The sequence below is a fragment of the Mastacembelus armatus genome, chromosome 18 (genome assembly GCF_900324485.2).
Source record: "Mastacembelus armatus chromosome 18, fMasArm1.2, whole genome shotgun sequence".
Classification (NCBI taxonomy): domain Eukaryota; kingdom Metazoa; phylum Chordata; class Actinopteri; order Synbranchiformes; family Mastacembelidae; genus Mastacembelus; species Mastacembelus armatus.
This window is the reverse complement of record NC_046650.1, coordinates 2,329,611-2,573,498: the sequence shown is the minus strand read 5'-3', so window position 1 is coordinate 2,573,498 and position 243,888 is coordinate 2,329,611. Positions and strand designations below refer to the sequence as shown.

General features: G+C 40.3%; 5 protein-coding genes and 1 long non-coding RNA gene across 30 annotated transcripts; 1 reads left to right on the top strand and 5 right to left on the bottom strand.

Moving 5' to 3' along the window:
- Positions 1-5,092: 5,092 nt before the first annotated feature.
- ank2b (ankyrin 2b, neuronal) lies at positions 5,093-166,937 on the bottom strand. 20 transcript variants are annotated; one of them, XM_026330614.1, is made up of 47 exons: positions 166,649-166,937; positions 71,826-71,927; positions 66,894-66,992; positions 64,431-64,529; positions 64,139-64,237; positions 63,173-63,358; positions 58,203-58,301; positions 56,251-56,349; positions 55,619-55,717; positions 54,478-54,675; positions 54,153-54,251; positions 53,609-53,707; positions 53,358-53,456; positions 53,067-53,264; positions 51,215-51,313; positions 50,559-50,657; positions 48,636-48,833; positions 48,218-48,316; positions 46,880-46,978; positions 46,489-46,587; positions 46,289-46,387; positions 45,567-45,639; positions 44,861-44,917; positions 43,704-43,848; positions 42,505-42,592; positions 41,765-41,868; positions 40,964-41,002; positions 39,434-39,658; positions 36,610-36,764; positions 35,410-35,621; positions 34,434-34,638; positions 34,249-34,345; positions 33,910-34,138; positions 33,553-33,678; positions 33,272-33,394; positions 32,199-32,220; positions 25,471-27,513; positions 24,872-24,949; positions 24,600-24,731; positions 24,339-24,488; positions 24,016-24,253; positions 23,465-23,525; positions 8,977-9,060; positions 8,704-8,868; positions 7,850-8,038; positions 7,530-7,621; positions 5,093-6,694 (listed from the first exon to the last, which is right to left on the bottom strand). In XM_026330614.1, the coding sequence occupies exons 1-47, from the start codon at positions 166,730-166,732 to the stop codon at positions 6,460-6,462; spliced, it is 7,818 nt and encodes a 2,605-aa protein (XP_026186399.1). In that variant the 5' UTR covers positions 166,733-166,937; the 3' UTR covers positions 5,093-6,459. The 20 variants fall into 20 exon arrangements, 18 of the variants coding, with proteins under 18 accessions (XP_026186399.1, XP_026186468.1, XP_026186391.1 ...); XM_026330683.1 differs by lacking the exons at positions 25,471-27,513; positions 166,649-166,937 and adding exons at positions 32,536-32,568; positions 123,453-123,649; XM_026330606.1 differs by lacking the exon at positions 166,649-166,937 and adding an exon at positions 123,453-123,649.
- Positions 166,938-172,409: 5,472 nt separating this feature from the next.
- aco1 (aconitase 1, soluble) lies at positions 172,410-188,370 on the top strand. Its single transcript, XM_026292196.1, has 21 exons — positions 172,410-172,512; positions 173,224-173,343; positions 173,439-173,607; positions 177,097-177,234; positions 177,358-177,427; positions 177,533-177,716; positions 178,971-179,110; positions 179,214-179,385; positions 179,501-179,601; positions 179,903-180,019; positions 181,765-181,924; positions 182,032-182,167; positions 183,607-183,691; positions 183,952-184,108; positions 184,500-184,624; positions 184,717-184,821; positions 185,540-185,682; positions 186,078-186,225; positions 186,497-186,619; positions 186,897-187,082; positions 187,170-188,370. The coding sequence occupies exons 2-21, from the start codon at positions 173,235-173,237 to the stop codon at positions 187,284-187,286; spliced, it is 2,685 nt and encodes an 894-aa protein (XP_026147981.1). The 5' UTR covers positions 172,410-172,512; positions 173,224-173,234; the 3' UTR covers positions 187,287-188,370.
- Positions 188,371-191,348: 2,978 nt separating this feature from the next.
- Positions 191,349-196,671, bottom strand: paqr9 (progestin and adipoQ receptor family member 9). The gene has a single exon (XM_026298587.2). The coding sequence runs from the start codon at positions 195,723-195,725 to the stop codon at positions 194,439-194,441; it is 1,287 nt and encodes a 428-aa protein (XP_026154372.1). The 5' UTR covers positions 195,726-196,671; the 3' UTR covers positions 191,349-194,438.
- Positions 196,672-202,691: 6,020 nt separating this feature from the next.
- LOC113122227 (uncharacterized) lies at positions 202,692-206,650 on the bottom strand. Its single transcript, XR_003294845.1, has 2 exons — positions 206,513-206,650; positions 202,692-203,851 (listed from the first exon to the last, which is right to left on the bottom strand). It is a non-coding gene; the product is annotated as an uncharacterized LOC113122227 (long non-coding RNA).
- An 11,083-nt stretch (positions 206,651-217,733) lies between these two features.
- Positions 217,734-221,187, bottom strand: LOC113142106 (leucine-rich repeat-containing protein 72). Its single transcript, XM_026326912.1, has 5 exons — positions 220,805-221,187; positions 219,907-220,165; positions 219,395-219,577; positions 219,207-219,284; positions 217,734-218,281 (listed from the first exon to the last, which is right to left on the bottom strand). The coding sequence occupies exons 2-5, from the start codon at positions 220,068-220,070 to the stop codon at positions 218,089-218,091; spliced, it is 618 nt and encodes a 205-aa protein (XP_026182697.1). The 5' UTR covers positions 220,071-220,165; positions 220,805-221,187; the 3' UTR covers positions 217,734-218,088.
- Positions 221,188-221,322: 135 nt separating this feature from the next.
- On the bottom strand, positions 221,323-241,163 carry frem1a (Fras1 related extracellular matrix 1a). 6 transcript variants are annotated; one of them, XM_026326881.1, is made up of 37 exons: positions 241,051-241,163; positions 237,347-237,805; positions 236,823-236,917; positions 236,404-236,714; positions 235,525-235,721; positions 235,104-235,427; positions 234,915-235,023; positions 234,517-234,648; positions 233,569-233,913; positions 233,330-233,472; positions 232,734-232,930; positions 232,561-232,651; positions 232,302-232,469; positions 232,016-232,224; positions 231,468-231,561; positions 231,132-231,384; positions 230,725-230,916; positions 229,881-230,066; positions 229,615-229,811; positions 229,304-229,514; positions 228,809-228,953; positions 228,568-228,709; positions 227,878-228,073; positions 227,485-227,749; positions 226,916-227,333; positions 226,109-226,310; positions 225,881-226,025; positions 225,672-225,801; positions 225,446-225,518; positions 225,001-225,150; positions 224,587-224,786; positions 224,452-224,499; positions 224,191-224,367; positions 223,733-223,864; positions 223,085-223,200; positions 222,801-222,886; positions 221,323-222,297 (listed from the first exon to the last, which is right to left on the bottom strand). In XM_026326881.1, exons 2-37 carry the CDS (start codon positions 237,587-237,589, stop codon positions 222,095-222,097), a joined length of 6,525 nt encoding a protein of 2,174 aa, XP_026182666.1. In that variant the 5' UTR covers positions 237,590-237,805; positions 241,051-241,163; the 3' UTR covers positions 221,323-222,094. The 6 variants fall into 6 exon arrangements, with proteins under 6 accessions (XP_026182666.1, XP_026182676.1, XP_026182685.1 ...); XM_026326891.1 differs by having other exon boundaries at positions 223,733-223,837; XM_026326900.2 differs by lacking the exons at positions 221,323-222,297; positions 222,801-222,886; positions 223,085-223,200; ... (1 more) ...; positions 224,191-224,367; positions 224,452-224,499 and having other exon boundaries at positions 224,630-224,821.
- Positions 241,164-243,888: the final 2,725 nt, after the last annotated feature.

Genomic DNA, 243,888 nt, shown 5'->3' with positions numbered 1-243,888 from the left:
ACACTCTGCAGCCAGTTGGTGAATCAGAGGGGTCACATGAGTCCACCATTAGATCCTAACGACCCACACCTGAGCTCACTTCTATTGTTCACCTAACAAACCTATTCAGGCCAGGTGTGAAGTGAAACCAACTCTGGGGTGTGGGTCTAATGAGAATGAGAGTTAGGGTTGATGAAAATGTATGAAATCCAGGTGGGTTGCATCAATGAGCAGGCTGCAGTCTCATCTGCTAGCCATGTTTCAGTCATTTTAAAAAGGCCCAGACTGTTAGGAGTAATTAAATGAAGACATTATTATTAACAGACCTGACATTTAAAAGACCAAATTTTGTAGGTTTGTTTTAAACGAGATTTGTTGAGGAACCTTAATTATATTGTTTGAACTATAGCAGCAGAGGGATATGAGGTGGAGCAAACTGCAGATGATCTATGAGTGGAAATTACAATCAGTATAAGAGTATAAATAACACTTCCTGTGCTGTAGGGGGAGCTGTTGGTGCCCAAAGATATGCACAGGCACAGGTATGCATGAATATGTGAAGAAGCAACAGAGGGAGAGTGTTGTTCTCAATTAGATGTGTGATGCGTGAACAGTCATGTATGTGGGCTGGACTGAAAGGAACCTACCCTGCTTATTGGGGTGAATCCCATCTCTGCCAGGTGTGCAAACTGAGGATTCTGCTTGAAATGCTCAGCTCCACAACCAGACGAGGGTTGGCTTGTTCATTAAAAGCACCTACTCCCAAACAGCATCCTGACACAGCAGCCATTTTATATTATGTATTTCTAAAATATTTCTGTGATACCATACAGTATGTGGTACTACACCACTGCGGGGCTTAGTGCTACCTGAATTATTGCTGTTGATGACACACGTTGTAATACTTGTAGCCTCAGGTGTGACATTAACCTTTGGAGGACTGGTTATTGGTTATTATTTGAAAGATGAATGCAGGTAGTTTGTCATTCATAAAGCAAACTGATGCTGTGGGTGGCAGAGTTTGTTCAGTCCACACAAATAAAAGTAACTCTGTGCATTTGAAAAGAAAAAGAACTGTACGAGACATAGAAACATAGAATCTTTACTTTACTCAGTATCAAATCTAGTATGCAAGTTTAAATAAATAAACTTTAACTGTTTGTGACTGACAGTTCTCTATGGGATCATGGCCAGCAGTTTAATGAAAGCTGATTGTAACTATGAGCTTCAATCATCCTGAAATATGATTGTATGTAAATATGTCTGGGAAGATTCTCAGTTGTTCAGGTGAATTTGCCATGACCCAGCTTCTAGATGATTGTACTGAAACAATAAGTCTGATCCCCCAACCACAGCATGACCAGAGCTGTAAGACACAGGCTGTTGTTTTCTCCACAAACTCCTGTTTACTGATGCATTAGGACACATTTCCAGGGTTTAGTTTACTTTCTAGCAGACATTCCAGCAGAAATATTATTTCAAGTCCAGTGGGCTTTGGTTTGGCGTAAACCATGGACCGCCTCCAAGATCTGTCTATCCACGACCCTGTGCTATAATGAATCTAGAGTTATATTTAACATTAAAAGCAACTGGCTTTCTGAGGAGAACTGTATATGTGGTCAAGGCACAGTTCAAAATGATATAATCATCCATATACACATAGAAAATCTGAGGGTCAAACCTGTCTGACTGTGAAGGGAGCAAGTGCATAGCAAACTGAATAGCACTGAATTGGATATGTACCGCGGATGTCTGTAATTCAATTCCTCCTCAAAAAGAATATTTCAGATATTCACAATGACATTCTTCCTATCCACAAGTATCATTTCAAATGCCCACAGCAACTTTCTTCTTAGGACAAATCTTCTTCTCTTTCTTTCAGCTGCTCCCTTCTGGGGTCGTCACAGCGAATCATCTGCCTCCATTTAACCCTATCCTCTGTATCCTCCTCACCCACACCAACTATCCTCATGTCCTCCTTCACTACATCCAAGAACCTCCTCTTTGGTCTTCCTCTAGGCCTCCTTCCTGGCAGCTCTAACCTCAGCATCCTTTTACCAATGTATTCACTGTCCCTCCTTTGAACATGTCCAAACCATCTCAATCTGGCTTCACTGGCTTTTTCTTCAAAACATCTAACATGAGCTGTCCCTCTGATGTCCTCATTCCTGATCCTATCCATCCTCGTCCCTCCCAGAGAGAACCTCAACATCTTCAGCTCTGCTACCTCCAGCTCTGCCTCCTGTGTTTTTCTCAGTGCCACTGTCTCTAAACCAGACAACATTTCTGGTCTCACCACTGTCTTGTCCACCTTTCCTTTCATTCTTGCTGACACTCTTTGGTCACACATCACACCTGACACTTTCCTCCACCCGTTCCAACCTGCTTGGACACGTCTCTTCACTTCTTTTCCACACTCTCCGTTGCTCTGGACTGTTGACCCTAGGTCTTTAAAATCCTCCACCTTCTTCACCTCTACTCCCTGTAACCTCACCGTTCGACTTGAGTCCCTCTCATTTACACACATGTACTCTGTTTTACTGTGGCTAAGCTTCATTCCTCTCCTTTCCAGAGCAAACCTCCATCTCTCTAGATTTTCCTCCACCTGCTCCCTGCTCTCACTACAGATGACAATGTCATCTGCAAACATCATGGTCCACGGACCTGTCTAAGCTCATCTGTCAGCCTGTCCATCACCACAGCAAACAAGAAGGGCCTCAAAGCCGATCCTTGGTGCAGCCCCACCTCCACCTTGAACTCCTCTGTCACTCCTACAGCACACCTCACCACTGTCTTACAGCTCTCATACATGTCCTGCACCACTCCAACATACTTCTCTGCCACTCCAGACTTCCTCATACAAAACCACAGCTCCTCTCTCAGCACCCTGTCATACACTTTTTCCAAATCTACAAAGACACAATGCAGCTCCTTCTGGCCTTTTCTGTACTTCTCCATCAGCATTCTCAAAGCAAATATTGCATCTGTGGTTCTCTTTCTTGGCATGAAACCATACTGCTGCTCAAAAAAACTCACTTCTGACCTCAGCCTAGCCTCCACTACTCTTTCCCATAACTTCATTGTGTGACTCATCAGCTTTATTCCTCTGTAGTTTCCACAACTCTGCACGTCTCCCTTGTTCTTAAAAATGGGCACCAGTACACTTCTCCTCCATTCCTCAGGCATCCTCTCACTCTCCAAGATCTTGTTAAGTAGCCCAGTCAAAAACTCTACTGCCACCTCTCCTAAACACTTCCATACCTCCACAGGTATGTCGTCAGGATCAACTGCCTTTCCACTCTTCATCCTCTTCAACGCCTTCCTCACTTCATCCTTACTGATCTTTGCTACTTCCTGCTCCAGCAGGAGAAGGGATTCACAGAACATTTTATCATCTTGGCTGACGGAGTTTAAATTGTTAATATAAAGTGAGCGCTCTATTAATACATCATTGTTAAAGTGAGATTTAAATAAAGTAGAATAATATTTGTACCAATAATCTGATGTCTCCTAAGGCTTATTAGGATCAGAACCTTCTATGATTAGCTGCAGAATAGAGTGAGACTTTACTCACAGTCTTTCAAATTTAAAGAAAGACATTTGTTCCCCTTGTGTTGAACGCACAAACCACTTTTTGCTTTATGTTGGTGCAGTTCATCTAATTGTTTCTGCAAATCAGGTCATTTTAGTCTTCTTCACCTGACATCACTTGTGTAGGTATGTTTGAAAGTGATAAAAGTGGTGAATTTCTGCAGCCAATTTCAAGCCAGTTGTCAATTCTTGACTTTCTTGAATCATTTTTATTAGACCAGGTAAAGATCCTATCATTTCTGAATTTCTCTCTACATATGTCAGCAATATCAACATATGCTAATGAATGATGATGGAGGATCTTGAGAGAGGGACAGTTGCAGATTTAAAAGAAAATCTATTAATATAGAAGAACACTGAGAAGCTGCACTATTATTATTTTGCAAAATATCCAATGAGGTTTATGTCCTAGATAGTGGGATGATAAGCCTTCCTGACCCCATCACATACAGGTTAAGTGGAAGACTTCTAAATACTGTACGTGTAATATCATGAAAATATAAATCAGTCATGTGCTTGTCATGGATTTTGTTAAATAGTCAATTTTTTCAGAAATATGAGAGTTGGGTTAAAAGACAGGTCCTCTATCCTTGTCACTGTGAAGAATAGGTCTGCACTGTCCACTGCTGAACAGCTGCTAGAAAAACCACAGCACTTCACATTTGATACATGTACAGTTTTATTGTCCTGCCATGTACACACTGCAGCTGCTATGCCTTGTTAGTGTTTCAGGTTTCTTTTTAGTAATAATTTGATAAAGTCATACATGCCCAAATAGATATATGTACCGGTAATATGTATATGTTGTTATCACCATGGAAACAAGATACTCATTTATCAAATCAGTGGTCTCTTTTTGACATTTCTTTTATTCCATTGGATGACACTCAAAGAAAATGGCAACACGAGGATTGCACTGTTACATAGATAAAGTCTCAACTGTAGATGAACACTAAACTTACATATCAGTGTGAATTCATTTCAAACAGCTTTCCAATCAACAAACTGTCTATTTTTTGTCTAGTTGCAAAAAAAAAAAAAAAAAATTTCAATTTAGCCTTGAACACATTCAAACACACACCCAAACTCTCGGCTTCAACTGCTGGAATATACAGGACTCACAAATAAATAAGGAAGTACAAATGTGATAACTGAAGTCAGTGGAAGTCGGGCTTTGCTTGGAATTAAAGCAGATGTGCTGATCCTTTAGTAGCAGAGATAAGTAGAAATCAAATTGACAACAAAGCGTCTATATGTCATGCATGATAGCTGAAAATCTGAAGGGTAAATCTGGTATTATTTCGTATTGTATTACTGTCAACAAATCCCATAATAAAGACCAAAACAAACAATGTGTTAGTCCATTTCTCAGTACTTTCTGATGTATTTATCCTGTCTGTAGCTCATTTGCTTCTATTGAAGACTTAAACAGCTCACAAATGTAGTTTTTATTCATATTATAGCTGGGCAATGCTGCTGATTTAACAACTCAAACACGAAAATAGTGCATTTGTTTTCAATGCAGATTTATTAATCCACATTTGGTGCTTCATTATTTGTGGCAGGAGGATGATGTGTGGGACTAAATCACTTGTGAGTAATTCAGTACATGCCAGTCCCTTCAATTACAAATATTCCCCTCTCTTCCATCTTTTCCTTGTGTCAGGACTCTGTGCCACTGAAGACGAGGGAAAGCTGGAAATCAAGGAAATTAGTTATCTCTCTCCCTAGTATAGCTCAAATGCCAAAACTCTGGTTCATACACTTCCCATAATGCAACTTAAAAACATCTGTCATTATACCTTCTGTGCCTGGTAGCCATGCCTGTTTTACAGTTGCATACTTCTAACACAGGCTGTTTGTTGTAAATTTACAGTCTCCAAGCCCAACCTGAGATAACCCTGATGACATCACATCAGGGGTTTGTTGACAGTAAAATGCAGTCAGCTTCATCCTTCAAGACTTGGCGAAGCTTTATGGAGGACACTTACATAAGCACAGCTGCAATCTGAGGTGAGGAGAAGCAGCATGTGTGAAGGTGGAGGGTGAAACATAAATGACAGAGCTACACGCATAAGGAGAGTGGGGGTTAAGTGCTCAATCTGCTCAAAACATTCTTCTTCACTACTTTCTGTCTCAGTGGACACACTGTATATACACACAAAGAGGTGGCAGCTCCATGAGAGATAAAATGTGAATGCACAACACACGTCAGGACAGACAAACTAAAAAAGAGGGCAGGTGCATCATGGGAAGACAAAAGGTGTGATCACACAGCCTTTGTAAACAGATCAGCACGTTGATGTTTGGCTGTAGAAAGTGTCCATGATGATGCACACATTCACTTCTTTCAATTTATTCTCTGTGTAACATTAAGCTCATCTGTACGGTGGCCATTGTCCAGCTGAATTGGTGCATGTACAGCAGGTTTCATTTGGCTAATGTATTAAATGCTTTGAAATATTTGACTTATTTCCAGTCCAAGCGTGACTTTTCTCCATCTCCTCTATGTACAAATGTTTACAGGAGTTCTTCTAGAAGAGGCCCGTGCATGAGGTGAAACGTCTGAGATGCCCCCTTTAACTTTGATCCACCTTTGGCACGTCATGCCTTAACCACACCACAGCAGGCAGCAGGTAAAAAGACGGCAAACACCGAAAAAATACAGACAAAAACAAAGGTCGCTATCTTTGGTCACAAAAAGAGCAAAAGAAACAGCATGTGGAGGAAGAAAGCACGTTAAAGCACAAAAATACTGTTCTGTTTTTCTGACAAAAAGAAGAAAACAATCCAGTGATCAACAAGGACAACAGGGAACATTTTGATCTAAGGAGGCATACGTCGCCAAAGGCTTCAGTGGAAGATGTAGGGAGTGGATCAGACAGCTGCTCAAGCTAAGCTCTCCTCCTCCTCATCTCTTTCCTCATCCTCCTCCTCATCTGTTTCCTCCTCCTCCTCCTCCTCATCCTCACAGTAGCGTTGAAGCAGTCGGTGCAGGTGCTGCTGCAGGGCATCAGGCTGCAGGGCGTCTGGGGTGTCGTCCAGATGCTCCAGGTGCACGTGCTTCCCTTGGGCATCCCTCACCACAGTCCTCTTCTGGGTTCGTGACTTATGCATCTGGCTTCTGTAGGAACAAAAAAAAAGAAGACTTCCACTACATGCAAACTCTGACAGACTGCTTCCAAGTATCGCCTGACCAGATACTTGTTAGAATTGACTGAAGGTTCACTTTTAGGGGTTAAATGTGCAAATAATGTCTGCATTTCAGCAGTCACAGTCTCTGGCTAGACATCAGGGCAGAACTTATGACTTGCTGTCACATTGAATGAGGCTAAACATTTTAACCAGTTGTGTTATATTCAGAGTATGTGGCTAGAAACCCAATTCTCAGATTAAGAGTGAATAATCTGTAAATATAGCAGTTTGAACAAACACCATGCAAACCTGTCCACATGACAGTTTTCTAATCATATTACAGTCTGAGCTGTATTTTCATACAGCTGTCAGTAATGGAAACATTTTATTTACTAGCTTAAGACATGGTGAAGCAGCAACACCACTAAATATGAGTGAGTGAGGGAATCACATGGCCCTGCAGACAGATGCACAGAATTCAGCCATATCCAAATGGAAAGAAGATAAGACAGTAGAAAGCATTAGGAAGTGCATGTCTACAACATGTCTACAACATCTAATACACATAAAGAAGAATGTAAAGGGGTTTGGTGCTGCTGCTTTCCAGATCTCAGCAAAAAGACAGATGATCAGATTGACATGATTAAATACTTGGTTGTTAAAAATGTAGTTTTCCTTTAATAGTCTACTAATTACAGTCAAATTGAGTCAGTCCATTGACAGTCCATTGAGAAATGTGGAACCACACCATGCTTCCATGTTAAACTAATAAATGCCATCTGTCCCTGCTGTAAGTTCTACACACCCCCATGCGGCAGGCCAACCTTTTAACCACAGAACCGTCGTCCTGCACAATCTCTTTCTCTACTACATGAGGCAGGAGCACTTTCCCAAAGCCTCCAGCATAACTCAATGCCTGGAGGGGAAGAATGAGGGAGGACAGAGGGATCAGAAGGATGAGAGAGGAAAGACAAGCCCTGGAAACCAACAAGAATTTGCTCAACAGTAGTTGACAGGTTTTAAAGAAATACAGCATGTCGTGGAAGCACAAAAGATTTTCTAAAAACCACCGTCAGAAATACCTGGTTTGAAATGTCCGAAATCAGCAGTTGATAGATTTTTTTTTAAGTTTGGATACACTGACCTTCTCAAAATCCTCTTTGGCTGAGGGGAGATCTGCAGCCAGTGAGGGGTCTCCCATCTGTTTCTCCATCCTTTCCCCTCTTACCACCGTCGTCTTGACAACTTTGCTGACTTTTCGACCCTGCACTGGCTCCGCCTCAAACTCTGATGTTGTGGCAGCGCCCAGGGCAAGGGGCTCCAAGAAGGTCAACTAGAGAGAAGACGACAAAATAAGTCTCTCACAGTTGTACTGTGGTTGTGAGCAAGTTACCGTGCTAAAATCACTGCCTCAGAGCCACTACCATCTTGTTGTTGCATATAATTATCTGTGCTAGTACTGCAATTGGCTTCTTAAATGACTGTATGCTAAATGTGCCTGAACAAGCTCACTATAGCAAGACTTCAACACTGTTGTTGGCAAGCCAGTGTTAACATTAGTTTTTCCCTATGTAATGTAATGATAGCAGCAATACTGTAGCTGGCTAATTTGTGTAGAGCCTTGGCAACTTAACATGCATATACAATTTCAAATATACAGTACATGTGGCTGCTTATGTCACACAGTTTCTCTCATTCTGAGCTCATGCTTGCTGCTCCGGCCGCAGCTTCCAGTTTTTTAGTCTGAAGTGAGCATTTCCAAACTTCATATGGTTCTTGAACGCAGCAAAGGGTTCTCTTCATTATCAAAGGTGCAGCCTCAAAGAGGAGCAATACCAGGATAAAATTACAAACAGACTTTTAAAGATTAATAGCAACAGATTATTCTGGTACACTAAACAGTTGGCATAATTCACCACTGAATTCTAGCAATGCAGTTCAAACTTTTGGTCTGTTAATTGTTATAAATCACATTAAAATAGGAGGCAGATGGCCGACCTCTTTCTGATCTCCCTCACTGTGAAGCACAGTTCTCTTCACCACTCTGGAGACACTGTCTCCTTCCTCAATCTGCACTGTCTCCTGGTGAGAGCCCTCAATGGTTACTTCCTGTGTCTCCATGCCATCTGCTGACACATATTTACGAATCACCTTCCGTGTGATCTAGTAAAGACAAAAAGAGATTAATTTATAATCTGAACATTATCGTCCTGATGTGAAGCAGTGCCTTGGAACTTATTTTGATGTTGACATGTTTGAATGTCCTCTTACTTTCTTAACCACCATATTTCCATGCTCATCTGTGTACTTCTCCTCTGTCATGGTCTGTGATGGGATATCTGGAAGGTTATCAGCCTGTAAGAACACAAAACACATACTGTCAGGTCACACATACTGCAACCCTGCACAGATACAATCGAAGTACATGTCTACTTCAAGGAATGCATTTCTATAATGGCAGAAAAAATGAAAAACTAAAAGAGCACTAGAAACAAACAGCAAACACACAAACAAATGTGGTCAAGATGGTCCTCCTCTGTACAGAAAGCTCTCTTTCTTGCAAGGATTTCCTTTGTATTAAGTATGGGACACTATATATGATTAACTCGTCAAGTCAAGACGTACTTGGAAAACACACAAACACACTAAATGTCTGCTGCCCTCAAATCCTGCATCACTCCAGAGTGTACTGAGCCTGCACAACTCCAACATGCTTGTTTACCTGAATGATAATTCTCCGTCGGACCACCCTGGTGGTCAGCACCTCCTCCTCTGAGCTATCAGAGGACAGCATCCCTAGCTCCTCTGCTATCTCCTGGCAGACAGCACACAACCACCAATATATCAGGTATACAAGGTGTTACTGCAGCTTCTGCAGGAAGAAGCTGTTCCTTTTCTCTTAACCTCACTTTTATGTTTGCTTGCCAAAAAGCTTCATATACTGACAAATGGAATGAAAGAATAAAATAACATTTGTATGGCCATACACAACAGTGATGTGAGATGAAGAGAAGGTACAGTTATGCAAAAACTAAAAAATAAACATGCAAGGATGGAACCAGTGTGCGAAATATGGAGGGTCCTTCAAAAGATTTAAAATGCCTACAAACACTCAAATTAGTGTTGTTTAATCACTGAATAAGCTGTTTTTCATTATGACATGAATTTTGCATGAAAGAAAGTGAAGAGATATACTACATTACAGCATTGTCCCCAATTAACACCTAGGCCCCCTGACATCATCAGAATCACATTTTGTCTTTCTTTTTGTTGATACAATTACTTTATATACTTTTTAACAGTACATTTAAAACTGTGGTTCTTATATGTAAAGGGGTAAATACACAGAAGTTTGCATATAAGTTCATATCAAACATCAAAGCACTGAAACAGTCACTTGCTATCCTGCAAATGGCATCACAGCAAATGGTAAACAAAAAAATCTTTTGCTGCAGCTCCATAGTGTGAAAATTACATTGCAACGCAGCCCTAATAATGGTCATGCTCGTGTCCTAGTAAAGGCCATATTTTAAGCAGCTATTTCCTGTTGAAACACATCAGAATTTTCTTTGAATTTGTGGCTGAAATAAAACTAGTTTACATGCTGAAGGGTATTTCACACACTGTTGTTCCCACAAGCAGAATTCAAAAAATGCAAACAAGAGCAGATGTGAACAAACAGTTATATTTTATAGAATCTGTTCTTTATAACAGCTTGTAATCGTCACAAATGCTTGTTTCAAATTAAACTGAAAATACATCACACCACTAACGTCAAAAAAAGTTTTTAGTCAGTTGATAGTCAATACAGCAGCTCATCGTGGTTGTTAAAATTTCCATTATTTTCTTGAAGGCTTAGGCACTCATGCACACAAAAGCACTCATCAGCCTCATTTAGTTTATAAAGTGGAACTGTATATTTAATCTCACGAGTCTTGAATGCAGAACCAGCCTTAACCAGGCAAGACACCAGCCAGTGCAGTGCTCATGCTCAATGTCTTACCCTTCCCAGAAAGTCGTCATCATCATAATACCCTGCCTGATCTCTGGAAGGCAGCTCCTCACACACAGGGAGGTCACCCTCTGCTTGACACTCCCGTGAACTCTCTGAATCATAAGCAAATTCACCAAGACTTTCACTCCCTGAAGAGAAGCGCTTGTAATCTTCCAGCTGGAGGAAAGGGTGAGCACTGTGCTCAGGGCCCTGTTTCAGGAAGCCGATATCAAGGCTACTCTCAGGCATTGGGGAAGGAGGCTCGGAGACATGATAGGTAAGATTATGTTCCAATTTTTCATCTTCTTGTTCAGAGAAGTCTGAGAAGGTTTGTCTGCACTCGAAGAATTCCAGATCCGAGTCAGATTGCTGTGGAGACTTGGAGCCCTTACTCAATTCTTTGGGTGGGCCTTTTGCTTTGTCTGATTCAAATTCTGAGACAGTTTTCTCAAACTCTGAGAGAACTCGGTTAAAATCTGGGGAAAGCTCTAGAGCTTCAGTAGTTTCAGATTCTCCCTTAGTGGTGGTGTCAGTCACAGCCTTTGCTGCGGTGGAGTCACTGAACACTGGACTGAAATTATTTAAGGAGGCTTGGCTACATTCAGAAACTCTCAGGGTTTGACTGCCTGAAAATACAGCTTCATAATCTCTTGGCTCCAGAAACTGGCTTGACATGGGTGAGGAAAGTTCACTGGATTGTGTTTCCTTAGGGGACAACCTCCACTCTGAGTACCGATACAATCTACCCGCCTTTGCACTGGATGTGTTGTCAAGAGAAGGTAGAACAGGAGTAACAGTTCTGTGGGTTCTGTATGCATTCTGGTCAGGAAGCTGTAGGGGAACTGATTTCCTTTCCTTGTCAGCAGTAAACAGGACACCTATTTTACTGGCATCTTGTGTCACTGTTGTAGCTGACAATGTCTTTCTTTTTACGTCATCATCTGTTTGAAACTGTCTTTCCTCTGGTGTATGAAGAGCAGCCTGCAAGTGAATGTCAACATGATCTAAATAAGTTCAGTTTAGAATACAGATTGGAGTGCACCATAAAAAAACAACCACATTTCACCAAGTTAGCATCACTGAGCAGCCAACGTAAGATATAGAACAATCTATATTAAGGCAAAACATGCAACCTTAAAAGCATCAGACAGATAACTATGGAGTGTCCAAAGTGAGAGAGAAGGTCAGTTGCACTGTGATCTGTTATTATTTCGCCAAGACATGTCTTTATGTAGTCACACTGTGTTACTTGCTTCACACAAGTGGCATGTTAATGAACAAATGGTTCAATTTGCTGAATTGTCATGCTCTCACTCTTACCCTTTGAGGGTCTGTCCTGCTCTTTAGTTCTCCAGTGCTGGTGTGTAGGATCTTCTTGTCCTTGCTTTGTTCATTGGTACCCTTACAAAAGATTTCTAATTCCTCTCCTGATTCATCAGCTTCAGGACTTGATGGCCTATCATCAATCCAACACTCAGTAGGTGAAGCAACAAATTCAAACTCTGACGATAAAGACACTGGTGAAGGTGATCGATCAACCGAAGTAGCATCCATAAAATAAGAAGACAATATTCTCATAAAGTCAGGCACTGGTGAGTCTGGAAACAGTCGTCTGAATGCATTGATAGAGGAAATGGATTCAGGTGAAGATGGTCTCTCAGTCTCTGTGGCTCTCAATGATGTGACCATAAGCTCACACTCTAAATCTGAATCCAGTGATTCAGGTGATGACGACCTATGTGTTGTGGTGTACTCCTCCAATGATACTGTAAACTGAGGGATGGGAGAGTCTGGAGAGAGACATCTGTTTGCATTGAACTCAGGCACTGATTCGGGAGATGATGCTCTTTTTTCAGTCATTTGCATGGCTGATTCAAGTGACAAAGGTCTGTATTCAGGCAGTGACTGAGATGACAATGGCCTGTTTCTCTCATTCTGAGCTTCATATCCTGATAGCGCAGATTCTGGAGATGATGGTCTGCATTCTGCAATCTGAAATTCCACACCTAGTGACATATTATCTATTTCTGATGCTAAAGTTTCAGGTGAAGATGACGCTGACCTCAGGAATGACACACATTCTGGCAATGCTATTATATAATCGGGTAAGGGAGAATCTGGTGAGAGTGATCTCAATTCATTAACCGATGTCACAGATGCTGGTGATGACGTTCTTGCTTCTACCAGCATAACTGAATTAGGGGACAGGGGTTTGGGGTCTATCAAGGATTCAGATGAATAACATATATCAGAATCAGAATCTGTTTGTGCCTCAGGGTCAGATACTTCAAATGCATACTTAGTCATTCTGTATATTGGTGCTTCTGTAGATAAAATGTACTCAATCACTGATGGAGGTGACTCTGAAACAGGTATGTCAGATATATCTTGCGCATCTAAAGTGTAAAGATTATCATCATTAGTTGTAGCCGTGTCAGTTGCCGTAAATGGATGTGTCACCTCTGGAGGTGCTTCTGTGGCATTAGCAACATGCTCATTTTTATCTTTTACTTTAGTATATTGTTCATTATCTGGAGCACGTGTTTCATATTGAATAGTGCTGCTAGTTAATTGCATGAATCCAGTTTTACTGCTGAAAGTTTCACCAGTATACTGGGGATCATGTACTTTAGAGATCAGTTTTGATAACTCAGCATCATAAATAAGATTATACTCAGCTACAATAATGGTTGATTCCTCAGGTAAAGTAGGTGCCATCATTGTTGATAAGTTATCAACGGTTGCATCAGGGGAAGTTGAGACTTTTAAATTGGTTATTGATGATTTGGGTGGCAACAGTAATTCTTGTTTTTCTGATGCAAAAGACTCTGATGATGTTGACCTTTCTTTTGCAAAACACAGGCCTAAAGTATGTGACAAATCATCTGAATCTGAAAAATCTTGGGGTGATATGTCTCTCATAGGTTCTACAAATGTCTTTGTAAAATCAGGTATTGGTAATTCAGGTGGCAGGGAATCAGGTGAAAGTTGCCTGTATTTACTGACTGATGCTAAAGACTCAGGAGATGAAGGCCGACTCTCAGACATCACAGAGAAAGGAAATTCTATTTCCATTTCCAAATCTGATGACTCTGACATTGGTGAAGAGGACCTCTGGTCCATGTGAAAAATGGTGCACTTATGTAGTGTCTGTTTAAAATCAGGAATAGGTGAATCTGGGGAAAGAGGTCTAAGTTCATCTTTGGGTGCAGTTGAATCTGGAGTTTCTGCTCTGTCCTCAAAAAGCCAGGGGATACACAAATCTGTCTCCAAATCCTCGTCTGAACATACCCACTCAGGTGACACAGATCTATATATTACGGTCACTGTGGGAGGTTCAGTATGGGTATACTGGGGTATCGGAGAGTCCGGCGACAAACACTGAAATTCAAGGAAAGACAAGGCTGACTGTGGAGAATCTGGTCTTTCCTCAACTTCCAACAGCTCAGATATCAATGGAGCTAATTCTATATCTGACGCAACTGATTCAGGTGATGATGACCTGTAGCCACTGATATCAACGCATGGAGCTGGCAAAGCTGATTGGAACTCAGGAATGGGAGAATCAGGTGAAAGTTGCCTGTATTTACTGACTGATGCTAAAGACTCAGGAGATGAAGGCCGACCCTCAGACATCACAGAGATAGGAAATTCCATTTCAATTTCCAAATCTGATGACTCTGACATTGGTGAAGAGGACCTCTGGTCCATGTGAAAAATGGTGCACTTATGTAGTGTCTGTTTAAAATCAGGAATAGGTGAATCTGGGGAAAGAGGTCTAAGTTCATCTTTGGGTGCAGTTGAATCTGGAGTTTCTGCTCTGTCCTCAAAAAGCCAGGGGATACACAAATCTGTTTCCAAATCCTCATCTGAACATACCCACTCAGGTGACACAGATCTATATATCACGGTCACTGTGGGAGGTTCAGTATGGGTATACTGGGGTATCGGAGAGTCTGGTGACAAACACTGAAATTCAAGGAAAGACAAGGCTGACTGTGGAGAATCTGGTCTTTCCTCAACTTCCAACAGCTCGGATATCAATGGAGCTAATTCTATATCTGACGCAACTGATTCAGGTGATGATGACCTGTAGCCACTGATATCAACGCATGGAGCTGGCAAAGCTGATTGGAACTCAGGAATGGGAGAATCAGGTGAAAGTTGCCTGTATTTACTGACTGATGCTAAAGACTCAGGAGATGAAGGCCGACCCTCAGACATCACAGAGATAGGAAATTCCATTTCCATTTCCAAATCTGATGACTCTGACATTGGTGAAGAGGACCTCTGGTCCATGTGAAAAATGGTGCACTTATGTAGTGTCTGTTTAAAATCAGGAATAGGTGAATCTGGGGAAAGAGGTCTAAGTTCATCTTTGGGTGCAGTTGAATCTGGAGTTTCTGCTCTGTCCTCAAAAAGCCAGGGGATACACAAATCTGTTTCCAAATCCTCATCTGAACATACCCACTCAGGTGACACAGATCTATATATCACGGTCACTGTGGGAGGTTCAGTATGGGTATACTGGGGTATCGGAGAGTCTGGTGACAAACACTGAAATTCAAGGAAAGACAAGGCTGACTGTGGAGAATCTGGTCTTTCCTCAACTTCCAACAGCTCGGATATCAATGGAGCTAATTCTATATCTGACGCAACTGATTCAGGTGATGATGACCTGTAGCCACTGATATCAACGCATGGAGCTGGCAAAGCTGATTGGAACTCAGGAATGGGAGAATCAGGTGAAAGTTGCCTGTATTTACTGACTGATGCTAAAGACTCAGGAGATGAAGGCCGACCCTCAGACATCACAGAGATAGGAAATTCCATTTCCATTTCCAAATCTGATGACTCTGACATTGGTGAAGAGGACCTCTGGTCCATGTGAAAAATGGTGCACTTATGTAGTGTCTGTTTAAAATCAGGAATAGGTGAATCTGGGGAAAGAGGTCTAAGTTCATCTTTGGGTGCAGTTGAATCTGGAGTTTCTGCTCTGTCCTCAAAAAGCCAGGGGATACACAAATCTGTCTCCAAATCCTCATCTGAACATACCCACTCAGGTGACACAGATCTATATATTACGGTCACTGTGGGAGGTTCAGTATGGGTATACTGGGGTATCGGAGAGTCTGGCGACAAACACTGGAATTCAAGGAAAGACAAGGCTGACTGTGGAGAATCTGGTCTTTCCTCAACTTCCAACAGCTCAGATATCAATGGAGCTAATTCTATATCTGACGCAATTGATTCAGGTGATGATGACCTGTAGCCACTGATATCAACACATGGAGCTGGCAAAGCTGATCGGAACTCAGGAATGGGAGAATCAGGTGAAAGTTGCCTGTATTTACTGACTGATGCTAAAGACTCAGGAGATGAAGGCCGACCCTCAGACATCACAGAGATAGGAAATTCCATTTCCATTTCCAAATCTGATGACTCTGACATTGGTGAAGAGGACCTCTGGTCCATGTGAAAAATGGTGCACTTATGTAGTGTCTGTTTAAAATCAGGAATAGGTGAATCTGGGGAAAGAGGTCTAAGTTCATCTTTGGGTGCAGTTGAATCTGGAGTTTCTGCTCTGTCCTCAAAAAGCCAGGGGATACACAAATCTGTTTCCAAATCCTCATCTGAACATACCCACTCAGGTGACACAGATCTATATATCACGGTCACTGTGGGAGGTTCAGTATGGGTATACTGGGGTATCGGAGAGTCTGGTGACAAACACTGAAATTCAAGGAAAGACAAGGCTGACTGTGGAGAATCTGGTCTTTCCTCAACTTCCAACAGCTCGGATATCAATGGAGCTAATTCTATATCTGACGCAACTGATTCAGGTGATGATGACCTGTAGCCACTGATATCAACGCATGGAGCTGGCAAAGCTGATTGGAACTCAGGAATGGGAGAATCAGGTGAAAGTTGCCTGTATTTACTGACTGATGCTAAAGACTCAGGAGATGAAGGCCGACCCTCAGACATCACAGAGATAGGAAATTCCATTTCCATTTCCAAATCTGATGACTCTGACATTGGTGAAGAGGACCTCTGGTCCATGTGAAAAATGGTGCACTTATGTAGTGTCTGTTTAAAATCAGGAATAGGTGAATCTGGGGAAAGAGGTCTAAGTTCATCTTTGGGTGCAGTTGAATCTGGAGTTTCTGCTCTGTCCTCAAAAAGCCAGGGGATACACAAATCTGTCTCCAAATCCTCATCTGAACATACCCACTCAGGTGACACAGATCTATATATTACGGTCACTGTGGGAGGTTCAGTATGGGTATACTGGGGTATCGGAGAGTCTGGCGACAAACACTGGAATTCAAGGAAAGACAAGGCTGACTGTGGAGAATCTGGTCTTTCCTCAACTTCCAACAGCTCAGATATCAATGGAGCTAATTCTATATCTGACGCAATTGATTCAGGTGATGATGACCTGTAGCCACTGATATCAACACATGGAGCTGGCAAAGCTGATCGGAACTCAGGAATGGGAGAATCAGGTGAAAGTTGCCTGTATTTACTGACTGATGCTAAAGACTCAGGAGATGAAGGCCGACCCTCAGACATCACAGAGATAGGAAATTCCATTTTCATTTCCAAATCTGATGACTCTGACATTGGTGAAGAGGACCTCTGGTCCATGTGAAAAATGGTGCACTTATGTAGTGTCTGTTTAAAATCAGGAATAGGTGAATCTGGGGAAAGAGGTCTAAGTTCATCTTTGGATGCAGTTGACTCTGGAGTATCTGCTCTGTCCTCAAAAAGCCAGGGGATACACAAATCTGTTTCCAAATCCTCATCTGAACATACCCACTCAGGTGACACAGATCTATATATTACGGTCACTGTGGGAGGTTCAGTATGGGTATACTGGGGTATCGGAGAGTCTGGCGACAAACACTGGAATTCAAGGAAAGACAAGTCTGACTGTGGAGAATCTGGTCTTTCCTCAACTTCCAACAGCTCAGATATCAATGGAGCTAATTCTATATCTGACGCAACTGATTCAGGTGATGATGTCCTGTAGCCACTGATATCAATGCATGGAGCTGGCAAAGCTGATCGGAACTCAGGAATGGGAGAATCAGGTGAAAGTTGCCTGTATTTACTGACTGATGCTAAAGACTCAGGAGATGAAGGCCGACCCTCAGACATCACAGAGAAAGGAAATTCCATTTCCATTTCCAAATCTGATGACTCTGACATTGGTGAAGAGGACCTCTGGTCCATGTGAAAAATGGTGCACTTATGTAGTGTCTGTTTAAAATCAGGAATAGTTGAATCTAGGGAAAGAGGTCTAAGTTCATCTTTGGGTGCAGTTGAATCTGGAGTTTCTGCTCTGTCCTCAAAAAGCCAGGGGATACACAAATCTGTCTCCAAATCTTCGTCTGAACATACCCACTCAGGTGACACAGATGATGACCTGTAGCCACTGACATCAACGCATGGAGCTGGCAAAGCTGATCGGAACTCAGGAATGGGAGAATCAGGTGAAAGTTGCCTGTATTTACTGACTGATGCTAAAGACTCAGGAGATGAAGGCCGACCCTCAGACATCACAGAGAAAGGAAATTCCATTTCCATTTCCAAATCGGAACTGACTGATGCTAAAGACTCTCCAAATATTAGAGAGTCTGTCGACAAATGCTGGAATTCAAGGAAAGGCCTACAGTCTGATTCAGAATCTAGTGACAGAGTTCTTTCTTTAATATTTGGTTTTAATGACTCTGGAGAATTTTGTATATTTTCAGTGTCAGGTGAAGTATTAATCAAAGGTGCCTCCTCAACATTTGATATAAATGACTCCGGTGAAGCTGACCTATATCTAACAAATGATGGAAAACGTTCAACTACTCTTCCGATAAATTTAGGAACTGACGAGTCTGGTGACAGGGCCTGACTGTCATCTCTGGATGCCACTAAATCAGGTGATGGTGGTTGACACACATCAGATATTGATGCAGTTGACTTTTTATAATCAATATGTGAATAATAAACTGTCTCTGGTGAAGTGGCTCTGTTATCATCAGTTGAAACGTTTGGGTCAAGTATAGCCTGTTTGAATTCAGGCATGTGTGACCTAAGCTTGTTTTCAGAATCATGTTCTGTAAATGTTGCATTGGCAGCTGACTGCCCTTCTTTAAGTGTGAAAACAAGTGATTCAGGCGAGTCTGTTCTCTGATCCATAAAGGTCTCTGAATTTAAAAACTCACATTCGATATCAGAATACACAGACTCTGGTGAAGAGGAACTGTGCCCAACAGCAGCTGTAACTGATTTGGGTACTGCAGGTGTGAAGTCAGGTAAAGGTGAGTCAGGTGATGTCACGTTGTATTCATCTACAGATTTTGGAGGACTACATGAGAAAGGTAAATCCTCATTGGAAAACAAAGGCATACAATGGTGTGACTCCTCATCTGATTCTAAACATGGATGAAACTGTGAAATGGTAGCAAAGTCAACAGAAAACTGCGGAACTGGGGAATCTGGAGGCAATTCTGTCAGTGACTCTGGAGAATCGAACCTGAGTGAACTTATTATCAGTTCCTTAGGTGATAAAGCCCTGTTTTCTGATTCAGAATCAGGTGACAGTGGTCTCTTCTCCTCATCAAGCTTTGTGTGCACTGCTTGTAGAAGATCTACATCAGATGATTCTGCAATATCCAACTTCACGCCATCCTCTGACTCGCTCCGTGTCACACATGAGTCCTCTTCAATATATTCAATTCTAGTCCCCGCATACTCAAAAAACCCTGTTTTACTGCAAAATGTCTCCCCAACGTAGTGGGGATCATGTATTTGAGAGATGAGTTTCCACAGTTCAGAATCATAAACAAGTCTATAGACTGGCACCCTGATTGCCCTTAGAGGTTGGTTACTATCATCCAGAGGTCTCCCTGTGGTCTCTGATATTTGAGATTCATGTGAGTCAGGTCTCTGATTGAAAACATGCATGTCATCATGTGAGATTTCTGACTGAGTAGATGAACTATGAGCAATAACTGAGTGTGCCTGAGTAAACCCTGTATTAAATTTTGGTGAATCATCTTTGTAGCCATCTTCAGAAACTACTGAATCTGGTGATGATGGTCTGACTTCAGAGCACAGTTGTGATGGAGATACAGTCCCATATTCTAGATCTGAACAAACTGAAACAGATGACAAGGATTGTGTCCGTGTGACTGAAACTGAAAATCCTGGTAAAGCCTGCTGAAACACAGGAATGGGTGACTCAGGAGGAAATGGCCTGTTTTCATCAACAGAATCAGGGGAAGACAGTCTGCTTTCAGTGAATAATGACAAAGCCGTCTCACATTCTTGGTCTGAGGAAGTTGACTCAAATGATGAAGACAAATCCAATCTAGCATTAAAAATGGTTTCTGGTATAGACTGTCTAAACTCAGGAATAGGTGAGTCAGGTGACACTGACCTGTATATATTTATAGAAGATAGTGAATCAGGGGACTGTCTGTCCTCAAAGAGAAACGAAGCATCTGTTTCCACTTCCATATCTGAAAAGACTAACTCTGTTGACATTATTCTGTGATGAACGTGAGAAGGGCCAGAGAAAGAGACTAAATATTGAGGAACAGCAGAATCCGGTGTTAAAGGTTGCTGACTAGCTACAGACCTCCCTGAGGAATTTGGTGTGAGCGAGTCCATCGCCCTCAGTGATTCTGCAGACATGCATCTATATTCTCCAGGTAAAAGTGATCTTTGGTCATTTTCTGATGCAGCATTTTCATTGTCAGCTGTCTCATATAAAGGCGCTGGATAAAACTCTGTCCTTGTTCCAGAAAACTGAACCTCTTCTATTTTACTCGTGAAAGTTTTTCCTACATACTGTGGGTCTTGGATATGAGAGATGAGCCTCTGAAGCTTTGTATCAATTGCCAAAGTATAGACTGGCACTGAATATTCTGATAAAGTTATATGACACTGAGATTCAGAAGCTGAAGACTCTCTGAGTAGTTGCTCATCTTTAGAGACATTATTACTAAATGCCAATGATAGATTATCACATGCAGTTTCCAATGGCAAAGGAAGTGACAAAATTCGACCAGAGGCTTGTGTCTCTTCATGTGTTGCCATTTTACATTCAGATGATTGTTTTTGATATTCTGGAACATTCTGCAAACTTTTACAATCGGTTTTGAGTGATTTTTTCTCAATACCAGATTTAGTTTTGTCAGTTACAGGATTGGGAATTTTCTTGTTTGATTTTTCTTCATCAAACAACTCAGGAAATAGTTCCTTTGTAATTACATTAGTTGACACATCATCAGCTCCTGCTGCTGGAGCGACAGCGTCAGACTGACCGCCAACAGACACTACTACTGACGGGAATTTGTGAGCTTCGATTTCACCATATTTCTTAGAATTTCCTTCTCTGCATTTTGAAAGAATACAGGTCGTGCTTTTGTCTTCATTGTTTGACTCTTCTGGATGAACAATTACACTTGATTTTGTTTCAAACTGCTTTTCAAGGCATGTCTCTTCTGAAACAAATGTAGTTTGACCTGCCCTGTCTAACGTTGCTGACTCTGGAGACACTGTTCTGTAGCTAGACACTGCTTCTAAAGAATGTGGTCTTTTGTCAGTATCACACAAAGATATAATAACCCAATCATCATCATATTCAGATATTAAGTCCACTGATATTGGTGCTTTGTTCATTCTATCAAATACTAAAGGTTTAGGTGATTGTGGTCTATGATCAGCATATAAGGAATCACATGCTACCTGTGCAGGTTCAGCTGAATCAAGGGAGGGTTCTTCTCTATGTTCAATGACAGGTAAAACAGCTTCAGATTCACTTTCAGATGCAAGTGAAGCAGGTGATGCTCTGTTATCATGGTTATGTGATGCTGGGGATATGGAGCCATATTCGACATCTGACAGTGATTCTGGTGAAGTGGATCTCTCCCCTATGATTACAATAGCTGAGCCAGGCCAATTGTTACTAAATTCAGGAACAGGTGAATCAGCAGATAACACTTTGTTTTCATTTATAGATGCTACAGATTCTGGGGATGAAGGTCTTTTTTCAAAAGCTTCATATAACAAAAGGGTTGTTTCAAATTCCATACATGATGACACTGACTCAGGTGAGGAAGATCTACATTCACAACTCATGAAAATCCCAGAGACTGCTTGTTTAAATTCTGGAATAGGGGAATCAGGTTGAAGCCAAGATTGTTCAGTAATAGACCCTATGGATTCAGGAGATGATGATCTTATCTCATGAAAATCAGGAGACATAATTCCATGCTCAGAAGATCTAAAAAGCCAATGCATGGGTTCCAGAAAGACAGACTCAGGGGATGATGTTCTGTCCTCTATATCAAAACTTAATGACTGAGGTGAGATGCCTCTCTCACTATAATCACTGCCTGGTGATACTGGCCTTCCAAATGGTCTTTTGTTTGAAACCATTGGAGTTAATGGCCTTTCCTCTACTTCTGAGTTTAACAGTATGGTTGCACCTCCTGGTGCACTCACTAATGGATATGCCGCAACATCACTTGTTTCCCATGGAAAGATAGGGGGTGGAAGAGGAGACAAGGGCCGAAACTGAGGTACTGGAGAATCAGGTGCAAGTAAATTCAGCTCATTTACTGACAACACTGATTCAGGTGATGAGCTCCTACTCTCCATCAGTAATACTGTTATGTCAGTCACATGTTCAGATGTTCTCTTATGAACTGAGCTAAAACTTTCAGTAGTTTCAGACGTGGATTTTGAAAGAGCTGAACACTTGCATGTTTTAGTCTCAGATGTAGACTGTCGAGAGAATGCAGTTTCATTTTCAGGTTCTTTTTTTCTGAATGGCAATGTTTTCTCAAAGCTGTGCTCAACTCCTGGTATAACTGACTGAACATCAACCTGACCAAAAGTTGAGTCATGTGATACCTGAGTTAAGCAGGCTGAGCTCATGAATTCGTTTTTTTGAGATAAGACTGGAAAGGTATCACTAACATCAGAAGGACCTGCTAATTCCTGAGTGGTTAGATTTACACTGTAACTGGATTTGACATCATGGTCACCTGAAATTGTGTCCTGTTCAATCTCATGGTCAAAATTTGAAACATCATTAATCTTTGTTTGTTTCTCAGCTGTGACTCCAGTTTGAATGTCTTCAGGGGATGCATTCTCAGGCACTGCAGACACATCCTCGCTTTCTGAATCTATCAGTTCAACATCATATCCATACAGAACTTTATACAGTCGACGTGAAACTTCATCCATGTGTTTTGGGGCCATTTGTTTGGTCAACGTGGACTCTGTGGTTGTACTAACTAGATCAGAAGCAGGCTGAAGCATCTGTTGTTGTCGTGAAAGGCAAATCTTTTCAGAAAACTCATCAGTTTCTGTAACCTCCATAAAAAGTTTCTTGAAGTCTTGCTCAGCTTGATCACACTCAATCAAGCTATCTCCAAAATCTGTCATAGACAATGGTCTGCTCTCGCACACATCTGTTCGAGAGCTATTGCATGACTCTTGCCACGGCAACGGTGACAAATAATCATCGCTGTATTCAGAATGTGTTGTTTGTAAGCATTCCAAGCTCCAGTCATCTCCCCCCTCTGCCCCTTCATATCCAGCAGCCCCCTGATCATCACATAGTTCAACAGTTGGGTAAGGAGGTGGGGTAATCTGGGCACCTAATTTGGGTCCTCCTTTGTACACTGGATCTATCATATGGGATCGGAGCTTGTAGGGAGAGGTGCAGTACAACGTGAAGAAAGGACTTACTTGTTTAAAACTCCCTGTGTGCACAGGGTCTGTCAATTCCTCATATATTCTTTGTGATGAGCTGCAAAAAAGAATATTTCAATATTCAGTCATTCTATGGCTTTTGTGATTAGTTGAAAAAAGAGCAACACTAACTCTTTCATATAATTACAGTATTTCCTAATACTGTCATGATGTACTAAATCAACTATATTCCAAAAACTGCACAATGCATAGTATGACCAACTAAAATTTAACATGTGGGTGTCAGTGACTTTCAAATGTATTATTATTACTGAAAGTTAGTTAAAAGTCCTTTGAGGAAAAATCACACATTCAGCTTCTGAATATGGATACTCCAGTGATAGCATGCAGTAGATAGATTCTGAGCTATAAGATACAGTGGACTAGATATTTATCTATCTAGCCTGAAATCAAAATTATTAGTTCAGTTTTTTTCAGTGAATCTTTGGAACTCATTCAGCATGCTGATACACAGACCTACACACAGAAAGCACCAACATAACAAATATGGGTGTAGTTACTTGAATTAAAACATCTGGAAAACTTACTATTCTGCTTCCATCTCCTTTTGCAGTTTCTCTTTCTGGGCATTTCTGAGAAAACTTGTTGCTGTGGACTCTGGGGTCTCTAATCGTCCTGCTGTCTCGTGAAGTGATGACAAACTGGAGCAGAGGTCCTCTGCTGACACCATGGGTACCTCCTGTCCTGAGCCTGGACTCCTACTTTTGGTGTCTGTGCGCCTGTCTGGCCTAGGGCTGTCAATGTCTTCATGAAGGGCAGAAAAACCTGAAAGAACCAATCTGAACATTATGCATAGACATAACAACAACCTAATTATAGGTCTGTTACAAGTTAACATTGGCTTGTGCACCTTCACTATGGTCCAGTGCTATTGTCTGCTCGATTTCTGCATAGGTGTGTGATGATGTCTCCTCCTGAGTAGACTTGATTATCTTTGTTTCAATGACGTGAACAATGTCCATGCGGTTGATTTTTGTCAGTCTTGTTATCAGTGTCATTTCTGTTGAAACAGAAAACCGCAGTTCCACTTTAAATTAGAAGAAGAACTTCTACCTTGTGCTTGTTTTAAAAGCAGTGATTCTGAGATATATGCACTCTACTTATCACTTACCTGTGGCATGCTTTCCCTCCCTCTCTGCCCAGAGTTTCAAAAGAGCATGGCTTTGGTCTTGAAGTGAGTTGGGATTTTCAATCCTTATCAGGTTGATGCTTTCCTCACTGAAGTTGAGTTCTCGTGCCAACTCTTTGGACAGAAGAAAATGTAATAAAAGATAATAATGGTAATCCAATAAAATTAGTAAAAGTTTTGAAATGATGTTTTTTATTGGTTTAATTAATCTTAATTAAATTTAGCTTGGTCATTAATACTGTGGTGTGACACACCTGTCCAACTGAAGCCCAGATGGTCAGCTATAATGGCCAACCTTTGCTCTTTTCTCTCCGCTTCATCCTGTGGATCTACTGCAAATACCACCAGATAGCCATGAGTGGTCAGAGCCACAAGGTTCCCATTCAAGTAACATTCATCGTATCTGACATCTTCACTGGCTTTCTTGTTTTTGTACAACTAATTCTGTATTGAAATAAGGAACTGTAACCCAGCATAAAAACACAATGCACCTGGAAAGAACCATTGTGATAGTTCTCGTAGTAACACTATGGTTCAGGAAAATCGAAAAATTATTCATATTGCATTTGTCTGTTCAGATTATTATGTACAATTTCATCTTTAAAGGTGTGGGTCACATAGGTTTTTTCACAATTTCCATAAAGCCTTTAAGTCAATCTTGAGATTTTCAGCACACATAAAAGGAATGAGAGACATCATTACACACACACAAACACAGCTCAAGCGACACATCCATATGGATTCATCAACTACAACGGGCCTTAACTACAAGAGACAGAGAGGCAGCACCTTTACAGCTAGTGTACTAATGAGGCACAAGAGATAGAGAATAGCCCCTTAAACTGGGGGATACCTTGACTTTGGACTTTATCGTCTGGGATTCGCTGCATCTGTGTCTCAACAGGGTCGTCCCACAGTGGTCTAATAGGAAAGACGTCTCCTGAGGGAGGGAACTGCAGCTCAGGAAAAGTTTCTCTTTCTATAATTGAAGGATCAATGAGACTGCTTTCATCATCTGAGTTTGCCGCTGCAGCCTCTTGTTCTTTCTCTGTCTCTGCCTGTGCCAACCTTGCCACAACTTTTGCTGCTTCATCACTTATTTCTTCAAAGAACTCAATGGATTGTTTGTGTGGATCACTTTTCTCTTTAGTGGGTGTTGATGCATTAGGTGACTGACCACTTTTGCCACGGACTGGCAATCTGGACTTAGACTTTGCTGACTCAGCACTCAAAGGGCGTCCCTGTTCTTTCTTAGCAGATGGCCTAGTAGATTCCCCCTCACAGAAACTCTTGGCTTTGGAAGATGTTGTCTTGGTTTTAACACCCAGAGAGGGACCTGCATCTGTCTCAGATTTTCTCCTTGTATCCTTTTTGACATGGACTTTAACCTTTTTGTCTTGGGTAGGTTCAACACGTTTGACAGATGAATTTGTCTTGACAGAGATAGCCTTGACAGGAATCCTAGATTTAGAGTCAGAAGTGAAGGAGGCCTCTTTTTTAAGACAGGTTGAAGAAGTTGCCTGAGACGGAGAGGAAACTGTGGATTTACCCCGATCTTGAGCAGCAGACTTAGCTTGTGTTTTGACTGGAGTCTTTTTAATGCTACTGGAAGCACTTTGTTTAGACTTGCCTGTTGGTTTGGGGGCTTCTATCACTGACTGTGGTTCCTCTGGAGAGGAATCAGAGGATTCCTGACTCTGCTCAGAGTAAACAGATCTTGTGACTGTGGTTTCTGCTGTCTGTACGTTTGTTATTTGGTCAGGGAAACTGTCTACCTCTAAAGACCCTTCATTTACATTTTCATCTGTTTTCTCTGGACCTTCAGCGGATGTCTGATCTTTCTTTGGTGGTTTGCCTGAAGCGGAAATACCCATTTTAGGGATTTTAGATTTGGAGGCATCAGCTTTAGAGGCAGGCCAATCAGCTTCAGTTGGAGACTGAAGGTGAGAATCAATTGTTTCTTGTGAATTCTCATCTTCTTCAGTCTTAACCTCAAGTGTTAGATTGAGGCCTACTTCAGGTTCATTTGCTGATCTCCTACTTTCTTGCCTCACCTCTTCTAAGACAGGCTCCTCTAAAGGCTGTTCACCTAACTGGAAAAAAGCAAAGCCACCCCCCTCTTCCTCATAGCTCCTTTTAGTCATATCAATAGCACCACTTCGAGTCATCTCAAAGAGCTTCCCTTCTTGAAAGAGAAAAGGATTGGGCTCACTGGTAGGAGTACTTTCTTCTGTTGGTGTTCTACCGGGTGTTGTGTCTGGAGTTGCTTGAAGAGACTGGCGGTCCACCACCAGATTCAGTATCTTCTGTTCCTCCTCTTTGACACGAGCTGCAAAAGTGGCATCATCCTCCCGCATGGCAGACCATGAGTCAGTGTCTACTTTTGCAGTGACACCTTTTGACTCAGTTCTGGGAGGTTCTAGCGACTCATCATCCTCTTCTGTGTCATCATAGATACTGACCTCAGGTTTGAACATTTCCTTTGTTTGACCTGTAGCAACAGTTACACCAAGTCCAGCCTGTTGTGCTGCTATATGCCCCTTGCAATCATCTTTAATTTCATCTGTCACATTACTACCTGATTTTAGCGTACCAGTCTGTAGCATGCTAACACCTATATCTTGACCATCCTTATAATCTACTTTGTTTTCCCTTGACTTCCTTAAGCTCTCCTCCTTTTCAGTCCTGTTTTCAACAGTCGATATTACTATAGACTTTCTGGCATTAGTGTCTTTATCATCTTTGATAGATGGTGGGACTGTTTGTTCCTCTGCAGTTTCCAGTTTGAATTTTGAATGATGCTGGTCTGAGACAGAGTGAGGTCCCTCTGAAGTTACACTGGCTGTTGTTGGTGTGTTCTTGACCTCTTTGCTGTGGGATCCATCATGCAAACCTGCTGAAAGAGGAGAGGGAGGTTGTACTTTAATATGGGGATCAACAAAAAGCGCTAACTTTGAATCTTCTGTGGGTCTATTGAGCCCGCATTCATTTTGCGAAAACTCTGCACTTGTGGGCTCTATTATTTCATAGCTGTCATCCCCTATTTTGGCAGCTGGTGAGGTAAACACATTTTTTCTAGAGTTCTTTTTGCTCTTCGCTTCTTGTTCCATTTCATCAAATGTTTTTATTTTGGCTGCCATCTTAAACATCTCCTCCTCTGGAGTGAGTTTTCTCTTAGCTTCATAGTTGTCTGATGTATCCTCTTCTGGCTCTTCAGGGATGACAGCCGGTTTAGATGAAACAGAGAGGAATGTATGATCAGGGGGATTGGGGTTTATTTCATAACTTACCTCTTCAGAACTAGGAGTATCAGGGGAGAGAGGACTCTTACCGGAACTTGTCATCTGAGATGCCTGCTCACAACTGTCATCATCAGCACTAGCCTCAAGGTCTTGAAGCAGCCTACCACGAAAAGCATCTTGGGGGAATTCTGGACCTTTGGATGACTCTGGATGATTAGAAGATTTACTAGATGGACCTAGTGTTGATGTGAAGGAGAGGAGGCTTTTTTGCTTTACAGGGCTGCTCTCTAAGGAGTCATGAGGGGGTGATTCCTTAGTTGGGCTAGGTTCAATAGAGTCTGGGGACTTATGAGAAGAATTTTCTTCCATGAGAGGACTACCCTCTAGAGAGTCTCTGTGGCTTATCGTCAAAGAGTCATCAGCTAATGGACTGAGAGCATCTGAGTCTTGTTTTAAAGGCAGGTCTAAGCTTTCATGATGCTGAGAAGAGGATCTACAGAGTGGAGAACCAACTAAGGACAATGCTAACTGGTGACCTGGTCTCTCATCATCACTAAGAAAAGTTTCTACATTCTCTGAAATTCTCTTCATGAGACTTTGAACTTTACACGGCATGCTCCTTTGAACAGATATGGACTCACTTGTAATGTGGTCATCTGCAGCCTCACTGGAAGTGACAGGGTGGGTCAGTTCTGTAGACAGCTGGTCACCACTGGTCCCTAAACCAGAGTCTCCAGACTTCTCTGTGTCTTTACTTTCTTTTTTGACTTTAGTGGTAGCTGGTGCTGAAGTTGTAGAGGTCTGCTGTCCAGTTTTGGGACCAAGACAAAGACTTTCAGGACTTGTGCCTGGGGTAGCTAGGCCCTCATGTTTGTAACTGTCCTCAGAACTCAGATGAGGGGTTCCATCACCAGAACTGGCACTTAGTGAGTCTGCCACACCCTCATGTTTTAAGCTGTCAGAGCTATCGTCAAGGCCACCATTTCCAAAGTCTACAGTTTCAGTTAGCTCTGAATTGGAGACAACACCTGATTTGGTTTCTTTCTCTCTGACTTGCTGAGTGATCTCTTTCTTGCCAGGTTTGGAATCCAAAGAAACTTCTCGCTGGCTTGGGGCTATTGCTTTATTTATGGATTTTGAATGGATGATTTCTGATTTTGTGGTTTTCTCTGATCTTGACGTAGTGGATGTTTTGAGCTCAAATAGCCCAGACTTACTTTTTGAGGGATCCTGCCCTGTTTGAAATGCTTTCATCAGCTCTTTAACTGACATGGTCTCCTCAAGTTTTTCAGATTCAGCTTTAGGTGACTTAGGGGGGGCCTGTTTTGTCTTAGAGCTTTCTTTGGCTTTTGGAGAGGGTTTGCTCATAACAGGCAATTGTGAAGGCTTACTTCCAATGACCTTTTTGCTCTTTTGTTCTGCCTCTACTTTCAGCTGTAAAGCTTTGACTTTGTCCTTTATTGACCCAATGGGAGTTTCTTCAACCACTGGGGATACTGGTGATACTGGAGCAGGGGCTGTAGGCACACTGAGACCCCCCGTTTCTGCCAACTCCTCTGCCTGCCCCTGGTCTTTCCCCTTCCTTCTGACTGGCTTTTTAACATCTGCAGCAGTGGTTTTATCATGCACTTTAGTTGTGGTTGCTTTTGCACTTTTGCGTAGTACAACATCAGTGAATTTTTCTTGGACTGGCTTTTTAGCTTTTACTTTGGAGCTTACTGGCGAATCCAGCAGGTATTCTTTAAGGTCACCACTGTCCTTTATGGCTTTAGGCCTGGGAGCCCCTCTGTTAACTCTACTTTCACGTAAGACAGGTTCTTGAATTTCTAAGGCTGCCATCTTTTTGGCCTCTTCTATCTCAGTGTCTGAAAGGAGAACCCACTCCTCTGCCATTCTAGCTGCATTTGCTGCCTCCTCTGTTGCTTCACCTTCATAAGTTCCACTCCTCAGTATCTCACTAACTTTCTCTAGGTCCTCTTTGACTTTCTCTAAGTCCTTCTCCATTATTTCTAGTGGTTCTCCAGAAACTTCCTCAGTCCCTTTCTCTAGACCACAACCTCCTAAGGAAGGAGATTTCTCTGTGGAATCTGCAGTCAAGATGGCAGTCATTTTGATCAAATCTTGTTTCATCTCTGACACGTCGGATAGGAGGTCTGGTTCTCGAATCAGCTCTGATTTCAGGACTGATGTCTCCGTCTCTTCATCTTCCATATGGAAGAAGAACAAGTAAGGAATAAATAAAATCAGAAATTCAAATGAAAGGAGACAGACATCGGAGAGTGTGGTCAGGACAAGATTGGAGCACACTGCAGGAACTGTATGACAACAAATTCACAATGGGTTCTACATCAGGGTATCAGAGGAACTGGGCTTACACTTTCACATGTCTTTGAGGAACCAAGGTAAAGCAAAAACTAAAAAAATCCAATGGGAAAGGATATGAGCAGGAAATAACTTGCTTATACACTCAGCACGCCCAAACTCACAAGACAAAACTATAGAACAAAACTAAAGTACAGAAAAAAACGGTGCTATCTGTAAGTGACAACAGGTCACCAGACTAAAAGTACAATGGAAAAAGCACAACAAAGGAAAGAAAAAGACGATCAAGGCATCTCAAGATTGCTTAGATCTATGACAAATTTCAATGTGATGACAGGCGAAAATGGCATGAAACTAAATTTGAATGTCAGCTGAGTTTATCAAAGAAAGCCAGTGATAACTTATTTAAATATGATGTGCCATGCTTTTCAGTCTAGTACAAAGCACATCATTTATATTTTCTTCCTATCCCAGAATCTAAGGAAGAAGGAGGATCTCAGGAATATTATTTAAATATATCTTGAAGGGAGGGACACTATTTTAATTCCCTTTGCCCCTTCTGCCTTTTCCAGCTAAACATTCAAAATATAATGAAATGAGTATTGAAATTCCACACAAAACTGGACAAAGCAATAAACAAATGGTGTTGTGAGGGGACATTCCAAAATCAAGGCACACAAACAAAAGAACAAATGAACTGTCATGAACAAAACATTACATATAATTATACAGGCGTACAATCACACGCATACACATAATGCAAGTTATTTCCATGCAAAGCAAAGGGAAAAAGTGAGTGGAGTGAGTGTAAAGTTTAATGTAAAAATTAAATTCAAAATTAGAGAAGAGGTCCTTGTGATCAAGAGCTGTCTGTTAATATCTCTCCATTCAATAATGTGGTGACTTCATCATCTATATTAAACTAACATTTTATCTATGTCAAATTTCTCCGGAAAACACATACATGAATATTCAATTAATGATATACTGTATCAACCTTCTAGGTACAGTATGTTTCATGTATAAGTGATTGTTTAAATCATGAAGCTGATATAAATCCTCAAGGTAATTATATTTGCCAATTTCTGCTGTGTTATCTTCACATAGCTATATGAACAAGGCAAGGAGGGTAGAAGGGGAAGGATTCAGTGTGGGTAAGGAGGTTGGTTACTTTTGCTTCACCGTTAGAGTAGAGCACTACAGCTGAAGAAATACTTATATTATGGCCTCTAATTTCCTGGGAATATGTCCTAGTGCAATCATTAGCACCAACTTTCAGGAACTCAAAGTGTGAGCAATGACCTTTTGGAATTTGGGCAACTAGAGATGTAACCCTAGTTGTGTGACTCCACTCAACTCGACCAAAGATTGAGTTTGTTTGGAGCCACAAAAGTGCAAGTAGAAAAACAAATACAACAAAAATGGCATCTTGAGACTTATTAACGCACCTTCCTGACCTTTCTTATTAACTCACCTTTCAAAAATTAGAGGCCAGCATCACATAAGTATCACCACAGTATGAATGAGTTTAATTTCAGGTACATACGTAGACAGATGTTTTTAATGGTTTCTCCATATGTCCAATCTCAAATTTTGAGGGAGAAAGAGTTAAATCAAAGACATTGAGACAGGTGAGATTAAGAAAAAAGGAAAAACAAAAGAAAACAAAAAGAAAAAAAATGAAGATAAGCCTCAGGAGAAACAAAACAGACATAGGGAGGTGCAGGTAAAGCCTTTTGCTTGTTGTGTGATACAAATGCATGAGGCTTAAAGGGTTTTAACAAGATGTACGTGTAAAATTAAGCTTAAGGGTGAAGCTGCATGTGTAAGTGTATTAATCTTGTTATTCTGCAACCTCTGTTCAGCTACTGTACATTAGTCTGACGTGTCATTCATACAGTATAAGTACTACTGTCATATGAGCTTGATTAATATATACATATGCAGTACTATTATAGAATAGCAACTATTTTAGTAGAAGTTATTACATATGGAAAAATAATAGCAAATCTCTTACATTTCTCTAGCATTCTGCTGGTCTGGAAAAAATATGGAAAAAACTCACAGTTAGTCTTATGCCATCAATTGCATGTGCCAAATATTACAAAAGTCTTACTGCTTTACAACTTTCTATATTAGGTAAAGGAATACAAAGGACACACACGACACAACAGCCAAAATAAGCTACACAACTGACATATCACAAACTGATCTACTAAAGTAAACAAAATCTGTCTAGAATCTGGCTATTTGTGTAAATGGGTAATATTTAATCCTGATGGTAAGACGGTGGACAGGATAGATCAGCAGAGCTAGTTAGTAGAAACAGGAGGGGAAGCAGTGGCTGCTTTTACCTCTTCCTCTTGCTCTTGGTCTGAATCGGACTCCTTTGGAAAGCAAGAAGCAGCAAGAAGCAGAAAGATGTACAGAATAAAACAACAGCAACATCAAAGGCAGAAAAAGATGGGGTAATGCATGGTTACCTTAGCAACAAAGACAGGTGTGATTATCAATGTGGTCCTCGAAGCTGCATTAGGCAAAATTTCCAACTTAAAAAATATGTATTTCTTAGATCCCTTCTCTTTTAGATCATGTTTCTTTTAATATTATAAAGTATATAAGCTATCACACTGCATGACCTCTGGGATTCTCAGTTCGTTATTGTTTTCTAATGTCAACTTCTACTGTTGCCTAGTACAGCCTTAAAGGTGGATCAGTGGGTAGAACGTTTCACATTAAAGAAGCAACAAACACTTTTATGCAAAAATGTTGGCTGCTCACGGCAATAGTGCAGTTTGGTAGTTCGGATGTCAAACATTCGGCAGTTGGGATGTCAAACATTATTATTAGAAAAACTAAATTATTCTTTGGAATATTAAAAAAAAAATTAATTAATTACATTTTTGAGAACAGGGAGATTAGGATGTATTAGAAAGCACTGTTCTGCTTCAAGCAACCAGAGCAAATAATTAAAGAACTTTTTATTTTATCCTACAGATGGCAAGAGCAGTTGTACTTACACAAGCTAAGCAAGTACAGTAAAGGAAGGATCCTATGTTGTCTAGTGAAATGACAGTGTCAGCTCCTCACCTTGCAGTACGTAGGGAGAGTGATATTGAGGTTACATATGGCATTTTGGGTGAGTGATCTGTAGTTCCTGGGTTCTCTCATAAAGGACAGACGACCACATGGCTCCTGAGTGCTGTCTCTGATCTGCAAACGCCAAAATAAGGATAAATCAGTTATTCTTTTGGAAAATCTGCTGTGCAATCAGAGTAATTCAAATTGATGAACTACTGTTTGATGGACACTCATATATGAAACTTTACACTTTTTCATGTGTGAAATACACAAAAAGGTATGGTGCTAACTTTGATGAAAAGTGCAAGTCTGTTCTCCTTAAAGGCAAAGAAGCTGAATAGATGATGCTGGCCACTTTTGGTGAGGGGAACCAGGTTTCCAAAGCAGTCTGCATAAATAGGTTTGCCTTCCAGGACCTGAGAGATATAACAGCCAGATGAGTAAAATGGCCACAAAAAGCACAAAAAAACACAACGAAATCACTTGTCATTCCCTTTTCTCTTCAAACAGCAGTATATCCCCTTTCACCTCCTTGCGGTATTGCACCAATTTTTCAATAAGTCTACAGCTACACTCAAAATTTAAAAAATGCATCATGGCAGAAGCCTCAGTTGGTGAGATATTCCTCCTCTGCTCTTCTTCCTCACCTCTACATCTCGGCTGCGGGCCACCTCAGTGAAGTTCTCCTGCTGCTCTAGTGTTTTATCAATCTTGTCATCAGTCATGCAGAAGCAGCGCAGGCGGGCCTCAATGGGGTCATGTGTCTTGGCAAAGATGACAAACTTGGCCATGTAAGGGACACAGATGATCTCCCGGTACACCTGAGTGGAGAAGTTGACAGATTCCTGGATTTGCCGACAGTCTATGAGCCAAAACCTAGAAATCAGAACAGATTAGAAAGATCTCCGATTAAATATTTGTTGCCTGCTACAGCTGAGTCCTTTTAAAACAGCAATAAATGTGTTTCAGCAAATTCTTTTTGTTACCTTGCAGACACATTGGTGGTAAATGAGACACAGTCATTGATAAATGTTAATGGAGTAGTTCCTGTTATATCCTCCCATTGGGCTGGTGTTGTTCCACCTGCACATGGACAGACAAGATGGACATGTTAGAATGGGAGCTCAAGTCTTTGGCCCGTCTACTTAAAGATTCATATGTGTTCTCTAACCAGTGATACTACAGAGTAGTCGTAAGGTGGGGGTGTCACCCCCGAAACCATTGAGAACCGGGTCGGAGTTGCTTTTGGGGACAGGGATGGTCATGGTGATGGGTTTGTGGAACTTTCTCCTGCGGGGCTCCAAGGTGACAATGGGGCTGAAAGTGGCCTTGTTCCCCAGGATTTTCCTCACTACATCTACACCCACTGGCTGGGCCTGGAAGAGGGGAGAGCATGCACAGCAAGCTTACCTTTTGTTACCAATAAACCCTACAAATTGTCTTTGTTGAGGTCTGCAATTAAGATGGTCTCCTGACTGAAATGTTGGCTGCAGTAACCTCTGTACCAGGGCTGTCAAATAATTGTCCACTACAAGTTTAAACACACAACAACCATGTTCACCTTATCCATACGGACCACAAGTACATTTTGTCATGAAATAATATGGATCATTCTGGAGAAATATGTTTGTTGCTGATCGAGCTGAATCTCCTAAATAACCAGTCAGGGTTTCCACTTTCAGAAAAATCACTGGAAATGTGGCTGTCAAGAAACTCATTACTGGTTCTGGATATTGCTATGAATAAGCAAACAGCTTTGGGTTATCATGACGGTTTACACAGATATTCTTGATCCCCAGAGGATAATCCCTGATTTCTATCCACGAGGTCCTGGTTAAGAGTAAACTGTCCCCATTGAGTTACCTACCATAAAGTTGGATCACATGTTAATGTTCTCTTCAGAAGACAAAATAATACTAATGATGATTCCCTGACTTTTCATCTAGTCATTTCATCTTTTCATCAGCTCACAGATTTGTCCTGATCCCAAAGAGAAAACCTGCATTTAATGATTGGTAAAACAGTTTGATTATAACCATAAAGAATTTAAAAAACAAAATCTAACCAGAATCTCCTCTAGTATACTATGATAAAACAAATACAACAACAAATCAATAGATGGACATAGTGATGCTTTTGATTATTACCTGCAGTCCAACCCTGATCCTTTTGGTGAGGGCTCCCTCAGGGAAAACTGCTTGTACTTGAGGAACAACAGTGCTGCTCAGTATACCTCCCTCTGGACCGATCAGGTTACTGTCCTGCTTTATGCGTGACACCACTGCAAAGTATTGTGGAAAATCTCTGGTAATGATACGGCAAATACGCTTCCTCTCCAGCTCCTCAGGTGTGTCCAACACTGGGGGAAGGAAGAAAATAACGGGTGTCAGAGCCATTAATGTCAGGATGTTTTTTACTCATGGTGCAGTCTTCCAGTACGAACTTTTTTATAGTCAAGCAGCTTGTTATTTGTTGTTTCCACCATGTACAGTAAATAGAGTGCAAAGGAAAGCAAAAAACATCCCTTCAGTAACATGGTGCCACATAAAACATACAATACAAATGCAGACCTACACTACAATACATATACTTAACTATTTGCCTTGAGCTACATGAAAGTGGACAAGTGCACATTGGACATTACATTTGTTAGGATCCTGGATTTTGGACTTCTTGTTTGGAACTTTTATTTTGATTTTCATTTCCCATACTACCTCAGTTAGTCTTTTGTAACTTTGTTTAATCCAGTCTGATTATGTTCACCTGTCTGCTTGGTGCCCAGTAATTAGCAGGATCTGCTTCACCTGTGGCAGTGACTATATAAGCACGTTTGCAGCCACTCACTCTTTGCAGAATTGTGGTTTACTCTTCAGTGATCACTATCCAGCCACCTGCCTGACCTGGACCTTAGGGAGTATACTAAATTGCTTTTAGACCTGACTGGATCCCTGATTGCCTGAACTGAACTAAAGTAAGGATTTGATTTGCTGGCCTGACCTGATTCCTGACTGACCAGAACCAAGTAGCTGACCTGAACCCCTGCCTGTTACTCATTACCTGACTAGAACCTAGTATTGGTTCTGATTCACCTCTCAGACCTGATTCCTGTCAGCCACCTGTTGTCTGACCTGGTCTTCTCAGTGAACCTGATTCTGCCTGGTGAACCTGACTGTACCTGTTTAACCTGATTCTGCATGTTGTACATTATTATTGTTCAGTACTTCTCAGTATTTGTTGGATTTTTCTGTTATGACAAAACACAATTTTAAGGACAATGCAGCGACAACCAGTATAGAGTTGTAGTTAGATAAGGTGCAAAACAGGGTAGTATGCCATCAGAGACTGACCCTCATCCATGCCGTTCAGTATCTGGTTGAGTTCCTCCTGGGTGTGTTCACAGTGATGCTCCTTCCAGCTTTCTCCTGTCTCACTCCTCAGGATCACCAGCTCCCTCTCTTTCCCCCTTAGGGCAGCAAAGTGAGGGATTTCCACTATCACAGGACTAGAGGGATAGAGGACAGGGAATGTGAGCCAGTCTGTACAAAATGTGATGGAAGACGTGTGTGTATAATTGTGGCGATGTTTTGTGTGTAGGGTTTGAAACACAAATTTGGGCTGATTTATTGGACTTGGTCAAGATATATTCTTGACAGTGTTCAATTTTCATATTTGTCCAGAGATATTTAAAATGATATACATATTTTTTTCCTGTACATCGCTTGTCTTTGTTTCGGATCCCATCAGCACATCTGTTAGAAACAATAGCCAGGATATATTGCAACTACGGCTCTATGAAAGCTAGCTAATAATACTTCCATTATGCCAACAATTATTCTTGTCACCTGAGCAATGTAAGACACCTGAGTCTGACATTAGCAGTGTAGCAAAAAAGCACAGGCATCTATGTTCTTATCAGTGAGACTGCTTTAGCCAGTCAAACATGAGTGCACAGTTAAACATGGATTAATCAGTAGCATGTTTTGGCATTGTGCTGAAGGTGTATGTGTGTATGTATATATGACTACTTACCTGATGTGCATAATGACTACCAACAACTCATACAATAAAAGAAACATGCAACATTAAATACATCTTCATGAGACAAACATGATTAACGAATGTTTTCATGTGATATTTAGATGGTTCTCTGGCCTGATATCAGGTTCATTATATTTTTTTCCATTTTTGACATTAAACACTAAAATTAACAAAGATGAATCAATATGGTAAGCGCTGTAATCGGTTTTTAAAACTGTAATTTTAAGTATTGGCTGTGGTGCCCTTGCCACCCTGGATGTTCAAGGGTAAGAAGTAGACAGTAGATGGATGGATGCAATTTCCCATATTATAGCTAAATTACTGTAAGAAGAAAAGGAGAAAAAAAAGCCCACAAATGCAAGTAAGTGAGTATGCAAGACTTTTTTTCATTCCTAATTTATTATTTACATATTCCAAGAATTGGTATTTGTATTTGCAAGAATTTTGCAAAATTAACATCTTGGACAACTTGCAAGCACACCATGCAGGAATGTTTCATCTGATTCCTTATCTACTCACAGGCCACACAACCATTTAAATCTCACACACACAAAAAACTTCCTACACACATTTATCAAGAAAGCCCGAAGCATAAAAACACAAACACATAAATGGAAAAGGCTAAGCAGAAAACAAAGAACATCAACAGTAATGTCACAGCAATGTGATGTCTAGAGGGTGATAAGTATCACGTGAAGTTGGGAAAAACAAACTAGTGCAAGCAGGATGATACAATAATTCATGGACAAAATAATATGAGAGGGAAGGGTTTCTAAAGGAAACAACTGAGACTGGCATCCATGGATTGTTTCATATGCAAAACCGTTGAATTACACCACCCTACCCGAGGAATTTTGTCCCCGGCGGGCCGAGCTGAAGGATTCTGCTAACCAAACTCTCTCCCTCATTAAGAGGTGGAGGGGCACTGGGGAGGTGAAGTTTACTGCATAACCAACCAAGCATCCATACGCAGCAGTGAGGAAGAAAGAGCACACACAATGTTTTGGTTGGGTGCAAAATAGGAACCTCGGGGACTGATGTGCAGTACTTGAGATTATAAACATTTGTAGCTGTATGTCTAATACAAAGTGTTGCAAACTAAATAAAAAAGAAAACATTACAAAATAATTTCTTTACATCACTTCAATCAATCTAGACAAACAGGGCAGAGACAGCTGTATGATCAGCTGTTTTTTAAGACCATTATTGTGAAAAGAAGTGTAATGTTAAATGATATAATAGTGAGCAGTTTTATACGGTAAATACTTTGGATATTTCACGATGTCATTAGATTAAAATATATATTTTGTCCACATTTATTCCCTGAGTTTATTTCATGATGCCTAGTTAACTAAATTCAATTTGAACACAATGTTTCTGCATAGTGTACATGTTAATAGAACAACAGTAGCTGTGGTTAGGGAAAAGTTAGTGGAACTGCTTATGTATTTATATAGAGAGAGTGAATGTTTAATGTTTTTGTAGTATACTGTCTCAAACATTACCAGCAGACGGCAGAATTTAAGGCCACATATCAAACCAATCATGGTGCAATGTAGTGGAGGTAGAGTTAATCAGAAAAGCTTTTTCATTACAGGTTGGGGATTGGGCTCGAAAAGAGTTAGACTGCAGCTGTTAAAGAAAACAGGACATGCTGAAGAGCAAAGATTAACAGATCCCTGGTGCTGGGAGAAAGCATGAGCAGATACACAAACAGTTTTAGTAAGGCAAAGGCAGGGGAAATGAATCTGAAAGAAAAAAGCAGCAGGTTGTGAGCTTCTCATTGGAACTGAATGCAAATCATTGTCAATAGTGTGGCTGTAGAGGCAGTGCTATGCCGTTGTCCTGTCACACTTAAGCTCTGCTAGACCAGAGATGTATCTTTATTAGAAATCAAATACTTTCTCAATTTCACTTTTTACATTTAATTCCAAATAAAAACTACATAAATGTTAAAAAGTATAGGTAATACAACTATTAACTAGTATTAAATTGATACTGCAGTACATCTTCATGTAGTATCAATATATTTAATTGCTGGTATCTGCGCATTTGTTTTTTGGTACCTCTCCGTATTTGTTTAATTCGTAGTCTTCTACATTTACTAACTTGACTGAGTAGCTGTAGCCTTACCCAAGGAACTGGGCTCCTGATGGCCCCACCTCGATGAGTCTGCTGGCCAGGCCCTCGCCCTCGACCATCGGGGGCATGGTTGCCAGACGGTGCCTCTTCACCAGTCGGCATGTCACCCGTGTGGGTGCGCTGCACTTCCTGGGTGGGATTATGATGCGCAGGCCATTCTGTCGGCAACCACGCATGGCTCCACCCCTGGCATCCACCATGAAACTGACTAGGAAGCTGAGGCAGAACAGGAGAGTTTCCCACAAATTAGTATATCGTTACAGCCATTAAATGATGAGAACACAGACACCAAAGCTACTTAGTAAAAGGTTGCTTGCCCAAGTGTTAACTCTAACTGCAACCCAAAAATCGAAACTTGAGAAACTGAGGTGGTTGTTGAAAAAGTACAAGTTAGATCATCTACAGCTCCATAGAGTATTTTCCCAACTATTAAGGTCTACTTTGTTTAAACTTTACATTGTTTAAAGCAGTTAAACACCAGCTTTAGAGGTGTACATCACTTATAGTAATTATATGTACATTTGAAACAAGCTCATGTAACTTTAACAGAACAGCAGCCACAGCATCATCATGGATGCCAAACCATGGAGTAACAGTAGCACAAGTACAAAAAAATTGTCAAGTCAGTAAATGAATCAGTAATGTTATTATATCAAATATTAGTGCACTAAGGATTTTGGTGTCTGTTTTCTCAACATTAAAAGGACAAGTTGACCAACAGCAATATTAGTCTTATCAAACTGCATTTTTGGAAATCATAGCCTGAGACATTTTGACTTTACTACTCATGCAACGTGGCAAATACCATATGCACATGAATCACACATCTAAATGAGGAGTGTATGGGTGCGATGAAGCCTTAATAGTGTATGATACCATACCAAATTCCAGCATTATTGTGCCTGTGTAATGACTTAAACAAACACAACAATGATTAACGCACACAAAAGTAACAAAAAACGTGTTACTGAATTCAGAAACACAACCAGTAAAACTGGTAGAGGACAGAGGTTTCTGTAGCTCTGTTCAGTATGGGAACTGCTCTGGTTGGAACTCAGGCCATAGTCTACTTAATGTGATCCAAGATGATTGTCCTATATTTTACACAGTATTATGCTGAAAACTATTGAATCCAAAGTATTCCTTGGAATAAAACAGAACATTGGTAGGTATGTTAGTGACAATGCACAATCCACAAGACATTGTGTGAAATTAACAAGTATGTCCTCAATTTTCACCTCCTCTTGACATCTCATGTGTTTCATGAGCTAGAATATGTCTTTTCACCTGATATCTCCAATATATAGTTAGTTTTCCTTCACTTGCCATACAATATGGCAATGTGTCTTAACTTGCCATAAAAAATGTGGCATAGTGAACCCAGCTGAGAGCTATATAAGGAGGTGTTGGTTGAGGACAATAACATACACAAACACCTCTCCACCAGGAGAGCACGCCTTGAGAGGAGGAAAACAATGAAGATGAGGAGGAGTATTATAGAATCAGGGTGCAGTAGATCACCTGCTGTGGTCTCCATGATCATGGCACGGAGAGGAATGGCTAAAAACAATAACCACATCAGACAGAAAGGAATCAAAAGTCAACAAGAATCAATTAAGAGAGCGAGAAACCCAGAGAGTAAAATCAGAGCAGACAAAATAGTCAGAATAAGGAAAAGCGGCAAATTGTAGAAGACTCAGATGTCCAGAAATTACAAAGACACGAGATTGATCATCTCTAATTCTGTGAAAAAAAGGAAATAATCTTGTTTTCCGAATCTCGTATTTTATTATTGAATATAGAATTTTGGGTTCATTAAAAAACATATGTAGTGTGTGTGACATTTTGCAACATGGAATAGAAATAATGTTTCTTAAACTCTACACTCAGTCTGGACATTAACTTAGCAATTCTCTTCCTGATGTCTAACAAGACAATCATAGAACAATCATAGAACAATCAAAGACTCAGGACTCCAGTACAAACTAGAAATATGTGATTATGTTTACTAGAGCGTACAATTTCGACAGAACCAAGGGAAAGCATTCCACTTCAACACACTGTTAAAACACCAATTTTAAATAAAAGTTAAGTAACTAATAATATTAATAATAATGATTAAATAATTAAATATAATTACCCACTAGAAACTTAATTAGCAGGTCTGCTATCATGTGACAAGATTTGGTTAAATGTTTATGGGTATTCATGGATTTGCACGATGTTTCATGTGCATCTATAGTCTCACAGTTTACACATACAGTCAACATGTAAGAGTGTACTGTAATATTATTTACTGGGTTTTCTGTCATTGTTACCTACCCAGAGTGGATGGGGCTGGATGATAAAGCCACGTTGTCCAGGTTCTCTGTTCCCCAACTCAGTCTGTATGAATCCCTCTCATTCTCCCTAGCAAGTGAAGAAACCTGGAACCAAAGAAAGCGATCTCTCCTTAATGGGCAATTCTAACCAAAGATATTGATTTTATGGTTTATTTGCCAAAAGGGATTAAGATACACATTCATTTATATGAAACAGTAAGTCACAGACAGTTGAAGAAACTTCTGGACTTATTGATCTGCCAGTCAGTTAAGTGAAGCATGCCTTTGAGTCTCTGTGGGTCAATCATACCTTAATGTAAAAGCATATGTGAAAGGAGTTAGTTGTAATGTGTGAGGGAAATGCACATTCACTGGGCAAATGGGATCTACTGAGATATGCATCTGCATTATGTAATGCACAGGATCCAGTGTTTTTAGAGTTTGAGCTTTAAGTCTAAAAAGAGGCTAAAAGGCATACTGACTTTAATCAGTATGGAACAGTTATGTAATGTATGTAATGCATAATTAGGTCTAACTAATTAGAATACAACTAACGTCTAATTAGAATATTAAACATATTCATTGTGCAGAATGGCCCCTGTGTTACAGTTTTATGTGTAGCACTGATGAACTAACATGTAAGAATCACTGAATGTTCTCACGATGATGCTAATCTGACCTGCTTCATATAGTGTTTATAGATTTTTTGCTAGATAGTTTATAGATTTGATCATATTATACCTGGTGACTGGTGAGCATCTCATCCATCATGCCTTCATGTTTAGGGGAATAGAAGCTGTGGTGAGTGGGTGTGAAGGATCTGTCCGAACTGGAACAGTGAAGAAGAAAAGAGTGAAGCCAGTCAGGCAGGAAACTAATGAGGACTATACTACAGATCATTTTCAGTTTCAGAAAGAAAAATAAAAGCAGCACAGTTGTCAAAACTAGAAAAATGTAGACAGGAGTTACTTCCCTAGCTTTATAACTTGATTGAAATGTCAGTTAGGGAAAATAGTGTAATTAAGTGAGTTGACTCAATGCAAACAAACTGTTTAGGGCTAGGTAATGAGTTTCCAAGCTAAGATACCAGCTACTTTGTTTTTCACATTAGTGTTGTCTCAATATGAAGAACCTCTAAAGAGCATTACAGGCACAAGATGCTGGCAGCCACAAGTGTTTCATAAACTTCTAACATTGTATTCTTGCTAGCTAACTGGCAAATTTAACATAGAGCTGCAAAAAACCCCAAAACAAAACAAACAAAAAAGCCCAAAGTTTAAAGAAAGAAGTGTCTCATTGAAAAAAAGTACAACCATCTCTAAAAACAGTCCAGCCCAGCCCCAGCAACTGTGATAAACTGGTGATTTCAATAGTGCTGAAAATTTAAAAGGCCCAGTACTTGACCAGCATCAGCACATACCTTTGCATTCGACTATGCAGGCATTACAAGAGGGACCAACGATGAAGTATGAGCAGGAGGTGTTGCAAAACACACACACATACAAATACAGGCAGTTAGTTGGTGAGTTCATTGCCCACAAGAGGAAGGGTTTTGTCAGTGCACACAGATACAGTACACACAGACTGATTAATGTTTAAGGTAGAACAACCATTCACAGCAAATACTGTATTAGTGATGAGAGAGGAACAGGGTCAGAAGAGGAACATATATGGTCACAAAGTGTTTTAGAAATGGGATTACATGCTACAATGTGATACACTACAGCTTCATGTGCTCTAAAAGTGTGCACAGAGCAAATGGAATTGTTTGGTAATGCAGCCTGTATAAGTCTAAAGAGTTGTTTTTTTTTTTTATTGTCCCACTTCCAGTGAGAATGTTAGTTAGATTATTAAGGACAAAACTGCATGTACCAAATTCTTCCAGTTCCTTTCTAACAGGGACAAAACTTGCCCCAATGGCTGGAAAGTGCTAGATGTACCTGTCAGTGTATTTTCCCCCCTCCAGACTGAAGCGGAGGTAGTTCATTCCGTCCAAGTATTGTCCCGGAAGGGAGTCATCTCCAAGCTCCCTGAGGTCCTCAGCTCTCAAATACTCCCCTCCGTCTCCTGTCATTGTATCTTCACCTTGAGAGAGTAGAAATAAGATTACACCAGGCAATGGATAAACTGACCAAACTGGGAAATGTCCAGATTCCAGTTTGAGCAAACTGCTGCAATGCCTGTTGTGTTTCCTTCTCATGGCTTCCAACAAATGCATATTATGCAAGCATTCACTATAGCCTTATGTTATCTGCACCAGTTGCACGTATCTACTTCTGTTCCACTAATGTACAGCAGGAGGCATCACTAGTTTCTGCAACTTCACCTAGGCCAAACTGCTTTGTCTGGTTTTTAGAACTGATAAAGTGTGTGCACTGCACTGTAACTGTTGAGATTAAGACCTGAGAGACTTGATAAACACATCACTGACATTTTTGACAAAAATTAAAAAGGCAATCTCCTCACAAATACTGCAGAGTTAATGTATGCTCTGCTATACTAGGTATTTGGGTGTTCTTTTTCCTGCTGCACGTGTCTCATCTCAATGCAAACTAAATACAGCCTGAGGTGAGATGGGAAGGAGTTGAGCAGCGTTCCAGACAGTCAGTATTTCCCCATTTATTCCTGTGGTATTAAAAAAACACTCAGGGATTAGTTTTAATGTTCTGCTTATCTCCTTGGTTTTGATATTTATAGTTTTCCAGGGTGTTTTTTAGCATGCTGGAAATGGTACTACTAACTTCTCTAATGCTCATTACTTAACCTGTAATGTGTTCAAGCTTTGTGCAAATAGAAATGTGAAGCACAATATGCAATATGCAAAATGCAATTTATCTTCTCATCTCGCTCTTGAAATAAAGTGAAAAAGCAGATATGGCAACATGTAGAGATCAGAGCTGTGCACTGATACCCTGTGCTAGAACTAAATTTATGGTAAGAAGACTCTCAAGTAGGAAAACTCACTCTCCCTGGAAGTTAGTACTTTTAACCAAACAGTAACCGCTACAGGCTCAGTCACCATGCACTGACTAACACTCTAATCCACTCCTGCACAATCAGCACTGCAAGTCCTCACACAAAACACTGTGCTGAATACCTTCAGCTTCCATCAGGTCATCTGACATAATATCATCATCATCAATGGTTTTCAGTGCTGTGGAGAAACCGTATAGTCACTCACTACCTCCTCGAATTTTGACCTTATACGAGTATAATTGTGGACATGATACCAAATATAGCACTAATTACACAAGCAGTTGACAAAGAGCAACATTAGCATTCACTTGGAGCTGTGTTAACACATTCACTAACATTCACATTGTATTGTGAATGTTAGCCTACATTTATTCTTATTTTAGTTCTGGTTAGGTCTCCATCAGGTCATGAGAAAAATATGTTGTTCCTCAGCTGCTAAAAACTCCACTTTTCTCTTTAAAAGTGTCTGTCCACTTCCAGGTAGTGTACAGCAGACATAGACACTAACCAGGAAGCCTATTTGTGATAAACCAGGTCAAACAAGGGTTTGTACTGGGAAAACTGTTGATCTGGTTGATCTAAGGCAGGGGTCTCAAACTCCAAATATCCCTGCCCTTGCAGCTTCTGATTGGCTGAACGCACCTGATCCAGGTAATCAACAGTGGGCAGGGCAGGTTATAGTAACAAAACAAGCAAAACCATCTGACATAACATGTGGCTCAGCATGATCAACATTGTCACTAGACACACAGCTGGAGTTACAGAATAGTGTCTTTTCATGCCTGAATGTGTGTTAATGTTGACAGACAACAGTGTACATGACTCACCCTCTTCATCTGAGACATCCAGAACTTCAGTCATGGTCTCTGGCACATTAAGCTTGTGTTTCTCTGTCACCGTCTGGTAGTATGGGAGGAAATAGATCCCATTAATTATCATTCACAACATATAGACATAATCTCTCTTAAATGACTGCAATTCAAAGAATACTCTTTGACAGAGCCATCAGTGAGTGATTTCTGCATAGATGGAGCATTGCTGCCAGCCAATGTGGAAGCAGAGAAGAGAACTGCAGCTCTTTGGTTTTGTTGTAGCATTGCACAAGTAATCAGAAAGTAATTCTACTTTGATATCCCTGTTATTACATGTTCCATGTTGTTTAGTTTAGTTTAGTTTTTTTGTTTGTTTGTTTTTTTGCAAAATATCAAATATAACTGACTTGGTGCTTAATAATACTTCATTGGAATGCAACCAAATATGGATAATTTGTAGCAGTCATACAACCGTCTTCATTTGGAAGCTGGTAAATTGAGAATACCTTATATCCTATGTTTTATGAATGTGCCACAATTTACCAAACTTTTATTCTTAATGAAGATTCAGCCCAGGTTTCTTGATTTCTATAATATAACCTAATACTTAAGATTATATTGAAAATTAGTAACAGTGTATGGGACTCTAAATTACCCATAGTTGTGAATGTGAGTGGCAGGTGAGAGGTATAGCTCATGGGTGGGTTGGTTACATGTGGCAGGTGGGTGTGACTTACTGTTGTGGTGGTGATAATCTCCTCTGTGACCACCCTCAGAGTGTCTACCACAGAGATGTAGCCCAGCCTCCGAGCAATTCCCAGAGCAGTGTTACCATTCTGGACAAGAAAAATAACAACAAATAACAACAAAAAAACAAACAAATGAGAAGAGTCTATGTGTGTATTCAAGTGTTTGTGTGGCTATATGTACTACATACCACAGTGACAGCGTTGGGCTTGGCACCATATTGGAGCAGTACATTAATAATGTGCGTGTTTCCTTGCTGGGCTGCCTGGTGGAGGGGAGTGTATCCATTCTGGGAATAGAAGAATACAGCATAAAAAGTGAATGTGTTACATTAAGAAAAGTTTCTGGTAAAAATGGAATGAAATAGTTTATAGTCATTTAGAAGCAAACTGCCATTATACAAACATGGTGTGTTAATCATACAAAGAGAAAACTTATTGACTATAACAGGAAACAGAACAAATATTGTTTTTTATCATGGTTGGCATGGAATGCTAATAATATTAGTATTGTGTAATAAATGCTAGAAATAAATAATCACGTGTGTGAGCACTACAAATATGTTTCTTTAGTGTCGGCACCTTGGTCTTGGCGTTGACACTGGCTCCATTCTGAAGCAGAAAGTTGACCATCTTAGCATTTCCATAGTGACATGCTACAATTAGTGGGGTGTAGCCCAACTGCAAAACAACAGCAAATAGGATTAAATTTTCCGCTCACGAATGACACATAAAAACACTTTTAATGCAATTTTAATGACTATCGACCAGTGGCTGTGACTTTAACCATCATGTAATGCTTTGGGAAACTGGTAAGGAATTTCTCATTAGTTGACTGTCATCCACTCTTGATACTTACCAGTTTGCTTATAGGGCTAATAGGTCCACACAGGATGCTATAGCTACAGTCCTACATTCGACCCTGACTCATCTGAAGCACAAGGGGAGCTAGACTGTTGTTTTTGGACTTTAACTTGTCCTTTAATACAATTTTGCCCCAAAATCTGGTCTCAAGCTGGAAATCCTCTTCCATCTGCCTCTGGAATAAAGACACTCTTTCATTTTCTGGTTACAATAGGCCTTTACAAATCCTTAGCCTTTACAATAGTACTGGCTCACACCTTTACACCTTTGATTGTACTCCTCTCCATTGCAGTAATGGCATCATCACGTTTTCAGATGACACCACAGTCATGGGGCTAATCCTCGGTGGGGTTAATCTGCCTACCAGGATGAGGTGGAGAAACTTTTGGTGTGGTGTAAGGACTAATCTAGTTCTGAATACTAAGAGGAACACAGAACTGATTGTTGACTTTAGGAGACAAAAACAGATGCACAGACCACATGTGAAGACGGTAAGGGATTTTCGGTTCCTGGGGGTTCAGATTTGTGATGATCTCTGTCATGGAGCGCAAACACAATGGCTGTAATAAAGAAGTTGTAACAGAGACTATACTTTTTTGGGAATGCTTAAGAAGAGTAATATGGCCCTAAGAGTAATATCACAAAATATCATCTTTTTGAACTGCTGTCCTCAGGAAGGCAGTATAGTGTGATGAAGTCACAGACAGAGAGACTAAGACGCTATCACAGAGCTAAAACATTCTTGAATACTTTCAGCCCTTATGAATAATAATAGCACTAACTATACATATTTGTGTATGTGGATAAATGACTGTAACTCTTGCTTCTTATGTATTTAATTTATTGTTTTTACCAATGTGATTTATTATTTGTTTTTAATTTGTGGGTTTTGTTTTAATAGCACCAGAGTCATCCTAAATCACTGAATGGAAAAGCAATGTAAAAATTCTGTTCCTGAAGTTTATGATTTCAGATGAATGGGAAATGACTCTAATATTATCTTCTAACTTAAAGGTGCACAGCTACATGCAGAAAATGAAAACAGTCTGTGCATACTTTGGTCTGCTGGTCGAGGTTTGCTCCATTTCTGGCAAGGATCTCAGCAACAGCCCCTTTGTCCTCCTGGGCTGCCAGATGGAGGGCGGTCAGACCACTCTGCATGGGGAACACACACCCCGAACAGTTATTATATTCACAACAGCCACATTCAGAATAGATTCTGTCCATTCTTACTTTTAAAACAGGCTAATGTAGTTACTGTGGCATTGTAAAGAAGAGAGATTTTGCCTTAAATAAAGCAGCTTGGGATCAGATTTCATACTGTCTCACTGTGGGTGTATAAATAAGGCAAAACTGAAAAAGATCCAATTAAATACTTCCTCAAAACCTGTGCTTTTTCATGGGAATTCTGCCATTGAAGCTGACTGATGATTTACTGATGCATTATCCAAACCAATCCAGGCTTCTGCAGTACCTTAGTGGGGACGTTGACCTGGGCTCCTTTGCTGAGGAGCAGGGCAGCCATTTCGGCGTGGCCCTCCTGGGAGGCCAGATGGAGTGGAGTGACACCCTGCTTGGTCAGGATGTTGGTCTCAGCTCCATACTGCAGCAGGACTGTAGCTATTTCCATCTGGTTCTTCTTAGCCGCAATGTGAAGAGGAGTGTAGCCATTCTGACAGGGAGGAGAAAACTGTGTTGATAAAATTTAAATAGGGCTGCTGCTTGTCGGGGTGCCTTTTTAGCAGCTAACATAAGACTGGCTATCTAGGGTCAACAAATCCCCTGTGCAGTTTAAAACAAACACTGAATGTATCCAACAAACAAGCACTGTCTGTGTCTCAAAGCCTGATATATTAAAATATTAAAAACACACCAATGTGCCACACTGTGGCACTGGGTGGCATGTTCTTTCATCACAACGAATACACACACACACACACACACACACACTGTTGTTTGTTTTGACCAGTCCCAGAGACACATGATAACGTGAGAACTTCATGTTTCCTTCTTCAATGTGTTCAATTATCTCCATTTACTGCATGAATGAATGGATATGAAGGGTTTTAGGCAGAATAGGTTTTAGTTTTAGGTTTTATTCAGAATAAGTCAGAATAGCTCATTGATGCACATTTTAATATTTATATTCGATATGCATATGTGCAAAGCTGGAGGCTACAATAGGATGATGCCCAACTCAAAACACAGTTGGTTTGAGGTGTTTTTGGCCAAAAAAACAAAGGGCTTCAAACCTTCAACATCAGAGTATGTGGTAAAAATAGGAATAACAAGTGGTGGACAATACATCATCCACTACAAAAAACAAAAGCATTGCAGCCAGTGACTCTAACAGACTCTGCTGTGATGGAGAGGAGGACACTAAACTAACTTTTATCAATCATGGACAACCCTCTCCATCCTGTGCTGGACAGACAACGGAGCGCCTTCTCCAAAAGGCTCAGACAGCTTCATTGTCTTAAGGATCGCTACAGGAAGTCCTTCCTGCCTCATGCCATAACTCTGTACAACACATCTTCACTGTGTGTCAGATAACAACCTGGACTGACTGATTGAACTGGCAATATCTGCACACAGGTTCTCATAATAGTCACTTTCACTTTCACTCTCTTTGAAATTTTTTTGCACACTTATTGTATATTCTGCTCACTTATTGTATATTGTTTTTTGTATATAATTTCTATATTCCTCTATCTTTTTAAAATAATTTCTTATATTTTTTCTTCCTTGTGAGATTTATGTTTATGTTGAATGCCTGTAATTTGCTGCTGCAACAGCGGAATTTCCCAGGTTGGGATGATTAAAGTATTTCTATCTATCTATCTATCTATCTATCTATCTATCTATCTATCTATCTATCTATCTATCTATCTATCTATCTATCTATCTATCTGTCTATCTATCTATCTATCTATCTATCTATCTATCTATCTATCTATCTAAAAAGACTTGCTACAAGGGAACATTTTGTAAAATCTTGATAGTCCTTCCACCCTGGCACAGTGACAGTAGACAGCTGTTTACTGTGGATTCTCACCTTGGCCATTGCATGTGGGGAAGCAGCGGAATTTCCCAGGTTGGGATGATTAAAGTATTTCTATCTATCTATCTATCTATCTATCTATCTATCTATCTATCTATCTATCTATCTATCTATCTATCTATCTATCTATCGATCGATCGATCGATCAATCAATCCATCCATCCATCCATCCATCCATCCATCTATCTATCTATCTATCTATCTATCTATCTATCTATCTATCTATCTATCTATCTATCTAAAAAGACTTGCTACAAGGGAACATTTTGTAAAATCTTGATAGTCCTTCCACCCTGGCACAGTGACAGTAGACAGCTGTTTACTGTGGATTCTCACCTTGGCCATTGCATGTGGGGAAGCTCCTTTATCCAAAAGCAGGAGCGCCACCTTCTGGTTATCATAATGAGCTGCAACATGGAGTGGGGTGAGGCCATTCTGTAAGGAATGGACCATGAGTCCACATGTATTAAACAGCAGTTAATGCAGCGTGAAGCCATTAATTAAAGCATTAAAAGGGATAAGACTGCAGGGTTGAGATTAATGAATTTGAGTTATATTAAACAGCAGAAGCTGGCTGGATCACTGGGTGGCTCCTTTAAATGATGCAAAGAGGAACATATTGAAAGAAAAAAGAAATATTAATGTGAAAATGTTTCAGTTATCTGTTTTATGTTTTTTGATGGTGGAACCAAAGTTAATCCAAAAGAAGCAGTAGAAGTGTTTTGATTGTATTAAAACTAGGCTTACCGGTGCCGTAGTAGGTAACTTAACCTCAATGCAAACAATAGCAACACATCATTTCAATTCACATTCAAATAAAGAAAAATCTCCCATGTAAGAAGAAACATTTAACTGACTCAGTAATTTAACTGCACATGGTTACCAATTCTATATATGCCACACAATATTGCAAAATAGATTAAACAGTAAAATTATAAAAACAACAGTCAAAAACAAGTTACAAAAACAAAGTTACTATTTTGGATGCATACCTTCCCAGCAGAATCAGGAGGAGCATGGCGCTGCAGCAGAAGTTTAGCTACATCTAAGCTTCCGTACTTTGATGCCACATGCAGGGGAGTGAAACCTTTCTGTGGTGAGACAGCAAAGTAAGCAAGATCAATTAATGTGTTGAAATGCAGTGAATAGATGATATCTACATAGAGACAGAGCAGTACATCACACTAGAGTCATTTCTATCTTTTAGTCAGAATAAGCTAAGCAATTTGAATATGCTATAAGACTCATTTATAGAACCAAAAAACCGACGATTAATGTCCCCACACAAAATATCCAAGTATTTATTGTATAGCACCCAGGCCTTTAGGAGTCATTACAAATATGCATATATCCATAAATATTGCCATTGGAGGCATCATGAGACTACTATGTTCAGCATTATTTTATCTCTGGAGGTTGTTTTTTTGCTACAGCAGATTTCTTAAAGCCCTGGACAAAGCACAGTCCTGACAGACATGTTTGTGAACAGTAATGTGCAGTGATGTGCTACATGCTTGATTTGACAATGTGCTACTAATGATCATAACACTGTGCCTGAGGCAGCCAACGTATGAACAATACCAGGATCCTGAAGCTGAAGCAGCAACATGGAATTCAGGCATCTTTTTCATCAGTTTTACACATGTCCTATTAGTAACATAAAGACACTTAAGACCACTCAAACTGCTGATATGCTGATGCAATGGAGAGCAACATTAAACTGATAATATTAAATACAATTTCCTTTAAATTTCATTTCACAGACAAACCAGCAGAGGGACCACTTTAACTGTTCTGAAATAATGAACTAGACTGCGGCTGGCAGAAATCACATGACCAGTGTGTTTATGATCCAGCCCTGTGCATGAAGGGCGCAGTCCTTTGTTTGCCAGTATCTGATGTAAAAGGTAACAAGTGAAAAAGAGAGAACAATCTGAAATGAGGCATGGAGGTAATCAAAAATGTGGACCGTCCAGATCATGCTTCGATGGATGGAGTCTTTACACTTGCATCACAACAACTTTCCCTAGTTTGGTCTCCATAGGGAGACCTCTGTCTCCAGAGAGAAACGAAGGAGACAAGGAAATACTAATAAATACTGCCTTACCAAGTAATTTGTCTCACTCTTCATATTATATGAATAAATGAAAGGAGTAACATGTCATGGACTGCATGTAAACTGAAGATCTTGACTGTGCCACGTCCTCTGGTAAATATCTCAGCAGTGACAAAGATAAATAATTTGACTGCAATCAGGCTTCATGCAGGATTTAGAGGAAAACAGCAGCTTCGTGGCCTCATCAATCATTCATGAAAAGTAGGTCAAAAAGCCAGAGACCTGCAGATACAGTCATACAGTAATTTCTGTATCTCAGGCTTCAAGAGCAGCCGCTATAGGATCATGACTACACTAAAATACAGCACTTTATCAACACTGTAAGACATATTATGTTTTCATCTTTGCAAAACTGCACACTGACAATTAATCTGCTAAAACTGATCTTTATGCATTTGCTGATTATGTTTAAAGGGCAACTCCATGGAGTTTGACAGACATGGACATTTACCAAGCAAGGAGGCTCTAACCAAAACAGATGGCAAGATAAGTAACCAAGTTCTAAAATGTGTGTAATTCCTATGGTGACTCTAAAGAGTGTTCCTCCATTGTTGGTTTAAGATTCAAGCCAAGATCCCCTCTCTGCTCGAGTATGTATGAGAGGGTGAAAAGTGATAAAAACAACATTTCCAACAGAGATCTTTAAAGCATCTGCCTCTAAATAGTGCTTGAAGAAATAAATGTTCTCCCGACACATGTAAGGCACCATATGTGGCACCTCAACCCACCTTGGTGGCCAGTGAGTGTGAAGCCCCGGCCTCCAGCAGCACAGATGCAGTCTCCACCTGCCCCTCCCTGGCTGAGATGTGCAGGGGTGTATAGCCATTGGTAGTGGCAGCATCAGGATGGGCCATGTGCTGCAGCAGCAGCTGCACAATCTCTGTTTTCCCTAGACGGGAGGCAATGTGGAGGGGAGTCTGGTCCTCCTGAAGACAACACAGTGGAAAAATCATGGTAACGTCATATCATGGTAAAGTGATATGGTCTAACATAGGTGCTACTGTGAGAAACCATCTCACCCGTGCTCGTGCATCCACCATTGCTCCATTCCTCAACAGACATCTGACCACCTCCACCTGACCTGCTCTGGCTGCCATGTGTAATGCTGTTTCCCCACGCTGTACACACAGCACACAGCACACATGTTGAATGCAAACATGCACATCAGATCGGTAACAGTAATAATGTTATCTGACTCTTTTTCTAATTTAAAAATAACTTAATAATTGGGAAAAGGAGTATTGTGCTCTCTGTGTTTCCCATTACTCACAATATTGCTGACATCGGGCGAGGCTCCATTCTGCAGCAGCAGCAGGACTATGTTCAGGTGACCCATGAAGGCTGCTACATGGATGGGAGTCAAACCAGACTGGACACAGGGATAGGTAGAAGACAGACCACATGAAAAATGTAGGAGGAATGCTCATAGCTCTCATCACATATATTAATCTTCTGCTATGTGGCAGTTTTCCATCCAACGTCTCAGCTTACAAGGGCCTATTATTTAAAGGAGCATTTACCCTAAATGTTGAAGCATTATGTCATTTCAAATAGACTGTATAAAGCTTAAATTGTTGTTTAGTGCTTCAATACTACATCATCATCAGCATTTCCCAAACATAATTGAACAAAAGCTCAAATTAATAGGGGGATGTTAGGTTTTACCTCCAGTTTTCTAACAGAAAAAAACACATTCTAACATCTTTTAAGCTACCCACCTAAACCAGCTGTTTAATGCAATTGGGATTTTTATGTGACATTTTGTTATTTTTAAAATAATGTCTTGTTACTTGTGGCCAGAGTGACCACTGTACCTCTGTGATGGCCTGGATAGAGGCTCCATATTTGACCAGCAACTCCATGACCTTTACACGGTTCTTCTTACAAGCTATGTGCAGTGGAGTGAAGCCATTCTGGAGTGGAAACATGTAAAGAATACAGTCTACAGAGGTGATCCATACCAAGATTAAATTACTCTTTTGGACTATCTCACATGTATTCTAACATTGCTATAAATATGACTATTTTTTTTACTAAAATGCTATTTTATTCCTAATATTATATATCCATTGTAACTTAAATAAATTAAGATAATTTCCACAGTAGGATCACTAAATTTAGTAAGTGTCTGCATTGTACCAGTGCCCTGGCATTGGGGTTGGCCCTCTTGTCCAGCAGCAATTTGGTGACTCGGTAATGACCGCAGTGTGCCGCCACATGTAGTGCTGTCAGGTAGTCCAGTGTGACATCATCAACAGGTGCCTTGTGCTGCAAAAGATGTTTGACGCATTCAACGTGGTCACCTTGTGCTGCCATGTGGAGAGGAGACAGCCCATTCTGAAAGTGAAAGAGGAATCAGTTTAATAGGAGGGTTGATGAGTGAACACACAAAATGAACAATCCTGTCCACTTAGGAACCAAGATCAGGGTGGACATGAAATGATGAGAAACACTCCCAGAAATCTAGTTAAATGTGTAAATGGGCCTCTTAAAGCTGCACTACCAACATTTTACACAGACAACAGATAGATAGTGACTAGCTGATGAAGAAGGTCGATTTCTAGCATCTACAGAGCCAAAAGACTAAAGGAGCGTAAATATTAAAATGCCATCATGTATCCAGGAACAAAACTTATTACTAATATTATGTATTATATTTCTGTATTATATTCTAATATTTCTCTGTATCTGCTGGATGCGTACGTAGGCAGCTGTTGGGTAACACATTAGCCATTTCAGCATTATAAAGCCTAAAGATGACAAAAGTAGAGTTCCAGTAACAGTAAACTTAAAACTATATGTTAAGGGATATGCAGTAAAGGATCTGTGGTTTTGTTATTCTACACAAATCCCATACAGAAGTTAAACCAAGTTCAAGATTCACAGACATTACAGTGACAGCAGGAAGTTCATTGATAGTTTTAATATCTGTATGAGGTTTGTTTAAAACAGCAAAACCATAGAAGATCACGAGTCTTGTCCTTTGTCAGGATGTCGTTGTTGTACAACGTAAACAGATTTTAAACCTATAATGTTTTATACTTACCTTTTTATGTTTTGGACACACAGAGTTGAATTAATATGGTACTAGTGTGAGGGGTCATTCACATGTTGTTTGCACGCTCAAGTTTGTTATTTTAAAATACAGAAGAGAGAACCATATTTGTTATAAAAATATAAACATGCTTCTGTCTTTTTAACAGTTATTGGTAATTGGTTTGATCGGGCAGCTCCCAGGTGTAAATGAGTCCTGTGACAGGTGAATGGACATGTGACACACCTTGGTCCTAGCCAGTAAGGGTGCTCCTCTTTCCAGCAGCAGCTCCACAGCTGTGTCATGTCCACTCCGGGCCGCACAGTGGAGAGGAGTGAGACCATCCTGCAGAACACACACACACACACACACGCACACACACACACACACATACACACACATACACACACACACACACACAGAGAAACATATTTATAGTCATTCAATATTCACTAGTGATATAACTTTACTGACGTTACTCCTTATATGCAAAAGTCAAGTGAACCAAAGTTAATCCAAAAAAGACCTGAACAGCTGCCGTAACATACCCACTTTACTACAGACATGCAGGTGAAGCCAGTGAATAACACAGGCTGGATGTTGTTTGTACTGTATGAGTCAAAAAGAAAACAACATGCAGTTTATATTTATCTCTGTGATGGTGACTGTAATGATCTGAATATTTGTTGCTACTATGCTACTGCACAAACATTTGACTTGAGAACAGAGGTGTGGAGTAATAGACTTGACCATGTACAGGAAGACACTGCATATTATGACCCAAAGGTGATTTTCATCTAAATGGTGTTCAGCTGTTTAGTCTGCAGATCAGACCCAGGCTACTATAAATGTGCCTTAGCTCTGTCCATGATACACACCCTTGTTTTAGCGTCAATCTGAGCACCACGGTCCAGTAACAGACGAACCATATTAGTGTTTCCACGCTTGGAGGCCACATGTAGGGGAGTGATCCCATTCTGCAGAGGAGAAAAATGTTTTAAATGACATACATTTGAGTTTTGTTATTTATTTAAAGATTATTGTTACCGTGCTATGACTGAAAACACAAACTTTTAGGTTCAGGAGAAATATTTCTGATCTACAAACATTTCTGTAGAATGATTTCTGTTATTTATTTTCTTAATTCTTTTTGCTGCAGAGCACAAGGTGACAAAAGGTGCTGTTTATCCACATTGTTCACATGGATAAAAATAGGACATTAGAATCTGAATAATACTGATTAAAGGGAGAAAACTGATATGTGATAGTGGTGCAAAGCTTCTTGAACTGCTGAGCTAGCTGTGGATGGGAGGCCATTGAAGGGTAGATGGTAATTGGTCCTGTCTACATTCTAAGCCTGGCCTTCTCGGAGCCATTTGTCTAAGTTAAAACCTGTGTGGGGCCGTGTGGGCTGTGTTTCATGAAAAGACACAGCTTCACTTGAGTAGGACTTTTTTTGTGTCAGTGAGTGTTTGTGGAGCTTGGAGCCCACACACTGTGATGAGGCTCAACAGAAAAGAATGACAGGAGGAGAGTGGGGAGACAAGGACAGAGAACTTTGCCTTTGCTGACACTTGAACTCAGTATTATTAAACATTGTTAGCATTGTTAATGTTAATTAACAATATTTTAACAATAAATGTTAATTTCAGGTTTAACATTCTGCCTGCCTGATTCTAAAATTACAGCATTGTGACTATTTACCCTGTATTAGTATTTTACTGGCATGTTAATCTGCTTTTATTGTTTGTCAGAAACCTTCTAATTCTTGTGTATGCCTTGCAGCGTTTCTGTATTTGCTTTTGTTGTGCTAGTAGCAGTGTGTTTCTGGATCTTTTTTCAAGATTTGTGAAAACCATTAAACAGCTTGTGTTGTGTCTATTCACTGCAATCCTGAACAGTTAAGCACAATATGTGGCACACCATGAGAACTCCAGTTCACCCAAAACTATTAACCGAGCTGAGGTCACTCAAGCTGTGATTGGTAGAGTTAAGGCAGAGATGGTGGCCAGTGTATTAAAGACCAGACAAATAAGCTAAAAACAAGGACAGATTCCTGCAAAAGCTAATAGTAAAACAACTTGAATTCAATGAAACTAACAGCAACAGAAATGAAAAAAGAATAAGCCAGCTGGAACCAAAGGGAAACAGTTCCAGCACAATAGCCAGCTTTTGTAAGCCAGAAGGCCCAGGCTATTCACATCAGCTGATGACCCTCCCAGCTGATCCTACCAAAGTCAGTTAGGTACAACTCCAACGGTGCCACAGCAGCCAATTTTAGAAACAGGATGCAAGAATTTTCTGAGGCAAAGGCAGGTAAGTGAAGGTGGACCATTAGTCAAAAAAATATAATGAAAAGAGGCTAGCCCTGTGATGGACTGGTGACCTGTCCAGGGTGTACCCCTGCCTTTCACCCAAAGAGAGCTGGGATAGGCTCCAGCAGATCCCTGTGACTCTAAATAGGAATAAGCGGGTATAGATGATGACTAAAGTTATAGGCTTTGGGTTAAAACTCCTGCTTGAAGTGGTTTATGGAATGAAACCATTATCTTCCCTCTCACTACATGCTTGCATTGGTGCCAAACACCGGCACAAGACACTGGATAATGAACCACAGATTTGTATGAATTTATACTGGGATACTGGGCTGAAAATAGTACAATTTTTTATTTGCTGCTCTATTTGCATATGTTTACTCAGGTTGTAGTTTTCCAGTTTTTAGAGATTTATGTGTTAGATTAACTCTAATAGCTAATAACCCAGTATTCAACTGCCAACAGTAATGTGCAGAAGTGTCTGAGTAATTCTGCTTTTTGGGGTGGTATCCTACCCTTGCTGTGAAGTCTACTGCAGCTCCTCGGTTCAGCAGGAGTGTGGCCACATTGACATTGCCATAGTGGGCAGCAATATGCAGAGGAGTGAATCCACTCTGGAAGACAAATAGGAAAGAGACAGACACAGGAGGAGAGAGGTCAAACATTGGACTGTACACTCCTTGATCTTTGTCCTGTGCCTCTTGAACTTTAGCCTTCTCAGCATGCAGCAGTCGCATCAAGCACCACAGGTGAGGAAAAAGTAAACTGAAAATAAAATGTAAACATGACAGGAAAGAATAAAAATCCAAAACTTTGAAAATATTCAAGTCAATACAAAACACCCACACATACAACCCCCAGCACACACTCTAACATGTCATTTCCATGCAGGTTATTAATCACCCAAACAAAAAGGCTTTGAAACCAATTTCAAATTAAAAGGATAAAAATGAAACCAAATAAGAGACGTACAGTACACACAGATTGTCATCAATATTGACATGAAGAAGGACAAACAATATTAGTCACCCAAAATCAAATTATAATAAAATCATAAAGTGGCATATAAGAAGGAGGGAACATTTTCCATTAACACCAAAGTGCACTATGTTAACTGTACGTCAAATACTAGAGTTAGCAATGAGAAATATATGAGAAAAGTTAGAGGTTGCAGAGCAGATTGGAATAGTTGTGAAATTCTTGCCTTACCTTGCCATTCTGTAAGTGTGGTCCGATTTAATGTGAAAAAGTTATTTACAAAAGTGTGAAGAATACAGTGACTAACGTGATGGTTTCAAAACTTTACACAGTCAAAAGCTTAGAATGGTGCAACTTAAGGAGCATGGATACGACATGCTATTTTTAATTCTTTATCCAAGCAGGTCATATTTTTAAAGCATTGCTGAGTTACAGTGGAATGTATGTAACAGTAAATGTAAAAGTGAAGTGTCAGTATCGTGTCAGTATAGAACAACATGCTTTTGAAATACATATTCAGGAACCTGTTGTATGGAAGTCTCAGGATACCAACATTAAAAGAACCTCATTTTATTAATTTGAAATTTAATTTGCCATGTATGTGCATTATGCATGATAGAATGAAAATTAAAAATCAAATTAATAATAATAATGAAATGAAAACACTGCAAAATGTACTGTAAACACTATTGTAAGGCTCCAAATATTTAATTTTAATTCTAAATTTCTTCTCTAATGATTTTTCTAATGAAAAATATATAGACATGGGGCTTTTCATGTTATTTTCATAATGGCAGCAAAAGGACCCATGGTAGATCTGTTTGCGCGGCCACTTTTGTTTCTTGCCAGAAAGAAATGCTAGTATGGAAATGATCAATTTTAAAATGACAACATGTTGTTTAAATCAGATATCATTAAATGTTTATTAGAAACAATGTTTCAGTATAAATTATAATTTTAATTTTTTGTATGTGTACATTTAGGATGTCTTAGGATGTCTCTAAAAAGGGCATGTAAGTTTCAGAAACTGTTGGTTAAGTTAAATATTGTAAAGCCATAGTATTAACAGATTTGCTGTAACTCAGGTTTGGGGTTCATCTTATCAAAACATTTTTTTTAATTTGCATTTTCATAGAGTCGTCATGCACGTGAAAAATAAATTTCAATTTAATACAATGAGTTTCTTTTTACTATGACAGCACTGGAATTCCATACATAAGGAGCAGTATATAGTAATAGTTACAGTTATTTAACATTATTTTAAATAAAGTTGTTCATGGTGCATCTCTAGAAATCATGCAGCAACATAAATAGACACAATTACATGATAGACCGACAGTAATATACATCCATAGCGCCCCCAAATGCAGCAGCACAATCTCCAGCAATTACAGGAAGAATAAAATGCACACAATTAAAATAACTCAAACTCTCAGTCATGATGCTGTTCTAAATGTACTCAGGGTGACAAACTACAAAAACAGAAGAGGCTTTGTGAGTCAGTGACAAAAATGAATATAAACTGGAACAAAAGAATTAAAATGCATACAGACAAAGTTTGAATAAACAAGATATAAAGCCAAATACTAAAGCAGAATGTGCCTGACTGCAAGACACATAACTGTAGCTTGGCCATTCTTGTTAGCCATGCATGGTGGCCTCTTATTATACCACACCAACAGAAACTATGGAACTGAAGTGTGAAATGAACCAAATGATTCTTTATTTACACCATGCAGTGCCATGGAAGGAAAAGAACCAAATGGAAGGAAAGAAAAGAGGAAAACCAAAGGGATGGGCCTGTATAGTAAATCTGTGGAGAATTAAAGGAGCATGTGTATACCTCAGTAGTCCTATTGACCATCATCTGTAGCAGGAGGAGTGAGGAAGGGAAACATCAAGGCCGTTAGGTTTATATGACACTGTGTTGTTTGATGCAACTTAGAGGTAATTGTGCAGTTAGATACTAAACTGGCAAGTGACATGACTAGGGTGGGTCACTTCCCTTGAATATGGTCTGTCACAGAAAATGAAGTCTTGTACAACTGCAAGTCCACATAAGACTGATTTCATTATCAGTTCATCTGTTTTACAATCATTTGCTTTTGTAATAGTGAAAAATCATCAGTTACTTCCTGGAAACCAAAGTTATATCTTCATATGTTCTAGATTTTTTAAATCAATAATCAATTAATACATTTTATGGTTTTATGTTTTTTCAGAACTCAACTAATTGCAGAAGTGCACTGCATTGCAAATACTATCACAACATTTTTTGAAAAGTCTTGCTGACTGCAAAATCTGGTTCTGTTACATCAGCAAGGTACTGAGCCAGTGAATGGGTGAGCTGGTCAGACATTGCTGTTTTGGTGAAAACTCGGCTTTAGATTTGTGACTGACTATACACTGTACTTTAGAGTTGCTGACTACATGACTTCTCTCTATTTACCTCTGTACAGTTTGTTTAAAGATGAACATTGGATTAGTTTTCTTTCACAGGTAAAATAAAGATAAAACTGTGTTATTATCCTGCATTTGTCATTTGTGGTCACAGTGGTCACTGATGTAGATTGTATTGATTTAAAGTGAGTACAATATTATTATTATTACCTAAAACAACAAAAGTAAGTAACAAAAAGTCATTGCTGTCTGTGTTGATCAGGTACGCTTTTATTGTTCAGACAGCTGCATTTTGCAACAAGAACCTTGCTTTATCAAACTATTTCAGAGGGCTGTCACCAGGAACTGTTACCAAGGTATATGATTAGAACTGTGTCCTGTGTGTGACAACAATATGCGTTTTATGTGTGTGACTGTGATTGTATATGCTGCTATTTATAGCTATTCATCTGTGGGCCTTCATTATGAGTCATACTGAGCAAGACTCCATCACCATAGCTGAACTACATATGAACTACATTCTATTTTGTTGTACAGCAACACAATCAGTGCCATCAAAATATACTGTATCTACTGTATTTAAGTTTTTTGTGTGGTGGCCACAAATGGAGTTCATTTCAATAGTCTTCACTCTAGTCACGTCACTTAAAGCCACTATATGGTATCAGAGAAACAGTCACAATTGAAAAGCTGGGTGCCAACCTCAACAAGTAATTGTGAGCTCCCACTAATACCAGATTGACAGTTAAAACCCCTCCCATCCCTTGCCAACAAACATACATTATTAAAAGCAATCTTCACCCCCCCCCCCATTGGTTGCATGCAGCCTTATGTATCACCACCATACAACCTGCAGACAGTGGCACACTCCATGCAGTGGACAGTACTACACTTAGACATCGGTGCATCGGTTTAGGAGGGATTGTGGGGGAAGTGTGTGAGAGGTAGCATTTAAAGAGAGAAAGGAAAAGAGGGAGAGACCCAGTTAGTGGCAGGACCAGAAGTGACGTGGCAGGCACACAGACACTGAGAGAACAAGAGCCATAGAGAGATGCATATAGGCAGAATGATGGAAACACACAATATGCAGGTATACAACTTCATGGAAAAAGAACATCATGACAACTTAGTGGTCTATTGTGAGACGCTCACTTATGCATTTTTTCCAGTGACCCTATTTACACCTGCTGTGATTAGTATCTGCATATTTTATCTGCACAAAAAACTTGTAATAATTGACAGCAGTGCCCTACATTGACATTCAAACTGTCAGACCACCTCCAGAGTTGACTGGACTAACCAGAGTAAGTCAGGTAGTTTATATGTCAGGGGTATTTCTATTTCTATTCATAAGACATTGATTAGAAGGTAACTGAATAATGAATTTTCATTCCCACTCACCCAAAGGCTTGGTTGAGGCAAATAGAAGACCTGGTCTAGGTTCAGTAAAGATAGTGGTTACACTTTGAGGAACCAGTGGTAACCAGTGTTACTGTGGAGGTCTATGAAGCAGCACATATTGCCTCCCACATATTGTGAACAGAGGCTGCCTATTGCTATAGGATGGGAGGTCATCATGGTGAGTCGAACACTCATTGCAAACAACATCACCACAAGCAGTAATGTCATTAATACAAGTACAGCCCCCGCATGGGAATTGTACTGTAACACCTCTCTTGTAAGTGTTTATTGCCAGTTTTCCACCTACTTCTTTACTTTGCATAATGAAAAAGAAAAATTAGACCCTGGACTTATGATGGATGTAATGAAAACAGAGGGATCAGACTGTTGAAAGTCAGGTTACCTTATCCAGATATAGATCACATTTAATTTCTTTTCATTCAAAGATTGTTATAGAACTGGGATCAGTATGCTAAATCCGTTAAAATCAAGAAAGCTTGACTGCTTTTCAAAACTTTACCTTATTCATTTTGTAGCTTCAAACATATCCACATGCTATTTAGCCCAATTCAGTACAGCCACAGAAACTCTTCATTTAGCTCCTCATAACCAGAGTATGGGAAAATAGCCCAAGACACATAGCACCACATTAGCCTGACTTCCCACACATGCCAGCTCTCCAAGGCAAACAGTGCTATCAGCATACCTTCGACTGGACATCAGCGTTGTGGTCGTTCTGGAGAAGCAGGGCAGCTGACTTGGTATCATCCTTGCGTGCAGCAATATGTAAGGCGGGCAGGCGTACCTTGCCTTTAGTATCATTCTCCAGCAAAATAGAAACCACCTGGTTGTGGCCTTGCTGCAGGGCAATGGCCAGAGGAGTGAAGCCATCCTGGATGAATAAAGCCAGAGGAGAGACGAGAGGTTAAGAGGATTATTTGCTTCTGTTAGTATCTCCAAACATCTGACCCGGTTGAAAATCATTCAGGTGGAATTACCTCTACTAGAAAAGTAGAGGTAAATTCAGTGTAATGAACATTTCATCACTACACATAACAGTCATTTCACAGTCACAGCTCTGCTGCTCTCACGTTCTTTTTTTTTACCAGAAACACTACTTTCATTCATTAATCATTCCCAGTTCCTTTTTCGCCATTTTTTTCACTTAGCATATTAGCAGTGGTCAAAAATGCTTTTTAGCCATGACGGTAGCAGGGCTGTGGGAATACCATTGTTCATCAGTCAGTCAGTCAGTCAGTCCACAGCTTTAGGTCCAGACCCACTCAATGGACTGCCAAGACTTTTATAGACATTCATGGTCCCAAGAACCCCAATAACCTTGGTGAACCCTTGACTTTATATCTAGCAATTCCAACAGTCTCAACATAAAAAGAGAGAATAGCATGAAATCTATCAGCTTATTTACCGTATGTTCCAGGGATGGTACTGGTTGGGCTGCCATGAAATCTTGCACCACAGGATGAATTATTTGGTGATATCAGTTATTTCAATTTATTAAATACTTTGATTTATAACAAAAAATATAATGACAGTATAATGCTAGCATAGCCATCAGCATCATATCTCCTTTATGTTCAGCACTTGTATTCGCCAGTGTACTGTAAGTCTGATGCCACTGTTTAGTCAGCTGTGATGCACACAGTGCTCTCACCTCTGTAGCTGTGCTCTGGTTCCCTCCATTCTCCAGAAGGTATCGCACCACGTCTAAGTGATTCTCCTGGGCAGCCATGTACAGAGGAGTGAAGCCATTCTGCAGCACACAGGCAAAAACAAGAGGTTCATGAAGAAAACTTAAATATTCACTCATCATCAACAGAACACAGCCTAAAATAAAAGCATGGCTCTCTAACATGTTTTTATTGGGATGTAATGTAATGGTGCTATTGTAAATGGCTTTTAAGAGGATGGTAACACTAAACATGGAGCCTACAACAGAAGCTCACCTGAGACTGTGCATTGATGTCAGCTCCTCGTTTGACCAGGATCTTCACTACTTCAGCCTGACCAGCTAGAGAGGATATGTGAAGAGCTGTGTTTCCTTTCTGGATTATCGGAAAACATGAAAGAACCATTTAGAAGAAAGCCTCATTTTTAAATTAATTACCAATGCAAAGTACTACACTTCCAATCACGTTTTGTGACCTAACTTTATTAAAAGATGGTAGCTGTGAAATCTAGATACTTCAGCTGTAAAATGCTGCTTGGCAGTAATGAATAGCTGACAAGTTGTTCTCAGTAAATGCTAACAAATATGTCACAGATACAAAATTGTGGTTGAGAGTAGACTCTCAAATTAGCCTGTCAAGGCAGTAAGGGTCCACATATTAAAGATGGAGGCCTGCATTCTCCAACTTAATTACAGTGACAGAAGTCACAAGTTATTAGCTCCAGGTAATTTAAGGTAAAAAATACCTGTCCTGCAAAAACACAGTTTTTGTGCCGTGCCTTCTGATAAAATTGAACCATCATTACCACTGATGCCACAATGTCTAAGCGGCGTTTTACTACTGCAGCTGTGGTTTCCAATCTAGGGACCAGGGCCCTCCAGAGGGTTATGTTCTACAAGACATATTTCTAAACAAATAAAAAGTACAGTCCTTCCCTCTGAATTTCAGTGGAATAGAAATATATAGTAGCAGAAATTTTAAATACTGTAAGTACACATACATGAAAACTACTCATGTCTAGTAAATGTAGGCTTTTTAATTGCTATTTATGATAACACAGCAAGATACTGATAGGTGACAAATAAATGAAAAACCAAATTAAATTAAAATTATGCTCAGTTGTAAAATGGTAAAAGGTTCCACCCTCTATGTACATTAGCTTTATTAACCAAACCAGATACAGTATATTACATCTCTAGGTAGATTCCTTGTCTAGTTGGAGTGGCTAAAGACAAGGTCATTTGTGATATTGGACTATAATGTAAAATAAATAAGAAATTAAATCAAATCTGACTTCACTTAGTTCTGCTGTTAAGCAACTTAAGTATAGCATGTAACTGCATTCTGGAGCAAGACCAACAAGGGTCACAACACTGGAAACCTCCTCAGTAATGAGGGTCTGGACCTTCTCTAATTACAGGACTTGGAAGTCTCAGCAGTGGTAGATGAGTTGGGGGCTGTCTTTGCTGCTCCACTATCCATATCACTTTTCTTTGCTCCTCCACTTTCTGCTTCACTTGAGTTCTACCTTTGTATAGGTTTGTTTTCTCATTTTGTGATGTCAGTTTTAATCGTTATTATTATTATTATTAATAATAGTTATGATATAATAATAATAGTAATAATAATAGTTTTGATACATTAGTTATTATTAGACATTAGTACATTTTATTTCTGAAATGTCTACTTCTGAAAATATGTTTGATAACAAACATATTTGTTTATCAAATGAATTAAATTTTATTTTGAAATGCAAAAAGTTAGTTATAACCTCATCAAAACTTGACTACCCTATGCTGTGCAGTGTCTAGATGCTTTTTACAATGAGCCTTAGACAACTTTATGCTACTGCAGACTACTTACTGTAGTCATGCTGTAACTTTTAGAACGTTATGTTTTCATTATAAATAGTGAACTGACGGTCCTGAGTGGTGAGGAGTGGCTGGGCAGTCGTCAGAGACATAGCACATCCTTGCCATCATGAATTTGAGTTGTTACTATGAAAACATCCTCAGTGCCCTCAAAAATTGCTCTCTCCTAAGCAAATCCTTGTGATGCAATGTCACATTTTCATTCAGATATATGCCTGTCTGTAAATGTAATGTAATTTTGTGCTAATGTATTTGTCTGATAATTGCCGCAGCTACAAAGATAATTTCCATAACAACAATAAACAGAACTATTAACTCTATAGTGAGCACCACATTCAAAATAATTGTGAAACAATTTCACATACGATGAACTTTAACACTGGAATACAGCCTAGGTGTTAGCATAGATTCTTCAATTTTCTACAGATATTCTCTCTTTAATCACCAAGCTTGTAATTTGCTAGGGCATGTTGCTGTACTCTGCTGTGTCACTTACAGGAGTGATCAGGGGTTAGTGAGGATATCATCATTTTATATATTGAAAAGTAAATAAGTGAGAAAATATCAGCATGGACAGTTTTGGTTAATTAAATGAATGATTTGTTTTGAAAAGGACAACTTGGTAGAATAATCATACTACTATGGCCAAATAAAAAGCAACATCACTGACCATACTAAACTCTTACAACAGTTGTAGACTGTCATATCAGGCTAACAACCAGTAAACCCTATTATCTCCATATATTAGAAAAATAATGTTAATGAACACACTATACATTACTGTGTACTGTAGTGTCCCCAGATGGCATTATCAGTTACTTGTGTTCATGAACTGATGTTTGCTCTATTAGAAGGTGAGTTACCTTACCTTTGTGGCTGAATCCACAGCTGCACCTCTATCCAGCAGCTCCTGGACCAGATCCACATGGCCCTCCTTGGCTGCCAGGTGTAGTGCATTAAGGCCATTCTGGAAAAAGATGAGGAAATGTGAGACCTGAGATGCTTTAACACCAAAATAACAAAATACAAAAACAAATCCAAGTGGAAAGAGAAGGGTTTACCTCCTTCTCTAGGTTGGTAACTAACTGAGCCTGCCTTTCTTTCTCTGTTGCCATCCTTTCAACAGCTGTCCTTCCCTCTTACACGAGGGACAGACTGAAATCAATGCTGGCTATGAAAGATGGGTTAGATGTTGTGCCATGTTATGCAGAGCCAGTCCTGGGGATAAAGTTATAAATAGGTTTGTGTTTGTGAGTCTCCGTATGTGTGCAGTTCAAACAAACACCAACTTATCTGTGATGCCTGAGACAGTAAATAAAAAGCGTTTTTTCCCCAAGATACCACAGAAACATCAAAAAAGTGTAGTTCTTAAACTTAAACTTATGGTATTTCATGTAAAGGGCAGATAGTGTCAACAAATGTATCCTTAACTTGATATACATGATAGTACAGAGTGTTGGTCAAAGTTTCACACTGGAACTCACTCATGATCTCTATTAATATGGGCACTGGGCTCTTGAATATCATGTGCTGCTTGGTTGAAAGGGGGGGTGGGAGGGGCTTGTTTGGCAGAGAGATGTCTCAACACACCAAGTAAGGGAGAATGAGAATATTAATTTAAAAACAGAGAGACTGCCAAAGAAATGTAAGATGTGGATGGTTTTAATAAAAGCAGATGACTGAAAGACAATTATCATCAACTGAAAAATATTTAGTTAAAAGTTTTTTCACTAGCTAATTGTTAACAGCTACTTTGAACAGCTTAATGTTGCTGCTAACATCAAGGTTGATGACCACTGAGCTTGAATGCCATGAAACCAAAACCATGAGCTAAAAGAAACAAAAATGCTCTGTAGCAGTGAGGGGAACTAGTGACAGTTCTCTGCCATTCAGAGAAATTCAGGTGTCCAGAAAGGGCGCAAAAACAGGCACCAAAAATGCTAAGGTGCATACCTTTAACCTTAAAACAGTATTATACAGGCTGCAGGGATGGATTTACTGAACCTCTCAGTCCTACAGTGCAGGGAGAGGAGCCGGTCACTCATTCTGCTCCTCTGGCCTGCCAGAGTTTCATGGAGCAGAAGACTTGTTTAGGATGGCCTGCCCTTTGCTCCTCCTACTCCTCTCAACCTCTCCCCTCTTGTCCCCTCAAAAAGTCCAACTCACCTTTTTCACCAGTTTGTCAAGCTTGTTTCTGTTTTTAGCCATAAAGTTAGAACCTCAGCAGAAAACAGGAAAGAAAATGTCACTGGCCATGACTGATTGATAAAACAAGTAACACATTTAGCCACTGTGTCAAACACTAGTTCAAAAAACAGAAAAGTGACAATTTTCTTAGAGATGCTCTATGGGTTAAGGGTTTTCCTTTTTTTTAAAGGAAAATTTAAATGGTTGGAAAATTATCTATGCAACTGTTTTCTGTGGCCTCAATAGCTGCAGTGGTAGGAAGACATTTTTGTTGTTTCTTGATGAATTATGATAATGACCATTACTCAATTCATTTCATTCCAATACCAACATTCAGGGCAGTGTTTGGTGCAATATCATGATTTTCACAAGGCCCACTCTGTACAGTCTTTTCTCAGATAGACATCAAAGGCTGTGTAATACCAGTGTGATAGTTATCTCCTTTAAAGGAAATTTAAAGGCAAGGATTTTATCTGTCTCACCTTGTTGTAAATCATCATCAACTAAATACTGCTCAGTTTGTTAACTGAAACTAAGTGTAGCTCATTCTCTGTGGAGGTTTTGTTTCTCATAACTCCAGAAAGACATTGTCTTCTGAGCTGTGGCATGTTTTTTTTATATTTTTGTTTAGTTCTGCAACATGGTAGGCTGATAATCACAAAACCCATAAAATAAAAAAAAATGTAAGTAGCCTACCTCGCTACAAAGAATGCAATCAAAATGTAGGAGAGCTGTTGAACATGAGGGGAGAACATATTAAAGAACCTCAATTCCCTGGTTTCTGTTACACACAGTTCTTTATATCAGAACAAGCACATAAAAGTCCGTTTGAAGTAGCACCTGTCACTGTTCTCCCATAAAAGACCAGACAGCTATTTTTTTTAGCTCTGACTTCTCAGCTGTGATCAGTCTGTGGAGATGAACAAGGTCTTATGACTTTTGTCCCAAAGGGCAAAAACAGAAGAAGCTGAATGGAAAAAAATCCAATTCACTTCATTCTTCATCTCATGTGGTCAGGGAGGAACTTTTAATTGCCTTATAGAATACTACTATACTTTAAATGAATGGATTCTCTATATGCAAAAATCTGTATTCTGATACATTTCTGTTTTGCATTCTTTAATATGTCACTTATAAACACACAGTCCCATAATGCTCAGAGGCCCTATTCATCTTTGTACACCCCTTCACCATGCCCTGCAGTCACCTGCAGGAAGCCAAAAAACCCTTTATCATGTGCTCTGTCCATATACTCCGTCATCCATAATAGCAGTTACCTCATTCTGTCAGCTCACATGAAACAGTTATTTAGGAGATGATTCCCAGTTACCTGCCGGGTCTACTACACCAGTGATTTTAGTGCAGTGTAAATGTAATGTGGTGAAAATCAAAAGCGGCAATGGTGGAATGGTGTCAGGAGAGTGACACTGTAGACTGATTACAGCATTACTGGTACTCCATCAGTCCATCACAGTGATGGAGGCATTAATGTCCTTTGGGTGTCATTGTGTAGTGTGTGACTGACTTTTCTGTTAAAATGAATAATGTATGTGCAAGACAAGAATCTCAAGGAAATCTCATGGACAAACATCAATAATTCTTTATCCATAAGTCTGCTAACTTTGACAGGTGTTAAAAACCACATTTGTGAAGCTAACTGAAATTAAGAAATTTCGAACGAAATGTAGGGGTCACGTCATAATGCTGTGTAACTAAGGAAGAAAAAACTGGCATCAGTGTTTATTTCCAGTAAACTGTTACTTCCTTCACTACATTCACTACATGCGAACACAAATACAAATATACAATAATATAAATGTCAGCATAAATATCTGCTACTGGGAGGTCTAAGCGATCAGTACCAGTATCAGCCATCAAATGATCTGTATCACACAAACTGAGTCTCTGCACTGTAAGACGCACCTGTGAACTGCCCATATGGTCTGTATGAAGTGGGGAAGGCTGTGGATCAGCTTTGAAATGTGTGCACATAGGTGGCAATATTATTTACAGTTCTCAGCATAAATGAGTACACCCCAACAGATTTGTCAGAAAACCCTTACTTTCCTTTCAGAATGAACATTTTCTATGGGACACTATACTACAAGATACTCCCACAAATCTGAGCCACTGATTGCAAACAAGATTTGTTAATTTGCACACACAAAAAGTATTTTTTCTAACAAATTCATTCAAGACCATGTTGCAAAAATGAATACAACCCAATGAAAGTCTAAAGCCCTATACATACTCCATGAGAACAGAGAAATTTGTTCTCTCTGAGGGCTGCAAGAAAAAAGAATTTGAAGTGGATGGGGAAAGTGGAAAAGTTGTCATTCCCACAATGGATAGTTTTGAGGAACAGCTGGCAGAGGCTGTGATGAAGTAAGAAAATCTTTATAACATATCTTGTAAAGCATATAAAACACACAAATGGCTAATAATTTGTGAAAAGGGTAGCCGTTGTGTAAGGAGGGGACATGCTGTCGTAAAAAATGGCAATATCTGATATCTTATCCGCTGTATTGTAGTTTCTGTCAGATTCCCACAATGCTTAGCGCGTGTGACATGTGTTGCAGTGGGAGGGACTTCCTGGCGAGAACTAACTTTGTTCTCTTAAAAAACTCGTTCTCTTTACTTGTTCTTCTTGTTTGTTTGTTTGTTAAAAACTTGTTCTCTTAAAAAACTAACTTTGTTCTCTTTTACCTTTCTGGAAAGACAAGCTGAGCATCACTCTCCATCCAGCATCTAGGCTCTAAAAGAGGTCGTTCTTCAAGAATGGAAAAAGACTGATGTTGCAATATGTCGCCAACTTGTTCATTCCTTGGTGCTGTCCTTAAAATCATGGAGGTCATACAAAATACTAGATGTTGTAGTTTTTGTTGTGGAGTGCATTTATTTTTGCATCAACCAATTTGAGTAAAACTGTGTAATCAAAGTGGTATTATTATCCTTATTATGCAAATGTTCTATGGATTTGTTCTTATGTTCATTGAAATATTGATTAAAATCTTACTTTTCAAAGCAGGTGTACTCATTCATGCTGAGCACTGTAAGTCTAATTTACATGTTTTTGGACCAACCCAGCTTAACAGTTAATTTCTCTATGGGACAGAATCATAGCTTGAAAGAAACACATGCAAACACTGGAGTTTAAAATCTCTTCAAGGGCACAAGTAATCAGTGCCAACATTATGCCTACCACATCAGTTGATAGCAGGAAAAAAACCTGCACACCATAGAGCCCCCAGCAAATGTCAGATTAACACTCCATGTGACTTTTGTTTTGTTTTCATGGCCATTATAGCTGTTGCCAGGACAGAAATGTTTACAGCTTATCAGGTTTCACTTCCAAAAACCCAGCCCCCTCTACCTCCACCCTCCTTCCACCCACACTGTTGTCCATGGCAGGAATGCTAATGGGCTTAGAGGAGACTAGATAATGACTAGGACTAAATAAAGCAGTTCTCTCCAGTCTTCTCTCTTATAAGAATCGAATGACTAAATACACGTGAACCCGTCTAGTGATTGGTCTATGAGGAATGAACCCAAAATGTATTCCATCAGTCTACCAAGTACAAGCTGTTTGTATGTGTAGGTGTGGGTATTGTACCTGATTGGAGGTGCTGATGTCCACTCCTCCTTTTAGATATTCCAAAACCTTGTCGATGTTCCCCGCCCTTGCTGCTCGCAGGAAACTGGTGTTACTGTCCGACTGTAAGACAGAGAGAGAAACATTTTTAACAGGAATCCACATATGTTCCAGCTGCATTTACATTTTGTCACTGGCTGCCAAACAGAATGGCAATCACACAATTTAGCCACTGTGCTTATGTTTTAAATAAGAAGTGAGTCACTTTTCCTGACACAGAATCAAACAGCCAGAACTTTACGTCAGTATCAAGCAAGCTTTAACCCAAATGCACAGGCCTCAAAGAGGTCACCTGAGGCTGAGCCAAGTGCACAAAGTCAACCAGAAGCTTGACCCAGCCAGATAATCTGTAACAGAGTCTAATTAACTGGCCTCAGTGGCTAAGATCCTATTTTTGATGTTTACAGCATCTCTAGTAAATATAACCTGCTGTGTAGTGACATACAAGGATACATTCTTGGCCCTCTTCTTTTTATGCTGCCCATGTTTCTGCTTGGTTATATCATCAGCAAATACAGGCAACAGACATGTAAATCATTTTAACCAAATGCTAAAAAAGACTCTTTACTAGGTCCTATGAGAAGTGTACAGTGTGCAAATGTATGCAAACAACATTTTTGAGCTTTGAGCAGAATATCACAGTAAAAAATCTAATCTATCTATCTACAATGTCTGTGCACATATGATTAGACAAATAGCTTTTCCTCATTGCACAATATGTGTGTGTATGTCCCTGGCTAGGAAGGACATGTCCCCTGTTTGTTCTGCATGCTGAGTGAGCTGTAGTTGGAAACAGACCAGGACTGTAAGGAGGCAGAATGATTCAGCATTCTCCTCTTGGAGCCTTCACTGAAGCTAAATCCTGACTTACATAAAGCTTGTTCAAAGCTCCCTTCTCTCTGCTCCTCGTGTGGAAAAACTGCAGTGCTTATTTTTACTGCATTTACTGTGTTTTCCTTTGGCAAGGAGGTCAGAGGTTAGATACAGCAATACCACAGAATCACACTGGAGCTATTGGGGACAGTAGCAGTTGAGATTCAGTTTGCTTTATCTACTGGCTAATTGCTTGTTTAAAACTGCAAGTTTATTGGTATTGACAGAAAATTAATTTGACGTTTGTGTTTTTCCTTTTACAGTCTGTCACTGCATCATCAATCTGTCCTCATTTTATCAGAGACCAGAGAAAAGGATCTGGTACTGCTGATGTACAAAACAAGCACTGGCAGTGTTGATATCTAATTCATACAGATACAAACAGCCTGGTCTGATGTTTGTAGCTGACCTGCAGTTAGTTGCTGACTGGCTGCTGCAGAGACCTGCACTGCATCACACACACTCACGGCTTTCTGCAACACAATCACCTCAAAGGACTCATTCTGTTTTTCATCGTCCATACAATTGTAGGTTGACATTAAGAAGAAGTTATTTCATGATACACATGCAGAGACTTGAAGTTGTTCAAGACAGGAAAGACCAGTTACATTTTGCAAACTGTCCTTAGTGCTGCTTTCAAAAAGGTTGGAAAGTGAGTGAGTCTGATCATTTTAACTGAAGACAAGTCACAACTCTAAAGGCCATTAAACACCATTAGAGTCAACATAACGGTTGATGCTGTCAGAGTATGCCACTCTATGTTCCAGTACTGACATGAACCAACTTATTGGAAAAGCAGCCATTTTTGTCACATGTGCTCCCTAGGTCAGATTATCCTAGCTACTTTACCCTTTCCTTCTGTAGACCATTAAAGCTTAACATCTGTTAAGTCATGTTGGCTGTCATTTTTAGATACTATCAAAATTTCAATTTAGAAACGCTTTTTCACATGTATTTGCTGAATCAGGCCTGTGCTTTCAACAAACATTTTCTATTCACTGACCTGGTATTCTGTACTGTCATGTTACAGCATTACAGAATATTGTTATATTGCTACATGGCAAAGTTGGCCTATTTCAAAAAGGTAGCTTTTCATCCAGTAATTTTTCTGATTGAACAGGGAAATAAAACAAGAGTTTATTTTTTACTCAGCCAAAGTTTTTTGGAAAGAAATAATTCATATTATGACTTATCATAGATAAATAGTATAAGAAGAACTAACACATCTAACACTACAAATTTTACAATTCATTAGGCTACCTAACAATAATTATTACTAATACACTGTTAAGTTGTATTTTTAAACTGTATGTTGCATCATGGTTCAGTGGTATAAGTACCATAGTACTGCATCATTACTGGTTAAGGTGTGCATATATACTGCATATTCATGTTTGAATAAATTATGTAAACTGAAGTCATTATTCACAGATAGAACGATATGTATTACCATGGACAAATCAGCATAGAGAAAACACTGCTAGGAAGCTCTGGAAGGACACAGCCTCATACATGTTCTCACAGAGTGTGAACTGTTTTCTACCAGCACAGGATAAAGAAGCCATAACCACAACTAAGCCTGTGTGATAACATCCTCACATTCCCCTCAGAGATGCCGAGTCACATTATGCAAGGACTTGCCCTAATCACCTTTTTCCTCCTGGCAGGCTCCTATGGTGACACAGACCAACAGGACTCTCAGACGAGTGAGGTTTCTGAATAAAATACATTTAACACTGCAGAGAAAGGGCGATTGTGGAAACCAGCCTCCTACAGAAATTGTTTTGTAACTCTTGGCTATGAGGAGCTTAGTCAATTTGTCACTCTCTTTGATGGGAAAATGTTTTGAATGTGCTGTGCAGGTCAAAGAAAACTGCTTACAGTGCATTACTTAATTTACATGAAGGTCATGTTTGTTGCAATGTGGCAAGAAATAAAATAAAAAAGTAAATAAAAGAACATTAGTCAAGTATGAAGGCCATTGCTTTTTTTATTTCCTTTACCACACAATTCATTTTCAGATATATTAAGGGAAAGAAAATCTCTGCATAAACACTGGCTCTATCATAAATATCAATCTCATATAATCATATATGTGTCCTTTTTCTAACAATCTCTTTCTGCTTTTGTTCCTGCTTGTGTCTGGACAGCCGCATTATTTCCAAAGTCAGTCAAACCTGCCAAGCATAACAAAACAAAGTTCTAAAGCTGCTCAGCCAGCACATCACATCAAACATTCATTTACAAAGTCACTGTCTTCATCTGTGCACTGTAGCTCTATCAATAATGCAAAACCATCTCCAACACCATCCCCAACACCAGTGACCAGGCTGGGGAGCATCCTCACCCCCCCAGTTACCACGGAGACAAGCACTGCCCTAGAGGTAACCATGACAACGGGATTTCTGTCTGTCAGCTGAGCTAGCAAAGTACACAGAAAACATAGGACATGGTAAGACCTCATTTACCTTTTACATGTGAGATATACCTGTGTTATGTCAAAGTCTGTTTCCCTGTCAAGATGTGTTTCCCATTGATACCTTCACCTGAAACTAACCTTATCCTGACCAATGGGGATGCTATGTGTCAGTTTTAATGAGGGAAACGCATCTCATAACACAACACCAGCTCATTATGTCCATGCATGTGTCTAGACACAAAACTAAAATACATTGTCACTTTAGACAAATATATTTTATCTTCTCACTTGAAAAATTATTGTTTTTGTGTAGCTGTTTATCAATGTTCCAATTTTATCAACAGGTTTGAGCTGCACCAATTTGAAATTTTTTTAATTTCAATTTTGAAATGAAGGTACAGTTATGAGAAACTATATACCTACTGTATGCTAATATTAAAACAGCAGACAATGTTAAAGTGGAACATTTGGTGCTAATTTACCAAGACTACTGGACTTACATTTATCAGGTGATTAGAAACATGACTCTAAATGAATGCTATCAAATCAGTGATGCTAAACTTTATTAGGCAAACATATATCTATCAGCTTGAGTTCTTCTGCTTGCTACTGGTCAAACAAGATTAATAGAAAACAAAAACAAAAAAAAACAAGATTAATAGAGGCAACATGAGTCATTATGGTTCATTTGTAAAGTCTCCAATAACAACTTAACTAACTTTACAATTAAGCAGCACCTATAATTCAAATTGACTAAGTGCAGTGTATTGTTGTTCTAACCTTAAGCAGTGTTGTGATACCATAAGAACAACATAGTATATACATACCCACACATACAGTACACAGTACTCATACATAAGCTGCAAACATGTCCATGTTGATTTGGTTGAAGGAGCACATTCTATTCCTGTTGCCGTTGTCGGGATAGGATAACACTATCTCTGTTTACTAGCAACTGCACTTCTCCCCTTGGTGCTGATTCTGCTTGTGTGTGTTTATGATATTAAAGCCTCCATTGGATTGTCTTGCACATATTCATGAACACACCCACAGTGAATATAACCAATAATCATTACAAGCAAAACAACAACAAAAGAACGCCCATTTATGCAAATAAAAAGCTTTTTTTCCCTTTTTGCTTGGTGTGTTTTTCACCCACAGTAAAATCAGTGTAACAAATCATTCAGGCTAGCCAGCTTTAATTTGTTATCATCAAGCTTATAATAGAGCCTGATATATTTATCACATTCACCTTTCCTGTGTTTCCATCCCTATGATTATCCCTATGATCAGCTGACCTACATACAGCAGTACAGATCCTTGTAAATGACTATACACTGTTTTCAATCAAAGTTGTCCCTATGAATCTGCATACAGTCCCCCAGTACAGGACCTGGACGATATTTTGGCTAGATCTGTCTATCTATCTAGAATATTATGTTGAATTACATTATTATTGCTCATGATAACACAGTGCAACACCATTCTGACATAGAAAGGCAAATCATTATTAATTGTTGGACAGCTATTTAACAAATTTTACAGAAATTCAATTGGAACCAAAAGGCAGTAACTGATCATGGTGAAACTTTAAAAGTAGTAACGTTAAAAGTTGGATATACCAATTTCTACATAGGTGTAAGAGTAAACAGTTATGCTCACAAATTTACATACCCTTGGCACAGTTTGACAAATACTCACCACTTTTAATAGATGTACATTATCACACAAAACTTTTATTCGTGAGTAAAATGATCAAATGGTATCTAGTAATTGCAGTTGTCATTACGGTTTTAAAAATGTAGACACATGTTCTGCATATTCAGTTATATTTTCCAAGTAATAGTCAAAATTTCTCATGTTGTGCATGGGTATATAAATGTGTGAGCTTGACTGTATGACAGCACTGCAGTGCGTCACATGATCTGAGAAGGGGTCATGTTTGGCTGTTTATTACTCTGCTTCGTTACACTGTGTTTCTCCTAGAATCCCGGCTCTTCCAACAGGTGCTCAGCTGCAACCTGCCAGAGGTCACCGCAGGCTTCCTCCTACAAGCAGGCCCATAACAGCTGTCTGGGCCTACCTGTGTCAGTCAGTCAATTAAAGTATGTATTATAACTTTTTGCCAGAATATTCTGAAATCTCCCATGAAGACCACTCCTAAAAGTTAGAAATATGTAAGACAAGAGAATGGAGGCACAGTTCCTGCTGGGTGATTGTGTTAAGGACATCTAAGCATGTGTCAAGAAGTGGGTGCACTTACATACTCATGCCAGCTGCAAAAACAGTGGCCTGGGTTGACAACAATTCAAGTAGCCTATACTTGTTCTTGCCCTAGTCATATATGTATGTTTATATCTTGTTTTAGAAAAAAACCCCATCACATTAGGGCACAAACAAACAAAATCAGTGATACACTACATTTTGCTAAAGTCAAATTTCCAATTAGCTACAAGACTCTGAATGCTGCTGTGCAGGGATACTTCAGGAACAAAAATGCCACACTGGCCAATACATGAAACGGAAAGCGAGCAGCCCCATCACACACACCCACATACATACACATACATAAATACACAAACTTCTGAGAACGCAGAAACCCTAAAAATATGAGTAATTAGTCTATCCTGTACCTTCTAACAATTGACTCTTTAAGTTACACCACTCCAATGTCATGTTCATATTTTTACTGAAAATTGGACGTACAAAGAATCCTGTCATCAAGACTGAAACTAAAACAAAAATAACTCAAGATTTAAAAGTGAGAGCTGACACCAACTTCCAGATGCTTCAGAGTTTTAACTTCAAAAAAAAGTTACTCAAAACCTTCTCATCTGTACAAATCTCCTAAAATATCCCAAAAAGAGCAGTTCAGGTGTGTCCCAGTTGCCTGAAATTGCATTGTTTGTGCTGCACTTGCCACTATAAGCTCTTACCAGCATCAACAAAGGCTGCACAGGAAAATGCTCCACACAGTAGAAGTCCGGCAAAGCATTCTGGTCGATGTTTGGGTGGCTCCCAGCTGGCCTCAGGCCCTTGTCCGAGCCACACACCTTACACATGGCTGTGTTGCCCATGGTGCACGGTATACAAGTCTATCCCATCAGGAACCTAAGTGAGGGTATTTAATCACTTTTATAATCCACTGGCTGTCCCTGTTTCCCCTACCCTCCCCCTGAAAACATTTCAGCCTACTGCACAAGGAGGGGACCTCTCCCAGACCCAACCAAACCTCACTTCGCTTTACCCTCAGCAGAGCTCCTATCCCTGTTGCAACACTTGACTGGACTTGTGGACTGTTACTTCTGCCAGCACAGTGCTATCGCTTCTTCATTGCTAATTCCAACTCCCTGACCATTGACTAACATGCTCTCTCCACCTCACCACCTCCCAACCCAGCTATTTTTACACCCACCAGCCTAGCTATGCATGTAAAGAGAGAGTGGAGGGATGGTGGTCTGCATATGGCAGCATACCAAAACAGGAAGAAGGAGGGGTAGCACTAGGCATGCAACGATATGAAGACAGTATAGGCAAATATTGTGCTGATATGAAAGATGTGTAACTATTTTAGCATAGCTGTGATGATAGTGACAGACTTACATGCATACACTATGAAATCTTTTATCAAAATGTAAACTTGCAATCTGTAACTTTTTCCCAAACATGATGTACCTTAATTTCTGCAATTTTTCCACCTTGTTGTTGGTGTGTAATAAAATTGTCACTGTTTTCAATATCCACATAAACATTTTATTTTCTGATGTGATGAAGTAAATAGTGTTAAATCTGGGGAATGGCTCCTTTGAGGTTAGAAATGCATCAAGTGTGACCTGCCTCCATGCGACCTTTTGCTACATGCCTTTACCCACACTGAAAACCAAGCCCTGATTTTAATTATATGCTTTCTGCACACTGGTTAGTGTTCACAAGACTGAGCATGGAGACAGAACACATGCTACTATCTGGGCATTAAAGAATTGGATATCATAGGCTTTGGCTATAGTTGAAAAGTGTGAGTACTGGTGGTCATCATATTACTTGAAGACAACTGGGGACTGGTGTACAATATTAGCAGCAAACCAAGACTCATGGACTGTTTGTGGAAGCAGGCATTGTGTTTTGCTAATGCAGATCTGTGTCAGTCTGTAGCCAAGAGCAGGGCTGTATTGATTCTCCTGAACTAAATGCAAATTAAAGACAGCCCTTCTCATGGCAATAGATTGGCAGAAAGAACGAATAGTGTGCTTTCTAATAGACAGACATCCGGTTCTGTACATGTCAGTGTCCACCTCATCCACAGTCATATATACTGTATGTTTGTATTCAGCCCATGTGCCGGTTTGTGTGCGTGTCTGCTGACATCAGAGAGGTAAAAGTCCCCATTCTCTTTGCAGTATTTCAGGTCACAATACTCTCACTGTTGAAAATATCACCCAAACAATTCTCATTCAGTGAATATGTTAGCGTAGGGAGAAAGACGCCTCATTGTTGAGAGCATCACAGAAACCACATCAGTAAGGAGCTTGGCGTTTTTCTATGAATGAATGAATATAAACTAAGTAAAAATGTGTTCATAATATCTGATATAAATTAAACTATTAAGAATTTTATTAAAAAGAGGAACTGAAACCTCTGTAGCACCACAGCTAGCAAGTCTCACCTATCAACTTCTTGTAGTACATGTACACAAGCTAGCAAGGCTACCCAGATATAATCCTTTGAGACCTACAGTTGTGTCCATCCGTCATGTGTAGCAGCAGCACAAGTACAGAAGAGGCATATAATTAGTTACTTAGCTCGCTAACATTAGCCACCATAAGCTACTGGTCATGTGAGGTCAGGTAAGGCCACAGCGGCGAAATAGCTGATTGTATTCTACTGAAATATGGTGTTTTTATTGCTGATCAATAAAATTTTCATTTCTAAAGGAAACTGTATTATTCATTAACTCGCTGCACTGAATCAGATTTTGCAAACACTCACATACACACAAATACAATCACTAATCAAAACATAGAGAGTAGGGCATGGGTGTCTACTGCCCTGTCACATTACAGACCTTTTCTAGTTTCATTAACCTTCCCCTGATGTAATTTAGTTAACGTCTCCTCCAATCTACTCTCTAAAGAGCAGTCATCTGACAACACACTCATCCAATTAGGACAGGTGATTGATAAGTGTGCTGGTTGTATGTGGTTTACAGAGACAAAGATCAAACCTGGCCTTGTATAGGAGGGCCACACAATTCTTTCAACTTGTCAGGTTTAAACAGAAAGTCAGTCTGCTTCTGTATCCACAAAGCCCACAGGAATCAGCCACTTCCCTCTCATCCCTCACAAATACCCCCCTTCCCTGGACTCCCTCTGTGGGTTGGTAATCTACCAGGCAGGGCAGATGTAGACAACAAGCACTTTAAATCTGCGATTGACCATATGCCTCACTGGCTGCAGGAGGGAGAGGGTGGTTGGGTAAGGCTACTGCTTATGCAGTGGAGGCAATGTGATGATGTTGGGTATACTGGAAAGGGAAAGAGAGATATTTTAGTTTTGAAAGGAAAGTGTGTGTGTGTGTTTGGGGGGGGGGTTACCTGGGTAGGTACACATTTATACATAAAAAAAACCATGTAATGGAGACAATGGACCTTTTATTGGCGCTAACATGAGACTACCAGCTAAAGCTAACACTAGCCTCAAATTAAGCGATGAACAAATCAAACATAGGGAGGAAGTGACTGCACAGTACATGTGTTAGATACATGTACTGCAGCAGGGGGTGCAGTCAGTTATCCAAGCCAACACAAATCTGGGATTTAATACTTAACCTGCTGAACCAAGCACATTACTGCTACATGGAGATATATGAATCAATCTGTAATAAACACTTAAGAAAAGAAAGCATGATTTATAAAAGTTGGAGCCCAGGTTGCTATGGAAACAGATTTCTTTTGCTCCGAAATAAGAGACCTGTAGAAAACGTCATTTTCTTTGTCAGATCTGTGGGTGACAAAGTGATGTTCTGCATGTGACTGACAGGTTAAATTAAGAATTGTACTGAACAGAAATCCGAATAGGCATAATGTTTAAAGACCCCATAGAATGGCATCATGAGTTGCGTTTTGGCAGCCTGGTAACTAGACTAACATTACTTATGCTGTAGGAAGGAATTTAGTGTCAGCGGAGACATTTTCTAGCGCATAACTGTTGTTTTTCACATTAGTCCATAAAAATCCCCTGAAATGTTGCTGGTGTATGGAATTTACTTAAAGAATGTCTCCTTACTTCCATGGTTGTGTTAATGGTATTATGTTACTTAGTGTGACTAAGCCCTTACAATACCTTGACCCTATGTATAGGCTTTATAAGGTGATCTGCCAGCCAAGGCCTGTTTCACGCTGTTCTAAATTTTATAACTCCAGCCTTCAAAACTCAACTCGTAATTTAACCCTATACTATATGCTAAAGTATAAAGGGGATGGAGTAACATTACTAATATGGTTTCCCAAAGGCAAAAATACTACATGTCTGATAATTTATTAATGTCCTCATATGGAAACATCACCAATGAATTTGACCTTGTACACAAGAGTCAAATCATACCAGAGGAACAGCACTGTCTGGTTGCTACTGGAGGCACACTGGGCCAGATGTTGGCAATAGCTGTCCCTGCTGCCTCTATCAGTGTTCAATCTGATATGAATGATGGGGACTCCCCGCTGAGGAACAATAGTACTACAGAACAGCTGCTCTCCTCATGCACAGACTATGATTCCAGCTCACACATACAGCACCATGTATATAGGTACACAATTGTACATATGTCATACAGATGAGCATAGTGATTCAGTGTTCAGAGAATCATTCTCCTCACACAACGCCTTATTCATGTTGGAAACAGCAGCAAGAACAGTAAAGTTTTTTATCATGTCATTACGTCATATTTATTTTTACACATGTTTCCTCAGCCTCAATATGTTGTTTTAACATTGTCTTTCTGTGTTTCTTTAGTTTTTCTTTAATTTGATTATTTTTTTCTTCCAATGGTGTCCTAGTTTCTCTGATTATAAAACTTTCATGATATTAAAAATAGCAGTGGCACAAAAATACCCCACCAAAAAATGACAGAATGAACTTCTAGATTACAGCTAGAAGTGAAGAAGAAAAATTTGCAGGAAATGTAAGGTCTTCCACTGCTTCAATTTTGACCGTCCTTTAGTCTTTTTTTTTTTTTTCTAAAAAGAAACAGTGTCAGCTTATTGTAGAAACTGTTTATTGGAACTAGTGAATTTGAATTAGAAATGTCAGAGAAATATTTGTCACCACTGCCATTACTCCTGTAGACTGTCTCCAATTTGGAACCGCTACAAAGGATAGTCTCTGCAGTTTATGCTCAGTGGTGCAGCACAAGTATGGGGAGCAGTAGGTGACTTCTCACAATTTGACACATATATTTTTCACATGGATAAAGGTATGGGCATTCTAAAATACAGAAAAAATGGATTAAGTTACAGTGTGCATTAGATGTCTTTTTAATTGCCAAGTGTACTGTTGTCCTTCCAGTCTATTTTAAGAGACTCTTTGAAACCCTGAAGGACAACCAGTGAGTAATCAGAAAACAGACGTTTAAAACACTTGTATTTACTCATGCTGGTGCCTGGAATGGGTCCAGTGGGACAAATTAATCTCTGTGAGCCTCTACCTCAGCTCTGTCTAATTGAATCGGTGTGACTGCACCAGTGTTTTAAGCCATGGAGGCATGGCATCTCAAAACACACAGAGAAGAAACTGGTGTGCTGAGAGATGATGAACCTGCCTAAAATAGCAGGCCAAACACCCACATGAGAGATGAGAACAATGGTTCTGATTAGAGGAGAGAAGACAGAGAAAAAAGGACACCCCAAAAGAAGCCTGATGAGTAGGTAGAAAAAGGAATGATGGAGATGGTGATAAGTGTGTTTAAGCTAAAACACCCAGTCTCCAGGTACTAACAGTAATATCACACCTCTCACTCTGTCTGGAGTTCAGATGCTGTCTTGCTGCAGTCTTTAAATATTCATTCGTCACTCCACACACTTGTCTTGACTTCTTTTTGTTCATGCAGCTGCCTTGACTTTAACAAACAATCTCTGGTAAACCTTGTGTATATTATCCAACCTGTAACAAAACATAGACCATACATGATTGATACTGTCTGATATGTGATCGTGTGATATATGTGACACAATGTCTATATGTCATATAACAACAAAAGAACTGTCAGTGAGCCACACTAAAGTTAGAAGGAAAGTTGTTTGTGTCAGTAATGGCCAGAACTTTAAAAGACATCCTAAAAATGCAATGTATATAGTAAAGAAGTAACACACGCAATAGAATGAGTATGCAGAAGACAGAACAGAGGTAGGTAGGTGAGAAAATGTGTTGTTAAATAACAGCCAGCACTAACAGTGGTGTTGTACTATAGCCAGAGATGGATTTGATGCCAACCCTCATAGATCAACTTCCCAAAAAGTAAGAATAATTCGTTAGGACCTAAAATAGCTAAATCCTGACTTCTCTGAAGGGACGCTGAGGGAGATTGCTCGTTTCTTGGGGGAACAACTCTTTTGGGTGATCATTCTATTGCACAACTAAACCACACAATCATGGTGAAACACACTTCCAGCTCTGGACGACATCCGTGTGACGATAGTGTCAGACACACTCCAAAGTTCAACAAATGAACAGGATACAAACGCTTTTTACAGTCTGCACCTCAAGATCCCATGGAGTCTAACACAGCTTATAATCATGGCCTCTGTTCATAAATTAAGGTGCATTCCCAAACAATAATAGAGCCTTTTTCTTTAGAAGAAAGCCAAAAATGCAGAAACTAGACCACTGTAAAGCGTGTCTGTGCATTTCTAGGGTAGACCGTGCTGTTACTCTCTATAGAAAATTCTCCCGCTCTCTGGTTGCCATGGCAATAGGATTGTTATTGTTCCTGAGATGTAGTGTTGCACAGTGCGACAGCAAATAGATTATAAATGCTCTAATCCAGGATTTTGTCAATCCCAGTTCAGCATGAAACAGTGCTGCATGCCCAACATCTATGTACCACCAGTGGGGTGTGCTGGGGGCACTATGGAGTCACAGTGAGTGAGTCTGCTTCCTTTCTAAAGCACCAAACTAAAAGTAAAATAGCCGTGGTCCATGACACAGAATGTTTTTTTCAGACAAGCAAACATTTCCATGTTTTTGGTTTATCTCAAACTGGAAAATGTTAGAAAAATGACACTGTCAACTTAAAAAAAAAAAGTTTAAACACAGTTACCAGAAAAGAGGCAAACACACACTGTGATTATAGAGTGTAGACAAATTTTACTTATTAATCCAGCAGATCAGAAGATAGATCCATAGATAGATGGACAGGTTGTGAGAGGGGGTGTTGGAGGCAGAGATTAACATCTCTGCTACAAACATTTCCCCCTAGATTGCATCAACTGAGCATCCAGCTGTGGCCTGAGATTAGATATAAAAACAAACAGGGCAGTGGCTTTAGGAGGATAGCTAAATAATGTAATGCACCAGAGGGGGTGGCAGGGTCAGGGGATCATCCAGGCCAAGAAGAAAAAATGTTTATAATCACCAATATCATGTCATTAACTCAATGTCAACACCACAGATTCCATACTAATGTTCATTGTTTTGAATGGAGCGTGCAGCTGTGTCCTGATATTTACATGATTGTATGGAGACATCACATTTAAGGGCACTGTGGAAGTGACAGGAGGTGGAAGCCAGTATTGTTTCACTGTAGAACATAAGGGGAAAAAGTCATTTTATTACGTCTTGAGTTCAGAGTTTAAGAGTTACAGTAATGTCGAAGTGGCTAAAATCACATGAACAACTGTAAATAGATGAATCCATTTTCATTCATTGTCATTCAGTACTTTGCTCAAATACTACTGTTGTCAGTTTTACATGCGTATGTTCCTTTCAGGTGTCCACACACTAGAAAAAGCTAGAAAGGGGTGTAGAGACACAGAGAGGGCCAACTGAACTACTTATCCATTTCTATCCCTCATGTTTTCACTAAAGCTTTTACATATCTCTGGAATAAATATTTTGTAAATCCTTCATAAGTGACTTTTATATTTCAGTATGCATCACAGACTATAGCAAGCCTAATAACAGGGAAAAAACCTAAATATGGTTCCAGCTGAGGTCCATTTACTCAGAACCTAACATACTTTGAAAAGGTTAATCCTGAAATGCACTGTAACACAAATGTCCATAAAAACAACCATGATGAAAAAGGCAAACAGATTACTACAGCAATGTGGCCCTGCAGCAGATTAGTATTATACAATGTTATGTTTTAGAGAAACAAAAAGAAAGAGCCAGAGAACAGAAAGAGCAGGGAAGAGGAAGATTAAGAGGAGAATTATGTAATCATTCAACTCATTGTAATTATGTTATAGCAGGACTGTTACAGCTTCACTGGGTGAGTTGATCAAGTAATTCAAAAAACAAATGTGAGACCCAAACTAGTTTGCAAATTAAGTTTTCAGTTGGCCAGTTGTTACGCTAGTATAGGTCACTGCCTCTGGGAGCAAAGTTATGTTTCTGTGCAGTCATAGAGTGTTTTCTTTAAATACGCACACCATGAAGTTGGTAAACCTACTCAGCAATGTCTATTATACAACAATCATTAACTAACATTAGCTAAAAGTAGCCCCCATAAAATGATGTTCATGCCAAACTAATTAAAGCAACTGTTTTTCTTTTTCATCAACAAAATGAAGATTGTGCAGTTTCTTTCTTTCAAAAAAATGTGCTTAAATTTAAATGAGAATTAATTTGCCATAACAAACTAGTAGTATATAGTTATAGTTATACAACAAAGCTCAGGTAAGTAAAACTGCGATATTTACTAGAATGTCGAACTTTCTATGGTCAAAGGGGAAGAAAGAACCACCTCGGGATACATTTGCTTTGGTTGAGTGCAGGATGGCTAAAAGGTGTATGCGCATTTCACAGCTGAGCAGCATCCTCCTCTACTGCAGAGCCATAGTGAGAGAGAAGGAAGGTAGGATGGGAAAGAAGGAATTTAAAGGCATACTGCAGGAGGAAAGGTGACAAGGACAGATAACAGAAACAGGTGACGAGTTACCTACTTGGAGCCTTTCTCTGTGTATTATACCTGCAGGGGAGATAGGGGTATGGGTTTAGGATCGCACTGCAGTGCTTCAAGCATCAGGAAAACAAATCAGAGCAAGTGGACAGAGAATCAACATATGGAGAGGCTTAAAAATTAATTGGAATGCATGAAGCAGAGTCCTGCTTTAGACCTTTCCCATAACAAGAAGCCTGTGACATGAAAAATAATCAAAGAGAGAGAGAGACAGTGTTTGGACAACAGATGTAAGTAAGTATATCATCTTAGTATGCAATCATCATAATAATAGCAATCAAAATCAGAATGGATCTCAAGTTTGACATGTTTACTGCAGCATGGAGTGTCAGCTGTTTCACGCTGTCCGTAGTCTTTGGGCAAAACACACAGATGTTTAGTCATGCAGCGTCTGGAAGAAAATTCCACTACAGCAGATGTTTATCCGACAACGCTGTTAATAAATTTAAGAAAATGATTCCATCTTTATTTGCATCTATGCCAAGTATAAACATAGTGGAGGGCAGCTGCCTTAATCCTACTCCCTACCAAATTGATCATGTTGTTGACAGCGCTGTAACCTCACTGCGTGAAATGCTTGATTCTGTAGCCCCTCTGAAAAAGAAGTTAGTGAATCAGAGAAGACTAGCCCCATGGTATAATTTACATATTCGTACCTTAAAGCAGGCATCACGAAGGCTGGAAAGGAAGTGGCGTTCCACAAACTTAGAGGAAATTTTTCTAGCCTGGAAAAACAGTCTACTAACATATAAAAAAGCTCTCCGTAAAGCCAGAACTGCATACTATTCATCACTAATAGAGGAAAATAAGAACAATCCCAGGTTTCTTTTCAGCACTGTAGCCAGGCTGACAAAAAGTCACAGCTCTGTTGAGCCCAGTGTTCCCTTAGCTCTCAGCAGTGATGAATTTATGAGTTTCTTTACAAATAAAATCACAACTATTAGAGATAAAATTCAGCAGATGCTTCCTATACCTGCAATAAATGAATATTCTACTACAGTAGCTCTTGAATCATCTGTAGGACCTCAGTTATGTTTAGACTGCTTCTCTCCTATAGATCTCTCTGAATTTACATCAGTAGTTGCTTCATCGAAATCATCAACATGTCTCTTAGACCCCACCCCGACTAGACTGCTTAAAGGCACCCTGCCATTAATGAACTCATCTTTATTGGACTTGGTAAATTTATCTCTAGTATCAGGCTACGTACCACAGGCCTTTAAGACTGCAGTAATCAAACCTTTACTCAAAAAGCCTAGTCTTGATCCAGGAGTCTTGGCTAATTATAGACCAATATCCAACCTGCCATTTATTTCTAAAATCCTAGAAAAAGCTGTTGCTAAGCAGCTATCAGACCACTTACACAGGAATGAACTATTTGAAGATTTCCAATCAGGATTTAGAGCACATCATAGTACAGAAACAGCACTGTTGAAAGTTACCAACGATCTTCTCTTAGCCTCAGATAATGGACTTGTTTCGATACTTGTCCTCCTAGACCTTAGTGCAGCATTCGACACCATTGACCACAACATCTTATTACAGAGACTGGAGCATGTGATTGGTATCAGAGGAACAGCGTTAAAGTGGTTCCAATCCTATTTATCGGACAGATTCCAGTTTGTTCATGTCCATGATGAACCTTCCACACGAACAAAAGTTAGTTATGGAGTTCCACAAGGTTCTGTGCTAGGACCGATTCTGTTCACCCTGTACATGCTTCCTTTAGGATATATCATTAGGAAGCACTCTATTAATTACCACTGCTATGCGGATGACACTCAGTTATATCTATCTTTTAAACCTGTTAACACAAACCAGTTAACCAGACTTCAAGCCTGTCTAACTGACATAAAGGCCTGGATGACCAGTAACTTTTTACTTTTAAACTCGGAGAAAACAGAAGTCATTATATTTGGGCCTAAAAATCTCAGAAATAACTTTTCTAAAATTATAGCTACTCTAGATGGCATAGCCCTGGCCTCCAGCACTACTGTAAAAAACCTTGGAGTTATTTTTGACCAGGACATGTCCTTTAACTCACACATAAAACAAATTTCTAGAACTGCATTCTTTCACCTGCGCAACATTTCCAAAATTAGGAACATCCTGTCTCAAAATGATGCAGAAAAACTAGTCCATGCATTTGTTTCCTCAAGGCTAGATTACTGTAACTCATTACTATCTGGATGTCCTAATATCTTAATAAAAAGCCTCCAATTAATCCAGAATGCCGCAGCCAGAGTCCTGACAGGAACTAGCAAGAGAGATCATATTTCTCCTATATTGGCTTCTCTTCATTGGCTCCCTGTAAAATATAGAATAGAATTTAAAATCCTTCTTCTCACATACAAATCCCTTCATAATCAAGCTCCTTCATACCTTAAAGACCTCATAGTACCATATTATCCCAATAGACCACTTCGCTCTCAGAGTGCAGGCCTACTTGTGGTTCCCAGAGTTCTCAAAAGCAGAATGGGAGGCAGAGCCTTTAGCTATCAAGCTCCTCTCCTGTGGAACCAGCTCTCAGCCTGGGTTCAGGAGGCAGACACTCTCTGTACTTTTAAGGCTAGACTTAAAACCTTCCTCTTTGACAAAGCATATAGTTAGGGCTGGCTTCAGGCAACCCTGAACCATCCCTTAGTTAGTTATGCTGCTATAGGCCTAGACTGCCCGAGGACCATCGGTACACTGAGCTCCCCTACCCTAACCCCCCCCCCCTCTTCTCTCCCACCTCATGTATATTCCACCATTGAATGTTACTAACCTTGTGCTCTCTCTCTCCCCTAGTTTGTGCTCTCTCCCTCCCTCCCTCTCTCTCTCTCTCTCTCTGTACCTTCTGCAGGTGTCCCTGGTCCTGGAGCTGTTTATCGCTGATGTGCAGTTACTGGCCCCACCAACTTGCAGTGTCTATTTGTTGTTTATTGTTGCTGTTCTTTTCTCTCTGCTCTATCCACTCACCCCAACCGGTCGAGGCAGATGGCCGCCCAAACTGAGCCCGGTTCTGCTGGAGGTTTTTTTCTTCCGTTAAAGGGAGTTTTTTCCTCTCCACTGTCGCCAAGTGCTTGCTCATAAGGGAATTGTTGGGTTTTTAGTTTTAGTTTTTGTAAAGTGCCTTGAGATGATTTGTATTGTGATTTGGCGCTATACAAATAAAATTGAATTGAATTGAATTGAATTGAATTAAATAGTTTCCACCTATCATTGTCACATTGAGTCATATGGGCAAGACTGGCTTTTCTTGATTCTACTATAACACAACAGGTTATAGATTTACAGAATATGAAGAGAATATACAGAGTCTAAGAGAATAATATAGTCCTTGTTTGTTTGAATACTAGACTGTCAATGAGCTTGCGTACAACAACAAAAGCTAGTTATGCTGGCTAGTTCAACCAGCTAGCATCTACTGCAAAACACAAATATCTGCTAGCTAGGTTACCAGCAGGCTAACTTAACAAAGCAACTAATGTGACCCTGAAGAGTCATCAGTCAGACATGTTTAAATGAGTAACTAATAATAGCTGCCACAGTTTTCAGTTTACCTTTGGTTGAAACCACAGAACAGTTCCACTCTACGTAGTGCTAAAGTGGCTATAAGACAAAGACTTCCAATAAGGCTTCCTAAAGTTGTGTTGTTAGATAACATCTTATGTTGCCCCCTTTTTAAACTTTACTGTACTTCTAACAAAAAACATTTACGGTTATGTTTGTGGATTCTGTGAGCTCCAGATTTTACCACAACAAATGTAGTTTTCTGCATCACCATGTCATTTTCCTCACACAGCTGACACAGTCCTTTCAATCTCCCTAAAATGACACAGACCAAGACCTGAGACAATACAATAGGAGACTACCTGCTTCAACTGGACTAAATCCGATCTGAACCTAGTCTGTAATTCAGGCCCTGGTTTGGGTTTCAGTCCCTAAAAATGTGAGTGGACCTTGTGACACAATCTACGCCAGTATGCAGTTAGAGCAACGCACTGCAGTGATTTTGTCTTTAGTATTTAGACAATGTGCAAGACTGTCCTGTAAGACATACAGTATGTTCAATTCAGTTAGAAAACTATTGCTATTGTGGCATGGTACAATATGCTTTAAGGTCCAGCAGTAAAGTTGAAATCTTGGAAATGTACATGCAGTGGCTTTTATAGTCTCACATGCTTCTGTGAGTCTATAGGCTAAAACAGTAATCACTGTATTCTGATGACATTTTAAAGCTATTTCAACTGACAGTAAATTGAATGCACCTGCTGTAGTATCACAGATTATTGTATGGCCAAGAGAGGTGGCTGGACCATTTCAACAGTCAGAAAGTGGTGAACAACCCACACTTTTCTGCCCTCTGTGGCTCCAAACTGAATTATTCTTTAATGTGCCTGGAAACTAATGAAAACTGCGAAATCTGCTACATCTTGTTGACTGCCAGTTCAGCAGACAGGTGAGTGAGAAAAGGTGTAGAATGGACACAGCCTTCAAGTTTTTGTAATGGCATGAATTCTGAAATAAGCCTCAACAAGAAAGATTGCTAACTAATAAAGGTCATATGAAAAACATTCAGGAGCCTGATTTAAATACATTGTGTAGTGCCTACAGTAGTTTGCACTTGCACTACAATATATAAGTGTAGAACATCTTCAAAGTGAAAAAGTGACATGGGTCACAGCCTCATCTTCCAGGATGTATTAGATGTTTGCTGCATTCAAACTGATGCATCATGCTTTGTAATATCACTGCTAACACAACTATGAATCCATGATGATGTATTTGAGAGGAAATCCAATTTTACATCCATAATGTGTTTCAGTATTTCATTGCAACTTGCTTCAGTTATGCACTGTCCAGGCCAAGCCCTCTGATGCTCACTAAGTACCATTTACTTGGGGTTAATTGTTTTCCAGAAGGAGCTGACTGCTGATGATAAAACTGCAATTTGACAGCAGTGTGCGTGTGGATGTGATGTAAATGCCTGCCCTCGGGTGTGTGGTGGACAACTCACCAAATTGAATCTATTAATCACTTTTAGGTGTGTGTGTGTGTGTGTGTGTGTGTGTGTGTGTGTGTGTGTGTGTGTGTGTGTGTGTGTGTGTGTGTGTGTGTGTGTGTTTGTGTGTGTGTGTGTTGAGACAGAGTGAGAGACAGGCAGAGAGAGGGTTCACCAATAATCCCATGTGATAATCTCTGTTGCAGTCAGTCAACAATAACAGCAGTGAAGGGTGGACAGTACAGCAGCTCCTCATTCAAAAAAAAGTCCTGACTGGGCTTCAGCTTTGACACCAAGGGGCTCTATCAGAACAATTCGAGAGCAACAAAAACACAGCTACTATGAATCAAGCAGACACAATTTAGTAGTTCACAAATATGTCTGTTACTTTAAATATTACAAGATGGCATTCAGCTGGATTGGCATTCTCTCTGCAACAATTCAAACAAACACTTTCTAATGGTTAATTAGATATGTCTGTTGCATACTTTAAATATCACAAGTGGAAATTTCCTGCAAACAAATTTCAATACGACTTCCCTGTGTCTTCCTTCTCAAATATTTTAGCATGTATTGAATCAAACTGACTTCTTTACAGACATGTTGGTTAACTTCCAAAGGCATTTTGAAAAAATAGTAGCTTAAGCATATTGTCTTTTTTTTCTTTCAATGTCAAGAGCTCAAATTTGGCCACTCAACAGATAAATTATGCTCAGTGAGACAATGAGCAATGAAAAAAATCTCTATGTATCCACTGTCTTTATGTTTGCATGTCATCTGCTGCCAAACGAAGCATGAACTACAGTAATCCTGCACAGAATGATGCACATTTGTGTACAAACCCTACACTATAAAGTCACTGACTATAAACACACAGCACTATCTCAGCAGCACACCTTACTTATAAAGCAGCAGGAGCATTTGAGTTTGGTGAGCAAATGTAGGAGCCTAGCCATAAGCAGACAGCGTGAACATCAACTGCGCAGCTTAGCAATGCACCAGAGCCTGCTCTGCATAGGAACATCCAAATGGAGAGGAGCAGTGTAGTGTTATATTTGGGAATTTTACAGTACATATTGTGTGTTATCATGCTGCCTACCCAGGAAGGCAGGAACTGAGAGACAGTGACAGTGATTGAGAGTGACTGATGACTTTTGCAGTGGGTATTTACAATATTGTGGAGGGTACATAATGACCAACTGAGGAGTGGAATGAAGGATGGATAGAGGAAGATCTTTCAGCAGTTTACAAGATGAGCTGGAGAGAGGCAGTGTCAGCTGCAGGGATGAAACAGAGAGCATACACTATGGCCAGGAATCACAGTTTCCTGTGCTCCTTGTGGTTTAGTGGGTGACACTGATCACAGAACACAGCTTGATGATTTAGATCTCCAGTCTAGATGAATGGAGGGTTTTCATTCCATCTAAACAAAAGCGTTTCCCTAAAGTAGAGACCCACTCTTTAGTCCTTAGTGGTGCCACTGCATACTACATGATGATGGAGTGGAGGTACTGTAGAAATAGCAAAAATGAAGACAAAGGTCATCTCTGATGATGACATCCACCCCACAGACACTTAGATGATGATGATGATGTGTTGGGTGGCTGGACGTGGGATGAAGAAACTGCTAAAACTCTGATCGGTCACATAAAGTGAGAAGGGATGAATGGGTGGGTGATTCCAGTGAGTCTGCCTGATACCTTGCGTTTGTGTTCAGCTCGTTCCCGGGAACGCCTCCTCCTTTCTCTGGCTTTTTCTAGAGCCTTCAGGTCCGGAGGTTGGTCCATCTCGGACCTTGCCTTCTTAATGTGAGCTGCAGCATGAGCCATGGCTGCCCTCTCACTGTTCCCACACAAAGAAAACTAAAGCTTTTAAATCAATGTCAGTCCTCTTAGGAAGGTTGCCTCATTGGCAAAGAGACCAATCATCCATGGAAATAAGCCCCCAGGTAACTTTTTTTGCCCAAGGACAAAATGGTCACAAGATGATGAACATTGGAAGAGGACAGAGGTAGTGCTGATATCCTCTGGTCCTCTAACCCACCAGCTCTCTTCACCCATGCAGAGTGTGTGAGTGTCTGTTGCAACCCTCCCTCCCTGCTGCCTGGATAACTGAGACAGGGATAGAAAGAGGGGAGGGGTGGGCTAGTACACGCCACCAAGAGGTAAGATAGAAGACCAATAGAAAGGCAGAGAAGGGGTGGCAGAGAGAGAGAGACAAATCCACCCCTCCCTTTACCATTATGGCTGTAAAGGTAGAAGTAGATGCTATGGCAACCTGGGAAGCCTCTGATTTGTACTCCTTAAATTCATGACTTCCCCACTCATCAGGCAACAGAACGGGAGGTAGTGGTTGAGGGGGATGGGATTATAGAAAGCAGGGTGAGGGAGGAGTCAGAAGAAATGGGATACACGACACAGAAGCATCAGAGAGTGTCCTTTAGAAACGGAGCAAGGAAGGTACCACGTTGGGGGGAAAACCTAGACAAAACCTTCTCACAGATCAACGTCCCCATTAGTAGGTCTAGAATGGTACAGTCTGCATCACTCACTGGGAGATTTCACAGCTCCAGAGCACACATATAAATACACAGAAAAACACATAGGTCAGTTTATTCTCAAGCCCACGTTTGCAGTGCGTTGCTTGTAGTCATGAAAATGGTGAAACTGCATATGATACTGGAAATGTTTGGGAGAAAGGAGTGATATATGATATATAACATGATATTTTGTACCTGACCACAGGAAAAACATCTAAACATACTAGCCACTGGTTTTGGCATATACACTGTCTATTATTTGGTACACCCAGCTACAAGCTAATGATCCAAAATATAATTCTGCTATATACATTCTGTTTCATATACATCAGCTGTATGGTGTTTGTATATTTCATGACATAATAAGGACATAGCAGCTACAATCAGTCCTGTAATCAAAAGGACAGAGGCGAGCACTGTGATTGAGGGCTCTCTTCAGCATTACAAAAAAAGACAGCATGCAACGAATGCAGGGCTAGTTAGCATCTATCTCTGTCCATGGTGCTGAAATTATTAAGCCAGACATGGATTTTATGAGCCAAAAGCTCAAAGTCAGCAATGGATACCTGTCCAGCATATCTAGTACTAAGCATTTTTAGTTAAGAAGCACTGGATTTATGCATGCATGTAACATATTCACTGGCATTATTAGCACTGACATCTAATTTCAGGCTTCCCTTAAGAAAACACGCAGGATACACCAACAAACCATCATCTATATTCATTCACACAACAACTACTACTAGCATTTAATACCAAACAACGTAGGATATCCCAGTCCTCACTTAACACACATGAAGACATTTACTGCAATGTTTATGTTCTAACCGGCCTCACCCTTTTTGCTTCTTAACACCATGGCACCACCTCATGGCCAAAAACGGTAGATGATGAAAATATACAACTCTAGCTTTGCAAGTGCAGTGGAAACGCAACATACACTTTTGTAAAATGTGTATTGCAAAAATTACAAATATTGTCTATAGCTAGTTCTGTTTTTAAGTGGCTTTTTTATGTTTTTTTTTTCTTTTGGCTGTAGCCATCAGCAGTCACTACAATGAGTTTTATGTTGGATGCCTTTCCTGAAACAACCCTCTCAATTGGCTTTTTTATGTCATTAAAAAAATTTGGAATAATGAGTGTTGTTTTGTAAAATGTATCCATCATTTTTCTATATATATAATCTGCTTTGCTCAGATGGACACTTGCCTGAAGAAGATCCTAAAGGTCATAAAGTTGCATCAATAAAGTTCTTGGGAGCTTGTGTAATGCATGGACTACTTCACTACTCAACATCACTTCCTGTTACCACAATGACTTATTATACAACAATATGTAACTACAAGCAGTTTACATGTCCTAGAGTATATGGAAACACAGAAATAATGAGTTGATATCTATTAGTGTGTACAGTGACTGGCAGACAAGGCTTAAGAGTAATTGAATGTGTGCATGTATTGGAATGTGCAGCAGTTGTATGTTTTAGTCTTTCATCTCATTGTGTGCTTTTGAAGAACATATAGTCAGTAGGAGCAGAGCTAAGAGACTACAGTATGACCATCAATCTTACAACCCAATAAGAGTATATGGACCAATAGTGGCAATAAAACAGTGATTTACAACAGGTTCTGCTGAAGCAGTGAAGCCCAACTTGAAGCATGAATTATGGTATCAACATCAATAAAAGAATGTTGCTTTATTTATTCTAAATCAATGAATCAAGTCGTGCTTTTTATTAAAAACTAAAGAAAACATTGCAGCTGTTTTACTACCTGTCAAACGATATAAAGCACTAATCCATTTGTGCACCTTTTTTTAACAAAACAAGGCTTATTCACAAGCCTCCAGGATTTATATAAAGCTTTGTTTTAATATCTCACAAGTACATTTTTAGTCAGGAAGTTTGTGCCAGTGCAAGTCAGTCCTAGTTTAACCTATAGTATCAGAGTGCCTGTGATAAGTGTGCCTGCTTGCTAATCTTGTCCATATCTTCAATACCCTGAATAAGTACATTAGACCAGTAATCTGTTGGGGGGTCTCAGAGATTAAAAGACCTCCAGCTGCTTCCACATTCCTTAGAGTCCTTAACACTGTAGCATACAAACAGTCCTAATGGCATGAGGAGCATCAAAGACACTGGAACTCTAAGCATTGTGGGCTCATCAGTAGTTAGCTCAGGTAATTGGTTCAGAGAAGGCTGCAGGGAGGGTGAGTCAAGAAAGACAATTAACAATTGTGTTAATAGGTCACCTGTACTGCAGTTTTCAAGAGAAAACTGAATATTAACAATAGTGCAGCAGCTGAGCATCATGTGTGTTGATTTAGGATATGGATAAGAATCACAGAGGCATATAAAAGGCCCCTGCTGAGGTGACAATAAACAAGAAGACAGAAGAGTGTCCTTATATGATGACAGTAGAATGGATTAGCCCTCTGGCCATCTGGTTGCCTCAACTAGAACTACACAGCACACACATATCTGCACACACAGATTTGACTATTCAGCTGAAGATGTGCTTATCTAAGTGTTAAAATCAATACAGCAATCAGGAACAGCTGTGGCTGTGTCCTGTAATAGTGATGCTTAAGGAACCGCTCAGCTGTACCTAACATTGCAACCAATTCCAAAGGATCTCATTTAGGCCCTGCTTCAAAAAATAGATGTAGCATACGTCTTTATCTTATGCATAAGACTTACAACTCAGCATAGAATGTACTGTGTTTACATTTTAAGGTGTTTACTTATCTTCATACCACAAATCAACCCACACACCAGACAGAGAGACGCCTCTTCCAACACAAACACTGCTGCACCCTCCCACTGGGGCTTGCTTTCCAATACACTGCTGTCCTTTTGGGGGTGTCTCTCAGGTGCTGAACAGACAAAGAGGCACCATTAACTGAGCCACGCCTTAGCTTCTCCAACACTAATACATACATTCATTATTATAGACACTGAGGTTGTGTTTCTGTCGAAATCTGCATTTTAAATTGATCACCAACATATGTCACATGTGAAGTGTTATCTGTTTCCATTGTGTCTGTCTGTGTAATGCATCGTTCCTCACAACCATTTAAACACAATCCTTCACCTCTGACAGCCTAGCATGGGGCTGGAGACAGCGTGTGTGTCTGTATGTTTTGTATGCATCTGTGGGTGTCTCCTACAGAGATACTGGGGGAAGGGTCTTTAAGTTATCAACACTGCCCAAACAGGCTAAGTGTGCTGCTGCGATTGTGCTGTAATGTGTGTCCATGTGCAGCTACAGTGTATTAGCCACAAAGCGTTAACACACAGCAATGGAGTGATTTAGTTCTTTACCAGTTCCTGCTTTTCCCAATCATCTGATGGCACCCAAGGGACAAATAGAGTCCATTTTGACCAGTTATCATGTTACAGCTCTAATTGCAATCATCGTAATATCACTTAATGTGTCAGTAATTATATGACAGAGTAATTCCCCTTTGTACAGCTGCTGTTGTGGACATAGTTGATGCAACTGACAATGCAGCTGTAGTGTTCAACATTCTGATATTTCACATTTTCAGCATTTACAGTTAAGTCTCTAATTCCAACTGTTTTCAGCTGGTGAGAGTGGAAAATGACAGTAAGTCTTAGTTTTGGATTCAGTTTGATTTTCTGTAAAAAAAAATCTCTGACTGGCCAGTTGCCAAAATCCAGAGAAGAAAATCTTCATAAGATTACCTCCATTGCCTCAAATTATTTCAAATTATTAATCTTACAACTAATTTATAGGCAATTGGTATTTTGCTGTCCTGTATTTTCATATAAAGAAGAAGACATGGAAGATAGTTATGAGCAGTAAATCTAATGCCACCTTTTTTGGCATGCAGCACAAGACAAGATACAATCCATAGAGATATTTAGCTGCTACATGCTCCACTGTCTTTACCTGTTGGTTTTACAAATACATAGAAGATGTTAACTTTGATCCCTGTTGATCTAAGACAGAGGATAAAATACGCATTGAACTACTACCCAGGCTGAAAAGTACAAAAATACATATACACAAATACATAAATACATATAAAAATCTTTAAATTAAATAAAATGCTACATACTTAGTTTTAGTCTTTCTTTTTATCTTGAAGATTAGTCAAGTCTTTGTTTCCCTCACTTCTGAAACCAATCCTGCATGCTTGCTTACAAGTATAATTGTTTTACAATCAAGTACTGTCTTGTGACACTCCAAACATAGTGGCTTCTCTCCATCACCACTGCCTAGCAATAAGGGTGTGGGTGTCGTCAATAGCAACAGTGGAGCGAGGGAAGGTACAGATAAGGCTCTACACAGGGTGGATAACACACTCCCTTGGGTTTCATTACCACCACCTTTTCTAACCTAATGAGCTCACACACTGACACACATGCACACTTATAAATGAGTTGTAATTGTGTGTGCGTGTGTGTGTGTGCGTGCGTGCGTGCGTGCGTGCGTGCGTGTGTGTGTGTGTGTGTGTGTGTGTGTGTGCGTGTGCGTGTGTGTAATAATAAAGATGACATTCTTACTGCCATTATCTGAATGTCAGATGTCATGAATGGAACAATCAAGTGTCCTCATCTCTGCTGATTGTGGACACACAAAAGGCGAGGGAATGTTACGGACAGAGAGGGAGCGAGTGAGATTGGGTGTGGTAGTAGTGAGTCCATTCATCTGTGCCCCATCCGACTCTGCCAAACGAGCTGTCCCAGAATTCCCCTGAGGCCCTAATGACATCATCCACCACTGCTACCCTCACTGCCTCACGCATTATTCATTTTTATACACATATACATCTCTAACATGTCCCAGTCGCTCTAATGTGACATTAGTGGGCTGGGTTCAAATAATAAATCTTGAATGGAGCAGAGTCCCCCACACACACACAATTTTATATAGCTACCAAATTCTACCCTTAGGTGTTCATTTAATACAGTAGCTGTGATGGTCCCCTGTATGGCTCGATAAATACTAGATGTTCTTTATAGCCTGGACAATAACAGATCTTTAACATTAACACAACCAGAGGCAGTGGAGCCACAGTATTGTTTTCACAGGCTGAGCAGAACTCCCCAACACTACGAAACAGGATAGTGATGTGTAAAGGTGGTGTTGTGCCCTATAGACAACATGGAACTAAAGAAGAGCAACTGTAGCATCAGAAATGTGTCATGTCCTGTCTGATCAGGTTAGAATTACTGCTCAGGATGATGCCTCATGAACACCACTTTAAGGCAAGCCAAACTGAAACACAAAGCAGAATTTGCACCAAAAACTGTTGTAAGGCATGACTGACATGAACTAAATACACTGCAAAGACAGTAAGACCTTACCTGCTTTGTCAATATATGGAGTTTCTGCATGCTAACACTAAAAACTGACATCCAATTAATTCATAAATGATGGTTTAAAATACAGAACATTACAGTTTCAGTACAGTTTATACAACATGTCGTCAACATAAGAAGCACACAAACATCAGAAGCAATTCCTCAGTCCATTACTATCAGTGAAAATGTCAGGCTGTCCTGCCAGTCAAGCTTACCTGGCCTGTTGCGCCTACGACCATGCCTGTGCTCATGGGTGCTCCTACTGAGGCCAAAACACCCTAGAGTGAAATATATCCAATACCTGTATAATGATTATCCAAGCCACGATGGAAGTGTGTGTGCCGTGTGTAATATGCGTGCGTGTGTATGTTTGTGTGATACTGGGGAAGGATGGAAGAGGTGCAAGTGTAGGACAATCTTGCTCAATGTGAGTGGATTAATGTGTAATGTGCAGGAGGTATTAACACACTGCGGCCAGCACGCACACACGCACACACACACACATGGTTTTGTGCACACTGAGGGGTGTGTTCATTCTTAGAGGGGATTATGTGGCCAAAAATAGAGGAGCCTTTTCTACTGACCTAGAATCAGAATCAGAGACAATGGAGGATGGACAGGCTACACACTTGGTTAAAGGTAAAAGAACACCTGCTTTGCTGTCACATAATACACGCTCACATGTGCACACACACACATACAGAAATAGTTTACTTGTGATCAGGGTGAAATCATCTAAATGAAAAATGTCTCTATGTAGACAGAGCTCTTAGTCAAACTGATGAAAATGTCAGTGTTCAGTCCCATGTCATGTACAAGTAAAGGCCTCAGCATGTGTTGAATGATGTGCTTGTTAGATTCTCTAACAGCATCTCACATCACCTCTGCATCTGCATTTTCCAGTTTCAAAAAGATACTATGGCCACCTTTTGCAGTAATCACAACTGTTAACACAATTTGTGTTAACGCAAACTCATTTTAATGATATTAATTTTATGAATTTCCTGTTTGACCCTGTGGCCTAGCCCGTAGTAGGAGAAATCAAAAATGCTGCCATAGACAGTAAAGAGTGCAGCAGCAAACACAAAAAGAGAAAGAAAAAGGTTGTGAATGGTAAATTCATTTACAAAATGATGTCTGATGGTTCTGTTCACAAGACAAAAGTTGTCTGCATTTATTGTTGATGTGAATTAAGTTGGGTTGTCTGAGTAACTGGCTCAGTGAAAAGAGAAATAATGGGAACTTGTGTTTTTTCTATGTTCTTTTTTTCCATGTGTATAACAGACATGAACAAGTTCTTTGAAAAACATATCTACTGTCTTTAAAACATGTCTATGTTCTTTATGCTTTATGTTTAGGGTGTTTTCACTAATAATAAACATACATTTGCATAAAGCATCCATGTTTGCCCATGCCATGTTGATTAGAGTATTAAAAACTTGAAAAGTATCAATTTAAGGTACATTTAGAACAGATAAAAATGTGCGAATAATCATGTGTTAACTCAAGTTAACACGAGTTAAGGAAGATTGAGGAAGACACACACACACAACACCCATAGGAGTGAGAAGGGAATTTTTTATATATATATAAAATTGTCTTCTCACACCTATGGGTGATGTGTGTGTGTGTGTGTGAGTCTTCCTCAATCTTGGGTCCTCTACCAGAGGCCTGGGAGTTTGAGGGTTCTTCACAGCATCTTAACTGTTCCTAGCACTGCGCTCTTCTGGACTGAGAGCTCTGATGTTGTTCCTGGGATCTGTTGGAGCCACTCTCCCAGTTTGGGGGTCACAGCCCCGAGGGTGCTGATTACCACAGGGACCACTGTTGCCTTCACCTTCCACATCTTTTCTAGTTCTTCTTTAAGCCCTTGGTATTTCTCCAGCTTCTCATGTTCCTTCTTTCTGATGTTGCTGTCACTTGGGATTTACTACATCTACCACCATGGCCTTTTTCTGCTGTTTGTCCACCACTACTATGTCCGGTTGGTTAGCCATCACTAGTTTGTCAGTCTGTATCTGGAAGTCCCACAGGATCTTAGCTCGGTCATTCTCCCTCACCTTTGGAGGTGTGTCCCATTTTGACCTTGGGACCTCCAGCCCATACTCGGCACAGATGTTCCTGTACACTATGCCGGCCACTTGGTTATGGCGTTCCATGTATGCCCTGCCTGCTAGCATCTTACAACCCGCTGTTATGTGCTGGATTGCACAGCCTGCAACTGGGGTCCTGCTTGGTGTGGTAGACCCCAGATTCTATTGATCTTGTGCTCAGGGCCTGTTCCTGTGCTGCTACAATTTGTGCCTCTGTGCTGTCTTTCAGTCCAGCCACTGGTAGGACTTTTTAATATCAGCCACTTCTTCTATCTGTCGTGATACATACCGTGCAGACGTTTGTCCTGCTATGATGGTTCTTGCTCCTCTTCCTCCACGTCGGGCTTTTGTTGATATAGATGTTCACTAAGTACTCCATCGCTCGGGGCTCATGGATCTTTGCTGTTTCACCTCAGATGGTGACTCTGATGCTCTCCAGTCCTCGGCCTCCTTCCTTCCTCTTAGTGTACAGTCTCAGGATCCTGGATTTGGGGTGAAACCCTCCATGCATTGTGAGGAGCTTCCTTGTCTTGACACCAGTGACCTCTATGTCCTCCTTTGGCCAACTTATTATGCCAGCAGGGTATCTGATGACCGGTAGGGCATAGGTGTTGATGGCTTGGACTTGTTCTTCCCATTTAGCTGGATTCTCAGGACGCCTTGCCTTACTCTCTGTGGTGTTTGGCTGTGGCTGCTTTCCTTGCGGCTTCTTCTTTGTTCCCATTTGCCTGTGGGATTCCAAGGTACTTGTACCTTTTCTCAACATCCGCTATGCTGCCTTCTGGCAGTTCAATTCCTTCAGTCCTGACTACCTTCCCTGTCTTTGTTATCATTCGACCACACTCATCCAGTCCAAATGACATTCCAATGTCATTGCTGTAGAGCTTGGTGGCGTGGATCAATGAGTCGATGTCTCACTCAGTCCTGGCGTACAGCTTGATGTCATCCATGTACAGAAGGTGACTTATGGTTGCTCCATTTCATAGTCAGTATCCAAAGCCAGTCTTAGTGATGATCTGGCTGAGGGGGTTCAGGTCTATGCAGAACAGAAGCAGGGACAGAGCATCTTCTTGGTAGATGCCACACTTGATGGAGACTTGTGCAATCGGCTTGAGGTTGGCCACTAGGGTTGTTTTCAACAGTCCCATTGAGTTCCTTATGAAGGTTCATAGAGTCCTATTGGTGATGTATAGCTCCAAGCATTCCAGGATCCATGTGTGAGGCATTGAGTCATAGGATTTCTTGTAGTCAATCCAGGCAGTGCACAGGCTGGTCTGTCTGGTCTTACAGTCTCGAGTGACTGCTTTATCTACCAGTAGTTGATGTTTTGCTCCTCTGGTGTTCTTGCCCATTCCTTTCTGAGCCCCGCTCATGTATTGAGCCATGTGCTTACTCAACTTAGCCACTATGATACCTGACAGGAGCTTCCATGTTGTGCAGACGCAGGTTATGGGTCGGTAGTTGGATGGTACTGCTCCCTTTTGGGGGTCCTTCAGGATCAGGACTGTCCTGCCTTTAGTCAGTCATTCAGGGTTAGTTCCGTCCATAATCAGCTGGTTCATTAGAGCTGCCAGGCACTCATGGAGCGCAGTTAGCTTCTTTAGCCAGTAGGTGTGGATCATGTCAGGTCCAGGTGGAGAACACTGTTTATTCTCCTTGCTTCTATTTCTCTGGTGTACCTCTTCAGGCGTGTGGCCAGGGCTGTGATTCGTTGCTTGGCAGTCTCCAGGGCCTCCGTTATAGACAGCTTGTTGTACTTGTTACCCAACTCTTTCTTCATCCCACCTCTCTGCAGTTCTGATAGTTGGCTAACTTCTCTCCGTGTTGCCCTTATTTTTGTCTCCAACCCACTTCTCCATGCAGGATATACAGTCAAGCCCGAAATTAGAGAAGCCCTGGCAAATTCTGACTTAAAGTTACTTTTATTCACATGCCACTTTTTGTTCAAATGTAAATAAAAAATTAGTAATATTTTTTTCCACAATGATGCCTCTTGTACATCGTCTTATTTTCTTCTGGGAGACGCCTGTGTCATTTCTAATCAAGAAAAAACTTGCTGGTTGAATAAAAGTTGCCAGGGGTATGAATTTCGGGCTTGACTGTATATATACATATATATACACTACTGCGCAAAAGTTTGGGATCACTTGCAAATTTCTTTGTTTTCCAAAGAAAAATAGTTTCATGCAATTCACAAACAATTTTTTCCATTTCACAAACAAAGTTAGTCAGATGATTTTTAGAGAATGATCTACATTTTGGAAAGAGGCCTATTATTAGCAATTGTCAGTCCTCTGCATCAATCTCCTGGTATGGCTGCTATTTCAAGTTAATCATTTTATATGGCTAATTGATTATGAGAAAACCCTTTTGCAATTGTGTTGCACAGCTGAGAATTGTTGTACTAATGGAGTAAACAAGGGAGCATGGCATTCTTTAGGTTAGTTTAGTATCTGAACATCAGCAGTTGTTCATTTGTTTACAGGTTCAAAATGGCCAGAAAGAAATAACTTTCATTAGAGACCCATCAGTCTATTGTTGTCCTTAGAACGGAAGGCGAGGAAACTTAAAATTTCTTATCATGCTGTTAACTTCTCCCTTCAGAGAGCAGCACAAACTGGGAGTGTTAAACTGAGAGTGTATAATTTAACACAAAGACACCTCACAGGTCCTCAACTGGCAGCTGCACTAAATACAGTAGTACCTGTTAAACACCAGTGTCAGTATCAACAATGAAGAGGAGACTTCAGGACACTGGACTTCATGGCAGAATTGCCAAGAAAAAGCCATATCTCAGAGTAGCCAATTAAAAAAAAGACTGAGATGGGCAAAAGAGTACAGACATTGGGCACTGGAAGACTGGAAGAAGATGTTGTGGACAGATGAGTCCAAGTTTGAGGTCTTCGGATCAAACAGAAGAACATTTGTGAGAAGCACAACAAATGCACAGATGCTAGAACATTTCTTAATATCTTCAGTGAAGCATGGTGGAGGCAGCGTGATGGTCTGGGGGTGCTTTGGAGGTGGTAAAATAGGAGATTTGTACAGAAGGGAAGGGAAGGGACCTTGAGGAAGGAAAGCTATCACAAGATTTTGCAACGCCATGCCATACCCTGTGGGCAGCACTTGATTGGGGCCAATTTCATCCTACAACAGGATTATGACCCAAAACACACCTCCAAAATGTGTCAGCAATAAATATTCGAATAAACTTCTAACTATCCACAAGACACTCCGCCACTCTGCATACAAATAAAACTCTCTCCTTCTTTAACTCACGCACGACATGAACAAACATTAATCCTCCAGCGAGGAACAAAGTAAACCAGAAGTATTTATACACTAAAAAAAGACAAATATAACGTCCTTTTGACAAATAGACAAAAAACTAATTCAAATAATGGAACATAAAGCTACCACCTACATAGGTGACTAGGAAACTTGGAAACCAAAATAAAAGTCAAAAACCAGAAATATAATTCTCCCATCATAAGAGAACAATATAATTTACTAATTTAGGTCACTAATAATGTATTAAGCTGAGTTTGAAATTAAATGAAAGTGTTTTGGGAGCGTATTTTGGGGCATATTTAGGGTTTAAACTATAAAAATTTATTGGCATTTTTTTTATCACATCCAAAATTCATGGTTTTTCACAATTCACGGGTGCTCTAGGAACGTAACCCCACAAATTTTGGGGGTTTAAGAATGACATACATACATACAACATACATAAATACTGTATGTGTGTATATATATATGTATATATATATATATATATATATATATATATATATCCTCTGCAATTTTTCCTAATTCACCCCACAAATTTTGGGATATATATATATAAAAAATATATATATATCCCAGGAACAACATCAGAGATCTCAGTCCAGAAGAGCGCATTGCTACGAACAGCTAAGATACTGCGAAGAACCCTCAAACTCCCAGGCCTCTGGTAGAGGACCCTAGCCCTGGCCTCCAGCACTACTGTAAAAAACCTTGGAGTTATTTTTGACCAGGACATGTCCTTTAACTCACACATAAAACAAATTTCTAGAACTGCATTCTTTCACCTGCGCAACATTTCCAAAATTAGGAACATCCTGTCTCAAAATGATGCAGAAAAACTAGTCCATGCATTTGTTACCTCAAGGCTAGATTACTGTAACTCATTACTATCTGGATGTCCCAATATCTCCATAAAAAGCCTCCAGTTAATCCAGAATGCTGCAGCCAGAGTCCTGACAGGAACTAGCAAGAGAGATCATATTTCTCCTATATTGGCTTCTCTTCATTGGCTCCCTGTAAAATATAGAATAGAATTTAAAATCCTTCTTCTCACATACAAATCCCTTCATAATCAAGCTCCTTCATACCTTAAAGACCTCATAGTACCATATTATCCCAATAGACCACTTCGCTCTCAGAGTGCAGGCCTACTTGTGGTTCCCAGAGTTCTCAAAAGTAGAATGGGAGGCAGAGCCTTTAGCTATCAAGCTCCTCTCCTGTGGAACCAGCTCTCAGCCTGGGTTCAGGAGGCAGACACTCTCTGTACTTTTAAGGCTAGACTTAAAACCTTCCTCTTTGACAAAGCATATAGTTAGGGCTGGCTTCAGGCAACCCTGAACCATCCCTTAGTTAGTTATGCTGCTATAGGCCTAGGCTGCCCGAGGACCATCGGTGCACTGAGCTCCCCTACCCTAACCCCCCCCCTTCTCTCCCACCTCATGTATATTCCACCATTGAATGTTACTAACCTTGTGCTCTCTCTCTCCCCTAGTTTGTGCTCTCTCCCTCCCTCTCTCTCTCTCTCTCTCTGTACCTTCTGCAGGTGTCCCTGGTCCTGGAGCTGTTTATCGCTGATGTGCAGTTACTGGCCCCACCAACCTGCAGTGTCTATTTGTTGTTTATTGTTGCTGTTCTTTTCTCTCTGCTCTATCCACTCACCCCAACCGGTCGAGGCAGATGGCCGCCCAAACTGAGCCCGGTTCTGCTGGAGGTTTTTTTCTTCCGTTAAAGGGAGTTTTTTCCTCTCCACTGTCGCCAAGTGCTTGCTCGTAAGGGAATTGTTGGGTTTTTAGTTTTAGTTTTTGTAAAGTGCCTTGAGATGATTTGTATTGTGATTTGGCGCTATACAAATAAAATTGAATTGAATTGAATTGAATTGAGATTGAGGAAGACACACCACCCATAGGGGTGAGACGAGAATTTTTTTTTTTTTTTTTTTTTTTCCCCCCCACCATAAATTCTTTGCAGTTATTATTATGTAAGCCATCCTCCCCCATGTCGGTGCACTATTGGATTAATGTAGTAAAGAGTTTCTGTCAGCAGGTGCCGCCACAGCTGAACCAGTAGTACCAGTACAGTAGTACTGTAAACATTTACCCACCTCAGGTGTTTTTGTCATGGATGACGTTTGACAAATCACTAAATCCGTAAACCTCACTGTATTAGAAGACAAACTGGTCTTTATTTTAATGACAGACAAAAGGTGGGGCTGACATTAAGTCTCACCCCCCCTTACAGCTTGTATGAAAATGCAACCGCATACAACACACACACATACACATACACACACACACACACACATGAACACATACAACACATGAAACATTCAAAGGTGATGCTTAGGTATACTTGTGTGCACACATACATGCCTATCCTCAATGGAATCTTGAATAATGGATGGAAGCTAAGATGGGAGGTGGGGAAAGGGATAAGTGGAGTGGGGTGGTCATTATTCATCACAGTCTGTGGACACTGGAGGTGGGGGTGGTAGGCTGCTGGAGAAGATAAAATGCAGAGCAACACAGGCTCATTACACATTATGAGAACACATTTTCATATGTAAAGTATTGAGGACTTGGATTATGATGTCTTGCAACACACATTTTTCCCCACATCTTTGATGGACTGAGGTAGCACTGCAAGGGTTAAAGCTACCTGCTGGTTCCAGTCAGTGACACTAACAGCTGGTGAAAGATAAGAGGCAGGACAAGACCTGGTTGGTATTTCCTACTAACCAGGTGTGAATTATTACACTACTGCAGATTAAAATCTTGATTAAGCTTCTATACAACATACTGTTGGCACAGAGTTTGATTTATGTATGATTGTAGCAATCAGTTGTCTTTGAATGTTAACCAGTGTTGTTGCATGAAATTCAAATGAAGAATATGCATTTGCTTTACCAGTCCTATATAAATAATATGGACTGCATAAAGGACAGCACAGTGATTTAGTGGTTAGCACTGTTGTCTCACAGCAAGAAGGTTCCTGTTTGAAACCCATCAGGGGCCTTTCTGTGTGGAGTTTGCATGTTCTCCCTGTGCTTATGTGGGTTTTCTCCAGGTACTCTGGTTTCCTCCCACAATCCAAAAACATGTATGTCAGGTTGATTGGTGACTCTAAATTGCCCATAGGAGTGAGTGTGAGTGTGTGAGGCTGTTTGTCTCTATGTGGCCCTGTGATGGACTGTTATATTTGTGTCAACAATGTAAGTCAGCACTGGGAGCATAGAGAAAAGATTTTTTTGCAGAAACAAGTGAGATATTGTAGACAAATAAATATGCACAGTATAATTTAAATGTAACAAAGAAAATTCATTCTGTGCTCCAGACATTTATTAGCTATTATCCACCTTCATGTCATTCTTCCTTACCCACTGTCACGGATCGGCCAGGCTCCCCCTCAGACAATCACAATAATCCGCTTCACCTGTGTTCTAACCACGATCACCTACACCTCATCACCACAGTCATCAAGCCACATATAAAAGCACTCTCCACACTCCCCTCCTTGTCCAATCTCGTATGCATGACCTGGACTCTACTCCTGCGAACTACACGCCAAACCTTTACTTCAAGAATACCATCCTTTGTGACTCACCTCCTATTCCTGTTCCTGATCCTGTTCCTGTTCCTCGCCTTCTCCTCTCCTACCAGACTGTGAATCTCCGTGGTCAGTTTGCCCCGGTACAATAAAACATCTGAGTGACTCCACTTACCTCTGTGTCCGCCTGTATATATTACACCCACATGTTCAACATTATTATGACATAGGCTACAGCCACATGTATAAGGTCACATATTTCCCAGAAGCTGTATGAAATGCTGAGGGCATCACCTTTATCTAAATTAAAACACACAATAGAGTTTCCTTCACACATCATTCTTTGAATTAGGATCATTTCTTGATGTTGAAAAAATATCTTTTTCTGTGCTCAAATGGGTCATCACACACTTAGAAGTTAGATACAAACACAACTCCATACATTTACAGGCCTTTTACAAGTTAAATCTATAAAGGTGATGTGGATCTCAGTAAATAAAGTCTGAATCTAAAAATCTCAATTAGACTGGGGGTTACAACCTCCACTACTATAACATATATTAATAAAAAAAAGCACTCGAGGTTAGCTCAAAACAGAAATCAGGTGGTGAGAGAGGAAAATAAGCTGTGCCTCCAAGTGACTCAGTCTGACCAATTTGACAGTCTGACCTCTGGCTGAGGACAGATTCCACATCACAGTGCTTATCCTCCGACCCCTGTAATGTATTTGATTAAATTCTAATCTGAATCCTTCATGTGAAAACTGAATAAAACATCAACAAAGATCTCCAAGATACCGATGAAAGTATCGCTTTGTCTCTCTTTTCCCTGTCACTTCTGAGAAGCAAAGGGTAGAAGGTCTCACATAACAAGGCGATCTTTCTGTGCTGATGAATAGACCGGCCTGTTTGCCTTTTGCTCCTGCTGCTCAGTGAGCTGTCATGTCTCCAGTGCTGCTTTCACATGTATGATGGGCCTTGTTATTTGAAAATGGGCTTTAATTTGTCCTGAGCCAGGCACTTCCTATGACTTTAACCCTGTGACACACACAGGCTCTGGAATTTGGACCATGTACCCAGCACTGTAACTCAAAACACATACAGTACACACTGCTCCTGCCAAGCATTTGGGGTAGCTGGGTTGTCTAGTACTGAAAGACCCCCTCAACTCAGAAATGTGTTTTTTATTGTGTCCCATAAATATCTGCCCTCCAGTCTACTGACTGGTGTATGTGCTGGTTCATCACCAACAGGGTGTTTTCATATTCCTATACCATGAAATAAATGTATGACGTGACAAACCTAAAAGCTAATTATGGTTCACCATACCAAAATCTGTGGATGACAATGCTAAACCTGAAATGTCTGATCTCAGAGAAGTCAGAACTAAGTTTACACTCACCAGGACAGCAAATATGTCAAAGTGCATGCTTTTGGGTGTAACCCACAGCCTGGAGCTTCCTTTCATAATTTATATAGAATTTCCAAAATTATCAACAGCCTGGTCTTGACACAAATGTGACAATAGACAATGTGTGACAAGACAGGAGTAAATCAACCAACTAAAACACAGCTGAGGACCCCACCAGTATGACTGCTAAGTAAATTGAACAGGAGTTGGGTTTTTGCATGTAACTCTCCTCCAGTCACACTGCTGCATTATCACGTTACACAGCCAGGGGTGTCACTATCAGGGGAGTCATTATCCACAGGACGAAAATCCACATTTTACTCCAAGCAGCAGATTTAGCAGGATGTCCTGTCCCACTCAGTGTGTGATTGCATCTGTATGTGAAGCGCAATAATAATGCTGAGGTGTATGTGTATAGACATCAGTGTGTATGTGTGTTTAGCATGTGGGAAAGCAGTGCCAATGGGATTAGCAGAAACAAAAAGTGATTTTGGTGGTGAGGCACAGTGAATGAGCCCCGCTGCAGAGCTGAACTAACTGGATTAGTCCAACCACTGTGGGCTAGACTGTCATTAGGGCTTCATGGCTTCATGCCCACAAAACACACAGATGGACTCTGAGGGGAGGATGGAGGGGGAAGAGGGAAAGTGTAGAGGGATCTTAAAAACACAGTAAAATGGAGATGAGCTAGAGATGTGAGAGTGAGGCTGCTGGATTAATAATCAAAGATTAGGAGAAAGAAAGAGTAGGTCAAACAAAGAAAGATACAGACGCTGCCACCACGTCTCACTCACAAATACTGCGTAGCACTTGCAGTTTCAGCCACATTCATCAGATTTCTTCTTTCTTTCTCTACATTCCTCAATGCATTTCTGAAAAGCACTGCATAAATGTGACATGCATAAATTTTAAAATCTGATTGAATGTGTCTGAAATATTTCTACACCATACCTTCCACTGTTATCAAAACTCAGAGGCAGAATTAGAACAAAAAAGCACACACAAACTATAAGCCCACCTCTGTTTTTTATCTCTGTACTTGAGCTCTGAGCCTCAGGCCAACAAAACAAGTCTTTTGAACGTACCCTAGAGACACACACAGTTATACAAGTACACATACAGCTGAAAAGAGTCCAATAGATGTCTGAGGTTTCAATTCAGCTCAACACACTGAAAATAAAAGGCTACACATGTGGGACCAAAGTACAATATAAACAAAACAAATCCAAGTGGCCCTTTAAAGACCTCCAACCCCATCAACCCAGTCCTCCAGTCCAATAAAAAAACAGGATCTCACACTGCATCAAATCTCAACAGATCCCCAGTGAACCCCTCAGCCTCCACACAAAGGTCAACTTTCAATCAGGATGTCATGGGGTCAGAGTCACAAACTGAAAGTAATTTGATGCTGGGTGGGGCTGGTCTCCATGCCTGCAGTCTGTAGTGAGGCTGAGGTCAAATGCTAGTATTTGCAAACCGTCAGTGGTTACATCAGGCAGCTCTACAGCACAAAGGCCTGCTGGGTATTAGCCTCTTTACTCTGTTGCTCAGTGCTTTTATTTATTATTAGTGTTTATCTTTTGCATTGCTTCAAGCCTTCAGCCTGTATTCTAGGAATCTAGAAGCCCTAGATTTAAAGGACCTTGCCGGAGTTTTTGAAAGTTTCTCAAACACAAATCAACCCGTTTCATACACAAGTACAGTGGTTCAACTGATAATGGCTCAACAATCTCTTTTGCGGCTTTCCCTCTAGCATTATTTGATTCGACTCGACTCGTTTTTTGGGGGAGGATTTCCATTAGAGAATAGTACCTGGTAGCAGGTACTTCTTTAGCGCCTCCTCAGTCGAGGTTCCAAGCAAGCCAAGCTGATACAAAAATGTGATGTCAACAGACACTGCTTGGCCAGAGAGTGATGTCACTTGAGGAGTCATCAGTCTGACTGTGTCTGACACAAGAATCAAACCCACCATTTTTAAAAACCAACAATGGCGACTGTTTCTTTTTACATTTTTAGCGTCTTTGGCGAAGAAAATGGCTAACGCTACTCCCAAAACAACACCGTGGTCCTACAAGGAAATGCATATGTTTCTGTGCTTGGTGGCCCCGCCCATGTTGAGGTGGTACTCAATTGTAAGGGAAAATTACCTAAACCTCAGTCGAGTTGAGTAGAGTAGAGCTGACTAGGGCTAAAACTGTGTAATGGAAAAGGGGCATTTGTAAACTATAACCCAACATACTGTATACCCATATCTCTGTGCAGTGGGTTGAGCACAGCAATGGCTGCCCTGGTGGTGCAGGAAAATGCCAGCAATATATACAGTATGTAACACAATGCAACTATAACCTAGTTAAATGCATCAGGCTTCGGTAGTTGATAATTACAGAGTAGAAACAGACATGAAACATGCAACACCCTTCAGAAACTGTCTGCGGCAACCCAAATCTCATCATGTCACTGAGAAATAGATATTTGAAACTTTTCTGCTGCTGCAGAAATATGATAGGAGAGCAGCCTGCCATACAGTGGTGTGAAAAAGTGTTGGTCCCCTTCCTGATATCTTATTTTCTTGCATGTTTGTCACACTTTGTTTCAGATCATCAAACAAATTGAAATATTAGTCAAAGATAACACAAGTAAACACATCATGCAATTTTTAAATGAAGGGTTTTATTATTAAGGGGAAACAAAATCCCAAACTACATGGCTTAACTGTGGTTCATCACACCTGAGTTCAATTCCTCTAGCCACACCCAGGCCTGATTACTGCCACACCTGTTCACAATCAAGAAATCACTTAAATAGGACCTGCCTGACAAAGTGAAGTAGACCAAGAGATCCTCAAAAGCTTTGTCTATACAAAAGCTCATCATGCTGAGATCCAAGGAAATTCAAACACAAATGAGAAAAAAAGTAATTGAGATCTATCAGTCTGGAAAAGGTTATCAAGCCATTTCTAAAGCTTTGGGACTGCAGTGAACCACAGTGAGAGCCATTATCTACAAATGGAAAACATGGAACAGTGGAGAACCTTCCCAGGAGTGGCCGGCCGACCAAAATTACCCCAAGAGCGCAGCGACGACTCATCCAAGTGGTCACAAAAGACCCCACAACAACATCCAAAGAACTGGAGGCCTCACTTGCCTCAGATAAGGTCACTGTTCATGACTCCACCATAAGAAAGAGACTGGGCAAAAATGGTCTGCATGGCAGTGTTCCAAGACGAAAACCGCTGCTGAGCAAAAAGAACATAGAGGCTCGTCTCAGTTTTGCCATTTTGCATCAAAACAAAATGAAGACTTTGGAGTGGCCTAGTCAAAGTCCTGACCGCAATCCAATTGAGATGCTGTGGCATGACCTTAAAAAGGCGGTTCATGCTTGAAAACCCTCCAATGTGGCTGAATTACAACAATTCTGCAAAGACGAGTGGGCCAAAATTCCTCCACAGTGCTGTAACAGACTCATTGCAAGTTGTTGATTGCAGTTGTTGCTGCTAAGGGCGGCCCAACCAGTTATAAGGTCTAGGGAGCAAACACTTTTTCACACAGGGCCATGTAGTTTTGGATTTTGTTTCCCCTTAATAATAAAACCCTTCATTTAAAAATTGCATGATGTGTTTACTTGTGTTATCTTTGACTAATATTTAAATGGGTTTGATGATCTGAAAGTGTGACAAACATGCAAAAAAATAAGGAATCAGGAAGAGGGCCAACACTTGTTCACACCACTGTATGTATCTACTGAAGCATTTGGGGAAATTAGTCTGATAGATTACATTTAATCTGACAACATATATTAATGTCAAGCCTTCTCTGCTGTAAGTAGGCTGGTGTCTTCATAGAGCAGGTGAACTAGCTAAAGTCTTGTGTGTCAGATATGCTACTTGAAACTGTAGAAAACTGCAGCAGTGTCAGTTGTTATCCTCAAGAACATCTAAGTGTCAAGGTGAACTGAGACACCGTTGTATGTTTCTCTAACGCTGCTATCTTTAACACCAGAGGTGAGATGGCAGAAAGGTACTGCAGAAATGAATGTATGACTGTAGAAATGACAGGCTGTTGAGGCCAGAGATCTCCTTCAGCCTGCATGGTTCTGGTGTGACACTTCTCTGTGAGTACAGCTGCAGTTAGATTAAATGGATTTCTTAAAAAAAAAAAAAAACAGAAACTATGTACTATGATCAGCTTCAGTCAACAGATGGCATTTGGCCATATTCCCATCTACCATCAACACTGAATCATGGGTGCACCTCCAGTTACAAATATTTTAGGTTTGCAGGAGCTCAGGACTAGCAGGAGCTTGGGCCTATTGTAGGATGACATTGATCTCTCTGACACAGTCAGTTATCCATCAGCTTCATCAAGGCATGGAGAGGAAATTTAAAAAGATGTGATGTCATGTACATCTGTGACTGAAGCAGTCTTGCCAGAAATGACATAATATAACTTGAAATGAAATAATAAGAAAAAGACAACTGTCTGTCAAATAGCAGTGCTGTTATTAAGCCTTTTCAGACAAATCCCACATCCAAGCCCCAAATCAAGTCTTAAAGGCAGGGTAGGCAATCCTGAAAAAATGAAGAGGAAATTTGATTTTGAAAGTAGATAACTGAAGGAATCCCACCTTTTGGTTCTCACGTCTCCCCAAAGCCACTCATCCAGAACTCATGAGCACTTGTGATTGAGAGCTGCTGGGTACCTTGTCTGCCATAGCTGTAGCTAGAAAAGCTGAGCAGTAACACATCTGCCTGCAATGCCTTGTGGGAGATTCTTGGCTCATGTGCCAGGGTAGAGTAGGGTGGACGGGAGATGGGTAGTAGGTTGACAGGCAGGTAGGCCATCCAATGGTTTCGCTCAGGCTAAAGAAAACAACTGGTCAAGCTTTTTTCAGCCCTGCTGCTGCAACAGGTGAGGGCTTTCTTTGTTTATGTTGTCAGTGTACTTCATTTATTCACTGCCTTCTTGATGAAAAGCAAAATTCAATAAATGTGAGGAAAATGCCTCTAAAAGCAATGACCTATTTTAATTAATAATTTTAGATCATTCTAATTCCTCCAAGTTTACTTCTGCTTTCTACTCACTATTGTTATGATATAAACAGACCAGGGTGCAACATATCTCTTTTAGAGTGTCGGGTTGTCGAACAGTAATCCAGCTTTATAGCACCGCTGACCAAACACTATTTATGAAAGACTGAATTATGGATTATTCAAAGCCACTTTTCATTTGGTGTTAAATGAAATCAAGCTATTAATCTAATGAATGTGTTATCAAACCACTGCAGAGAGCACTAAACATTCAGTGGGAAAACAGTCTATGGTTCAGCCTACCTCAAGATGAACACATTTAGCATGCTGCTATTAACATCTACCATCTAGGCACCATGTCTAGTAGACTCCTCATGGGAACGACACATCGGCTGTAGTGTGTCAAATACCAACATTAATTCCATCTGTCTCCTCCTCTTTCCACCGCCTGGTTCTTCACACTCGGCTGAACAGAAAGCCCTCCCCAAGTCTCCAAGCGCCCTCCATCTGCACCCCTACTCCCTTCTTTCTATTGTTTCAGCAGCTATAGTATATATAACATCAGAATCAGCTGCAATATCAGTCAACCAACCACACCCATATGTTTTTATAAGCTCGAAAATAGGGTGTAATCACTTGCTTGTTGGAGTCTGAATTTGGATGGTTTCATGTACCCAGAGCATCCTGTTTCATCTTGTCTAATGTCCTGATTGAAAGGTCCTTTCACTTTGGTTACAGTTTTCCTTCATTTCGCCTTGTTGCATGGGTTATCTGTCTTGGAATCATTTTATCAACACAGGACACATGACAAGAGGTCATATAGAAGAGATCAGGGGAAGGCTTCAAATCCTCCACCTGTTGGCTGCTAAACCGCTGCTAAAATACTGGATTTGAGGTAGATGATGATTTTGGTAAAAACCTCTATGTGACCATTTTCATTTAACATTTAACCAAGACTGCAATCTTTTCCTAATCTTAACCAGTTGTTTTGAGATCCTTGAACATAACAGAAAAACACACATCACTCTCTAGTTCCCATGAAGAGAAACTGAAAACACATAAATAGTGGTAGTGGAGAGTTTACAGTACATTTAATATAACTCTTTTCTCTTTATGTTGATAGAAAACATCACTCAGCCAGGATTACATTACTTTCTAAAAGTAATCACTAATGTAAATCAGTTGTATGTGAACATAATTTGCTTCAGTTTGAGTTCTCCTGGCTGGTGCACCTGAAGTGCAAATGCTCTGATCAGCCCTAGCTTTATTCCTCATCAGCTTGTGATGTCCTGATTGGAGTCTCTAGAATAAACTTCCATGCCAGTGAAGGGCATAACCATGAATTAACTTTCAAATCTTAATCAATAACCCATAGTCAGCTCAATAATGGCACCCTCCTGATCCACACAGGGAATTCAGTCTTTTAAAGTGACAGAGCTCAGTAATGTAGTACATAAGGGATAGAGGGAGGCTTTAGGGGAAGGGAGAAAATGGGTGAGAAAAACTGAATTTTGGGACTTTTCTTCCTCTTAATTATTTCAAGCTAAAATGTGTTGACTGTAAGGACTGCTATAAGCCCTGTTATGTTTTGTTATGTTTTTTCTCTTACTATTAGGACCATTTGACCAATCAATTTCTTGTGTAAGAGCATTTATCCAAAGGGCAGCACATTGAGTCACTGCCTTGAGATTTCATCAGATGGAGACACATTAATACCATAAATCTAATGGGATCCGATGTATTTCTACTGATCAAGTGTTTATTAAGAAGACATGTAGCATGGCCTGGGAGATTAATAAATACCAAACATGAGGGCACACACACACACACACACACACACACACACACACACAGTGTTATAACCTGGTATCCTTTCCTTTCCAATTACTTTGGGTCTCTCTATACACAGTGTTACACATGAGGCCCAAGAGAATAAAACATGAATAAATTGAAAGCAGAGCATTTATACCCACACAATCCATATGAGCCAGAGAAAGCTGATTAAGAGGATAATTCACATATATACTTCAGAGTTAAAGGTACATTAAAGGGAGACTGGAATGAAATACTTCTGCATTTATGCATAAAAAGCTACACACAAAAGCAACGAAACACAACTTAGCTCAGTTCAGTACACTCCGATATAACTTTGTCACAGTGTCTGTTTATTTCCTTAAATGCACAGCGATTACAACTAATCATCATCTTCAGTCTCACCAGCTTCATTCTCACGCCTGCTTAAGGATAATAGAGGAGAACTAAGAGGGAAGCAACAGCACACTCCAGTAGATGGTTTCTGCAGCTTATTGCTGAATGTGTTGCTCCCACAACTAAGGCTTAATGTTCATTAAAGATCACTAGGTGTGGGTAGATTACTTATTCACTTCAGTTACAGGAAAAATATTGTAACTTCTAGTGTCAGCTGTAAATATGCTTACATGATCTAAATGTAGTGGTACAGTATTCCCCTTTGAGAAAGCATGAAATTGTATACACTGTCATTCAAAAGTTGGGACACACTTTCTTATTCAACGGTTTTCCTTTACTTTTAGTGTTTTCATCATTGTATATTAATACTGAAAACATAGAAAGTATGACAGAACAGATATGGACTGTAGTCAACAAGAACATGTTAAATAACCCAGAGTATGTTTTATATATTTGTAGTTCTGCAAAGTAGCCACCCTTTGCTTTGCATATGCCTCAGGTAGTCACATGCAATGGTTTTCCAATAATGTTGAAGGAGTTCCCCAAGCTGTTGAGTTGGCTGCTTTTCCTTTTGTATTAATGTACAATGTTGAAAATTATAAAAATAAAGAAAAACCACCGAAAGAAAGTGTGTCCCCCAACTTTTCACTGGTATTGTATGTTCATACAAAATGTGACATAATTTTGTCAGAGAAAATGTTTGGGTTCAGTTGTAAGAAGCCAGCTGGGATGCTCGGTGTCTCAGAAAAGCAGAGCTGGCATGCCCAAACACCTTGCATCATCTGAACCATAGAAGCTCTATTGATCCAAACACCACCTCAGAATCCCCAGGGATTACTAATGGATAGATCTCTCTTCAATAAATAATCCCTGGCCATCCGTAGATCTCACAGGAGACGCCTAGTGAGCACTCCCACTTTAGCCCAGGACTGGCTTTCAAACCATCAGTATAATGCTAATGCAGGCCTGATGCTCAGTGAATGACATTGAGTAAATCAGATTTGATAACAACTGCAGAGTTGAAATAACTAGGACAGTCAGGTAAATCTAACTTTGTGGATATGTGTAGATGGACTACGCTTTGAAACGTCTGTTTCTGATCAAAATGAAGATCAGAAACTTTGATATACAGTCAACAGAGTACACTGCTCAGCAACACACCAGAGTGCATTCACATTACAGGAATATTATCTCTATCCAATCATATGGTAGTCTTTAAGGATCAGACATCTCACTTCCTAAAGAAAGAAAAAATGCTCCACCAGAGGGCCCTGCAAATAATTGCAAAGAAAACAACAGATTAATACAATGTCATACATCAACAGCTGAATGTTACCTGGAACACAATCATCCATCCATTATATATACAACTTATCTAAAGAGGATCATGGCAGGGATGGAGTCCAACCCAGCTGACACTGGGTGTGAGACAGGGTACACCCTGGACCAGTCACCAGTCTATCACAGTGCTGACTCACTCATATTCACACCTACACACAGTTTAGAGTCACCAGTCCTCCCTGCCTGTATCTATTTAGACTGTGGGAGGAAGCTGGAGTATCTGGAGGAAGCCTACACAGACACGGGGAGAACATGAGGGAACAGTGCTAACCACTGCAGTGCAGCTCGCATGCTCATGTAGCCCAGGTTATGTGTCATTCACATTGCCAATCCTCATTTTGTTCAGCTGTCATCTATTAATGCAGCAGTGTGAGCAGAGATTGACTGAAGCCATATTCTCAAACCAGCACACATTTACCCCTTCAACTGCCACACCATATTGAGATTAAGTGCTCATTAAACCCACTTATCTTTCCCTAGCCCCCACCTCATCTTGCTTAACCTCCCTTAAACCCATTCACTTAAACAGGCTGGAACACACAGCAACACAATAGAATCATGGCTGTGCAGGGAACAGCCACACCCAGGCCTTATATTACCAAGTGACTACTCCTAGAGCTTTGCCTGGGTCAGGGACAGTTGATGGTGCGACTTGATGTTTTTGATACACTCATACACTGGTAAAAAAAAAATATTACTGCCACTTGTCAGCCAGTAAACTGAAGTACCACTTTATAGACTAAAACCAGAATAGTTTGACATCTGAGAATGTGCTGCCCGAGTCTGGGACGCTGCCTCAGATGTTTTCAGCTAAAGGTTTTCTTTTTGGCGGCAAGGTTCTTGGTCGCTATGGTGAGTGTCATCCTCACAGACCATCTGTGTTGCTGTTTGCTGTCCAAGAAAAGAGGCAGCATGGAAGGGTCAAACACACACACACACACACACACACACACACTTAGAAAATACACACATGAACACACAGAAAGCCACATTCAAATAAACACACACACACACATATTCCTCTTTACCCACACAAAAACAGGTAATGATGTAAGAAATCAGTCTGCGGTCAAAATGATGGCCTCTCAGCAGCACGTGTGCACAAACACACTCAAGATTTGATGAGTGTGTGTGTGTGCACACGTGCTGCTGATAGGCCATCATTTTGACTCATAAATTACACACAGAAACTGAATGCTTACTTTAATTGTTCAAAACAGCTGATAATGTGGGACATTAGTCTTTTGGGCATGTAACACAGCACATGCCCACACACACACACACACACACACACACAATGCATGTTTAATCTCAATCTGGACTATAAACTATACCTAATCCTAGTTATCCCTGTAACCCCTGCCTCTGCATTAAATTGCCCAAGCCTCAAGATTTTGATGAAACAACACAAACACATAAAACCACCAGTAAACCTAACACTTGTAAAGCTGAGTTACAGAATGAACAGTCACTGGATTGACTAGACACACTGTGTGCTTCCTATCAGAGCAGACAGCAGAGAAGTAAAACTATAGCTTCCTATTAGAACAGACTTTCTCTGGTTCCTCATTGATAAACACAGTTATTTGTTCAAATTAGTAAAACTTTCCTGACAAGTGCTCATCTTGTGGTCATAATTGACAACTACATCAGTCCAGCAGCGTCTCCTGCTCTTGACCAAAGGCTGTGTGCTGTTTTATGCACCCATAATGTGTTTGCTGGAAAAACAAGCCTTCAGAAGAGAAAGGGAACCCAATCAGTTTGTGTGAAAAAATACCACACACACAAAGTTATTTCTGCTCTGTTCATGTGATGTGTAATAATAGCTTTTAAGGGATCCCTCATGAGGTGGCTGACACTTGTAGTGTGTGTTGTTGAAGGGACTGGGGGAGTTGAAAATTTGCCCATTCTGGTGGGTGGATGATCTACTGTGGAGACGCCACAGGAAATTGGTTTTAATCAGCTAACTGATCAGCTATGAGTCATCAGCCATTTATAGCCCTGCATTCAAAACTGGGTCCAATCTGAAGGGACTCCAAACCCTGACAGTCTTTCACCATGGCATTAAGGAAATAATGAATTAGTCAAACTTTAAAGGTTCCTTAAAGAATCCAAATCTGAAGTTAAGTTTTTTTTAAAGAGGAAGCAGTAACTGAAGCTGTGGCCTTTCACATGAATGTCAGATGAACTTCATCCCTGCACACCATTACTTTCTCACTCACAACATAAAGGGCATTAGCACTGAACATTAGCATTGGACACACCTCATCTAGCATTTGAACAAAATGCTTTGGGTAAATGGGCTATAAAAATGTTTTGGTATCACTACTGATTGCTATTAGTAATGAAATTGTTCAAACACCCAGACCTACTTCATGTACAGTATAAGCACATCCTGAATAAAAACCAAACATTAGCATGAAGTGCATCTAATATAGACTTTTCATTCCTTAGATATCTGTGGCTCAGCTTACAAGCCAAGGAAAGGGCAGAGGCAGCAACTCCTGATTATTTGTGAATATAAGTCTCTGTGTGTGTGTGTGTGTGTGTGTGTGTGTGTGTGTGTGTGTGTGTGTGTGTGTGTGTGTGTGTGTGAGAATCAGCTGAGTCACAGAAATAAGCAGGGGCTGAAAATCTCTGACCTCTCTGCTCACTAAAACAAAACAATGATCAGTCTTTCCAAACACCTGAACCTGAAACCTTCCTGCGCTCATCAGAAAACAAAACCTGCATCTTCAAAACGGTCAGAGTCTTCCTCATTTGAAAAGACACTGCACAGTGAAGGAGCACTGCCTGTGCAGCAGGCGTGTCTCTAACCCCCCCTGGATCACAGCAAGGGGGAGACTTTTAATTGAGCCAGTGGGAGATTAAAGTGCTTAGGGCCTTCATGGAAGAGCCAAGAACTGTTTTAAATCAGGCCTTCTACCAGCTGAAAACATCAACTCAAGCGTGTGTCTGGTGTCTAAAGATGACACTGTGAATCACATAAGTGATCATATAGGTGGTAGCATATCAATAATGCATGCACTGACTCCGACCCCCAACCCCCACCCCTGCCAAATGCCTTTGCTTTCACCAACTATCTCACTTTTGAACAATCAGCTTTACCAACAAGGACACCTGCCTTCATCTTCTTCTGAGCTTTTTCTTTCCTGATTTCCCTTACAGCTCTCTTGTTCTACTGAAGAAAAGTGAGGAAGCAGAGGTAAACTACTGTATAACAGCACTGACATCTATTTTGTCTTGTAGCATTTGTTCTCAAAACACTTGTTCACCTGTTGCTCAGTTGTCTTTAACAAAATTTTCAATGAGTCTTGATTTGAAACTGAAGTGTCTCTCACTGACTAATCAGGAGATTTAGCCCAGGAGTAAACTTGTCCGCCAATAACACACCCACTTCATTTGTTCATTCTTTACAATGGCAGAAACACTAACAAGTATGTCAAAGGAAAGAACTGAGCGAGACAGGGGTGAATCTTTCTGCCAAATATTCAGACAGTATTCATATTTTATATCAGCACTGCTGGAGCACTAGTAACTGTCTAGCATTAGCATATTTCACCCAGCTCTAGGGAGCCTGTCAGGGGTTTCTGCAGAGCCCATTAAAGAAACCCAACAGACACGCCCTCAGGCAGCAGGCAGTCTGCTCTATGAATGGAGGTGTGGCTACATGCTAATTGCTGTGGTGTTTTGTTTTCTGTTATTCTGTCTTAATTTTTGGGGGTAAGTGGTCATTACTGTAGTTTGTGTCCCTGAAAGCTGCTTGCTGTTTATGAGGGTTAACTAACCACAGTCTGCAGAGGAGCCATGTTGCCTAACACACTCAGTTTCTAATCAAGCAAAGTTCAGGATAAGCAACAGCACTGAATCTGACTCAGCCAAGAAACAAGCACACAACTATATCACTATATTTGGAGACGATCACTCTTTATGAGCATGAATTCGGCCAAACAAGAACACACAAAGTACACTGAAATGCAATAAGGTTGGACTGTGCCTATGAGCAACAAAAGAAGAATTAAGGAATCAGAAAACGTGAAAAAAAAAATCATCACACCACAGGCATAATGATTAACTACTGTGTAGTAGCAAAGTCAAGAAGTCAACCTTTCTGTTGATTTGATCCTTTTATTAATCTGATTGCCTTTTAAGTAACAACAGTCAAAGTCATTTTGGAAGCATGACCAGAACCTCTCCAAGCCTTACCCGTGCACTTTTAGCTGCTTACATTGAACCAACCTTAACCATGCATCGCCCTGTTCTGCTGTTTATTTTGGAGGACTTGTTGGCTGCCTTAGAAAATTTAAAGATGAAGAGCTTCAAGTATTTCTGTTTTGACACCTCTGTGAGTGTGAACAGTGTGCATGACAAAATCACCTCTGACAACTAGCAGGGTCCAATATAAACAATATGAATGAAAATAACCAGTTTATACATTCATTCAAGGTATTGGATGAGCTTTAGAATATAAAATTAGAAACTTAATTATCAATTATTTTCATCATCTGTTTTTTAAGCTTTTTTTCAGTCCCTGTTTATTACTAAATACGGTCAGTTTATTAGTCAACACAGATAATTTAAAGACATCACAATGGATTTCTGAGATATTGCAATGGCCATTTCTCACTATTCTGACAATTCGCTTTTTTAGATTTGACCAAATGATTAATCAGTAAAAAGAATTAGTTCATAAATAATGTATAGCACCTAATTACTGTTCAACCTTGTAAAGATGATAACATCCCATAATTTACTTTGCTTCATCAACAGCAAAATCTGTGCCTTTGCAGAGGTGATGGGTGTGTGTGCTCATGGTAGTGGGTGAACAATAAACAACCAGCAACAACCAATCATGGACGTCAAAAAGACACGTTATATGAAGGTAACAGGCTAACAAAAATCATCTGATAGCAGATGTAAGTAGTGATGTCTACAACAACAGCAACACAAAGAGCGAGTGGAGCTGGGACCCACCCTGTCAGTGTGTGAGGAGCCTCCTCCTACTACTCACTACCTAAAGGAGCTCACAACAACAACAGAGAGCCACACAACAGGAGAAGGAAATACAGGGAGCAGTGGAGGAATAAGCCATCAAAACGAAAAAAGGTGGGATCAGCAGAGATGGAGAGCTCCCACTGGGAAATGGCCTTAGTCCAGCGGTGAAGATGGGGATGGGGGTGAAACACAAAATCAAATGCAACCTGAACACCTGACACTGAAAATGAAAAATCACCTACTAACACTCATCCTGCACTATTCTCCACCTGCTCCTATCCTCTTGCTGTGGGGAGGCAGGCAGTGACCCCCACTGCTCCAACTCTCTGAGCCATGTGGCTCTCCATCTATTCATTTACCTTCTTGGGTCTTTTTTTCCTCTGTCCCAGCCCATTGAGGCGATCACTGGGGTCCAACCTGTAGTGGGAGTGGTTGTCCTCACTCATCCTTTCTCCAAAACAACCACTTTTCACTCTTGTTTAGTCCCCTTCTTCTTCCTCTCCCTATCCGCTCAGCTCTTCCCCCTCCTCAGTGAAACAGAGCAAGCCGACCTCTCTCCTCTCTGGTCCTCAGCGGTGTGGAGTGCCGAGCCAGGCGGAGGGTGGGGGGAGTGGTCGGGGAGGAGGAGGTGGAGAGACGAGGGAGGGAAGGGAGGAGGGTGCACAATGGTGTTGCTATGGCAGCAGCTGCCACCAGTGTTTATCTGGAACCCTGGCTGGAAACCAAAATAGTCACTGCACGCGCTTGTACACACACTTAACAGCCCTAGGTGTGTGTGTGAGTGTGAGTGTCTGTGTGACATATTTCTTCCTGTGTTCAAAATAACATTCAGAAATGAAAACAATAATGATATAAAATGAAAACCTAAATTTTAGTACAACTGAGTTGATGTGGATGTGATATTCAATAATTATGCTGTTTATGCCTGAGAGCACATGAGCTAAATGGAGTTGATAGGCTGAAATGACCAACAAATGAAATAGTGATACTGTGAACATGTGTGTGTTTAGGTGTAACATCTCTGTGGTGCAGATACAAAATATTTTTTATTTATTTATTATTGCTTATTTTTAATTTAGAAAATAGAGATAAACACCTGTTTCTCATAACTCCATGTTACATCTTCAAATAGTTTGTTTTGTCTGACCAATATTAACTTTACAATAATGTACAACAAATTAAAAAATAAGCAAAAATTGGAACCAGAATGTTGGCACTTGGCTTTGAAAAACTACTTACATTAAATAAAAATGGACCTATAATCAATTTAAAATCATTATAAAGACAAGAGAGCGTACATTAAAAGTCCAAATGTAAAAATTGATAGCAGAAACCAAGTTTGGTGTTTTATGGTGCTCCAAAATGTTCATGGCACATCATGAAATAACTTATTTCAATAAATGTACACAATTTTATAATATGACATTGAAATTGTAAATAATGCAGCAGATCTTTGCATTTATTATAACGTTCTATGTCATATTTATGAAATTATGCAATCAAAGTCAGGAGGGTGGGACCAGTTTGCTGCTGGATAGTGCTGGGTATTCACCATTGTCAGCTAACATGAGTAAGCAAATACAAAACAAAATGACTTTAGACCTTCTGTCACCATTCTCTTCCAAATAGTGCTGGGCAATACAGCAACTATATTTGCTGTATCTTAGACATCCTGACTGACAAAGTCATTTTGCTGAAAAACAGTATTATGAAATAAACAGGACATTGTGAAAACAAGCATGATGAAATCATATTTAATTTAATATTTTAATAATATTTAATATTATAAAGTGGTGTATATTTATTTAAATAGTTATTTCATAATGTCAAGTGTTTTTTTTTAACTTAATTCTGAACATTTTTGAGCTCCACAGTGATTAATTCACTGATGACTGGATTTAAATAACTGCACATGTGAGGTGACAAAAGCAGAGCCTCATGTTACATGTTTCTTTACTCAGCTGTGAAACAGAAGCCACCATGTTAGGCTTCCTGCTCTATAGATTCAGTCAATAAACTTCCATCCACTGAGGATTACACACCCAGACTCACTTTGCAAATCCACACCACCCTGTCAGTCTTTGTTGTCTGAAGGCAGCCAGGTCTTAAATCCAAGCATACCCACACCCCGCCTCCCTCCTGCATAACACACACACGTACACACACACACACAGGCAGCTTTATGAACCCCCCTTTGAAAAAGCATTGATTGCCTGTATCTTAATGATGGCCCCTGGCTATATGCTCTCAGTCACAGCAGGCTGGAGCAGCATCCCATTAATGTTGAAGAAAAATGGAAGCTTCTGTTTTCATTTGCTCACACATACACCAAAATATGAAATGTTAACAATGAGACAGAGGCTGTGGGTATTGTGGTTAATATATTTTTGTCTGTCATCCTGGGACACTTTTCTGTTAGCACTCATGCCCTTCACATTCCACCCCAATGCCTCTTAGATGGCATGTTACACTCTCCACAACAGTCCCACACACGCACACACACACGCACACACACACACACACACACACACAGACAAACACCTGCTCCTGTCAGCTGCTCTGACAGCTCCACGTGTGTGTACATGAGTGTGTCAGGTGAGTGAAGGTGACTATAAGGGGCTGACAGACACTGTGTCTCAGTCTGTGGTGGAATTCAACTCTAAATGGAGCAGGGCTGTGGTCAGGACTTTATGTCTCCCCCACTGCAGACCCACCCCCTAAAAGACCCCAATTAGCGCTGAATCTCAATTACCTAATTTTACCGCCACTAGCTCCTTAGTCCTCAGTGAAGAATGTCTCGAAACTCTTATTTCTGCCCTGAGGAGTGAGGAGAAAGGACAGAGGAGGCTACCTGGAGGATCTATAACACAGGATACAGTGCAGCCTTCTGCTCTTCTGTTGAAGGATCTCTGAATTTTGTTTTGTTTGTTTTGAATATTGATGATTCCCAGAAGTTCTCCCCTGACCTTTAATGTTGGGATTGTCCAAACCAGTCTGCTGTTGTTCCCTTAAAGGATAATAAATAATATACAGTAGGTGACCCGAATCTTTAAGATATTTCAACACCAACCATATATCCATTAAATTTGCTGTGTATATTAATGGTTTAAACAGAGATGATTCCTAATGATTTTAGCTACATTACTGAGACCATTGCTGGTCCTGGAAGATAAAACTTTCTGTTTTTATTTACTCCCTTTTATACTTTGAATTAACCTGATATATTAAGATATTTAAACTTCTCCCAACAGATTTTTCTGAGGGCATTTATGGTCCTAATATTATGACTCATAAGGATTTTAGTGACCTTCTGACCTTTCTTCTGCACAAAAAATGTGTGTCCCCGCTAATTACTGAACACAAACCAATGAAACTGGTTACGGGTATGCATAATCCCCAGAGAATCAACACTAATTTTGTGGTTCCTGTCAGTCACCACTGTAGATCCATTTATCCATCACCTACACTGTGACAATGGGGGAGACTTTTGGGAATGTGATGGTCATTATCATTTTCTGATATTTTAAAGACCAAATGACAGAAAAGTTCAAAATAATAATAAAACTGTTGGTTGCAGCTCTAACACCAAACTTATCTGCTTATCTGTGCACCAGACTTAACATTTACATCTTCCTGGGGAAACAGTGAGGGTGGGACTCGCCCCTTCCCTCTAACTGTGCACTGTCACACTCTTTAATATAGAATTTATCTTCACAGAGACATGAATGGAGCTGACCAGCTAAGGAGCCAATCAATTTATATTATCCATCCATCCATCCATCCATTATCTATACCGTTATTCCTATTTAGGGTCACAGGGATCTGCTGGAGCCTATCCCAGCTCTCTTTGGGTGAAAAGGCAGGGGTACACTCTGGACAGGTCACCAGTCCATCACAGGACAAAAATAACATGCTCAGCAAATTCCAAAGCTTTTATAAGATACAGTGTCTTATAAGACACAGTGAACAAATCAGAAGAGTGTGTCTTGTGACTATCCAAAATAGTTCGTCAGTGGGAATTTAGACTTGACGATGGTGGTGGCAGAGAGATAATTAAAAAGCATCAACATTCATCTTCTGGGGATAAGAATCAATTCCACCTAGTCTGAGATCATGATACTAAAACGGTGGACTGTCCCTTACAGGTTGGAACTATGTTGTTTCCCCAGCTGAAGTATCCTGAGGACCAGAATGGACTAGGAGCTGGACCTGTCAGTCCAGCATTCCCTCTGGAAGTTTTCCTGGCATGTCCAACTCTATATGTACTAAATGTAATCTTGACTTAGACATTTATGTGCAATTTCTTCAACACCACAAAAAGATTTAAGAGGTTTTTACTGCAAACACAGCTTAGCAACAGTCATTAAAATTTAACAACAGCAATATGTTTGTGCAAGCAATGCAATTATTTTCTATTGAGACAGCAATTATACTCTCCTCTGGCTCATGCTTGCCAACAGAACAAGACTGTACTGTAGCACACCAGCATCACAATAACAGTCAAATGACATTTTCAGTAGGATTAAAGGAAAAAAAATCAGCCTCAATACTAAACTAATGTACATTTTTAAAGTCGTGCAGGTATCATCTTACTTTCCTTTCTCCTTGTTTCTGTACATCCATAAATGGCTTCCACACCTTTCATTTTGACAGAGAAGAGATCTGATGCAGTAAAATAATTTCCAGAGTATACACAGTGTAGAGATGTAATAACAGTAGTAGCAGGTAGTAGTCATGGAAGAGGCTAGCATACTGTAGCTGACAGACACTGCATTCTCACTGCATTCATCAGACAATGTGCAAACTCTTAGTTAAGGCCCCTTTAAGCTTTACATGTTTTATATATTTGACAGGTAAAGATATTAGCTGACAAAGAATGCAATAACTTTTTCCAGCTGCAGGATTTCAACCTTAGACCCCCAGTCCCAACCCTCCATTTCCATACACAGGACGCTTGATGTGTATTATGCTTTATGGTTATGTTGTAGTACAGTGTGCTGTAAAGTACAGAAGCTGTAGTGATTACCTATAAGGTGGGTGCATTTTTTTCAAAGGTCAACCATGCATACAACAAAGTGAAAGTGTGTGTACAAACAGTGTGTACATACACATACACAGTGATTGTCTAATAATCTGGATGTGTGAATGCTGAGACTGAGTTTAACCAACTAAAGTGTATGTCAACTGTATGTGTGTGTGTGTGTGTGTGTGTGTGTGTGTGTGTTTATGTGTGTGTGCCTGGGAACTGAGCACTAAAGCCAAAACAAAGAAATTCTCTGTTCTCCTATTAAATTAAAACACAAAGAAGAAATCAAAAGTCTTCACTTTATGACCCAAAGAAGAAAAAGGCTTTTCAAAGTGTTTCCCAGACAAACTCAGAACACACAAACCATCCCCAGTGACACTGACCTGACACCACTTCTATTAGGATGCCTGACTGTGATGGGTTGGGAGGAAAAACCTGCGTCACACACACATGCACACCAAGAACCAAGAGAAAAGAGCTCCCACATTCCACATTGCCGCATAACGCCTCCCATCACACATACACATAAAGGCTTCCCAGTGCAATCAAAGTGATTTAGTAGCAAACGGCTCAGAGTTGTAAGAACTTTGACTTTGAGAGATGCTATTGTGGGCATGTGTGTCACACTTTAACAAGAGCTGGAGACAAATCTCAACTGATGGGCCGAGAGACAACAACATGGAAAAGTCATGTAGAACAGAAAAGACAAAAAGAAAATATAAAACAAGAACTGGAGCATTTTTTTCTGGTAGTATCACAATTAAATTTTGATTTAGAAATATTTTAAAATATATCTGTACCATTAAAGGCTGCTAGATTTGAGGGGAGAAGAAATCTATTTCCATATGTGAATTATTTTCTTCTCTTTCAATAACACCCTGAATATTTAGGTGATTAATTTCAGGAAAGACCATGTTTATACTCAAGTGCAGATTACCCAGAGAGCAAATGGGAACAATCCCCCTGAGCAATAAATTATAAGGGGCCCTGGTAAGTCTGTCCTTCCACACAGATCTGTGTCACTAGAAGCTAAACACATATTGGACAGTTCTGCTTAATTCAGTCTTGCACATTACCAAAACTACCTTACGCTTATTCAAGTGTGTTATAAATATACATCTGAAATAGGATAGTTTACTTTCAGTTTACTGTGTATGTACTATTGAGAGATATACTAAACAAAAGTATAGCCAAGAATACTTGGCCTGTACTGACACTAACAAGCAGGATGTAAGTAAAGCATATAATTATTAATAAGATCAGTTCACAGTAGAGTTGCAATGCAAAATTAAATTTTGATGTAAACTATTTATGTACTCAAAGTGTACTAGTCTCACACCTAAAGTATAATTCTAAGTACACTTTTATAGAGTAAAAAGCCAACTTAGTCCCAAGAAATCTTGAAATAGTACACAAAAATGTACTACTAGTACTTTGATATTAGTATATTTATTACATAATATCCATCCATCCATCCATTTTCTATACCCGCTTTTTCCTGAAGGCCAGGGTCACGGGGATCTGCTGCAGCCTATCCCAGCTTTCTTACTACATAATATATACTTCAGAAATATACTCGAACTTTACTTAATTTCATACTTTATGTAAGGGTTGCTTTTTGTAATGCAGAAAGTAGAATGGTGTCTATGTAAAATATAAAATGTAAGTGTGTGGAGGTAATGTGTCTTTAGGATGGTGCTACTATAAGGTTGCACGATTTGAGTTTGCATGTGTACATTTATGTGTGTATTTACAGTTAAACAACCTGCACCATGAAGACAAAGGAACACCCTGAGCAACTACACAGAAGCATGGCTGCAAAGCACTACTTTCCATGTCAAAGTATGTCTACTTGTGTTGCATATGTGACAAAAGTTGTCTGAGCCTTTTGAAACTGTGCCTAATGGGAGTCGCCAAGTGATTGCATGAGTCAGTGTCAGGCAGGTCTGAAGGCTACAGGTTTAAATTAGGTGAAATTAGCTGCTGCTGGCATTCAATGTGTGTCCGAACGTCAGAAACATCAAATTGTTGGGGGATGAGATGCATTGTGGGTAATGCAGCCTCAGGGTTTGACAAGGATGAAGAATGGTTCTGCTGTATCATTTGGGATCTTCTTACTGTTCATTGGGGGGTACAAACTAACATCAGGGTATGTATACAGTATGTTATGTATTGATAGAGATGACAGACCCAAAGCACCATGACCTCAGGTTATGTTACTGAAGTTATGTCCCAAGGCACCTCATTGTGCCACATGCCCTGTCAGCTGGCTGTCTGCCTCACAGAGGGGGAGGGGGGCATCTGGCAGAGCGCCGGGCTCTCTACATATTTTATGAGAGGGTGGAGAGGTTGGGCGAATGGATGTGGGCATCAAGGTCAAAATGGGGAAAATAGATAGATTTGTTATGGTTTGGCCACTTCATGAAAATTTGTGCACAGATGAAAATTCTTAGTTAACAGTTCTTAAGAATTAACTGTTTCCCTCCTGCCACATCCTGGATTCTGAAGCCATCTAATCCTGTGAAGGCTGCACAGTGAATCCACTCCATGCTTCCTGTACTGTCTTCTCCACAACAAAACTGGCTATGTGCACTTCAGTCGCGGTTCTACATGAAGTGAGTAGCAGCGTCACAAAAAATCCAAAAAAGGGCAGCACCAAAGAATGGTTCTGTGTTTTTGTTGTGCACCACAGCATAGTCCATTAGTTCACTATCAGTGACTTGTTCAATAAATTATATTCAAGTATATTTTACACTTTAGGCTGCTTATGATTATATTCTGATCTTCCCTCATTTACCATGTACTGTGGAACCACTGGAGTCGTATTATATCACTACAGCCATCACATTTTAAATGCTATTTTGATTTATTGTTAATATAAAAAACATTTGATAGTACTACAAAAAACTAATAAATGTAAAGCAATGTAATTCATACTGTATGTCTACACTACTGTAGTCCAACTCTGGTTACCAAATTCTACTTCTGTTTAAACAGATACTACAGTGTTTTGGCCAGAGAACCACAACTCACTACTAGTGGTATATAGTATAAAACTGTATAACACAATCAGCTGTAGGCTAATGATGCTATTGAAAGCTGCTGTTGACCTGGACAGGCTAAAAAAAGCAATGATGATTGATTGGGGTAACATGCTGAACAGGGTGTGACAATGCTGCATCTGGTCCAGCCTCTCATCTTGCTGATCTGCCAGCGTGACTGCTGACGCTGGCTCAGATATTGATCCATCTCAGAGAAAATGAAGACAATGGTGACAAACTAATCACTAAGTCATTCTGGGCTTATATAGCTATGTTTGTTCCTAATAATGTGCTCTGTTCACACAACATTAAAATACACAGTATACACCCATTCAGCAGTTTTGGCCTTGTAAAACTGTATATTGTTAATGTAGGATTGGAACAAGCACGGATAACATGCCCCCTCCCCCTTACATTCAGATCAGTCAGACTCTTCAGATCCACCACACCAAGAGCACATTTTTATCAAGTTTGGTTTAAATCCATTAGTGTTGTGTACAAGTGCAAGCATATAGCAATCCAAGCAATACAGTGAAAAATTTGCAGTCAGCATTGTGTGACAATCAGATGCTTTTCTCAAAGGCATGCATCTGAAAACCTAAGCTGAGGTTGCACTACTACATGCACTCAGACTTTTCTCCCCCTATGCAGCAACTACACCAACCCTGAGCAAACAACCTCTGGCACATTAAGCCACACTTAAGAGGGGTATATAAATCAACATACAACTATGTCCATTTGAGTTCTGATACTATAAGTAAAGGGACCCCAAATCTATTGTATTTATAGTTTGAGTCTGATGGAGAACCACTTCTTAAAATAAGGAAGGAAGGCAGATAACCACACAAAACACGGTGATGCACTCAAATGGTGCTTTCAGGACAGTCTGGCTCTGTTTGTTTCCTGATAATTATAGTAGGTAAATAAAACATTTCCTCCTAAAGTCAACTTCAGAACAAGCCCAAAAAAAGACAAGCAACATTTCTAAAGAACCATAGGTGAGCAGGGTGACTCCCCATGTCCTCATTAATGAAATCTTGTGTGGGACTTAAAGTAAAAGTTTACAAAATATAAAATGACGCCTACTTCTCTGATACACATCTTGTACAGCTTCTCTATGTAATCTTTAATAATTTCCAATCAGACATTCACAGACTACACTTTACAGAAACCTGGAAAAGCCCTGAGGTACAAAACACAACATCTGAAAAGAAAGCACATCTGCATTTCCAATTATGGAAAAAGTAAGGACAACTCTGCTCATGATTGGACATAAGTCACTTAAAATCAGAGACATTGTACAGAAGTAAACCCACACTGATGTGCTGGCTGTGGACATCAAACTGCTGATATGAACTGAATCTGTAAAAAACCTGTATTCATTGGAAAGTCCTCACTGGTACACCAACACTGAACTGTTCTATCTGGGTCTATTCAGTGAGTGTGCTTTGTGTGTCTCTGTCTGGACTCCTGCTGAGCCACTTCCTCCCCGGCCCTCAGAAACAGCGTTGCTATAGTAATTGTATCTAAGTGAATAACCATAGCAACCATAGAGATGCTTATGATGGGTGCTGGCTTTCAGTGCTGAAGATCAAACAGGCCTGATGTTAGAGGAGGATGAAGAGAGGAAAAAGAAAGAAGCAACCAATGAAGAGGAAGAAGGGGAAGACAAAAGAACAAAAGCAGGGAAAGGAGAGGATGAAATTGTAAATAGGGAAGGAAGAATAGAGGCACAAGGTAAAAGGGAACTGAATGGAAAAAGGTATTCCCTGAAGGTACTCCAACCGTTTTTAATTCCCTCTCATCTAAGTACCTAGTGGTATACAGGGTAAGTACGGTATAGCCGCACCTGTTTGAAATAAGAGCCAGTGATGATATGTAGCTGTTTCATGCATGCTGAGTTAAATTTAATACAGTCTAATGCCTTTTAGCTGTACAGCATGGTTCTAGACAATCAGTGTCAATCAGTGGTTTTACAGAGAACACCAAATAATCCTAATAAATGTCACCATGTACTGCTCTGGTATCTTACTGCTGCTGAGACAGGGAATACTGAATTAAAGAGGTCATTTTAATTAGTTCTGGTCATTATATTTTACCTTCAGTTTACTACTCACACATCTTCTATGTGATTATACAGTAGAATCATGTTTTCATATTGTGATATTTGCAATGAGTGTCCTCATTTACACAGCAGAACAACTCAGTCCAGTCCAGGAAACCAGTGGTGACCTGGTTAGCTGAGTGTGCATGGAAACATGAACAGCAAAACTGTGGCTTAAGCTGCTGTATATAATGTGTCTGCATTTTCTAAATAATTTCATTATTATGAAACAGAAGTGCTCCAGTAGATCCCTGTGACCCTGGTTAAGGAATACGCAGGTATAGATAATGGATGGATGGATGGATGGATGGAAAAGAAGTATTTCATGTTGACTTATATGTTAGGCATGAAATCTTAGATACTGTTGCATGTTCAGCTAACCTTCTACGCTGTGAGAAGGCCATGCTTATTAATTGAAATTTCTTCACTGAAGTGAACACTCTATCGACTTCATATAATTAGTACTGTATCAAAGCGTATAGCGTTTTCAGGGAAACATTTAGGAAGTTATTTTCCTCTTATCAATCATTACTGATTGATAAATTACTGAGAAAAATGTGCAAAATGTGCAACCATAAATGTAATGATTTTCATTTATCAATAATTTCCACACACACTGTAGTTCAGCTGCTGGTCTTTGTTACAGGCCACTAAACACAGAAATGACAACAATTACAGTGTTTAGTTAACATTTACAAACCACGTCTGTAAATTTGCTGGTTTAAGGGGCAATCTAGTGATTATTCTGACAGGTCAGCGGACAGCTTCTGGCCTGTGATATGTTCATGTGTGAAGGAATACAGCAGGAGATTGTTTTCTTAATCCCTGCTGCCTCCCCATCCTCTACATCCTCACATCAAAATCCACAATCTGCCACACAATAATGGGTCACTGCACATATTCAGTAAGCCAAAAAATCTGTCTGCACTTTGTGCTTGGACAATGCAAAGAAAGTCTCAGTTTGTCCAAAAGCTGAGGACAAAAGAGAAAGGGTCCTAGTTTTATATTTATTGCTGAAATCAGATTTTACATTCACAGGTGGTGCAGTCACACCGGAGAGGCTGGGAATCCTCATATGTCCTGTCTCCAAGGAAACCCTCACCTTGGTGTCTGTCTGTTGTCAGGGCAACAGTGCAGAGGGGAACGCTGGTGAGGAAAATACCAATGGAGACGAAGGGAATGGAGGAGGGCTGATGTGGTGACCACAACAGTAACTGCATCATTCACCAGAGATGATTCCTTGTCTGATGTAAATATAGAATTTTCTCTTTTCTCTTAATATGAAATTGCTACTATCAGAAATGTATCTGGCAGACACAATGTGTTATTGACCATCTTTCACCAATCACACCAATCACAATTATTCTTAGGCAGCTACAGTAAATTATATATGAATAAAGACATATTATTGAAACAAATCAGAATAGTGGCTAAAATTGGCCAGACTACTGTACATTTGCATTTGACTCACTTTGAAGAGAAGAAAATATGGTGATGTTTATAGGCCAAAAACCTACCTCAGTTTTAGGTACCTTAAGGTCTCATGTATCTATAGAGCCTCACTGCAGATGACAAGTGACAATAGACAAACACAGAAACCACTGGACGAGAGTGAGGGAGATGGTATGCATCTGAAATTCAGCTGAGCTCTGGATGTTGCACTTATTTAGTGTGCACCTTAGAAAGAAAATACAAATAACACAAAATAAGATGTCGTCACTGCATGTCACAGCCAAGCACAATATCACAAATCTGTTGCCAAGCACTGAACATCTATCTACACAGCGGAATATTTCAGTATTTATAATACAAATCTATGTGTTTAAAGTCATAGTCATTTGCAGTACAGCACTGAGGAAGCTCTAAATACAGAAACAATCAGGAAATTTATTTTAGTTTTAAAGTAAACTTAATTATGGGTGTTGCATGGTGTTGCTGACCTGCTTTAAGTTGATTCACAGGAGCTGTTCTAAAAATTATTTACTCCCTGTGGAAATACATAAGCGTGCAGACACATGAACAGCACCAAGTGAAAACACTGGAAAGCAAAGCAGCTAAGCAACAATCCAACATGTGTGCAAACTTTTAGAAAAGGTGTCTTGTTTGTTGCTATTTTTGACATTTGTGATCTGTATTTTTAGGCGTTGTGAAGTAAAAAAAAATCCATGTTGGGAATGTTGTTCACCTATTCCCACTAAATATAAATTAAAATTAAAATGAAAATATAATTCAAATCAGTGCATTTTTTCATCCCAATCATATTTTACTATTCCAATCCCAGGATCTCTAACGTCTGATCTACTTTCAGCTGGTGAATGGCGCCCCTTTGAGGAAGCTCTGTAACATTACACAGCCATAATTTGCTTTTGAGTAGCCATTTAAAGAGCTTTGTTATTGAACAGAATCACAGTTAAAAAATTAGCATCTCTTAAATATAATAAAATGACTCAGTAAACATGAATCCACTACAGGGCAGTGTTCATACTGTGTTCAGTAAGATAACTGAATTAGCACAGCAGTGTTGTGTCCTGTTCCTCCCATGACCTTCTCCACACAACTTACACCTATTGTGACTGTAGGCTACCACATTATTCTAGGCAGTAGCATACATGACATACTAATGTTCACAGAGAGAGGAGGGGCAGACAGCAGGAGAGCTATTTACTGTGCCTGTCAAAAATAACTCAGTTGACATTTGAGCCTGAGAGAAAAGTGAGCAGTAGGAATCAGGACTGTTTGGTTACAGCACAGTCTTACAGTTCAGACAGACAGAGACACTCCTGTCACCTCTGACTTGTGCAGGAATTCAACCAGAAACATCAGACCTGCTATTAGCTGGGGCTTCTATTATAGGACCACTGAGTTTATAAAACAATGTCAGTGTACCACTCTACAGTTTACCACTGAAATCGCAGGCTAAAGTGGCAAACCTGGTTGTTAACTTGACTACCATGATGATTAATGCATTAGCCTAGCATCTCTTGTCATCACTGTGAAAGTTCTTGAAAGTTTCATTAGAAAGCAGAGCCATAATGTCACATTAACCTTTCCAGCCTGTTTGAATTATTTATGAAACCTTGAGAGGCAGCAGATTGAGAAGATAAATGAATCAGCTACTGTGTTAAACAGACTGTTAAATATGTAAGTATAATAGTAGTAATACAATCTGGATTACTCACCGATAAAGTTTTATTACCAGCATTGACATGAGCTGTACAGTATCCTGTGTCAGTAACACCCCCTGCAGTTAACAAATCAGCAGGGTATTCATTATGAAATTAATTATGGATACTCCAAAAGTACACATACAAACATATGATGGCTCTCTGAGGACAGCTTCATAAAAAATGCACGTATCTGCTGAACAGCTTTACTCAAGCTTTATATGACGTACACTCACTCAGTCAGCTGTGCGGCTGCACTGGTTGTTCACGATTCACTGATTTATTTTAACAAAGGGCAAGCAGCACTCAGTCACAATTCATTTCCATTACAGAGAGGAGGGTTCTACATAGACCTGAGGTAAACAGTTTCTTTTCATGGTCCTGTTACGTCACTGCTCTACTGCTCCATGGTAAAAAAGCAGCAGAATTCAAGCAGTGTTACTGTACATCCAGCAGCTTCACAGCCAAACGATGAGCTGAATCTATAACACTGGTCAAGTGTTATAGTGTGGTCAGTAGGTTAATCGGCCATCATGTTCATCTCACTAGAATTCTACTCATTCTGCAGATACACTAATAGTGCTGAAGTGAGTGCAGTGAATCATCGACTGAACTGACACAGATAAATCAAAGCCACGCTGTCAGCTCCTTACTGTCTGAGCTGTCTGATAGACTGTGAAAACCACAGAACAATCGTAATATGACGAATCTGTTGCACATCTGCTGTAATTCCAGGTTGAGCCACAATCTGGTCAATATATCAGCCTATATTAGCTTAGTGCAGATTCAGTATATCAGTATTGTGCATTATCTACAGTGGTTTCTATATTTGCATATGCTTCCCTGCTGTACTGCACTCACCTCTGTTTTTTTAATTACGTTCCTTTTTAGAGGATCATTGAGGCCTCAATGATCGTTTACTATGGCAGACAGTCTCAGTCCACACAGTCTGAGTCAGGTTGCTACTGGTAACATTAAGATGTATCTGAAGTCCTTGGTGTGTCTGTTTCCTAACAGAGTAAAATTCTGCATCTGATAGGCCAGTCTGCTGCCACTGGAGTCTCTCCAGACACATTAACTCAATAACTCAACAGACAAGAAGTCTGTCCTAACCATAAAAAACACGGCTGCATCAAGACGATAATCACAACCTAGGATGAACAACGCTGAAATTCTGACTGCAGTCTGTCAAAAAAACTGAAAAACTTAAACCACAATAGCACAGCTAAAATTACTACATCACCACCTTAATAGCAAAGACACCTATGACCATCCACTGTTTACATGTTTATGGCTTCTACAGCAGCATGAAGACATAATCAGATCCGTCAGGACTCTGGTCTGTTCAGTCTTCACACCCAGAACACTTAACACCACATGCAATTTCCAGTCACTCAGAGGTTTAACCAGGGCCAATAAAACTGAGCCATGTAAGACCATGTAAAGATCAAACCCAACAATGAAGTGCAAGAGTATCCTATCCAAATACGCCCTATTCATCTGCCATCAACTGGGAATGAGCACAGCATCCAACAAAATTCTAAAACAAGGGGTCTAAAGGTTTAGGAGACATTAAGACAAAAAGAAAGGTGATGTTACCTAGAGTGTAGCATTTGGTCTGGACAGCGCTGTCAACTTACCTGGAAGAGAAAAGACAAATAAGATGGCTAGTTTTAAAAACAACTAGAGAATAAGATCAGCAAATACGGCAAACGGCTGCTGACAGGGTAACAGCGCCTTGCTACTGAGGACTGGTCACCACTCTCTCTCTTCACCACCACATAACCTTATAGTCTTCAGGCCACACCAATGTTGACGCAAATGGCATTGCTGAAAGACATTGATCGGATGTCACACAGCTTCTACTGGAGGCACAAAAGTCTGTGGTGGTTCCCTGAAGCTATAGCTGTCAAATGAAAGATGTCTGCAGCATCAAAAAAGATATAATACAATAATACAATATTCAGGCGATAGAGTAAGACCACACATCTTATATAGTATATGCAACTACAGGCATGTGGCAACAACAGCATGGAGACACATGTACTGTAGCACATGAAAAGCATTATTCACTGAGATAGAGCACCTTAAGGTGGCAGTGTGGTGAAAAATGACCATTGCAGTAGAAGTTAATACCAGGACTGTATATCAGTGGAGAGACTGTGGTGCTGCCCAAGTAGAGGTTTTAATAGCTTTTATAAATGTAATATTGTGCTTTCAGAGAATTCACCCAGTGTAAAACTCAGTCTAACGACTGAGTTGGTGTGTTTTATGAACTAAGTGCTCGGAGCTCCACTGCTTCAAAAGGAAATAATGACACTGGAGGATAGAATTATACCGTAGATATGTAGGAAACATGATGACTGCACAGTGTTTATTAAGCAATCATAAAGCACTCATGCCACATTAGTTTGAATCACTTTGAAAGCAGTCTTCCCAGAATTCAGTTCTGATGTTGGGTATGCAGCCTGGCAAAAAATATATATCTAGTTGTCATATTTTGTACCTGATATCTTTTTATGTTACAGTCATCAACCAACTTTATACTGGACCCAAATTGTGATCATGTGACCTGCATCAATTCATTTGATGCCTATAGATTTTCAAACCACTACATTTTCAATGCAGTAACTGGTCTGAAAAAACACACTCAGTCATATATTTTGGTTAGGATAAGTTAAACTCTATTAATCCCTGAAGAAAAGATGAATTCAGCTTTGTTGTTAAAGGCTATTGTGTCTTTGATGTGAGAATATTTTACATTATGCCTCTCATTAAGCTGTTTCCACATTAAGTCATTTAGTGGTACCATAAGCTACAGATTAGAGAAGGCACCCTCAAAAATAATAGGCCAGTCAGAAACAAAATTCCTCGTGTAGCCACATCAAAGAGAATAAAAGATCATGTTTTGAGGGAAATTACAGCAGTATCTGCTCTGTGGTGTTGTGAAGCTCATCCTGCCAGTGAAAATTACCCACTAATAGCTCCGTGAAAGCTGAATAAATCTACTTTCTTTTGGTGAGAATGGTATATGATGGTATACAACCATCTTCAAAACAAAATACTGCAGCTTCCAAGTACAATCACACATTGGTAATAGAAATATCTGCAGATTTAAGCCTAGATGTCTCTATGAATATAAGGATGATTAACCACGTCTGTGAAAATTATACAATTACTCTTATCATTTCAAGCTCTTCTTCTTCCCCTTTATTCCCATTCAGAGTCACCACATCAACTGATTCACATTGTTGATTTGGTACAAGCTTCACACCAGATGCCCTTCCTGACACAACCCTAGTATCAGAGGATAGTGTCCCCTGGTCTTTCAAGTTGGTTTCCCACTATGGGAAAACCAACTTGAAAGATGGTTTCCCATCCAAATACTAACCAGGCACAGCCCCACTTAGCATCCAAGTGCAGACCATGTCATTTCAAGCTCTGCCGTATATAAAGTCCTGCTTGTTAATTATCAGTCACCTGGCTGGATTGTAATGAGCACCAAGTAAAACTGCTCATTTGGACTATATGCTGTACGTAACTATGGCTGCTGAGTGAGGAGGCAACAGGTCATGCCACACAACCTGCAGTTTCCAGTTCTCAACAACACTCTCCACTGGCACTTCATGATGCTCATGGCACTTAACACACCGTGACCCTGAGAGAAGACAAAAGTGGCATCAACACAGGTCAAAGGACACAGGGTTTCTTTTTCTGCGTGCAGCCTTTGTCTCCTGCAGCTTTTGCTTCTCTGACGTGATAGATGGACTCTTGCTACAGAAAGTCCACAGACTATTCACACAGACTGGTTGAAAAAGAGGTGCCAAACAAAAAGTCATTCAGTCAAGATGGAGGGAAGAAAGATTCTAGTTTCTTTTCAATGAAAGAAATTGAAAACATTTGTAGATGGAGCTGTCTTTCTTTAGTCCCACACATCCTTCCTTGTTATTAAGGTGTAAAAACTGTGTTGACACTGTTGCATTTTACACTGCACACAGTGTACACAGTGCATTAATGCCAGGCTTTTGATGTCCAGACTTGTTTACAACCTCTCATTGTTTGACAGCTCTCAATTCTTGTTAGGTGCTTTTTATATAATGTTGTTGTATTAAAAATGGTATTAATGACAAGCTTTTACAAACCAGACTTCACTTCATCACTTGTGAATTCAAGCTCTGCTATCTCACACCAGAAGTGTCATATGCACTGGCCCATTAACTAAACAGCACATGTACGTCACTGCAGACCATCATTGAAGCTCAGATTGATTGTTTGGCCTCCAGACAGCCAGCAGTTCCATTTTATTTACAAACTGCTCAGATGATTTGGAGAGACTTGCTTGACAGTCCATCAGTGACCAACTCAGCTCTGGATGACCTTTATTTTGGTCATTCACTGGATATTGTACATCACCTTTACAAATAATCAGTTAACTGTAAGGCTGAACAGACTGGGTAGCAGAAGTCATAGAAAATGTAATATCCTCCTGAGAACCAAGGAAAATAAGTGTCTTCCAATTTCTTGTTTTTGTAATTTCCTACCTATTTCTGGTTAAAAAAAAAACATGTTACAATTTAGAAAATTTAGAAATGTGAAACGTTTTGAAAGAAGGAAGATGACAAATAACAAAGGGAGAGATCTGGTGAAAGGATGTGAAGGAACCTGGAAGGAAGGGTAAAAAACAGGAGAGCACCTAAAACAAAAAGACAGCACTATCAGTAAAAAGCATTATCAGTAAAGCTGATAAAGCATTATCAGTAAAGCTGCTGCATGCTGAAAGCAGACAAACACACCAAGGACAGTTCCATATCCAAACATTTACGACCACAGCTTTTCATGACTCCCATGGCTACAAGAGTCACTCATCAGCTATAGGTCTGAACAAAAAAATAATTTGTTTAAGTGAAAAATAATTCACATGCATGTGCTTGTGAGTCACATTGGCCATATAGTATGTATTTAACACAAATTTACATTAACTATACTTTCACAGAGATAGTATAGAAACAAATAACAATGTGTTTATTCATCATTGTTTTAGACAGTTCTAAGGAAAGTTTCTGGGATGATGCACTGCAATAACTGCAGTCCCCAGTAAATGTGTTAATATATTACCACTATTTATTGGTTATGTTGTGGCACAGTGGTTATAGTTTTCCTTTTAAATATATCAATGAGAGATCAATGACCTTTATCTACAAAACAATCCAATGACTATAGGCAGTAGCTACTTTTAAGGCTGTGATTTAGTTTTGGTGCTTAAGTATCCAAAAGTTTTAAGACTAAGCAGTAAGATCTGGGTTTAATGCTGAAACACTTGTTTCAGCTTTGTGGGTTAGAATTAGCATTAATGTTCACAATATTTTCAGAGGTTTCGCTTTGTCCTGATGTTTAATCTGACCTCAAAAATCAACAAATTAAATTTTTCTGTTTTACAGCAAGATTGTCAATATTTGTCTTGGTTTCTATTTTCTTGGTTTCTATTTTACTGCCTATCATCCTCTTATCATGGACAGCACTGTGGATGGTGGTTGGTACTGTTGCCTCACAGCAAGAAGGTTCCTGGTTCGAAACTCGTCAGGCACCTTTCTGCATGGAGTTTGCATGTTCTCCCTGTGCTTGTGTGGGTTTTCTCCAGGTACTCTGGTTTCCTCCCACAGTCCAAAAACATGTATGTCAGGTTGATTGGTGACTCTAACTTGCCCATAGCAGTGAGTGTGAGTGTGTGAGGTTGTTTGTCTCTATGTGGCCCTGTGATGGACTGGTGACCTGTCCAGGGTGTACCCCTGCCTTTCACCCAGAGAGAGCTGGGATAGGCTCCAGCAGATCTCTGTGACCCTAAACAGGAATAAGAAGGTATAGATAATGGATGGATGGATGGATGTATGGATGGAGTTATAAAGTAAAGTTTAGGTCTTACTTCTTTATGTGTTAGTAGTACTTTTGTCATAGTAGAATTGTAACAGGTGGTCAAAGGGTCACTTAAAAGTGTTGGGCTAAAGAATGCATGGTATGAGGGTTTTAGTGTTTTAGATGCCTGTAAATAACTGCCAACATTGTTTTAGTGCCATTAGATGCCTGAAGATAGAGGACACCTGTAAAAACATTTGGGGTCTTTTCAAGATGAGTCCACCCCTTTCCTCAGCTATATAGCCCTGAAATTGAGGGGAGAAGACAGAACGCTGTAGATGCCTTCTCTCCATGCCGCATGAATTAAACTGAGATGATTCATCACACTTGTGTTTGTTCTTGAGAATTAGCAACTCTCATAAACTAAATTTCCACGACACATGTCCAGGGTGCCTTTCACTCAAAGAGAGCTGGGATAGGCTAAAGGAGATCCCCGTGACCCTAAATAGGAATAAGTGGGTATAGATGGATCTTCTCATCATATGTGACCCCTTTGTTTCAGGTACCACACCCCCTCCTCTGTCTGAACTGACTCCTCAGCACTTGCACACCTGTTTTCCATCAACGCCCTGCTGCCAGTCCGTCATTGCCACATTGTCTGCCTCTTGACAAGTGAAGCCTGCTCTTAATCCCTCTGCCTAATGTCCAGAGTGTCAGGATTTACCATGTTAATTCATGTCCAGGAACATGCTAAGGTACTTTTGTAGAATTTATGTCCTGTTTTTGCCTGTCAGTTTTGCTTCGCCCTGCTGTAATTGCAGCAGTCTATATTGGTAATTTTGCCTGCCTATTCCACCAGGGGTTTTGTGTTTTTGGTATTTGTTCAGCTCAACCATTGTCCTGTCGTCATGCTCATATCCCTTGTTCCTTCATTGGAGAGTGACTTTGTATTCTATATTGTAATAAATACATTCTTTCTTTCCACCTACCCCGGGTCTATGTGTTTGTGTTTGGGTCCATTTCCCGATCATTACAGAGAAAAGTAACTTATCCACAGTGCTACCAGATCAGGACATTCCATCCAGTATCTGCAAGGTCACTCACCCACAAAAAAAGGAAACAAGGACTTGCTAAGACATTGTATTTTTGTATATTAGGCTTTTTTTTAACTTTTTTTTCTAGAAGACAAAAACAAGGACACGCTCCTCCAGGGAGAGGATGTCTCCTGCAGATATAAAAAGGAAAGGCTTCTGGATACAGGAACTGTGGAAAAGGATACACCAACAGGCAAAGCAAACCAATGACCAAGCTCAGTAGATGATAATGGAATCAGATCACAGCTGCAACTGTGAGAAAGCATGGTGTTTCTGTGGCTTACAAAGTGACAGTCTGGAGATGGAGGCTTTTCAGCAGCAAGTGTAATTTGGAATTACAAAGGACATACTTGGTTTCAGCTTCATTTATACTGACATGCAATGACTGAGAAGGCGAAAGAGGATAGTGATAGATGGAGCTGTGGTAAGAAGGCATCTGGGTAGCATTAAAATTCTCTTTAATATTGATCTATGAGTAGTGGAAACACTAAACCACAATATGAGACCATATGGGCATTAAAAGCTCTACATTATGACAGGCATTCTTACACTGAAACTGCTGTTAATGTAAATACTGCATGGCAGAAAGGTTTCAAAAATGATATAGTCAATATCCATTTCTTTGCAATATTACCTTTTCATTTTTTAAATGAACTGAATGAATCAAAATTAGATTTCCCACAAGAGATTAATAATGTATTTCTGTTTGATTCTGAAATGTCAACCAAATATATAAACTGTCTCCACTGTCATTTTCTTCCATTTGTTCACCTTTCCTTACACTAAAACATAAGGAAGATTCTGCTCATATAACGGCCTATCACAACAAGGAAACAATCAAAAAGGACAGAAGAAGAAGTTTTCTGTTAACACAAATCTATTGTGATGAAGGTAAGATGAGACAGAATCATTCATTTAGTCAGTGGAGACTAAAAATAAAGCTCAGGACAAGTGAACAAAATGCACAATTTCTTGACAGGAGAGGATCCAAGGAAAAGAAGCTGCAGTAAGTAAATAACATCACCACCAAAATCTGCACAGAACAGATTACAACAGTCCACTGCTTTGGTGAAGACGTTTCTTCTGGTTCAGGTTTACCATTCCAATGTTCCCAGCCAGACAGCATGTTAGTGGTTAACTACAGTTACGTGACTAGATTAACTTTCCATTTTGTTCAGATAAATACAGTAGGTGTACCTGAGGGTTTTAGCAAACCAAACCCCAGCACACTGTGACGTAGTCTTGAGTAGTCTCAGGAGTAACAATTAGGTTGTACCCTCCTTGCTGTGTGGAAAATATTGTTGGGTGAAGTGCTGTTTTGGAGTAAGAGAAGAAGACAGAGCTGTATCAGTAGCTCTAAATAAACCTTCTAGAAAAGGGGCTATAACTTTTCCAGAGGGAGTTTTAAAGCTGTTGGACACAGGTCAGACTGAGTACCTTTTAAAAGCTCAGCAGACCAGCAGAATCAGATGACAATGGGACATATGTCCCTCATTGGTTCTTGTTTTATGAGTCTGCTGCTGGGTGACTTGTGACATGTTTCCACTCATTTCAAATGCAGACACATTTAACACACAGACAGTACCTTTAACACACAGCACAGCAGTCCACATACACGCACACAGTATATCCACAGTAAAAACAGCTTGGTAAAAAAAACTAAAGTGCAGTGTGTTCCCACTGACGGCCCTTTTCTGTGTTAGTGGTAAATCTGGTAAAATTCCGCTGTGTTCACCATTCCTTGACTTTGTGTCCCAACCACCAGCTCTGGTGCTTCAATGGCTTTCTGTGTTACAGTGGCAGCACGTCACCAGAAACTCCACCATCATTATTTCCATCTTCACAGCCCAGGAAGAGTTGGATAGTGTCCCCTTCCACATGGAAAAACCAAAACAGCACAGCCCACTGATCAAATGACTGTGTATGAAAGGTGTCGCTCATAGTGATGAATCCACGGAAAATTGCCACATATTCTGCTGATCCCTTCAGGTCAGCAGAGCTTTTTAGGTTTTTTTAGTTAACGGATTTAGTTTCACTACCTCCAGTTTTACAGTTTTGGCTTAGTGTCACCTCTCTCATTAACCTGCTTTCCACCAGCAGCATGCAGCTGCTCCAAGTCTGGATGTGGAAATAAGCGGTTTGGTACCACATTAGACATGTACATAGCACTATCCCACCAACATTTTACCCTCAAGCATCAGGCAAATTAAATGCACCACAGATAATCACATCTAATGCAAAGTGAATATACAACTTCAGGTTATGAAACGCGCCGCTAGAAGAAAATGGATTCCACATAAAGCAATGATGACCTTGCACAGATTTTGTTAAAGAAAAGAATTTAGAGTTTAACTGCTCAGAGCGGAAGAAGCTTCCAGACGTACTTCAGGATGTCCCTGGCACAGTTGGAGGAGTTTATGGTGCTGCTGACACCCTACTTGAAGCTGTGTGTGAGTTAAAATATTGTCTGAACACTACTTTGATAAATAGATCGATAGATTTAACTCAAACACGCACATTAGTGTGCATGAAATTCGCCACTGATGTGTAAGAACCTTAAACTTTATTTTGATGTAAAGCTGAACAATTACATACCTGAAATGTTGCTGGCCACTCCTCACTGTGCTTAAATATGGTAAGTATGAACATGCAAATTTGAAACTTGTAAACTGTGATTGACAACAGATAATAATTAACAACAGGTAATGATTTTACTTTATGTCTCACCTGCAAGTCTGTTTACAGCATGTCTGACAGTTGCATGGTGTCCCCTGACTGACCCCTGACTTTTATGGTGATGTTACTGTGTATGATTGCAGACATCGGCAATTATCTTGAGCTGAATATAATGTGATCATGGATCAGTCCAAAATCAGATCACACAAAATAGATTTGATGTCACTGCATTTTTAAAGCAAATTTAGCCATGTTTAAATGTTTAGTACACCAAAACTATTTAAACAGATCGTGGTTTGAGTAAAATCAACCTTTTCATTCTGGATGAGAGCACACTGGCTCGATGAAACCTCAAGTTTTGTTTCCCCAGTCAGCATCACAACCAAACAGAACTGAGGGCCAGTTTACCATGAACTCACTAAGGTCACAAAAGGTCAGGCAGAAACACTGCCTGCATCTGAACACCACCAAAGGTAAAGACACCGTGCTTTTCCATACACACACACTGAATATAAATCAGTGCAGTCTTACATGAACAAACAGCTGCCCCCTGCAGTAAAGTCTAACAGTGTCCCAACTGTGCTACCACTGAGAGGTTGGACAGCACCTCACAGTGCACTGAAGGACACTGTCACATCACAGGTGGTTGTGGTCATAATCATGGCAGACCACACCCGCCTAAGATGTTGGGTGTAGTCCAAAGAGTATAAGCAGTAGCCTTTATGCCTGTTAGTCCACAGAGGTCAGTGCAGCAATGATTTCTCGATTAAAAAACGTCCAGTACTGGTTGCTCTTTAAAATGCATGCTGATAACTTTGTAACTGCAGGTTCGAGTCTCAGGTCCGGCAGGAATTGTCGGGGGCACAGAGTAAGTAAGCTGGTGCCCTGTCCACCTTCAATACCACGACTGAGGTGAGACCCTTGACCAACTGCTCCCCAGGCAGTGCTGGCTGCCCACTGTTCCGGGTGTGTGCTCATGGTGTGTGTGTTCACGGCGTGTGGGTGCACTTTGGAATTGGGTTAAAAATGCAGAGCACAAATTCCGAGTATGGGTCGCCATACTTGGCCATATAAGTCACTTTCATTTTCACTCAACAGAATGACCCACAGAAAATTCCAATCTGACTGCACTGACACAAAGGACTGTGTGTAAAGTGAAATAGGTCACTCAGTAACCTATTTTTCAGCTGTGGTGTGTAAATTTTTACCTGTGCCTTCTCAATGGAATCACCACAGCATTATTGCCAAAACAAATGGGGTTGAATATGGGAACACTGTTCATCAGCCTGACTCCTTTTAGGCCACACCCTTATAGGCTGCATGCTCTGCAGGAGGCAGCTACTGATATAGGACTCACCAACAATTTGGGTTAAGAGATCCATTTAAAAAAAGTGTTGTACACCCACACACCATGTCCCAGATCAGAGCTCTGACTTGACACAGATTATTTCACACATTTTCACTGCTGCCTCTGCTGAAAGCTGTTCTGACAAAATTACTTGCAGAAATGTTGATGTTCTAACCCCACTGGTTTGCTGGCTCACTGACATTCAGGATTGTGAACCCAGGCTGAATAAAACATAAATATTTTTGTAATCCTTTGATTTTTACCAATTAAGGCAATATTTCCTTCTGCTGTATGTAAATACCTTCTCATCTACGATCTACCACACTACCAGCTCAGAACAGGTACACATTCCAGGTGATGATAACATGTATATATTTCAACTATATATAAAGAAGATTTAACCTGTTATAGGGTACAGTGCAGGGCAATGCTCTGACAGAATTAGATCCGATTTCTGCTCAGTACCTTGACTAACCTCATCCCCCTCTGCCTGTCATTTGCTACATGGAAACAACCACACTAGCAGTGAGAGCATGTAATTCTTGAATAGATAAAACTATTCAGTCTGACAAAATCTGAAACTAAAGTCATTTTAGAGGTGGCAGTTGTATACTAGGTCAATGAAAATATGCAGCCCTGTGATGGACTGGTGACCTGTCCAGGGTGTACCCCTGCCTTTCACCCAAAGAGAGCTGGGATAGGCTGCAGCAGATCCATGTGACCCTAAATAGGAATAAGCAGGTATAAATAATGGATGAATGGATGCATGGATGAAAATATGCAATTTTAAACAAATTTGTCTAGAGCCATCCTTCTAACTAAGAAAACTATTTCATGCAAATTAAGCAATAAATATTAAAAAAAATCTAAGGCCTTCATCTTACATCCTAACACCTTATAACACTTTCATTGTGATTAACAGGCACTGAGACACCGTTTGATCTATTTGAATTTCAGCTGGACTTGACAAGACAATTCCACCCAAGCTCCAGTTTGATTTCCCCCTCAGCAGCAGAGACCTCCAATGTGTTGACCATACTAAAATGGAGAGTCAACATTGCTGTCAGGGCCTAAGGATGTGTTGAGATATTACAGAAATGAGGTCAGCATTGCTGCACAGATCAGCGAGCATCCAAACTGAGGATAAGGGTTTCAACTCCAATATCTCCTTGACCCTGTAGTAGAGATTGACTGCTATTGTCTTTTCAGGGTCAATACAGAGATTTATGGATTGAAATGAACATTAAAAAAAAAAAAATCAGTATTCTCTCTCCATTTTATTCATTGTTGGCAAAGTGGAAGAGCACATAAACCATAATAAGTGACCAATCACATTTGTAAATTAATTTCTACAAACACCTTCAGAGGAAATCCAGTAGTGTTGTACTGTGTATCGGCCCTGTGAGAGACTGCAGACCTGACCAAGGAGTACACCATTTCTCACCCAGTGGCACCATTCCCCACAAAACCCTTTACAAAAGTAGTGGTAAAGCTAATAGATGGATGGAAGTTACCAGATTTTAATGTGCATCTGCATTGTGTTTTACATCTGAATAAAATCATTTAGATAATATTGCTGAACTCTAGCTGTTTCTTGCCTCATCAGTTGTAGCGATGTCACTATGTCTCCAGAACAATCACCAGGGATCGGTACAATATGAAAAAGGACAGAAATGCTGACCAAAATTACAAAAATTAAACCCCAATTTGGTTTTATATTATCTCTCACTCAGACTGGAGCAATGTGGCAGCTGACGTAGTGCTTCTGAAACACAGTGACAGTGTTTTCACTGAGCATAGTGAGGCTGTACCCATTGAAACAGTCTGAGAAGAAAGAGTAAGACCAAAGAAATGTCAAGCATGAGAGAGATCGAGAAATAGAAAACAAGAGGACATATGGTTCTCATTTCTGATTTTCTGAGAAGAGAAGACCTGTTATGGAATAGAACCATTTTTCCCCTGACAGTGTGTTTATTTGTAACATGATCACATTTAACATATCAGGCAGGTCTCTCCAACCCTGTATAAAAATACCAAAACTCAGGAAGATGAAGAGTTATGACAGCAACACTTGGCTGTTTCATCCAACAATCTGTCTCTCTGGGCAAGAATCCAAACTCAGGACCAAGGCCAAACTTTAGGTCCAGAATTATCTATTATTTGGAAAACCATTAACATTAATATGAGGCCAGTCACAATGAAAATTCCTCTATACAGCCCTACAGTATCCAGACCTTACTGACATCATATTGTGTACACTATGACAAAAGAATAAAGAGCAGGGCAGACTCAGTGTTGCTCACACACTGCAAAGCAGGAAAGCTAAAACAGCCAGGAGTCACACAGGTAAGGAAGCATGGTGTTGTGCACACACATGGACATGTGAATCACACACACCCTGTGCTAAGTGAGAGAGATGAATCGATTAAAGCACCAAGCTATAAAAATGTGAGCCACATTTGACAATTGCCAGTCTGCAGAAACCGGAGTGTGTCAAAATTAAATTAGGTTCAAAAGTGTGTTTTAGAGGTGGTGTGACAGCTAACAAAGTCACTTTAAAGCAGCAGGTAGAATACCATAGGTACTACTTCATGATCGGCAGTGCAAACTAATAACATAAAAGGTGTTTACAAAATGTGTAAAGTTAAGCAAAAATCTGTGTCTATGCAGTATGTGAATCCTTAGGAACGACCTTATGTTCAGCATTAACTGGTCTGATCTTCTAAGTTACAGCTACAAACACACAATGTGTTTAAGCTAATGACACAAATACTAATCATTTTTCATGTCTTTATTAAACAGTCATTGAAGATTCCTGGTGCAGGTGGAAAAAGTAAAGCCTTGGATTTACTATCTTGAGAAACCTCTTTGGCAGCAATGATCTCAAACCAGCACTTCCTGTAGCTGTGGATCAGAGGCTCCAAAAGATGGATTTTTGTTTGAATCAGCCCCAGGGGGGGGGTCAATTACTCTCCCTGCCACTGTTCAGTTCACTTTTATTTGTAAAGCACCACATCACAATAAAGAAATAAAGGCAGTTGAGATGACATAGAAACCTAACAGTGTATGTATTAAATGTATGGAGATAAAAGGAAAAGGAGAGACAGTAGGTGCTGGTGCGTTCAGGCATGACATAAGCACACACAGGACTGCAAAAAAACTACATTACTGCCAACAACAAAAACTAAACAATCTTTGTCTTCACACAGAACAAAAGTTGTTCAATAATTAGTTACATTAATAAATAGAGGAAAATGCAAACAGATACACAAATTGCAATAATTTCTGAAAATATTAAAACTGAACATACAGGTACCGGTATATATATTTCTAAATGTTTTTTTTTTTTAATTATTTGAAGGAACAATTGCCTTTTAGAATTACATTGTTAAATACAGAGTTCACATGTCACCAGCATCTAAGCTGAGCATGTGCTTGTTTTGTTTAGAGTGCAGTGCATTTATTGCAGTGCATTTAGACTGTTTGTGCATTTATTCATTATTATTCATTTTTGATCCACATGTCATCAGCCATAACAGACCACCTGTCTAACACTGTGTACACAGGAGTCAATGCAGCAGTAGGTTGGCACTTGTGTCACTCTGCAGCTCACTGCACATTAGCTTTCATAGTTCCACCGACAGGAAGAGAAACACGCATTTGTCCACCATTCAGTGAAAAACATATCAAAAGGGGTGAAAACTGTGATCATGAGGACAAGTTAGAGATCATTTTTTAATAAATTCAAAATTCTCCCCACTTTAGTTGTGATATCACCACTACAGCCACTGAATGTTTCTCTTCATAGAGAGAAAGATTTTTTAAAAATGGGATTTTTTGAGAAGTATGAATGAAATTTGAAAGTTTAATTGACAGTAGGTTAACTTCATCATCAGTGAGCCTTGGACACCCATGACCCTGTCGTCTATTCACTGTTTGTCCTTCCTTAGACAACCTTTGGTCAGTACTAACCACTGCAGACCAGGAACACCCAACAAGATCTGTAGTTTGGGAGATGGTCTGACCCAGTCATCCAGCCTTTGGCCCCTGTCAGAGTCGCTCAGATCCTTACACTTGCCTGTTTTTCCTGTGTCCAACACATCAACTTTGCAGAATTAATGTTCACCTGCTGCTTAATATACCCAACTTGCTGGCAGATGCCACGGTAACAAGATAATCAGTGTTATTCACTTTATCTGTCAGTGGTCATAATGTTATGGCTCAGGGATAAAAGGAGTTTGTAACTTCTTCCAAACACACAGCAACCAGTATTCAAGTTGAGACCTAATTAGCATTTTGAGTGAGGTCCAAACCATTACATCAGTTTGACCAAAGTCACACAACAGCTGCAACCACGGAACCACAGGCTCCAGAACCAGAGCTGAACACAGACAGGAAGGATGCCTGAGCTGATTTTACAGGGATGAAGACACATACTGAACATACACAAACAAAGAAAAGCCTCAGGGAAGAGAAACCACTCCAAATCAGCATGTGAGTTTGTGATAAGGAAAGGGCAAAAGAGGCTGAGGGATGGGAGAGACAGAGACCAATGGGATAAGAAACATGATGTTTTCTAAAGTATTGTTGGTTAGTAACAGGCCAAATCAGCAGGATCAGGTTCAGTGTGTTATGACACATGATGGTTGAACAGTTCTAGACTCACTGTAATGAATGCTGCACCAGGTGAAGAGGCCTAAAACAAAAATATGGTTAGATATGAAGATAAATGTATGTGTAGAATCAGTACTGTGTCAGCATGAAGCCAGAGGAACACAGCACTATTCAATTAGTACTAACATGACCTGAGGACATCAAGTGTTTTGAATCCTGTGTGAATCACCCATATACTGCATGCTAGTAATTTGTTACATAAATAATTTGTGAATAGTTTCACATCAGTGGCCTTTCAAAGACACACAACCCCATGGGACTGAAACACAATCAAAGACACAAATTGTGAAAAATTGTGTCCTCAGCAAAAGTTCCTTTGCAAATGTTCAGTGTTGAAACAATATCTGTCTATAGTGATACCAAACAATACTTTTTTCCAAATATAAATGCATTATTCAAAACTTCATTTTTAAGAACTCATTTGATCAAAAAATAGGTTAATACATCTAACAGGACTTTTAGGGCCAGCTTTCACTGATTACTACTAATTTGCTAAATTTCAATACATTGAGCTACAGCCACACTTCTGTCTTTTGAAATAACAAACACTGAGACACTACCCTATACATCCACCCTGGACATGAAATCAATGCATATGAAAGTATACAATTACACCACCCCTGTACTTTAAGGAACCAAGTACAACAGATTGCTGCAGTGCTCACTTTAGGGTGGACCCATGACCACAACCACGAATTAAGAAAACAGCCAGCAGACCTAATAGAGTTCCCCAAAAGACATTCTGAATAATCTTTTAACTATTTCAATTATTTGGCCTGTACTCAGATGATAATGATTGAGTGTTAGAATGTGTGTCATCAGATCTTTCCTATACATCCAGCACTGCAGCAGCACCCAAGCTAAGCTTTGAGCTAAAAACCCCACCTGGTTTAGCCCTACTAACATGCTAATGTAATTTCTACTCAGAATATTCTATGATAGGATTACAGCACCCAGTGGCATGGTGGGAGTGCCAAGCCCTAGCCATTTATCAAATGAAGCTGCAACAGTCAGAGTAGGCCTCCACCCTTGAGTGTTTTTTAATGCGACCAGGGATAATTGATTTCATTCCAAGTGGAAGCACAGTTTGACACAGAACATGTAAAGCAGGCTATTGGAAGAATGGATGTGGATTAAACAAGTTTCTTTAACAGTCCAGGTTCACACAGACAGAACCAGCCATGATGGAAATGCCATCCATTGTAAGGAAGAATGCTTAGAAGTCTACATTGGAGAAACCAAACAACCACTTAACAGGAGGATGGCCCAGCACAGGAAAAGCAGCTCCTCAGGACCACAATTAGCTGTGCACCTCCATTTAAAGGAAACAGACACTCATTTAAAAACAGACATGTACATATTTTGGACAGAGAAGATTTGAGAGAGGGGTCAGAGAAGCTATATTATGTTCAAGTAGAAAAGCCCTCCCTTAGGGGTGGAGGGCTCAGACCTACCATATCTTCAATCTACCAGGCTGCCCTTTCATCTTCACGTCTTCCAGGGACGACACACTTTACACCCAGTTTGTGGACCAGAGGGGTCACAAGAGTCACTCATTAGATCCCAACAACCCTCACCTGTGCTCACTTTTATTGTTTACCTAACAAGCCTATTCAGGCCAGGTGTGAAGTGAAACCAACTCAGGAGTGTGGGTTTAACAACTCTCACCTGATTTACATAGCTCACCTAATGAGCCTATTTGGTGGAGTGAAGCCAACCTGAAAGATAAATTTGAGATTCCATACCAGCTTTCCCTCAGACTGATGAAGCTGCTTGGACTATGTCAGAGCAACAAGCAAAAAAAAAATCCTCCAAAAATAGCAAAATAGAGTTTAGGAAAGCAAAACGGCATGGGAACATCCACATAATAGTAGAAATGATAATAATAATAGTAACATAAAATGAATATATACAAATATGTGAGAATAAATAGTAAGGTGAGTCAGTAAGATGTCAACATTATAAGGTGTCAGTGTACAGCCAAACATCAGTACACAAGTGGCAGTGGCCAAAGATAAAAATATATGACAATGATATTCAATTACATCTATGTTTTCAGAATATTCTCTGACAAATAAAATCTTTAATCTTCCCATTTTAAATTTTTTATTATTCTTATAATAGAATTATTGTAACCTTATTATTCTGCTTTCTGTTATGGTGCTTACTAATGTTAAGGAAGGTGCATATGTTGGCTAATGAAAATAACACAGCTCTTAGTTACTACTTAAGTGAAAAGAAAGAATGGCCTTTTTCTGATGGCAAACTGCATGGTTATGAATCACATGAAAGCTAACTTCAATAAATAATGTTTAATCACTCTTGGAAGAAAGGCTGAAATAAATGAAAAATATCAGGTCTTCCATCCTCTCCCTTTGAAAACCCTTCATTCACTTAAGGGAAATATTTTCTGATCATATCCCACAAATAATTTTCATACAGTCCCTTACATTTCCAGAACGATATGCTAGATTTAGTTTTCAAGTCATTCGTTCACATTTCTCAAATACCATTTATAACTGAAACAATGCTGAGGCAAAACACATGAAATCCTCAAAGTCTTTTATCCATTCACTGCACAGAAATTTCCACCATTTCCTGCCAAGTAATCTGCCTTCATACACGTAAACACCACATGATACACACCGCTCTACTGGCTGATCTCCACATGCAACTACAAACCATTGCCAACACACATATCTGTGATGAACCAGTTCATAACACTGGAAAGTAGAACCTGATAAAACTGACTGTGTTTTACTGTGTTTTGACCCCTCCATCAGTGCTATTGATCCACTGTTGGATGGGATACAGAGTATCCTCACACTGTAATGGGAGTTCAAGCCCAGTGGTTGCCCATTCAAAACAACCTTCACCCCAGGATCTGCTGAACATCAATCCCCCTTCACAGACAGCACAGAGTGGGAGAGGAGGGAGCTGCTCTGATGGATGGGACAGGGACAAATGAAAGGGCATGTTGTGTGGCTTTTCCTAGTAGAATGAAATGATACCACTGGAATATGCTTTCAATATGCATAATATTCAATTTCAGTAACTAGGGACATAACTGCAGTGACAAAAACAGCACAATGACAAAAAAATTAGTCACCTAATTCTGGCCACTATAATGGACTGGCAGGAAACATACTCGATTCTTTTATGACACAAAGAGACATAAAGTTAAATGATTTTTATTGAAAAGGTAAAGAGTAAAAGAAGTTATATTAAAATAAAGGATTTCCAATATTTACTGAATACTGAATATTTTTCACTTCAGTAAGTAATTAAAACACTGAGAGAGGTGGAAAAGCTGAAAATTAAATGAGTTTGATGTTCCATAGCCAGTATTCCCCTACAGTAACCCTCATTACTGCTGTAGGTAGTAAGCTAATTAGTAGATATAGTAACAAATCTGTCTTACAGTAGAAGCAAAACCACTATTTAATCCATTGCTGCTGCTTTTGGGTTTGCGGTTTCAAAGCACTTAAATCTAAGCAACTTTTATTATTTATCTTAGGCTTGACTAGTGTAGTGGTGTTTTTTCACAGCTCTATAGAAGCCAGTTATACTGTCCCACATTAAACTGTCCCCAAGGTCAAAAGTAAAAAGCTGCATTCAGTATCTATGGACCACATCCTGTTACATGTAGAAAATAATGCTTTAACTGCATATAACTGTTAGTGCAACATACTGATCTAATTCATTTCTTTAAATTGTCAGTGTTACTGCAGTCAGTAAAAAAGACACACACACATCACATTTGCTTCCTGGGAGCTGGAGAGCCAGGTCCACTGACCTCTCAGACAGCTGTAGGTCAGCCTTAATTTAGGTACTCTTAAAATAGACCTGTTTGTCAGGAAAGTCTATCCTGATAAAGTATATTGAATATGATGAATGATTTATGAATCTAGCAAGACCAAGTCAAAGTTATTAATCTAGACTGAAGGAAAGGATGTTTTGAAATGGCCTGCTTTTGGGATGAGATGCAACTTGTGCAGAGTATCTGTTTACTGCAATAGAAATGAGAAATCCTACATACAAAGATAAAAAGATGCAGAAAGTGAAAGAAAGCTGTCTGATCAAACAGCCAATTTGTTTTCTGAGAAAGAGACAGCTCCCTAAAATCCGCCTCCTCTCTGATGAACACAAGTGTTGGCTTTGTCCTGTTGAGGGTGCTGACATCCCTGGACACAGAGTCTGCTATTTACATGCACACACACAACAAGAAGAGCCTCCAGTTCACACTTGCTTCTGCTTATGTGATTCATCTCTTCATACTTCATATGTCCTGCTTGTCCCCATTCTGTGTGCACACACAAAGACTTGACACACCACCCCAGGAAGCCCGGTCTAGGCATGCCACCAATGTGACATATGCCCACAGCTCAGTGCCTGGAGGCCTGTCTAAATAGTCTCTATGAACCCACACTAGTGCAAATATGCTATTGGTGCCTTCAGATTCAGATCAGAGTAAGTCAGTGAGAGGCTGAGGGCAACAGGAGGCAGTAAAGGTGCCTTAGAGGAAAAACACTGACCCACAACATCGGGTTCAACACCAAAACCAATAACTGTTCCCCAGACATTTGGCTTAGGATATGGCATGTGTGGACTTAAAATGCCCATGTTCTCATCAGTTTATAGAAACGGACTGATTATAATCTACTGAACTGTGGGGACAATGCATAACTCTGAGGACACATTATGACTCCAAGTCCCATTTATATCTACTGGGTAACATTCTTTCTTCCTTTCCTGTGTATTATCTGTTTAAAGAGATTCACTATAGCTGCAAAGGACATGACTAGAATAGAGAAGAATACACAAAGAAAATGATTGTTCAAGTTCAAACTTTTAACCGCGTTTCATGGCATCTTCCCACAGCAATCTAAAAACCATAATCTTGATGGGGACTAAATCAAATGGTCATACTTTGCTCAAGTGACAGTTCTGAGACCAAATGCATCTTAGAATAGAAATTTATTGATAGAAAGTTTATTCAGTCATCATAGTGTTACAGGTTTACTACAGGTAGTCAGTGTACACATGGTACTGGAGCAGTGTTAAGCATGTATGCTGATCTCTGTGCTGTAAAGAATAATGTAAGAAAACAGACAATGAAAAAATACTGAAAGTATTTGTCTTTCCAATTGTTCCTCATTTCTTAATTTATCTATCCTCCAGCCTCCACCACAGCTCAAGACTGGTTTGTCAACAGCTGATGTGTCACAGGACAAACATGGACAACAAAGAGAATGTATGAGAAGAGGAAAAGAGGAAAAGTATAATTCAGAGATACTGTATATCGAAATAATTCAGAAGAGAGTGAGGTCTGATTGGGCAGATCAGCAGTTACAGATTTAATAAACACCAGCATGACACAGCAAACTGAGCCCAGTACATCTGTCCATGCCAGCTGAGCCACACATCTGTGTGGTATGATACTTAGCAGCCTGCCAATAACACCCATTATTGTTAGCCTAGAGATGGACTAGGACAGAAACCAAACGGGATTTAGAGTTTTGGCTCTGATGCCAATGATTTTTCACATTCAAGGGAAAATAATATAGAAATTTTGCTAAACTGTAGGCAATGTTGGCTTTGTTCTATTTAGTTTGCATCAATACATGACATATGTACACTTACATTATACATATGTCACTCAAGAAGGTTTTGCATTAAACCAAAGCAAACAGCAATATGCTGCCTGTGATCCTGTAACCACAGTGTACAGCTAGGATTGGTGGGTTTGTCATCTCCTGTACAGATATTGGTCATAAAGCAGCTGGAATTAAAACTGATGGTGACACAAGATAAAAAAATCATTGGGTCACCAAAGTTACATTTCACCCTGTGGGAAACATACATTTCATGCCAATCCATCAAATAGTTCTTGAGACATTTAACTCAAACCTGTAATGACACAGAAAAACTCAGAGGATAACCAAGTCAATAGGACAAATGTCTAGTAACCGTGAAACTATCTAAACATGTACCAACATTTCTGTTTTCACCACTGTGCCGATATGGTTAAAAAAGTCAGACATGCAACTAACTGCTGCTGTAGCAGAGAGCGGCTCCAGACCTCAGAATCACCACCCACATCTCTAATTTGTTCAGTGAGACAAACATATTAAATCAGAGCTTTGTCAACAAAATTAGGGATGTATACATCATCTTCCTACATAATTGGATACCAAGATACAAGTACAAAAATTAGCAACAAAGCAACAAACTCTTAAATGAACATATTTTCACTTGCAATTAATTGGTTTTGGTGAAACAACACATAACAAAGCCCCTGCCTAGTACTGTGACATTTACAGCAAAATCCTGTGATCAAAAAAATGGCAATTTATGACACTTGATTTAATTTTTAGGCTTAAACTTCCTCATCTGTGTAGTCATCCTTAAGAAAAGCCTAGAAATTCTCTTTTTTCTTTCCCTCCTCAGTCTGTGTGTGGGATGCTGACCACAGTGGCTGGAGGAAGACTGGCTGTATGGCTGGGATTGCTGGCACTGCTGGATGATGAATAGGCTTTTACAGACATTTGCTGATTCCTGTCAGCCAAAGTCTAGAGGTGGATGTATGTCTCAATTTTTGTAATCCTTCTGTTGCTTCTCATTTATAACTTATTACCAGACCCTGTAAAAGAGTGTGATGCTGTAGTTTGTGTCTTACAGTGAAGGACTTGTCATATCTATCTGACAGGTAGCTAATAAGGAGAAGCTGCATCAGTAAAGAACAACAAAAACAACATGAACAACAAAAAGGTTTATGTGACTTGTAGTCCTGGTTTTGAGAAACAATAGTATTGACAATGCCATAGTATTGTTAGTCCCTTAGAAACAAATGCCATGATTCTATGGTATTATTTGAGTACAGTATTTATCAAGGTATCACAGTTCATTTCTATGTATAATTCGATGAGTAAAATTTAAAAAAACATTTGAAGAATAGTTCTTAAATGTTGCATATTTCTATTTAAAGCCACTGCCCAGTGTTCTGCACCTTCCAAAGGCTTTAAGTGTCTGATCTGCTGGGAAAATGCTTAGTCATGTAGCGGCAGAGACAGAGGCGGATGCTGCCGTTGTAACTCTAAAGGAGGAACCCCCATATGCTCCAATGAGACCAGAGGTGTGACAGAAAACTAGTGGTGAAGTGTGTTTCACTGTAACAGTGTGAGATTTCAGTGACATCACTTCAGGGAATCAATCACAGTGTCTCACAGCACATGGATCACATATATAACCTGTTACCTCCATCCCTTTGCTTTTCTGTGCCTCTCCCCTGCTGCTAAGAAGTAAACATGTAATATGTCTACATCTTTGGCAGAGTGGGTCCTCAGAAATGCTGCATGTTACAGAGGTGCAACATAAATAGCTAAAGTTTGAGAGCCAACACTGTGTGGACTTGAATGTAGACTCAAACTGAATTTGGCTGATGTTTTCCATTGCACAATAAAACTGTGTACACACACATCAGAAACCAAGAAAGAGCTGGGGCTAACCGCTTTGTTTTTTTTTTGTCTGATCATCTGACTACTCATGTTTCCTACCATCTGACTTGATTTTAGCTGTGTTGCTGCATTTCCATATCCAAACAATTTCTATTATTGCTGATAAAAAAATGGCCCAAATTATGGCAGCTTTCTGCAGGAGCATTTACCATCACTCTCTCCCTTACATTTCAATCTAAGCTGTTCTGGGATTTGAACCACTAAGCATCTCAAATTTAAGTCCTTACTCAATCTCCCTGCTCATCGATCCATATTTCTCACTGAACTTCAAAGACGGAACCTGAAACCTAATGTGCAGTCCTACTGACTATAACATTAACATCCTTTAATTGATCACTGAAGCATTGTGTTTCTCTTCTATCCTCTCTGTTAACAGAGAAGAGAACCACACTGCCAGCATTGCCACAGACTCATTTTGTCAGTCACTATGTGACGTTGGTTTAGACTGAGAAAATAGTGGCAGATGTCCTCCTCTACAGGAGCAGACCTGAAGGCAAACCGCAAGTTCGCCCTCCTCTAATTGCCCTGTCCATCATCACCAGCCACACACTTCTGTTTGCAATGTTGATCACTCTACTTTTACATGCACAGAGATTAACATCCTGAAGACTGCAGTTGATGCAAACAGGAACTTGCCTCTGTTATTTGTAATGTTACAAAACCTACTCCAAAAAGCTCTTCTGATTATTTGGCCTATGCATTGAACAGACCTGGTTTTATCTCATGTACATATTACAAAGAACATGTTTCAAAGGTCCACAAGGCCATTTGCTTATTGAGGGTGATTTGATCTGTGATTTTATTCAAGTTTGCCTTCAGGATTTAACAACTGGTATGACAAAATGACAAACCAAAAGCAGATAAATTATGTCTTTCTTGTTCTTGTCACAAAGCAAGCATGAGAAAAACTGATGATCAGTTCTTCTTCTTCTTTTCCTTTCAGCTGCTCCCTTCAGAGGTCGCCACAGCGAATCATCTGCCTCCATTTAACCCTATCCTCTGTATCCTCCTCACCCACACCAACTATCCTCATGTCCTCCTTCACTACATCCAAGAACCTCCTCTTTGGTCTTCCTCTAGGCCTCCTTCCTGGCAGCTCTATCCTCAGCATCCTTTTACCAATGTATTCACTGTCCCTCCTCTGAACATGTCCAAACCATCTCAATCTGGCTTCGCTGGCTTTTTCTCCAAAACATCTAACATAAGGTGTCCCTCTGATGTCCTCATTCCTGATCCTATCCATCCTCGTCCCTCCCAGAGAGAACCTCAACATCTTCAGCTCTGCTACCTCCAGCTCTGCCTCCTGTCTTTTTCTCAGTGCCACTGTCTCTAAACCATACAATATTGCTGGTCTCACCACTGTCTTGTCCACCTTTCCTTTCATTTTTGCTGACAGTCTTTTGTCACACATCACACCTGACACTTTCCTCCACCTGTTCCAACCTGCTTGCACACGTCTCTTCACTTTTTTTCCACACTCTCTGTTGCTCTGGACTGTTGACCCTAGGTCCTTAAAATCCTCCACCTTCTTCACCTCTACTCCCTGTAACCTCACAGTTCTACTTGAGTCCCTCTCATTTACACACATGTACTCTGTTTTACTAAGCTAAGCTTCATTCCTCTCCTTTCCAGAGCAAACCTCCACCTCTCTAGATTTTCCTCCACCTGCTCCCTGCTCTCACTACAGATGACAATGTCATCTGCAAACATCACTGTCCACAGAGATTCCTGTCTAACCTCATCTGTCAGCCTGTCCATCACCACAGCAAACAAGAAGGGGCTCAAAGTCGATCCTTGATGCAGTCCCACCTCCACCTTGAACTCCTCTGTCACTCCTACAGCACACCTCACCACTGTCTTACAGCTCTCATACATGTCCTGCACCACTCGAACATACTTCTCTGCCACTCCAGACTTCCTCATACAAAACCACAGCTCCTCTCTCAGCACCCTGTCATACACTTTTTCCAAATCTACAAAGACACAATACAGCTCCTTCTGGCCCTCTGTACTTCTCCATCAGCATTCTCAAAGCAAATATTGCATCTGTGGTTCTCTTTCTTGGCATGAAACCATACTGCTGCTCACAAATGCTCACTTCTGATCTCAGCCTAGCCTCCACTACTCTTTCCCATAACTTCATTGTGTGACTCATCAGCTTTATTCCTCTGTAGTTTCCACAACTCTGCACGTCTCCCTTGTTCTTAAAGATGGGCACCAGTACACTTCTCCTCCATTCCTCAGGCATCCTCTCACTGTCCAAGATCTTCTTAAGTAGCCCAGTCAAAAACTCTACTGCCACCTCTCCTAAACACTTCCATACCTCCACAGGTATGTCGTCAGGACCAACTGCCTTTCCACTCTTCATCCTCTTCAATGCCTTCCTCACTTCATCCTTACTGATCTTTGCTACTTCCTGCTCCACAACAGTCACCTCTTCTATTCTGTGCTCTTTAACATTTTCCTCATTCATCAACTCTTCAAAGTATTCCTTCCATCTTTCATCACACTTGTGGCACCTGTCAACACATTTCCATCCCTGTCCTTAATCACCCTAACCTGCTGCACATCCTTCCCATCTCTGTCTCTCTGCCTCGCCAACCTGTACAAATCCACCTCTCCCTCCTTAGTGTCCAACCTATCATACAAATCCTCATATGCCCTTTGTTTGGCCTTTGCCACCTCTACCTTCACTTTACGCTGCATCTCCCTGTACTCCTGTCTGTTCTCTTCTGTCCTCTCAGTGTCCGACTTCTTCTTAGCTAACCTTTTCCCCTTAACACACTCCTGAACTTCCTCATTCCACCACCAAGTCTCCTTATCTGCTTTCCTCTTTCCAGATGACACACCAAGTACCCTCCTACCTGCCTCCCTGATCACTTTAGCTGTAGCTGTCCAGTCATCTGGAAGAGCCTCATGACCTCCCAGAGCCTGTTTCAGCTCCTCCCTGAAAGCCACACAACACCCTTCCTTTTTCAACTTCCACCACTTGGTCCTCTGCTCTGCCATTGTCCTCTTCATCTTCCTCACCACCAGAGTCATCCTACACACCACCACCCTATGTTGTCTGGCTACACTCTCCCCGGCCACTACTTTGCAGTCCCTGATCTCTTTCAGGTTGAAACGTCTCCACAAGATGTAATCAACTACTGTAAAAAACCTTGGAGTTATTTTTGACCAGGACATGTCCTTTAACTCACACATAAAACAAATTTCTAGAACTGCATTCTTTCACCTGCGCAACATTTCCAAAATTAGGAACATCCTGTCTCAAAATGATGCAGAAAAACTAGTCCATGCATTTGTTTCCTCAAGGCTAGATTACTGTAACTCATTACTATCTGGATGTCCTAATATCTTAATAAAAAGCCTCCAATTAATCCAGAATGCCGCAGCCAGAGTCCTGACAGGAACTAGCAAGAGAGATCATATTTCTCCTATATTGGCTTCTCTTCATTGGCTCCCTGTAAAATATAGAATAGAATTTAAAATCCTTCTTCTCACATACAAATCCCTTCATAATCAAGCTCCTTCATACCTTAAAGACCTCATAGTACCATATTATCCCAATAGACCACTTCGCTCTCAGAGTGCAGGCCTACTTGTGGTTCCCAGAGTTCTCAAAAGCAGAATGGGAGGCAGAGCCTTTAGCTATCAAGCTCCTCTCCTGTGGAACCAGCTCTCAGCCTGGGTTCAGGAGGCAGACACTCTCTGTACTTTTAAGGCTAGACTTAAAACCTTCCTCTTTGACAAAGCATATAGTTAGGGCTGGCTTCAGGCAACCCTGAACCATCCCTTAGTTAGTTATGCTGCTATAGGCCTAGACTGCCCGAGGACCATCGGTGCACTGAGCTCCCCTACCCTAACCCCCCCACCCTTCTCTCCCACCTCATGTATATTCCACCATTGAATGTTACTAACCTTGTGCTCTCTCTCTCTACCCTAGTTTGTGCTCTCTCCCTCCCTCTCTCTCTCTCTCTGTACCTTCTGCAGGTGTCCCTGGTCCTGGAGCTGTTTATCGCTGATGTGCAGTTACTGGCCCCACCAACTTGCAGTGTCTATTTGTTGTTTATTGTTGCTGTTCTTTTCTCTCTGCTCTATCCACTCACCCCAACCGGTCGAGGCAGATGGCCGCCCAAACTGAGCCCGGTTCTGCTGGAGGTTTTTTTCTTCCGTTAAAGGGAGTTTTTTCCTCTCCACTGTCGCCAAGTGCTTGCTCATAAGGGAATTGTTGGGTTTTTAGTTTTAGTTTTTGTAAAGTGCCTTGAGATGATTTGTATTGTGATTTGGCGCTATACAAATAAAATTGAATTGAATTGAATTGAACTTGTGTGCTCCTGCCTCCACTCCTATATGTCACCCTATGCTCCTCCCTCCCTCCTTTTCTGGAAAAATGTGTTCACTACAGACATTTCTATCCTTTTTGCGAAGTCTGTCACCATCTGTCCTTCTGCATTCCTGTCCTGCATACCAAACTTACCCATCACTTCCTCATCACCTCTGTTTCCCTCACCAACATGTCCATTGAAGTCTGCCCCAATCACCACTCTCTCACCACTAGGGATACCCCGAATCACCTCATCCATCTCCCTCTAGAATTTCTCCTTCTCTTCTAACTCACATCCTACCTGTGGGGCATAACCACTGACAACATTCAACATCACACCTTCAACTTCCAGCTTCAGACTCAATACCCTATCTGACACTGTCTTCACCTCCAGAACATTCCTATCAAAATCCTCCTTCAGGATCACTCCTACTCCATTCCTCTTTCCATCCACACCATGATAAAACAGCTTGACCCCCCCTCCTAATCTATAGACCTTGCTACCTTTCCACCTGGTCTCCTGAACACACAAGATATCCACCTTTCTTCTCTCCATCATATCAGCCAACTCTCTAGTTTTCCCTGACAAAGTCCCTACATTCAAAGTCCCTACTCTAAGTCATACACTCCTGCCCTTCCTCTTCTCTCTTTGCCCATGAACACGCCTTGCTCCTCTCCTTCTTCGACCAACAGGAGTCCAATTTCCACTGGCACCCTGTAGGTCAACAGCACCAGTGGCGGTCATTGTTTTCCCGGGCTGCGACCAATCCAGTATGGAAGTCATATTTGTGATTCGCATGTTTGATTTGGCTTAAATTTTATGTTGGATGCCCTTCCTGACACAACCCTCTGCATTTACCCGGACTTGGGACCGGCACATGAAGACACAGGATTGTGGCCCCCTGTGGTTGCATTAGAAGAACTGATGATCAGTCCATTCCTGCATATCTCACATCACTGTGATACCTAGCCTGTAATAAGTTCTTATTTGACATATCAAACAATGTATGAACCATATCCACAACAGTGCAGGGTTTTGCAATGGTTAATATGAGTACAGGAAATACATAAATTGAAATGTGTTGTGCAACAGTGATTACGGTCCGTGTGGAGCAATGATCCCTATGTGGAGTAGGTCTGATAATGCAAATGATAATAATTAAATGATTACTCGAGGCAAAGAATTTACTTTGAGGATTTCTTGTAATCGAGTTTCTCGATTTACTCGAGTAATCATTGCGGCCCTACTTACAAGATACATCATGCCTACCAAGACTGCATGAAAAGTTCAGCACTTTTTGCCAGCTAGATTGACACCTACCAGCACAAAACTGTCTGTCATATGATATATGACAGTGAGCAGTGCATGGCTGTGAACTTTTCATGATACAGGCTATAGCGTCCATACTAGCATGTAAGCAAACAGTGTATAAAAGGATACAGCTTTTGTGAGACGTGATGATGATCTAGGGTGACCAGGTTCTGTAAGATATTGACCAAATTAGCAGAAGTGGTGATCTAACTGTGTGTAAGTGTGTGATCAAACACAAGCGTTCCACTAGGACAGATAACACTCCTTGTAAACTATGCATGCAGCATGGCCAGTCCTATTTCTAACTCTAAAACAAAGACAAGGCTACGTGGTTTATCACCAGTGACTGCCATCACTGAAGTAGGTACTGAAATTCAATTCACAATTCAAACTGCAGCTTCAGTGTCTTTCTTCCAACCCCTCTGATGTCCTCTGGACTCAGGTTAGGGAGCAAGCAGCCACGTACTGTAAGTCTGGCATTCACTTTGCATTCTTGTCACTCCATCCATGTCTACACATTAGGATGTCAGTGCTGCCAGACTGGTGATACTGATACCACCATACACCTGTTAGGAAGACTTCAGCTGTAAACAAACTTGCTTTCTCAAAGGACACCTGCAGCAAGCTGGCTAAACATGACTTTCAGGGCACTCTGTCTTTAATACTGTCTTACAGACACACACACTGGTTCTTTGTTGACTCATCCACAAGGGCACCGGAAGTAAGGCAAAAGTGCATCTAAAAACACTGAGTGGGCCACATTATTTTCTGCTTCTCAAGAAAACATCTGGATAGTAATAGGACTAGCAGCCCACTTCATGACTTCACAGCAGTGATTTGGACAATGGTACTTACATTCAGGGAAACGCCTTCCCTATCTGTTACGGGACTAAGTATCCCCCAGCACTCGAGTAAAAGTGACAGCGACGTACAAACATTGTGTCATCAGCAACGTCACACCCCAATCCACTCAAAGTCTATCGGCTCAGTGGTTCCTTTGGCACCAGAAGACGCTGTGTGTACGTGATAGGGATGACTCAGGCGCTCGCATATGTGATGAAGTATTTGGATGAACACGGTGCGCAAACAATTAACCAAGTGACACTGTCAATAAAATAGGAACTTTCCTAAATAGTTATGGGCATCGGCTTAATAATACCGTCTGTTCATTTCTATGACAGGTGATTAAAGGATTAAAGGATTAGAAATTTGGATTTTATTTAAATTTCAGCGCCGAATTTAAGAGGACTATCTTCTGAATCAGACAATAACTAAAGTGGTGGTCTTGTTTGTATACGCCTCTGCAGATGCCCGAGTAAGCTTTAAAAGTATGTATTTTCAAATGAAGTTCGGTGTGTTGTTGTTTTCCACAACAGCTTGAATGGAAACTAAATGGAACGTGCATGGAAAAGTGGCACATACCTGTCGGGTTGTAGCGGGTTCATTCCCGGTGGGAGAAGGGGTCCCTCCTTCGAGCGATGCTGGGGTCACCGGAGAAGAAGCCATGTCCCCTTTCGGCCAAACACTCACTAAGACCTGCTCCTAGGGTCACTGTCCGCAGTGTCCTCCAGCCCCGCTGCCCGAGACGGCTGCTGCTGCCGCTGTGAGGACCGGGAACGGTAATAGTTTCCTGTCCGAGCACAGTGACTCTCTGTCCGGCTTCACAGAGGAGCCACTGTCCTTCCCCCGGCTGGTGCTCGTATGCTTGTGGTCCGTTAGTCCGGTCCAGGCAGATGACGTTTTCCCCGGGTCTCACTCAGTTTTTATTACACACACACAATCACACACCCTCCCTCCCTCCTCCACACTCTCTCTGTTCACTGAGATTTGGTACACTGCCTAAGTAGCAAGAAAAGTCTTATTTTGCATGACATCGCTTTCTTCTCTGCTCCTGCAGCACTGTGTGCTCCTCCAGCTAGTAACCGCCTGTGCCACATTTCATTAGCATGACAGAAATAAGTCCTGTTGTCAACACAGTATATACTGACTATAGATAATAATTAAAGCTGAATAACTGCACCACTTATATTCACTGCAACTGTTGCCTCTCCCACATACACAGTGTGTCCTCATAATGTCAGGTCTCACACACTTCCAGCAAAAAAAGTGTTTTGACATTGCAGGTCTGCTGTGAAAATCATCACAGCATCATCATCAACCCTGCTTCTATTTAACATGTTCCCTTGTCATACTATAATATCATCATCTCCATCATCTCAGGCTGCTTCTTTGCTGCAAATAAACAAAAAAGCAAAGGTATTACTCATCACATTAGTCTGCAGGGTTGGGGTGCCAAGAATGAAAAGAGGTTCCTCTGATTTGTCACAGGGAGGAGCAAGAAGGGAGGGTTGGGGGTCTCAGCTGGTTTAATCCAGTTGGTTAAATTGACCCTCTGGGTGACCCCATAACAGAGACAGAACAGAAGAAGGAGAGGGGAGCTACCTTATATCCCAAATCTAACAAAGGGGTATCAGCAAATTACTTTAATCAGGGTCTTTTGAATAAAACATTGAAGAAACAGTGCTAGCTGTTCAGTTTTTAACTTAATGATGGTCGATCTGAGGTTTGATACCCAGCCCGGCAATCAGTAGGGAAATATTAATTATTATTATTATCTGATTGTCCTCAGATCCCAGCAATGCAATCAGTAAGATGTTTGCATAACTGATGGTAATGATGGGCAATACCAATTAACTTTTACGAAGTTACACTTTTATTGAAAACAATAATATATCCCGTAAAAATTAAAATTCAAAGCAATATAACACACATTATCTCAGTTCATAGTGGTTGCCTATAGTCTGTTTTTGCATGACCAGCAGGTGATGGTGCATAAACTTAAAGCTGCACTAATCAATATTTTTATATGATCAACTATGGTGAAAATGTGACTGGCAGTGATAAACCCAGAGCACTGACCCCTGACTTAGTACGATTCTGGGTAAAATACTGTAAAATACAGATTTTTAAAATTTACACTTCAATCACAATTTTGTCATGATTCATAACCAAAGAAATGTTCTTTTTCTTATTTTTTGCATGACATTTTTTACATTACGTCCAGATCTTTATAACATTTCTATTATTGCACATGCTAGTGTTGAAAGCGTTTGGTTCATCTTACTGACCTTCACAGGAAGGCTCCTCTCGAGCTGACTCATTTTATTATTGTTTTTGGAGCCTTTCCCTCCACCATGTCAAACACTATGGATTTGTTTTTGAATTTTGAGTCTTACCATGTACAGTTTGTTACATGACGTAGTACATACCTGTTATGGGTTAACACGGCGTAGTGAAAAAAAGGGTCTGGGTTTGACGCCACGGATCTCACTGATACTGCAAACATGGCAGAATGATCATCACATAAGACTGAGTTTGCATAAGGGTTTGAATTGAAATTGAGACTGAAAAACAATTAATCATGCAGCCTGAAATAGTAGAGTTGTTTTGATCTACTTTCACTGCACTCGTCTACCTTCAATTCAACACCAGCTGTTTGCAGTGTAAAAAAAAAAAAAAAAACATCTACTGAACACTTCCTGTTCAGCACCAAACAGGACACAAATAATGCTAGCAGCTATAGCTAGTGAATACAGGAGTTGGAGGCGCAATTGTTGTAACCCTTTAACCGTCTAAAGATAAGATCACCATGACAGTCCAGAAGCACATCTGGCCTTGAAGGTTAGAGTAACTTTTACTGCAAGTTTACTCCTCCACTTAAATACTCATACACAGCCATGAGAAAGATGGACAGGACAGACAACCTTTGGACAGCTACAGTCTCATCTATACAGATCAGTTAAACTGTAAAACTCAGATATTCCATGTGTCTCTGTGTTGTGCAGTTATGAACGAGTATGCATGAGGCTGAGAGCAGGCAGAGAGGTTATTTAAGTGCTGGGCAGAAATGACTCAGCTCACCTGTCAACAAATATCAGAGGTGGGTGAAAACCCTCAGCATTCGTGAACAAGGACTGCAGTGCCCCTATGGGAGAGACAAGAGATGGTGCTGTGTTGATGTGTTTTAACAGATTTTGGTGTGGATAGTAAAACTTCATACATTACTAACTTCACACATTTACTATACATATGTTTCATTGATTACAAGTTAATTCAACTTCAAATTTGTACTGTTTGTACAGACTGTTTCAGAGCTTATACACAGTACACAAGTGACTCATTTGATGTGTTTGAACAAAATACTTCCTTTGTAGAAGATTTTTTCTCAACAATCCCACTGTCGGGGAACCTGAACAACCTTAATGCCCATAAAATGTGAGTGAGATCCCCCTTGGAATATACATGTTTCCTAAAGGTTTAGGATTAGGTTTAGTCTTCTTTACATATGTAAATAACAAGGGTATTTCAGGAAATAAACAACATAAGATGATGCATGTTTTTTTTTCCCCCTTTAACAGAAAAGTCTTGGTCCTGGATGAATATAGGATGAATAATTGTATTACCCTTAATCAGAAAATTACACAGTATAAAATTATTAAAAGTATTATAAATGGGGTTAGCATTATAACCAGCTACTGGAGCTAGATTTATTTCTTAGAGATTGTGATAGAAAAATATCCACAAATGGGATTAACACAGTTACTGTGCATATTGTACATCTCCACTTACAAAAATAACAAGTCTTAAAACAACATTTTTTATAGTTGCATTAAAGTTATCTGCTCTTACAGCATGTCTACTTAATTATCAGGCTGTCTTGTCTTGGGTCCAGTGTGGGGCTTTAAATCATTTCACTTGCTATGAACATGTTTCATGTGGATTTTCTGTGTATAAATATGATGCCACGGGAATAATTGTTGTGCTTCCTGTGACATCATCGTCAATCTGAGTCAGTACCCAACAGTGGCAGCTGCCTGAGTGCAGCCTGGCCATCCAGTTCCTTTGGATCTGTGTATTGCAGTGATTTGATGGCAGTGCTCTGTTATGCCAGACTAAATATTCAGAATTTGATGGGTTATTCAAAATTGAAGGTTGCAGAAAGAATATCATAAATAATTTTTAGCCTTTGCAGCCTATCTGAGCCAGAACTACTGTAGTGGGGGGAAGTCATCTTGATATGCACAGTTACATCAGTGCAAACCTGACTGAAATCATTCATATTCCTTAAACCACACCTTCAGCCTTCTGTTAGCCAATCACAACCTGCTGTCAGAACCCAGCCTCTTATGAAGTCATGGCCAGTGTGTATTGGTGTTTGTGTGTATGTGTGTGTGTATACTGTAACTGCTGAGGCTATACAGTGTTTTGGCAGTGAAGGCAGACTGGCTGAATGGAAAAATGTCACTCAGTCATGTGAACAGACTAAGCTGTTAATCACTCTGTCACCTTCCTGCCTGGAGTGACTCTGACATTGATACAGAGGACAACTCATATACCTAGCATATCCCACCACACCACACATATGTATAGTATATATATACACAAGTCTTTACATACAGTGACTATTAGGAGTGATGCATTTATTCATTTCCCAAAGAATGCGGCGTAAAATACTAATTTTATGTGCTTTCAAATGGCCTACAGGCTGAGGCACCATTAGTCCATCAGAAAAAACTTACTTAATCTTAACATTATGTTGTTAGCTGTTAGTGATACTATACATTGACCAGCATTTACACTGATGATATTTCAGAGCCTCTTGTGGCTTTGCAGGAGTACTATACTGGTGACATGGTAGCACATATGACAGAAAGTCAGATTTTTTGATGATGATATTGTAAATGCAAAATGTGCATGTGTAAAAGCACCCACTGCTCTAACGGCACAGATTCTGAACTAGGAGCACAGTGGACATACATGGATAGGGGCAGTTCTATAGTGAATCAGCTCAACTGATTTGAAAAAGAAACATACATCTACATATTTGTTTCAGCAGGAAACTAAAAACAAATAATTGGTTATGAATGAATGTGAGGCTTATCACTAGTATGCTTTTGTCACAATAACTAATTCATTTTCTGTGATGGACTGGTGACCTGTCCACCCAAAGAGAACTGGGATAGGCTACAGCAGATCCCCGTGACCCTAATTAGGACTAAATGGGTATAGATGATGGATGGATGGATGAATGAACTAATACATTATGTACACACTAAAATCACACAGTTGTAGTTTTGGAGCTGAGAGCCGCTGTAATAGTTGCTACAGCAGTACCACCTAGTGGGATCTTAGAAGAACAGCACTAGTAAGCTATAAGACCTTTTTGACATGGGCTGCAGCCTAGGTAGCAATATGTGCAAGGGTTGCAGATCTTCAGATAAAAATAAAGGGAAAAATAAAAACAGCACAATTTCCAAATGTTAATTATAATATGTAATAGTAATTATAATATGTCGATCAATGGGTATAGAAGTGAAATCTGGTGGAACCTGGTGACCCTAACCCTAAATGATATATATAAAGTATTTATGTTAAGGGATGTTTTAATGGATTTGTTTTGACAAAGATGAAACTAAGAGAATCATATTCAATAACAGGCCTTCGACTATGTAATTTTCCAGATTAACAAATAAATGATTTGGTATGTCTCAGACAGTAATCACTTTATGTGACTTGCAGGTCAAGTGAGTTATACACATGTTAAAACTGGATCAAATATGGTTGAAAAGATCTTCAAAAATCACAATCTGCTAGATATGTAGGGAATAACAGGAAATAAACAACAAATAATGTGTATGGTGTAAAATGTAGAAAGTGTGTCTGAGAAAAAAGGTTTTACTCAAGTAGCCTACACTTTATCAAATCTAATCGAGGATGGTCAAGAACCTTTGAAATTGATTAATATATTTATATATACAATTATTTGAACAAATAGTAATACATCTTAAAGTTGGAATAAGGCAAATTTCTGTAGGTAGACAGCAAGAGATGGAGGTGTAGTCTATTTTGAAATTTCTGCTTACGGTTCTGTGGGATATCATTAAGTACTTTTATTTTGAAGCCCATGGTTGGAGTATAATTGAAACCAACCAGAAGGTCACGAGGTGTAATTTCGTTTTCTGAAGGTAGAAAGTGACTTTAATACATAGTTGAACTAATGTAATGGCTTTCGATTTTGTGTCTATATTTTCTATGCGTTGCTATTCCCAGGTCTGTGGAATAGACAAACACGTAAATACAGTGTTATTATTATGAAAACAACTTTGAGCGGAAGTGATAGTGACTGTGCTGCTGCAGGCGGAAGTCGTTTTTTCTACGAGATTAGCGTTGCAATTGAGTAGGTCACACGGTCGTGGTCTGCGTTGTCTCCTCTCCTGTACACAGAAGTAAGATATTAAATCCGACGACAATCTATCAGCTGCTTCGTTAACTGTGTTCCGCAGTACAGGGCAGCTAATACACGCTGCCGTACAGTATTGTTATAGTTTAGTCGCAAGCTAGCTGTCTGGCTGTCACATTCATGCTAATATGTCACTGTGGAGTTACTCTTTATTTTTTTTGTTTTTTATACAAAGCTTAAGCGTTTGTAGCTGCTCAACTTTGTCTTAATAGCTAGTGCCAGCTGAGGTCAGAAGGCCAGGTTACGGTGGGGATAATGTCCGTATCATAATTGGAGTTATCCTTTACAGCAAATCATCGTCAGCCTGAATTTCATATAAACAACCAAATATGTGGACGGTCTGGGTGCGTAGGCCCAGGCAGTGCTCTGTTCATCGGTTCAACTTTCACACAGATACACTAACACCTCACTCCAGAAAATCCCTTCTAGTTAAACCAGTTTTTATTCCATCTGTGTTGACTCTTCCAGAAAGGGGCCGCTTGCACATTTCTGCCTTTAACGTTTTAACATGCCTCTGAAGAGAGTTTGTTACGTAAGGTTTACGTAAGTTAACGCAAGTTCACTGACCCTCAGCTCTATCAGCCACGTCCTGAAATTTACACATTTGGGGAAAAAAGAATGATTTAATTTCACCTGCTTCTTTATTTATTGGACTGTATTAAAAACGAGCTTCTATTGTTTATATGTCCTTGTGTAGATTAGAGAAGGATGTCTGCAACTGTGAAGAATCCTTTTCAACACTTAGTTGAACCTCTGGACCCCAAGGATCCAACGCAGCAGTTTTACAATCTTTGCAAACTTGGAGATTCCAGATATGGTAACAAGAACGAATGAAGACACTTCTTGCCAGTGTAACTGTAAACCTATAATAGCATATATTTAACAGACGTTCACTATCCATCTCTTCTTCAGACCGTTTGCCTTTCTCCATCCGGGTACTCCTGGAGAGTGCTGTCAGGAACTGTGATGAGTTTCTGGTGAAGCGCACAGATGTAGAAAGCATCCTCAACTGGAAGCAGACCCAGACTCAAACTGTGGAGGTGCCATTTAGACCGGCCCGTGTCATCCTCCAGGACTTTACGTATGTCTACATTATTCTTTGGTATCAAAATGTCAGTGAGGTATTCTGTATGCTATTAAGAATCAATGACGCCTTTTACCGTGTACTGCTGTGTTGAAAGGCATCTGAACTGGGCGTATCCACCAGTTTTACACATAAGCCCCTTTTAGATATGCATTCCTTTAGGTTACTCTGACACCATATGATTATGGCAGCTCCAAGTCTGATTGAGCATAACACTGGGCAATGAAACAATAAAAATCATTATTGCGATATAACATTTCTTTGAAAGAAATATAAGACATGGTCGATGCAACATCAATATAACTCATTCTGCCCATGTTTTGACAGAAAACACAAACAGCCAATGACAATGATATAGTGGATATATAGCTCTGCTTTGAACCAATGTGGCTGGAATAGAGTTAGAGCACATCAATTAGGTTGACACACAGAGCGTGGAAGAGCAAATGCTGGTGTTTGAGCTGCTGTCACAGTGTAAACTAGTATGTCAGGAGAGGGGCCTAGTTAAAGAGAAGAGGAACAGATCAGGATATGTTGACAACAACTTAATGATGAAAACACCCAAACAGACACAGCCCAGTGCTCAAAAGACGAGAGCATTGTTGAGAGCAAGGGTCTGAGGCTTTAGAAGTGTGGAGATATTTAAAGTAGTGATGGCAAGATGAAGCTTTATGAAGCCTTGTAACCTTGCAGTCAATTGGTTCACAAAAGGGTTCATATCTCAGGGCTTCATGTGCACACAAAACCCCCTGCTGGTCAAAGACTGTAAGACAGGTAGATGTGTTTGTAGTCATTTTAAGTGTATGTCATACTCTCAAAGCTATCTTGCCGCAGTTTGGGCATGGGAATAATGACTGCCAGGAACAAAAAATTAATTAATTTTCATTTAACTATGCATTTTTCTCTTGTGAGCACAAGATAGTAACCCATTCCAACCATGTGTCTTTGTCTCTCCTTATTAACGTGCTTGTGATTGTTTGTAAATTGTGTGCAATAAGAGTTTCCTGGTTGGTACATTCTAATCAATGTTGCATGGTAGTAGTATACATACCAGAATGAACCTTCTGCTTTACATCAATATTTGAAAAAATCATATTTGAACTCTGGCACTGTTAAGGAGAAGAATATGAATGTGCTTGTGAATAGGGCTGCACCTATCGATCATTTTTGAAGTCGAGTATTCTACCAAACTTTTTAGCAATTACTTGAGTAATCAGAGAAAATAGACTTTTGCATTTTTAAACAATAATACTATTTAATGCATGACAGAAACGACAGGTTACCTCGCAATGACGTTACCTTGTCGGCTCTGCTGGGTGAGCAGATGTTGAAGCATTGACGAAGTGCTGTTGTGGTTCGCCAGTTATACTTTACAATACAGACATTGCACCATGTTGTCGTCTTTTGCCTCGATGATTTTTTGTAATCAAATTCATGGATTTCCTCGTTACAGCCCTACTTATGAACATACAAGGGCAGTGAAGGTGCTTGTGCAAGTGATGTAGGGGGGCACTTCATTCATTTTTATTTAAAAACAGTATTTGTTCAACAGTGTTAAGTGATTCCTCTGTTTTGAAATGAGTTCTCTGACTATGTGGAGACTCCATGGGTTTTATATCTGTCAATGCATCGCGTCAAAATGCGAACCACTTCCTGAACCGCTTCAAATGTCATTGATGACGTCACTCTCAGTGAACAATACAAGCCTTGATACGCGCTCAAACACTTCCTGGATTTCTCGACACACGCTTCGAAGCATCGGCACAATACGCCCCGACACTAATTTAAAGTCCGACAATGAGCAGAGTAGCGTGCACTGCAAAACATAGATGTGTATTTGACAAGAATATACAAATGTTCCACTAAAAACAGCTAATACAACTAACCTTTTTAGCACCTAAAGCAGTGCCATCCTCTAAGACCTTAAAGTCCCAGACCCAAGCCAGTGTTGGTGGTCCTTTAAAACACTTGACAAACAGACCTACATCATTTATTTGGAAATGACCAAAGAATTTAGTTTCTTTTTTCTCTTAATATTTTAGTTGTAGATTTAAGATTTACCAATTAAGATTTTTATTATTTTAGAGTTGACCAAATTGAGTGTGTTCTCCTTTAACACTTAAGGCCTTCTGACTGTTCAGAATATATTTATTTCTTTTATTTATTATATATATATATAATATTTTCCAAGACTAATTCACACTTTTTTTTAGCACTCTGGATTATAGTGTAACCTATAAGGCGAAGCGACTTGTATATGTATATTTACAATAATTTAGTAGTCACTAGCATTAGATGGCACTCTTGACTCAACTGAAGATAATATACCGCTGAAAAAGTAGAAATAAGAAACTCCTAGTGTAACACAAGAGTAAGTGTCACCCAAAAGAAAGAGCTATACTGCAGACTTCAAACTGTAGGTAATAAAGTATGTATCCCTGGCGTTGGTGGAGTTTAACACTACTTGTTATGCCTAGCCTACGTTTTTCATAGGCTTATTTAGACTATAATTAGCATAATTATAAATACGACTTATATATGTTTTTTTTCTGTTCAATAAGGCTGTTTTTGCTAAAACTAACTACTGTTTTGGTGTGACTATTAGTCCGGAAAATACGGTAACTATTTGAAAAAGAGTTGTATGCTGTACCATGTTTGCCATGTTAAATTTTTAAAAGAAAATAATATTTCAACCAAAATTAATCTTATATCTTTACGTAAGGGAGTAAAAAGGAACCTTTTAGCTTGACTGAAATAATTCTTTGGTTTATATTGTGATATATATAGACAGACCGATATGAAAATAATTATCATAAGATTTTTTCCATATGGCACGGCCCTAGTAAAGCACATTGGTCACCTTTCCACAATAATGAAAAAATCTAGCTCAGAGCTTGCTACATTTACAGATCACTTTAAACATGGCACAAGTCTGAATGATGTGGACGTTCATGTGGTAGTGTCTATTTTAAACATAATAAGGTTCACTGTAGAGACTGTAGGATCCAGGATCCATAGGGTCTGAGTTTGTGATGCTTTGGGTTGATTTTTTTATGGTGATGTATAAAATGGTGTACAAGAGTGGCAGCACTCTTGAATTTTTAATTACTGCCAATAAATCCCTTGTACAGATACAAACCAGCAATAAACCTATCCGACTAGCAAGCAATGTTAAAGCTCCAAGGTTGTAAAAAAAAGACACACTTTTGCACTGGATGATATGTTCCCCCATGAACACACACACATCACACTCACAATAGTTTGTTGATTCAACTCCACACTGACTGTTCTGCTGCCAAAAATACCAACTAGAGGACAAAGTGTGGATTAATCCACAGTGAGTGGCACAGCTATTAAAACATGCCGAAAAAGCCTTGGAGGTTTACCAACTACTCAGTATGTCAAATATATGAAACATAAAGTAATTAAAACCAAAATGATTATACTGGTAAGTGGAGAGAACCTGTCTTTATACCTTCCTTTCAGTGGTGTCCCTGCTGTGGTGGACTTTGCTGCCATGCGTGATGCAGTGATGAAACTAGGTGGTGACCCAGAGAAAATTAATCCAGTTTGCCCTGCTGACCTTGTCATCGATCATTCCATCCAAGTGGACTTTAACAGGAAGTAAGACTAGGTTCATCAGACTCTCTCCACGGTGGCACCATCACCTCATAACTGATGTTATTCTCTTTTGAAACAAAATACAACAACGTGCAAATACAACTCCTGGCTTTTTTCCCCCTTAAGATCTGATAGTCTTCAGAAAAACCAAGATTTGGAGTTTGACCGCAACAAAGAGAGATTTCAGTTCTTAAAGGTATGAAAAGTTTACAAGCCAACTGTAAAGTCATCATTAAATTCATTCATTAAATTCTAGTGGGCTTTTTTTTTAGCCTTTAAATATGTTTGTTTTTCTTACCAGTGGGGCTCTAAAGCCTTCAGGAACATGCGAATCATTCCTCCTGGTTCAGGAATTGTTCACCAAGTCAACCTGGAGTATCTGGCCCGTGTGGTGTTTAACCACAATGGGTACTTCTACCCAGACAGCCTAGTGGGCACAGATTCCCACACCACAATGATCGATGGCCTGGGTGTCCTCGGCTGGGGTAAGACTGTAGATGTAAGCAAGCAGTTTAGCGTCACCACTTAACCTTTGCTGATCCACTTTTCTGTGCTGTACCACACTCACTATCCTCTACTGTTGCTGTTTTACAAATGTTTTGACTTGTTTCAGTGACATACTAACCCATCTCAAACAGATACATAATAAGACCCAACTAATCAACAATTTAATTACTCATTTCTGGACTATAAGTTGCACCGGATTAGTAATCACTCTTAGCACAAACGATTTTGGTGAACAGAAAAAGAAATATATAAGTTGCTTCAGTGTATAAGTTGCATTTTCTAATTATACTAATAGTCTAAATGATCCTATGTAGAATGTAGGCTCTGCATAACAAACAGAAGTGCATTCCCGAACACATAACCCTCCATGTCAAGTAAACAACTCCACCAACTACAGAGGAAAGATGAAGTAGCGTGTCCTCCTCTCTCTCGTGTTGTCTGAATGCAGACACTCACTCCAAACTTTGTTTCAGCTGCATATTTTATTACCTGCAGTTTAAAGTCTGCAGTAGAGAAAAGGTAGGGACTGTCCAGGAATACTCTGACCATCCGCTTCACAACATCCTGATCGACGACTCACCTCACTGTGCTGCAGGACTGAATGATACTAGAGATGCTTCATCCCCACTGCCATCAGGCTCTACAACACCTTAGCCAATGGCAGATGACAACTGACTAGTGACTACTCTCACTACTAACTGACTACATGATTACCTGCGGGGGTAAATAAAGTGTATCTTATAGCTCTTTCTTTTGTCATTTTCACTTGAGTTACACTAATATTTATAGTTTAGCATGACTGTAAGCATTTTCACTTTTTCAGCGGCACAGTATTATCTTCAGTTGAGTCTAGAGTGCCATCTAATGCTAGTGAGTATTCAACAAAATGACCATAGATTAACACATATTGAGTCGCTTCACTTTATAAGTCACACAAGCCAGAGAACTAAAAAAGTGCAACTTATAGTCCCAAAAATACAGTAGCTGCCAACTACTTATATTGTATTTTTTGTATTGTTGAAGCCCTCTGATTTATCAGAGCATCTAAAATAATGTTGGAGCAATACCTTAAATACCCGAACTTAAAGGTTCATTTTGTGATTTTGTTGCACCAGCTTTCATTTAGTTGTGCAGTGCGAATAAGCTTCCAGCAAATGGTAAATGATAAATAGCTTACTTGAACTGTGACATGATTATTAAGTCCTTAATAAGATTTGTTGTCACAACTTCAGGTGTTGGTGGAATTGAAGCTGAGGCTGTTATGCTGGGTCAGCCAATAAGCATGGTACTGCCTGAGGTGATGGGATACAAGCTGCACGGAACCCCAGACAAGCTTATTACCTCCACTGACATTGTCCTCACCGTTACCAAGGTAATTACAATCAGTTTTCATTAAATATTTATATCACAATGTTCACTTCTGTCATATTAAGCATTACTGACTTTATGTTCTTCCTTTGTACTTGTGCTCTCAGCACCTCCGTCAGGTGGGTGTAGTAGGGAAGTTTGTGGAGTTTTTTGGCCCAGGCGTGGCTCAGCTATCTATCGCTGACCGGGCCACTATCGCCAACATGTGTCCAGAGTACGGAGCCACCGCAGCTTTCTTCCCTGTGGACGACGTCAGCATTCAATACCTCAGGCAGACCGGTGAGAGTCCAGCTCTAGGGTATAGAAATAATGTTGCATGGTGGAGCTGGTGGATTTACTGTCATGTGTTAAAAGTGATTATTTTCTACATTTTGTCTCCCTTGTGTGGATTCAGGGCGAGAAGCAGAAAAGCTGGCCTACATTACAAAGTACCTGAAGACAGTAGCCATGTTCAGAGACTATAGTGATGTCTCTCAGGATCCAGATTTTACTCAGGTCAGTGTTGATGTCATTTCGATTCCAGTTTTTGTTTGATTTTTCAGCCCATCAGAGAAAAATGTCAGCCTTAACAAATGCTTTTAAACTTAAATAATCCCCAGGATATTTTTTGTTGTACCATGATATGAGACACAAAAGACAAAAACGATTCTAGTAGAATCTACCTCCATATTATTATAGCACACAAGCAGAATACAATGACATAATGTACAGAAATGCAAGAAACAAATGTAACAAATGGAAAATAAAATGCAACCGTGTCTTCCTCTGTCTATCTCTCTGCCTGTCCCTCTCTCAGGTTGTGGAGTTGGATCTGAGTACGGTGGTTCCATGTTGCAGTGGCCCCAAAAGGCCCCAAGACAGAGTTCCAGTTTCAGACATGAAGAAAGACTTTGAAACCTGCCTAGGAGCAAAGGTACATATCAATACGTGCTTGTGTGTACAGTACTGCCATACTAAACTGACTAAGTCTGTCCATTTCAGCCTTTTGGTCACTCTAAGACAGGTATTGATAGAAATTTATGAAATAAAATGAATTTATGAAAAAAGCTTCAATGTCTGGACAGATCTGTGATGTTGTTTACCTGTCCTTTGATCAGATATTTCTCAGCTATTTAGGCCCGAGCAAGGACCGAGGTCCCAGCGCAGGGACTATTATAATCGCTCAATGGGCAAGGGATGAAGAAGCGTTTACAGCCTTATTTGACCCCCTGAACGTGTGTGAAAACTCACCAAAATTTGCACCCCCCTCAGAATCGCGTCACAATTTGATATTTTATGGGTTTCATAAACGACCTCAAAAGAATGGCTCTGCGGCGCCCCCGACAGAGGTCGAGATACATTGGGCCTATGGGAAGTCATGTGACACTTTTTTCATCGTACAGTCGCAAAACCTGGCACACATCTTCTTCATGTTAGGCCAGGCAAAAAAGCTTATTGTGTCCCGGTCGTGTGACCGACAGGAAGTCCACCAGCTGGGGGTTTATCTCGAGGTCATTGAGTTCGTTGATTTTGCTCACCTCGTATTCTTTCGAACTCCTCCTTGGGCTTTTGACCGATCGAGCTCATTTTTGGCCAGCGTCACCTAGACCCATGGGTAGCGCCCCCTGTATAACGATTTGAAAATTGCCATTCAAACCAAACCATTTACTTTGTCAAAATTGTACCAGATTTGGCACACACATCCTTTAGGGCATCCTGATCATAAAAGCCGATCGGACCCATGCCCTAATTTGCATGTGGTTGCCTTGGCGATGACCGGATCTCGCCATTCGTTTCCTATGGGAATTTTGCAAAATGTCCAGCTTTTGTCAGAACGGTACCAGATTTGGCACAGACCTCCGTGGGGGTCCAGTGAAGGACGTGGTCTACTTGGGGGGGTGTGGGGGGGGCGGATAGCGCCCCCTATGCAGTTGCACTTACTTTGTCAGAACTGTATCAAATTTGGCACAGACCTCCGTGGGGCTCCAGGAGAGGACGTGGTCTACTTGGGGCGGTGTGGGGGGGGGGCGGATGGCGCCCCCTATGTTCTTGCATGTACTTTGCCGGAACTGTACCGAATTTGGCACAGAGGGGTCTGTGGGGGTCCGCTGAATGACGTGGTCTACTTGGGGAGGTGCGGTCTCCTCGGGGGAGGGGTTTTGGGGGGTCCGCCGGTTTTTGGGGGACGGTCGATTTGGAGGGCGGGGGCGCTTGGGGAGGTGGTTCGTTCGTGGACGCGGTTCGCTCGCGGGGGCGGCGCTCCGCTCGAGGCGAGGGCCGATCATCGCCGCTTGCGGCTATATTTCTTCTTCTTTCCCTTTCAACTTACTCCCTTTCGAGGAAACCACAGTGGATCAATTGATCCACATTGTAGATTTGGCACAAGTTTTACGCCGGATGCCCTTCCTGACACAACCTCAGTGTCTGAGGATAGAGGCCCCTGGCCTTTTAAGTTGGTCTCCCATCCAAGTAGTAACTAGGCATGGCACCGCTTAGCTTCCAAGAGCAGATGCTATTGGGCACTCGCACTCCAGTGTGGCCACCTATTTCTCAGCTATTTTTAGTCAGACTTTTAACTTAATGATATAATGAATGTTTATGACCTAATCGCTGTTACCTTTGACGCACTTGTTAACCCATGATAATAACTCAATTCATCGTGGTTTGTGATGTTTTCAGCAAGGTTTCAAGGGTTTCCAAGTGGCCCCTGAGCACCACAGCACTGCAGTCCCCTTCCAGTTCAATGGGAAAGAATATACATTAAGCCACGGGTCAGTGGTCATTGCTGCAATCACCAGCTGCACCAACACGAGTAACCCATCTGTCATGCTTGGAGCTGGTGTGTACATTTTCTTACTGGAATCTGAGGAATATCACAACATGGGGTTTTGTTTAGAAACTGTCATAGTTGTTTAGCACAGTTTTTCAAGATGAATGTTCTTTCAGGACTCTTGGCTAAAAAGGCAATCAACTGTGGCTTGAGTGTGAAGCCGTATATAAAGACCAGTCTGTCACCTGGCAGTGGCGTGGTTACCTACTACCTAAAGGAGAGTGGTGTTATGGACTATCTCTCTCAGCTGGGGTAGGTTGCTCAAATGAATTATCCCACTGTGTTGTTTTTATATATGGATAATCCTACAGATGTTTACAGCTGTTGTTGTGAGCATGGTGATTTGATGTTTGAAACACAGAGACTACAACGTGAATGAAATGAAATAATGACTAATGTATCTGACATACTGAAGTATCAGCTGTTGCTCTTTGACTTATACAGTATTTTTCTCACAAGCTACTAGCTCCAGACATAGAACGATTAAAGGATAAAAGACAACTCATGTGTCCTTAACAAAATTTGATACAACAAATATTGCAGTAAAATATGTTCCTTACATATTTGGTGAGGAAGAAATCTGCTCACTGCAGCTTACTGATGTGATTTTAATAGTATATTTTAGTCAACCATTGAGGTCTAAAACACAGGCCAACAGGTTAATCCAGGTTCTGGATACACCAAATTTACTGTTAGTTTTAGTCTCTGTATTGGGTTTGTGGTAAAAAGAAACAGATAGGTCTTTCTCAGATAAAGTTTGCTCTGTTGCCATGTAAATCATATAAAGACCATGCTTGTACTCTATACAATAATACAGGTATGTACTTAGATATTTACAATGATCTGTTATTGTGTAACAAAGTAGGCTACTTGATGCAGATGAGCAAATGTCTGCTAAGGAAGACTGAGATACACTTGGAAGTCCAGGAAAAAGCTTGCACATGGACCTTGAGCCAAGAATGTTTTTCCATCAACCACAAGAAGCTCAGCTGATCACAAGTATACTTCTAAAACCAGAAAAATCTTTCAGTTGTAAAATACTCAACTTAATCTTGAGTTTATTGTTTGTCAAATTTCAGGACTCCTTGTGAGATTCAAAAGTGTGTATTAAATGCAACAACATATCAGATTCATAAATTCATTATTGCTATAAAGCAGTCCTGCTGACTAATTTCCAGTATGCAAATACAGCTACAGTAGATATGTTAAAGAGGTGATTACTACAAGTAAAAAAGAGCATCCAGAAGCTATTTACACACAGTTAAAATTTGATCTGTATGTAATAAGGATAAATGTACATAAATGTAATGATAAATGCAAGCAGAATGCATTGTGATCAGAATGTGATCAAATCTAACCTGTCCTACTGCGATGACATCTTTCTCAGCAGTCCATACAGCAGCATTGGCGTCCTTGACCTGGAAACATGTAACAGCCTGCCTGAGATCTGATCACAGTGCAGCCACAAAAGCGATAAGGAACCAGATAACCAGCTAATGCATCGAGACAAATGACATTAACAATATAGAACTGCTTTTAGAGCCCTGCTTTTAAACACTGTGGCTGATTGTGAAGAACTTCCTGTGCTCAAACTGATTAATACATCTGTTCACCATACTTCTGCACAGGTAACAAAAACAGCAACACATGATATGCAGTCATGTAAACAGTCATTTTGTCTCTCCTGTTAGCTTTGAGGTTGTTGGCTATGGTTGCATGACGTGTATAGGCAACAGTGGGCCGCTTCCAGAGCCAGTGGTGGAGGCCATTACTCAGGTACCAGTTGTTTAAAATAAGAGTTTGTTTTTTTCCCCTGTCTCTTTTAGTTTGTTTTCTTCATACATCAGTTCTTCTTTTTCCAGTATTTCTCATTCTTACATTGTTCTGCGGAATATGCCAGAGAAAAGAAAGTGATCTTTGTCCTTTGTTTTGTTGTCTTGTTTCCTAAAATAGATCTCTTTCCTCACAAGTTAGATTAACAGTAATACACACATTCATACAGTATTTGGAGACATTTGCATTGATTTTTCTTTCAGGGAGATCTGGTTGCTGCAGGCATCCTGTCAGGGAACAGAAACTTTGAAGGGCGGGTCCACCCCAACACCAGAGCAAACTACCTGGCTTCTCCACCACTAGTCATCGCCTATGCCATAGCAGGCACTGTGAGGATAGATTTTGAGAAAGAACCCATTGGTAAGTCACTGAAAAAAATATCACTTGTCATATTGACTGTAAAATCTAGCTCAATAAAACTAAGTAGGTTCTAAGTCATGTTAACCAGAGGCCATAAGACACAAACAAGAGATTTAATTTCTCTTCTTTATCAGTAAGCAACATTTTGGTCCAATGGTAACAGCTATATCGTAGCTTGTCTGAACACTGACTGACTAAATAACAATAACATTAATTTATCCAGTCCAAACAGCAGGGGTATGACTGTGTATTGGCATTTCCTCCACACAGTTCACCTCTGCAGCTGGTTCAGTCTAACAGCACTGCAGGCATGCACGTGCTTTGAGCACCACGTAAAACCAGATTTCAGACTTTTTAAATATAACTCTCCTGTCAACTCCCTCATTTGTAGCCATCAACTCTGAGGGCAAAGAGATTTTCCTAAGGGACATCTGGCCCACACGAGAGGAGATCCAGGCTGTGGAGAGAATGTTTGTTATCCCATCAATGTTCAAAGAAGTCTATGAGAAGATTGAGGTAGTGTAAACTGAATTCATTCCAACACAGTAAATGAACAGTAGGTGTGTAACTGCTATAAATCCTTTGACACTTGTACTGTGCTGTTGCAGAAAGTGAATGAGCGCTGGAACTCTCTGGTTGCACCCTCTGACAAGTTGTATACCTGGGACCCTAAATCAACCTACATCAAGTCCCCCCCATTCTTTGACGGTTTGGTAAATATACAGATCTTCTCAAAGTTATGCAACCACTTTTCATTTACCACCAATGTTATGTCTGGAAGTCCAGGACTACCAAAATGAAAATTACTTACTTAAATTGCATTTGAATGTCAGATTTCATTTTTTGGCTCACAATTATTAGCAACATAATTGTATATAATAGTATAGTCCAGAGCAAAACTGGAAGAGCACAGCCACAATGTTAATGAAGTTAAACATAAAACAGACTTCATTTTACTGTCAAATGAACAGACAGTGTGCAACATAAATGTGAAAATGAAACATGAAAATGATCTGCATTAGAGTCACGAATTTAGCTTCAGAACAATAGTTTCTCTAAGAGATATTTATTTTCCTTTCATTTTGACCACATTTATATGTCTGGTTGTGAAAATGTAATTTTTTATGTATATCTTTTATTTTGCAACATTATGTAAACACAAATAAAAAATAATTCTTTTTAAATGTTTTTATTTAATACAGTATAATTTTTCAGTATAATTTTGGCAGCTGTAGACTTCCAATAACTACTATCTACAACTAACTACCACAGTTGTCAGTTACTGCTGAGTAAAACCACTCCACTTCTGTCCTGAAGGTTATTCTCTATTTCCACCCCAGCTTCAGACAATAGTGTCTTAGCATCAGATGGTATGTATTGTTGTTGTGTGGTCACCATGGTCAAATCTCGTATCATCTTGTCCTTATTCAGACCATGAAGTTGCAGCCTCCTAAGTCCATACATGATGCCTATGTGCTGCTGAACTTAGGAGACTCGGTCACCACAGACCACATTTCTCCTGCAGGGAACATTGCCAGGAACAGCCCTGCAGCACGCTACCTGACCAGCAGAGGGTGGGTGACCTCACTGCTTTCAACTGTAGCAGCAGTCTTCATGCAGGATACCTCTCTTTGTTCATTTTTAGTGTCACAGTGAGATATAAATAGAATTCAGCTAACTGTGAAATGCAGACATAAACATATCTGCAGTGACAGCACACTTACATACCTTTCTTCTCTGTCATAAGAAATGTTTATTCTTTATCTCCTCCCTAACATCTCAGTTATGGTGTTATGTATCAAGAAAAACAGTGGAAGTAACAATACACATTCATTAACCCAACTAATCATCTCTAGACTGATAACGAGGGAAAGCCCTAAAGCAAATGTAAGAGCAGTGAACTTTTATCACAACCTACATTTAAACTGCCTGTAAAAGCTTTCCATTTCCCTCTGGTCTGTTTTGACAGTTTGACCCCTCGAGATTTTAATTCTTACGGCTCTCGTCGAGGTAACGATGCTGTGATGGCCAGAGGGACATTTGCCAACATCCGTCTTTTTAACAAGTTCCTGAACAAGCAGGCACCGCAAACCATTCACCTGCCAACTGGAGAAACGGTCCGTTTTGCTGTTACCAGTGTCATTCTCATGCTGTGCCACTCTGATCTCAACTAAAAGCTTTTGTGTCAGCTGTCGCTCTCATTTTCATAATAATAAGCAGGGAAACCCATTCATATGGAGATAGACCAAATGCTCACAGAATACAGAGGGGCTGAAATTTTAGCTTCTTTTTAAGCTTGAAACAGATGCCTCAGTGCTGTGTTACATTACTGATGCTGGATATACTATATCTGTACTAACTCTTTCATATTGTGCTCTTTTTGTCCAGCTGGATGTGTTTGATGCTGCAGAGAGATACCGGCAGTCCGGTGTCCCTCTGCTCATTCTGGCAGGGAAGGAGTATGGCTCAGGGAGCTCCAGAGACTGGGCTGCCAAAGGGCCTTTTCTTCTGGTGAGAATCATTTAAGTTCACTTTCCTATTCATGACAGAAAATACAAATTCACAGCACCCAGGAAGGTCAAAGCAGAGGTCATTTTGATAATTACCTATTTTTGGCACAAGGAGAAGATTTTGTGCATAAATCCAGTTGTCATGGGTGGCATCATGTGACTACAGTATGGAACTTTGCTCTTGTGACAGTTTTTTTAAAGAGCTGTGATTTGGAGTTAGATTTAGCAGAATATGCTAGTGTTTCAGTGGATCAATAATTAACTCTTTTCTTGTTAAGGGTGTTAATGCAGTTCTAGCGGAGAGCTATGAGCGGATCCACCGCAGTAACCTGGTTGGGATGGGAGTGATTCCTCTCGAATATCTCCCAGGAGACAATGCTGACAGCCTGGGCCTGACCGGCCGAGAGCGTTACACCATCATCATCCCTGAGCAGCTCACACCCAGGATGATTGTCAACATTAAAGTGCGTAAAGGGCGGTTTGTTGGACATTAAAAACATAATTCTATTCATCATATAATGTGACAACGTTGTCTCTGTGTGCCCTGACAGCTTGACACTGGAAAAACATTCCAAGTGCGGATGAGGTTCGACACAGATGTGGAGTTGGCATATTTCCGCCACGGAGGTATCCTCAACTACATGGTCTGCAAGATGTCTGAAAACTAACACAGCAAGTACAGCACAGAGGAGAGGAGCATTTCATTCTCTGCTAGAATCCGTTACAGTGTAACTGTCAGACAGAAGATTATCGTCCCAGAATAACAATCATTTTCCATGTTTGGTGCAAAGAGCCATTCACAGAGCTGATTTACAGCCAGAAAACACAATATCTATCACTATTGTCGTTTTTTGAGAATGCTGCTACACAAAGATAAGCAGGGTATGATGTTTGGTTTAGAAATACCACAGGAACGCAGGCTGACATTTCCTCACCTCAGTCAGATGTCTCCCCAGGTTTCATTTCCCTGTGGTTTTACTTCTCATCTGTGGTGTTACATCTGAACCAAAGTAGTGGAGCTGGGTTTCAAATTCACTACAATATCAACTGATGAAAAAAATGAACTGTAAAGTCAGTCAGTCAAGTCTGTCTCCAGATGCACAGCAAAACTTTGCTTTATGTAATGTAATGAATTATATTCCCAGTCTCATCGTGATACAGAGTGACAGGACACTTCAGCTTGTTTCATTACTTGTAATGTCTGCTATTGTGTGACTAGTTAATGTTTCACTCATTATGATAGAGATGATGATCACAGTCATGAGGTTTGTACTGAGAGGTTGAATGTGTGGAAAGAACAAGGTAGCTGTATCTTCACTCAGCAATATCTACAGCAGCAGATACTTCAGGGTAAAACAAAGTGCAGCACATTTGTTAGAGCTCAAGCCAAATGAAAGCCAAGATCCTGAAAATAAGACCCAGGGTTTGACACACAAAACTCCCAAATGGTGAATTTCCTTCCTGTTATGTTGATGATAATTACTGGCGAATGAATCACTGTGAGAGCAGAATGTTAATATGTGTGTTAGAGTAACAGTAACTTCACACATTAGCATTGTTTGTACTGATTTCCCCTGTGCCATCTCCAGGTTGTCTCTTTAATTCACGACCCGACATTTTTGTAATGTTCCTCATCTTTCTGTCTGTGATTGAAGGGATAAAAATACACCTCTTTGTTCTTCAGACATTATTGTAAACCTACTTTTGTCAATGTCATTGACTGCCTTAAAACACGTCTTAAAATCTTGATTCTCACTCTTTCTTCCAAAAAGACCATGTTTTTCTTGGACTCTTCCATGTTGTTTATAATCCGAATGCATTAAACCACATAATACTGAAAAATGGAATAAAATATGATTTTTGCAGTCATTCTGGAGTTACAATTTCTATTTGTATTTATTTGTAAAAGGGAAGAATATAAATATGTGTTCTACTATTTTCATCTTCTTGGCTCCTCAACATCAAGATTACAAATCTGTATTGGAATGCTTTTCTTTTTTTGGAGAGTAAGAGTCTTAAAATAGTCCGTCAAAGCTCTTTTATTCCATAAATAGTCTGCAGGCTGATTGAACACTGATCCTGGGTTTCTGTCAGAGAACTGGAAGATGTTTGGAGAAGAAAGTCCATTTTTAAGCCAATTTCTATCTATTGTACAATTTTTAAAAAAAAACGTATCCCTACTACAGGAACGGAGAGCTTTTGGCTCAGTTAACCAATGCGTCTCATTTTAAGGGGTAACATTTTCTATTTAGGCCAACTGCTCACATTAGCTGCTACAGGGGGCTGCTAGCAGGCTACATTATAGGGTACAGCAGTAGCTGATCAACAGGGGGCAGCTGCCCCACATATGGGCGGGTTTTATTCCTTTTCTCTAAGATTATGACCGAAGTGTTTAATAATATAATGTAAGAATAAATATATTAAAAGAGATTTGTGAGTCTTATGTATGGAAGTAGAATTGTATTTTTATTTTATCTTAAGAACCATATGCCACCTTCTTATGCCGCTGTACTGAAACCTTTTGCCACCTCATGTAAGAATTTCTACATGTGCCACTGCAGTACAAACAGTAATCTGACCTGAAATGCTCACAGTATCACCACCTTTGTTTTATTTCACTCCCACTACATCTGAAAAAAGAAAGTACTAGAGCTCTGAAGGTCTCCAGCCAGTAAAGTCAAGTATGGAAAAGCTGTACTGTGCATTTCCAACTCATCAGTTATTTCTAATACCATTAACAGTGTAAAAACAACAGGTTGATGCCATATTTCATCATGACCTGCATTCTGTACTTTATGCCTTTGTGCCAGGGCAAATCCCCAAATCTGTCATGTTTGACAGTTGTTGACCTATTGCCTCCACAAAGTGTGATGTCCTGATGCTGCCAGCTCACAAACACATATCGTTACACATCATCCACCTGAAGTCACCTGTGGTGGTGGTACGGCCATCAACAATGTAACAGGATGTTTACTACTACAGTTCAAGAATACGATGCACAGGAACAGATCCTTAAGGAAACGTATAACCAGAGAACCAGAATTCAGCCAGATTTGAAATAACCACCAGAAATAAAGCAACTCATTGTTTGCAGACCTGAGACTACATCTTCTACATCTTTTATGCTGAAGCTAGCACTAACACTGGTACCTACTACATGTCCAACATGACACTGTGGTTTTTTGTCCCTGCATTTTTCTCTGGTGGCAAAGAGCCATTTGAGCTGTATCTTTTTCTGACCATACTCTTTACTAGGCTAACACCATTAACCACCTGCGAACGGTGAAAATGTGGTCGTCTTTGTTCACAGACTTCTGCAACCATGTGTGTAGTAAAAAAAGAAAGTAATACTGCTAATGGGGGCAGGGTAAACTGTGTGGAACACTACCACAGTGAAAACAGAGATGGACTCCTGACACCTTCATTGTCAGCCTGTCGCCCCGCTTATTAATTCTTCATTATTCTGAGCTCAGCTACATACTCCTGTTACTTTAGCTGATCATCTTTTCATCATTTATTTTTAAAGCTATTGTTTTTTCTCCATGAAGCAGTCCATAACAGAGATGAATTAATAGAGACCTCTTGTTTGTGTTGTAATTGTAACACCCATTTGCTCAGCTGCAAAACATTTTCTTTCCCTGTTTTATGAAGTTGTTCAGCAGCGTACTCTTGGTGACATGGCTGTTCTGTTCAACATCTAGAAGGATCTGTACATGTGGAGGGTCTTCTGTCTGTGCTCCATGTTTCACCCATCATTACGACCCAGACAAAGTCCAATACACCCACAGCATGTGCACATACACTCACACAGAAATACAGCATATTCGCAGAAAAAGCAAGGGGTGTGGAAATCAGTTCCTGGACTCAAACTCATTTGGCAACATTTGAATTATTCAAATATTTTAAAACCACTGACATTAAAATCTACTTAACACTTTAAGTTCAAGCTATGCTAGGCACTGGTCAGTGCATGCTAGAAACACAGGGCAGTTGAAGTTTCATTAATAAATAAGTCAACATTTGAGGCAATAGCATTATTTACTTCCTTTCTAGTACGAGAAGATAAATTTCAATCTTAGGTCTGTGTATCAGGTCAGGTGTTAGCCTGGCTTAGCATAAAGACTAAAAACAGACAGAACCTCACCAAGACCTTTAAAATATGCTGGACCTTCTTTAGCAAGTATAAAAAAAATATTTAAAACACTTTTAAAAAAGATTTTTATACGGAGCTGCTTTTAATGCTTTTTCTTTCTGTGCCCTATTTCCATTGCCAGATACAAACTCAGTGTGATGACAACATTATGGGAAGCTGCCAAAAATACTAACCGTCACTAAAACCACAAATTCTCACTGTAATGGCTTCATTGGGATTCAACAAATAAAATGCATATCATTACTGTTTGTTAAGCTTGACAGGAGAAGTTTGGGCAGTGTCTGGCTAATTGTTTCCCTCTGCTTCGTTTAATGATGTGAGGGTTTGGGGTTCCACATCCAGCATGTCAAGAAAAGATAAGATAAACTTGATTCATCCCTGACGGGAAATGGAGGTAGTTTTGTAGTTAATAAGTTATTGTATAATAATAGTTATATCGTGATTTTTAGCATTACTGTTAAAGTACAGGTCAGGCTGATATGAGTCTCAGTCATTTTTAGAGGTATTTGTTTTTTGGTGAGTGGGAATTACTTCACATCAGAATAAAATCATTAAAATCTTCATCCTCTGTTGATCTTAACCGTAACAAATTTGACAATACTGCCTGTGGATCAAAATGTTGGACCAAATGAAACCCACAATGATAACAGTTTTCTGTATAATTTATTATTTATAATAAAACTCAAATCATCCATATTGTTAGTGCTATGTGATACATCAGTTAACACAATGGAGGAGGGTTTTTCAGCATTAACAGACAGAGCACTATGACTATAATTAACCTCCACCTGTAGTAATTCATAATTTAAATTCATGTGTAAATAATATATTAGCATCACTCTTCAGCCACCCCTGAGATTTTCACTAGGTAAGATACAGTAGCCTATAAGTCTAACATTCACATACTGAACGCTGATTAAACACTGACAGATTCTTCAAGACTGTCTAGGAAGGGTCAAAGGGCAAAGGGGACAAAATCTGTTCCAGCGATGGTTCTTCTCAGTAACAGAGTGCCACAAATTCTGTATTGAGGTAGAAACATCGCTTTACCACTGGATGCATCATCATCTAATGAATATGTTCATTAGAAAGCACTACCTAAACCTGAAATATCTTGAAATAATACAGTACTGCAGGCTTGCCCCTTAAAGGAACAGAAGCTTTAAAGTGCACCTTAATACCATGATTATCACAACCACTCCTATTCCTCATGTACTCATTCCAGAGTCATACATAATAAATGACATTCCCTCTCATTATCATTTTCTTATGTGCAAGTGAATGCATATGTCCAAATGTCCAGTTTTCAGTAAAACAGTGGTAAGCAAAGAATTTCTGACATTAGACAGTGACAAAACATTAGTTATAAACATGTAAATGTTCATATGAGTAAGAGTTTACATTTGTAACTTCCCCAGAGAAAGACTGCATGATGATAAAATCACTAAGGACACAACAGGATAACATAGAAACAGTATTCATCTGAACACTGATGCTCATGGTCCATCTTCAGTGCGCAAATTAACTCAACAAAGAAATGACATGTTAAATCTTTAAATTAAATTTCATCATTCATTTTTGCTTAGTTTCTGTATCTGTTACTGACCATTATCTCACCAGGCTAATCAGACACACTGGCTATATTCCCTCTCTTTTACACCTTCTGTCTTGATATTGTGAATCTGCTAAAAACACATGACAAACAGGACACAGACAATCCAATGGTACAGTCAGAAAGAGTAACAGAGAATTTACAACCAGACCCGAACCCAGGCCCAGACATTTCCATAACAAATCCAGGCCTGTTGGTTTGGGTCATGTCAGAATTCTAAAAAACAAACCCAATACAGGAAGGCGGACGAGAGTATTTCAACATAGAGTGAGAGCTAACATTTGTGTATGCAGGATATTATTCCACAGCACAGAAATACACACTTGCTAGCAATAAGGCTAAACCTTGCTTCATGCAATTAAAAGTTGAATAAACAGATGGTTGTTTCTCTGCTGTGGTTAGTATTTGATCTACATGGTTTGTACCTCTCAGGTATTACCATGGTATTTGAGTCACAGTTCTAAGCCTCTGCTTTTGAATGAACTTTGAAACCCTAGTAGATCATTAAACACTTAATACTTTTCTGCCTGTTTAGATGAAAAAATCCCTTCACAACAAAAGCATATTCTACCTGTTTGTGCACCCAGCCGGCTGAAAATAACAGCTCTTCATGTTTCAGTAGAAATATAACATTGATTTAGAAAAGTGTCATTAATATAACTAACTTTAGGTTGGTGTACTTTCTATAGATTTAGCAAGGGCATTTCATGCTAATATGTTTATTGGTGACTGTAAATTGCCCATAGGTGTGAGTGTGAGTGTGTGAGGTTGTTTGTCTCTGTCAGGTGGTCTTTCAACCTAATTTATCTGTCAAGTGCAAATCTATCTAGGAACTTCCTGATGATATTTTTCTACTACTGTACTGACATGACTTCATCTATCGCTTTTGTAAACATGGCTTTTCTGCTGATGGGCTGCTGTATGTCACATGGCATGAAAAACCTGTGAACAACAGTCCTTCAAATTGAGAAGTGCTCTTTTTTTGAACGATAGAGTTAATATGAACTGTCAGCAGAAAAGACATGCCTGTACAGAGTGTGTACCACTTCGATGTAAGACCAGTAGACTTTTCAAGCTGAAAACTTCATGCTGACATTGCACTTAATCTGAACAACAGCACTTTTAGCAGTGTGCACATAATCTGTGGGAAACTAGTCATCAATGAAATGAAAACCATAAAAACAGCAGATGTGCTGCACTATGTATACATTTTACATCTAAACAACACAAGTATACCAACAGAACATGTCAGCAAGACATCATCATATGCTTCAGAAATATTACATGTTCTTTAAGGTTAGAGAGCAAGCATGGCTTCTTAATGTCAGGGCGAGTGCAACTGGCCCTTTGAAAGTGCTTCACTGTAAGACTGATATGAGACCTCAGCTATTTCTGTTATGTCAGCAAGGCCACCACACTTCCTGCTGCATGGGTCACTTGGAAAGAGAAAGGAAATGAGACTGTGTTTGTGTTAGTCAGAGGAAGAGAAGGTATGGTTAACAAAGGTCAGAAAGGACTAATTCAATATGAAACAATGGCTTCAACTGAAGACAAAGCAGGAAACTTTCAAAAGACACTGTCTGAGTTCAGAGGAAGTGGAAGTGCAACAAGAAGAAAGACTTGAAAGCAGTCAACTCATCACTGACTTCTCTAAATGGTCACGCTGACCTATACCCGAATGTTACATGGAACATGCGTTCTCCTGGGTAGCAACACCTTTCCTCTGTTCTCAAGTATACAGCCCCTAGAGGTAGTTATTATGCTCAGACATCCTGTTGGAACATGCTGGAGCAGCTCAGGGGAAGAACTGTCAAGGTCTTTCAATATCCACTCAACCAGACAGCCACCCTGTGGTGAGCTCAAAATATAATCCTTTTATCTCCTGCTGTCCCCAATTTCCCCCTATGAAAGCCTGAAAAATGCTCCCAAAAGGGGTTGGAACATATGTGGGATTTGAAATGGGAAGGGATATATTGTTTTACTTGTGCGCTTCTCTTTGTGGCATGGCTCTATATGCATGTGCAAACTTTGTTCACAGTCGAGATGATAATGTGATCAGTTCAGGTGCTTCTTGGGGCGTTCCTTTGCTAGCTGGTCTCTCTGAGGGCCATAGATGCAGTTGGCGCGCCAGGAGAACCACAAAATGATGGTTACAATGGTGGTCTGGAGGAGGAGCATCACCCCATAGGTGGAAGCTATGGTAGGTCCAGGTAGGCGGGATAAAGTGGCAGGGGGCAGCAGCAGAGTTGGGCTAAGCAGCATGGCTCTCACCTCAGCTTTGATCATATGAAGTTCATCAAGAATGGACAAAAATGTGCAGCAGTGGAACCACTGGTGGCTGTGCCCCCAGATGTCAAAGCGACCTGGGGCCAGGCGTTCCGGTAACTTGCTGATGTTGAAGACAGCTGAGACCAGCAGCCAGAGGCAGTGGCGAAAGAAGAAGTTGGACATGGTGGTGGAAGCGGCAAAGGAGGAGGAGGCTGTGGCATAAGGCGATCTGGCGAGAAGGCGGTAAAAGACAGGTGTGGAAGAGATGAGGAACGGGAGGAGAAAAACAAGGGTCCGGATGATGTATCGATGCTGCCTCCACTTCTGGCGGGTATTGCAGCAAGATAGGACACAAATGATTGCTACAACACATGCACACGGGATGTAGAAGGTCTCAAAGAACACACTGAACTCTGGGATTGCATAGGATGATGGAGGAGCCCCTGGAGGTTCATGTTTCAAGTCCATATAGGAGGTGTTGTGTTCTCCTGTCTCCACGATCCCTGCCCGAGGGTGGATGTAGTAATAGTATGCCAATGATGAGCCAACTGTGTAGGCACTGATTGTGCCATAATCCACAAAGAAGCAGACTTCTCTTACCACCAGAGACATAGAGTTGAGCAGGTGGGCCATGCTGCTTGCCATTAGCAGACAGAACACCCCAATAAAGTAGTTCCACATTGGATAGAAGAATGGTGTGTCACTGTGGGGGGCACCTTCCAAACCAAAAACCTCCACAAAATAGTATGAAAAAATGAAAACTGGGAGGAAATGCGTCCAGAAGTTGCCTGTTTCATTGGTCGGCCTGAATGCTGATAATAAGCAATCCCTCAGGCTGTAGTTTGGGAAGCGGTAGCCAGTCAGGATGAAGTTTTCTGTAACCCGAGGTGGCACATCAGTATGCCTCAGAAGAGGTAATGGCTGCCCACAGTTCAGAAGCATGATGGCAACGTTCTGTAGGTGACAGCCAAATACGGCTATTTGGATCTGACCTTCCTTACAAAGCACCTCAGTTTTTATTGCTTGGCTGTTGACTTTATTGCTGATCACAGCATAATTAGTTATAACTATCATACACCCTTTTGTTTATGAGTGGGTAAGGCATCTACAGGCTGCTCTAGCTCAAAAAGATCTTTCAGCCCTGCTCTTCTTTGGACTTTTGATCCTGGTTCCACTGCAGGCCTCGTGCGCTGTAGGCTAATCCACAGAGCTGAGCCGCTGTGCTGTCCAGCAGTATATACTGACAGAGACTGGCAGGGAGAGTGCAGAATCCTGAAGCCTCAGGCCATCTGCTTGGTTAATTTCCCTTTTTTTGGTTTCCTCAATGATGCCAGTGCATTACACAAGGTCAACAAAACATCTAGCATGCAAAGCTTACCATAGTGTCGGTCTTCACTTACTTTGCATAGGACATGTATGGATGATTATCTTGTTCAGTCATATGCACATTCATGTCTTGTTATGCATAGTTCTGCAGCAGCAGATCAAATGAAGGTCACTTATTACTGTGGTACAAGAATGAGCAGCACTTCAGTTGCTGTCTAATGTGTCCTTACAGCAGAGATGTCCTGGAGATGCGTCCATTAGGCTCGGTGGTATGTAGGTCATGCTGGCCATGAGCACTATATCAGGCTACTGCAGGCTTCTGCTCCTCCTGTTGTTCCTGGTAAATCAGCCTCTATCCACGTCCGACTCTGAGTTCATCCAGCCCCCATTCCGTCGGCAAAGCGCTGCAGAAAAGAACAAGTCCCTCCGGGTTTCCAGAGATAAATGTTGTGTGTGCTGGTACTCAGTCCTTTAGGGCAGGATCACCTTTAAAAGCGCCATTATATCGCCGGCAGTGATAAAACAGGTTTCACAATGAATACTAGTCCACTCAGTCCAATGAAGCTGTGGCGAGCCGGCATTTCGGCCAACACTGAGGAGAACGGGAGACCGCTTGACAGGTACCAGCGTTAAGGTACACACACTAAAATACCAGGGTTCCTACTGGCTGTTTCAAAATAAAACCCAGAAGTAATCCTTTCACGTCTGTTATCTCTGAATTCACAAGACCCTTAACAAATTCAAAATTGTTTTATTGGCAAGACCAATAATTGTTCAACTGTCAATATATATAATGTTACCCTTTTTGTCAAGATGATTATCAGCTTAACATTTGTCAACCTGTGTGTAGGTTTGAAAAATAGAGTCAGCAACTAGTGGCTAATACTAGGAGAACATAAATGTTTACAGATTTTCTCAGGGACGAAAAGAACACAACTCCCATTTTTGAGTATTTCTCAAACCATCACCTTGATTCCTTGTTTAACTGAACCAAATGCCTCTGGAAGAGCTGTGAGAATTTGCCATCTTTTTGATTTAGTTTGCTCTTGGTTGGTTTTATAACATTTCACATAAAAAATATAAAGCTATAATAGTTTATGTATTTATCAGGCTACACGGCAGTATGCCCAGCTGTGGTATGCAATACATAGGCTACTCAAGTGTAGACTATAGTAACGCACTGTAGTGCTGTATAATAATAATAATAATAATAATAATTATTATTATTATTATTATTATTATTATTATTATTGCTTGATAATTCAGTGTTAAAAATAATAATTATTATAATGATTATTATTATGTGTCGCATTTTGAATTTAAGGGGAAAAACTAAGCACTTATTTCGAAAAAACGTTGTCTTAGTTTCCGGGTGGTTCTGGCTAACTATACACTGAACTAATTCAGAGCTTTAATCAGTCTGCGTTTCCCCTGCCTGTACTCAGCTGCTTGTCCTTGGCAGGCGGGAGACAGACAGCACCAAAAATAAACCAAAAAGTAAATTCGTTCCGTGGTAACGTCGTAACAGCGTCGGGCTTGTGTTATCTGCTTATAATGCACAGGCCGTCGGTGTTGAGTAATCCTGTCAGAGCCGGTGTGTGAGTCCCCTCCTCTCCCAGTGTCTTTTAACACCGAAGACTTGTACAGGACACATGTGACGACTCACATACGGTGTTTATAGCCCGTGTCTCACATTTGAATATATAATCACAGCGTCCTAACGCTGCCCACACAAGGTGCCTACTGCTGCATCTCACAACCACTGGGAGGTTCTGTATCTGACAAGTAGTTCACTGAGACGGCTGCGAAAATGGAAACAAGGCGATGGTGAAAATTACCACTTCAGATATCGAGCGTGGATCTTCCTGTGCCCTGCTCATTTCCCTCAGAGAACCTTAATTACACTGTTATGTCTACTTTTTATTTGATGCCAGTTCTGTTGATCTGTTATACAACCTGATACAGGCTGGCAGGTTTCATGTAATGTACTTTATAGGCCCTTGTATGTACTTACACAATCTAATATTACATCATTGTATTCATTGTGTTCCCTCTACAAACAAGACAACAGTGAGAAAACATGTTTCCCTAACATGTACTGTGTATCAGTCAACAAGGCCCACGGGCAAGCAGCCCTCCCCCCCGTCCATACGTCCATTCCCCCCTGACCACTGCCTGTTGTGGCCAGATGTCAGGAAGTCTTTGAACCAGCTATTTAGGCAGGATGGGGTGGGGATATCTGGTGCACTGGCCATTTTCCAGTCCCCCCAGAGAAATAAGGCTGGAATTATGTTTCTCCAAACACATAATCATTGCCACACATGTACAGTGGGGTCTCCTGGGTAACCCTAATCTTAGTGTTAGATCCCAAAGCTCAGGAGTAGATTCCAGGGGAATTGGAGATATCTGTTGCTTGTTACCTTAACCATAATCATTTGTATGTCAAAAGGTAAGATATTTAAGATCACTGCCCATCTTGTCGTCCTCTGCATTTATGTTTCAAATTCCAGACACTACACCTAGACGATACGGACCTTATATCTGTCTGGAAAAGTTTACAAGAAATGCATCATTTCCTGCACACATTCACTTACATGAAGCATAGAGAAGTGCAATACTAGTTGCTGCATTCCTTTTTAATTAGTGATTGACTGGCAGTAATGATTTAATGGTTGTGGAGCCACACCTGTACCTAGTTATCATGATATAATGGACACAAATAGCAGGGTAGTTTACAGCTCAGACCCACAGAAAGACTCGCATTAGATATAACTGAAACAGTAAATTAGATATAACATTGTTACATTCCTGATTACATTCAAATCCACCAGTGGAAAGACTTTATGTAGATGTTTTAGAGTTGTTTCTGTCCTCACTTTGTCCTAATACCAAGACAGGGGAAAAAGTTCCTTTGAAATATGGGAGCCTCGAGGTAGTCTTCATGTGTAAGCAAGACAAAAACATGCCACAGCCAACAAATATGCAGCAAGTCAGTCACCTGACTGATCTTGTTTTATCTTTAAGTATTTATGTCCTCCAGCCATAAAAAGAGTGACCCTCTTTGACTTTTTTGAATTTAATGACAGTAGGACATTTTCTCTTTCTTTGTGTTTTGCTGTCTGCTGCTGTGCCTCCTCCCTCTGAAGGTCAGGTGTGCTGACTCTAGGGAAGCTTGTGTGGGATCACACTGGTCACTGAGGTTAATGACAGGTAGTGAGTGCTGGATGTTCGCTAAAGGCTTGTAAATGAGGTGGAAGATGAAGCCACTGGAATACCTGGGAGCCATTTATGCAAAGGAGAAAGAGCAGGACAGGGTTAAATGGTTAAAACACAACAGACAGCAGGACAACAAGGATGAGATCAGTCAAAACCACGCACTGATAACTGCAGTAGTGTGGTAACCTGCAGCACAGTCAGAACATGTCCAAATTCACTGGAACTATTCCAGCTGATGAGTCACACGGCTTATATCAGTGTTGCCGTCTTCCAATATAGCACATGTCTTTAGATTCAACTTGTGCACACCAAACTTCTTCTTCTTTTCCTTTTGGCTGCTCGCTACAGGGGTCACCACAGCGAATCATCTGCCTCCATTTAACCTTATCCTCTGTATCCTCCTCACCCACACCAAAAAATGCAATTCTTTGGCTACATTTCTGAATACCACTCTTTGAACTGGAAGAAAAAAAGGTATGGCTGCAGTAAAATATGTAGCAAGTCAGTCACTTGACTGACAACATTTTGCTTTTATAGATAAACTGAAAGACAATCCACAAATATTATATCTGTTATCAGTCTGATGCATGGATCATCAGCTGGTGGCCCATGGGCCTCATCTAGCTCATCAAAGCTTCCCATGCAGCCAAAAAGATATTAACAAAATCCAGACAATGTAAAGATGAAAAAATGCATTGAGCTATTTAGAATATGTAGCCTAGCTACTTTTTCTTCCAATGTTAAAACACTGTGATGGACTGGTGACCTGTCCAGGGTGTACCCCTGCCTTTCACCCAAAGAGAGCTGGGATAGGCTCCAGCAGGTCCCTGTGACCCTGGTTAAGGAATAAGCAGGTATGGATAATGGATGGATGGATGGATGTTAAAGCAACTACCAAAACAGTGGAGATTAAAATAATTTAATTAGGGATGATTTATGGAACCCACATATGTGCATTCAAAACTCAGGTTGTAAACACATTATAAATCTCTGCCATCTTATTATTAGTGACTAGCCTACATCCCAACACAGGAGTCATTACGTTCCTGTACTTCACAGTAGTAGCCTAGGAGAGCTGACTCTAAATAAAATTCCCATCTTTTACAAACGGAACGTGGCTTATGAGCAAACTCATATCTCTGATTCAACATTTCGTTTCGCTTGATTGATTTTTTCACATACATTATCAGTGACTTGTGATAACAAACAAAACTTCTGTCATTAAGAGCAACAGAAGAGAATTGGATTAGCGTTGTTTAAAAAAACAAAATAGCATGGCCAATTCCAATCTTGTGTGACAACAGAAAACAGGTATACATCAATACAACAGTCTATAGTTCCTGAAATATTGCTTTCAAGTCAGTTGAATGGAGCAGTTCCCCAAGGCTTCCAGCAGATCTGTACATCAAATTATACATTTAATTAGCCCATTACCAGTGACAATTATATTTCCCCTCTGACACTGAATTCTTAACATCAGGTTTGACAGATGTTAGGCTTATTCTCAAGCAGCCATCCAAAGACTAGTTTGACAATAGGCTCTTCTCATGCATTTGGTGTCCATCTTTGAGATGCAGGTATAGGTTGACCCAAGCATGTGAGCACATGCACATCCAATACCTTTAGTCTGCCATACTGTTAGGGACAAGCCACCAAAAAAAGTGCTCAAATCTTTCAGCACCATGGAGAGCTTTCATGTTGCTGGAGGCCTAGATGTCAACCAGTTCACTCTGAATCACTGCTTCATCCAACAGAATCACCTTCTTCACATTAGCAGTGACCTCCACCTGGGCTGATAGTGAATGGGTCATGCACAACCTCAGTGACATCCCTGGAAACAGCAACATCATCAAATTTGGCAGAAGTTGTCCCTTAGTGTGATACATTTCTTCATTGTCTCTGTCATTTGGCATACACCCAATGTCTTTAGTCTTTAACAAATAAGGAAACACAAATCTGCATGGATTAGATCAAGTCTGTTCCCAGAGGCATCAAGTTTTGGGATTCTTTTTTTTTTTTCTTTTTTTTTTAAATGATGCATCTTAAGTAGCTCCTCCAGTTTTCCAAAGATAATGCCACCAGTGGTTTTACCTTCTAGTTGGAATCAAAGCCACTCCAATCTGATAAAAATAAAAAAAAATGCACAACTGGGAAATGTCGGTATTGTCAGAGGACTCATCAATAGCCAAATATATGTGCTGAGATTCCTTAACCCATGAGGACATCCAACCACCGGTCCTCTGACAAGACATGGGCATAGCATTACTAACCTTGTGCTCTCTCTCTACCCTAGTTTGTGCTCTCTCCCTCCCTCTCTCTCTCTCTCTCTCTCTCTCTCTCTGTACCTTCTGCAGGTGTCGCTGGTCCTGGAGCTGTATATCGCTGATGTGCAGTTACTGGTCCCACCAACCTGCAGTGTCTATTTGTTGTTTATTGTTGCTGTTCTTTTCTCTCTGCTCTATCCACTCACCCCAACCGGTCGAGGCAGATGGCCGCCCAAACTGAGCCCGGTTCTGCTGGAGGTTTTTTCTTCTGTTAAAGGGAGTTTTTTCCTCTCCACTGTCGCCAAGTGCTTGCTCATAAGGGAATTGTTGGGTTTTTAGTTTTAGTTTTTGTAAAGTGCCTTGAGATGATTTGTATTGTGATTTGGCGCTATACAAATAAAATTGAATTGAATTGAATAGCAGACAGCACTTCAAGCAGATAGAAGTATTTGCTCAATAGAGGAAATATACGGTCCATGGATTCGTTGGTATTAAGTTCCTCCAAAACACTGACCATGTACATCTTGAAAATCTTAGTACTAGTACTAAATGGCTGTTTATGGTTGAAGAGAATCCAGAAAGCACTTCCTGACCTCTATTGTTTTGTGAGAGTTTGGTTAATAATTCCACTAGCATGGAAATATCCAGTTTTTCAGGCAGGCATTTTTCAACGATAGCCCTCTCAGTGTTCAGAGTATGACTCCTTGAAAGTTGCATGCCTTTGTGCAATGATACCGAAGATTGTATTCTTTTGCAACAGCATTAGTTTCACTGTAAACAAGGCATATAGATGTAGCACTGCCAAAAGCTGTCATGTCCGAATCTATATTATCAGTCTGTTCTTCAGCTGTCAGTTTTTTAGGCTTTAAGTTCTGTGAGTTACATTTTTGCTTACACATCACAGCTGCCCAAAAGTGAAGTCAAAATATCTGGTGGCTGGCTGCGGTATGGGTGTTAGAGGAGCCTGTTAAAGGTAAATAAAAACAATTTTGAAACAATGATGTGCTTATTGTGTCTGTATATTTTTTATTTCAATGTCCAGCCCCCACACTGTCTACATAGAAAAATTCTGGCCCTTGGACAAACACAGTTCATGACCCCAAGTCTGTTGGAATCTGGTTTCTTTTTAAAAAATGTGTTTGTCCACAAAGACTCTGCATCTTGAGTCGGTGCATTGAACATTTGTTTTGAAGGCTGACTCATTGTCTGACCTTTGACATAAAGTGCAACAGTGTGACTCATTGCTGTGTTTTTAATAGATGGTGGGCAACAATTGAGCTCTACGGACCAATAAGACCAATAAGCTAAACCAGGTTCTTGATTTATAGACATTATGGTGAGTACATGAAATTTGGGTACATACAGTGGGTACGCACTCCCAACAACGTTTGAGCCAGACCTTCCAGACCTGAATCAGGGCATCAGTGAGCTCCTGGACAGTCTGTGGAGGAACTTGGTGGCATCAGATGCACAAAAACATAATTTCCCACAGGTGCTCAATTGTATTTAGGTCAGTGGAACATGAGGGCCATTTCATGGCAGCAATGCCTTTGCCATCTAGCCAACTGTCTACTGTCTACTAAGTTAGGTCTGACGGTCGCTCTGGGGTTTTCCTCCCAGTACCTCACAGCAGTACTGTTGGGTATTACATGGAGCTATTTGCCACCTTTCCACAGACCATCACTGGCCACCCTCATGGGCTCTTGTTTCTAATAGTTTGGTCAGAATCATGCACACCAGTATCCTGATGGAGGTCATTCTGTAGGGCTCTCAGTGCTCCCCCTGTTCCTGCTTGGTCTTGCTGCTTGGTTGTTGCCCTCATACAGTTCTCCTGGTGTAGTGGCCTGTCTCCTGGTATCTCCTCCGTGCTCTTGAGACAATGTGCGAGGACACAGCAAACATTCTTGCGACGGAGTAACTGGACTACATGTGCAACATGATTGGGCTGCAGGTTCTGCCTCATGCTACCAGCAGTGACAAGGGCAATAGGAAAACACAAAAGCATCATACAGGGAGGATAAGGAGAACTCATTTGTCTGTGGCCACCACCTTATGGGGGGTTGTCTTGCTTTACCAATCCAGTAAAGCAGTGTGGTCACTTTCATTTGCACCAAAGCAGGTGAAACTGATTCACAGTCACATGTGCTTCCTAAATAGACAGATTCATATCCCTGAGGTTTAACTGAATTGGTGTTATACTGTTATGATTAAGTGTTTCCCTAATTATTTTGAGCCAGTATAGTAATAGTAAGAAACTACTGTAACCAGTGGGCAGTGGAAAGGGTTGATGGTTGGCAGGGAGACAGCGCCCCCTGTGGCCTTGTTCATCACCTGCTGACTGCTCTCACATCTCAGCTCACTGATCTCACAGAAGAAGGCTGGAACCTGCAGATCCTGATATGGACACAGTGGAGGAGGCAGTCAGTCAGAGTTAGAAAAATGTACGTTCTTATGTTCGTAGCGCTGGTCCAGAGTTTAGTCGTCATATTAAATTTGCGTTAACCCAATATTAAGCTGAAAGTAATCAAAACAATACTTCTGTAGCTAAACTGACATATTAGCCACAGAAGGGATGGTTTGACAGAGGGGAAGGGGGTGTCTGTAGTGCTTGCCTCCCCAGCTGCCCCAAAACCTTTTAGTTTTTAAAACTATTTCTAAAAACATGTATGTCAGCATTCCGTTCATACGCTGTTCAAATTGCTGAAACAAGCAAAGGAGAGAAAGCAGCAAGGAGAGGAGAAAAGGAGAGAAAGTCAGTAATATTATGTCGCTAAAAATATAGCTACAACACTGTACCACACATGCACAGCAGAATTTACTCCCATTGAGTTAAGAGGAATGATACCATGCCCCTACTGAAGTTCAACCAACCAAAAAATTTAATTTAAATAAAGGTAGGATAGTAATGAATGTGCTGTCTGCTTAATGTGATTCAACACTAAGAGCATGTACATTATCATAAGGTCGGCCAAAGAAATCATAAAATATTCATAACAAGATGTCTGTTTGAATATATAACCTTCAGGGGATGGGCTGTAGCCTTACAAATGTCCTGTCAGTGTGAGAAGCCTGATCGTTTCTTTTTGTTAGTATCCACTAAGGTAGCACTTTATTGGGTACACCTAACTAGAACTAACAGTCTAATAAAAATCTTTAAGAGTAACAGAAACACCTCTGTGTAGTGCAGGATAGTTCAACTGCAGCACAAACTACATCTTTCAAAATGATTACAACAGCTAAGACTGTTGGATTAGACAGACTTCAATTTAGACTGGTGTACCTAATAAACAAGACTACTGAGTGCATTTAAAATTCTACATACTCTAATATAGTACAGCACAGAAACAAGTTGGCATTAGTCATGATGGTAATTAATATCACTCTGTGTTAAATGTTATTTTATATTTATAGCTTTATTGTAATGTATGTGGGTGGATGAGTGATTAGTACCGTTGCCTCACAGCAATAAGGTCCCAGGTTCGCAACCCAGCCTTTCTGTGTGGAGTTTGAATGTTCTCCCTGTGCTTATGTGGGTTTACTCCAGCTACTCCAGTTTCCTCCCACAGTCCAAAAACATGTATGTCAGGTTGATTGGTGACTCTAAATTGCCCATAGGAGTGAGTGTGCGTCTGCTTTTCACCCAGAGAGAGCTGGGATAGGCTCCAGCAGATCCCTGTGGCCCTGGTTAAGGAATAAGCAGGTATAAATAATGGATGGATGGATGTGATGTAGGTAGATAACATAGGAAAAGATAAGATAAGCTTTAATAACCCACAAGGGGAAATTCGTCATTCTGCATGTTCCTTGAAGAAATGACGGGGGAGGGGGGAATGAAGTTGGACAAACTAGTGCAAAAAGCTGCTTCAGTGACTGGAATGAGTCACTGGCGGCTGTGGTGGAGAGATGCACACAGAAAGAGGTAGAGACCATCCTGGAATACTCTGACCATCCCCTTCACAACATCCTGATGGACCAGAGAAGCAGCTGCAGTGGACAACTCACCTCACTGAGCTGCAGGACTGAATGATACAGGAGATCCTTCATCCCCACTGGCATCAGGCTCTACAACACCTTAGACAATGGCAGATGACTAATTAACATGAACTGGACTGTTACTGATTGCTCTTACCTTTGGCTACTTTTGACTTTAACTACAAAACTGCCTGAATTTCCCTTCAGGTATGAATAAAATTTATCTCATCCCATCCCCTCTCATCTCTCATGAGACAGGACCAATCCTATTGCAGTTCCAGCTGGACCTCATTGAATGTTCTTATTCTCTGTTCATATGAATTTCAGTGCAATAAAATATAATTTCACAGTAAACTAACATGTTTTTAGTTATGGGTTATTTTCTGCTGTCTGTGATATATGATATGCAAAGCCCTAGATCCTGTGGCAAATTGTCTAGATCTGCCACTGGCCAGTAGAAATTCAGGAGAACTATTCAACATTCTTGGAAATCATCAGCTTTTTTTTTTTAAAGTGAGCCAAGTAGATTAATATCAAACCCCTGCTTGTGCATTACAGGGTTAGTACTTTTGTGCCGCATCACTGGCTACAGATTGCCAGATAACCACATTCTCACTCCAGTTCTGTTACATAACACACACCAGCATAACACTGATCATCTTCTCATCCTGCTCTGGAAAAGAAATAAAATGAACCGATTCCTCTAACTGTTGAACTTCATTTTCAATGGACAAGCTGGCTTAGGAGAGCTATTTTTGTTTTCTGTGCAAGCAGCCAAGGTGTCTGAGCAGTCCTAACATGACTGATGCAAGAAATGTGTGCACATGTTTTTCTTATATTTATTACCTGGAGCTTGGGAAGAATGCTGACCCAAGAGTTATTGCGCAAGAAAGCCGGCTTAAAACCGGTGAATAAACACACCTACATTCAATGAGGATCCTGAAACTAGTTCACACAAAGTTAAAGCAAAGGAAACTGACTTCCTTCCTACCATTTGACATTGCACAATAAACTTCACACACAGATAGAAAACAAGCATATAGTATAAGTTACATCTGTTGCTGATGGAAATGCGAGACTCACCAATGACCAGGTCAGGCTCAGGTTCCTGCAGTGTGTGGTAGGAGCTGCGGTAAACTCTGACTCTGATGCTCCTCCTCCTTTCAGCTTTTTGATGTGGCATCAGGCTGGGGTCTATGATGGTCACACTGCCATTCTGACAGGACAGTTTATGGCAAACCAGTGGCTGAGTGCGATAGCCCTAAGGTGCTTTCACACAAATTGACACAAATTAGCTGGCTGTATCTGGCCTTCAATGAATATGTAGTTCTAACAGTGCAGCGTGTTGAGTGCAAAAACATTTTGTTCTGACTTTGCTCCAGAGGAAAGTCAGATATAGCCCTAATGAAGGGATTGAGTATTAAGTTTTTTTTTTCTACTCCCATATTTTGTTACACTACCATTAACTGTACTCAAATCAAACTTCCTCATTACATAAACAAGAACTCACTATAGGCTATACTCACTACTCATTTTTGCAATTATAATGCATACTGTTATGTGTTCTTGTTGGTCAGTGAAACCCATTATTCCTGTTTTTGTGCAAAATACCCACCACTTTCTGTATGAGGAGTTTCAATTTGTCACACCACGAAGGAAGGTGTCCACAAATGAACACCAATTCAAAGGTCACATGAGGCAGTAGCACTGATAGATCCTATTGGAGAGACAGACAAGATGCTCCCCTCCTTGAACCGCCACCTTATTGTGGTGGAGGAGTTTGAGTGCTCCTATGATCCTAGGAGCTATGTTGTCTGGGGCTATATGCCCCTGGCAGAGTCTCCCAAGGCAAACAGGTCCTAGGTGACGGACCAGACTAAGAGCGGTTCAGTGACCCCTTATGGAGCGACAATCGAGGACCGTGACAGGCCAGGCCAGGGGAGAGATCCTGCCTCAAGTGGAGGAGTTTAAGTATCTCGGGGTCTTGTTCACGAGTGAGGGAAGGACGGAATGCGAGATTGACAGACGGATCGGGGCATCGGCAGCAGAAATGCGGTCGGTGTACCGGTCCGTTGTGGTGAAAAAGGAGCTAAGCCGGAAGGCGAAGCTCTCGATTTACCAGTTAATCTACGTTCCTACTCTCACCTATGGTCATGAGCTTTGGGTCATGACTGAAAGGACAAGATCGCGGATACAAGCGGCTGAAATGAGCTTCCTCCGCAGGGTGGCCGGGCGCTCCCTTAGAGATAGGTGGAGGAGCTCGGAGTAGAGCCGCTGCTCCTCCACATCGAGAGGAATCAGTTGAGGTGGCTCGGGCATCTGTTTTAGATGCCTCCTGGGCGCCTCCCTGGGGAGGTGTTCCGGGCATGTCCCACCGGGAGGAGGCCCCGGGGAAGACCCAGGACACGCTAGAGGGACTATGTCTCCCGGCTGGCCTGGGAACGCCTCGGTGTCCCCCCAGAAGAGCTGGAGGAAGTGTCCAGGGAGAAGGAAGTCTGGGTATCCCTGATTCGGCTACTGCCCCCGCGACCCGGCCCCGGATAAGCGGAAGAAGATGGATGGATGGATGGATGGATGGATGGATGGACAAGACGCTTAATCTGATGGTTACTTAAGCTCCTGCAAATCACATGTCAGAGGACAGTAAATTCGATGCAACAATAGTGTGGGAAAACTGACATTTTTCTCTAAATGACTAATTGAGCAAGTTGTTACAAAGTAGTTCGCTTTGCATTCTTGTCATTTCATCTCCATGTGGAGCTAAGGGACCATGGGGTATCTTGGGTCAATTTCTTCAAATTCAATGAGAAGTAAACAATCAAAAGAATGTGCATTGTGTAGACAAACCTGCAATTACTCATAGATGTTCAACTCAAAACCCTGATTTTGTTGCTGTTTAATGTCTATTCTGTTTTTCAAGTTGTAAAAATCAACAACCTAGCTATAATACAGTGTTGGGACAGCAACCATCAGATGGCAGATGTTTGTTCTTTATAACTTTTGCTGATATTGAGTTACTTTTGCAAATTTCACTTAAGATATGGTGTGTAATTAAGTATTTGCTGTCTCCTCAAATTGGATTGAGTGAGGATGTCATACGCTCCAGTAGATCCCCGTGACCGTGGTTAAGGAATAAGCGGGTATAGAAAATGGATGGATGGATGAGGATGTCATACTTGGTGAATACAATTTCCCATGACGTTTAGTCTCACAAGGAAAAGACAACTGATGTTAGTAAGGACCACATGAGTTACAAGGACAGCTGACTCACCCAGAAGGTCAACAGAGTGTGGAACTCCCTATAGGACTCAAGGATGTGAATCGTCACTAACCGTTTCTTCAGGATGCGTAGCTCTGGAACTGAGAAACATAAACATGTAAATACAGTACGCATGTAAATACAGTACGCAGACACAATACATATTACCAGGAATATCAAAACCTGCCATCACTTATACACATTTAAGGCTTGACCTAAAAGATAATGCATTAAAATTTCTCGTAAGATTTATTTTGAAATATTTTGTTATTAACATTAATATAACATGTTAACGTTCTAACCAGTTAGCATTATATAACTGTTTTCATGCTGAAATTATTTAGTTTTGTCATAATCAATCAGTAGTGAGTGGGGTAACTGTCCCAGCATAATATTCAGTCAACAGAGTGTGCAGTAGTGATTACTAGGGTGAGTCTCTCCTCTCATGACCATCTAAGAAATATAGTGGTTTAGAGGATGATCTTCAATTTTTTCCTTTATTTCCCACAACCTCATACAGCTCACAGCTGTTTTGTTGTTGTTGTTTTTTTTTTTTTTTTGCTTTTTTTTTGTAGTGTCTGACAACTACAGGGATCTACAGCAAGGAGGAATAATCTAAACCAGGTTTTGGATTCACAGACAGAATGAATACAGTGCAATCCATTTTTAGCTCAAGTCTCTGTCTGGGATCTGTGGAAAATTAAAAAAAGGAACCTCCCCAGCCTTGTATTTTGTCATCCATGGTTCTTGCTATTTTTTGTGAGAATGTTTCAGTCACTGGTTTTCACCCACCAAAAAATACTCAATTTGTGCTCCAATCTGTCACTGAGCCCAACAAAGGTGTGGAATGACACAACCTTTTTCCTATCACTGATCACAGATCTATTTTAAACATATTGGAACAATATAAATGTATTTGCCATTGCATGGTTAGGATTATTGCTATAAACTGCACAGCCACCATAAAGCACAGTTAAAATGCCACTTATATTTTGCTGCACCATTGTCTTTAATTTATAACGTTTTCACTGTCATAGTGCTATAGTAATGATGGAAATTTTGATGAAAAACTTTGTTTGCCCTGTAGTGCTGCAAGTACAACCAGTCACTATATGACTGTAAAAAAAAAAGTCATACCCAGTAATACAAAACAATAAGCACCAAGCAACTGTTGTTTTATTAATATTATGTATCAAATATAATTAATATAATGACAGAAAATGAGTTTAATATGTTATCAATTACAGCTTTTTCCTTATTGTAACATAAGATAAAGCTAAAGCTAAATGTTTTCATTTTTGGCTACTTAGGGTGAGTACAAGCTGAAAACACAATGAGTGCACAAGTGCCATCACTGAACCAAAACAGGGAAGTTGCCTTCCACACTGCACACAATCATTCCATCCACTGTCAATATAAAAATATAGCATTAGTAAAGCTTTAAATTAAAATTTAACTCCATCTGGGCTTTCTTTCTCATTAAATAAACCACCATGTACAATAAATTCAGTAAAACAGAAACACCTACAATGCCTGGGGACTAGCGTAGTGATAATGTAGTAGGCAGAGAGTGCAGAACTAAGTAGAGGAGCCACTACAGAGGAGAGACTGAGATTTCTCCACTCATAGTACTGACGCCATGACACTGAGGGGAAGACATCAGCATAGAGCAGTAGAAATCTGTTCCTCCAACTTAGTGAAGTCCAAATACTCTGATAATATAAAAAATATATCTTCACACAATACCCAGGTCATCTTGGTATTCAGTTCTGGGGCTGGTTCAAAGACATTTTAGACATCAGAGCTGAGTGCTTTGATGTTGTCAACCATGATTTTTAGTTTGAAAAATGTTCTGAATAAATCATAACAAATGAGCCCTACTTAAGTCAAGATTGAGATACCTTTGTGCAAAGATGCATTCTATTTATCTAAAGTCTGGCTATTAGTTAAAGCTAAGCCATTGTCAAAGTTTATCTTTTTGATTCCAGCCCCAGATGTACTGTAAGTACCAAGTGGTTTTTTGAGACAGGGTAGGTTGTGGGGATCTGGGCATGATAGGCATTGCTATGACCTGGACACACACATGGTTACATTAATCATTTTATAATTTCATATTTGCTCCATTTTCTTTGCCTCACTCTAGTTACAGCAGGAATATCCCATGAAATCTTTGAAATGGTTACAGTATAGGTGTATAGTATTGGATATGTTGCCTGTGATGATTCTCAGTCATCCAGGTGAGGTTATCTAGAGGCTGGGTCACGGCAACTGGACTTCTGGTTGTTGAATTGAAACATTTCACCATTCATCCAAGTGGTTCTCCTCTTAACCAGTTGTTTGGTTTCTTCAATGTAGAGTTCTGAGCGTTCTTCTTTACACATACACTACATTGCTCATCTTTTGTTTTGGTGTTTGCTCTTTTGGGTGAACTAGTCTCTGTCTCAGTGTGTCGGTGGGTGTGAAGTGAACTGGTATGTGATGTACACATTGAACAGAGAAGATGGATGGTTTGAAAGAGGAGTCAGAGAAGCCATACATGTTACAGTAGAAAAACAGTAGAAAAACCCTCCCTTAACACAGTTGGGAAGCTCAGGCATAACTTGTCTTTGACCTACCAGGCTGCCCTTTCATCCAGGAAGTTGAGGAACTCTTCACATGTCATTCAGGGAGGACACACTTTGCACCCAGTTTGTGGACCAGAGTGGTCACAAGAGTCACTCATTAGATCCCAACAACCCTCCCCCGTGCTCACTTCCATAGTTCACCTAACAAGCCTATTCAGGAGTGAAAACTAACTTCCCTCAGGCTGAAGAAGCCACTCACATGAGTGGTGACATATTTGAACTCAAGAAGAAGTCCATTTGCCATGACTCAACTTCTACATATTGGATATGTTGCTTTTTTGTCTTGGTATTTTTATATTGCTTTCTATACATACATGCAAACAGCCAAATAGGTTTAGGATTAGGGACTAAACACAAAAAAACCCTTCAGCTACAGAATCACCTTGTAGCATACCTGTATTACAGCCAGTTGTAATATATGTCTGCAGGGCCACTTGGATGCTGGGGAGAGTGCACCAGTAGGCTCCAGTGCACCCAATAGCTGCTAACCAGCTTGTTTTTGAAAAGGAAGTGCTATAGTAACTTCCAAACTAAAGTCCTCTGATTTGACCTCTACAAAGAGGGAAGGTAAGAAATAAAATAAAGTAGGAGGCAAAAAGGATGGACTCATCTCACTCTACTTAAGGCAAAAAGCACTAATTAGAAAGAAAAGAGGTTTATGAGTTCAGTATAATTTTAAACCAACTGTTGGTCATCTAATCTAATCTATCCACTTTACTGGTCTGTTCCCTGGTCTTCTACCTGCTGTATAGCTGAATGGCATGTCTGCCAGTTTTGCTGCATTGTCCATGTAACTAGCCAGTTTGGCACACCAGTGCTCATGCTCAGAATCTGCTAGGAAACACTTGTCTTCACAGTAAAAGACTGCCTTACACTGGGAGCTGTGGAAAGACACAGAGACAGGCATTTAAAGACACAGAGAAGGAAACAGAAAAAGAACACCAAGTACCAGAGCAGGGGGTCAAGCACCAATATGGGAAGGAACTCAGATAATGAACAGGGGAGAAAGGAGTACTGATATGAAAACACTGTGACACTGTAAAGTACAGAAAATAGAGAAGGCATTCCTAAAAGAATAAAGCATGTGGTGAAATACTGGCATGTGTCAACAATGTCAATGTGGATATTGCGAACATTTCTCATGAAAGGCAGACCTTTTTGCTTGGCCTTTTTTATATAACCACTGTGGTACATGTAGTTCCCCAAAGTTAAGTAGTTTCTAACATTCAAGTTCCTGGAACAGCTGATTATGTAAATGAAGTTGTTATCGCTCACATGCATCTGTGCAGATCAGGTCAGAGTGTGTGGCAAACTCTAACCAAAACTGGTTGAAACTGACTGACTGACTGAAAGCTTATATGTGGTATATTGTAGAACTAAAAGTGCTGATCTACATTTGAGCTTTAAAAGGGACACTCCCTTTGATTTTAAATATGAAGTCCTTCTGTATCTATAAGAACAGCCAGAGAATATCTTTCATGATAAGGACTTCATTTCAGAAGTTGCATTATGGACATATAGGATCAAATGTTGCTGGAGCGAGACCAATACTAGGAATGAGGACAACAAAACAAAATATTTAAGCCATTGTTTCAAAGACTAACAATTCTTCTCTCTTACAAGCCACCCAGCTTTTTGGAAGTGTAATACCAAATTGCTATAGTAAGTTGACCTGAAATAAACAGTAATTAACAATATTAGATCTCACAATATACAGTACACTGTATTTCAGCACTACTTTAGAGAGATGTGTTTGGGAGTTTTAGTAGCACAGTATATAAATTACTTTATAGATATTTCATGATAGCACAGTCTCACTTTCGCATTCTTACCATTCTTGAAGCTGACTGGGGAAGGAGCATCTCCTACAGACATTACGGTAGCGTACTGGAGGCCAGCGCAGGCTGAAAGCTGGAGGCCCTTCATAATCCAGGGGCTCCCACTCTCTGAGGGCCTGGGGCCACAGCTCTACATCCAGGATTTTGTTTCCCTGTTGGAGCATGATCCTGAAAATAAACATGAACAAAATCAGTCAAACCTATACTTTAAGTATAGGTTAAATATTTAATTTCTGATTTTTGTGATGTATTTCCTTTATTAGATGAATGTTTTTTCATCTAATGTTTATTCATCAAGAACTATGTTCTTTCATGCTGGTGCACTGTATCCTGTAATAAGATGTGTTCATCTTTTTACTACACTAATAATTCTCCATAACTCTTTCAAACTCAAATTATATGAAGTATTATATATAAAAAAAAAAAATTCCCTTCTCACTCCTATGGGTGGTGTGTGTCTTCCTCAATCTCGGGTCCTCTACCAGAGGCCTGGGAGTTTGAGGGTTCTTCGCAGTATCTTAGCTGTTCCTAGCACTGCGCTCTTCTGGACTGAGATCTCTGATGTTGTTCCTGGGATCTGTTGGAGCCACTCTCCCAGTTTGGGGGTCACAGCCCCGAGGGTGCCGATTACCACGGGGACCACTGTTGCCTTCACCTTCCACATCCTTTCTAGCTCTTCTTTAAGCCCTTGGTATTTCTCCAGCTTCTCATCTTCCTTCTTTCTGATGTTGCTGTCACTTGGGATCGCTACATCTACCACTATGGTTTTCTTCTGTTGTTTGTCCACCACTACTATGTCCAGTTGGTTAGCCATCACCTGTTTGTCGGTCTGTATCTGGAAGTCCCACAGGATCTTAGCTCGGTCATTCTCCCTCACCTTTGGAGGCGTGTCCCATTTTGACCTTGGGACCTCCAGCCCATACTTGGCACAGATGTTCCTGTACACTATGCCGGCCACTTGGTTATGGTGTTCCATGTATGCTCTGCCTGCTAGCATCTTACAACCTGCTGTTATGTGCTGGATTGTCTCAGGGGCATCTTTGCACAGCCTGCACCTGGGGTCCTGCCTGGTGTGGTAGACCTCGGCCTCTATCGATCTTGTGCTCAGGGCCTGTTCTTGTGCTGCTACGATTAGTGCCTCTGTGCTGTCTTTCAGTCCAGCTTTTTCCAGTCACCGGTAGGACTTTTCGATATCAGCCACTTCTTGTATCTGTCGGTGGTACATGCCGTGCAGGGGTTTGTCCTGCCATTATGGTTCTTGCTCTTCTTCCTCTGCATCGGGCTTCTGTTGCCTGAGATATTCACTAAGTATTCCATCACTTGGGGTCATCTTCCTGATGTACTCATGGATCTTGGTTGTTTCATCTTGGATGGTGGCTCTGACGCTCACCAGTCCCCGGCCTCCTTCCTTCCTCTTAGCGTACAGTCTCAGGATGCTGGATTTGGGGTGAAGTCCTCCATGCATTGTGAAGAGCTTCCTTGTCTTGACATCAGTGGCTTCTATGTCCTCTTTTGGCCAGCTTATTATACCAGCGGGGTATCTGATGACCGGCAGGGCGTAGGTGTTGATGGCTTGGACCTTGTTCTTCCCATTTAGCTGACTTCTTAGGACTTGCCTTACTCTCTGTAGGTATTTGGCTGTGGCTGCTTTCCTTGTGGCTTCTTCCTGGTTCCCATTTGCCTGTGGGATTCCAAGGTACTTGTAGCTGCCCTCAACATCTGCTATGCTGCCTTCTGGGAGTTCAACTCCTTCAGTCCTGACAACCTTCCCTCTCTTTGTTATCATTCGACCACACTTGTCCAGTCCGAATGACATTCCAATGTCGTTGCTGTATATCCTGGTGGTGTGGATCAGTGAGTCGATGTCTCGTTCAGTCCTGGCATACAGCTTGATGTCATCCATGTACAGGAGACTGATTTACAGTCAAATGTTACAAAGTCCCAGTAAGAGTATGAATTGTAGTTTAACTATAAGCAGCACTGCATAACGTCCAATTTAGTGAGCAGATGATTTATTGTAATTTACTACCGAGATAAAATTGATACTTTGAAGATTTGACCATAATACGACAATCTTCATTTTGAGAAATTTTTGTTGCACTTACAATGTCTGACCAGTGGGTGGAAGAGTATGAGAGTGGGTATGTAGTGGGTGACAAGGAACAATACAGTCAGAATCCATGCACATACAAGAAAACAGGTTTTGAAAAGCTGACCATTATAGTGATCACTATGCATGAAAGTTAGATTTCAACTTACAAATGAGGACATCATGATTGCTGTATTTTCTCAAGGAAGGTGAAGATTTTAGGTACTTAGGAGACATTCCTATATTTCAAATGTGGGCTGATTATATCGATAAATATCATGAAATCTTACTCTATATTACATATGTGTAGAGCCCTTTGTAAACGCCTCAGCATTCATCAATGATCAGTAGCAATGATAAAGAAAATCCAATGCAATCCAGTTGATAACAGTTTACCTGTTGTCAAGGGGAGGTTAGTGTTAAACAGCACTACAATGAGTGTGACATTATTAGGTGCAACACATTCTGGGTGTTTTAGGATTTTTAACCTTGAGAACTTTTCTCCAGTCATATGACATTATTTAAAAATGTTTTGGCTTTTGACCACAAAAGGGCCTGGTTGCATTAAATGATCATCTTTGTAGTGTTGAATTATTCCCATTTTTAAAGAGCATTATAAAGGCTGGTTCTGGTATTTTTAAGCTCAGAATAATTAAAAGAGAGGCCCTTAAAAACTTTCCTACCAAACATTTCCTTCCTGAAGTGTGCAGAAGAATTTCAAACTACATTTAGACATTATCTATCTGGCTGAGCTAAAATGAAGCACCTGTGTGTGTTAGGAAAAGAGCTGCTGTGGTTACAAAGCATTGGCTTACTTTGGACACTAACTGCTAGCTTGGCTCTGTCTAAACTTGGAAATGGTGTTAGTACCAAGATGTCTGATTTATAATAAAAATAATAATAGCTAACCATTACTGTACTTTTTCCCCTAATACACTGAAAAAGCAAATGTGCTAGTTATGTACATTAATGAAAAAGTTTAGCATTACCTCTTTAACAAATATATTGCACAAATAACAAAACACTTGAGCAAAATATCTAAATATAAGCTCAATTTAACTTTGCTAACTAAGTATCTAACGTAACAGCAACATGTGTTGTTTGCTCGCCTCTGACCATTCATGTTAGCGTTAGCTAACCAGCTACAGAAACGCTATGTGTTTTTTAAAAGCTGTAAAGAATATTTTAATTTTCAGTTGAACTCTAAACATCCGTATTAACACATCACAGCGTATCCACAGCTTGGCCTCCCTGTAGCTAACTCACTCAGGCCAGGGGCCCCTATCCCGGCCCTCTTCAGCCTCCCTGCCGCGGGCACGGGGCTGGAGCAGTCCATTACATGTACAATCCAGTAGGGGGAGCTGTCCACAGCACCTCTGTGCACGTGGCCTGTGTGGTGGGAGCAGCGGTACCACTGAGCCATGGTGTCCGACCAGTCCAGCAGCGGGGCCCGGTTTACAGACACCACTTCTTTCAGGTCCATGTCTGTTATCTAGTTAAGTTAGCGCACTTATAGTGCTGAGCAGCAGGGGTGGCGGTGTTTGAACCGATGTTAACTAAAGGGATGGACAGAAAGCGTTACTACAAACTTGTTGTTTCATAAAATGTCCTTAACAACAGTCAGCCTACTTCAAGCTTGTTTTATAAGACGTCAGGCACCATCACAGTGGATTTTTCCTAGCGGAACTGTGTTCAATTACACTGCCCCCCCTTTTTTCCGGTGTTTTCGCGGGGATTGTTTTTACAATCATACCTTTGGGTCAGACCTCCAGTATCTAGTATTCTGTTGCCAGTTCATTCCAGTGTCACTGTCATAGTTACATTTTGGGTGAGTAATTTATTGTCCTATGTTTAGGAACAGCTGTCTGGAGAAATATTAACAACCAATGGCGGAACAAGTCTTTGATTTTTGAAATATACCAAATACTGGAGGTAATATTAATCCATAGTGAGTAACAGACATGCTGTAATATATACTGAAATAAGACAGTTCAGTAACCTTATCATAGTTTGGAAGAAATACAGAATAAGATGGTACATTATTATTTAGAAATTATTATTTATGTCTAGAAACTGCAGCAAAAACTTTGAGAACTGTATTAGTGTAGAACATAATAAGGGTAATAAAGATAATGAGCTGTTATATTTTGATGTGTTTTGTTCAGCATGTCAACTTTTTAAAACTAGCATGAGGTTGAAGTGTCTAACAAATATCCACCTTTTTCACAGTTTTGCAAAGCATCATATAAAAAACACAGACTCCTGAGCAAAATCTCACAACATCAAAATCTGATAGACCCTCCTTGAGCCCATACCTCAGCCAGAAATCCCATAAACTCTTACAGTTTATCAGGAGACACGGGAGACTCCAAGGTCATTCTGGACTCCACTAAAGGGGCCGCTTGTCAGAGTGCCCCCTAATGGCAGCAGGACTGCATTTGCTATGTATGCAGTTACAATACAGAACCATTATCCCTAAAGACCTGACCCAGGGACACTGGAAACTCCACACAGACTGCTCCAATTAGTCTACCACTAACAATCTTTTGCCACCAGAATAGAAAGATACAACATTTCTGTGGTGCCACTTTAACTTTGATTAAAACACCGTTCAAATCATTAGTACATAACACCACTTTTCAAATTTGCCAAACATGATAAAATCTGATAAATGGAGCAGAAAGCTATATAAAAGTCACTTTGAATATTTCAATGTTGATAGTGAAGCTATGTAATATACTTGTTTATGTTTAAATTTGAATATTTAACTTGGTGTAAACATCCCGCAGTTTCAGACACATGCTGGAACAAGCAGTTGTAGAGTTTAACACTAAAGGAGGGATCCAAAACTATTCTCCTAGGACAGCGTTTGACTTTTTTTGCATGTGTGTATGTTTCCTAGATGCATCCTCCTTCTTCTTTCTGCTGCTGTGTCTGCTCTGCTGCAGCCTGTAGGTTTTTCTAGCCTGGGCTCTCTCTTTGTCCAGGACTTCAGTGTCATCCAGAATCTCCAGACCTGGGATCTGACTGATCACATACTGTCTAAGAAAGCAAAAAGAAAAACACTGTTAGCAAGACATGTTGTGCACAGAAGGACATGACAGGGGTCATAGTTAGTTAGATAGTTAGTGATGTTGTACTGGGCTGTGTCACATTGAAGCGATGTTTCTAATAGGCTGCCCTGAGATGTAATGTAAAAACACATGCAGTATTGGTCCAGAGGATTTATAGAATTAAAGGCCAACATTTGTGATCTAACACTCAATAGATCCAGCTATCTTTCCACAACACAGCTTTGGAAATGGTGTCTGCAGTGTGCAAGGTTGCTGTGCCCATTACTGAACACAATGGACTACAGCAGATAACAACACCACAAAGTACATAGATTTGATTTGTTTCATTTGTTTTAAATGTATACAATAAATGCAACACACAGGTCTTACATTACAAAGTGCATACTGAAGAAGCCTGATTGTTCACTGTTATGTTGGTATGGCTGCTGTGTGTGGATAGTGCACTGATGCACCTGTTGCAGTATTGTTCAAGATACTTAGGGCCTAATGTATTTGAAAAGCTTGCATTCATTCATAATCTGCAAATCAAACTATACCCATTAGCTTGTTCGACACTGCACACAATGGACATTTCAAAACTGTACACTACATTATTATACTGTCTTATTAATGGTAATACTAAACAAAAACAATGAAAGCCAAACTCTTTGTTTCACAGTTTCCTAACATATGACCAGCCTGCAGTGCCACTGAAATACTCTTAGAAGTACAAGTGCCCATAAAATACTTACCACGTGTATATTTTTCATTCAAATGGTATGGCCCTGATTATAAGCATGGCTAAAGTCAGGTGACAACCTGTAACTTAGCAGATCAAATACAGTGCAACACATGAACTGTAGCAAAAGTACACAGAGATTCTTTGCAAAAGAGTGAAAAACCTCAGCACTCACCTATAGTCTGTGTACTGGGTCAGACTTCCTCCATTGAAATAGCTAGGGGCTGCCTCATTGTTCATCATACTAAGGATCCTATGTTTCAAAAAAGTAGAGAAGAGGGAAAGAATGAAAATGGATGTCTGCAGTCCGACACAACTACAGATCCTGTGCAGAAATGATAAACAGTACAAACCCGGACTCACCTAATGCTTGGGAACTTTCGTCGGATTTCTTCCACAAACACAGGCAGATTGTTGATCTTGTTCTTGTTGATGCACAACGTGGTGACGCTGGGCATGTAGGGGAACTTGACATGGGATGTATAGTTGTTGCAGTCCAGAATCAGAGTGCTGAGCTTCTCCAGCTGACCCAGCAGAGCCGGGTTTCAATAGGGACTGAATGAAGGAGAACACAGCTACTTAGGCTTCTCACTTACTGGGGTACTATTCATTAAAATGTTTGTTTATTTGTGCGACCAGTTGATTATTCACACACTGGATCTTGCTGAGGAGCGTAGTCTACAAGATAGTATGCATATATAGAGATTTATGTTTAATTTACTTAATTTGCTTTAAATTAAGATGGAAAATGATTCTCAGTTGAGCTTGTGCTACTTGTATTTACACATTAGAATGATTTTGAACATAAATATTTGCAATTTCTACTATTATATTTTTACTTTTCTTCAAAATAACCCAACCTAAGAAAAGGATACTCATTCAGCAGATTGTAGCTCAGATCCAGCACCTCCAGGGTGTCTGTCTGTGTTAGTATGGTTTCATAAGGGATTTCTGTCAGGCTCTGGTAAGCAAAAGAAAGCCACTGAAAACTGGAGCCATGACTGGGATGACTGTGTTGGCCTGAGGTATGATGATCCATGACAAAAACCACAGCACAGTAATCTCTTCAGTTCCTCCTCACTTGGTACTGATGAAGATTAGAGGGAAGATCACATGATTATGCCATGATCAAACCTGGAATAAACAGTAAAATAACAAATGTTTAAAATAGTGTTGATTTTGAATTTTGAATTTGTTAGCTAGAATCTGTAAATGAACTCTCAAGTGACACATTTAATGGTAATGACCTAAATACATTTTAATTAGTGTACAAAATACAGCGGAATGGTGCTTACCTAACATGGTTAGCTACCACTGGGTATGTTACGTCAGCTGAAAGCTCTCTTTATTTTAAAACTATAAACACAGAAGCTCTAATACTCAAATCACAGGCTGTTCTTAATATTAAAAGCATGTTAAAATGATTTTAGTCTGTTTTGCACAACCAAAACCTGCTGCTGATAAACTGTAAAGTAGCTGAGCAGCTGCTAATACACTGAACATGTTACAACTAGGATCTATTCAGCACTTGTGGCGAGTCATCAAACTAGGAGTGTCTCAAAATTTAAAATTTTACTGATGTCATAATTGCTGCCATTGTACGATTTAGAAACAAACTATTATTTACAGGGGTGATCAACCACACCAACATGTTACTGCTCATTTTAAACTCACCAAACATTTTAAGTTGTACTGCTACTGTTTGGAACATAACTTCAAATATAAGCCTAGATGAAGTATATAGATGAATATTCAGTTTATATTTGGACTCACCGAACCAAAGAGGATCTGTTCTCTCCTCTCAGTGCATGAAACCTTTGAGAACTGCTTACAGCTCCTATAAAGGCCCTCTTTCATACCCCGGCTGTAGATCACATGATACTGATAATCACATTGCCTTTTAACATTGTGGTTTACTGGACCCACTAGCCCAGATCTAAATAACATAGATAGTATTGAATTTTGAAAAAAGGGACAATAACAGTAACTTAGAACTAATAAAGACATATCAACATTAAATCTAGCTTTACTGTATATGAAAAAAGTTGTTTTATTGTAAGGATAATTATATCAATTATTACATTTTAAGTGGAATAGTAAAAATTATATAAAAGAAAAAAATAAATGAAATATTTTCTATAATAAATTATATATATATATATATTATATATTCTATAATAAATTATAGAAAATATTTGATTGCAGCTTCAGTTACAGCAGACTTATTTTGCTGTTTTTCTGTTTTACTGCTGTTTTCTGATTAAGCTTTGAAGACATATTAGATTAAATTCAAGCGTTCAAGCTCCATTTTAATCTTCACAGAAACACACTGAAACAAAGGTTTGTTTAAACATGTAAATGTACAATTTGACAAAGTGGAAACAGATTTTCAGGATTAGTCTTTGGGAGACCCCAGGCAAAAGTGTGCTGCCCTCACTGGCCTCCCCTCCTCCCCTCCTCCCCTCCTCCCCTCCTCCCCATCCATACACTGTACAATGGTCTGCTTTGCTTCCCCAGTCCCATTAAGTATAGTACACACAGCAGACAATGCATCATATTTTCATTAGATTTTGCCTGTAGACATGGAATCCAAGTATTACTGCTACACCGCAATGTGTCAGTTGGGCTGCGGTCTTAAATCTAGAATGGGACAAGTGGCGCCTTAGAAAATGTTGCAAGATCTGCAGGAAATTTGAAACTTGCAACTAAATTACCTCAACCACAAACCCACTGACACACTATGAAGTTGGAGCTTTCAGACCTCTGGTGGTCAAGGGTTCTGGTAATCCAGCATTTGTTCTGTCTGATATAAGCAAGACATACAACACTTTATAAAATATTTCTTTAGCTTTAAATATGTCACAATACTTTTAGTAGTTAATTAGAATAAATGTGTAAACAAGATCACACAGCTTAGCGGATTACTTTTTAGACAAATTAACTGTCTCAAAGTTTATTATAAATCACAGAAACTGTTCCATTGATCCTTTACTGGAAAGCTGTTTGTTCAGTGTAAATGTCCTCTTCTTGTTTATGGCTGCAATGCTGTACACAAATTCCAATTCAAGTCTTGACTGAACACACAAAGCGATGACCTCTACTCATCTTGCAGTCTCTGATTTGCCACTTTGCCCTTCTCCAAACAAGGACGCACCTTTTGCTTCCCTTCATTTTTGCTCGAGGGGGTGTCTTTCTCCAGTTGGTGTAGTTGACTGGCTCACCACCCACCCACTCCCAGCGTCCTTGGTCTTCCCTGTCATTCAAGCCTTAAATAATAGGAGAAACATCATCCAGTCAGAGAGCCACACTAAACAGTGGGGGGGAAAGCTATTTAATGATGCAATGCATAAAACGTCATGGCCATTAAATAGCTTGTACAGTTCCACTGCAGCTTTGGCAAAATGTTCCAAGGCAAGCAAGTGATTGAAATAAAAACTAAATTCTTTAGTCACTACTCACACTTCACTCTCAAAAAGGATAATGTAACTGAAATAGTGTAACATGACCCAAAATTCTATCTATTCCAGTTTAATGATTATAAAGAGTTACATGGTTCACTTCTTTACAGTAATCCGCTCTGACAAGTAGCTGCAACTTTTATTGAGAAGTTGTTTGCATGAACAAAGCAACACTTGATTAAATTACATATTTAACAAATCTTCATAAAGGAAACTGACTTTACTAGGAACAAATGAGAAACTGACATAAAACATTTTTTAATGATTTTTAAACAGGAACCTTTTGCAACAAATTAGTAAAAAATGCTCACCTATCCAGAATGGTTTTCTTCTGCTAAAATCCCACAGCCAGTCCATGTGAACTTTAGAGAGAACACTTGCTAGAGTTCCTTTATATCTGAAATAAAATGAACAGGAAAAAGAAGAAAATCTGCAATTTTTGAACAGATAATTTATAGAGCATGTAAATGAGATTCTACAGTTTTGTGTGCGACAGACAAGTAATCAGAAGGAGTACATGTTTGTGCCTCACAGTTTCTCTCCTGTAATGCACACATCCTCTGTGTTTGTGTGTGGATATGAGCTTGAAGTGTACCTCTCCCTGCAGGCTCTGTTAGCTGTGCTCCAGGTGGCTTTATTCTCAGTGCTGAGGATGTAACAGTGGCCACCATGAAATGTCCAGCCCTGAGGACATATCTGAGCACTCACCATCTGTGTTTTGACAGCAAATATGCAGACAATAATTACATAATTACATTACATAAGTGTTTTGTTACACAGTTTCTTCCTGCATCCATCCTTTAGTGTTGAAGGTCAAAATGGCCGGTATGACCTTCTGTGCCTCTGCTACACGATTACGCCGTTTAATGTGACTTAGCGCAATAAATCAAAACGGCACAAAAAATGGGTGTGTTGACAGGCATGAAGAACATTACTGACTGATGACAGATGACACCCAATTATATTTTACATAGCTGATAATCCTGATTATCTGAGTCCCCATTTATTGAAAAATACATCTCTGACTTTAATTTACAGATTTCCCACAAATGACAAGACAAAAAAGAGATCATCCATAATGGACTACAATAGCACAGAGACAAACATATCAGAAACATAAATAAACCATTCTACTTTGAAGAATGCTGTCAAGGTTAGACCGTTTCTTTCTTCCAGACATGCAAAGTAGCCTGCAGATGCTGTAATCACAAGGACAGTGGCAACTAGTGTGAGACTGAAATACCTGATCGCTTGGTGCCCATGGTTTCCAGGAGACACCATTGCAGTGAAAGAGCTGATTAGTGGTTTGGTTGAAATGCAGTAGTCCCCTCAGTTCTGGCACACAGGGCTTGGGGAAGGAATTATCAGGTGTAAACTATGGTTAAAAAAATGTTCATTGATGACTATGGTCAACCACTACCACATCTTAAAGGTGCTTTAGCAGGACTGACATGTAACTTCTCACTGGTTAGTAAGGACCAAACAAAATAATCCACCCACTGCAAACTAATTTCACTAACATAAACAACATATGAAGTTTCAGGAACGAAAGGAAATAAAACAGCAGATTTATCCATCAGGTTAAAACAACTCCATGTGGCCTTGATCACAGAACAGAGCAAGAGATGAAGAGAGCCTGGCAAAAGAGAATTAAGCACATTTTCCAAGAAGCACTAGTGAGGACTGCTGGCGTGTACTCACATGTCCTGTAGTCAGTCCACGCTTCTGAGCTTTTAATACATTTCTTTGAGGATTCAGTTTTTGCATTGTTGATGCCTGGTGTTGTGCCCCCCTGCTAACCACGCGGATGTTTGCTTTACTGCCCTTACTGGCTGGGAAGGTGTCATCTTCTACTTTCAGTTGCATGATGCCATGATACTGGGATTAAAGATGTAAACCACATGAGATGTGAAAGGCTTGAAAGGTTAGGTCAGATTAATATCAGCTGCTGCTACCACTTACCGTGTAAACAATGTCTGTCCCATTGTAAAAAACTGATGATGGTGCAATCTGAAAGATGAAACATTTATAAACATTTATAAACTGGAAAAAAAAAACATAACAAAAAGAAAAATCCAGTCATGAGTAGGCACTTACAGACTTTGGATTTCCTACAACTCTGAGTTTATTTTTGGGGAGACTTGCTCCAGGCCTGGAGATGCTGTCTCCCTGGGTTAAGAAAACTGATTCTGTGCCTAGGGGAAGTTTCTCTAGTTGAATGGATCCATGCTGGGGGTATGTGTCTGACCGAATCTCTTTTCCTCCAAGGGCAGGTACCTGGGTCAGCCTGCACTGTCCTGGGGTGTGTAAGTTTTAACTGTCAGGTTAGTATCTTTGGGAAGATATCAAAAACCTTATCAGATTAACTGATTAGAAGTAATGTGGACAGTAATGTGAAAAAATACATTTCCCCTACAGTCCATTGTGGTGTAAAAGCATGAACTTTATATTTATCCAACCTGTAGTAGCCTGTAGTATCTTACAAATACACAACTGGGCTCTAATTTTTACCTCCTCCTGAGTCCCTGATGGTGACTGTGGCCTTACTGATGCTGCCGATCACTGTGCCTTCAGGAGAGACCAGCAGCACTTCAAACATCTCCTCAGCCTCCTCAAGGTGATCTTGGATGGCCTCTGTTTGCCAGCTCCTCTTTGACACTCCTACATAAAGAGAAAAATCACATTTTTTCAAGAGTTAGTGCAGGTCTGACTGTTTTTGACCTTTCCTGTTTGGTGCCTTTTATTTTGCAGCACATTGTAAATTACTGAAATAAATTATGGCTGTGGTAGTTGTAATGGCATGGCAGCATTTACATTTTAGGGAGCAGCATTTTTACAACATGACACTGAAAGACAATGTTTAGAGCATCAATAGATCTACACTTTCTATGATGCAACCCCAGCCCCCCTGATTTAACATGTATAACGCACAATTTGTTTATCAATGAGCACAGACCTGGATCAAACTGAATGAGGGAAGAGGGGTTTATGAGGAAATCCTTTCCAGCTACTGCAGTCAGCATCTTTACCTAAATAAAGAAATAAGATTCAGAAACATGTCTTAAAACCTGTAAATAAAGGATATCATGAATCATTTGCAATAATGAATCTTTCAAAAACAACACATAAAAATAACTGAAAATTGATAACAACTCATCAGTTGAATAAAAGTGAGTGCAGACCTTGACAGTGATGTACGAAGACTCTGCCAGGTTTCCCTTTCGAATGATGTCCATTGAGACAACTCCCTGTCCCTCACACACAGAGTACTGAGGCTGAGACAGTTCCACTCTGGACCAACTGAATTCAAGTCTACAAAGACATGTCCAAGCATGGTTAAAATTAAACTGTACATTTGAGATGCCATTAAAATCTGTGCACTGTTTCTTACATGTGAGAGGGTGCAGTGTTCCCTAAAGGATCAGACACAGTGAACTCCAAGCTGTCTGAGAGAGACTCGCTGTCTGGGTCGATGATGTAGATGACAGTTCTCTTGTTCAGCTCCATCTGAGAGAAGCACTGTGACACAAAACCACCTGCAAGAGCAAAGGGAGAGATTCTGTTTTGTTCATTCATTTTCATTATACTGAAGATATAAAAACTTAATTTATATTCAAACCTGTAGTCCTGTTTTCAAGGTAACCAAAGAAAGGAGAGCGAACAATACGGAATATCAGCTCTTCCTCTCTGCTGTCTTTGTCTTGGGCCTTCAGCTCCCGAGATGACAGAAAGATCCCGTATCGGCCGTCGGCTAAAAGCTCTGCTTTCCAAAGAGGAAGCAGCTTCACAACTTTAGGGGATGATTTATCCACAGGCTTGATCTGAAATTCATTAATTCAATCATTTCCTTTGATGACAATAAAGTATAAAATCAAGTTTATTTTTATAGTGTTTATAACTTTTTTTTAAATTAATCTTAATTAATCTTAATTCAAATTTTAGCATGTCATTTTATTGCATAATGTTAATATTAAATCATATTCAGTTACAGATTAATTTGTCAAGTGACTTTTTTTATAAAAAAAAAAATACAAAAAAACATACATTTTTCTAATTTTTGTTTTAGCATTACGTGATTAGCCATGACTTCATAGCTTTGTACATGACATTCATATTACACTGTTTAGCATGCTAACTTCAGCCACACCTCACCTCATGTCAGTCAGTTCAGCCTTGAATTTACATATTGAGCTAACTGTAATATTTTTCCACACCATCACAAGAAACAATATACAGCCTTGTTTTGGACTGGCCCTATTACCTCACAAATCTTACACTGTATTAAGTAAGACTATTTAATCTGAGATTACATAACATATCCTCTATTAGCCATTTGTGATGGCTGTGATCATCTAAATGTTGTTAGGAGAATTAGGGCATAATCACAGAGCCCCTATAACTATATAATACATCTCTCATCACCTACCAGAATGGTGAAGAACATAGGTTCTGTATGCAACCGCCCATCCAGCAGGAAACCTCGACTGGTGCTGTCAAAGGCAGTGAAGGCAAACAGATCGATCTGCGACTGTCCCCCATTGTGCTTATATGACACCTGCAGCTCCTGTATGTCTCTCTGTGTAAAATTTGAACCAGTGGTCAGTGGGGAACCAGCTAAAAGCAGCCAACCATACTGTGGTGGCTGAATAAGGACAAAGGTCAGGGCACTGGGTGGGGTGTCTGGGTCAGACAGGGCCAGGTGGTCCGGAACCAGGATTACTGTGGAACCCTGGGGGACCGTGAGGCCTTCGTTGGAGAGCAAAGACGGCATGATGCGATCCACCATTCCCACTGCAATCTCAAAGATTCCATTTCGGCTGGTCTGACCATTACTAACAATAAACCTGCCAAAACATATAACATGCTGGGTGTTAGGCTGTCTAAACTGTTGTAATCACTTACAGAAATCAAGGCTGCACGTCTGCTAATATACTTATTTAAAAAGCAAGTATATCACTAGTCTTAGACAAGTTGATCAACAGTGTCTCCACTTACTGAAAGGTTTCTGTAGGGTTGCTGGCTCTGTTGTCATGTACATAAGCCACAAGGTTTGCTGCTATGTCCATCTGGCTGAAGGTGGAGATGGCCAGTCCAGGGTGTTTGATGTACTCCATGTGTCCATGCGCAGGAGGGTTGGTAACGACATACAGAAGCTCTTCAGGCTTGTCTGTGCCGTCTGTAGCTAACAGCACATCTGTAGTGAGAACCACACGATCACCCCGGCTGACGTTCACTGGCTTCATAAAGATGGCAATATTTCCTGAAAATGATGGTGCATGAGAAGGTGACTTCCAAAATAAGGGGAGAGGGCAGAGAAGCACCTTGGACAGGTGGCAAATTTGATCCAAAACTATTCCTGATAATAAATTTAAGACTCTATTTAAGTACCTTTCTCAAGATCTTTGACAGAGATGTAGAAATGCTGTAGGGGTGACTGATTCTTTCCATCCAGCAGGTAGAAGATAAAAAAGTCCTGTGTTTTAGCACCATGCAGGCCTGTGTGCATGTAGCGCAGAAGGTTCATGTCCACCATTTCCTGGGTACAGCTCCTCCCAGCTGTCAGTGTCAACCACTCCTGACCTTCCTGAGACAGCAGCAGTCACCATTAGGAGGAACGCTAAAATTTATATCGTGATTATGTTACCAGGTAGCTTGGGTGCTTCAGGTTTGGATAACACTTCTTTAACAAAACCCAATGTTGACGTATGAAACTGAGCTATGAGGTGCATTCAAACCTTAAAACCACATGGGGACATTCTTCCTATTTTTGGAGATGACCAGATTTTTACGACTTTGAACTTCAAGCTTTTATTGAACTGTATTTTATTGTACTTTATTGCACACAGGGATTAAAAAGATCTTTTGATGATTTAGCTGACATTAAAGTCCTGGGGATAAATATCTGTCCATGTAGTTGCTAAATGCTTACAGCTCACAGGCCAATCTGTGTGTCTGCTGTCCACTGTCCACAACCTGCTCGTGGACAGTGGTTGGACACACAGTTAAGCCAAAAGGAGGCATCTAGTAATATCAGAAAATTTGGTGTTTAAAATTAAAATTTTATGGCATTGTACCAACCTTAATCTGAAGCAGTCCTTGTTTAGGAACACTCTCAAACATGTATATGACCTCTGAAGAGGGAGTATCACTGTCCTGTGCTAACAGTGTGACACTGGATATCAACCTGACCTCTCCTGGCTCCACCTCAAGGCCATTGTTCCTAAAGGATGGACAGTTGAGACAAGTTTCACTTTTCTTTTCTACAGTTGATGATGTGATGAGACTCTTTAAACAGTAGCTGTGAAAGTGTGAATCTTACCTTATTATACGAGGCTCCTCATCATTGACAGGCAGCACATTAATCATCACCTGCCTGTGCAGTTGGTGCCTGCCATCAGTTAACTGGATAGTAAAACTATCCTCCATGTTCTCTGAGTCATCATGTATGTACATCAGCTCCATACCTGCAAGTCAATGATGACACTGAATACTGAAAGAGGTAACAGTGTGTTTAAATACTTCTACAAAGGTTTGAATGCTTAGTTCCATGCTGCCATCATAGACCTACAAAACTCAACACAAAATAGTACAAATGGTTCAAAACAGTATGTCCTCCCATAACTAAGGACTCAGTCATCTCTTTGTGTAAAGTAGGTTAGTGCAACATCTTTCCCTCAGACTCTAACCATAACCAAACAGCTGTGTGGAGACAAACAGTAACTCATAACAGGTCAAAATAATCTGCAAAACTTCCTTTGATGTCAGTTTCACTCCTAGGTGAAATGAGTCCCAAGTACGACTATGTAAAAAGTACCATTAGTTAGATCTGCCATTGTGAAGTCGACCACAGGGGACTGGGGACTGGCCTTCTGTCTCTTGCTGAGTGGCTTTTCACTGTTGTGACTAATGATGTTGCCATGCTGAGGTGGTTTAACTAAACTGAAGAGCAGGACATTCCTGGGAACATCCAGATCCATCACATGCAATACAGATGAATCCAGCTGCTTCATTTCTCCTTCGCGTACCTCATCACAGAAAGACATCAGTGAATGCAGAAGTATATCTTATGAACAAATCTAATGGTCATATCTCCTAGTCAAAAGTAATATTGACCACAAAACTTACTGTGATATTGTGAGCCACAAACTCTGGGACCTCGTCATTTGTTGGGTTAATAATAATGTAGAAAGGGACATGAGCTGAGCTGTGTTTGCCATCTGACACGTAGAGCGTGAACTGGTCAGCTGTTGGCTCCATCCTCTGGTGTCTGGACTGTACGTAATTCACATGACCGTCAAGGAGGTCTCTGTATGAAAATGATGCTGGGAGAAAAGGAGGTAAATTAAATTTTGCTTCACCTGTCAGTTCAAACAGTATAACAGAATGCTTACCTATGCTTATTCCCATGTTGCTTTTCTCGAAGCCAGGGCTGGGCAGGACATTTTCAATGTAGCCAAACTGGGGCGAAGAAACTAGACTGACCACTAGCTTGTCCAGGATGGTGTCCACATCAGAGGCCTTCAGATGAGACGCAGTTATCGGGGCTGCCCCACCTTCATCCACCACAAAGATGTCTCCTATAAACACGAAAGAAAATTCATGTGAAAACATCATGCTAAAAATGTTACATTACAGTACCTATATCCTTAAAAATGGTCCTCCATTAGGTCTAACAATAAAAAAAACACATTATCTGGATGTGCAGATTTATAAATGTATGTATAATTCCATCCATCCATTCATCCATCCATCATCTATACCTGCTTATTCCTATTTAGGGTCACAGGGATCTGCTGGAGCCTATCCCAGCTCTCTTTGGGTGAAAGGCTGGGGTACACCCTGGACAGGTCCCCAGTCCATCACAGGGCCACATAGAGACAAACAACCTCACACACTCACACTCACTCCTATGGGCAATTTAGAGTCACCAATCAACCTGACATACATGTTTTTGGACTGTGGGAGGAAACCAGAGTACCTGGAGAAAACCCACACAATGCTGCCCAGTATAAATCCTTAATGTGTAAATTCTCCTATGTGCAAGAAAGCTAAGAATGTGGGAGATGTCAATTAAGCACTGTCATACATAATAGTACAGTACATAACATTTAGTGTTCAGTGGCTTTCACAAATTCTGTATATTCCTTTTCATGTATGCACTGTATGTTGTTTTTTGCATTGGAAAAACAAGAAACAGCCACATAGCATCATAAAACCAAGTCAGCAATGTTCCACCTGTTGTTAGTGAAGGTGGTTGGCTGTCGACTGGAAACACGGTAATGTGGAGGTCGTGCACAGGAAGACTGTCTTGGCCTCTGGTCCTGATGGGACTTCCTCCACCACAGCACAGAGCAGAGTTTTCTGTTTCTCCATCAGAAATGACAAAGGTGATGGTGTCATGGCGAGGGGTCAGTCCAATTTCCAGTCCTAAAAGTACAATTATAAACACATAAAGCACTAGAAACAGACCTTTCTGTTAGATACATAGCTTCAAATGACAGGAATGAGAGCAAACATATAATATCTGTGAAGTGTAGGTGAGTTTCTTTAATCCATACAGAGAAAAAAAAAGTAAAGCAAATCATTTGTGTAGGGAGTTCCACCTTTTTTTTCCTACTAAGAGTTGGTCCTCTGCTGTCTACCTGTGTGTTTGTAGGAGATGATCCCTGCGGTGATGTCTGCCTGGATGAAGCGATCGACCACAACACCACTTCGGAGCACCACACCATAATACGGCTGCCGAGCGATTAAGAAGGCCAGACTGCTGTTGTCGCTGTCTGCATCAGTAGCGTAGATATACTCCACTGTGATGACTACTTCCTGTCCCTCTGCACAGCTGAGATCGGGTTTCAAACCAGCAACCAACACTGGGACCTCGTCATTAATGGGCATCACCTGAACATAAAAAGGAAGTCAAGAGCTGTAAAGCTATTCAAAACCTTTTATTGTGTTTTATTTTCTCAAATAAGAGCAGTCACCTTCACTTGCAGAATGAAATTGACTAAATTTGTGCCATCTGTTGCATTGAATTCAATGTTGTCCTCTGAAGTTTCTGAGCTGTCATGATTATACCTGTAACAAAACATGAAAGACAACACAAAGTGTCTGCAACGTAATATATATCTGTTCCAAAACATTACTCAACTAGGTGTAAGACTGCTCTTTTAAGGGACTAAGCAACATTCTCAACTTCTTATACCACTGATGCTGCAAACTCTATCGAGTGATGAAAACTGAGAAGTGCAGCTGAAAGGTCCTTTTCTCACACTACTATTTCTGAGCAAACACGATTCATGTTCATATACAGTACACACACATAAATAATGCACAGCCTATACTAATACATATACGGCTTTCATTAAAACTACTCTTCACTAGAGAAACAGCCTTGATAAAAACCTCTGACATTTCTGTTGAAAATATCTACAGTACATGGGGAAATACAGTATGTTTCATGTTATGTTGGGTGATTTCATCCTTTACATTCCATTGGGAATGAAGAGATGAATGAAACAAGGTGTCTGACCTAACTTTAAGGCTTCTCAGGTCTTGCATTGTGAAAGTCTGGCCTGGTTTTAGCGGGAGGCCACCTAGCTGCAGGGCTCCGTGTTGTGGCTCCCTCAGCAGCTTCACCTGCAGGGCTTCTTCCATAGAGTCCACATCTGACAGCAGCAAATGATCAGGGCCAAGCCAACACTCCCCTCCTTCTTCCACACTCAGAGGGTTGGTGATAACCTGAAACGGAAGTTACCCACGTGTTTTCTACTGTACATATCCACATGAGAAAATAAAGAGGAAATAGTTTTTTCCACCTGTGGCGGCTGGTTGTCCACTGGTATTACAGTGATGTTAAAGCAGATCCCAGTGACTGTTTTGCCCTGGTTGTTGCTTACAGAAAGAACAAACTGGATATTCTGGGTGTAAGGACCAATGTCCATGATAGGAGGCATGTAGGCTACTTTCATGAAGTTCACTGCATGCTAGAAACAAAGGAACAAACAAAGGATTGGTAAGTTAGCCTCACTGCATGTACTAACAATGTATTGCTGACTAAGAAGCTAAAAGACGTACCTGTGTGAAGAGCCTCAGCACTGGCGCATTGGTGTCTTTCGTGAATTTGGGTATGCTGTCCACCAGGAACAACCTTCCTGCATCAGGACTGCTGCTCATCAAAACAAGAGCATATGATTCAGACCCCACTGTGTGGTGCAGAGTGTGTTTTCTGTAAGTAAGCAGACACTAACCTGTGAGGACCAGTGTAGAAAGGTGGAGTAGTAACCGTGTATGTCAGTTCACTGTCTGGGGACTCCTGGTCTACAAAGTGAAGCTGCCGGCGTGTTATATGGACCACTTCTGTTTCTTTGACTATAAGACACCGAGTGGAACCGGGAACCTCCTTTGGTGGCTGATCGGGAACAGGTTCTATATGCACTACCACCACCTGAGACAACATTACCAAATGAATTACATATCATGTACAAAATGTCACTGAATATAAGCAAGTCAAACCCTGCCAAACCCATTCAAACCTCAAATGAACTACTTTCACAGTTCCCCTCAGGTTTTATGCTCTAATAATTGAAAATGCACATTTAACATGTTGATGGAGATGCTTTTAAGGAATAAGAATATGTTAGTGCATACTTTAATTAAAACACATTAAAATGTCTCACTAGAAATTAACTGTGCTTCTAGGTGAAAACACTGCACCAATATGATGCCACTGACTGGAGTTTGCTAATTACTACTTTGTGGTCATGCAGCATTCAAAATGATCAATCCCCACTTTGCCCATAATGAACTTACTAAATAACTTAAGTTATGTGTTACTGTCACCCACTTGAGGCTCTGACAGATTGGGGGGGTCATGGAAATCGGATAGCACCACCTCGAAGGAATCATCAAACACCTCATTTCCAAGGTGTCGATAGTAAACTATGGACTGAGACAGGTCCCTCTGTAGAAAGTGGCTAACAGGGTAGCCTGGATCAAAACCAACACAAACATGACCAGGTATGATTAAAAGCACAAACAAACTATGCGATGCATATGAGAGCATAAAAAATGTGTTCTCCTAACCTGTGAGTCCTGGTCCTGGGATTTTCATGACCTCTCCTGCCTTTGGGGCACGGGTAATGTTAAATAGAATGAAGTCGTCACTAGAGTCTGTGTCAGAAGCCTGGAGAGTGGATCCTCTCAGCAGAGCTGTCTGGCCCTCACACACCTCCAGCAGCATATTGGTAATGAGAAAAGGAGGACTGTCGTCCTTTGGGAGGATCTTGATGGGGAACTTGTGCCGGGTCTGATGGTGACCATCAGTGATGCGGAAAATGATGTAGTCTTTAATGGAATCACTGTCGTCGTGGTGATAGCAAACCACGCCTGCTTTGATGTCATTAACAGTGAACATGAAGCCCTTTCCGCCTGCAACACCAAATTTTTAAAACTTTGTATCAATGCTTTTAAACCATGTGTCCTAGTGGGAGTGGTACTGGGATAGTAGCGACCTCAAAATTAAAACCACATTTTCCCAGAAGCCTTACTGTTTTGGGAAACTGAGATTCCAAGGATTCCAAAGATTAGATAAAGGTAATGTGAAACTGCCAGTGGTTAGCTGAAAAAGTTGATATCATTATTACTACTACTATTTAGCTACTACAGTACTTCACAACCTACAGTACTTTCAGGGGTGAGGTTATCTTAGCAGAGGGACTGAAAAGGAGAGATAAAAGCCAGCCTGGTTCAGTTACCAAAATCCTCTATAACTCACGTGTTGATTCAAAAACTAGTCACCTGGGAACAAGCTAGCATGACTTCATTTGTTTTGTAATCCCTTTCTATCCTTTCAAAGGTCAGAACTATCATAGCTTTCTGTTAACCAGAGTTCCCCAAAGATGAAGTGAATATGCATCTTTGGCTGATCTTGCTGTATATTCTGGTGTGACTGGACCAGTAGAGTCACAGTCAGCCACAGTCACAACTACCTTGAGTTTATATGTTGGACCCACAGAACGTGCTGTTGTGTACCTCTGACAGTGAGCTGTCCATGTTGCAGGCCATCCACAGTGATGATACGAACAGCTTTCAGGTTGTCATTGTCCACAATCTGGAGCTGCTCCCATGTTATTGGGCGAGACTGACCCTCTAACAGGCTGAGACCTATGAGAGAATTTTTCATTAAAAAACTACACTTAGCTGAGTAAACTACATAAATGATGGCTCATTCGTTTGAATTTTTTTCTTGATGAATATAGGTGCAATGGTCACACAGGAGCTGTTTTGCTGTGTTTTGGCCTCCACTAATTCCTGACTTTAGCTGCTCCATGTTCGACTTTCTTTACCATCTAGTGACTAACTTTGTCTGTCTGCTGTAAAATGACTAAGCTGCCTACATTCAAAGTCTTGCACAAATGCTGCTAACATACCCATGTTCCAGGACACTCGTGGTGCATTGGTGTCTGCGTTCCTTACAGACATGTGAACAGTCACTGATGGGCTCTTCTCAAAGAAAAAATCATGGACCTCAAATTCCACCTGTATGCAAAAATGGAAGACATTTTCAGGCTCTTACTGACTATACTAAAGTAAGTGTTAATATACAAAAAAGATCTTACCTCGTAGTTCCTACGCTGTGGATGGGAGGAATTCGGAGGCTGATATCCAATGATCATGTCATTAAGATCCAGCCATGTGAAGGAGGAGATGGGGCGTGTGTGGTCAGAGAGGTGAGTGATGAAGCCATCCACAGGAGGTTTAGTGATGTTAAAAACCAAAAGCTGTTTGGGAGTTTCCTCATCTTCAGCATCTAGTGTAGCAGTGGAGAATGGCGTGAGGATGAACTGGTCTACTTCCAGGATAAACATGGACATAAATGATGGTTTGGGAGGTTGGTTGGGCATTGCACCAACTATCCGTACTGGAATCCAGGCCCGTTCAGACTACATCCCAGTATGAAAACAGAACAAAGCCACAGTCAGGATCAAGGTAATTACTGGACTGAGACAGGCAGTAAAAAAGCAATTAAATTCCTATTACCTGATATGTGCTGCCACTCCTGGTGTCTTTGAGGTCCAGGCTGATAGCGATGTAGTCTATATGTGGAGATGGAGGGTCTATGTGCTGATACCGCAGCCCCATCACCAGGAAGTCCTCACAAGGAATTTTGGTAATTTTCACTAGCTTCAAACCCTTCAGGCAGCCTTCAGATTTACACATTGCCCTGGCTTTATTATCTGAATGATGACATAAGCATAGAGCCATAACACAACATGACATCCATCATCTACCACTTATCCTGCTACATGCAGGGCTGCAGAGGGCGGCACCAATCCCAGCTGACACTGGGTGAGAGGTGGCGTACACCCTGGACAGATCACCAGTCTACAAAATGACATTTGTTTTTGTGGTCTTGGTTTATGTGTTGTTAACTATATAATATTATCTTATATAATGCCATACTCAGTTGGTTCTATGCTTACCCTAAAGAGATATAATAAATTGTTGTGGCTCAATGCAAAAGAAATTTTGGTTCAGTTACAATTTTAGATGCTTCACTTCTGTGTCTACTGCAGCAAAAGCTCATACTCCTCTTCAGTCAGTGGCTTTTCAGATATCACGTCTTAATGATGGACTTGTTTTGGGAGTGTCCCATTTCTCCACTAACAAAAATATATGTCATCAGTATCAGAAATTCTGCCTGGAATTTCACATAAAGAAATTCCAGGCAGGGGGTGCAATGTTTGATTTTTGGTGTCCAGTGAGAAAGTCTCGTTACCACAATTTAGATGTTACTGAAAAGGACAAACATTTTAATGCATTGACATTATGTTTCCGATTTACTTATAGTCAAGCTATACTGTAGATTGATGATTTGCTCTTCAGTTGGCAGCTGCTGTGTGCGGTTTCACAGGTTACCTAGCTGCTGACGCAAGTGGATGAAGCTCTCGGGCTCATCCCCTCTCTTGGTGGCTTTCTCTGGCTCTCCAGTCACAAGTTGGCCATGGGCTGGCAGATGGGAAATATGGCTATTAAGATGGATGCTACACTCCAGGGTAGACCTCTTCTCATAGTGGAAGGACACTACGTTGCCATCAAGGGCATTGGACAGGCTATAGAATTCAGGAACCTCTAAGGATTTAGGTCCAAGCTTTATGATGGTGCAATCAGGTTCCACAATGTCCACGTGGAGAGAAAATGCTTCTATGTATGTCTCTGTCTCTGTGAACCTAGTCAAAAAACATAAGCTGATCATCCTGCCACATCAGCAAGAACAGTAAAGGAAATGTATAAGCACATAAACGTTTCCCATTTCAATAGATATCCAAATGTTGTACCTGTACAATCGCAGCTTGACAGTGTCCACTTTTAAAAATGGACAGCCATTATGGACATACTTCACCTCATCAGACAGGTAGTGGCAATCAAATACCTAAACAAAGCAAAGGAGAACTGTTGGTTGTCAAATACCATGACTGAGGCAGGATTGCAGCATATAGAACAACATTTGCATAATTAACTTAGTTCTTTAAAACAAGTAGTTCAAGTAGTAGTAGTCTTATTTTTAAGCCAAATAAGCGACTCATCTGAGACATTCAACAGATGACTTATCTTTCAGCAGAGAGTCATTAGAGAGGAGACAGGCCGTCTAGGTGGAAAACAAAGGAAGAAGCAGGGAGGTCCTTTCACATTCTCTTCCCCATGATAACTCTCTTTTCTTAGTATAATGGATTACATGGTTTCCTACATGTTAGCTATCATACAGTGCTGTGGAAGTGTAACCTTCAACAATTTACACAAGGTACATTGTATGAAACATACTGGAGGGGGTGGGGTTCATTAGAAGAAGGTTTTCCATTACCTGAGGCAAAAGCTTTCCCACTCGCTGTGTTATGGGCTCGTTTAACACCACTTCCACTTTGCATGCAGTCTTCTGACGGGGAACATGGAACTGCAGGTCACCTTCATGAAGGTAGGCTACCTGACCCCGTTTCACCTTTAAACCTTTATTAACCTTCACAAGGGAACTATGTGATGAACACATCATTCCCAGCAGAAGCAATGAGAACAGGGTCCAGGCCAGTGTTTGACCCCGTGAACCCATCTCTGTTTGTCACAAACCCAAGTCCTGTACGCTCCTTAAGAACGGGCTCCAAACAAAATCAGGACAGGTGTCAGAAACACACTTCTGTAGGAGGCTTTGTAAACCAAAGGATGTCTTTCTTCTTGAGAAGGAGCTACATTGTTTCTCTAGTTGTTTGATGACTCTGCTGTGAGTGAATCATCTGAGCTTTGACCGGTTCACATGATTGGTCAGGTGCTGAAAAGAAATGAAAAAAAGATTCAGTCTGTGTCATTTTATATAGAGGACGTCTCTAATGTAGTACATCTCAGAGAATTCCACGAGAAAGACTAAAAATACCGTATTTCATAAAAACAATTAAATTTGCATTGGCTAAGGCCAACTTCAGAAAGATCACATGGCAAAAATGTGAATGTAGAAGTGAACTGTGACAGTAAGAAACGAAGTCTTCTGTGATCTATTATTACATTAAAAATGGATGAATTATTTCATTATTTTTGCAATTAAAAGATAAACAGCAATATTCCAAGTGTTTAACTTGCTTCAGGCATGTTCCAGAGCTCCTAGACGTCATGACATGCTCTGTGCTCCACTTCTCAGGAAATTCTCATTACAAACAAACGATGGCCTTTTCCTGAGGCTAAACACACTTTAGTTTTTTTCAGTGACCCTTAGCAATTAAGGAGTCACCCCCAACAAGGTTGCTCTTGCTAGAAGACTTTTAATGTCTGCTGGAGATATTATAATTATTAAAAACAGCAGACAAACATCCTGTAAAACTACATTTAAATTTCATATAAATTTAGATTTCATATGACCCATAGGTGCCCCAGTCTTCCTCAATAAGTTTAGTCATAGCTTGTATCCATTTCTACTGTCTTTTCACACATGACTTCTTCTTTCTCCACAGCGACTAACAGGAATCAACTGAGGATGAGGTGAAGCTGTTTTAAATATTTGAAAACAAGCTTAAGATGTCATCACATTCCTTCTACATTTGTCCAGGGTACCTACCTAGACCTCACACAGCAACCACCTTAAACAGAAAAGCACCTTATAATCAGCCTCTGCATTGGATGAACATGTTATAACCTGCCTCCATGAACAATGCTTGTGTTTAGGAAGCTGGGAAGATCATGTTCAAGGAGCTGAGTGAAAGACTGCATTTCAAGTGATCACAAACTCCCTTCACCTCAATCTCAGACATGTTTCAGACGACTGACTTGGTACTGTGTTTGTGTGCCCTAAAAAGCTCAAATCTTCTAATTTTGGTGTTCTGATGCTGTAAATTTTTAAATTGAAATGGAAAGCTCTTCCAGTCCAGCTAAAAATTATTGTTCCCCCATTTTTGTTCAAAAACACTTAACAACTACATCTGCAAAATGCACCACTGCACTGAGACATATTTCTTCAAAACATATGACCCAAATATTTGTTAACAATGTTCCCCCAAAGGTTCTAAATCCATCTGAATCTGACTATGGGGTCTGAAGTAAGCAGGGGTCAACTGTGCGTCCGTTGACCCCTTTTCATATTTTTGGTCTAGGAAAAGCTTAAACAGTGCTCGCTTGCACAAAGTCAGGTCTTAAAAAGTAGTTTTCCTAGTTTTGTGTGAAAGACCAACAAAAGTCAAAACAAAGTCCAACCGTGTGCTGAATAGCTCACATTTTAGCAGATAACAGTCTCACTAGCACAGTCTCACTAAATGATTGTCACTGATATTAGCTGTCAGTGCAACAGTACAAAGGCCTCAGTGGGCTGTCCTGCTAAGATTCGAATGGCCCTCTGTGTGAGGTGGGTCTCAGTGTGGAGGCTACAGAGGGGAGGTGGGAATGTTGGGAAAGGTCCTAATGTTAAGCTGCTTGGGGCACTCTGAGGGTCCTGTCCCTGTTTGTAATTTATCCTTTCCTGTTTTGGCAGAGCTTCATATTACAGTGACCATATGACATGTCAACAAAATGCATCCAGAGAAGCTGTTTCCTGCCATGTGCAATATTGTGGATTTAGATCCTGAAAGGGCAAGGAAAGACCACCAACCCCAACATGACTTAGCCTCACATGTCAGGCACTACAGGTTTTCATTCCTGACATGTCATTCAGGATAAGGCTCTGTGTCTGCTGAGCGTCAAAGCCAGTAGGTCTAATGACATATTCCCATGAGGTTGCTTTGGTACTACCCTCTGCACACTCTAATCCAAAGTTAAACAAAACATCAATGTTGGATGGTATGATACTAAAGGGTCAGGCCACAAATTCTAAAACTGAAGATCACTTTACTCATCAAAAAGACTCTGCCTGTGAAAACAATTGTAAATTTTTTTATGTGTTTCCTGATACTTCAGTTTTGAACATTATTATTTTAAATGTATCTCTTGTGGGTCCCCCAAACTTTGGGGAAGTACGACTCTAAATTCTTGAATACCTCTTTAAAGGGTATGAAGTCTCATTTGGAAAGCTCTATCTGAGATAACGAAATGAAAGATTTGTCCTGTGCCAGCTAGTAAAAAGAGAACATGTGCTTTCTGTCTGATTTACAGGTTTACTCAACTACACAAGCATAATAATGAAAGGTTGTAAAGGCCAAATAACATCTCATAATTCTACACTCACAACCCTTCCATAACCCAGCTGAATTTCCTCCTGCCTTTCCCAAACCACAAACTGGTGATGAAAACAAAACACACAGCTGTGAGGGAATGTGATGTGTCATGTAACAAGTGGCTTCACTCCCGCAGCTGGGAATGCCTTTTACATCCATTCACAGCAGCAGCTTCTTCTTTTAATCTTAATAATGACAGGGCCCTTAGCAACCAGCAATTTTCAAAAAAAAAAAGAAAAAAAAAAGACAATCCACCAGGGAAGAAGGCATTCTGCTAAAAACATGTATTATTTGGCATGAAAAAAAACATGTATTATTTGGCATGAAAAAAAACATGTATTATTTGGCATGAAAAAAAACATGTATTATTTGTAATATGTGGCTGACACCCAGCAGCATAGACTGCAACAAATTCACAGAAAGCTCCCACTTACTCCCTATCAGTAATAAAAGAGGAGCTAAGTATAGAATAAATAGGTAAAAGTGCAGTTTGGTGCACTTGTGCATGTTATAGTGCTGAAGCATTGCAGAAAGAACAGTATGATTTGCAGTTTGCAATTAATTTCAGTTTAACTACACTATTACTGATGATCCTGTGCACGTTTAACACTTGGGCACCAAATATGCTAATGAAAAACCTTAGATGGCATTAGTTAATGAAAATACTAATAAAAGACAAATATCTATAGACATTAAGAGCCCATCTGTCAACAAAATAATACTATGTGATAAGATAGAGAACAGGTAAAATCCAAGCAATTGAAAAAAGTAACAAAAAAAAAAGTGAAGATAGAAGATCACATCTGTGCAAACATCTTATCGTGTTCCCAAAGAAGACAGCTCCCCAGCAGAGAGCTCCACATACATTTAGACAAGTCCTCACCTGAGCTGCTAACATCTGGTGCTTCCTCTCCTCTTTCTTCTTTTTCTTTACCTACTGTCTTCTGCTTTTACCAGACACTACCTCAGTGACAGAATCTGGATCAGTGTTCAGTGAAAACTCCTCCCCTAAGAGAGTGAGATGTGTAGAAAGAGAAAGACAGGGAGGGACAGGGCAAAGGCTGAGATCAGGAAGAAGTGACGCCTTCCTCCTCTTGTTGCTGCTGCGGGATCAGTAATCGAGGCGGAAAAACCTAAAGACAAACAATGGGCTCTGAGATCAAAGTCTTATCCAAAGTGCCTGCTGGTTTGTCATTATTGAACAGAAGTGGACAAAGATAAAAGGCTTAACAGTGCAGTAATGTAAGGAACAGGCACGGAGTAGGATGGAAAATGGGCTTTGTGTATGTATGCTATTAAAATGATACATGCCCTCAAAAACCACAGACCAGAAGTGTGAGGAGCACATATTAAAAGCAGAGGCTTTGAAAGACAGCACTGCACTTAGAATTTGATGCCTTCACACTTTCCCACAGCAGGAACTTGGTTCAGGTTTTCTTTCTTTGCCAATGTTGCCCCAACAACAGTCCCTGAGATGGAAGCACAGTACTTTTTAGTTAATCAAGCACTACAGAATTGGAGTTGGAGTAAATCACTTTCTCAAGGAAAACAACAGCATCAGTAATCTGTTTCCTGACCAGCAGCCTCTTGTGGCTGTGTGAATAATGACTGTTCTCTGTAGTAGTGTGACGTTGTGGTGCATACAAAGTGTCCGACTTTAACAACTACAGAAATAACAAAGTTACAGGCCATCCAATCAAAACAATGAGCTGAAAGACTCTAAAACCTCTGAAGAGCTGAGGGGACCTGCACTGGTAATTCTCTGGGGGTTTCCCTCTCACAGTACACATGATCACAAGATTATTAAGAAATAATTTGTGTTTTAATTTTACTCTGGCTATTAACCACGAAACCAAAAAGGGTATTTGAAATTTCATTGGTTGGGTGGTTCTGTAATTGTGCTCTGTAGGTAAGAGGGATGTACTATGCTACAGTCAAATGATATTTAGAAACTGTAAAATTATTACGTCTGTCCAAATGTCATTGCTTCTGTAGTTCTGTAGTTCAGACTGTAGTTCTGTAGAGAGCCAGTAGAGGTCAGTATTAATCTGAGAAAAGAATAGAAACAAAGTACTGGGGAGAAAGTTTTAGTTGGGTATTTATAAAATGGCAGCTTACAGCACCAGATGGACTCAGCTCTTCCATTTTCATCATGTTTAAATATTATGTTAAGTTTATTTCTTGCACATTTATTGTTTGTGTAATAATATGACTTAATTCTTGAAATATAATGCATTTGTCTTGTAATAACATGACACTATTTTAGAAAATTAGGATTTATATCATAGAATAATAGCCCTATCTCAAACTTTTAACACAATACTCAAACCTTTTTTTCTTTTTTTGAAAGATTCACTCTCAACATCAAATCATTTTCATTTCTCAACATAGCAACAATATGATCATAATTTGTGGCACTAACACTACGTCATACCAAATACTCAGAGCTACAGTCGTTTGTTGTTGTTCATGTTGTTTTATTGCATGAACCCAGCAGCTGCCTGTTCACAGCAGTGCAGCACTGTGGTTCATTACAGTCCATGGTAGAGTGTGTGTCAAAGGGAAGTAACATTCCTCAGATTCAGAATGGGAATGCCCTGCTAAGTCCTGACAGCCCCTGTGGTTCCAATGTACCTATTGGACAGGATCTTACACTACTCAGTCAGATGAAAATTTCAGCAGCACTCTGACAGGAAAAAGAAGTGCAGATACAGGATCATATCCAAATGGATACAAGCTATTCCAGAATGGTTAAAGGAGTCTGTCTGGAAGTTTTAGATGTGGTGCTGGTCTCCCTCCTCCTGTGCTCTGTCACAGGCCTGTTGCTGATGGATCGCCATCGAGATGCAGAAGATGACCAGGAGCTCAACAAAGCTATTTTGGAAATGCTACACATCAACAGAGTGTCTGCAAGCCATCAAGCCAAAGCACATCCCTACATGAAGAGGGTCTATCAGCAGCTGGTCTCACTGGACCCTCAAGACTTTGAGAGGTCAGATGGAACAATGGTGCAGAGTTTTCATAGTGTTGCTGGTAAGGATTTAAAATGAATGCTAATTTTGTCTTTCTTTCAAATAACTGCAGCAATAGGACACAGTATTATTAAAACCTTGTAAAAACCAACACATTTCCTGTGTGACAACAATAAAAGAAGACAAGAACTTTATAGTTAGACTTAATAGTATTTAAGCTTTTACATCTGTATAATAGCCAGTCTAGAAGGAACTGTTTCCTATTACCCTTTAAAAAGTTGTTTGCAGTATTACCTAATCCTTCCCTTTTTTGTTTTGCGTCACCCAGGCCCTGATCAGGCTCCTACAGGCTGGATCTGGTTCAATGTCAGCAGCTTGAAGCCCTCCATGTTGAGAGCAGAGCTAGTTATGTTCAGAAAAACCCTCCACCCCCGCCCCCTCAGTGTGACTGTCACCTTGCACAGTGTCACAGCATCACAGGGAGCTCTGCAGGAGAGTCCAGCTCTGGAGGAGAGACAGCTGAACCTGGACCAGCGACCTTCATCTGGATATGATGTGTTTGATGTGTCAGCTGTTCTGGCTGTGAAGCTGGAGGCAGTGGGCTTTCAGCTGCGTTACACAGATGAGAGTGGCAGTCTGGTCCTTCATGAAGCCTTGACACAGAGCCTGTACTGTCTGAACAGAGGCTCACTGAGTGAACCCTTACTGGTGCTTTACCAGGCACACCCCCTCCACATTTAATTCTGTAA

Coding starts and splice junctions, on each gene's coding strand:
- ank2b (XM_026330573.1), bottom strand. CDS start 23,410: ATGATAGATCCAGTGTACAAAGGAGGACCCAAATTAGGTGCCCAGATT. Junction 7,622..7,849: donor CCAAAGAGGATTTTGAGAAG/GTCAGTGTATCC, acceptor CTTCCCCTCCAG/GCATTGAGTTATGCTGGAGG. Junction 6,695..7,529: donor GACGGTTCTGTGGTTAAAAG/GTTGGCCTGCCG, acceptor TTGTTCCTACAG/AAGCCAGATGCATAAGTCAC.
- aco1 (XM_026292196.1), top strand. CDS start 173,235: ATGTCTGCAACTGTGAAGAATCCTTTTCAACACTTAGTTGAACCTCTG. Junction 181,925..182,031: donor ATCTGTCATGCTTGGAGCTG/GTGTGTACATTT, acceptor ATGTTCTTTCAG/GACTCTTGGCTAAAAAGGCA. Junction 186,620..186,896: donor CCAAAGGGCCTTTTCTTCTG/GTGAGAATCATT, acceptor TTTCTTGTTAAG/GGTGTTAATGCAGTTCTAGC.
- paqr9 (XM_026298587.2), bottom strand. CDS start 195,725: ATGATAGTTATAACTAATTATGCTGTGATCAGCAATAAAGTCAACAGC.
- LOC113142106 (XM_026326912.1), bottom strand. CDS start 220,070: ATGGATCATCATACCTCAGGCCAACACAGTCATCCCAGTCATGGCTCC. Junction 219,578..219,906: donor AGCTACAATCTGCTGAATGA/GTATCCTTTTCT, acceptor CAGTCCCTATTG/AAACCCGGCTCTGCTGGGTC. Junction 218,282..219,206: donor ACCCAGTACACAGACTATAG/GTGAGTGCTGAG, acceptor TTGCTTTCTTAG/ACAGTATGTGATCAGTCAGA.
- frem1a (XM_026326881.1), bottom strand. CDS start 237,589: ATGGGTTCACGGGGTCAAACACTGGCCTGGACCCTGTTCTCATTGCTT. Junction 235,024..235,103: donor CACAGCGTAGGAACTACGAG/GTAAGATCTTTT, acceptor TTTTGCATACAG/GTGGAATTTGAGGTCCATGA. Junction 232,931..233,329: donor CCAATCTGTCAGAGCCTCAA/GTGGGTGACAGT, acceptor ATGTTGTCTCAG/GTGGTGGTAGTGCATATAGA.